At 44.8% G+C, this 288,358-nt stretch overlaps 2 protein-coding genes and 1 long non-coding RNA gene across 21 annotated transcripts; all 3 read right to left on the bottom strand.

Annotated features, from left to right (window-relative positions):
- Positions 1-18,262: 18,262 nt before the first annotated feature.
- LOC141567142 (uncharacterized) lies at positions 18,263-30,652 on the bottom strand. 3 transcript variants are annotated; one of them, XR_012489540.1, is made up of 5 exons: positions 30,429-30,652; positions 30,187-30,256; positions 28,083-28,248; positions 24,636-26,962; positions 18,263-22,070 (listed from the first exon to the last, which is right to left on the bottom strand). It is a non-coding gene; the product is annotated as an uncharacterized LOC141567142 (long non-coding RNA). The 3 variants fall into 3 exon arrangements; XR_012489541.1 differs by having other exon boundaries at positions 18,263-24,717; positions 24,811-26,962; XR_012489539.1 differs by having other exon boundaries at positions 18,263-26,962.
- Positions 30,653-109,666: 79,014 nt separating this feature from the next.
- CHL1 (cell adhesion molecule L1 like) lies at positions 109,667-260,788 on the bottom strand. 17 transcript variants are annotated; one of them, XM_019755802.2, is made up of 28 exons: positions 260,396-260,550; positions 222,392-222,466; positions 177,803-177,982; positions 172,912-173,017; positions 169,764-169,951; positions 160,401-160,523; positions 159,173-159,343; positions 158,239-158,286; positions 156,341-156,461; positions 151,571-151,755; positions 146,439-146,570; positions 143,378-143,518; positions 142,954-143,065; positions 141,774-141,940; positions 139,065-139,230; positions 134,544-134,668; positions 131,601-131,702; positions 131,237-131,434; positions 129,491-129,561; positions 124,588-124,810; positions 123,335-123,450; positions 122,987-123,191; positions 122,675-122,797; positions 121,898-122,077; positions 118,462-118,623; positions 117,731-117,862; positions 115,753-115,825; positions 109,667-113,216 (listed from the first exon to the last, which is right to left on the bottom strand). In XM_019755802.2, the coding sequence occupies exons 3-28, from the start codon at positions 177,891-177,893 to the stop codon at positions 113,000-113,002; spliced, it is 3,678 nt and encodes a 1,225-aa protein (XP_019611361.2). In that variant the 5' UTR covers positions 177,894-177,982; positions 222,392-222,466; positions 260,396-260,550; the 3' UTR covers positions 109,667-112,999. The 17 variants fall into 17 exon arrangements, with proteins under 17 accessions (XP_019611361.2, XP_019611365.2, XP_019611362.2 ...); XM_019755806.2 differs by having other exon boundaries at positions 177,803-177,897; positions 260,396-260,532; XM_019755803.2 differs by having other exon boundaries at positions 260,385-260,520.
- LOC141567082 (fatty acid-binding protein 5) lies at positions 195,189-195,774 on the bottom strand. The gene has a single exon (XM_074312144.1). The coding sequence runs from the start codon at positions 195,737-195,739 to the stop codon at positions 195,332-195,334; it is 408 nt and encodes a 135-aa protein (XP_074168245.1). The 5' UTR covers positions 195,740-195,774; the 3' UTR covers positions 195,189-195,331.
- Positions 260,789-288,358: the final 27,570 nt, after the last annotated feature.

The following is a 288,358-nucleotide window of genomic DNA, read 5'->3' as shown; positions in this document are numbered from 1 at the left end:
TGTTAATGGGAGTAGAGTACCAATTTCATTTTCGAAAGCATGCTTCAATTTTCAACATTCTGGATAATTTTTACTGATTATGAATTATTGCACCATATGAAAAATGCCTTTGATGCTTTATGATGGTGAAAAGAAGATCATGCTTCTATGTTTTAATGATTAGTTATGGGCTTGAAAAAAAATCTCTGCATGTTTTAGTATAATAATTTGGGCACAAATCTAGTTCGCTTCTATTAGTTAAGAGTGCACTGGTCCTCAATTCATTTTGATGACTAGAAAGTATATATGGAAACACATGCAAGAAGAGGAGCTTAGCCCGGTGCCTAGGGTTACAGGAAACTCACCTGGGTTGGGACATGTCTAGTGTGTGGCAGCTGTGTAACCGTTACTGAATGTCTTTTGTATTTATTCGTATCATGTTCCAGTGATTTCATACTGTTCTCTCTGACAACCTTACATCGTCATTTTAATAGCCTTTACTGATTTATATTACACTCAAGTAATTAAGGAAGTCTCACTTATGATGATTTGCTCAGGCAACAGTTGGCCTCTGCCTTATACCATCTTCCCTATAAATTTTTGCATGAGCTGTGCATGCAAACCAACTCTTGCGGCTAATAAGCAGCCTGACCATGTCTGTGGCATTCAGCATTAAGCGTCATTTTTCTCTGGGGCCTGCAGTCCAGCGGGGTTACCTCTGCCCCCATGGAGTCAATGGAGGGCTTCCCCACCCCCTTGAGAGCCAACATTTTAAATCTTCAGTCCAGCAGCAGTTGGACAAACCCATTCAATTCTCTATTTATTTTTTAAGAGTTTATTTTATTTTTAATAAAAACTTTATATATTTAAGATACACGTGTGATGATTTGATGTACAACTACTACGGTCCAGCTACGTAACACGTGTCCCCACGTAGTCACCTTTATGGTGTTTGTGATGACAGCACCGGAAGTCTGCTCACCTAGCAAATTCCCAGGATCCAGTGCAGCGTCCTGTGAACTACAGTCACCAGGCCGGACACTGGACCCCTAAACTTACTCAGGCCAGATAACTACGGCTTTGGGCTCTTTGACCAGCTTCACCCTCCTTATTGGCAACCGCCGTTCTGCTCTCCAGTTGCATTTTTAGATTGCACATACAAGTGAGATCATGCAGGGTTTTTGCCTGCGTCTGCCTATTTCACTTAGCGTAATGTCCTCCATGTTTATCCATGTTGTAGCCAATGGCACGATCTCTCACTGTTAAATGTTGAATAATAGTCCATTATTTATGTATAATATAAATTTATATATATACTCATATATCAGTATATATAATGGATAGATGATAGATAGATAGATATCACAATTTACTTATCCATTCATGTGTCAATGGACATTTAGGTGTTTCTATCCTGAATAATGCTGCAGTGAATGTGGGAACACAGACATCTCTTCAAGGTACTAACCTAACTTCTTTTAGGTAAGTACTCAGAAGAGGGAGTGCTGTGTCATACGGTAGTTCTATTTTTAAATTCTTGAAGAACTTCCATACTATTTTTCATAATGGCTGTACCAATTTGCATTCCCACCAACAATGTACAAGGGTTCTCTTTTCTCCACATCCTTGCATCTGAGACCCCATTTTAAGGAGACTTTACAAACTTTCAGGAGAAGACTTTCCAAGAGAATGGCAGAAATAAACTTGTTGAAACCCCATTGCACAAGCATGTGTCAAGCCTTTGCTTGTATCACATGTCACACCTAACATCCCACTGGCCAAAGCATGCGACTTGCCAAACCCAAAGTTAAGAGGCAAAAAGTAGACTCACTCCATGGAGGCAGGTAGAGGGGAAATAAATAATTTTGAATACTAATCAAATCTACCACACTGTAATCTAAAATTGTTTTTAAAAAAACCTACACAATAGGCACTACAATAAACCATCTTCAATGGCATAATTATAGTTTGGACAGCATTTCAAAACAATTCTGGCATAATACTGATTCTTGGGGCTTAGTGTTACTTATCTATGAACCACCTGAAAAAGTTTACATGGAAGGTATCACTGTGCTATCAGTAAGTTAGGACACTGAGTGTCCTATAAAATTGTTTCCTTCATGTAGTAGACAAATACAGACGAAGCCTACATCTTTTAGGCAAGTCAGTTTTCTTGGAGTTGTCATGAAAGCTAATTTTCATGCTAATCAATAGATTCCCCACAAAGGGAATGAACTGGCAGCCTAGCCAACCATGGAGTGCATGTCTGCGGACTCAATTACCCTGTTCTGAAAGCAGGCAGGTCTCAGAGTGAGTCCATTCAGCTGCACCACAGGCAACGAGCTCTGCATAAGAAATTAGAGGTTTTCTGCAGCCACAAGACTTGTGCTACCAGGCCGTGAATTAAACCAGGGAAGTGACTGTTTTCTAGATACTTCATTGGAAAATTGATCACTTTTGCAGGATCCAACAGAGGAAAAAAAAAATATATATATATATATAATGTTTCCCCGAAGTAAGGCCTAGCCGGACCATCAGCTCTAATGCGTCTTTTGGAGCAAAAATTAATATAAGACCCAATCTTATTTTAATATAATATAAGACCAGGTGTATAATATAATATAATATAATATAATATAGGATAGGATAGGATAATATAATTATGATATGATATGATATGATATGATATGATATGATATGATATAATATAATATAATAATACCGGTCTTATATTAATTTTTGCTCCAAAAGACACATTAGAGCTGATGGTCCAGCTAGTTCTTATTTCGGGGGAAACACGGTATATATATATAATGCACTCTTTTTATATGAACTCCTCTCGCAAAGAAAAAAGGATCAGATGGGAAGGGAGAAGAAACACATGGCAAACATTTGGCGGGAAAGCGTCACATTTTTGACTGAGGAAGAAGAATCAAAGTTGACGTTACTTGCAGCTGGTGGAGCTGAGAGACCAGCAGTGTTTCTTGGTCCCTCCCAAGCAATCCTGGGCCATCGCTCTCCATGGTGCCTCATAGCTCCTGGGACACATCTCTATTAGTGTTTTTCTCTGTCATTAGTTCATCGCCTCTGGAAATAAGACACATTTCATTAAGCTCAGTATCCCTGGAACGTAAAAAATAATAATAATAAATTGCAATTTTCTTGGAGGACCCGGTTTCATTAACTGAACTATAGTATTATCTCATTTTGAGATATTTTTGAAAATGCGATTGTATGTAATGAAATAATTATGAAAATATTTTCAAAATTGCTCATGTTTTATAGCTTACATTGATTTTCATACCATTATCACAGTAGGGGAGAATTCTCTGGCACTAGAAAAAGCCAGATAATACAATAAATAGCAATTTCTTTCTAGTTTATGTTAGTTTCATTATTCATAATGATTGCTTTGTTACTATTCTCAATTATAATGGATGTTAAAATGAATTTAATAGCTATCACAGCACCAAATATACTCCCCAGCTATTTAACAAGTATCCAAATTTATAGTTTTTATTATAGTTTGTTTTCCTGTTTCTATACAAATATGTAGCTATGTGACTTTATGCTTCTCATGGAGAGTTTAATACTTCCTCAGGCATGAGGAAAAGTCAGTGCTAAGTGAAATAGGCTATTTTTCATATGTCCAGAAAAAGGGTGGACAGGAACATAGCAGATACAACCGAGAAGTTTCAGTCATCACTAGTGTTTTCTCTCACAGAGACTCATGCAACATGTTGATCAAATGGCAAGTCATTTGCATCAGTAAGAACAGTAGCTTTGGCTACCAGAAATGATACTGAAGACGTAAACAAGAAAAGTGTACAGCTGAATAAATACTTGGTAGTAATATTCAAACTACATTTTTTAAAAAGCTGAAATGAAAAAAATGGTTGGCTAGAATTAGAAACAAGGGAATCAGAAAGCCCTGAGAGAAGATATAACTTGGCAGACATTGAATTTTGAGTGGTGTTCGTCAGGAGCATGTTATAATTTGGAAATTATTTATTTAATTAGATTGAACATTACTTCACCAATTATTTTAAGAACTATATTGTTGCTCAAAATGAAATAAATAAGAGTTTCTTGTAACAGCTACACCATCTTTTGCTGTATGCCCAGCATGCGTCACTGGAACCACTGATGTGTAAACAAAAGCATATCCTGGGTGTTGGGAATGGATCTGTGATAAACGTCCTAGAACTCCCACAGAGCTTCTGGGGTCCTGGCTGGGCATACACTACAACAATGTGCTGCTGACTCTTTACATCAGAATTGATCCCATAACCTTGAGCTTAGGTTTGCCCATTGTCAAAGATAACAACTAACTAATCTGCCAGCCTTAGAGATAATGGATGGCCCTCTAGCAACAGAAAGTTATTTTCATAGAAGTAACTTCCCAAGATGATTCTTTCAAATAATTTCATAGACCACTTTAGCCTCTTTCCTAAGGCTAATTTTCTGGTAGATATCCTGAAAGAATGTCTTCAAATCTCAAAGTTTCTGTTTAAGAAAATCAATAATAATAGCACTTGCCATTTTGTGTGCATTCCTCTATATCCTCATGAAACAAAACACTATTCAAGACCATGTGGGTAAATGTTAATGTTGGTATAAAGAAAACCAAGATGAAAGGGAGGGTAATGTGTGTCAAAAGCATGTTGACAAATAGTTCCTGTAAATGGATGGTCAGACCTTCCCACACACTGTTTGGATTGTTGTTGTTGTTGTTGTTGAATGCTTATTGTCTTCACCAGGAGAACCACCAGGCTTGAGATGAAAATGTAAAGATGGTTGAAAAAAAATTATGATCATAAAGAAATGCCCACAAGATAGGATGGTCAATGCCAAGCCTCAGATTAATTGGTCCTTCACGTCTTAAAATGTGGCCATAAAAATGAAGGTTCTCAGCTGGCCTATTAAAAGGAAGGGTTCACGGAGCATGAACCCTCATGACAACTCACTGATGGAAATTCACCCAATGACTCACCTTTCATATATTCCCACAAGTCTTGTTGGACATTCAGAGCTCAAACTCTCAAGACAATTGGATGGCTTTGCCTTCTCATTTCTCATAAAACATTTTTTCACAAAAGTTACTTTCAAAATTCTCCTACTCCCCAAAAATATTTCATTGATTCTCTTTTTAAATATGTATTTATGCTGTCTTCAACCATGTTATACTCTCTGGTAATTGAACATACAGAGCACTAAAGACTTTATGAAAATGTGTCTTTGAACTAGGGTAGGAGCTTTCATTTTCTAAGAGTTATCAGAGGAAAGTACAAAATATGATCAAAAAGTATGGTGAATGTTTAAATTTTAAAAATTTATTGCAATAAAAGACATACTGCCATTAATCCTCTCAAAATACACCCCCCTCACTTTGAACACACTTATCCCATCGTTCTTGCCACTTTCTGAAGCAGTTCTGGAAGTCCTCTTTCGTGAGTGTCTTTAGTTGAGCTGTCGTGGCTGCATTGATGTCCTGAATCATTTTGACTTTGGGGAAGAGCCAGAAGTCACATGGTGCCAGATCGGGTGAATAAGGTGGATGAGGACACACCATAATGTTTTTATTTGACAGAAATTTCTGTACCAGATGCGATGTGTGACATGGAACGTTATCAGGATGGAGGATGAAGTAAAGACACTCAGGAAAGAGGACTTCCAGAACTGCTTCAGAAAGTGGCCAGAACGATGGGATAAGTGTGTTCGAAATGAGGGGGAGTATTTTGAGGGGGATTAATGGCAGTGTGTCTTTTACTATAATAATTTTTTTTTATTTAAACATTCACTGTATTTTTCAATCACACTTCAGATATTTCCAAATGCACAGTAAAAAGCCTGGTGACTGAGAGGCGATGGACACTCTGAATTGTTGGTGCAGCACCGGCATTTCAGCTGAGCAGCAGACATGCCAGGCCCAAGGCCGTGTCTTATTCTGTGTGACACACCGATGCACTCCCACTCCCGCCTGCTGCTCACGTACAACATGTGCCTGAGTCCAGCATGGAATCCAGATGTGGGTCACAGAATTAAAACACGGCAGAAAAATTGTGTCATCAGCAAATAATTTTTGCATATCTTTTCCCTTTTTGCTTCCCTATCTGCTAGATACAATTAGGCAAGCAAATCATCACCCTAAAATACTAGCCGAAGATGTCTCGGGGTGGCCACAGTTCTCTGTAAATATTCCCTTTGTTCCCCAAAGTTTCATCTTGTTTACTTCTCACAACAGGAGCTGTGTTTCCCAAATATGTGCTGTCTGCATTTCTCAGGCCCTTCCAGGAGATGGGGGCATATAATGCAGTGGGGTGCTGTAACTGCATCATTCCAAATCACCCCTTCTTGTCGTATCAAAACTTACCCTGTTCCCTGAAAATAAGACCTAGCCAGAAAATCATCTCTTATGTGTCTTTTGGGGCAAAAAATAATATAAGACCCGGTATTATATTATATTATATTATATTATATTATATTATATTATATTATATTATATTATATTATATTATATTAATGACTGGGTCTTATATTATAGTAAAATAAGACTGGGTCTTATATTAATATTTGCTCCAAAAGACGCATTAGAGCTGATTGTCCGGCTAGGTCTTATTTTTGGGGAAACACAGTATCAGAGCCCTCGGGGCCACTGCTGGTCATTCCTCATGGACCCCGGTCCACACCTGGTACAGATCTGTCTGCTGGGCTCCTCTTGGTTCCATCACGGCCGGAAGCAGGCACTTAGAGTCTGCAGCACATGGACCTCAGGAAAGCTCAGGGTGTGAAGCATACCCCTTCTAAGCTGTGCTCACGGTACTTCAGCCTGCACCCTGACTAAGGCAGCCCCTTGTAGTGTGATGAGGTCTGTGCAGAGAGTTCCCCAGAGTGTGAAGGGAGAGGCAAGGCCAACCCTCTCTGCCGCCTGTGTCCCCTCAACCCAAGGGCACCTCCGCTGGCACCTTGGGCTCTGGACCTCCAAGCAAGATGTCTGGGAAGGGAAAGTGGGGTGCTTCTCTTGGCAGATTTTGTCTCTCCCCCTTTTAGTTCAGCTGTGAGGGCAGAGAAAAGTGGAAGCGGGAAATGGTACAATAGAAAGAGAGGATAAATTGGAAGCTGTGATATGATCTAATACAATTCAACATATTAATCTTACCTATTTTTGTTTGGGGAAAGTGTTACGCACTTTCACCTGCATTTAGCTTTTCTTTCATTCTTATTCTCCATGTCGTCTGGTCCTAATTTCTAAGAAACACTCATACAGCTTCCAGAATATGCAAATACATAGGGGCTCCTTAAAGGTTAGGACACAAAAAGCATTTGGGGGCAGGTTCTTCAAAATACTTCTTGTGCCTGCAACTCCTTCCTCCTTCCATCATTCAATACATCGAGGTTGTCTCCTGAGAATCTGCATTTTTAAAATTTCCTGATGATTCTGATACAACTTATGTTGGAATCACAAGTTGAGAACCACTATACCAAGCGTCCAGAAGAGTCAGACAAGGGAAAGGTTAAATACATGAAGACAGGTCTCCAGATATTTGTAACATCCCAGTGAAAGTCAGTCTTCACAATAGCTGTAGAGTATTCTCAGGTACGCAGAAACCCCTTGTAAAAGCAAACATTGTGGGTAAGGAACAGGCAGTCGTAACTACGTGAGGCAACCACTGAGCAGTCACGTGATAGTGTTGATTTGTGGAGCTGGAGAAAACCTAGGAGAATGTCTTCAACGAGTAATGCATCCAGAAACCAATGACACTTGGGAGGTTTCTCTTAAGGAAAAGATTTAAAAACATGAAGGAAAATTACTCAGACCACTCAGGGTCTTGGAAGTGACCTGTGCAAGTAAGAGTCCCTGCAGCTTAATCTTCAGCTGCTTACCTGTCAATCCCCTTGAGATTTCAGTCATGTTCTCTGAGGGGCAGTACAGAAGTCACAGCGCTGAGATGGGGCCACGCTCCCCAGCCCTGAGCTGCAGAGGGAGGACCGAGAACACCCGCTGCACCTCCCCACTCTCTGTACCATGTCCTCACGTGTTAACATAGTCAATATTGACTTTTTATCCGTGGTTTCTTTTTCAACTTCCACGCAGGGAGTGATGTGGGTTCCTGCAGGGCTTCCTTTGAAGGGGATAGGAAACTCTTCATAGTAGCCATCTCTGACTGCTGAATAGAGAAAGCAATTGGCTTTTACAAATCCATAGGTAAGAAACAGCTTTTGGCCTATTTTGAAGGGTTTGTTGTTGTTGCTATTTGCAGGGTCAAGCATCCATTTTATGCAACACCATCACGACTGGTTCTCTGCATTTTAATTCATAGCCCCTAAAATTTTATTTAAATTGTGTGAGTTTAAATGTGCTAATTTAAGAGTTTAGTGAAGATGGTTTAATGGTTTCTAGGATAGTTTAAGGTCCCTTATAATATATTGTTTCTAGGCATAGTAATATAGAAATGCTATAAAGCCTTCCATATTCATCTGAGTGTTTTGGAGGATCAAATATTCTAGATGATAAACACCAAGTCATGCTGAAAATTAGGTGCATTTTAGAATCAGCTTTTTAACATGCAATTATTTATTTTACTATTTACGGATAATACTGTTCAACATACTAACATCGAAGTGGTGTGTGTCAAGAATTGATCCAATGCATTACTCATGGAGGGATGGAGGGAAAATAAGCATTATCAGAAAAAAAATATGCATTGCCTTTTTTATAAATCAACTCATTTACTTTTATAACACCTTTTAGGAATGAAAACTCTCCCAGAATAAAAGCCAAATCCATCATAAGAAATGTAATTTATGGAAAACTGTATCTTTAAAAGCCTTCTCAGGACTTCAATGTGCAGGGATATAGATACGTTTGATTTTGGAAAGTCATTTTGAAATAATAACATAATCTTGATCAAATACAAATTACGGGTTTAAATGATCAAAATTAGAGAGACTAGGGGGCGGTCCCCAGAAAAGGTAATCCCCACCACTCACTTGTGTGGTTCAGCCTCAGTCACTCTACCCCCTCAGACCTGTCACCCTGAGTTCCAAGGGAACTATCAAATCTTCTACTTTAAAGGTTTCTAGAGACATGTCAGATGGAGGACTAGCTTTTTTAAGTTTAAGGACATTTCATTCAAATTAATGAGAAATGGGCAAATGATAGGAACAGATAGTTCACAGAAAGGGAAATACAAATAGTCAATAAATACATGAAATCAATTTGAACCTCATGATTAAAGTAATGCAAATTTTAAAATGTTATAACACTTTTTTCAATTTTTTTTAATGTGGTAAAATACACATAACATAAAATTTACCATCTTGGCCGCTTTAAGTGTACAGCTCAGTGGCATTAAGTACGTTTATATTGTTGGGCAACCGTCACAATCACCATCTCCAGAGCTCCTTTCATGTTGCAAAAGAAATTCTGTCCCCGTTAAACACTGACTCCCTGTTCACCCTCCCCCACCCCTGGCGACCGTCTCTCTACTTTCTCTCTCTGAGTTTGACTACTCCAGTATCTCATAAGTTGTTTTTCTTTATGTGAGTGACATTTCACTGAGCATAATATCCCCATAGTCCATCCATGTTGCAGCAAGTGTCAGAATGTCCCTCTATTTATGGCTGAATAATATTCCATTTTATGTACGTACCCCACCTTGCTATCTATTCACCTGTACCTAGACTTGGTTCGCTTTCACATTTTAGCTGAGATGAACGTGGTGTACAAATATCCCTTCAAGACTCTGCTTTCAGTGGTGGTTTTTTTTTTATATACCCAGAAGTGGGATTGCTGGGTCATGTGGTAGTTCTATTTTTAATGTTTTGAGGAAACTTCATACTGTTTCCCACAGTGGCTGTACCAATTTACATTCCTACCAACAGTGCAGAAGCATGTTTAATCATCTGTAATTAAAACATTCCAATTTTCCACTTCTCATATTCTCTGTGTGTGTGTGTGTGTTGTGCACGCACGTTACCTAAAAGTGTGAGAAGCAGCTACACATCCTTCAAATGGAGGAGACCGACCTCATTATCAATAGAATATTCTAATTTTGGATTTGAACAGGAAATAAGAAAGCTTCACATATAAAGTTCAGAATTAAAGGTTATGATTTGTTTACACACCTGGACTGTGCTCCACTTTAAGAGCAATAGGAAATTGCAGACACAGGTATAGGTCAGAAGGGAGACAGGGATGCTTCAAGGCCGTTGGTCTTCCTCAAATCCATTGTCTGCGCCATGGGAGTCCCTCTGGTCTGAATGGGCATAATCCCCAAGCTCCAGGACTTCATCGCTAGTTAGGAACCAAGCATTCAGGACAGACACTTCGGTCACCTCTTTGAAACAGAACTTTAAATAAGCTTCTCGCAGTAACTGATTTGATGTTGGAATCGCCCACTGCTCAGCGTGACGTGGCACACGCAGTCCCCTTCACACCATCAATGAGCTTTTATGCACTTGACCTTGGTGGGGAGCAATGTGGGAATTTACAATTCTCTTCTAAAACTTTACAAACTCTTACTAGAATGTTAGTGTCTAGAAGTCTCAATTATTTCAGGTCACAATAGACAATGTAAACCCCTCTAAGTTCAGAAGCTGTAGGACAACTGAACTGAACATTGAGTAGTGTGTTGTTTTACTGAGTTGAAAGTGTGTTAAATCATTGAGTCTTTGGCAGCCTGTAGTTAAGCTGGGGGTGTAGTGGAAAAGTTATTATTCGGACCAGCCACCTAAGGGACCACAAGCCAGACAATTCTTCCTGAGGAGCCTCAGAGTTTCTGTCATGACTTCACCTTCTCAGAAGGAATTCCTTATAAATTAGTAACTGGGCTTCAGCCCATGTGGCTTCACCAGCCTGGGCCACAGCTGATGGGACCAAAATGGGCACATGACCCCATGGCAGCTGTCCACAGACGGGTGGGCTATCAGCCAAGCAGGGACTGACTGGAAAACCCTCCCAAGAGGAATACCACATAGGCTGGCTGGTGACAATAGACTTGGTAAGATCTTCCCTCCAGAGCAGCTGGAGCTGAGGGGCAAGCAGAAAGATTCATGACACACGTGAATGTCATGAGTTACTGGAAGTCAACAGTGTAGCAGCTACTATGACATAGAAAGCAGGACAGAGACAATTCTCTGGCAGCACACAAAGATGCCCAGGGTAAAGCAGAGTGTCACAGGGCTTGCGTAGCTGTAATGGGGAGACTGGAGTGCCCAACTCGGGGGACAAATGTAAGGAGGTGACGAGTCCCCAGAGGTGCTGGCAGAGACCGCTCTGAACCACAAGAAAGCACTGTGTCCCATGAAAGCTGACTCCTTGGCCCTGGAGGCTCATTCCCAGCTCCTCCACCTCATCGTGTGTTCTTACAGGACCCCTCCGTGTGGCAGGAGGAGAGCAAGAATTCTTCTTCACCCCCTGCCATAAGAAGGGGCCTGAAGAATGCGTTAACATTACTGTTTTGACGAATTTCAGCCAGTTCGTAGTAATCGTAGAAATCCAGGCACTTAGACTAATAAGGACAACAGGCCAAAGTTATGATCAGAATTTAACGAGTACTGTTCTCTGACTCCCCTCCCAGTTTCCACCTGTCCCTCATTTTGAAGGTGGGGGTTGCACGTAGAGGAGCCTGTGATGAAGAGAAGAGAGGGTTTGATGGTGGGAAGGGTGGTAGGTAGGGAACGGGCCTCCAGCCCTTTTTCAACTATTCAATAATCATACATTATTTTTATGGATACAGTTGGAAATTGGCCTTTATTCATGCTAGTGTTTATATCCAGAAAGAAGAATGTGTATACTAATTTCTTCACTGCTACTCCATTCTAGGTGGAAATAGTTGGACCCCCAACCAGCCCAACTCACCAGCCATGGAGTCAGGTCTTCGAGATGTTTGGTTATAGATTTTCCTAACACAGAATTTCTAACTCCTTAAATCAAAGACTATAAAGTGGTGACCTACTGGGTGGAACCAGTCCAAGAAATGTGTTTGGTTTTGTCTGCACAATGCTAGGAGTCATATTAAAATAAAATGAATTGGTTTCCAATTAAGAAAATTTTACCAAAAAATGGAATTCCATATTACCCTGAAAATTAAGATCATCCAGCAGTACTGGGCCCACATCTTACTATTTATAAGTGGCTAAGAATGGAGTATAGCTGTGCCTCAGGATAGGGCATGGCGTCCCGCGCCTGACAATTCACATGGCCCCTAACACCAGGCTGGACCTCCAGAGATTATTTGGCATTACACGTGTGCAACTTTTAATCTTAGAACTAAGAGGAAAATAAAACTTTTGTAGCTTTGACTCTGTCAAATGTGGGAAAATCAGACTGAGAAGGCTCTGAATTTACAAAAACAGAAGATAGTGTATCCTGGTGAAATAGAAGCTATTTGTTTGAGATTTACATGCCAACCAGCTTGCTCTTTATGGCACCAGAACACATTCCAGGCCACGTACCTGCTTGATCTTTAGGCATTTGGATTTTCAACTCCGGCCCTAGAGAAGAATGCTTCCTTGTTGAACAGAAGCTGCCTTTCCCAAAAGTCCTTTACTAAGTGGCCGTTAGCTGGTCAAAGTGGTGCTGACGGTTTGGGAGGAAACAAAAGAGTTTACTCTGGCACTCATCCACAAAGAGCGAGTAATCCCTTTGGGAAGATCAAACAAAAACATAAAAACAAAATATGTTCTGAGGTTAGTATTGATGTGAATAGATCCCAATAGCTACCATTTATGAGCAAGCATTACACAGGAAGGTCATTTAGGTACATTGGACTCCATTCTGAATTCCATTCTTGCAAAGTTGGCATTGTTACCCTCATTGTAAAAATGAAGAACCTAGGGTCAGGAAGGTTAAATGAAGTGTGAAATTACAGAAATATTATTTAATATTGGGAGGTGGAATTTGAACAAGGCCCGTTTGGATTAAAATCCTGTCCTATATCCAACATGCCTTGTTTTCTATACTGAAAATGTGTTTTTCTGGCAAAAACTTATCCGCTGATATTTATATCTTTGGATACCAGAAGAATTTTTGGCCTCTCATCAAAACAGAATGTATTAGGAGACAAGATGAAATGCGAAATTGTTTTGAGACCTCCTAGTTCCCACTGCTAGGAAAATCATTTTGCACAATGCAAATATTTTAACTGGCTAACTCTCAAGTTTTTCCAGATTAAATGATTTGCTTTCCCTCCATAGCAGACTCATTATTTACCTTGGTATTGTTTGTGCATGGCAAGTCTCCTAATTTCCTTTGTGATGTATAGTATTTAAATAATTGGTCTTCTAAATGAAAGCACAATTATAACAAGAAAATTTTCCTTCCATAAAACACACACACACACGAAATGATTAAATCCTCTCTTAAGCTTCCATTACAGTAGTATTCAAGAAAATCTTCATGCCATTTTTAGGTTTGATATTATCTCACTGTTTGATTTCATAACCTCTCCTTTCCTTAAAAACGGTCTTAATTCAGTTACTTTGGAGATTCTATTTCAAATTTGCAGGACATCATTTGCAGCAACTAGACATACCCTGAACCAAACTAATAGATATTAATAGACATTCTTCACTATTAAGAGACGTAAGCCGAGTTTATTTTACCACAATCAAGGGTATTATTTAGTGAATGGTTATCAGAGGTGTATGTGACACATTCTATGTTGCAGATATTTTCCTCACTTGGCAGAAGAGGGACTTAATGATTTGAGTAATTTGGCCAAATGTTTTAACCAAGAAGCGATGTCCTCTGGATTCACACTCGTACATGACTTCCTAAGTCTAACCTACTTGAGGACGCTGCCTCCTCCCCCAACGACTAAGCAGTGAGAGTGGGACGCAAAGGAGTGAACCGTCCACCTCATCACTGGGTGCATAGCTGGAAGAGCACCCAGCTATGCACCCGCTTGACCCCACATCTGGGGATGATCAGGGGACGTGGGTAGGCTCAAGAATCCACAAAATGACTCCAGCTGAAAATATGAATCAGAGCTAATACCATCTTAATACACACTTTTATGAAATTCCTCTTGATGCCAGAATCCATCACGTCCTGGTTAACGGGACCCACACTCTTCCTGAATGAGGAGGTCAGGCCCTGATAGGGCAAATGTGGTTAGAAATCCAGCTTTTCCTCCATTGATTAAACCGAGAGCCAGAGCCAGTCTCATGGGGGCTGAGCCTGTGTAGCCGCCCAGGCCCAGACCTAGGAGGGTCCCACACTTCCTTCAATGCTGCATTGTCGTTGTCTTGAAATTATTAATAATTTTTAACCAAGGGTTCCAGGTTTTTATTTTGCACTGTGCCCCACAAATCATGTAGCCTCTCCTGCATGAGCCCTGGGGTGGCGTTGAATGTACCCAGAGGAGGTGCTGCCTTTTTCTTTTTTGTACAAAGGTGAAGGTGGACAAACAGGAATGTGGTTCTGGACGTAGAAGACAAAAAACAAGGAGCACCTGATAGGAGTAAAAAGCAAACAGTCAAAAGAGAGGATCCGCTTGTAAAAAGCAAGCACTGACAGATGTGTTTTCCACGCGCAGGCCACTTACAGAATGCCTGGGCCCTGCCGAGGTCACCGAAACGCATGTGACTTTGGGTCCTTAAGTGAGCCACGCTGTGAGCCACAGTCTTTCCCCACTCCCACTGCATCACTAAATGACTGCTCAAAATGTCCAGTTTCTTGACCTCAGAGGACCTAGGGCTAAGTGGGAAATGCAGCTTCTTACCAACTATAACTTGTCAATTGATTGTGGAGCAAAATGGACAGGGTCTTTAAACTGCAGTACTGTACCTGTACAAAGATAAAGTGAGACATATTAAGATTTTAAGAGTTTATTTGAGCAAAATGCTGTGTGAATTGGGCAGGATCTAATCTATCAGATAGAAAAGAGCTCTGAGGAGCTGCTCAAATAAAGTCTGGAAGCTCAGAACACAAACGCCGCAGAGCTGGGGTCCAAGAGGGACTTCCCACGCTTCCATAGGCAGCGGGGCAGCAAGCTCCAGGCGCCCCGCGGGCACCGACGCATAGCTGTTCATTGTTCCTAGGCCACCAGGGGCTTCTTAGGTTCTCTCTTCTAACAACAGAACTGGGAACAGATAAACTGAGACATATTCAATTTTTTCAGAGTTTGTGTGAGCAAATGTTGATTCAGAGTGGACAGCACACAGTCCAACAGACAGGATTAAGGAGAAGGCCCAGTGAGAGGCTGTAATGACAGCGCCCCAGAGAGCAGTTTCCAGCTCTCGGCCTCACGTGGAGGGGTGCTGGCTCGGGTAGTGGATGGCCCTCAGCTGTGACTAGTTGGCCGTCAGCTGTTACCAGTTAGCCATTGGCCACTAATATAACTGCCGTGGCTACGCTAGCAAGCACGGATTGCAGCTAGCAAGTGGGGTTAGCAAGTGTGGATGGCGGATTGCAGATCGTGTGAATCCTACTTCCTGCATCTCGCCCGGCCGGCCGCCAGTGAGACTGGGGTACAGGAAGACCCCTCGTTGGGATACTAGCAGATGTTTGCTTTTGTGTCTCGACCAGCCGCCAGCGAGAATACAGTAAGTGGTATAACTCCCCCATCTATGGCTCTGTGGGTGTTCCTTTTTGGCCTCACCATATTCTGCCTTCTGGTGTGGGGAGCGGGACCAGAGACCCTGGATAACGGAGACTTTCAGAGGCAGAGGGAGGGAGGACAGCGAGCGCACACGCACAGCAGCAGGCTGGTTGTGGCCAGGCCCCCTTCCTGCGGGCGGCAGGGGCCTATCCCGCAGGCGACCTGACCAGTGCTGACCAGGTCATTCCCAACTGGCAGGTCTAAGCTGCATCTCTGGGACAGCTGGATCTATAATTAAGTTAAAACTCTGGTTGGGGACACGGAGCTCAGCCTAAGTGACTCCATGCTGGGCCTGTTGACTTTTTTTTAGCATACTTGACAATCAAATTTTCCATTCAAAACAGGAAACATTTCAAGATACTTAGAATTTTGTATAGATATATTTTTTAACGTGAAGTTTAGGTTGCTGAGGTCTCCAAACTTTCCTCCAAAGAAATGTGGCACTTACAACAGTCCTGGCTTTTCATATCACCGAGGGAGATATGAAGCCTCGCAGAAAACTGTTTCCTGACAAAATTACAGTGAGCCTGTGTATTTCAGCAAAGTCAGCTAAACTTTCTGGAAGACAGCCCTCAATATATGATCGCGAAACCTGGATGGCGGGGAGATAACCAATCAGGCTGCTCGGTGACCCTTAGCTCACCCCTATCAATTGCATTAGCATTGAACTTGTCACTTTAAATTAGAAAGGTGACAAAAGTTTAAGAAGGTTACAACAGATTTAATCCTCCACACAAAAGAAAACTATCACTGAATTATATAAGACGTTATCTCCCTCGCCGTCCAGTTTTAGTGATCATATATCGAGGACTGTCTTGCAGAAAGTTTGCTTTCATGAGGATGAAAAGACGTAAGCTCCAAAAGCGGGTGGGAAGCGACCTGCGTTGCCATTACAGTGCATGCCCGTCGGAGTTAGTGCTTGTCTGTGAGGGTTTGCTGGTTCAAGGAAAAGCAAGTGCGTGATGTGTGTCAAAGCTGTCACTCATTGCTCCATTTGCAGGCTGAAGCGTCCCAAGTCACCTTCCCGGGACACTGCCCACGTGGTCAGTAGGCAGGAGAGAGAAGCAGGTCCCTGCTCGCATTGTGATGTCATCGCAGAGCATATCCATGTCTATATTTATAAGAAGGCAGAGGTTAAAGTTTTAGAATAAGACTTGAGTCACGTCCACGGATCAGACTCTGCGTCCCCTAGTGTCTGGGATAAGGCTTCTTCACCTGCCAATTGTTTGAAAAGTGCTCTCCCACGGACCAGCTGTGCTCGTACATCTGTCTCTCCAGATCTCTTTCCACTGAGTGGCATTTTGAGCAGTCTTGACCAATGGAAAAGTCACACACAGTCTCAGTTAAAATTTTTAAAAGCTGCTTTGTTGACATTTCCTCCCATTGAACCCATCGGTTATTTAGCCAAATGCGTACAAACCCCCTGGGTTGGTGGACGTGCAGTTACGTGGAGCTTAGGAAGCTGCTGGATAAGCACGTACCTGTCTGAACGCGGTGCTCAGCGGAGGTCAATAGTACACCGTGGGGTGAAGTGTTTCGATGCAGGGGAAGAAAGTGTGATGGGACACCCTTGTGGGGACATGGGCCGTCGGAGAGACTGAGTGGCAGGTGGAGGCACAGGTGCTCAAAGGCGTCTGTCCGTGCAAAGCCCTGTCTTTGGTGAGTCGGCACAGCCCAGCCATTCCCAGTCCTTGGGACAGCTCTGCGTTGTGGGGACGCTTCTGTAGGAGTCGCCTGCGCTTGGCTAAATGCGAGGCTTCTTCTCATCTCATGATGTGGGCTGGACGTTGAGCGGACTCACGCCATTGTTTCACTGAGAAAATGAGTCTGGGCTTAGTACCGTTTTGATTTAAGACACCATTTCCAGTGGGGTAACTTACCCTGAGATCTAAATCGACATCAGTTATGGCCATGCAAATTCCCAATCTATTTTTCAAATGTCAAAACTCTGAAAAACTAAGAGTGAAGAACCCAGCATTGAGATTTCCAATTCCATAAGACATTCAGATGTAAACATGAGTCTTCTTCACAAATATTCCCCTCCCTCCCTGTCCCTCCTTCTCCCCTCTTTCCTTTCCTTTCCCCTCCTCCCCTCTCTGACCCATTCATGCCGCTCTCTCCTTCCTCCCTCTCTCCTGTCCCTCCCTCTCTCCTCTGCCTCTTCTATGCCCTTCACCCTTCCTCCCCCAGGTAGGGAGCTAGTGAAAGAGCTGTGAACAGTCTTCACTTTTCCACAGGCTCTTCTGGTGACTGTCCTGCACACGAGTGTTTGAAAGCCACTGATGTAGAATGAAGTTGTCACACAGTCACTTATCCTCCTATTTTCCTAAGGGAAACAGGGCCAGGAGAAGCCTATGGCCCTGTGCCTAGCAGTTTGGGGACTTGCTTCTCTGTGATCGTGGACATTTACTGTTAACTTAAATCTCCTAGTTTAATTGCAGATTTTAGCCGGACAATTGGAAGTGTCATCTATTTGACGAGGAAAGTATTTAGGCCAGATTTGAATTCTGAGTCTTAATGAAAGATCCCACTCACTGAGATTTATTTTCAAAGTGATTCAATGAATTACAAATGACTGTTTAATGGAAAAATCACATATGATATTTTTTACCCTAATCACATAATAATTAGAAAATCAGTTACCCTCAGATGATATCTAAAATAAAAGTAAGAATAATAATTATTGCTCTTGTTATACTAGCAATATCTATTGACACTTTTAAATACATATTATGTGCCAGATACTTTTCATTACTAGAATCTCCACATTGAGACCATGATCGATATTATTTGTCTGTATTTTCAGATGAGAAATTGAGGTCTAGAGAATTTCAGGAAGTGGCCCAAGGCCCCAGATTTAGCAGGTAGCTTCACGGGAATTTGAGTCCTATCCTATCTCTTTAATAAGTTTTTCACTTTTATTGCGTGAAACTTTTCCTCAATGATTATAAATTATATACACTACAGTTTCCCACAAGGGCTGGTCTACATTACGTGCATCCATCTATGAAGAAAACTTCATATGTACAAAGAGATAAGGTTTTTATTTTATCGCACATGGTAACTTATTCATTTAGCAAATACTGGCAGAGGCCCTAATTTGTGCCAAAAATTGCCAAAAGGAAATACGTGTCAGCTTTGGGTTGGATGGTTTACAGCTAATTTGCAATGGGTCCGGGTGTGGGCAGCCTTGAGCATAATGGTGCCCATTCATAAAGAAACAAACTGGTGTTGATACTATGGCTCAAAATGAATAGTGTGGTCACGTGTGGTGGACAGTAAGTGCTCAACAAGCCTCCGTGGGTGGGGAGGGGAGGGAGCCCTGACGTGTAGCATTTGCTGGTCCCCACGGTGGAAACTTCCTATGTGACCTGTTTCCAGTCACAGAGCCACAGCCCTGACCAGGGAGTGTGTGGAGATAGGAGTGACGTGCATGCAGCCCCAGCAGCACAGCACGGGGTAGTTACTGGGATCATAGCACATGCTTATTAAATGCAGCCTGACCACCTCCCTGGCCTTCAGGTTTGTCATATCCGTGATGGGACTTGAGGGATTCTGAGTCTTGCTAATTCCAAGTGCTATGCTTTAATCATTGCAGAGCTGCTGTGATCGTTCCAACAGCACTCAGAAGCTAAATCAATCTGTTATTTAGAAAGAATCTGCTTCAGAAAAGTGTCCATTATTCCACCAGGAAAAATGTCGGCACTTTTCTCTGGGCTGTCATGATCTTCAACACATAGCTCTGGGCCCAGATTTGTTTCCTTTCTTTTCTCTTCCTACAAAAGATATAGCTGGGCTTCATGATAGCAGGAAAAGGGGAGGGGAGGGGAGGTAAAAATGTGGAGTAGCCATCATTATAATTCATGCTAACACATTAACTCAAGCAGAGAGTGATTAATTTGGTTTAAACAAACTAGTTCCACCCAATTACAAATGTGTTAAAAGCAGGCAGTGGAGAGTGATGATTGAGTCTAAATATATAACAGATGAAACTGTGCAAAACTGTAGCGATGACTCATAAATATAAAACTTCAGAACAATTGCAACTTCTTCATTATGCCACAATAAAAAAAGAAAAGTTATTGGTAATTCTTGTATTATTTAACAACAACAAAAAGGGGTCACAGTGAGTCTTCCATGCAGAAACCAGAGAGCAGGGTCTAATTTCTTCCACATCGAGGCGACTCCTGTTCACCCTCCAGCATTAATGTTCTCTCAGCTGAAACTACCTCCAAAATGATGGTCCAGATTCCCCTTCTTTATGACTCTATGGAGAGTCCAAGTCTAACTCAATTAGATAAAAATAGCCATTGCTCTGCTCTAATAGGACCCCTGTGATTACAAAACAAAATATACATCAGTCACATTAAAGGTTCTGGAGGGTGGGAGGGGGGGGTAGATCGATGTTTTGCCTGCCTCCCCTTTTCCCCTTTGAAAGTTTAGTGGCAGAACAATGAAAGAACGTGAGTGTCTGGCACCACTGGCTACCATCAGCAGTCCTCTCCATCTTTGGTCTTCAGGGGTGTTATTATTTTTTCATGGAAAATCATCGAGTCAGAAAGTAACACTCCCAGTAGAGAAAGGTCCAGGATGAGGGGAGTGATGGAAACTGGCAGTGGTCACCTTCAGACACACAAGCATGCTCACACTTTCTTTTCATTTGCTCTCTGTTGGAGAAAATTAATTTTTGTTCTGTTATAGGACAGTAACTTTTACTAGCAGAGTGGTTTTGGCTACACTAAATCTCACCCTCCTTTTCAAAGGAGGCAGGAAAAAAAGGGACTTTGTGCACATTGAGAAACAGTAAGTTTCAATCTCGTCTCTCTCACCCTCTGGTGCTGGTTTTGTGCTACTCGGTCAAGGCTGGTGCCCCCAGAATTAGCTTTTCCCTGTGGTCTTTGCGGGACTCTTTATTTGGTTATTCAGCTATCAATAAACTCTGATGACTACACACACACACTCACACAGACACACACACACACACACACACACACCCCAGACACTGGCTGTGATTTCTGGACTTGACCTTATTATCTCCGTGACCTTGAACCAGATATCCAAAACATTGCTGAGCTCCATTTCCTGATGTGCAAAATGAAACAACACGTTACCTAATTCATAGGATTTTTAGTAAGTTCCAGGAGGTAATGAAACTGCAATGCTTAGCAAAGTTGCTGACATCAGCACCTAGGAGACTCACTGTTATTAGTAAACCGCATTTACAAACATAGCTAGTGACTGAGGTAGGTGGAAGCCAGCAGTTAGGTGGAATGATTAGGCTTGTTTAATGATGGTTACACACACACACACACACACACACACACATTCCGCTTGTGATCTGAGACTGTTTCTTTATAATTTGGTTTTGTTCCACACAGTGCTCAGAACTGTTATTCACACAGGGGATCAAGAAATATTTGTTGAAAGAACAAATTCAGTTTTTTTTAAAAAAAAATAATAATAATAAAAACCTCACTAGTTCTTTTTCTTAAAAAAAAAAAAAAAAGTGGTAAAATTTCTCCCTGAATTTAATTATTAGAAGAACTTTTACTTCATCAAAACCTACAGGGCTTGGCAGAATGATTTAACTTGGTAAGTGGAGGATGAATTGGGAAATCTGTGTAATCAAGAGTCTGGTTCGTATCATGCTAAGACTAATATTTCACCTAGGATTTTTTATAAACCTGTCCAATTTTAATACAGTATAGATAATTACATATATATTTTAAGTCATGGTTGATGAACATCATCGCCCCCTTAAAACTATAAACTTCCATGTCACACACTATGCGATTTTAATTCTGAAAGAAAATGTTCGTATGATGACTTCTAGATTTGAAATAGCAGCACACTCTGAGATATTCATGCACAACTGTTGATGCAGTTGGTGATTTTTCTGGGTTTAAGGCCAATTAGTATCAAGAGATAATATGATACAGTCAATAGAGTTCATCTTAAAATCTTCTGAACCAACTGGTGTGCTGAGTCGTGCCAACAAACGTGAGCATCAATACATCTGGTCGCTCTGTAGATCTCTATAATCCATCTCATTTAGGAATCACGCTTTTCCCGCTAATAAATCCCGTAATATGAAACTCTGAAGGATAGCCCACAGTAGAGGATTATCTTTTTAAAAGTCTTGATCGTGTTTTTAAATATCACTTTCATCAATGTTTAGGTTTAGAGCCAATCTCATTACCAATTCCTGTGATTTAGTGCAGCAATTTAGTTACAAATATCTGTGGCAAGAAAGAAAAGATGCAGCGGAAGTGGAGAATGCTACACTGTAACTTTACAGTGTGTCCAGACAACATCAGGACATGCCATGGGGCCCAGTGTTTCCCGAACGTGAATGTGCACTGGGACACTTGGGGGTTTTATTAAGATGCAGATACCCATTTGATGGCAGGGCTGGGGCCTGAGGGTCTGTCCCATGAAGCTCCGAGGCTTTTCATGTCTGGATTACACCCAAAGTAGCAGAATCTAAGAGATTAGGATTAGAAAGTAGAGTTAGAACATAATAGCATGAGAAAAGATTTCCCATGACATCAAAGTCAGAATGCATGGTGTCCAGTCCACGTCAACTTGATTTGCTTATTTAATCATTTCTTCCCAACATATTGGTGAGTATAAATAGTGGGCCTGGAATGTTAACTCCTAACCTCCTCCTCTGGTTGTTGTGATCCTTTAGGGAAATGGGAAGATTTCCTGAAAGGCCAGAGGTTCCTCTGGAAAGCAGACCCACAAGCTGACTATGACCTCAGGAGGGAGGCGGGAAAAGCACATCCTACTCTGAAGGTAACTTTTTATAAAGATGTTATACATTGGTACAAATTATCACTTTCATATCATTGCCAATATCCTCCAAAATCTGTCACCATACCAAACCACATCCCATTATAAATAGAAACAAAACTAAGGCTTTTGCCTTATTACATACGTAGCTATATGTGGAGAAAAGTGTAAATTATAGGGAAAAAAGGTAAGTCTGTTATCTAAGCAAAGGATGTCTGTTTTCCTTAGGATTCTTTTGGTTGCAAACAATGAAAAGTCACCTGTGTTCAATGTAAGAATGGAAGATTTAGAATAAGGATGTTGGGGTCATCAGGAGTGGACTGGAATAAGGGACTGGACGGCTGCAGAGAATCATGGAAATACTCTGTGTTTTTTATTGTTTCTTTCTGCGCATGTGACTTCTTTTGTCTCACTGAATGCAGCTTTCCCTGCTACCTACTCGGGAGTGGGAAGTAGCCAGTGGCTTCAGCTGCTATCTGACTTCTTCCAGAAAACGTCCAGGGGGAGACTAGCCTCTTTATCTTAATTCACAGTTTGCAGGGAAGAGACTTTGATGGCTTAAGCAGAGACAATGTCATCCAATTCTAAATCAATGAACTGCAGTTAAGGGATTTGATGCCATCTACCCTCAGCTGTCCAGTGACAGCATGTGGTGGGGACGGGTTGGATACACTCTGCAAGGAAGAGACGGACAAATAGCAAGCACTGTCCAGCATAGGTGGGGACGCTTGAAGGCCGACTTGCTGGCGTTCTTTCAACCACGTCCCAGCCGGCAGCAGCCACGCCCTATAGGTGGCACTGACCTCAGCTCCCAGACACTTCTGAGGTGCTTAAGCCAGTTACGGCAATTCTACATACAGCCCTTACCAATGACTGGCTCAAGAACGGAGGTTCTGAGAAAATTTGGGTCAATAAGATGAGAGGAGGTTTCCTGGGGATGCCTGCAAGAGCTTCTGCCTCACTCTTGAGACCAATCAGGGAAGCCAGCCTACAGGCCAAAGGGAAACTGTAGGTACAATAAAAGGTCATTCCCTAAAAATGTCCGATATTGAGCGCAAACCATCTGATCTTCTTTTACTCATTTGTTAGTTCAAAAATAACTCACCATGTTTCACATCTCTTCATAGATTAATATGCCTCTTGAGGACTCGGCAGTAACTGAAAGCAGCTGGTACATGGCACCTACAGTAGCTTGTTGGAAACAATTCTGAGGGCCGGTTTCTTAACCCATTTTTCAAAGGGTATCAATTTGTCTCAGAGTGTTGTTGACTCAGATTACACACGGAAATCAGTAGATACGTCTGGCCAAAGCAGACAAACAGAGGACGAGCTCCTTCACAGTTTCCATCATGTAACAACCAAACGAAAAAGTGAAACATCCTAGCCCACATATGCGTCATCTTAGAAAGGAATCAGTGGTTTGATCAAATGTTCCACTCTCCCTCCCTTCACGCTGACTGATGGTTTGGGCCCTGAGAGAGCAAATTCTGACTGTATTGTTGATAAATGGAAGGTAGTTACTATGTCTTATAAGGTAGTTTATATGTTGATAAATGTGTAGTAGCTTGTCTGTCCTTGTAAGGACAGACAAATACAGTCAACACATATAGGCTATACTAAAACATTAGATACAATGGATGGGGGCGGAAAAGATTCTAGACAGTCCATATTATTTCAACAGTTCATGAAACCCTAGGTTTTGTTTGTTTGTTTGTTTGTTTGTTTTTTACTCTAAGTTAGCTATTGAGAATCTAGAGAGTTTTCAATAGCATATAATATTTTCAAAAATTCACCTTTAAAATAAATGTATACTATGTTTTAAGATTTTTTGCTTCTTATTGCAATACCGGAGCCCCAATAATCAGCTGAGCGACAACACTCACCTGAATCCCTTTTTATTATGACAGGTGATAATGAAAATAGCCAACATGTCATGTGTCTACTGTATACTGAATTGTGAGCTTTTAACTTTACCTGTATTATCTCATTCTAACTCATCAAAGCACCATGCAATAGGAGCTGTTTAATCCCATGTTCCAGACGAGGCCAGTGAAGGTGACCCGCCCAAATCACACAGCTGATAAAAAGCACAGCTCAGATCCCAATTCGTGTCTGTCTGTGTGACACTAACATCCAAGCCCTTAACCTCTAGTAGATACAGCTACCAATTATTTCATAGACTCTAAATACCCTTCAGAAATACTTGGGCTTCATTCCTAAAGAGGTCACAAAATTAATACGGCTGTTAGTCACCAAAGTTTACTGAAGGTCACAGGTAAAGGCTGTCACTCTCCTCTTTTGAAAAGCAAGTTGTTCCTTCAAAATCCAGGTGGACCTGGGAGGGAAAGAAGCAAAGAGGTTTCAGTCTACCTTAACTCATTGCCCGGCATCGACCCTGTAAATTTCACAACGCTCGTGCTCAGCCTACCTGAACATGAACTCTCAATTTTTAGTCCTTATTTTCTACAAGTTTATAAGTTACACCAACAAGTATTTTATTGGCCATGGTAGTCACATAAATTTCAGGCAAGCTCAATTCTTTTCAGTGCACTTCTTCCAGGAATGCTAGGTTTATATACTAGAATGATTTTGTTTACATATGTGGTGTGTGTGTGTGTGTGTGTGTGTGTGTGTGTGTGTGTGTGTGTGTTAGACAGGAAAGTGGCTGGGGTGATGGGCAATGTCATGTATAGTCACTTCAGAAAAATTCATCCTTCAACTAACTTCTAATGCTCAAACGACTCAAAAATGACAGAAATGCAGAGGAATTATTGATATGACAATCCTCCACTCTTGATCCTTTGACCTTATCTCTGTTATTAGATTTCTTCTAATAGGTTTTTTTTAATCTTTATTTTCAGAGTGATAAAGACATAGAGAAACATAAATGTATTTCCTTCCAGTCCCTCAGTTTGGAAATACTAGTCCGATCTTTAAACAGCATTAAAAATGTAAATTGGTCTCAGAGTCAGAATATCCACATGTGACTTTTCACTTCAAAGCATTACCTTTGTGACTTTAGGCAAGTTATTTAATAGTACAAACCCTAGTTTTCTGAGATCCTAATAATACTCCCTCATAAGATTGATAGGATTATTTGAGATAACAATGTAAAGGGCCTAGAATTTATGTGATGTGTATTTATTTATTTTTTAATATACTGTGCACTTGTTACTAAAAGATTCTGCTTGAATTGAAAGACCCAGTTTTCCAAGGTTCACAAGCGTTTCTTTTTTTCCTGGATAAGAAGAGGACTCTACCGCAGAACATCTCTCGTGAGTACCATTGTTTCAGGTTTAAAGTGTTTAGGCTACTAGATTGTAACGATGGCAGATCTCCACGCTGGTTTCCTCAAAGTTGACTCAGTGAGCATTTATTAAAACTGACTCCATGTATGGCGATCTACGCGTGGTCCTTAGCCACGGGCAACTGGAACCTGATGCCTGGAGATACTCGCTCATGTCCTGAGGCATTTTAGGGCATTGCAGTTTGGGAGACGGGGAGCTTCTAATGGACAGAGGTCATGGGCACAGCTACGATCTCCCCATGTGCAGTCGCGTTCCCGTAACAAATGATTGTCCTATCAGAAGTGTCAGTAGTGCAGGGCTTGAGAAATCCTACACTGCAGTAATCCCTGGTGGGGAGAGGGGACAGAAAGCAGAACTTGAGTTTGTTTCTGTTCGCAAGGAACCTGTAGTGTATTCTGGAAAGAAACATGCATGCTTGGTAGAGTTAGAGAGTACAAGACAAAAACGGGTAACGCTGGCTACTTTTGCTCTGGGATATTACCAGGCGGTGTATTGAATGCCCTTCATGTATTATTTTATTCAGTCAGTAGGGTAGAGTTCTATTATGATCCCTAGTTTATTGATGAAGAAACAGACATAGTAACGTTGCAGAGTTTGCCCAAAGTGAGGCAGCTGATAAGTTTTGGAGCTGGAATTAAAGCCTGTCTCTCTGATTTCAGAGCCAGAGTGAAATTCTTAAGCTATAAAGAATCACGTGTAACTTATGGTCAAGGTGACTTGCTGAGCTCAAGCTCTGATACATCTCTGTTGCTTTAAAAGCATATAGATGTTAAATAAGCAAAAAGAGAGAAAACCATAAACATGTGGAGTTAACCCTCACCATTCATGCATTTTGTTTGTGCGAGTTGGCCTGCTGCTGAAATGTATCTCACTCCAAAACCAATAGTCACAATGCTTTGTGCTCACGGCACAGAGCAGGGAAACAATGGAAGCCCCAAGCGATGCGCTCACTGAGGTCAGACGGGGTGACGCTCTCTTCTCCTTTCAGCTCTCCTACTGTAAACAAGTGTCCTTTTACGGCATATTTTTCAGTTTTGTGATATCTTCAGGTGATTTCATTGTTTAAAACAGCCCACGAGCACAGTACCAAAGTGCTCTGTAGGGTTCCTAAGGGCCAGAGGTCACGATGTGCCCAAAGGAGGAAAAACACTTGGTCAGATGAGCTTTGTCCAGACAGGAGTCCTAGTTCTCTTGGCCTTGAGTCCATCATAGACACAGCCAATGGAAGAAAGAACGGTAAGCTGGACTTCATCAAAATGAAAAGCTTCTGCTCTGCAAATGACAAGGTCAACAGAATTAGAAGAAAAACCATAGAGTGGGAAAACAATATTTGCAAAAGTCACATAAAGAACTATCATTCCAAATATACAAAGAAGTCTTAAAACTCAACCATCAGAACACAAACAACCTAGTTAAAAATTGGGCCAAAGAACTTTACAGACACCTCAACAAAAAGGGTATACAGGTGACAAATAAGCATACAAAAAGATGATCACATCATATGCCATCAGGAAAATTAAAATAAATTAAAACGAGGCCATTAAACACCTACTAAATCCAGAGCACTGACAACACCGAGTGCAGGTGGGGATGTGGAGCAGCAGGAACTCACACATAGTCATGGGAATGCAAATGGCGCAGCCACTCTGAAGACAGTTCGGTGGTTTCTTACCAAACTAAACGTAGTCTTACCACACGACTTAGGAACAGTGCTCCTTGTTATTTACCTAAATTAACTGAAAACTTACATCCACGCCAAACCTGCACATAGATGTTATAGCAGCTGTATTCCTAATTGCCAAAACTTGGAAGCCACCAAGATGTGCCTCAGTAGGTGATGGATACATAAATAAACTGTGATCCATCCAGACAATGGGATATTATTCAGCGCTGAAAAGAAATGCACTGTGAAGCCATGAAAAAACATGGCAGAACCTTAAATGCATAGAATAAGCAGAAGAGCCCAGCTGCAAAGGCTATACACTGTACGATCCCAACCTTACGGCATTCTGGACAAGGAGAAACTGTGGGGACAAGAAGAAGCACAGTGATTGCTGAAGGAGTTGGGGACGGGTGATCAGGCAGAGCACTGAGGATTTGGGGAGAGTGAAAACACTCTGCATCACCTTATAGTGATAGATACATGTCACTATACATTTGTCTAAACCCACAAAATGTACAACAGCAAGAGTGAACCCCAATTTAAACTATGGACTTTGGATGATGATGACTTGTCAATGTAGTTTCATCCTTGGTAACAAATGCAGCATTTTGATGAGTGATGTTGATAATGGAGGAGGCCGTGTGTGGGGAGGGGGAGGCGGTGTATGGGCAGTCTCTGTCTAAAAAATAAATTATTAAAAAATAGAAGTTAAGTTATTGATGGTCTCACCATTTGGTCATGATGGTGCCAGCAGGTGGAAACGGTTTGCTGATATCAAGGCCCTAGATTTGTAACACTATGCTTCTCTTTGCTGAAAGTCAAAAGGCCCATGTATTTGCACTTGTTCTATGAAGAACAGCCCTTGAGGAAACACGTTTTGCGTCCAACGGCAATACTAGAGAGGGAATGGCCAAGAAAAGACATTTACTGACTTAAATCAAGTATATTTTACCTCCAATCAAGTTTGACTAGTGATGTAGAAATGATGTGAGAACTGAATTGTACAGATCAAAAGGAAGTCAGACAGTACCTACTTTAAGTCCATTTAAGAATAGAACTCTTATTTTTATCATAGCAATTCCAATTCACGACTTTCCATAAAGAAAAGGCAGACAACAGTCGTGATGAACCTCAGCTATTTTTATACATTTTTTTTTTCCACCAAAAGATCCAAATTGCCCATCCCCTTGTCAGATCTTTCAAAGCCTTCCAACAGGTTCCTCACTGGCAGAAATATCTTTCTGCAAAGCTTAATTTATCTACTTGATTTGCATATAGCTCATAGATGTCTTAAGTCATACATATTATTATTGCAAAATTTCTTAATGATAGAACACTTCTCTAAGACAATTGAAAATTCACTGAGTTGTCCACATGACCCCAAAATGTCATCATACACAAGATATGACTTGTAAATGCATAAGCAGATAGACCCAATGGACCACTCATTTGTTCATCTACAGCTAATAAAGCTGCTGCTTGAGTTACATCCTGATAAACCCATCATAAGGTGAAAATATCACAAGTTGAAAGTGCATTTAATATACCTAAGCTACCGAGCATCATAGTTTAACGTACCCTTAAATGTGTTGAAAACACAATATCCAAAAACCACCGGCAACCCAGTTCACTGTAGAGCATGGGTTGTTTACCCTCGTGATCACGTGGCCAGCTGGCACCTGCCCTGCCCAGCACCACGAGAGAGTTCTAGCCTGGGAGATCAAAGTTCAAAATTTAAAGTACGGTTTCTGCTGACTGCATATTGCCATTATCCCATCATAAACTCAAAAAATCATAGGTAGAACCATTGTAACTCGGGGATCATCTACAGTTAATCAAAGTCCATAGTTTATAGAATTAAGAGCCTTGGGAAGGGATATTTTTATAACAACCATAAGCATCCAATAACAAAGCAAATAAACTCTAGAGCTAGAAGGTCAATAAAATTGCATGCTTGAAGTTCACTGTGACTTATATTTAAGCAGTCGGAAACTATCTATCACATGAGTTACCATATGTGCCCCTTATTACCAGAGAATGTGACACAAATGAAAACTGTTTTTCACATGCAGTAGAAGAGAAGTTTACTATATGAAGACAATAACAGACCACGAACATGGTTTATATATTGAAAGGGCAAATATTGGTGTGTTGTTTTTTTAATGTTACTTAAGAACTGTGGTAAATGCACATTTATTACAAAAATTTCAATAAAAGTATTGCTTTGCTATGCACAGGCTTTCAGCATAAAATCTGTTTTTGAAACCCAACATTAAATGAAGGTTGAAAACACTTATAAATGCAATCATTCATAAGAAAAGTATAGTGCGAATGTGAAGGGAAAGGATGAGAATACTTGTAAGTGCCTAAATATCCATCTAGGCGCCAAAATGGAAATGTTGAAAGTGAACAGACACCTTAAGATGCTTAATCATAGAGCTGGGAGGACTATGGGTGGAGCTGGACCCCTTGTTAACGCTCCAGTCTTGACTTCCTGTTGAAGTCTGTGGTAACTTCAGGGGGAGGGACGCAAATAAAGGGGGGGCCATGTCAGGGGCCCCTCCTTCTTCCCACACGGGTGGCCGGTGGGCAAGGCCTGTGGGCAAGACCAGGGAGTGTGCACTGCACTCCTTGGTTCTGTCTCTTTTTCTTTTTGTGAATAAACCATTTTCCTTTGGTGGGTTATCTGGAGGATCATTTGGCCAGTTGACATAAGTCACACACAGTAAAGTGTGGCTCAGACCATTTCACCCCTGTCCTTCTAGACATGCTCAGTGCTCTCACCCCACATGTATCTGAAGTAATGCGTTCAATCCCTCCATCATTGACTCACCGAATACGTACGGAGTGTGTGACACAATCCAGGGACAGAGTAAAGTGCAGATCTGTACACGTGTCAGGACCTGCAGGGGATGAAACAAGGCAGCACCTGAAGAGCCGTCGGGCAGATCTCAGAGGCGGGCAGAGCTGTGTGGGCCAGGAGGTGGGGAGATGCCCCAGGCTGAGACCTGCAGGCGAACACAGCAGGGGAGGGCCAGGCCCAGGGAGTGTGGGGAGCGGGAGGTGGCTTCTCACCTGGAGACGCAGTGAGCTGGCGAGGGGAGCTGCTAATGCGACATCTGCCTTCTCTCGACTGCAGGCTGAAATGCCACCCTTCCACGAGCGATGGCTTCCTGGGAGTCCCTCGTTCTCCAAGAAAAGTACCTTGGAAAATCGGATCCTCCATATGAAACCGAGGTCTCAGCACAGAGCAATATGCAGTCGTCAGATCTTCCAAAGGAGACCGTTTGGACCCGGCTTCTGTGACTCACAGAGCAACTTGTTCTCCCACACACGGAACAACAGAGAAAGTTTGGATATTTGGCTTTTCTGGAGTTATCTTATATTCACTCCAATTTTCCATGGGAACCAACAGTAACCCACACCAAATACACACACACACACACACAGAAAACACCTCCACAAATTGTCTGCTCTGCATCTCAGATTTCCTGCAGCCAAGACCAACATCTGGCTTGGGCAGAGCCGAACCACCTATCTCTTTACAAGGACAGGGAGTGGGGTCGGCTTCCCGCTGCACTGGGCCCCAGGCTCTCAGTTACCCACACTTGAGTTAATGGTCTACTGTCATCATCTTTATATTCCTCATGCGTTTTGAACAAGGAGCCCTGGGTCTTCATTTTGCACTGGGACTTCCAAATTATATGATCGATCATGGGAGAGACAATGGGGACAGGAATAAATCTAGACTGTATCAGGGACCAAGAAAAGGCTATAGGGGAAAGATAAGGAAACAGGGTTTTCGAATATCATCTCTCACATACTCTCTTGACTGTTTTCTCTATATCTGTGTGCTCCATAAACATTTTGAATGACTATAAACTCACTATTGTTTTCTAAACTTACTTAAATACTGATTTGACCATATCTGAAGTAATAATATTTGTGAAATCATGAGTTTCAGGACCCAACCATGTACATTTCTGAAATATTTCAAAAATAAATGAATATCCTTAAAAATGAGTGTGTCTGGCATACCGGCTAAGCTCACCCAAGTGCTCCCAGGAGAAGGCTCACCACACTCTGGGAAACGCTGAGACGTGTAATGAGAGACTGCGCATTTGACACCTCCTTGGTGAAGGTAGCTATCCATCTGTAAGGCGAACAGAGAAAGGGGCAAGTTATTGTTTCCTTGAAGTATGCTCTCTGTTGTTTGATCATCAAACCCCTGTAATTCTCTGTACTGTCCCCAGTTAACTGCACTCTAAGCCACGCCCACTCCTCCAGGCTCTCAGTAAGGTGACAGTGGCTATCTTAGTGACAGACCTCGATTCCTGCGCTGTCAGTCACACCAGTCTTAGCTGAGGAGTCCAGGACATGCAGACTCTGCTTACCGGGCGGCACACAGCCCAGTATGAGGTCTGTGATTGCAAATATTTTCACCACAATCATGAGTCACATATTTGGTCAGCAGTGAACTGCATATACAGCGGTGGTCCCATAGATTACAGTGGAGCTGAAACATTCCCACCACCTGGTGACATCAGAGCCATCCTAAGGTCATAGCACGATGCATCGGTCACGTGTTTGTGGGGACGCTGGTGTGCACAAACCCCCTGAGCTGCCAGTCGTCTGACAGAACAGCACAGACAGTTCCGTCCAGGACGAAATACGTGGTGATGACAACTACCTGTGTTACTGGCTTATGCACTTGCTACACCAGCTTTTATTGTTACTATACAGCGTGCACCTTCCACCTACTAAAAACGTTTGCTGTAAGACAGTAGCCGTGTTACACCAGCACCAGCCTCCTGCATCTGTTTACCACATCTCTCAATGGCCTCATTGTCTCTTGTGCTTGATTTCTTCTCAGCCCATTTTGTCCCTCATGGCCCCTAAGGCACAAAATCCTGCTGTGCTCCCAGTAAGAGGCCACATCGAGTGACTGACCAGGAAACAAATTTAAAAGGGATTCAGAACTTGAAGGTGGAAAGGCAGTGAAGTCGTCGCTCAGCAGTCAGGCCTGCCCTGTCCCACCATGGCTGTGGTCCTGAAGAACAAGAACAAAGTGACGGAAGCTGTGAAAGGATCTGCTTCACTGAGGTCAGAAGATGGACTGACCTCAGGAGGTGGACAACTCAGGAATGGCCTGGAGAAACTGTGATGACCTGGGAGGGAGACCAGATGCAGATTTTCCTCCTCAGCACCATGACGATCGTGGCCAAAGCCGAAAGTGTGTGATGTTGAAAGAAAAGGTCGGGCCTGACTCTGCTGTTGAATTTACTCCTAGCTCTGGGTTACTTAAGGGATTTAAGCATCGTTATTCATTATGACTCATAAGTGAGTGGTGAGTCTGCCAGAGTTGATGTGAAGGCAGCTGAAGAATTTTCAGAAACTTCAGATCAGCTGACTGGGGCGGAAAATTACTCGCCAGAGCAAATAGTCAATCTAGATGAAAACTCCCTCTTCTGTAAACGGACCCTGAAAGGACTTTTCATCCAGAAGGAGGGCAAGTCAGTGCCAGGTTTCGGGGCTTTTACGGACCGGGTGACAGTCTTGCTTCGGGGCAGTGTTGCAGGCTGCAAACTGAGACCCTTTGTGATCTGAGAACCCCAGGGCCTTCAAGCATGTTAGACAGTACCCAGTGCCAGTCAGGAGACACGGACGGCACAGCTCCGCTTCCAAGCAGCCCTCCAGAATTGCTGCTACACCAGCAAAATGGAGAAGTGCTGTGAGGACAATAATGTGCATTTCAAAAATTTGCTTCTTGTTGGTAATGTTCCCGGACACCTGCCTCTTATGGGTGACCTTGCTCCCAATGTCACAGTTGTGTTTCTCCTTCCAAACACCACCTCTGACCAACCAGGGGGTCAGGGAGTTATGGTTAGGGAGCTATATAGCAGCTTTTAAGGCCACTGTGCTTCCAGGCTGTTGCTGCACTTGAAAAGGACACTGAGAGGACATGAATTCACTTCTGGAAGGATCACAACATCTCTGCATCGAGAGCCTTGCTTGGGCTCTTGGGGCCATGTCACCAAGGACTGTAGGAGTGGCTTCTGGAAGAAGACACTCAAGAGGCTCATCCATGTTTTCAAAGGGTTTGCCAAGGAGGAGGGAGCTGCAAACGTCACCAGGGCTGTGGCAGAGATGACAAACGACATGACCTGGTGTGGATGAGGGTGGCATCAGGGAGCTCCTAGAGGGGTCCCTGAGGAGATGTCTAACCAGGGTTGGTGGGGCGGGAGCAGGGACGCACACCTGCAGGAGGCAAGAGAAGAGGAAACTGCAGGAGAAGAGAAAGAAGACAAACCCCTAAGAACACTCACAGTGAGGGTTTAGCAGACGCTTTGTAGACCTCAACAAGCTCCTTAAAAACTCCAAAAATGTGGCCCAACACTGACAGGTTTTCATTAATGGAGAGGACCACTCATGGTGTGTTATCTGTTTACAAACAAAACTATGATGAAAAAGAGACAAACCAAGCGAACCACGTGGTCATCTTTATATCACCATGGACTTATTTCTGAGAAGAGAGACACCCCCTCAAGAAGAGCTCCAGGCAGGTCCTTCAAGAGGTGGTCCAGGAGAAGGCACTGTCATCACAGGAGATGGCACCCCCGTGCGTGCTACTGCCCCTGAGGATCTTCCAGTGGGACAAGATGTGGATGTGGACACAGTGATACTGACCACGCTGACCGTGTGTGGGGCTAGGCCAGTGTGTGTCCGTTTCTAACAAAAGAGTTTAAAAAGTAATATATATATATATATATATATATATATATATATATATATATACAAAACAGTTTCTAGAATAATAATATAAGACAATATTTTTGCTGTACAATGTGTTTGTGTTTTAAGCTAAGTGTTATTAAAAGAGTCAAAAAGTTTGTAAAGTAAAAACTTATAGTAAGCCAGCTTTGTTTATTATTGAAGAAAGAAAAATACCTCTTTATAAATTTAGCGTAGCCTAAGTGACCAGTGTGTATAAAGTCCCCAGTAGAGGACAGTTATGTCCTTCACACTCACTCACACTCGCACTCACTCCCTGACTCACTCAGAGCAGCTTCCAGTCCTGCAGGCTCCATTCACCGTGAGCGTCCTGCACAGGTGGACCACTGTTTATCTTTCCCACCATATTTTTACTCTCCCTTTTCTGTATTTAGATGTTTAGATACACGGATATGTACCCGGTGGTACAGCTGCCCACACACTCAGGACCAGCACAGGCTGCAGGCTCGGAGCCTCCACAGCCCCCCCAGACTGCTCCTTCTCGCCACACTGGGGACTCCAATTAGTTCAAAATTCTCCTTTAGTCCTTCTGTGCTTTTCACAATTTAAAAATATTTCCCTACGACCTCACTACCTTTGTGTTTAATTACAACCCTTCTGATAGTTTAGATTCCCACATTCTTCCTTGTCTTAAAAAAGGAAAACATATGTATAAACATATATATCAATATTCATATATATCTAGAGATATTGGTAGATATATCAATATCTTGCATTTTCTCTATCTCAGCTTTGCTAGTAAGATTTTATTTAGGTATTTAAACACAAACCACAGACACATTTTGGATTTTAAAAAAATAATACCCAATTATTATTTTTATCATAATCATTACCATCATTAATATAAATCGTATTTAATCCATCATTGTAAATTTCTTGGGTAACCAATCACTAGTTCTAAACTCGTCAAAAAATAAATACAAAATAATTAAAATATCCATCACATTGTCATTTAAATAAAATGTTTGTGATAAAGTATTATAAATGCTCTTGGGTCTTCAAAAATACTTTAGAAAAATCCTCAGAATTTTAAATAAAGCAGCAGTGTATTTAAATTCAAAAGGAAAAAAATTTAAATCAGTTGCTATATTTAAAAATCTTTCTTTCTCAAAGCCATAGTTTCTTTTAGCAAAGAAGTTGTGAAGGGCTCTATAAGCAATTGCGATTTGTATTTGACAGTAAAATTACTATTTGTGCTTCTTCATTGAACAGCTATTTTCAGACCTAGACTAATGTTATGAGGTTGGTGCAAAAGTAATTGCAGTTTAAAAGGTTAAAAACAATTGCAAAAAACGCAATTACTTTTGCACCAACCTAATAATATATGAACTCATTTCAAAACAATTATTGAGTGTATCTGACTGTTACTTATACCCACTTTCAGATGATTAGTTGGATCAATGCCCCAGCACACCTTAACCCACTCTAACCTACTCCTACGCCAAGACACTCTGGAGCCTGACACATATAATTCCTAATTATAAAGCTCTAATTAATTCGAACACACTGTTGCAATCAAAATTGGAAAACACTTTGGAGTATTCTCAAATTTTAGAAAATGATATAACACTGTGTGCTGTAGTTCTCCCTCTATTGTATCTAAAAAAAAAAGAGGCTAAACATGAACCTTTTGGTTTCACAATTTCTATTTTGTTTCGTTCTGGTTCTCTCTTAGAATCAGGAAGTGACATTCACCTCCATGATCAACTGATGCTCTTTCTTCTTCTTGTATCTTCTCAACAAGTGAAAAAAGCCAACTGTTCCCAAGTCAGAGCCCTAACTAAACTGCAGAACTTCCTAAGGACCTAAAAGAAACAGTTCTTCCATTTGGCTCCCTCAAAGGTTTTATTTCGTTTTCACTTGTTTGTGGTTTTTGTTTTATTTTTTTATTTAGGTACTTATTTTCTCTGGAAACCTATTATTGAAGTTTCACATTATCATGAACATACTAAGCTCAGGTAGAAATGAAAAATCGGGCCGTGTAGATCCTGAGCTCTGGTCAAGACGGCGTAGTGGGCGGGCTCCGCACTCACCTCCTCTCACTGCCAATCAGGGCTGCTGCTGAACTACAGGGCGGCCGTCACTGAGAGTCAACTGAAGTCTAGCTGAACTGAAGGCCCACAACCAAGGACGTATGGAGGGGGCCCCCTTGAGATTGGTAGTAGGTGCTGGGACGCCAAACAGGCTGGTCCCAAACTCACGTGTGACCACTGAACGTTGGGAGAGATGTTTCTACTGCGAAGATTCCCCCCCGGGGCAGAGCGAGGGGAGGGGGTCCCAGCACCGCACCTCGCGCCCCAGCCCAGGGTACCAGTGCTGGGCAGGGAAGTCCCCAGGACTCCTGGTTGTGAAAACCAGCGGAGATTGTGGCTGAGTGCGACGGAGTGGCTGGAGTTGCAGATGCTCTCTCACGGGGACCACACACAGACTTACCTGCTGATGGCCTCACTTGCTCTGAGGTCCAGCGCAGGGGCAGTGGCTGGAGGGGCCCTGGGGACATGCAGGGAGGAACGGAGTTGTCTGGCCTCAGGGCGAAGGCTGGAGCGGCAGCTTTCTCCCAGACAGAGGAGCTGGCGGAGGCCATTGTTTCTGTGATGAGCCCTCCCCCTCCCTGCGTGCAGACACAGGTGGGCGCTATACCTGAGTCTCCATCAAGCTGGCTAACACCTTTCATTGGCCCTGATTCTGAGACTCTGCCCCACCAAACATCTGAGCACACTCAAGCCACTTCCGGTGGCTTTTTCGTAAAAACCGCCCGTCTTGGCTCATGCTGCAGACTTTCCTAGGACCTCTCAAAGGTTCATGGAATCCAGACAAGCAACATGTGGGTTGAGTGTGTCCTGTGCCTCTGACTGAGCAGCCCTAAGCCTGGCACTAGCAGCAGCCAGCCTTGGTTTGTGGGTTGGCCTCTTGGGGCACTTTCAAGCAAGGCACAGGTGGCAGCCATCTGTGGATTTCTTTATGGCTTCTGCTGGGTGGCCCCTGATGGGGCATGGGTGGTGGCTGAACTTGGCCTGTAGTGGGTCCCCTCCCAGGTGACCAGCTTCAAAATGAGCTGGAGAATCACCCAGCTGCCTCCAGGGACCACATACCTGAGGGGAAGATTGGGCAGGCAGCAGAGCCCTGCTGAGGTGTGTGCTCTGTGGGCTCAGCCTCTGCACCACAGCCAGTGAGCCCGAGGGCCAGTCCCTCCCATTGATGTGCCAACAGCAAGCAAGGCTCACCTACAAAAGGAGGGCACACACAACACACACAGGGGCACACCTGGAATGCACGGCTCGGGCAGCTGGACCTAGAGGGTATTGGGCTGAGTGTCGTAAGTCAGACAGCGAAAGACACGTGTTACGTGATTTCACTTATAAATGGAATCTAAAGAACAAACTAAACAGACAAATAGGGCAGAGGCAGACTCATAGATACAGAGAACACTTTGATGGTTGCTGATGGGGGGGTTGGGGGCGTAAAAAGGGGAAGGGATTAAGAAGTACAAATTGCTGGTTACAGGGCAGTCCTAATGATGTAAAGTAAAGCGTAGGGAATGTGATCAATAACATGTAATAACTATGGACAGTGCCAGGTGGGTGCTGTTGAAAACTATACTGTACACCTGCAACTAACATAAAATTGTTTGCTAGCTTTATTTTAATAAAAGTGTTTTTTAAAATGGGTCCGTGTAAAAGCCAAACTTTGTGATAAAGTCTAGTTGTGAGATTAGTCAGCACATCTGAAAGCAAATGAAATGTTGGAAGACAGTTTTCTTTCTTTTTTAATTTAAGATGACACACACACATATTTAAGAACAGATTTTGAAATATCGGTATTACAGATCATTTTAGAATACATTATCACTCTCTATAAAAGAACAGTTGTGAAAGCATCTATAAATAGGGGTATGCTAAATACTAATAAGACATTTCTAGCCCACACACAAAACCCTCACTCCAGATGTTTATTGTGAAAACTTAGTCTTTTGAAACACCTAACCGTAGTTTTTGCAGTCTGTGTTGCTTCAAGGACGTAGGTGTGGGTGTTACAAGCAGTCACCATGTTACACCATTCTACAATTGCACGTGAGTGTCTCCTACAAAAACCCCGGGTGGGAATCTCTGGACTGCGTGGATTTGGCCCTTGATTTTCACGGGAGTTGTCTGTGTCGCAGTATGTTTTCTTCACCAGGGTTCATGAGGCTCTCAAACCTTCTGACTCTAACTATGTCATCTTTACCTCCACGCAAATGAAAAATGTATTTTTTCAAGGCCTGAAATGAATTTCCCCACAACCAAACTGTCAGTGCCCTGGAGTGAGTTTTTGACAGCTAACCTTGTTTTACCCACTAATTCGTCATCAGAGCTTCCCGGACCTGATGGCAAATCGCACCATCCGGATGAAGTGTTCCATCTGTAGATCGTGAGAGCCATGTCACGTGGGTGACATGGCCACTGCACTGTGTCCAGGCCAGAGTGATTTAAAGGAACCTTATCGATTTAGCAAAGCCTGTCCCTCTAAAGGAGAGTATCTGTTTCCACCGTACCTGGAGAGAGAGTTATTGAGGGTCTTTCTGAGCTTAAAAGAAACCTGAGTGAGAAAACAGAAGCAAATCAAAAGGAACACTTCTGCTTCTCTACTTAAAAATGGGAACCCTGCTGTTCTTTTTCAATCCCTTTCCAAAACAGCTGTGAGACAAAATGACAACTCTCCTCCAGACCTAGGGCTGCAGGGGTGGACGAGCCATTTGTGTTTGCTCACTCTTTCTCCTTGCAAATCTTCTCATCATTGCATGTCCCAGCCCCTCGTGGCTCTGCTGGGCCAACCTCCAGGGCCAGGCTGCCCACACCCTAAGTGTCCAGAATAGAAGACCCTGGAACGTGGTTGTGCCATTCGCCAGCTCTGCCCTCTTGGGGAGCTCTATGTCAGCACTTGCACAATGGGAGCGGGGTTACTTACTAGCTGGGATCTTCACCAGATTTGAATGACATTAGGCACAAAGTCTGCAAACAGTGCAGAGGGAGCAAGTAATTAAGAATACTCTGAGCATTTTTACCCTCATTTCTCTTACCTGCTTTCTAATGATTACCTCCCTGCATTTTATGTAGCTCTCTGCCGTGGGGCCCGCCTCATCTTTAATATTGCTTCCTTAGGGGGTCCTTTCCTAATTACCTCTCTGTTTCATATCTTCCCAGCACCAGACACTATTTCTTAGTGGTATTTATTGCAACTGTATTTAGTTCATCGTTAAGTACATCTCACCCTGTGGTAAGTTAAAAAGGGTACAGATTCTTTGTTCCTCCTCCTCCCATTGAGAGTTGGGGGACAATTCCCCACTCAGTATTCTAGAACAGTCCCAGGGGTTGGACCGGCCATAGAATTTAATGGAAGTGACATTCTGTGAATTCAGAAGAAACACTGCAGAGACCTTGTTTTCCTGGAATGCCAGGCCCCTCGTCAAAAGTCCAGCCACCCTGAGACTCCCCTGCAGTGAGGAAGCCCGAGCAGCCCCTACGAGGCCACAGAGAGAGCCAGGGGCCTCAGCAGCAGCCCCAGCTCAGCTCCCGGGTGACAGCACCAAACTGCAGCCAGCCCCTTGAAACCGGACCTCCCAGACACAGTCCATTGCCCAAGCTGAGGCCACACGGAGCAGAGACAAATCGCCTCACTGCTTTTACTGAAAGTGCAAATTTGTGGGCAAAATAAATGATGGTTGGGTTTTAAACCAGTATGTTTTGGAATGGCTCATGACCCAGCAACAAACAACCCCCAAAACGCTCCTACACTTTGAGTCCCAGCAGGACGGGAACCATGTCTATTCAATCAGATTTTTTTGCAAGCTTCCCATGTGCACAGGGTTGTTAGTGGAACATTGGGATAAAAAGTCAGATCAGTCTGAAGGAGCTGGCCGGGGACAGAGGAGGGGCTCGGCCGGACGAGGGCACCCAAATGGAAGGTGTGTCCAGCAGGTGCCAGAGGCAGGTCAAGACCCAGTGTTCTGGGATGTTTCTGTGAAGTTTGCTTGATGAGAGGGGATAAAAGCTGGGAGGCCTTTAGGAGAAGCTGTGATATTTGAACTGGGCCTGGAAGGATTTCAACAGGAGTGGAAAGGGCATTCTAGATAGAAGGAACAGTATGAGCAGATCAGAGAGGTGGCAAGAACAGGACATTTGGAGAACTTTTTCACATAATCACAGGGCACATGCAAAAGAATAAGACCATTTCTGGGTATGACAGAATCAGCCCATGGATGGACTTTAGCCTTAGGCCAAGAAATAGGAAGTTTGCTGTATGATGAGCTTGTAAACACTGCTTTGAAAATTATGAGAGGATATCATGTTAAGGAACCATGTTAGTAAGAATGGAGCATCCCACCCTGGGCTGCCTGAGACTTCTTGACAGGGAGTAGTGGCCTCAATCTTCAACCTACATGCAGAATTTCAAATTAGGGGGTTTTGAATACATTCCACATCTATCTTTACTTTGCAGCTAAGGTAAATGCCTTCTTCTCAACCTCAGGCTTGAGGTTCAGCCCTTTGCAAATAACCCTTCCTTGCTTTGAGCCAATCAAACACTGCATCCTCTAAATATTACTGAAACCCCACCCTTCCCCACATCCCTACTGGAACTGTGTTTCTTCCTCTGTTTGACTCCCCCACCCCTACCCAAGGTCCCTCCGGTACGCAGACCTTCTGATGCAGCAAGCCAGCAAGCAGAACTTGACTGGACACCAGGTATGTCCTTGGTGGTCTTCCCCAGTCGCCTTGCTCACTCTTGGTTGGCATCGTCCAATACAACTAGAATGCAAGCCACATACGTAGATTTAAAATTCCTAGTAGGCCCATTGTAAGTAAAAAGAAACAGGTGAAATTAATATATATTTCAACAGTATATATAAATTATTATCATCTCAACATGTTGAAATGCACACAGAGTTATTAAAGAGACTGTGTGCAGTATGCTTTTCGAATGACGTCTTCCACACCTGGTATGTATTTTATCCTCACAGTACATCTCAATTGGGACCAGCCCCATTTCCAGTGTGCAGTGTCTGTGGGTAACTAGCTGGTGGCTATCCTACTGGGTGGTCCAGCTGTAGATCCGAGTGATGGAATAGCACCTTTGGAGTTGATCGGGATATGAGTAGAGTTGCATTACTTAACACAGTAGTCGCTAGCCCTCTGACAGCACTGAACACCTGACACGTGGCTATCGTGACTGAGAATGGAATTTTTAAATTTTATTTAATTTTAATGAATTTAAAGTAAATAACCACATATGGCTAGTGGCTGTAGTTTTGAAAGACACAGTTCTAGACAGAGAAGCTATTGAAGTGTTTTGAGAAAGGATGTGTCCTTGGAAGAACCGAAGTTTAGGACCGTTAGTAGAATGGGGACCATTTTAGCTGGAGGCATCCCCACTTTCGAGTGGCATTCTCCTATGCTCAAGGGTGATTGAGGTGATGTTTTCTGACCCCTATCTGATCTATCATGACATTGACAACAGCGATGATATTTACCTCAGTCACCTAGTCAAATCTCACACTGTATCAAGCAATAACTCAGAAATAGCATGTGTCGCCCTTGTGTAATTTTAACGTCTTCCCATTCCTACAGTGGATCCATGTCCCATGATGTCTGATGACCTTTAAATATTTCACCCACAGGTAACCCATCAAGGCTAAAATTGATGATGCTTTAAAAACACAGCAGCTTCATTACAGAGTGTTTCAAGCATGTTGTTCTCTGTGTCAGTACAATACACAAGTAGTACTCAAGTTAATGGTCAAACTTTTCCCCTCTCTTATAATGAACCGTAAAATTACAGTTGGCCATCAAGAGAACCACAGCAGATAAGTAAGGCAATTTTCCTCATCATTTTTTCTTTTGTTGTCAATCTCACTGCAAAGCCCATTGGCTTTTCAATGAACCATAATATGAATATTCATGATTGCTCAATGCTGGTGCATATACACTTAGGCCAAGCCAGGCTGGGTTTGAGCTCATTGTTTTAAATAGGTTATGCCAAGTAAAATGCATGTTGGGAAAGTTTTTATTATGATATACTTCTATACCTTGGACATATTTTAACAGGAGAGATCCTTTCTCTTTTCTAGTATTTTTAAAGAGACTCTAGAATTTGACGTTGCATATACATGTTAGAATATTCATTTTTCAGGTAATTAAAATATTATGAATTGTAATGCTGTAGATTATACATTAACTATGCCTTCTTGGGATGATTTACACATAGAGATTTTAAAAATGAATAAAGAGCTTACTTTTGCTCTGAAGCTGAAATATAGAGAAGAGGCAAACTTCTCTGGGCTTTGTTCCATAATGTCTCCGGTAAAGACACCTGCGTCCCTAAAGGGCCTGTAGGGACTCTTTGTACAGGCAATTGATTAGGGCCAGTTTGGTAATCGTTCTGAAATGGGGACCCTGCCTCATTGGTAAAACAGCGTAATGATTCTACATCATGGACCTGACAATAGAATCAAACGATATAATAGTTACACAGTGAGTGTATATAGTAAATCAGTATATGTCGATGATAGTGCCTGGGATGAATAACATACTAGTTACATTTTGGCTAACTATTTTACAAACAAATCCTGGAATTTCAGTGGCATTAAACAACAGAAGTTTGCTTCTTGCTGATCGTCCGATGGCCGATGGCTGCCCTGCAGGGAGTTTATCCAGGATGCAGTCTCCTGTCTTGTGACACCGTCGTCATCAATGAGTAGCCTCCCAGTGTGCCCTGGGTGTCGGATCCATTCTAGCCAGTTGAAAGGAAAAAGAATATGTAAAAACACTTGAAGGTTTTAAGTGTCATTTCAGCCCACATTCCACATTGCACATGACGTTTCCTAACTGCAAAGGGGGCTGGGAAATGCAGTTCAGCTAAGTGCCCAGGAAGAAGAGGGTACAGATTTGTGAAGGCGGAGCCATCTTAGCTGCAAATGTAGTTGACTTCCCAAGGCGGATGTGCCAGGTGACACATGAGCTATTGGATCCTTGTTTGAAGCAATGGACCGTCTTCAACAAGAGGAAGTTGAACAGAAGCTGGAATGGCTTTCTGTGATGGGAACAGGAGGCCCTTGAGAGGGAGGCTGCGTGCTGGAGGTTCCTGTTTCCTCCAGGAGGCTCTCTGGTCAGGGGGGAGGCACCAGGTAGAAGCAGAAGCCCCTGAGGTGTGTCTACTGCGGAGCACACTGCAGAAGCATGCCAATCCCAGTGGGGTTAGACTATTGTTGTTTTCAAATAAAAAATAGTCCTGTTTGGTTTCTGCAAGACAATGCTGCCTCTGGGAACCAAATTCTCTAGTTTTTGGCAATCTTTCTTTGTATTCTCTGCAGGGCCACTGACTGAGTCTAAAAAAGGAAAACAATGCGCGTGTGTTGTCGTTTGTGTTAGAATGTAACTCCTCAGAGGTGAGAAGGAAGGTCATCATTGTTCCTGCTGGGTCCTGCAGCTTGCTCAGCTCTCCCGGTCAAACAACACTTGTCCTTCAACCTGAAGCTTCCATTGCCTCCATGTCACTCCTCTCCTCACCATCCCTTTAAGATGTGCCTCCATCACCCTCTTGGACAGCTCACCGTCCACTCCTCCACAACCTGCAACCACCTGGCACCCCCTGTGTGGCCCGTATTCTTCACATGTTCACCAACGTCTTCCACACTTTCCTCTCCTTTATTCCTCAGCAGCATGAGACCCAGTCTGCCAACCCCAGCACACAGCCCCGCCGTCTTCTGTCTGGTTTTCTCAAATCAGAAATCCAAAAGCTCTGCCGTGGCAACTGCTCCTATCCCCCGTCTGTAACTAACCCAACACACTGTCCTGCTTGCTGTCTGTGTGGGCTTCCTCAGCTTGCCTGCGGACGCCTCTCCTCTCCAGCCCGACTTCTCGGTACCATTACCTTTGCATGAATTATGACAACTGAGTGGTCCCATCTGATATATTCTTTATGCTGCAGTCGGAGTGGTTTCTTTAAAACACACATCTCAGTAGGTTTCTCATGAACAGGACTGCAACAGAGTCCTGACTCTCCAAGTTGCCCTCACCTGGTCTCTCTCTTCCTTTTCACCTTTGCTGGGTCACTTTGCCACCTGACTTTGCACTCTCTTGGATCCAAATGCCCCAAACTTCTTTCAGTCACTTCACAATGATTTGAGTTCCTCCACAGAACTTGAGAGAGCAACTTCATACAAAATGAGGGAGACCTAAATACCATTGAACAGATACAACATTTTATGTTAGTAGGATTGATGAATAGTAATTTGAAAATTATTCTTTTCATTTTTCTTATTCTCGACTGGTCACACTAAATGTAACCAGTGAAATCTTACTGGTGTCTTTTACGAGAAGGATATTGTCTGGATGTTGTTTTGCTGGCTAAAGACAGAGGAAATACAAGCAGTATTTTTGTGATAGGCTTACTTGTTATTTGTTTCTATTTTTGCTGGAATCAAAATGGCTTCTCTCAAGATGTTATCGTTTCAATGCAGTAAATAAAGCCCTTACTTTATGACCATTCTTGCCTGATTTTTGAGAAAGTGTAATACATGTCAGTTAGGATGCAGGCATCTCCAAGTAACCAGCACAACAACAAAATGAAGAGTGGCTTTAATCATAGCGTTTTTATTGTTTACTTAAGAAATATGTAGGGAGACCATACAGGGGTCATTGAGAGGCTTGATTATATGCGGATTCTGTTAGGTGGGAGCGTATTTCAATTTTATTGGTCTATTTCTCATGGTTGCAAATATGAGGGCGCCATCAATGCCTCAGACAGAAGGGGAGGGAAAGGCGTGTGGCCATGGGATCTGCTCCTAAGTGAGTCTCTTCTCAGAAAACACCCTCCCAAGAAGCCCCAGGTAGACGTCCATTTATGTGCCGCTGACTGTAATTCTATTCATGGCCAATGTCAGCCACACGTACTGGGTAAACATGCATCTAGAAAGAGAAAGAGAATAGACACATGGGCTAAAGCCCGTTATGAAGTCCCGTGGGGCTGGTCACAGGGCCGCTCCAGACAAAATCAAACTCCTGTGAGGAAGGGAGCAGCTGGAGGGTGACACTTGGGAGACAAAGCACTCATCACAGGACATGCCCTTATTCTACCTGGTGACAATTATCAAGGATTTGCAAGTCCGCCGTTCCATACATGGGTAACATCCTCACATAAGAACAATTTTCTGTGTAATGGAAAGCACAAATCAGCCCTCCATAATATACATCATGATTTTTCCTTAATTTAAAAAATGCATGTTTTTAATTTCCAAAAAGACCAACAGGTACAGGAAAAGATGCTTAAAATCACTAATCATCAGGGACACGTAGCTCAAACCCATGAGCTGTCACCTCACACCTGTTAGAATGGCTACCATCAAGATCAGAGATCCGTGTTGGCGAGGGTGTGGAGAAAAGGAAACCCTCGTGTTTATTGGTAGGAATGTAAATTGATTCAGCCACTCTGGAAAACAGCATGGCGTTTTCTCAAGAAAATTAAAAATAGAAGTACCATGTGATCCAGCAATTCCACTCTTGGGTATCCAGTCATGTGTGTCTTAATGAAAGGGGCACATTCTGAGAAATACATCCTTCTGTGAGTATCGTGTGCAAACGTAATAGAATGACTTACACAAACCCGGATGGCACAGCCTATGACACAGCGGGGCTGGATGGTAGAGCCTGTTGCTCCTGGGCCAGAAGCCTGCGCAGCACGTCACTGTGCGAAACAACATGAGATTGAGTCCAGCACGAGAGAGATGTGCTGAACACGGGATGTACGAGGCTGCCGCTGGTGCCGCCGGGCAATGTTTTACGGCAAACTGTGTGCTACAAGGACAAAGAGTACACTCTAAAATGACAATAAAAACAGTGTAGTGAACCTATAACCAGCAGTAACACAGTCGTTTGCTACCATCATCAAGTATCCCGTCCTGGACGGAACTGTCTGTGCTGTACTGTCAGACGACTGGCACTTCCGAGGCTTGTTCACACCAGCGTCCCCACAAACACGTGACCAATTCATCGAGCCATGATGGTAGGATGGCTCCGACGTCACCGGTGACGGGAAGTCTTCAGCTCCACTGTAATTTGATGGGCCCACCAGTCATCACCACACAGCACATGACTGCATGGCCACAGGGAATGGAAACAGGACACCGAAAAGACACCTGCACCCCCAAGTTTATCACAGCATGCTCATAATAGCCAAGATATGGAAGCAATCTAAGTATCTGTCTCTGGAAGAACGGATAAAGAGGTGATATACGTACGTCACATAGATCCCCAATAAAATGTTCTCAGCCATGAGAAAGAAGGAGATCCTGCCATTTGTAACAACATGGATGGACCTTGAGGACATTGTGCTGAATGAGATAAGTCAGACAGAGAAAGACAAATACGTATGACTTCGCTTACACACATAGAATCTAAAAAACAAACAAAACAGAAACAGAGAAATAACTGGTGGTCCCAGAAAGGGGAGGGGCTGGGTGGGGAAAGAGGGGAAGGGGATTAAGAGGGGCAAACCTGCAGTGTACAAAAGTGTCGTGAGGGTGTAACGTACAGCACAGGGGATGCAGTCAGCAGTGTTGCAATGACTTGGATGGTGGCGATGTTCCCAACACCAGAGGGGAAGATGAGAGCTCCTGCTTTGGAACCAGGCAGGACCGGCGTTGAATTCCAGTTCTGCACCCAGTAGCTGTGTGTAATAAGGACCCAATAACAGCGTTGCTGTGTAGATTTCTGGGAAGATGAAAGTAAGCCTCATGAGGTATCTGGTGTACGTTAAGCCCACCCCAATGTCAACTGTTGCTAGGAATGACACCTAGTAACCACTGAGCACCCACCATGCGGGCTGCACCATGCTCACAAGATTTCTTATATTAGTTCAATTAATGAGTAGTAGCATAAAATGGGAATTCAACTGAGTTCTGCCAAGAAAACGGGCTTATTAAATATACAAATCAACTCTACAGGACTTGTCATTGCTTACTCTTTGCCCAGCAATTTTTGAGTCACTATGACACCGTAGTAAAGAAGACCAAATCCGCCCATCCTGGACTTGTCTGCTCGTAGGAGGCGGAAGGCACAGCGTGTTTCCTGCAGTGAGCAGTGCTGGGAAGGAAACGGGCAGGGTACTAGGTGAGCAGTTGGAAGATGTGATGGTTTGCAGAAAATCTTTGCCAATTCTGACATTCCTCCTCCAAAAGGTAGAATTGAATTCCCCTCTCCTTGAATGTGTGCCACCCTGAGTGACTTACTTCCAGCAAATAGAATCAGCAGACATGAACCAAGCAGAAGTGACACTTCTGAAGCTAGGTCCCAAATGGCCATCTGGTTTACACCTGGCTCCCCCCTGCTGTTGGAGGCTGGCTAACCTGCGGCAACTGTGACAAAGGGCCCATGTGGTGATGCCACAAGAGGCAGAGACAGATGCCGGAGCCCAGCTGCTGAGCCTTCTGGGCCCAGGTGTCAGATAGTGCGTGAATGAGCCTTTGGATGATTCCAGATTCAGCCTTCTGGCCCCTCAGCCGAAGTCGAGTGGAACAGAAGCATTCTGTTCCCACCGAGCCCTGCGCACACTACAGATGAGAGAACAAAGTCAGCATATTTTTTTAAACCAGGAAGTCTTTTGGTGATTAGGTATGCATCCATACTAAGTGGAACAGAAGGGATTTTACACAGGGTATGGGGGAGATTCATTTGAAGAACAGATACTGAAATGGAGACCTGAGTAATGTGATGTAATGAGTCATTCAAATATAAAGACAAAATTACCAGGACAAGGGAACAGCAAGTGCAAAGGTCCTGAGGCATTCTGAAGGAACAACAACACAGCCAATATGGCTAGAATGGAGTAACAGGCAGGGAAAAATAGAAGATAATGTGGAATAGGAAATGAGGCCAGATAACGGAGGGTCTTACAGTTGGAAAATAATTTAAATTTTGTCATTAATGGGTTGGGAAATGATTGTAAGATAACTAGAAATGTTTGATATAATTTAATTTGTGTTTGAAAAAAATCTCTGTCATTTGTGTGGGGAATATACTGGAGCAAAGGCAAGAATCAAAGAGAGATGTCATTTGCAGAATTATTTATGACAGCCAAGACCCAGAAGCAACCTGTATTCACCAATGGATGATGGATAAATAAAATGTAATACATATACATACATATAAAAAATGGAATGATGGAATATTATTCACTCATAAAAAGAAAATCTTGTCATTGTGATAACATGGGTGAACTTGAGGGCAATATGATAAGTGAAATAAGTCAGAGAAAGACAAATACCATATGATCAAACGTATATGTGGAAACTAAAAGAAAACAAAACCCAAACTCATAGATACAGAGAATAGACTGGTGGATGCCAGAAGCAAGGGGTTGGGGGTGGGTGAGATGAGTGAAAGGGGTCAAAGGTACAAACTTCCAGTTACAAAATAAATAGTCCTGGGGATGGAATGTACAGCATGGCGACTACAGTAAATAATACTGTATCGCATGTTTAAAAGTTACTAAGAGAGTAGATCTCAAAAGTTCTCCTCACAAGAAAAGAAATTTGTAGCTATGTGGGGTGATGGATGTTAACCAGAATTACTGTGGTGATCATTTCGTAATATATACTAATATCAAACCGTTACGTTGTGTACCTGAAACTAATTATATGATATGTCAATTACACATCAGATTTTTTTGTTTTTGTGTGTGTGTTTTTTGTGTTTCTTTTTTTGTTGGTTTTTTTTTTACAGAAAGATGTCATTTAGGAAGCTAGGAGGCAAGGACAGTAATTAGGAAGACTATTGTGGTGGCTAGGCCTCGGGTCTTATCTGTGCAGTGGGGTGAGATGTGCTCATGTCAGGGGTAGAGTTTAGGGTGAACCAACAGGCTTCCTGCTGGGAGGCAGGACACACTCAGAAAGTGAGGCCTCAGGAGGCCGCCTCCCCCACAGTGCAGCAGGCCGACCAGCAGCTGGACGCCATAAGGCAGCGCATGAGAAATGCTGAATCTCGGGGCCCACCCGGTCCCCGGAAATCAGAGTCTGCATGTTGACAAGCGCTCAGGGGGTTTCTTTGCAGATACGTTGGGAAAGCGTTGTGCTAGACACCCAGGTGTGTCAAGTAAGCTGATTCTGCGAGAGCCACATTAAGAGGATCTGCACATTGGTTAGAACAAGAGAAAGGAAACAGAATTTTATTCAAATTCTTGAGACAGATGATACAAACCCACAGATCTCTTGTTTGATGCTTAGTTATAGAAGTAGTACCGTGTTTCCCCGAAAATAAGACCTAGCTGGACCATAAACTCTAATGCACCTTTTGGAGCAAAAATTAATGTAAGACCTGGTCTTATTTTAATAAAATATAAGACCAGGGCATAATATAATATAATAATAAAATATAATATAATATAAATACCAGGTCTTATATAATATAATAAAATGTAATACAATATAATACAATATAATATAATATAATATAATATAATATAATATAATATAATATAATATAATGTAATAAGACTGGGTCTTATATTAGTTTTTGCTTCAAAAGAGGCATTACAGCTGATAGTCCGGCTAGGCCTTATTTTCGGGGAAGCACAGTATTGTGTATTACTAGAAGAGTCTACTATAATTCTTTCTGGAGATTACCTGTCATTCAGTGTTTAAAGAATTTAGGTTTTCCTTAAAAAGTGTATTCAGATTCTAGATAGTGAATTACGTTTTGTGTTTGGGGTTATTTCTAATAGAATAAGAGTATCATTACATAAGTCTCCATATAACTTTGTGAAATTTTCCAGTTAGGAGATGCATTCCATTTTCACTAGTAAGTCGCAGGCCCCCAGCAAAATGGCCCATCACCCTTCGTTGTTTCAACTCCCAAACTATACTTAACATCTTCCCTCCTGCTCCCACACAAGTTGAAAACTTTTTTGTTTGTTTGTTTTAAATTTATTTTTTAAATTTATTGGGGTGACAATTGTTAGTAAAATTACATAGATTTCAGGTGTACAATTCTGTATGACATCATCTATAAATCCCATTGTGTGTTCACCACCCAGAGTCAGTTCTCCTTCCATCACCATATACTTGATCTCCTTTACCCTCATCTACCACCTCCCCCTCCCACCCCCCTTACCCTCTGGTAACCACTAAACTATTGTCTGTGTCTATAAGTTTCTGTTTCTCATTTGTTTGTCTTGTTCCTTTGTTGTTTCTGGTTTATATACCACATATCAGTGAATATTGGCAGAAAAACAGACACATAGACCAATGGAGTAGAATTGAGAACCCAGAAATAAAACCCCATAAATATGGACAGATAATTTTTGACAAAGAAGCTAAAAACATACAATGGAGGAAAGACAACCTCTTCAATAAATGGTACTGGGAGAATTGGATAACCATGTGCAAAAGAATGAAACTGGACTGCTATTTGTCACCATGTACCAAAATTAATTCAGAATGGATCAAAGACTTAAGCAAAGGACCTGACACAATAAACTGCATAGAAGAAAACATAGGTACTAAACTTATGGACCTTGGGTTCAAAGAGCATTTTATGAATTTGACTCCAAAGGCAATGGAAGTAAAAGCTAAAATAAACGAATGGGACTATATGAAACTTAAAAGCTTCTGCACAGCAAAAGAAACCATCGACAAAATAAAGAGGCCACCAACTGAATGGGAGAAGATTTTTGCAAACAGTGCCTCCGATAAGGGGCTAATATCCAGACTATACAAGGAACTCATGCAACTCAACAACAAAAAAACAAACAACCCAATTGAAAAATGGGCAGAGGACCTGAAGAGACATTTCTCCAAAGAGGACATACAAATGGCAAATAGACATATGAAAAAATGGTCAACATCACTAATCATCAGAGAAATGCAAATCAAAACCACAATGAGATATCACCTCACCCCATTCAGAATGGCGATCATCAACAAGACAAATAGTAACAAGTGTTGGAGAGGCTGTGGAAAAAAAAGGAACCCTCATACACTGTTGGTGGGAATGCAAATTGAAAACTTTTAATTCCACAACTGTGGCCAACTCTGCAAGCTCCATGGCAATAAAAATAACAAATTAATAACAATATTAATAGTTTCCTTCAAGCCTTTCCTTTTCATCTAATACCATATGCATGATATGGAGGGTCGTAAACAAAGATTATTTTAAAGCTACATACTAAAAAAAAATAAAAGACAAAATCTCTAAACAACACAAAGGACACCACATGCCTCAGTGATGATTTCAGAGACCAAATCATCCTTCAGGTTCCTGTATTTGTAGATAAGAGCATTTTCAGAAGTTTTATGCAAAGTTAAAGATTACTAAAAATGTACATTTCAGATGAGTACATTCACTGTAAAGTTTAGACCACACAATTAGAATGATCTTCTTAAATCAGCCTTTTCTTTCCCCAGCAGGTTACAAGTTGAAAGTATTGAATAGAGTGCATTCCTAGATGAAATGTATGACCTCTAAAGGTTACAGAAAATAGATTCTATAAAACTGAACCCCAAATGTATAGGATTTCTTCCAGGATACAACTGCACCAAGCCGTACGTGATGGCAGAGATCCAATTACGGCAGGAAAGGACGCTCTCCGTGATCCCTGTCTTCCAGTGGCAGCAAACGGCAGGTGAGGTAAGCAGGAAGCCACTGCCTCCATGACTACAGGGACAAAAGTTGGTATCCATTTTTTTGTCCCTGGGAGATGAAAATGAAGACAAGCCTCCAGTGCCTTGTAAGTGCCTTCGATATAGGGTTTTGCATTCTATTTTCAAGAAATGGGCCAGAAGAAGAAAAATAACGTGTTCATGCCGTGAGACACTCTCTGAGGAACAGTATAGTGAGGTGGTCTGGTGGCTGAAACCCTAACTCTCCACAGCTCTGTGACATCACACACGTTTCTGTGCTGAGGTTCAGCGTCTTTTTCTGGAAATGAGGGCTAATGACTGTTCTTCTCTTAACATGAATTAGGATTCGTTGAAATAGTGCATGCAACCATCGGTCAAGCAGCCAGCACTCGGCCAATGTCAGCTATTAAATCAGCTCGGTCCTCGCCAGACAGAACTCTTGGCAGGCCCAATTCACTTTGCACAGTCTGGGGGCTGGCTCCTTCAAAGCCCAGGAAAGTACAAAGACGCCACGAACACAATTACTGCAGCCTTCCCCAGTTTCTACAGTAGAGAGCAGTGGGGGTGGTGACAGAAGAGATGGCCGTGCTGTTTTCAGAATCCAGTGTGGACAAAATGACACTGCAGTAAGCCCAAGGGTCTGAACTCTGCTGATAAATTCTGCTTTGTCTCTGATTTTTCTGCCTGACCTTTCTAATGAACCCGATTTGTCTAATCAGCAGAATATTTATAGTTCCAAGCAGTTCTTTTCTTGCTGAAAGTAGGCTCCAACCAGAGGTGAGAACAGTGAATCATTTACCTTATTAAGATCACAAAAGAAGGGACTATTTTCTGTTATAGCTGATTTCTTCAGCATCCTGGAGCTGTCCATGGTGACGTCCCTGCTCCCAAGCCACCTGTTCCCTGCTTCGGCTCATTGACACAGCTAGGGTCTACCTAAGGGCCAGCAGAGCCCAGCCACTGACGGCCTGCCAGCCACCAGCCCCAGGCCCAGGGTTTCTTCATCTGCCAGAGACGCACAAAGAGAGCATCAGAAAGACTGAACAGAACCGAGTTGCAGGGTCCCTTCTGCCACTTTCCAGCTGTGTGGTTACAGCAAGGTTGCTTAACCTCTCTGAGACTCAGTCTTAAACCTATAGCATGGGAGCAATTCCAACTCTTGCTGAGCTTTGGTGAGAATTAAATGAGATCGATGACCCTGTAAAAGCTTCTGGCATAAAGTGGGGGTAGTGAGTGTTTGTCCAACACAAAGCTGTGGTTCCAAAACCTTAGCGTTTAACCAGAAACAATAGCTTTCCATCAAACAACCCTTTCCTGTTTGTTGCTACACACCATCCAGTGCAGAGGGCTCTCTCCCAGGGTGACAGTGACACCTCTCAGGTCACCATAGGCTTTACAAAGTAGTTCTCAGGTAAGTCCCATGATGCACTGTACCACTTGGGCCTCAGGCTTTCGGACGCATGAGGGAAGACGAGCAGCACAGAGGGAAGGCCGAAGTACGTTGCACCCCAAAAGACAGTACAATTGGGAAATGCTTCCCCATGTAGAAGAGAAGTGAATGTAATGCTTCCCAGTAGAAATATAGTGTCTGTAAGTTTTTAATTTTCTAGGAGCAACTTTTTTAAAAAAAAGTGAGACCAGCTACAATTCATTTTAATATATTTTATTTAACTCAGTATAGCGAAATGTTATTTCAGTATATAAAACAATTAAGGAGACATTTCACATTCTCTCCTTGGTACTAAGTCTTCATAGCCTGGTATGTATTTTACACTCACAGCAGTTCCCGTTTCCTGTGCCCGGCAGTGCATGGCCGGGTGTCGACTCCAGTTCGCAGCTGTGTCCAGAATGATTATTGTGAATTCATCACCCGTTTACCGTCGAAGAGCACAGACAAGCTATTCAGTGGTGTTCGCTCAGCGCCCCCTGCTGGTCATGTGCCGAATTAGAGGTTCGGGAAGGAAAGGCCTGCGGACGTCGCCGCGGGCCCAGACCGCAGCCCCAGGTGAGACTGCTCCTGTCTGTTCTCCCGACGCCCCGCCCCTTAGAGATGCGCGGTCAGGTGGCCAGCGCGGGCCTGCCGCACGGCGTGCAGTCTCCGTGCACGTCAGTCCCCTCTCCCCTTCGGTGACGCGCGCTTTTACCTGGAGCCAGGGGTGCAATGCAGATTCGGAGGCAAAGAAGTGAACACATTACTTCTCACTCAGCAAATCCTCGTGGGCACCTCATGTCCATGTGACAATAAGAAAGGCAAACATGACACGGAACTTGCAGACCAAAGGATGACGGACCTCTTTCGTGCCTTTGTCACCAGGGGCAGTCAAGGCTGCTGGCTGCTGTTAATTTACTTGGAAAGCTCAAAATCCGCATTTGAAACGATCGCTTAGAAAAACCAACAGCTTCTCAGGAGCATTTCCCTTGGGGCTTTTGGGGGAGGGGAGGAGAACCGACGTTCCCGCAGCTGCGGGGACCATAGCGACCGAGCTGTTGCTGATCTTTGCCAAGTTTGGGGGGATGTTTAGTCGCCTTCCGTTTTTCTCAAGAAAGTTTAGTCCTTAGTGAGGTGGCTTCATACGGTGCGACAAACATTCAGGCAGGTTGCAGAACAAGCAAAGGGATGCAGAACCTTGATATACAGAAAGGCCACGAGTGAACTGTGCCCCGCAGGGGCCACCCCTGCCTACGGTCCCCCCAAGACCCGGCCATTAGCGGACGCACCCGCTGCCTTCCCCACTCACATTGACTGTCCACGCAGGCTCCCACTGCTGCATCACAAACAGCCGTGGGCTCAGCTGGCACAGTTTTCCTCGGAGCTGGAAGGAGGGGAGAGAACCAGGGGCTGCTCAACTGATGGCAAATGACCTTTGGTGGCTGGTGACCAGCACATCCCAGAGATGTTAAAAAAAACTAATACTAATAAAATAAAAATTATATATATATATATATATATATATATATGATCACTGAAATAGAAGGCACATTCAAACACAGTGTGAGTTGACAAAATGACTCAGGAAAAACCTGGCGTTCTTAAACACATGTGGGGAGCAGATTTTTAAATACCCACATCAATCTAATTACAAAAAAGCAGGGAAAATATTAATATCCTAGGCATATGCAGGAATTTCAATTATCTTTTGCAATATGTTATAATTTTGTATGTTACAAAACATAGTTATTTTTAATCGGTAGATAGTGATTCATCTTGAGAAACTTTCTTTTTTAATTTCTGTGGACTTTTTCAAAATTTTCCTTTATTAGAATACATTAAAATAAATACTTACATAACATGTGTGTATCAGAGAAACAGAGAGAGACAGAGAGACAGAAGGAGAGAGATACAGACATGTTTGTGAACAAATGTAGATATTCATTGCCCTGTAGCTTTAGAAGCTAAGACACTGTAAGTATAAGGGAAGAGGTAGGGAGGTCAGGCGTTTCCTTATTTATGAGGCGCTATGGTCTGTGATAAAATGGTATATACTGAGGGAGCAACGCAAGCATTGTTAGAATCACTCCATCAGGGGGTAAGTTATGATAGGTCTCCGCCATCTGGGTGAAATGGAACCTTGAAACAATTATCAGGTTATTCACTGTATTTCAAAATAGTTGCCGCAATTCCCCACTCCACTGTGTCTAAGTCAGGCGAACAATTCTAAATTAGAGAGAAACAAGAGGGACCTATGACCTAATGGAGATTACACTCTATCTGGTTCTTATTTTCCTGGACAAGTCTGTAGCTATCTCTTATTTCCCGCTGGATTTGTCTCCAGAACAATAAAACCCACATGCAAAACAACTGCAACGCATGACAGTCCTCCTTGCCCTGTCTGAGGGCTGCCTGCTTAGCTTCCTGCGCTGCCCTGCCCCCACCGCAGACGTGCGCACACTTAGTGGCTGCTTACCGCTTACATCTGAACTGTAAATCATGTTTGATACAAGTCTGGTCCTTCCAAATAATGGCTCCCAAGCTTGGTCTCTCATTACAACCACTTGGGAAAGTTTTTGAAAGTTTGCATTTCTGAACCACAGCCCTGACAGTTTTAATTCCTTAGCATGGGAAACACTTCCTTAGAGTTAAATTAGAGGAAAATCTGTCAGCCTTGCTCTTTGACTTCCTACATACCAGGCATGCAAAACATCGAGCAAATATGTGCAACCGCTTCTCCCGCTTGGTCATGACCGTCTTTCCAATAAGTCCAGTTGGTCTCACAGTCCTTCCTGTGGCAGCACTGGTGGTGTTAGAGAAAGCCACGGGCCCAACATGCCATCGTCCTGCTAAAGCCCGTGATCCCAAGCCAAGGTTTAACACCTGATCTGACCACAGCTCCAACCTCTCCCAGCAACTTAATCAACCATTCTGGAAATTTCTGGGGCAGCACCAGTAAGGCCATCTGTGCCGTGGGCCCTCTCCATCCCCCATAGAAAGAAGAGACAATCTGCACGATGAAAACCCTTCCTATTCTTCCTCCTCCCCCAAAAAATGTCCTGGCCCCCAAATAATCCTTTCTTTCCTTCTGTTAATGGCTCCCTTGCCCCACCCGCTTCTTCCTATAAAACCGCCATTTTATAAAACCCCTGGCAGCACCCATCTCCTTGTTACATAGGTTGCTGTCCAGTTATGAATTGCTCAATAAAGTCAATTAGATCCTCACATTTACTGGGTTGAATTTGTTTTTTAGCAGTTACCACTAGCAACTGAAGTTGGGGGATAAAATGAAACCTCTTTGCTTCAGAAAAGAGATGGAGTTAATTCAACTGCTATAAAGATCATCAAAACTTCATCAACAACATACATTTATACGGTAGGTCTTCCTCTTGTGGTTTGTAAATCCATTTTTTCTTAATGTCACATGCTATGATTTTGTGATTTATAAGAAAAATACATATTACATATAATAATATACATAACACGTATTGTAAATATACATTTCTGAATGACCAAAATGTATTTCTCAGATGTATTTGGTCTTCATCCAAGTTCCCGCCTCACAGCTCCCAAAACCCTTGGCATTTCCTGAGCAGTATGGTTCATGGGGGCATATTTTTTTGTGATAATATTTGGTCTCGTGTCCTCAATTCCTGAAAATGTTCCAGAGCCATAAAGATGAAATGAGTGTCTTGTTACTGATAACAAGCCTGTCCCACCACAACTGGGATTATGTGGATGAGGAGACTTCTGCAAAGCACCTAGGGATAGGGGCCGGTTGCCAGGGAAACCAGCCATGAATAGAGGGTTGGAGCTTTAAGTCTGGCCCCCCGACTTCCGGGGTGGGGGTGAGGCTGGAGGTTGGATCCATCACCAGTGAGTTAATCTATCATGCCTGTGTAACAGAGCCACCATAAAAAAAATTACCAAAACAAAATAAATTTTAAAAGGAGGGGAATCAGAACACTTCCAGGTACCATCACACTGGGCCCCAAACTCCAGGAGGACAAAAGCATCTTTGGGCCTCACCCTGTGTGTCTCTCATCTGGCTATTGATTTGTGTCCTTTAATAGCTTCAGTTATCTAGTGAGTAAATACCCACCTGAGGGGGGGGAGAGGGGATGGGAACCTCCAACCTGCAGCCCGTGGGTCAGAAAAGCACAGGTGACCACCTGGGATTGAGACTGGCCTCTGCACTGGAGGGCGCGCTTGTGAAACTGAGCCCTTAACCTGTGGAGCATGATTTCATCTCTGGGTAGAATTGTAGTCACGGACTTGGACCCCTGCTCGTGCCCCCAATGGCGTGTTTTTGCTGGAAACCGTCCACACATACACCTGCTGGAATTGGGTCCAGGGACCCTTTCATACACTGATTTAACAAGAATGACCTCTTTTTTCCCCTAGGGAGGCCCACTTTGTGTGTTTTCCAGAAGACTTGTCATAGAAGTCAAGTGGCTAGACACTGTCTCATGAAGGAACATGTCATCTTAAGTCATCAGAGATTCAAAGGAGGAGAGTTATTAAAATTGGCAAACCTCCCTGCCCACTTTCTCTTCATGCTGAGAGCACATTCGTCTGAAACCACTGCTGTGAAGACGATTCTGATTTACGTAGCTTGAGTGCAGATGGGCCTAGTCTTACAAACTTAGTTTAGGAATGCTACACTTCCAAGGGCAGCATAAGATTTTGATAAGAACCTGTCCACAAAGGCACTATGGATCGTGGGGTGAGGGCCACGTGATGGTGGGATGATGAGCCAGCCAGGGGGGCACAGGGCACAGGATCTATTTTTACTGCGTGATTTAATGTTACGAATTGGGGGAGGTCTGACATCCAAGTCCAGTCGAGTTTGGATTCAGACAGAGAACTCCAGTTTCTACAGTCACGACATGAGCGCCACAGGCCCACGTGACTGCAGAAGCCAGACAGACGTCTCCACAGTGACTTTCCTTTGGTGTTTCCCTTCCCAAACACTTGAGTTAAAATATTTTTGTGATACAGTATGCCTCCGGAGCCTGGATCTGGAAAAGCCGCTATGAGAAAGGCATCGGTGGGAACGTGGAAAACACAGTAGAGGTACTGCCTGGCTCTGGCGTGTACTTAGAGCCTCACGGAGCAAGATGCGCTTGCTCTCAGGGGAAACGAAAAAGTCTTTGCCCTCAACCCCCATGGTTCTCAGTATGGGGATGGTTATTGGACAGGGAATGGAAAAGTGAAAGCGGGTTTGAGGTGCTATCAAAATGTGTGAGCTTATTAAAATCGTGTGATAGCCCATTTTTCTTAGTCAGAGCTGGCCTTGGACAGAGTTTAATTTCCATAGTTCAGGGGATGACACAGGGCTAATAAGACATCCAAAGCCTGGGCAAACCGAATGGGTTTTGTCTTAGTTTGCATGACCCTAGATAGAGCCAAAGAGCCCCTGATGTAGTGGGGGGCCAGGTGTGTGAGCTCTGACAGACAACACCCAGGTGCTGGGGGTCTGCCCTGAGCTCATAGCCAGGTAGTTACCTTAGCCTCGATTTTCCTCAGCCCTTATAAATGTTGCCTAATAAGGGGTAGATGAGACGGTCACTGTTAGTAACTTGCATTCATGCCTCTTAGGTATAAATTCAGTTTTGAAAATAAAGGACTCACATTCACCAATTATTTCTTACATGGTATATGTGTGGTCATTTGCCACTTTCAGTAACGCCAAACCCAGCCTTGGGGCAGCAGATATAAAATGCTTAGCATCTATTTGAAAACAGAAAGCTTCAGCCAAGTTGCTTTTTTTTTTGTCACCCAGTTTTAACTGATAATTTTGATAAATAGAAGGTGAGTCTTTTTGTTGTTGGAAGGGTTTGAAAATTATGGAAACTCCCAACCCCATCACCCTCAACACACCACAGGAACTGATAATCAGGAGGCAGACGATATTCGGGGACAGGGTTACCCCCTTATAACTTAAATGTCAATGTTGTATAAGCCAGAAAGAAAGCAGCAATTCAGAACGTCTTCTTCAAAATGAGGTAAGCTTTTTGTCTGAAGTCTGGGCTCTGCTCTCTGAACACAAGGGTGAAACGAACCACGAAGAGTGAGGGAGGTTCGAGGGGCAGCAGCACTGGCTCCCTCCTGCTGGTGACTGTCACCTCAGCTCCGCTTCTGCACCCTGGATGCAGCCGTGTTCCTGCTCTACAAGATTCCACAGCTGCAGGACCAGCTAAGGATTGTCGCCCTTGGAGACGCCACGCCCTGCAAAATTGGCAGAATCTTGTGTCGAACAAATTTTTGGTATTTTAAATCACTGTTTGGGGATGGTCTCCTTTGCAATGACAATACATAAATGGAGAAGTTACTACTGTTCTTAGGCCTGGATGAGAAAGGGGAGGTTTGGTTAACTAAAACCAAGAAGCAGAAAGAGGGGTGTGCTACGAACTTTCACTCCTAAGAGAGGAAACGGGGAGTAAATACCCTAATCTCATCACCTTCCCTCCTGACTCTCTCATTGGCTGAATCCACTGCAAAGTCAGAGGTAACTGCCTATTAGTATAACCCTCCCAAGTTAGCCCCAAGAGGTACAGAGCAGCAGAAAAAGGTGTCAGAAATCTAGAGGGGAAAAAAAGATAGCTAAGTCTTTCAACTAATTTTCAGGGCTCCGAGAAACAATTTATGACCCACTGGCCTAGATAGGGCCCACCTATGGAACTGACACTCTTCTGGAATCCCACTGCTGTTCAAAATTCTGATTATCTCATCTTCGTAAAGACATATACATGGCTACATGGATATATAGACCTGCAGCTAAATCAACATAGAGACCTAAAATATGAATACCAATTAATGCACCATAATGCCAAGCTGTGAATGGTAATTATATTTAAATGTATCCTTTACCGATTTTGTTTTCCTACAGTGAGCAAGTGTTACTTGTGTCATTCTCAAAGTCATTAAGAAAAAACCCAAAAAGTGTCCATGGAGTCTTTTAAGTTTGCAACTCTCCTCTTGATTGAAAATGCAGATCACCCTGGGAGACAGTGGGTTAACGCTGAGGCCAGGGGTCCTTTACAGGTAGTATGAACACATTTTAAAGACTTTGTTAGAGGCAGGCTTTGAAGGTTGCAAAGCAAGGCTTTGTGGAAAATGAAAGGGGACGTGAAGGTGAAGAGATGCAGGGAAATCACCTGACAGGTGCTCTAAGCAGTGAGTTTCTGAGTCTAAAGATCTGTGGCCTCCACACTCTGGCCTCCAGCAGCGGGCCCGTGAGGAACGGTGTGCGAAAGTGGCCACAGGTGGCCGCAAGGGCCGCTCTGCGGTTCCTTCACCCACGTCCCAGTCAGTACTTCTGTCTGCTGCTCATCTGCTGGGGCCGCCAACGTCCTGGATATACTGAGAGGCCGAAACCCACAATCTAACGAAAAGTAATTGTGCCCAGGACTTGAGCTCAGACCCTGAAAAACAGGGACCCTAATTTAAAACACTGGCCTCCACAAAGAAGCACAGGTCTCGGCTTTTAGCACGTTCTCTGAGGGCACTCAGCCCTTCCAACAACAGGCCCCACAAAACAGGCACTGCTGTTTGGGAGGTTTGGAAGAATTCTATTAAACACTTCCTCTGAAGCAGTCATCCCAGCTTTTGAGAGTCAGCATGGCACTTAAATGAATTATTCATGCAAGACTCTGCAAGATGGGCAAGTTTCCTGCCAAGAGACACACAGTGAGGAGTGCTGTGAAGCTGGGATTGTGTGGGGAGGGGCGCCGACAGAGGAGATGTCAAAAGATGATCCCTTTGCTGAGGAGGAAACAAAAACACCTCTAGACCCTGAAACCTGCCGTTCAGCAGGGAGCTTTCTAAATGCTCTGGTCCCCTCCTGCCATCCCTTGTCATCCAAAAGCCCAAACTGCTAAAACACAGCCCTCTCTAATTAGGATAAAAAGGTGCAATGAAACAGACAGATCTGCTCAGAAAGGACACACTGGCATTTCCTGTGTGGCTCTGGCTACCTCAGTCTGGGCCGATGCAGGGGTGTGACTTTCAGAGCCCTTGCAATGGTGGGAAGACTGTCTAAACAAACAAGCGGGTGCATAGGACGACGTGATGTCCTTACAGGTGCAGACAGGACACTTCGCGTCGCGCTGACATACGGCGGCAGCTCAGTGACTATTGCTGGATGGGGATCCTAGCCTGTGAGTGCTCCCCACATTTGCAGGATTTCTTACTTTGATGTCCTGCTTTGCATCCGTGAGTGAGTAAACCTTATGTCACTGAAGGCACGTCCCATTGAGCAGCGGTGAGTGAGCTCAGTGCCGCAGATAAAGGAAGCCCTGCCCGCCCGGGAAGCAGCCACAAGAATAAACACAAACCACAGATATTACTTATCTGGTCAGGCTGCACAATTTGTGGGCGAACCAATCACTCAGCACTGGCTGACGGGTCCTGATAACGACATCATGAATAATGCAAGCCATCAGCAGCGCGAGCGAGGTCATCAATAATGCAGAGCTCCCCCAGTGCCTCTGAAAATGCTCCTTTTATTTTAATTTATATCTTAGCGAACATCAAACACACACCATTCACAATCAGGCTGGCGAGTTTAACGGCCCTTCATTCTACTTGGGTCCCAACCAGGAATATGGCGGCATCCCGACTTTCCCTTTCAGCAAAGCTTGGAGCCATCATCTGCAGGTGACCCCAGTCCTGACAATCGAAGGAAGGGCAGCTGGGAAGCCATGAAAAATACATATGATCCTGAGCTTCCTGCTTTTTCCAAAGTGCGTCTCAAGACTGTGTATATAATCTCCAGTAGACACACAAGCGTCCTGCTGCTGTGCACTCCACACGCTGGGAGTGCCTGCCTGGACTGAGAACGCTGACCCCCAAACCCTGCACCTGGCTGGATGCGAGGAGACCATGGGGCGTGAGACGTCCTGGGTGCCGGTTCTGCTTTCAAGATGGTAAAGCAGAATTATTTATTTGTGACTGGGATTTGCTGATGAGTCCCCTGTTGATATCACTGCATTCCCTTCTGGAAGTTGTTTTGGGATCTAAATAATTGGGACGAGCTTTTTTCAAGATGAGCATCCCTGGGATGGGTTCCCAGCAGTGGTGTTCTTTCCCTGAAGAACTGCATTTCCATTCTACAAACCCACCGTCATGGGCACGTTGGGAAAACACGCAAAGCTGACCTTCATGCTCCTAAAGTTTAGAATGCAATTTGATTCCTGAGCCCCAAGCTAGTGAAATGATTATGATAATTATTAACGAGGAAGCACAAACCCTTATTCCAGATTTGATTCTCTCTTCTGAGTACTGTCTCAAGCACCCATGGTCCACAATATTTGTTGAATTTTGCTACCTGTAAATATTAGGTAATAAAGACAATAACTTGGCCACTTCCTAACTTCAAATACCCAAACTCCTAAAATGCAACACGTAACATCTCTAGAATTCCTGAGAAATTGATTATATATGCAAGAAAAAGGTATTTCTCAAATTAACTCAGTGAGTAGATAGAAGACTATCCAGAACTGTTCTCCATATATTTGAAGGTGGGTTAGAAATATCAGACACTAAATAAAAGAGAAAAAAGAAAACAAGTAAGCAGTAGGTCCCGGTGATTTCCGGTTGTCATTGGCGGAATATTAGTGATATGACAAATAAGTGAAAACCACAATCAGGTGCAGATAATGAGAAATGATGCCGTAAACCAAGAAAGCACTTTGTCCTCTGGACATTTCATTTTTTGAATTGCTATGAAGTAGGAACATTCATTCATTAAACATTTGGTCCATGACACCCCCGGTGATTGATGTCAGAGACACACACCCAAGTACATCAGGAAAGAAGATGGTGCCATTGGTCCTTCTTACGTTTGGGGAAACTCTTGTATTTGATCAAGAAGTATGCATCTTAAATAACATTGTAATTAAATACAGCCAGCACAATGTTAGCATTTTAATTATATAAATTTTGGCATAGGTTATATCTATGCAAAGATAATAAATTCGATTAGAAATAAAAACAAGACTGCCCCAGCTTGTAATGTCCAACAGTATTTTTCATTACCCACAGGACCAGAATTTCTAGTGAATACAGCCTGTGTGTTTTTAATTCGTATTAGGCAAAATGATATATATCTAAAAAAACTTCATAAGAGATTCTAGAAAAATACCTGTGCATCATATACTCTGAGATGTCATGTTATCTTTTCACTTTGATAGTCTCCTAACAGGAATGAAAATTTTCTGTATTTTTACATAAACTGAACAGCTCCTGGTGGAAATAATAATGTGCACCCAACCCATCCACACACTATCTGTCATTATAACATGTAGCCAATATCCCAAATTGCTGATCATACCCACTGCAAACATATCTGAATTCTTTACAACAAAGCAGAGTCAATAAAAGCCTAGAAGGTTTTTTGCCACCTGCTTATTTTTGGAAGTTGAGGACATGAAATCATTTTGTTCATGCCTCATTCCCATGGTCGCTGTTATACTGAGGGCAGGGTTGGGCTATCCTGGTGCCTGGAATTCCATTGGTTCCATTCATAGTCCCTCGTTCAGGCAATCAGGGTCCCAGCTGGTAAACAGAACCACTAGGTGGTAAATGTCTGTGTAATGAAATCGTCCAAAATGGTTCATTTCAAAGATGGGAGTAGCCAGGTGACTAAACATTGGCACTGTATTAAGTATTTTTGCATATCTGACATACTTTCAAAACATATTCATTCAAAGTGTGTTTACTACCTAGTATGAGCCAGGCGTGGCTCTAAGATGAGAAACACCGAGCTGCATGAAAGAGCGGCGTCCTCCAGGATCTTAGATTCTAGCTGAAAAGTCAGGTAAGTGCAAAGTGAAAAAAGACAAGAGACAGGCATTTTTCGCTAGATGATAAAGTGTTCCAAAATGTCTTTCCAAGTAGGCGATTGATGCTTGCGTTCGGTTTTGAAGGAAAAGTTATAGTCTCATAAAAAGTGAGGGCTACAGTGATGAAGTCAAAGAAAACGCATTTCTAGCGGGAGACACAACTACTCGCCCCAGGAAAGTCCGGTCGTGACAAATGATGGAAGAAAACGGAGTCCACCTTCCACCAGACAGCAGTGCACTGCAAGTACAATGGACCTTCAGAAACTAGGAAGGTGGATTCTGAACCCCATCCTCTTTGCACAGCAAGTAATAAGCTGAGGACATTTTGCTAAACCCTTAAGATGTTGTAAGATTCAATTAGAGTTCCCTAGTATAGTTTCAAAGGTTTCATTAAATTGATGACGGGGAGATTAAATTCCGAAAGTCATAACAGATAATAAAAGAGCAATGTCATGTATTTATAACACAGCCAATACACCTTTGTACATTAGCAGATTAAATCCTCCTGATAACATTTTGACACAGATATTGTCACTGCTGATTTACAGAAGAGGAAACTGAGGCCCAGAAATGCAGGGGAGGGATGCCGAGCTTTCTCAGCACATATTTCTGGCCTTTGAGGGTGATGCGAGAGAGGGACAGCTCAGCCTCCCCTGGGTTTGTATCCGGCAGAGAGAATGGAATTCCTGACAGGCCGGCAGCCCCCGTTGGTGGGCGCAGGAGTCCGGCTCCCTGTTTTCACGCAGAGGCCATTCAGGAAGCTCTGCACGTGCGGACCTGCGTTAGGTTTACCACCAGCACTTTCATTCCGAGAAGGTGGTGTTTTGCCTCTCGGGCTTCAGTGCGCTCAGTATGCACTTGGATGACCTTGAGGACAGGAATTCACAGTGTGAGTTTGGAAACCTGCATTGGTCTTAGCACGTGTCGGTCCCTGTCCCCAACCCAACTTCCGGAAATGCCATTCCGAAGTGGTGCAGACGCCGCACAGTATCCACAGGTTAAGGACGTGGAAAGCGTCCCATGTTCCTTAGGCACAATGGAGTTACACATGCTTAATTCTTTTCCAGGCCCCGTTGACTTCGTCTGTGTATAGCATGTGCTCAGTACTCTGACCAAGGGGGGATACAAAATTAAAAATAAGACAATCTCAGGGAGAAGGTTGACGTATTGAGCCATAATTTCTAATTGAGTTTCTGACCAACACGAACCATTTGAGCTTTGCAGTCCTGGGTTGTGCTGCCACCAGTGGCTCTCGGAGGAACCCAGCAGAATTCAGACCTGCTTATTTCAGGGCTAACAGCATGGAAAGGAAGCATTTTTTTATGCTAAATTATACAGATGCATAGTAACCGCATTGGAGATGGTGCTTGTCCTTGCATCGAGGTAAAAATAAAAATGGTCATTAGATGGACTTTATTTCTTCTAAAATATGCATTGTGTCACACCTGTGTACACAGTACAGCTGAGTCCTGTGGGAGTGGAAAGCTAGTGCTAGCTAAGAAAAAGGACGTATGTGTACCTATGTAAACATTCATCTTTAAAAATAAAAATAACTGTAAAACATCCTACCGACAAAACTATAAGCATTTCATAAAAGTGAAGTAACTGTCGAAATGATGAAAACTGGTAGATTTAACAAAGTGAGAGATGAGCTGGGTGTTGCCAAAGCAGACTTTTAAAAGAACCGCCTTTAATCCAGGGCTTTTTAACTTGCACACTCCGTGGCAAGAAGAAATCTACTTCTGCTGGGGACTTCCTCAGGGGGCAGGGGAATCTCATGAACCCAGGGCGGGAATGGGGCTGGCCTCTCGGGTAGGACGAGGAAACACAACACCCACCCGGAGGGAACCCAGCCCCACCCAGGACTCACGTCGGTGCCTCCTGTGACCATGTGGCTGTCATCTCTGCTCCCTGCCTGATGTGGCCACCACAATGCAGCCGCCCAGGGTCAAACCCCGCTTCACCCTGACTCATCTCCTGGCAATGATGTCATCACTGTTGTTTCATCTTTCTCGTCTGTTAGTGGGGTTGGGAAGTGAGTAGGCACCATCACTCTGTATTCTCCGGAATTTTCCACACTGGGACTTTTCTGGAACACGGTTTTATGAAATGTTATGGAAACTGTGCTGTTAGGTGAGCAAATCAGAGCAGAGACCTCAACTTAGCTGAGACCTCAGTAAGTTGGTGTCTCCACTGCAGGGTCACTCAGTTTGGGGACAGGTGACGTATTTGTCTCTGGAGCAAAATTTCAACAAGTACCAAAAACTCTGTCATCAAGAGAAATATTTTAATGTGATATGTGTTTTTAAAAAGCCAAATCAGTAAACTATAGCATGCAGGTAGCTCCCTGTTTCTACAGGTGTGATTTTTCTGGAACCAGGGCCAGGATTAGGGTGGGGTGAGGGAAAGGGACCATGAGACGTAGGATTGGAGCCTGTCTTCATTGGAAATTTTGATATTATATTCATAATAGACTTTTTGCATTAAACTTAATGTTTAGTTAATAGTCCACTAAATATGATTTTACCTTGATGACTGAATTCCTTGACAGCCATTTAAGGTTAGGCCCCACAAAAGGGCTCACTCTCCTGGCCCTTTGTGGTGAGGATCAAATGACTTGGTATCTTAGAAAAGTAACCTGCACGTAGGAAGCGCCACGCATGTATTTAGTTATTGCAGTTGTAATAACACTAGTAATAATGGCAATAACATGTTGAATATGGATGCACACGTGAGTGTGTGGACGTGTGGAAGCTTGTGATGGAAGTGTGGGTCGTGGAAGGCCATGCAGGAACCCAGAAATCACTGTGTGAGGCAACTCAGGAGATTCCAGGCTCCAAGGCTGGGCTGTCCCTTTGGAGCTGCGACCACGTGAGCACAGCCAGCCAGCGGGAGCAGGAGCTTCTGCAGCAGTTCCGTCTGCTGCTTTCTCCAGGCCCCCTGCCCTCTGGTACGAGGAATGGATGTGACAGCCCACAGACATGACCAGCACAGTCTTTGGAAGCATTCAGTCGTGGAAGTGACCTGTGCAAGCAGCAGTATGTACACATAGGTGTGCAACAGAAAATGTGCTCCCACATGCACACACATGCATTGCATGTAATCTGCAGGTCTCTGCAGGCAGCTGTGGCTTGGACCGTGCTGAGGATCCCCGAGGCAGAGAAGCCGTCCACCCAGGCAGCCTGCCCGCCCCTGGCTCCACCTGTGTGCACGGTGGTGCTGCTGAGGGCAGCAGGCACTGGGTTCCAGCCAAGAGCTGTGTGTCAAGGCCCCCAACACACCTGCTCACCCAAGCAGAGGCACCCTGCACGGTACCTTAGATCTCCACGCAATCCAGACCTCCAAACAACTGTGTGCTTTTCCCCATACTCACACCATCCAGGGTCACCTCTGGCAGCAGTCACTGGCACAATTAAGTAGCTGGCTAAATAACCCTTAGCCAGTCCCCATTGTGGCCTAGGGGACAGCCAATAACCATATTCGCAGATAAAGAGTGACGTGTACAGTCCACAGGATGAAGTTCCAAATAAACAAGGCACGGAAGGACTTGGAACGTGTTTTCAGGGGCAGAAACGCTGAGTGTTCTCAGCTAAATGTGGTCTGTGGCATTGCTGTCCTTTCCATAACAACTATTGTTAAGGAATTATGTTACTTGTGTATTATTACAGAGGGGAAGTAGTGCATGCTGTAGCAATAACACTTTAAGTATCTCTTATAAATAAAACAGGAGTTCAAACTTTAATTAGGGTAGGTTAATTCAAAGCACGTTGCAAAAGCAGCAAATTTTTCCAATGATTTTTGTAGAAGAAACGAGGTGTAAAAATGTTGAAGACTCTGTCAGAGAGAAGACACGTGACTCCTTACCCTTCTCTGGCTCTTCTTCTACAAGACTCGCTCCATCCTTAAATCATCTTGACCCATCAGATTAGCCTTTCTCGTTTTTCTCGACACATGTCCACATCTTGTTTTGACTTCATTTTGCTGATTTCAGCCTCCAAATAGAGTGCTCCCCACTGCCTCTTTTTTGACTAATGCATCCACAATTTTATCTCCTTCCGGGTAGCTTCTCCTGTCAATCCATGAGTTTTCTTTTGCATTATCATATATACACCCCCCGCCAAAATAAATAAATAAATACTGCACCCATCAGGAAATTTTGGTTTTAAGGAACAAAAACTTGGTCCAAGAACCTCCAAGAAAAGCGGAGGTCTGGAAAGGATGTCCACACGTGGGGACTCCAGGGCGTCTCGGCAGCCATTCTCCTGACGGGCACACATGCAGGCAGTCGTGGCCCAGCAATGTCTGCTTCTGCCACAGTGGGAACGCATTTCTGTCCTGCTGGAGGCGTTGACCCGATTTCCATTTTCTCTTCTTCTTTCCTTCCTGTCACTCTGGTCTTTTTACAACTGTTCTCACTGCCTATAGCTCCCTAACATGGCACCCCTAAGACTTGTGTCAGCATGACTTTCCAGTGACAGCCGCAAGCTCAGGTAACTCGGCCCCGGGGTGCTCATTCAGATATCCTGTGTGAAAGGTGTAGGTGACAACTGTGCCATGGAAGTGGGCTATGCAGGCTGCTGCCCACTCAGGAAGGTCGGTGGCCAAGACAACACTCTCTCACTCACCCAGCACAAGTAAACTCCGGAATCCCTCTTTTCTTGGGACGCCCTTATTATGCAAAGCTATAGCTCCGTTGTTCACGCCCATAAACCATCCTTTTTTCTATCCTCTCACTTTGTCTCAGAGAAGGTTAGTTGTCATTAGGGCATGAGTTCCTGTTATTTCAGCAGGTTACAGCTGGTAATTGGGAGAGGTACATTTTCCTCTACTTTGGGAGTAAAGCAGGAAGGAAAAGTCTTTGGTTTTAAACAAAACTGATTTTTAAAAAGTGAGGGGCTGGGGAAGCTCAGTAGTAGAGGGAAAGAGAACAGATTCTCTGTGCGGAGGTGTATGTGGGGGGACACCCCGGGACGTGAGTGAGAGACTGCTCTCCCCTCCCAGAGTGGGCCTCCCACTCTACTGAGCCGACGTGCCAGCTTCCCCACGTCCCTTCTGTCTGTGGGGCATGAGGGCAGAGACAGCTGGTAGGGTGGAAGCTGCATTCGAGGAGAAAAGAAATGACCTCAAATACAATCAAACACATCATCTTCCTCATGTTTCATGGGTAAACTAAAAACCAGAAAATGGTAGGTAACCAACTCTAAGCCTAAAGCTAGACACTGAGGAAGCACCCATGAGACTCTTGTCCTGAAGTGACATCCTTCAGGATGTCCTGAAGTCACATCCCGCAGCTTTACACAGAGGCCACAGCGGTTCAGAAAGTCATTACATGTTGCACTTCCGCCAGCCCAGTCTTGTCTTCCATCAGAAGACACACGAGTCATTGAGGCACCTTGGTGGAGTCAGGGGGTGTGGAATAATCTTACTTTCATCCTTTCTCGTGTAAGAGATAGACTAACTTTGCCAAAGACTGAAATGGAAGGCTGTGGACCATTATGAGAAGGAGATACAGGGCAGGCGGTACTGGTCACATAAACTGATGTAGTCACGGGCACACCTGGAAAACTTTTAGGAGCAAGTTGGCCAATAGCTTCAGTAATACAAACAGACCTGGACAAGATCACTTTACTCCAGACTGAAAATTCAAGGGGAGTTTAAAAATATATATATTCTAGTTAAAGTTTTAAAACAAGGTTATGGTCCAAATCATTTCACTCATTCAGAACTAATTTTTGAGGCACAAAGATGATACGTGTTGAAGGCAATTAAGTCTTCTTGAGAATGACAGCTGAGCGTGTGCCTCGATGCTCATTCTTTAAAGAGCTTGTTTAAACCTCTCTTCTGGGTTGAGTTGATTAAAGCCATTCTTATTATGGCAATGAAAATATGCACCCAGCACAGATTTTACTATCTGAACCCTGTGGCCACGACTGAAGAGGCACCAACCTCTCTTGACAGGAAAAGTAATAGAAACGAGAATAGGTTTTGAATACAGATGCCCGAAACTTTAAATTACGAAACACTGAGAAACATCCAATCCGGAATTTCTAATACTTGATGACTTATCACCATGATTACTTTTTACTGGTTTCAAATATGTAAGCCTGAGTGTGCAAGTCAGATTTCAGTAAGTGAATTGGAAGATAGGTTTTGGTAAAATTCGTCCTCTGACAAGCAGCTCCTCAGGCATGGTAATGAATAAAAACATTTCAGGCTGTATGTTTCGTTCACATACAAATAATAATTCAGAACCTCAGTTTTCTAGGAAGAGGCCATGTCTGCTGTGCTTGCGAACGGCAGATGCTTATGGGTTGTTGACAACTTAATGGAGATGAAATAGATTTGTTTTTTGATGCCTGACTCAACTGATTTACCTAGTGTTAGGACCCCGGTCCAAAATGTTGCTCAGAAGGAAAATGATACGTTATGACTTTGGTAACCAAGTAGAAACAGGAGAAAATTGTTGCGAAGGGGCCAGTGTACACGGCTTTTATAGACTCAACACAGTGGGCGTCAGGGGTGGAAGCCTAGGCCCGTTCACTGCAAAGCCAGACTCTGTAAATGCTATTAGCGCAATGGAAAAGTGATCCCTCCCGTATGAAAAGCTAATCATGACGTCACACTTCACCTGAACAAAGGGGATATAGCTTGTGGCAAAACAAATGTTATCACTGCCACTGGCCGTTGGACACAAGGTCTGAAGCCAGACCTAAGGGTCACTGGCTGCGAGGTGCGAGGGATGTTTTCACAGGACGTGTGACTCTAAAGGCAGGGAACACCACGCCAATGAAATGCCAGTTTCCACATTTCAAAATTTCACAATACTGTGGAGGTCAAGAAGGCCTGCCTGCCCAGGAAGAGATCATATGTCTACATGAAAACTCAGCATCAGCTGGAAACAGTTCATGCCACCAAGGCTGGAACTTAGACTATCATGGGGGCAGGGGCCATGTAGGGGGAGGGCTTCTCTTATCTCTTTATGACCCAATTTGTCCATAGCTACAGATAATTTGTCCACAGCTACAGATAATTTCCGATTTCTTCTGGATCTTACAAGACTGGAACAGATGAGGCCACATTTTTGGACCAGCACAGGGAGGTGTCCAGCACAGCAGCCTGGGGGCAGAATAATGAACCCTGGGCTCGAAATCACGTTCGATAATACGCATTTTAAAGCAAATGTCAACAGTGTACAGTGTGAGATGCCAGCTAAGCAGAACCACCAACAATATGGCAGCGCCGTCGTCCAGGTTTCAGGAGACCACCTACATTACACAGCTGGGCAGGAACCATCACAGCCACTGAGCAGTTCCCGTTCATTTGACGTGTTCACTTAATGACTGCTGTTGGCAAGCTGTTGATCTGGCTTTGGGGGTCACATGCAAGTGGGTAAGGTGTTCTGCTCTCCATCTGAGTGTTGCTTGCTGTGCATTATGGGTATCTCGCTGTTGCTGTATATCTAGCCAGCCCAGAGCTTAGTGGGGCTTTTCAGAGCTGTGACCATTTGTTGGCTCACAAGTCCACACTCTGTGCCAGGCTTACTGGGGCTGGCTCCTCTCTGCAGAGATGGAGTTGGCTTGGGTTACTTATGCAGCTGCGTTTAGCCAAGAGCCTGGCTGGGGCTGGAACATCTAGGATGGTTCACTCACGTGTCAGGGGCTCAGCTGCAGTGGCCACTTCTCTCTCTTCCCCCACCCCTCCCCCACCCCACTCATCTATAATGACTCCCCAAACCTTTCACATAGTAACTGGATCCTACGAGGGTAAAAGTCATACTCTAGCCTAGGCCTGGAAGCATCACTGCACTACCACAGCCATACTCTTGTGGTCAACGCAAGTCCTGGGTCCAGCAAGGACACAGGGCAGGGAGAGAGACCTCACTACCCGGGGGAGGAGCAGCTCAGGGAGGAGAGGTGCTGGCGCCATCTATGCAGAACCGACCTCCAACCGCATCAAGGGGAGCTGAGGATGCCTGACTGATGCCACACGGAAAATGAAAGACCAAGCAAACGGAAACTGGCTAATTCACGTATTGAGCATCTATTTTACTCCAGATACAGTCTCTGTCAATATGTGTCTTACAAAATCCTAGGAAATAAAACAAATTCAGAGAAATGGATACAGGCTTTGCAGATGAAATTATGGAATAAACTATTAATAGGTTAAGTAGATAGGGGAGAAGAAGGGAAGTTTATTCCATGCGGACAGAACAGCAGGAAAATGGCAAATTATAGGACTTACTGAAGAAGCTTGGATGAGAGGGGCATGTGGGTGTGGCTCTGTGTGTGTGTTTAAGGACAGAGGCATAAACCTTAAAACATGTGGCATGGGTTTGGTCCTGGGAGAAGTGACTGGAAAAACAGTATGGGAGTGGGTGGAAAAATATACTAACAGTTGAGACTATTCCAGACAGCAGGGATTTGTGGTTTGGCCATAAGGGGTGATTCTCAGATTTTCTAATTTCCTGAGGATTGAGACCATGCTATCCTTTAGAACAGGGGCATCCGAACTGCGGCCCGCGGGCCAACTGCGGCCCGCAATCCATTTCTAATTGGCCCGCAGCAAATTCCAAAAATATATTTAGTTTACTTAAATAAACCAGGTGAGGCAATACGTACTTCACCTCGAGTGAGTGGCCCAGCTGTTTGTGTATTTTACCACATATGGCCCTTGGTAAAAAACGTTGAAAAAAGTTTGCACACCCCTCTTTATGCCATTGTACAACAGCACCTGGGTTTAATTTAATTTACTAATTAAAATATTTTAAAAAGAGGCAACCAACCAAATGGGAGAAGATTTTTGCAAACAGCACCTCCAATTAGGGGCTAATATCCAAAATATATAAGAAAGTCATATATCTCAACAACAAGAAAACGAACAACCCAATTGAAAAATGGGCAGAGGACTTGAAGAGACATTTCTCCAAAGAGGACATACAAATGGCAAATAGACATATGAAACAATGCTCAACATCACTAATCATCAGAGAAATGCAAATAAAAACCATAGTGAGATATTATCTCACCCCAGTTAGAATGGATATCATCAACAAGACAAATAGTAACAAGTGTTGGAGAGGCTGTGGAGAAAAACGAACCCTCATACACTGTTGGTGGGAATGCAGACTGGTGCAGCCGTTATGGAAGGCAGTGTGGAGGTTCCTCAAACAATTACGAATAGAATTACCATATGACCCAGCAATCCCTCTCCTGGGTATCTACCAAAAAACTTCTGAAAACATTTATCTGTAAAGGTATATCTGCTCCTGTGTTCACTGCAGCTTTATTTATAGCGACCAAGACATGGAAACAACCAAAGTGTCCTTTGATAGATGAATGGATAAAGAAGATGTGGTATATACACAATGGAATACTATTCTGCCATAAGGCAAGATGAAATACTGCCATTTGCGACAGCATGAATGGATCTTGAGATTATAATGCTAAGCAAAATAAGTCAGAAAGAAAAAGTCAAGAACCATATGACTTCACTCATATGTGGGATATAAAACTGAAAGCAACAAAGGAACAAGACAAACGAAGAAAGAAAGAAAAACTCATAGACACAGACAGTAGTTCAGTGGTTACCAGAGGGTAAGGGGGGTGATGGGGGTGGGAGATGAGGGTAAAGGGGATCAAATATATGGTGATGGAAAGAGAACTGACTCTGGGTGGTGAACACACAATGGGATTTATAGATGATGTAATACAGAATTGTACACCTGAAATCCATGTAACTTTACTAACAATTGTCACCCCAATAAACTTTAATTAAAAAATAATAAAAGCATAACCAAACTTAAGTCCCTGACCTTAAGGGTATTTGGTAATACGGTGGGGACCAGTGGTTCTGCAGCAGTGACCCCAGCCTGTCATTACCAAAGCCTGTGTCCTCCATAACTTCTGATCATACAGACGCAGCGCCTCCTGCTGGCACCCTGCAGGCTCTCGGTAACCATTCATTTGCTGATGGACTGAGCCCTGCCCCCCTTCTGAGTCTGCTTTCTCCCCCACTACTGCATGTCCTCTGCCCAATGAGGTTATTGAGGAGTCCATAACTGACCCTGGTGTTCCCAAGGAGGAACCTCAGGGCATCTGAAGGCCTCTGTCAATGTTTGCCAGGGCACAAGCCTCCATTGATATCACTTTCAGATCCACGCCCTTCAAATTCACAAGTTGGAAGCATTCCTGCAGCCCCCTGGGTGGCGCATGGATGGGTGCCGTTTTGGAAGTCATCTACTCTGTGGAGAGGTAATTGGCGGACCTCCATGGTAGCTCTTATCAGACATTAGAGTGTTGCCCGTTATCAAAGTGATTCTCAGGTCAGTGCTTTCCAACATCATCTCTTCCATTGCGCAGCAAGACATTTTCTGGGGTGCCCGGAAATAAGCACACGCACACTTGCTTTGAGAAAGTGAGATGAGACATTCCAGGTTGGCAGGGCAGGGTATGAACACACGTGGGAAGCTGGGGGTCTTATCCTAGAGCGCTGAGGCAACAGTGCCTCCTAGAAGATTGAGGTGAGCCCCAGAAATAAAAAAAACACATTGCATTTTCCTGTCTACAGGGCTAATCCCAGGAGCAATTTTGAAAACGGTCTTTTTGTCCACGGTTTCTGACCTTCTCTGAAGGGTTCAGATCATCCTCTCAAAGATTAAACGCATTATACCGGGCTCTTTTCTAGTAATTTGATTTTGTGGCATATGAACTGCCAGCTTATATAAATTCATTTTAAAGGAATCAGCTGTGCTTTTAAAATGGAAATAGACAGCAATACTTGGGAAAATTGGAGAGCATTATCCTGGCGTGAAACCAGTGTTGCTTTTCTTGCTGAGTATTTTTATAAAGCTCCGTGTAGGTTTGGAGAAGAGGAGAAAAGAATGGAATAGAAAATCTGAAAAGGGAAGTTTATTAGTGGTTGGGCTTCATCTCCTGGCATGAATATTCATGTGTTCGTTACAAAAGTTTATACTGCATTTCTAAGACCCTTAAATGTAACCACTTTATCAAATGGGATGGCATGAGCTACAACTTACAGAAAAATCTCACTTAATATCTTAAGCAGTAGGGAACTCATTATTTCACATCACAAGATGTCTTGAGTAGGCGGATCGAGGGTTGGTTAATTCTGGGGCTCAACAATGTACAATGTGAGATGTTCTCCACGTCAGCTCCTCTTGACTTTCACCTCACAGCCACAAGGTCGTTTGCCAGAGCCGTACACATCACTGTATCACACAATATCCTGGCTGTGGCATGTTTCTGCCTTCTATCCAGAAAGGTCTCTCCGGGAGAATTCCCAGATGACTATGTCGGTGCTATCTCTGCTGCCTGGTCACCCATTAAATAAATGACATCACTACGACTGGCTTATACTAACCAGCATTTACCCAGCCGGCACCGGGGAGAGGCTTATGAGCTTATATGTGTAATGGTCACAAGAAGCAGGAAGGGGTAATTGGCGAGACCACTGAGAGTGCCCACTGCGAAGACGGCCCCTCTGCCGCTAGGCCTGGGTAGCAGTGGCATTTCACTGCATAATGAAGCAGCCAGCACTCACTGGCTTAAAAGCAGCACCATCTATTTAGTGCCTCGTTCTCTGAGTCCACCATCTGTGAGCTCACATGGGCACTCTTCCCATATGTCCAAGTGCCGTAAGCTGCCAGGTAAGCGGGGAGCAGCTTGGTCTGGGGGAGCTTCTACAGCTCTGCTCTTCCCACCTTCTTTCTTCCTCCAGCCAGCTCTCCTAGACGTCTGCTGACTGCCCCCAGGGCCACAAAGAGGCATCCCCGAGTGCAGGTGCATTCCTGAGCCTGTTTGCATCAGGTCTCATTGTCCAGAGTCACCAGCCCAACTTCTATTCATAGAATCGGAAATGGTCTCCACTTCTCAAGGCAAAGATGTGCAGTGTGACATTGCCAAGGTGAGGAGGCAGGTGACGAGGGATACCTGGCCATCTTCACCACCTGCTATGCTGAGTTGCTATCCAAATTTCTTACAATACACGGACAAAGGCAAAAATCAGAATACTAACAATGGCACATTGCTTTTTATATACAATACATGATTCTAAACATCTCACACACTAATGAGTACATTCTCAAAAAACTTGCAATCTATAGTGGAAAGCATATTATGTCATGGAAAGAATATGAGCTTTCATGCCAGAAAGATTTTTTTTGATTCTGGAATTTTCCTTTTACTAGTAGTATGTATGTGACTTTGGAAAACATATCTAGCCTCTCTATGAATTGGTTTTCTAATCTGTAAGAAGGGGATGGAAGTGTCTGTTCAGGTCCTCTAAGAAACAGACTCCAAGATGGGGTTAAGTATGCAAGGGATTTGTTGGGGGCAAAACTTGTGAAGGGTAAAGAGAGATGGAGCGAAAATGGGAAGCGGGGATCCGGCACCTGTGAAAGGAGAAGGGGGGTGGGGGTTGATTCTGCAGAGCCTTACACCACAGCACAGTTCTCAGAAAAGTCTTTCGGCTTTTGGAGAGCTCCCAAGCCAAACATGCCCACTGGAGCATCCTCAGGGGGCAGCCATCACCCTGTTCTAGTGTCCTCAGTGGATTGAGTCCTGGGCTAGGGACAAGCAGCCCAGGGAAAGCATGGCCTGGTGTGAACACAGGGACAAATTAAAGAAGGTGGCCACTAGAAGCTGTCAATCAACAATGCCCCGCCTGCTGGTCCCCTTGAAGGACCTGAGAAGTGCACTGACAATGCCCATCTGCAGGTTTGTTGTATTAAATGAGATAAAACATAGTCTTCCATATTGCCTGCCACATAACAGAAACTACATAATGACATTTTCATTTCTGTGGCAGGAAGTATAAAGAGCCTCGAATTTCAGTCTTCTTACCCAAACATCAAGCCCAATGCCGAATGCAAAATAGGTGTTTAATAAAATGTTACCCAACATTCACCAGCTGTAATAAGCATCAATTATAGTCATTATCAAGCCCAATCTCACGTCTAAAAGCAGTCCCCACTCTAGTCTCTGTGACTTGCACCCTTCAAATCACGTTGGCACAGCTGAAGCAGCCATGTCAATCGAGCCTCTACCCTACTGGACATGGACTGTGGACCTGGTGTGGGCAGCTAACGCAACGAGCTCACAAAATCTCTTCCCTGGGAGTGGAAAGAGTCAACCCAGTTGCTTTCCAGGTGGGAGGCCAGCAAAAGGAAAATTTAGAATGTCACAGAAGCTATATTTTCAACATGTGACCTGGAAAATAGAGAAAGCCAGTGTGGTACCTGGAAGCAAAAATAAGGTAGATGAAAAAAAAAAAAAAAGATCAGATATGAAAGACAGAATGAGTGTTCTTTTACTACTCTAGCCTTTATTTCAGTTCATTTCTGCAGTTCTAAAGCATTCCTATCATTACATGTGTTTATATAACATAAAAACCAATACTATATTTCCCTCATTTTCTTTAAACAGGCTCAAGTGAGCTTTGTATAATACCTAAAAGTGTCCCAACCAATATACCAACATATGCATGCATGTGGTCTGGTTGTAACCAATAATTTCTTTAATATATTCTTTGGAAGTTATAACAAAATTAATTAAGATATAATAAGAATGGGGAAAAACCATCTCTACAGAAATCCTGCTCTTGAACACATGGAAATTTATTAAACATGAGTCCTTGGGGGTGTAAAGTGTAGACCAGGAATATTAAATATACAAACTGAAAATACACTGAAATATATATGTAGAATATAAGGAAAAAACAAATGGCCTGGAAAAGCTCACCACCCTGAGAGTATGAATATGAATGTAAGGATTTTAAACATCGGGGATTGTTAAATAGAAACCTTTTACAGGACTGGTTATTAGAGCTAAGAATTCTTCAATATTAAAAGACACGCACAGGGTGCTAGTCAAAATGATTTAATTGGCAGTGTTTAAACAGGTGGTCCTCCTGTGGTTATATTAAAGGACTCTAGTCTGCAGATTGAACCAGATTAACACTAAGTCCATAATTTCTCCAATTCAAAACAGCCTTTATAAACAACACAATATATGGATATGATAAGAACAGAAAAGATTCCAACCAACATATAAGAAAATGGTCAGCCTCATTAGAGTCAGAGAAATATATACAAAAGCATTGATGAGAACATCAGAACATAAAACAATCTCACAATATTAAGTGCTGGCAAGAATAAGAAGAAACAAGAGCTCTTATTCTCTGCTGGTGGACATATAAATTGATTCATATCAATTTTCTTAGAAGAAATACGGTTGTACACAGGAAAATGGGTAATGTGGACACACCCCAATCCAGTAATTTCAGTCCAAGGTTTGTACACTAGAATGACTCTTGCATGATGTAACCGGTACAAGGTGTTCATTAGAGCATATTTTATAAGAGCAAGAAAAAGGAAACAATGTAAGTGTCCACCAGTAAGGGAACGGATAACTACGACGCGATGTATCCATCAGACTGAGTCCTACAGATCAGTAGAAAAGAACGAAGCAGAGCTCTGTGATAACGACAAGAGAGCGACACATGGTGTAAGTGGTGGTAGGATTTATACAGCAGGAGACTCTCTGTTAGTCTGAGTCACCAAGAAAAGAGAAAACATTTAAGGAATTTATTAGGGGACACGTCCATGTGGCAAGAATGGAGAGGGTAGCGGTGGAACGGGGAAAGCCATCAGACTAGTGCTAGCCTGTCACCGAGTGACAGAGGAAGTTTGGGTGGCAGAGACCCGCACTGTCCAGTGTGACGATCAGCGAAGCCAACAGGTAGCCCCTGAGCCAGTCAGCTGACCTGTGCCTGAGGTCCAGTCTGCCTGTGTCCGCTCAGCACTTGGTCACTGGTGGGGGGCAGGTTGGGTCCCCCCGGCAGGAACCACAGTGGCCTTCCACATGCAGCCTCTGGGACTTTCCCCATGGGAGGAGTTCCGGGAGGCAGAACCGCTGTCCTAGTGACCACTGTCCCGTCAGCAAAACGATCAAACACGAACTCATCAAACATTTTTCATGGAGAAATGTATGTATGTGAACTACTTTGTAAGTGGCCAGGGAGGATGCACACCAAAGCCCTAAGAGTGTACTCCTACAAACGGAGGGAAAGTGGGATTGGTGATAAGACGCAAAGGCAAGCCAAGGGTATTTGAGGAAATGCCTCATTTTGCTTTGCACAGAAAAGGGTGGGGGTGCAGAGAGGGACACACTGCTTATCCAAGGCCCACTGCTTTCTTCCCCAGTGAAGACTTGCTCTTGGCAAGAGACTGTCAGGACAAGTGAAACCAAACACTTGCGGATGTTTCTTGTGGCTTCTGATGAGCCACTTCCTCTGGGGACTGTGGATTCCCAAATCCGAACCCCACTCCCAGCTTCAGCAGGCCCACCCAGTGCTCGGGATGCATTTCATTCCATTTCACTGTCAGGCTCGGGACAGTCCTGCACTCACGCAACATGACCACCCGTGGCTCTTCAGTGGAGAATATGTATTCTCTAAGTCTCTGTAAGGGGGAAGCTACTGAATGGAAGCGGTTTATTTGCCTCTGTGCTATTAACTGGTTAGACATAACTGAGTGAAACTCATCAACTTCAGGAGCCAGTCAACAGAGGATAAAAAGATTAAAAAAAAAAATCACTGTAAGGGTTTTTTATAGAATGTAAGGCTGCACAATATTACAAGGTGTCCGACGTACCACAGCTTTAACATCAATATCATTTAATCCTTGCGCTCATTAGCATCACCCCCCAGCCTCCTGGCAAGTGACTAGTATTGACAACATGCAACCTTAGGGTTTGTGCAGAGAAGAGTTTTCCTGCCTCCTGTTAGTTACCTTATCCCTCCCGACACCCAAATAGTATCTGGGGCTGTTCCGTTATATAATCAAATCAATTAATACAACAAAACTGTACTCATTAAAATTTTTTGGGGGGAAAACACTGCTAAAACATGTGTGAAATACATTTCACAATTATTGCATATTTAAAATGTTTTAATTAAAAGCAGACATTCCAGATGCCCTCCAAAACACTAAAATACCATAGTAGCAATAAAATAGTCCAAACAAATGTTTTGATTCTATTCTGCTTATCTCCATTTTTGAACGTTACAAACATCAATGTGTTACGTCTATCCCAAAACTTTGAGTCCACTGCACCTGTGCTGACTGGAAGATGCTGACACAAATTGTCCGTCCAGTGGTCACTATGACACGATTTCCAATTGGGTGATAAGACCCACAGGCTAGTGTGGGTTTCAGGTCCGGAACATTCCAAGGAGCTGACCTGCTACATTTGGAAATTATTAGGAGCCGCTGTGTGCATAACTTTCCTAAACTCAGGTAGCTTTGCGACGATTATTACATTTCAAATGTGATCACTGGCTGATCCGATTTCATAGTTGCATTATTATGCATTTTCTGCTTTATCATTTTTTGCTCATCTCATGACATTGGTGTGAATGTGGATATTTACATAGATTTGCACGTTGTTTCCCACAAGACTTAGTTTACATCCTAAAGGCAAGGCATTTACCTCTGTCTTCTTCACACCCTCCTAAATGAGGTTCAAACTAAACTAAGCCAAAAGAAAACACTTTATCTAGAGACGAGAACAATGATTCATTGTATGAGCAACATATATTGGGAAGACAGGTACCTACATCACACTTTCTCTTTTAATCAAAGTAAGGGGAAATCTCCCAGGGAACATTAAAGCATTCCCATAATTTACCTTCACATTTAGTTTCAGAGCAAGTCCTAGGAGTTAGCCCTGGGTTTGAGGAAATGCTGGAGGAACAAGTATAGCGCTGTGCTGGTTACCACGCATGGCTACCGAACGTGAAACTGAAATTAATTAAAGTTAAATAAAAAGAAAATTCCACTCCTCGTGGTACCAGCTGTATTTAGGGTTCAGTAGCCCCATGGAGCCAATGACTGCTTACTGGACAGTGTAACTGCAGAATATGTAAAACAGTCACACAAATCCATAAGATACAAACAACGCCATCACAGAGTTTCTAACAAACGACACTAATGTAAGGAAATCACACCTTGTATATTGGAATAATTTCCAAAGAAACGTAGCCGCATCTGTGACATCTTAACGGGTATTTAGTCCTCTTTTTTTTTTACAGGAAGCTTATGCTCTGTTCCCATTGCACAGTTAGCAGCACTCACTTCCACAAGTTGGTGGGACGTGGGGATCGTTAGCAAAGGGACACCCAGGGATATAACGACACAGAAAAAGACAAAAGTGGAGCAAGCGGTGCCCATGTCAGCAGAAACAAATGTGGCCTTACAGGTGAGTAGCCACAGGTAGGTCTCCTGCCCACAACTTCTTAGGTCTCAGTCTCGCTGGCCAGCCTCCTGCCCCTCACTGACCAGGCCGGAGGTCACCCTGCATGCTCGTCCCCCAGCTGAGTCAGGAGGTCACTAAGTGTTGGCTGCAATCACTCCCCAAACCATTCATGACAGTTAAACGTTAAGCTTTCAGTTTTATGTAAATATTTAGAACTGAAGTCATATGTGTGCTCTATGAAATAAGTCAGAAGGGGCATGTTGCTGAAAAATTATCATAGAATTAGCTGTTAGTAGTTTCAAATAATTGGAGAAAACAGCCGTAATAAAAACACAGCAGACCGCCAGGTGCAGGGAAACCCGAGCTGGGAGTCTTCGTTGATGCACCTGTGAATTCTTTTAATGAAGGAAAGGACAGTGGGAAGGTTCTGGCCGTAGACACACATTCAACAGACAAAAGCCTTAGCTCAGCAGCAAAAAGCTCTGCAGAAAAGAACACTTATATTCGTATGAAAATGTTTAGGGTGAATATGGTCCCAAACACTAAATAGTATTTTTATGAGTGATCAAATATCAGTGCCAATCATGTCAGATGGGGTTTCTACTATATCCTTTTCTTTACCAACTAAATTCTAAAGGACAGAAAACCTGCTCAATGAATATATTATACGAAGAAAGAAACCACTCTGTTGCCATTGGTCCATTTAAAATGTTCAATCCCCGATTTTCCAATTTTTCACCTCCTGTCCCTGAGCCTCAGTTTGCTCAGCTGTAGAGACGATATAATAATAGTACTAACCTCAGGAATGTGTTATGAGATAAAATGAGATAATTTGATAAAGCCCTTAACGCCATGCCGGGCACTTGACAGCATGTTTCCTGAGATCCAGTCACACAGTACTTCTCAGAGCTCATCAACAAGCCTCAGAGTTTACAGTCCCCGGGTCGCCACTGGGCACAGTAACACTCAGCCTGGAAACTGGATGGAGGATGAAGGCAGCTGGGCCCGCGCCCAGCTGTCTGGTTGCAAGGCCTGCCCAGACCTCTTTCTCTGCAGGCTGGCACTGCTCCCTGAGTGAGGGGCTCAGCTGCCATCAGAGCTGTGCTGGGTCATCGCAGCCACATCCGCAGGGGCCCGATCAGGGACGTCCACGAGGTGGCCACTGACAGACGGCCTGACCCACCGGTCAGCCTACTGCTGACCACCTGGCTAAGGGTGGGGGAGGGGAAAGGTGGGGCTTCATTGCCACCTGTAAGTGCATTTCCAGTGTCGCAGAAGCAAACTGCACATCTTTGTAACTTGCTTTCTCTTTCATTTGGAATCTTGATCTCACTCCTAAGCCTGGTCCACAATAGCTACTCAAGAAATGTTGATTGAATATTCACTTTAATTGACTGTTATGTGTCCCTTCCAGATCTAAAGGTCCAGAACACTATGGGGTGATGGATGAATTCTATTCACAAAGACGGTTTTTTAGCAGCCGGAGAGACTCAGAATGATTTGTCCCCAAATAATGGAATTGGCAGTTGTAAATAATGGAGAAAATACATGGCCGGTAGCAAGCATTTATTGAGTTGGGTGCTATGTGCCAGGAAACTTGCATGCATTACCTTACTTCATCTTCTCAATAACTTTGTGGTTTAAATCTTATTATTATTTCCATTTTATTTGGGAGTTCGGGGCACAATGAGAGGAAACTAGCCTAAGTCATAGAAGTTGATTTGCTGTCTCGTTATCTGATTTCAAAGAATGGGCTCTCTTAATGGCCAGCCTCACAGTGTGGTGCTCCTGGCAAGAAGGCAAGAAAAGAAAAGAATTTTCATTTTTCATGGTGAATGAAAATTATTGATAGTGAATACTCCTGTGAGGTCCAGCGAGGGACAGAGACTGGCCTCTGGCTTTGGAAATCTGAGCAGCATCAGGGACACTAGAAGTTATTTTAGGGCAGTGGTGGGCACTGCAGGGTGACTGTAGTGGGAAGCGGGTGGACAACATGGAAAACACACTCGGCTGTGTGGAGACGTGTTTCTGTGGAGCTGAGTGATGTGGGAAGCCAAAGGACCCCAGCATCGTTTTTGTGTGTAATGAGCTCAGCAAGGTTATGCCGACGTAATAACCCTGGTGCTCAACAGTTTGGCACCACAAACATTGCTCTCTCATGCTACAGATCTAATTAAGGTTTACAAGGGGATTTGCGAGTCATTGTCACTCAAGGACCCAGGCTGATGGAGCCGGGTGCCAACATGTGCCTCCACAACCACCTGGTATGAGGCTGAGACCGACCATGGGAAGTCCCTCACTGGCTTATAACGCCTCCACCGGCAGTGACCAAAGCGAGTCCTGCGTCCATGGCCAATTTCAAAAGGCGGGAAGAGTACACACTCCTGCCATGCATTTGTCAGGCGAAGGGAACACTTGAAAACACATGGGATGGAGGCTTAAGAAACATTTTTAAGAACTGCTATCATTAAATCTGTATATCAGAAACTCCACAGGTGACTACCACGGGCAGTGAAAAACGGAAACTACTGATCCAGGACAAAGGACCACTGTGGAGGTGAGAGAGGAGACTCTCCAAATTGAGACAATATCCTAATTTTCTGTGAGCAGAGATACCCAATCTATTGAGGCCGTTGTGATGGGATGGGCTGCAGAGTTTGGAGGGATTCGGACACTGGACAGGAATATTTCAATGAACTACAGTGTACCACTGTGCAGGCCTTTAAAATAAACGAATTTAACATATATTGACAAGGGACATTATCTGAAAGATACTGTTACTTGAAAAGTTATAAAGTAGAACTTATAAAGTAAAAGGCATAGCGAGTATAGAAGTTATTTGTGTAAACACCCATCAATACACACACACATTTTCCGTGAGCAGACTGCGATGGTACTGGATGGTCTGGGAAAGAGAAACCTGGTGTCAACACACTAAACTGATGGCAAACACTGTTACCCTGGGAAACAAGAGAGAAATGAGAAAAACTTTGGCTTAAGTGTTGTTGTTTTATCATTTTTGTAACCCAATATTCCTGTCTTATCTGTATAATTATTTAGTAAATTAATTAATTCTGTTTGTCCTGGTATTTCCTAAATGCAACCCCCCTTAAAATGTTGAGCACTTATTGAAATCCCCTGGGACAAGGTGGGAAACACATCTGACTTTTCTGTCGGCCCTTCCTAGGGCCTCTGCGGGACGATGAGGACGAACGTAATATTCCACATACATATCCTTTACAAAGTCACTCTTGTTCCCTGCCCTTCAATAAAGTTGGAAAACTGAAACATGCTTTTTTCCTCTTCATTTATATCATTATAAATAAGCTTTTTATCTTTGTTCTTTTTAAAAATGTATCCATGATATTCAATTTAATCCATATGTATTGCTAGATTAAGTCAAATTAGTTTTCTTTCCTTTCCCTAAGAAATCTTAGACGTGCTTATGTGACTCAGGTAAATGATTTCATTTGGATTTTATCAAAGTGTAAACAGGATCGCCAGGTGGACCCTCAAAACCCTGGTACATGAGGACTGTCCCTGGACCAGTGGAGCCAAGCGTCCAGCTACATGGCACTTGTGCCAAGTTCTGCCCTCAAGAGGGTTTCCATCTTGGCTTTGCCATGCTCGCTGCTCCAGTCCATGAAGCATCTGGGGTCCTTTAAAAATAAAATAGCCATTTAAGGGCCATTTTAAGTGAAACTTAAAAACCATTGGTAAAAATCTTTATCATAAAATAGATAGTTCAGAAATGCCAATTCAAATATTTGTCATCCAATGGTTGAGTCTATTACTGGAGAGATCTACACATTGCCAAAGCAGACGTTGTTATGTAGAAGAGATGATTATGCATAATGGAAATGTTTTTGGCTATTAGGAAGAGAAAATGATGACCAAAAACTGACCTAAACACACAGGCTATTCTCCCACATGACAAGAAGCCTACACCACAGTATTGGCTGGGTTGGTTCAGTAGCTCCAAAGTCACAGTGACTGGTGTGTCTGTGGTTATCTTTACTTTCCCTCTTGGTCTCAAGATGGTTGCATCAGCTCCAAGCATCACAGTCTCCATTGCATTCAAAGGCATGAGGCAGGAAATGGTGCAAAGCAGAGCATTTCTCTTTAACACTACCCCACCCCCCTTTAATAAGGTAAAGCATTTTCCCCAGAATCTGTATATCCCCACATATCATTGGACAGAACTAGGTAACATTTGCAGTATCCACTCCCCTCCCCACATCACTGTCCCCCTCCCCAACAGGGATAAAAGGGACAATGACCTTGGGAAAAATAATGACCAGTGACCTGCACCAGCATCTGCACCAGTGACCTTGGGACTAACAAGCACTCAGAGTGGGCCAGGCACTGTTCTAAGCCTTTTACAAAGACTAGCGAATTTACTCCTCAAAACAAGTGTAGGAGATAGCAACTGTTACCATGATCACTTCACAGATGGATATTGAGGGACAACATCAACAACCACACAGCAGGAAGTGCTCTCAGCCAGGATCTGAGCCCTGGTTGGGAGCCCCAGTCCTTAACCATTATACAAACCATCTCTGAGGATATAAGTGGGATGGGGTCGAGAAAACAAGCATGTGGAAGGTTGTCCTACATTCTCCAATAGTCTGCTGTGCAAAACTGAGAGGCAACTCTCCTAGACCCCACTCAAAATAGCATCACTCAATTATAAATGTACCAAGAAATGTAAATATGAAGGAAATAGAAAGATGAAGAATTAAGTAAATTACCTTCATTGATAAAAATTAATAAAACTGAAACTCAAAGTGGCAAAAGAGGCAAGAAAGGGGAAGGAGCTAACTTAAAAGAAAACCAGGGAGCCTACAGGAACGGAAGGACTGGCATAGTTTGGGACGCAATGACTCCAAGCTGGAGTAGCTTTATTTTCCTCCGCATAGAACCAGGGAAAAAAAGCATGCTTGAGAGAGAGGCTCATCAGAGTGAAGGATCAGGGAGCCCAGAGGAAATGACTCCTATTCTTCCTCCTTTAGTGTCTGCCAGAGGCACTGTGAGTCTATCCTCATGTGGGCTACAAGGAGAAATCAAACATAACATCACAGGCAAATCTGCCCACCGAGGACCAACTCCTGGAATTAGCACAGGGCCGATGAGACTGGGACGGAGGTCTCTGCAGACATCCCATCATTTCAAAGACAACCTCTGACCTTCTGGTCCATGTCACAAAGAAAAGAAGCCAATTTTTGTTTTAAAGCAACATTAAATCAGACCTTTCTTAGCCTGAGTTAAGTAAAGAAAGTTTAACACATTTACTGAATAATGTAGACTGAAAAGAATCTTTAAAATTGTATTATCACACAAAATAATTTTCACTTTTAAGAATCACTTTAAAATAATTATTTTAATTTAGATAAATTTTCTCCTATTGGATGATTTTCATTCCTTTTACTTATAGAAATAAACCAACCAATGAAACAAACAAACAAAACAAGAAATGTGTTCCTTTCTCATTAACTCACAGCTAAATATTGGAGTGCTTGAAAGCAGCAAAGTCTTCATGTACATTAAATAGTACAACCCCGGTTTTAGAGTCCAGGATGGTGGAGTAGATAAACACTGTGTCTGCCTCCTTCCATGAACACATTAAAGTTACAACTAAATTAAAGAACAATCAACCTGGAGAACCATCTGAAGTCTGGCTGAACAGAAGTTTTATAACAAAGGATATAAAGGAGAAGCCATTTAGAGACTGGTGGGAGGGGCAGAGACGTGGAATGAGCCCCACACCTGCGTGTCATTGATGAGAATCAGGAAGGGTATCTTGGCTGAGCAGGTTCCCCTGAAAGGAGCGAGAGACCCCAGCCCCCCCACACCAGCCTCCCCAGCCCAGAGTGCTGGTGCTGGGTAAAGGAGCCCCCACAACACCTGGCTGTGAAAAACAGTGGGAATTGCGACCCTTTAGGTGGGACAAAAGGCGGTGGGAAACCCAGATGTTCTCTTAAATGGCCCACGCACAGACACACTCGTTCACAGGCACACACCTGGGCTCCAGCGAAGGCACAGTGGCTTGGTGTCAGAGAAATACAGGGGACAGACTGAGGTGGGTGACTTGAGGAGGGGACTGGAGGCCAGCAGACGGAAGGGGGCTGCCATCTTTGATGTATTGCGCCCGCCCCCACATGGCCTAATCTGAATCTGACTGGTCTGCTGAGCTACTGGGCTCCACCCTGATGACTCACTGGGATCTCACCCCACCCTAGCAGCCAGCACCACCCGGATTTCACTCTTTCTTGGAAAACTATCAGAGTCTGACAGACCCGAGGTGGGTGGCAGCTGGCCTCAGTGAGCTCTGAGACTTTTGCTGAGTCGCTCCAGGCTCAGCACTGGCATCAAACCAGAGTCTACATTAACCTGGTGACCACAGCTCTTCCCACTTTAGTGACTCCCTGAGGCCCTGCCTCACCCAACTTGCATACCATATGAGGCTTTATTAGGCGCTGAGCCTTAAGGGAGCCGGCAGGTGGCAGCAGGCCTCAGGGTTTTCTGACTTTTTGCCAAACTACCCCAGGCTGATACTGGTGGCAGACATCCTCAGTTTGCAGCATGGCCTCTCCCACAGGTTTCCAGGTCCAGCACTGGCAGCGAACAACAGTAGATTGCTTTCTAGCTCCTACCCGGTAGTTCCCAGCTGGTCACAGGCAGTGGGTGACATGGATATGCACCATAGTCCCTCACTAGAGGCCCCAGAACCAACATATTTGAAGGTTGGATTCAAACCACAGCAGAACATCATCCAATGAGCCCCACAAGTAACACATGCAAAGGGCAGTCTCAACAGGCACCAGAGCCCACTGGGGTGAATCACACTCAGTGGGGTAAGTACAGCAGCCCGTAGCTCTGGATGTGGCCACACCCCACAGCCAATCAGCCCGAGGGTTGATCTCACCCACTGATGTTCCAATAGTAATCAAGGCTCAACTATAACTGGAGGGCACACACAACCCATGCAAGGGACACTCCTGGAGCACCTGGAGCAGGTGACCAGGGAGACTGCACCCCTGTACTCCACAGGACAGCTAAGGCCACCTGGCCAAGACTGGGACACATAGCAGCTCTATCTAATACATAGAAATAAACACAGAGAGGCAGCCAAAATGAGGAAACAAAGAAATATGTCCCAAATAAAAGAACAGAAGAAGACTCCAGAAAAAGAACTAAATGAAAAGGAGATAAGCAATCTACCAGATGCAGAGTTCCAAACACTAGTTAAAAGTATGCTCAATGATCTCAGGGAGAACTTCAACAGAGAGATTGCCAGCACAAAGCTAGACAGAGAAACCATAAAGAAGAACCTGTCAAAAGTGAGGAACACAATAACTGAAATGATGAACGCACTAGAAGGAATCACCAGCAGACTAGATGAAGCAGAGCATCGAATCAGCAATTTGGAAGACAGGGTAGCAGAAAACTCTCAATTAGAACAACAAAAAGAAAAATAAATAAATAAATGAGGATAGTTTAAGAGATCTTTGGAACAACATCAAGTGTAACAACATTTGCATCATAAACGTACTAGAAGGAGAGAAAGCAAGGGATTGAGAATCTATTTAAATAAATAATGAGAGAAAACTTTCCTAACCTGGTGAAGGAAATAAATATACAGGCCCAGGAAGCGCAGAGAATCCCTAACAAGATGAACCAAAAGAGGCCCACACCAAGACACATTATGATTAAGGTGGCAAAGGCTAAAGACAAAGACAGGATCCTAAAAGCAGAAGAAAAAAAAGGCAACTAGTAACTTACAAGGGAGCTCCCATAAGATTGTCAACTGATTTTTCAACAGAAACTTTGCAGGACAGAAGGGATTGGCAAAAAATATTCAAAGTGATGAAAACTAAGGACCTACAACCAAAATTACTCTATCCAGCAAAGCTATCATTTAGAATTGAAGGACAGATAAAGAGCTTCCCAGACAAGAAAAAGCTAAAGGAGTTAATTACCACCAGTATTACAAGGAATCTTAGAGGGACTGCTTTAAGATGGGGAAAAAATATCAAAATTATGGATAATAAAATGCCAATAGCTACATATCTATCAACAATTACTTTCAATGTAAATGAATTAAATGCTCCAATCAAAAGACATAGGAAGGCTGAATAAGAAAACAAAACCCTTACATATGCTGCCTACAATAGACACTTCAGATTGAAAGACACACACACACAAAGTAAAGTGATGGAAAAATATATTTCATAAAAAGAGGGGGGCAGGAAACCTGGAGTAGCAATACTTATACCAGATTTTAAAACAAAGGCTATAACAAAGGACAAAGAAGGACCCAGTAATCCCACTTCTGGGCATTTATCTGAGGGAACCCAAATGCTACTTCGAGGCGACCTGTGCATCCATATGTTCATTGCAGCGTTGTTTACACTGGCCAAGATGTGGAGGCAGCCTGGGTGTCTATCAATGGATGAATGGATAAAGAGGAAGTGGTACATATATACAATGGAATATTGCTCGGCCATGGAAGGGAATGGGTTCTTGCCATTTGTGGTGGCGTGAATGGACCTGCAGCGTATTGTGCTGAGTGAAGTGTCAGACAAAGAAAGACAGATGCAATGTGATTTCACTTATATATGGAATCTAAAAGACATGATAAACAAACAAAACATTTTGAGAACATTTTGATGGTTACCATATGGGAGGGGCGTTGGGAGTGAGTGAAAAAGGGGAAGGGATTAAAAGTACAGATCGCTTGTTACACAGAAGTCATGGCGATATAGGGTACAGCACAGGAATGTAGTCAATATCATAATAACTATGGTTTCAGATGGGCACTAGATTTGTTGGGGTGATAGATGGGACGAGGATTTGGGATTAGGGGTGAAAAAGACGAAAGGATAATGAAATAAAAACTGGTAGTTACAAAATAGTCACGGGGTGTAAAGCAAAGCATAGGGAATATAGTCAATAATATGGTAATAACTATGCATAGTGCCAGGCGAGCACTAGACTAGTCAGGGGGATCAGGGATCTCTTCTTAAATTAGATAAAGGTCTAACCACTATGCTGTACACCTGAAATTAACATAAAATAACATTGAATGTCAACTGTAATTGATAAATTTAAAAAGGGGGGAAGGGAAAAAAAGATCCAAATTTCTGGGTATAAAACAAATAAGTCATGGGGATGTAACATACAGCATAGGGAATATAGTCAATAATATTGTGACAGCAGGTACGGTGTCAGACGGTTGCTGGACTTATCATGGTGATCACTTCTTTGGGCATATAAATGTTGAGTAACTATTGTGTGTCCCTGAAACTAACATAATGTTGTATGTTAGCTATATTTTAATAATTTTTTTTTAAATACTAAACTTCCAACATTCACAGAGAAAAATCTTTTTGGGGGGAACTTTTTATAACACATTCATTGCAATCATTGGCATTCATTTCTATCAGCATTTTGATTATGGTTCAACGTTATGACCATTTTGTATTCACTGTAGACTAATTTTTATTTCCTCTGGGGGTCATTCTAGCTTTTCAGAAGTACGAAAAACTGATGCTGTTTTACTCAGGGGGATAACATACAACTGGGGTCTGCAGACATCATATAAATGTGATTTACCTACATTTAAATTAGTGTGATATAAACCATAAAAAAATCTTAATTTGTGCAACATCCTTCTCTCCCCCAAAATTAAGTTTACACATTAACTTGGTCTCATACCTAGCTGTATAAATTGTCATCTCTGTTTATGCTTTTGTCAAGTGGCTATACCCTCTCTGATTAATATAAAACTATGCTTATCAGGAAGAGTCTTGCATTATGTGAGTTTTGAGTTCTAGTGGAGATTGAGACACATACTCTGGCATAAAGTAGAGTGCCCTGAAAATCAAAGGGTATGTGAGATGGACTTTCAGAATGTGAGTAACTAAAGATCGGTGAACTAGCTCAAGAGGTTTTAAGAACTATTAACTATATAAAATCTTATGAGCCCCAAGAGACCCAGATAATGGTGAACATCGCCTCTCCAGCAACGAGCAATCCTGTAGTGTTTTCCCTCACTACCTGGAAAAAGTAAGATATCATAGAAACAACAAAAAGTATCTCATCACAGGAAGAAACTATGCTTTATTGCTAATTGAACCAATAACTAATGTTGGTGCCTGTGGTTCTAGGATTGTACACTCACTGATTAAAATACATTTGACAGCTGATAGAGGAAAACTGCCGACAATTACTGACGATAAATACTCAATAATACGGCAAAAATCAATCTGCATTTTCTATGGCTGAGAAATCTATCAAATACTTACTAGAGAGTATCCTGATTGTAAGAACAAAGGAAGTCACTGTAGTTTTGTCAAACTGTGCAGAATGTAAAAGTAGAGATTGTGATGCGGAAAAGATGTTATCATGAACATCACATAATGCTTTGTCTGAGTGGGGACTTAAAAGGTGGCTCCAATTTATACTCCATGTTTATTTTATGCAGAACAAAACTAAATCTGTTGCCCCTTTACATTTGCCTCTGTATTTATTCCAGTTTGGAAATTGCTTCACTTATAAATTCCCTTCACCCTTGTGATTTGGGGTTCCCTTAGCCAATTTCTTATTTCTCCATTTCCTTTTATCTTGACGCAGATATTTCCTATTTGCAAATGATGTACAACACATGATTGTCCATTCTCTTTTTGTTTTAAGTTGCTTTTGCATTTGGAAAGCTGCTATTTAGCATGGTCATGGAGAACCATGCCTAAACAGTGTCTCTTAAATCAGACAGAGAAACAGAAACTTTAAAATAAAAAGCCCAAATGGTTAGCACAGAGAGCACTCAACACTGATACCTCCAAATTTCCATCAGATATGAATACACTTTATTTTTCCTAGGAAGGTAGAGTGGAATTAGGTAAACTTCTCTGATACATGAGGTTGGGGGTGTGTGTTGGGCTCTTGGGTTTGGGTGGAATAACTGGGTGGGTTCCAATGTGAAATGGTTTCATTGTATGTTCTAGCTGGTAATTTTATTCAAAGAAATTCTGTAAATGTAATGATTAAAATATTATACACTACAGTTACTATAATTTAGACTTTTTAATTATTTTAAGAAAAATTGCACTCGCAGTTACTGGTCTTTTAGTCTCCATGATATAATTCTATTGTGAATTAAACATTTTGTCTCCTGAAAATTTGTATGTTGAAACCCAAACCCCCAATGTGCCTGTATTTGGAGGTGGGGCCTATGAGGAGGTGATCAGAGTTAAATGTGGTCATAGGGTGGGGCCCTGATCCTCCATGATTAGTGTTCATATAAAATGAGACAGCAGAGTTTGTTCTCTCTCTCCCCCCTCAGCGTGTGGACACAGGAGGGAGGCAGCCGTCTGCAAGCCAGGAAGAGAGCCCTCACCAGGAACTGAATCAGCTGGCACCTTGAACACCCAGCCTCCAGAACTGTGAGAAATAATGTCTGTTGTTTAAGCCACTCAATCTGTTGTATTTGGCTTTAGCACCAAAGCCAACAAAAACACACCCATTGGCAGGAGCCTTAAGTGTTATTTTATAGGAGAGAAGACCCAAGACACAAAGATCTCCGCTCTCTCTGTGGATTATGGAAAATGGTAAGTCCTAGCAGTTATGGGCAGGATCTGGGCTCCACTGGCCTCGAGTTACAAAACCATTTGAGAGACCTTGGGCTTAAGTATAATTTCCATATTTGAAAATAGTTCTTACAATAGTAACTGAAACTTTAGTGAGGCTTCAAAGGTTAAAAATGATAAAAGATGTGAAACTCTGAATAGTTCTTGGCATACAGAAATCATTAGGTGGAAACTATTATTAGTCTTGTGTCTATTAGTATTCAGAAGAGATGAGTCAACCAATCAATGTGGGTGAGACCCCACATTAATATCACTGAATTGCAGCATTAAATAAAACTGATAGCCTGACGATTTTTAAAAGTTAGTTGTAAATCTTTTCTAAAATAAAGATGCTTTTGACTCTAACATGGATTGGCACTTAACCTACATACAGACATTGAAGGTGACAATGTTGAATTTCACCTGAGCCCTGTGCTCCTGGAAAAACGCCGGGATTGAGAACCCCACCACTTGTCTGTGTTCTGGGAAACTGGCTCATGCACCATAGCACCTTCCCCACAATAGTTAGATGTCTGCCTACGACCAGGTTGAACACAGACCCTCCCAATTCCAACTCTGTTTCCTAAACAATTCGCCGAACCTCCTGTCCCCACTGAGCAGTGTAACAAAACACACGTGGATGACACTTGGGCCAACCTTCCCTCCTTCCCCAGGCCTCTGAATGCTGCCGACCCCGCAGCCCAGCCAGCCCGCAGCCCCTCCGCATGGCCCTTCCGAGGAACAGGCTGACTTCAGCCCCAAACCTCCCCCTGGGTTCTCCCGCCTCCCACCTTCCCAGCGGGTACTTCCTGGGCGTGTCTCCTGATCCTTGTCAATGAAAAGCCTCTGCCTAACCTCCAAGACAGACACCTGCCGTCCTGAGGTCAGAGGTCAGAGCCTCTCCCTGTCCCAACAGTCCCTTTCAGTCACCACTCCTGCCACAGTCCTTCAGAATAGTCTCTCCTTACCTGAGTCCAGGTTTACTTTTTATCTGACAAAGGAAACTTGCACGGAATGAAAATGTGCCAACAGCCTGGGAGGCTGGGAGTAGCTGGCTCCTAGGCTGTTTCCTCTTCTCTCTCAGTGACTGTTTTGGTCTCTTTTACTACGACTGCAAATTGCTGGTAAAATAAAGTAAAACACGACCAAACTGGGATTTTACCTCCCTTTTAGGAAGGTCTGCTCAGGAGTATTTACTAAGCCAATTCTAAGGATTCTAATGAAGTTTCTTGTTATCCAGCACCTTTTGTAGAGCTAAAGGCTGAGCTGTTTTACCAAATCAACGTCAAGGTGGTTTGATAAGGTCCATTAGAAAATGTAAACCACCTTCACTCTAGAGAGCAATGGGCAGGATCAAATAGCCCCATGACATCTGGATCAACAGGTTGCATATTACAGGGATTAGGGTTCTCTCTACAGCAATGCATTACCCTGGGAGTCAGCTGGGCTTGGGCCTGCAACATCCTGCAAAAACCTGCGATTTAGAGTCACGTAGGTTTGGGTCCCAATTTCCGTTCGCTGTTCTGGGTCAGCTGAGTGACTTGGGGCTCACTCGTGCCACCTAAAAATCAGGATCATAACACGGATGTCACAGGCTTGTCGGCAGCATGGAGGGTAGGCAAAGCTTAGCACAGGCCTCGGACAGATTAAATCATATGGTTATCATTAACAATAAAGTGATTCTTCAGTCTTTGTCCCTTTGCTCCATAGAAGGAGGTCTCTCCCTGTCTCTGGATGAAAAGTTAGGTGGTTCTAGGATTTTTCCGGTCAGTTTGCAGAATTTCAAAGTCCTTTGTGAGCTCAAGTTATAAAACACATGCTCGGTTTGGAAACTAGGATGTCTGGATCCAAATAATATTGATTTTAAAGGAAGCAACACACGGGTCTGGACGGAGCGTGGGAGTGTGTGTGAAATGTCTGCTTTGCCTCTTTCTCTGTCTGAGCCTGGCAGCTGCTGCTTGCTGATTGTCCCTCCCCTGCGGGAGACCACCCCCTCCTTTGGTGGGGCGCTCTCTCCTCCAGCTCCGTGCACTGTGGCAACTAGCCTTCCATTTCTGTGGCCACGTCTACGACTGCTTCTGTGGTCACTGCTTCTACAGCAGTTCCTCTAGAACACAGAAGTCCATGGCCAGCTCTCCTCTGCTGATGACACTTCTCCTCCCGGAGAGTCCTGGACAAGACCTGACCACGCACCTGAGCCTCCAGCCCACGCGGGCTCTCACAGTCCCCACGAGGACCACAGAGCACATGCCTGTCCCCTGCCCCATGGATGTGGGGAGGGCACGGATTCCAAGGCAGGTTCCTGTTCCAGCCTGTTTCAATCTGCAGGTAGAACCAGCTATGAGTCGACTGTGTTCTTGCGGCCTCAGGTCACCCATTTCAAGGCCTCTTTATGGTTCTCTTGAAGGGATGTCCTCTAGAAGCCAGGGGAGACGCACCTCCAGCCCATCCCTTCGGGGAGGAGGAGGCAAGGTGAGACTTGGGATCCGAGAGGGCCCACAGTCCTCTCCCAGGTTCTGGCCTCAGTGTTGCCGAGCTGACTGGGTCACAGCCTCCCAAAGTTTGCAAGTTCGATCAGGTAGGCCCTGGACAGCACTCTTAAGATGGGCATCTGATAACTGATAGATTCAAGTCTCTTTTAACACCCTCTCCCATTCTCACAGGCTGACTGAGGCCATTCAGCTCAGTAAAAATAAAGCCTGCGTTAGGGTAACATAGGTTATTTGCACAATCATCAGCTCGGCCTCAGAACAGGTTCTGTCAGGTGATCTTTGAAACTCCCAAAAGGCCCAGAAGAGAGAGTAAACAAATGAAAAGAAGCCAGAAGAATGAGTGTTAATGCTGAGCACAGATCTGAGACTAATGTCTGCAGCACGGGCGGTAAAGCAGGTGGTGCCAGCCTCAGGTTCCTTCTCTGCTCATAGCCTCTCTGGCGGAATAAACATCGCAGCTCCCAGCCGAACGTGCTTCATTAGCAGGCATTTGGGGAACATTTTCTATTCCTCATCTCAGCCACTCCTCGCGTCACTCAGAATGCCAGAGCATCTGGTGACTTGATTAACAGCCATGAGGGTACGACACTGACGCTGTCTGTCTGGACTGGTACCTGGACTCAGATTCTGCACCGGCCGATGCTGTTCTCAATCCTTCTCAGTCTCTGCAGAAAACTCGTCCAAGGCCTTGTGCCCCAATCATGAGGAGAGACCCATATTCTAAGAGTTTGTTCCATATTTTTTCCTTTGGTTTCACTGGAGACGTATGAGGCTATTTATCAACTTAGAGAACTAAATTTCTCTTCACTTTTTCCACACGGTCCACTAGGGACACAACCCAAATGCAAACCCATAATTTGGTAATGGGTTCAGAAGATGCATTCTGTGAGCATAAACACTAGAAAATAATTCCCTGCTTCTTCCAGGAGACCAGACAGCTTACCGTTAATCAGAGGGCTAGAGATTATTTAGCGGATGCTTTTATACACCCAAACGAAATAAATCTAAATGTGAAGGAAGAGAGGAAAAAAGGAAGGGAGGGAGGGAGGGAGGGAGGGAGGGAGGGAGGGAGGAAGGCATATAAGAGTAGCAGAGGAAATGATTGACATCAACATTTCCAAACTATGGTTTTCACAGTGTCCCACACAATATTAAGTGTTCTGTGAAAAAATTCTAAAAACAAACACGTTTGTGACGCACTGGCTTAAACAGGCTTCATCCTGTGTTTTCTCAGTCTTTAGCATCCATGTTGACTCTAAGAAAGGACCCAGTTCACCCTGGTTTCGCACTCTGATCTTACAAGCCTTTTGTTCCTGATACCTGCACCCCCCCCCAAAGAAGGAGCAAATATGACAGGTGGGGGCCAGCACCCCAGGAAAACTTCTTTGAGAAATGCCAATGTAGGGGGTTACAGGCAAAAAGCCACTGCTCTAACAAATCTAGGTTAAGCCTGGTTATTGGGGACAAAGAGAGTCAGAATTGCAGGGGTCTTTTTGTCAAAAGACAAGTTGGAACGGTTTTCTGGGGAGAAGGAAAGCGTCCAAGTCAGATGTTTCACCAGTAGGAAAGCTGCATAACGAGGCTGCACAGCCAGCCCCACCATCTGATGTGTGTACCCTGCGACGGATGGCAAGACGTTGGCTGCTTGTGAAAGTTTTAAGTGATAAATGCTTATTTTTGGCACCTAAGTCACGGTCTTTTTTAGATACTGATTTCCCAGCTGAAATAACTCATCATAATGATATGCGCAGGCCGAGCACTACAGACTGACTTCCTTCTGCCATCTGCAAATGGGGGGAGGCAGTCGAAGGGCACACGGTCACGACACGCAGCTACTTTGAGCAAAACCCAGAGAAGAGCAGATGTCAGCACGGGACATGTTACCGTGCCTTCTCATGTGTTTATTCCTTCACATCCCAAGTGTTAAAGGGGTGGTATTAATCTCGTTTTGCATTAGAGAAAAGGCGATAAGCTATCCTCGTAGAAGGAGGCTATCCACACGACTTTGGAAAAATAGCACAATTAAAATGCCTTTCCCAGAAGCTGACTTTCCTGGGTTCCAAGGCAAACCGTGCTCTCAGACCATCCTTCCACAAGGCTGCGCCCAACAAAACTGTCACCACAGGGAATCACACTGACAGCTCACAGGCTGAACAACCTTGTGCCATGACCCTGACACGCTCGTTTCGAAGTCACTTGGCCCTTCCCAAGCTTCTTGAACACCGCACAATTCCAACACATGCTGCAACCATCAACTTGCAAATCTGTTCTTAATTCTACATGAAAATAGTTGCTAAGATTTTTTGAGAGCGACAGTTCTTCACCCCTGAATGTAGAGGATTCCACCACAGGCATTACCTCTTGAAGCAGTTGTATATAAATGCGTAGTAATGTAATCTGACACAAATGTGACAAGACAATCTCACTGGTAATCTCAGATGGAGTGAACGGATGTGATAGTCTCTGAGCTTTCTGAATTTTTAAATGACATTACAAGTCTGTGTTTTTGCATATACATAGTACTTCTAATTTAGAAATGCCCTTGGCTTGAAGCATCACAATGGAATCTTATGACAAGCGAGTCATCAGGTGAGGTCAGTACTTGAAGCCGAGCTGTGAGCTTGACCCAGAGCACGGGCTACAAAGCAGTCAGGTCCCCTGGGACCAGGACTTTCACGGGCAGCACACCTTCCCCTGAGCCTCAGAGTGTCCTGCAAGGGTTATGCCTCCAGCATTTCGTTTTGGACCTGCTTGACAGGGAAGACTTTTGGGCTTAGGAAGATGGGTTAGCGATCGCTATGAGTTCTTAATGTCTCTGCTGACCAGTTATTAGGTGGGTGCAAAAGTAATTCCAGTTTTTGCATTTATTTTTAAACTTTTCAACTGCAATTACTTTTGCACCAACCTAATACTTCTTCAATGTGTGACGAACCTGAAGAAATATCCTTTCTTCTAATATCATTAGTAGCAGCAGCAACAGTCCTATGTTACTTTATGGAGTACTCAGCTATATGCCAGGTACCGCTTTACATGCATTTAATATGAGAGAGAGAGAGAATATTTGCTTCCTCAATTACAGTTGATGAAACTGAGTGATACAGGCTCTGAGGGACTGAATGCCCTCAAGGTCATTTTCTTACTTAGCCAGTAAGTTCTGATGCGAGAATAAACCCAGGAACCTCTCTTAAAACCTCAAGTTCATAACCTCAAACCCAGGAAGGGACAATGCAGTGTGCCTGTGCATTTCCGTGTCTGAGGCAGACATTGCCAATGGATCTGGCACCTTCTGTGTGCCCTCCTCTTCCAGGCAGCTCTCCAGACAGCTGCTTCTATGTGATTGGAGTGGGCATGTAAAATGAGTCATCATCCGTTCATCAGCTGTGCTGACGTCAAAATTCACATCTAAACCACTAAGATACACTTGAGGAAAATGTAGCTATCACATTTTTTCGATTACTAGCATCCCGTCACTATCAATGTCACATAGGGATGTTCACAGGTGTATTTTAGTTGTTGACAAGCAGGAAATGAAGTGAATGATGGTTAATTTGACTTTGCAATGGACACAACGTGACAGCGACACCACGAGCTGTGTTTGAGACGGAATATGCATTTTTAATGACAGGCGAGTGCAGTCATCGTGACTCATTCCAAAGTATAAGTAACATTTTAGATACCATGTGTCCAGCCATCTGCAGGGTCCCAGGGTAGCATGTATGCCTGTGAACTTAAATGTGCAATGGGACTTGTGCCAGCAATTAGTGCTTTATGTGTGTCCTCTGGTATCACCAAGGGTGGCTGAGAAAGGAATGGTTTTGTAAAGAAAAAGACATACTTTCCTGGCTGTCTCTCTGACCACAGGCCTAAAGAAAGCAGGAAGGCCCAGAAATTGCTAAGGGAGGCTAAGGTCTCCAGGGCAGTGGTAGGTTCCTGAGAATCCCCACTGGTTGTGAAGACGGGAGCCATTCACTCGGGGGTGCCCAGCACAATGACAAGCCCATCCACAGAATCCCCCCCACCTGTCAGTTACAAGGATGCCCAGACTTTTTCCTGAGAGAGGCGGCAGACAATTGTCATTGTTGACATGATGCATTCAACGGGCGTATTTGGGATGTGGCAAATGCTACAGGAGAAGTGTCACTCCTAGCAGCACGTGTGACACTTCTGCTGGAGCAGAACACAACCGTTCCCACCCAGAGCCTGTTTTCCTATAACTTGTGGTACAGACATTACTTTTAAGCTATTGCATAAAAATCTATAACGTAAACTCTAAGGGATTTGTATCTCTTCTAACCAGTTATTGGTGCTTCCATTTTCACAGACATAGTCACTGCCTTAGTGGCTTCACACATGATAATAATTACATCTTACAAGTACTTGCACGTGTTTGACAGGGCCCAGCACCCATTTGGTAAGAGCCTATCTGATCCTTCTTAGTTTTGTTATAATTTTCTTTCACACCTTCCTACAAACCTGAAGGTACATATTACTCCAGATGAGAACACTGAATTTCAAGGGGCTTGCTAGGTCAGATAGCTAGAAAGTGGGGGAGCAGGCTTTGAGATATGAAATACTGGATACAAGACACATCTACCAAAAAAACTGGAGGCTGACTTTTAGCTTTCCTTACCACAGGTATGCCCTTCAACTGCACGTGACCTTGGGCCAGTCCCTTTCTCTGGGCTCATTTTATAAAACAATGAAAGTAAAGTGGAAATCCTATTGTTCTCTGCCACGGGATTCGCACCCTCAACAATGACAAAGGTAAGAGAGCTAACATCAAAACACACTGTAGGGTGTTGTTTCCTTCTTTCCACATTTTAAAATGAAGAGCTACCTATAGACCTGCAGTTATAACTATAGATACAGGTGGGGAGCCATGCTGTAGCCATTTACTCTAACTCTGTGCTGTCACTAGACAGGGCTTCTGCAAAACTTACTTTATTTAGACATGTTTCCGCTTGCATTCAATGTGGGATTGGCTAGACCAGGATTCCTAAGGGTGGTGAATATACTAGGCTTCAGAGAATCTCCCCAACCCCTGGTTAAATTCAAAATTCTCAAAGTGGCACCTCTGAGAATCTGAGTAAAGCTATTACAAATTTCCCCCAGAAAATATACATGTACAAATAGATGCAAAGTTCATATCTAGTGTCAGAGTGTCGACTCCTGGAGTCTGACCTCCAGGGGTTTCTGTACTGACACTCCATCCCTATAAAATGCTATCTGCACAACAGGCTTTATTTAAAAATGACCAATTAAAATTTTTTGCTTTATATTATTTTTCCCTTACAGTTTAATATAAATTGCAGGAAATACAGTGTTCTTAATTATATTACTAGAGTATTTTGGGGGTTTCTTATACATTTTGATAAATATTGCCAGATTACTCTTTTTAAATTTTTCACCAATTTGTGTTATCAGCAGAAATTATGAGCAGCTTACCATCTCCCTGCCAACCCTAAACATTGTCATTATTCATCTATGCTTATTCTGCGGGGACGAATAATGTTTCATCTCTTTAAACTTAATTGTACTATTAAATTATTGCCCTGGGCTTACATGTGTCAGATTTGAAATTGCCACAGCTACAACCTAGGCTGGAACCATTTCAACATCCTGGCAAAACCTGAAAACGGGGAGGACTACCCCACCGATAAGCTGTAACTTCAGAAAAAAAGTCCAAATACAGGTGAGTTCTCTGGAGAAATGGGTTCTCTTGCAACCAACTGAGGTCTGTGCTGGTACCATCTGCAGGGGACCTACTTGTTTATCTTACCAGGCACACTGCATATCACCATTAACTCATAAAATTCCTGAAGATTTGTGAGAGGGAGGCATGGGGCCCCCTGGGTAGGAGGGTCACTTAGAAAGGATTTGCAGTTATGGTTGCAGGTGTGCATTTGTATAGTTGCTGGGAAGGAAAAAGAAATGACAGCATGGCTAGGAACGGATTAAGACTGTGGAAGGAGGTAAGAAAGTGCTGTGGTTTTTTACGTTTGTTTTGTTTGTTTTTGTTTTTGTTTTTGCTTTGGTAAAGATGGTGGAGTAGGTAAATGCTGGGCTCACCTGCTCCCACAACCACATCAATTACAACTAAATTGAAGAATAATTGTCACTGAGAATCACTTGAAGTCTAGCTGAACTGAAGCCCTACAACTACAGACATACAGAAGGAACCACACTGACAATGGTCTGAGGGGCAGAGACTCTGAATGGGCTGGTCCCACACTCATATGTGACCATTAAGAATCAGGAGACACATCTCGGCTGCAGAGAGCACCCCTCCTCGAGGAGGAGCAAGTGTTCCCAGCCCCTCACCAGCCCGAGCTCCCCAATGCTGGAGAGAGAAGTCCCCATGATTTCTGGTTGTGGAAACCAGTGGAGATTGTGGATGAGTGACACAGAGGGTGGCTAGAGTCCCAGGCACTCCTCTTAAAGGGACCACACATGGACTGACTCACCGAGGGACTCAGTCACCCTGAGATCCAGAGCTGGGGCAGCAGCTCCAAAGGTGCCAGTGACATACGAGGAGGAACAGAGGCATCTAGCTTCAGGTTGCAGGGGGAGGGGCAGCATTCTCACAGATGGAGTTGCTGATAGAACCAATTGTTTCTTTGTTGAGCCCCCCCCCCCCCGCATGCACACACACTCAGACACCATATCCGAGTCTCCATCAATTGGCTGACACCATCATTGGCCCCACCATGGTGATCCTGAGACCCCACCCCAACCAAATTTCAGGCACAACCAAGCCACTTCCAGTGGCTTTTCCCTATAAACAACCTGTCTTGGCTCATGCTCGAAACTTTCCTAAAGTCTCTCAAAGGTTCACAAAGCCCAAACAAACAGCATCTGGCCTGGGCATGCCCCATGCCTCTCAGTGAGCAGCCCTAAGCCCGCACTAGAGATAGTGGGCCTTAGTTCTCAGAGTGGCCTCGTGAGGCACTTCTAAGCCAAGTATGGGTAGTGGTCATCTCTGGATTGCGTTGTGGCTCATGCCAGGTGGCCCTGGGCAGAGTACAGACTGTGGCTGAACTTGGCCTGCAGCTGGTTCCCTCTCACGCCCCAGGCCTTCCCAGTAACCAGCTTTGTACTGGGCCAGAGCTTCACCAGACTACCTTCAAGCCAAGGATGACACACCCGAAGAGCAGACTGGGCCGAGCCCCACTAAAGCAAATCCTGCTCCGTAGAGTCAGGCCCTGCACAGCAGCTCCTCCACTGTAGTCACAGCCTGTCCTCACAAGCAATCAGCCTGAGGGTCAGTCCCTCCTACTGCTATGTAAATAGCAACCAAAGCTCAACTACAAGAAGAGGACACACACAAAGCACACACCTGCAGTGCCTGGCTCAAGTGACCAGGAGACTGCACCACCGAGCCCCACAGCACACCTACTGCATAAGGCCGCTCTACTAAGACCGGGAGACATAGAAGCCCTACCTAATATGTAGAAATAAACACAGAGAGGCAGCCAAAATTGGGAGACAAAGAAATATGTCCCAAATAAAAGAATAGAACAATAAGCCAGAAAAGGAACTAAACAAAATAGAGACAAGCAATTTACCAGACACAGATTTCAAAACACTAGTTATAAGAATGCTCAATATTCTCAGGGAGAAATTCAACAAAGAGATAGGAAACATAAAAATGAAGATAGAAAACAAAAAAGAACGAGTCAGAAAGTTACAATAATGGAAATGAGGAAGAAATGAGAGGGAATCAACAGTAGATTTGATGAAGCATAGAATCAAATCAGCGATTTAGAAGATAAGGTAGCAGAAAACACCCAATCAGAAAAAAGAATCCCAAAAAATGAGGGGAGTTTATGGGGCCTCTGGGACATCAAGCACACCAATATTTGCATTATAGGGGGACCAGAAGGAAAAGAGAGCGAGCAAGGAATTAAAAACTGATTTGAAGAAACAATGACAGAAAACTTCCCTAACCTGGCAAAGGAAATAAATATACAAGCCCAGGAAGTGCAGAGTCCCAAACAAGATGAACCGAAACAGGTCCACACCAAGATAGATTATAATTAAAATGTTAAAGATTAAAGATAAAAAGAGAATCCTAAAAGCAGCAAGAAAAAGGCAACTAATAACTTATAAGGGAGCTCCCATAAGACTATCAGTTTATTTCTCAACAGAAACTTTGCAGGCCACAAGGGATTGGCAAGAAATATTCAAAGTGATGAAAAGCAAGCACATGCAACCAAGATTACCCAGCAAAGCTATCATTTAAAATCAAAGGATAGAGAGCTTCTCAAACAAGAAAAAGCTACAGGAATTCATCACCACTAAACCAGTATTACAAGGAATTTTAGAAGGACCTCTTTAAGATGAAAAGAAAAAGATAAAAAATATGAATAATAAACAATTACTTTAAATATAAATGGTTTAAATGTTCCAATCAAAAGATAGGGGGCATGAATAGATAAAAAACGAACAAACAAACAAACAAAAAAACCTAACATATGCTGCCTGTAAGAGACTCACTTCAGATGGAAAGACACACACAGACTGAAAGTAAAAGGATGGAAAAATGATATTTCATGAAAATGGAAACAAACAAGTAAACTTAGGGTAGCAATACTTACACCAAATAAAACAGACTTTAAAACAAAGTCTGTAAGAAGAGACAATGAAGGGCCCAGTAATCCCACTTCTGGGTATATATGCGAAGAAACCCAAAATGCTACTTCGAGGGAACATGTGTGTCCACATGTCCATTGCAGCATTGTTTACAATGGCCAAGATGTGAAGGCAGCCTGGGTGTCCGTCAATGGATGAAGGATAAAGGAGGTGGTACGTAAATACAATGGAATCTTGCTCGGCCAGGGAAGGGAATGGGTTCTTGCCGTCTGCAGCAGCACGGATGGACCTGGAGGGGGTTGTGCTAAATGGAGTGTCAGACTGAGAATGACAGACGCAATGTGAGTTCATTTATAAGTGGAATCTAAATAACAAAATACACATCAGAACAGAAACAGACTCATAGATACAGAGAACAGTTTGATGACTGCAAGATGGCAGGGGGTTTGGGGGTGGGGGTGAAAAAGGGGAAGGGATTAAAAAGTACAAATTGATAGTTACAAAACAATCATGGGGACGTAAAATACAGCATAAGGAATATAGTCAATAATATGGTAATAACTAGGTATAGTGCCAGGTGGGTACTAGACTAGTCAGGGAGATCACTTCTTAAATTATATAAATGAATGTCTAACCACTATGCAGCCTGTACACCTGGAATTAATGTAAAATAATATTGAGTATCAAAATACATTAATCAAGTGTAAAGAAATCCCCTGATTTTACTCTAGAACATTAGAATAGCTGAGCTAATTTTAATTTATAATATTGTGTTATGCAAAAATAGGACAGCAAAAGTTCTCATTTGCTTTAATGTGCTACTTTTTTAAAAACAAAAGCTATCAAAGACCTTAAAAGGTTTGTGTCTGTGGACTAATATGTAAAAATTAAGGACTAATTTTATAGTTACATGATCGTATCTATTAAATAAAGATTTTTAATTAGAGAAGTAGTTAAAAAAAAAAGTGCTGTGTTGCTTATCGCGATGCAAAGGGACTTTGTGCCTGGGCGTAGAGAGGACCTCGAGCAATGGGACATGGCCCTGCCACTGAACCAGATGCTCTCTGAGAAAATTTCCAACCATCTCATCTCTTCTCAGAGTCCTCCAGATTAACTGTTTCATTTGTTTAGTTAAAAAAAAAAAAATCAAATAAAATAAGGAGTTAAGCAATTTTTCCAAATCAGCATTTCTCAGGGTAAAAAAATAAAGCTTATCTGTCAGATATTACGAAACATTGAAAAGTCATATTACTGTTGCAGATTTTAGTTCCTAAATCATGAAGGAAATATGCTATTGCTTTTCATTCTGACGGTCCACCTGCTACTTCTATAAAGAGAATATTTAGAGAGCTGATGGGGAATTTACGAGCAGCTTAAGCTGATTTTAGACCTGTGCACTGTTGTTGGCCAGTGATTCTAAGGTACCTCCCAGCCTATCCCAGGAAGCAGCACCAGGGAACTGCTTAAAAATGTAGATTTTTGGGCTGCACCCCTGATCTGCAGAACCCGAGACTGTGGGGATGGCAGCCAGCACACCTGTCCTAACAAGCCCTGCAGGTGATGCTCGGCTGAAGCGTGAGACAGTAAGATGGCAGGTGGCCACCTGCATGCAGGTATTTATCTTTTACGTATTGGAGTCAACGTTCAACTGGAGTTTGAAATTAATGCTTTAGTTGCATGTACGTCAACTCTGGTTTCACCCAGTGACATTTTGTGACAAAACAGTTTATTTCACATGACACCTTGTCGTTCACTGTGGATTCTCAGCATGGCCATAACCTTCTTAGTTAAGTTTTATAACGGGTTCAATCATGTCTTAACGTGTAATTAGCACTTTGTATATGGCTGAGGTATTTACCTGTCTGAACTCATATTTGCCTTTACAATAGGCCCGCGATATGGGGGCCACTATAATATTTAGGCACGCATGCGTTCATCAGAAAACAGTTTATCACTGTACCTCAGTTATTTGTGTTAAAGAAAAAACTAAGAAATACCAATTTGTTTAGGAATAGATAATACAAATAATTCAGAGATCACTTCCATCTGTTTCTACCACAAAGAAAACCGTTAAACTAAGAAACTATTTTTTATGTCTTAAGTATCACAACAGATCATTTTATCATACTTTGTCAAGATTTGAAAAATACTGGTCCCTTCAAAATTAGAAACGATCTCTATAAATCCGAAAACTTAAATTAATGAAGGTCAATAATGATTATAATGCGACTGTGATTTAGAAATAACAGAAGTGTAACATACCTAAGTAACATATACATAATGCACGTTTAAATCTTTAAAATTGTTTTAAAGGAAAAACATCTAGACTATAGGACTAGATTCTGTCTGTATCCACAGGTTATATTACTTTGAAACACTCCCATCTAGTGGTCCAGTGTTTCAATTACACCTTTTATTAAAACAGTAAAATAATAAGATTCTTCCAAAGTTTAACTTCATTGAAGAGGCTGTTTTGGTATTTTTAAATTCATTTTAAAACATAGTTAATTCTCATACATTACATAGGAATTTATTGTTTTATAATATAAACATTTCCTCCATAAATTACAAACATTAAATTACCATAATCATTCTAACATATATTGAATTAAATACATCATTAATTATGAAATGTATAATTAAATATGCAATACATATAATATATATACTGTGTTGCACTAATGCCTTTGTATGGAACTAAGTGAAGTTTGCCCCCACAAAATTTGTACTGATTCTTATAACTAGAATTGCAGAGTTTACAAAACTTTAAAAAAGCTTTCTTTCCAATATCGGAAGAGAAGGTTTGGTATCAGCTCAGAAAAAAAAATGTTTTTCTTCTGTGATCAGGTCTGCTGTGCACAGTTTGTGTTTTTGTTGTGGTGACCGTATATATTTTTTAATTGAGGTGTAACTGACAGATGACATTATATTAGCTTAAGGAGTACAGATAATGATTTGATATTATATATATATATATATATAGTGAAATGATCACCAGAATAAATCTAGTGTATTCCAAATATATAAATATTTAAGAAATGTAGAAGTCAGGTCAATGGGTTTTGGTAAGTAGATTAGCTTTTTTCTCTCACTAACATTTGTTACATTGTTTCCCAGTTGGTGCTTTGCTCACTCATTTACCCAAACGCATATTTATTTGGGATTTATTACACGCCGGGGCCAATTCTGGGGTCAGAGTCGTGAACAAGACAGAAAAGGTTGCTGTTCTCATGGAGCTTACAGTGCTGGGAGCAGAGAAGAAAAGAAATGACAGAAGAGTATAAATTAATACAGTGACAGTTGCTAGGAAGAAACAAAGGTTAATAACGGCCTGACTGCATTAGCGCTGATCCTCAGAAATGTCTTCTCTGCAGAAGTGACCTTTGACCAAACCATAAGCCAGTTTATACAAGATTTGGGAGAACGTTCCAGACAGAAGGAACGGTGACTGCAAATGGCACTGGGCGGGGCGGGGACTTCCTGGGCTCCCGAAACAGAAGGTGGGAGCGGCAGAAGCACGACTTTGTGGGGACGCGCAGGCCAGTGCTCACGTGGTCCTGGGCTCAGGTGTTTGGGCTACTGGCTGGATGCAGGGAGAGACCACTGCTACAACCCGACTTGTGCTTTATAAAGCTCACTGGCTTTGTTTTGAAGACCGAGAGGAGGGGAAATGAAGCGAGAAGACCCACCGTAGGACAGACGCCTACTCGCTGCTTTAGGATGCCAGTGGTGAAGAGGGAGTGGGCGGTTAGACAGGAAAGGATTTGAAACACTCTGGAGTTAGATCTGGTGGGAGGTAATGCAGAGTAACGCGGGGCAGAGGACCTGGGAAGGACCGTAAGGCTTTGGCTTAAGGAACGAGATGGTGATGGGTCCCTCGCTAACATGGAGGACACAGGAGAGAAGAGTTCGGGGCAGACGAAGACTTCTTTCTGCACCTGTGAGCACCTTCTCACATGCACTCGTTTGGCACCTCTCCCCCGGGACTCTCTTTCTTTAACAAACAATAATGTGTGTGATGCCAGTGGAGCCTCTGCCCCTGCAGGATGTCTGGACTCAGCAGACAGTCAGAGCGGTGACCAAATCACCACACAGGACAGACACGGCCCAGGGATTCGGAAGCAGGACACAGAAGCCATCTGCTACAGTCGTGTGACAGAGACAGAGAGAAGAAGGGAAGATGGGAAGCTTCATGGGGTCAGGCCATGCAGGACGTGGAAGAGGAAGTGACAATTTTGTCATCACCGTAAGAGCAATGGAAAGTCATTGCAGACAGCCAGAGCCAGGAGGATACATAACCAAACCAGCCTTTGAGACGTACCTCTCAGTATAGTGGGGGACGGACGGAAGGGGAGCCAGCAGACAGAGCAGACCAGGGGCAGGCAAGTGGCCCAGCCCGTGTACTGGTGCAGAGCTCTGGGTTGGTCCAGGAGACACGCAGGCCACCACACGGCCGGAGGTAGTGACGGACCGAGCATGGGGGATGGAGAGGCCACCTGTGCAGGACACACCCCGGGACACGGCTGCTGACCTGGCTGGAGGCTGCCCTGGGCAGCTGTGGGTGGGTGTGAGCAGGTCAGGAAGAGGAAGCACATGCTGGCGTTGAAAAACTGAGTCTGAGATCCTTCAGACGTCACAAGAGAGGTGCCAGGTGGGAAATCATACATCCAGGCCTCAGGTCTAAGGAGAGTCCTGGGCTAAAAATCCCTTCAGGTCAGCTGTGTGCACATGACCATACAGCCCTGGAAGGATCCGACACGTTAGGGAGATGCTGGAGTGGTAAAGAGACCAAGGGTGAGTGTGCAGAGAACCACGGGGGCCAGCAAGGCTGGGCACTGCCCCTCCTGGAGAACTGCAACACGGAAAATGACCATGTGTTTCAACTGCTGCTTTTGGGGTTGCACCCCTTCAACGGTTCACATACATACAGTATTGACTGTTTTCCCACATATCTAAAATCCACGAAGTTTCTAAACACCATCAGTAAGTCAGCTCTAAACCCCAACTCACCTTTCTTTAGCATTTCTAAGGGAATACGGACGCCAGTGTGACGACTGTCGGCCTGGGTCTGGGACTCAGGCTGCTCTGCTTTAATTTCTGTCTCTAGGCCACGTTGGTCACACTCACCAGTGACTCACGCACCGTGTGCCCTACGTCTACAAACAGAAGATTGTTTTAGAGGTTAAATGTATGCAAAGGGCTTAGTGCACATTAAACACTTTATAAAAAAAATCACAATTTTCAATCGATTGTCTGCTGAGCCAGACTGGGTGTCCCAATTACCCACTAGCCTCATTTGAAAATGTAGCATATTGGGCATTTTCTTGAAAAGTGAGATTTCTGCATTGTTCTAAAAGCAACCAGGTGAATATACATTCATCTTACTTTGACATTAATCATAAGTATAGAAATGATTGACATATTACATTTTTAATGTTAATGGTATTAAACGGTCTATTGTGAATATAGACATTCAAATCAAAATATGTTTTTATACCTCATTTATACTTTCTCAATTTATACTTCCTGATAGATATTCCAGGAGCAGAGGCAGTTGACGATAAGGTTGATATGTAATTTCTGATTCTTCTTATCTGGATAGAAAAGAATGCAAACATTTTTAGAGTACATGAAGTCAGACTTTTATTTGGAAAGTTGAATTTCATGTACAGTGAAAATATTTTTAAACCATACATATTCATAAGCATCATACAAACATCACCTACAACACAAACACATTTTAATAAAGTTCTACTGTGAATATTAATCTAAGTCAGAAAAGAATAACCAAGTAAACCAGCTTTACATACCTTTTATCTCTTTTGACGACGTAATTGAATAACTTCAGATACAAAACAAAGTAAGCTTTGGTTCCACACTCCTTGTTTCACTGCAGGAACTTCACCAGGCTACACACTACCACAGATTACAAACCCAGTCCCTTTAGAATCAATTCGGAATCGGTACAAGGACCATATCGTAATGGCACGTAAACACATTTAGGGTTTCAATCAGCAATTATGCTTTAAGTGCTTAGAAAAACACACCAACGTTTCTCATTATTGGTCTCTCTTTAGCTCATCTCTTCCATGAATATAAAATAGGAAAAAAATATCATTTGAGACTTCCAGCATAATTTCATTGTGCTTTACATTTTTATAAACATGGGCACATCTAAAATATCAGATGCCTTCATACCAATAGAATAAACCCACCAAATTCACATTTTCTTATAAATACACATGCAAAATCAGTGAAGAACACTTTTGTATAGCAAAGACCCTGCTTAATTTTCATCTGATTAAGTAATTTTTGATGGCATGTGAAAATTGCACTGCTCATTGAACAGTAGATTTATTTCATTTCCTGTAGATTTGTTTTCCTATAAAAATATATTTATGTGCTCACAGGAAAAAAATTATGTTGGTGTGTGTGGGGTGACTTTTTGATACATCATTAGATAATAGGTTTGTTTATGAAGTTAAAAGGCATCTTAGCTTTTATCATCTTCAAATTTTTCTTCATACAAAAGAACACCCTGTGACAAAGATAAGGTAACTGAGATAACATTAGCACTTTATAGTTGAGACAGTCTGAAGCAGAGGGGACAAGCAACTTGCCTAAGGTTTTATGTACAAAGTCAGTGTCGGAACCAGGGAAAGACTGGGCTTTCCCAACCCTCGGGCAGCTCTCTAGGGAGTCATTCCACCAACAGTCCTTGAGGTTATACACAATCTACTTCATTAAAATAATATCGACAGTGGACCAGCCAAAGTGGGGCATGGACCCATTCCTTCTGAGCAGACGGTTTCCGGTAGAAGCCACATGGTACTGAGAAAAGGTACTAGAGAGAGACGGCCAAAGGCAGTTGTCATGCGAGCTTATGTTTCATATCCGTTAGTTGTGGCCACTCAGAAAATATGAGCAGGACATCCTGTTACCCAGAGGATACATCCAAGATCGAGGAAAAGCAGACATTTCATTATTGTGTTAACTTCTAACTTAAAGACTATTACATTTATAATAAATCTGCTCCTAATGATTTTTTGAGACTCTTGCCAACTTACAGGATTCTCTTAAGACCTTTCTGGCTGATGGCAACGAGAATAATCGTGGAACTAAAGTCGAAAGGCCCAGCCTGGGCCTCACCACTAGCTGGGCACCAGGAATCCCTTCTAGACAAGTCAAAGCATGGCCTTCCTCCCTCCAGAAACGCTGTTACTTAGAAATCAGAGGAGGTGAAGCGACAGGGGCACTGGTGGGTGTGTGGTTCCCACACTCAGCGGGTGCAAACCAGGGTGCCCTCCCCTACTGGGAAAACGTACTTCGGGAGTGTGGTCAAACCCTGACTCAAGAGGCATTGTTGACAAAAGACATTCACCTGCTACCTATTTATGCATTCGGACATGGGTTACTGTGTTGACCATTGCAAATAGCCCTAATTTTGGTCCACAAGAAATAGAGTGGGCTACTGAAATCAAAGTTAAGGATTTCACAAGATACGCCCATAGCTACAGTTCAAAAAATAAAGTGAAGTCTGCAAGTCAACTTCACTTAAACATAATTAAGAATTCTGTGGTAAGGTTAAAAAAATGTTTCCATAAAACGAGAAGTTGTACACTGAATTTTACTGACATGCATGCACAATCCTTCCTACTATTTCTAAACCGTTTCCATGTACAATTTTAGAAGGGCTAGTAGACCACATGCCAGGAGATAAATTTCCTGAATTTGCACTGACATTACAGAAGGAGAACACAGAAGAACACCCCGCTCTGAAGATGTTTAAAATGGGATCTAGGCAAACATATGTACAGGAACTTCAACTGTAAACAGCTTTTCCTTGGGGGTGCGGTAGCAGTACACACAAACAAAACTTATTTTGAAAAACCGGAAAACATTTCCCCCAATATTTATATGATATTTTATTTTGAGGCTGTTGGAAAAGCAATATAAGAACAATATCCAAATGTGTTGTACAAAGTCTCCCCCTGGGGATCTCACGCTATTGGGGGCCGCTCTGAAATGCTAGAAAGTGGTATCTTATTATTTACTCTAGCTGCACAGACACTCCTGTTAATGTTGTCTCACATCCAAATAAAACACATCTATACTTTAAATTGTGTAAATATAATATGTACAATGCATTCATGAAATCTATGTGCATACCATTATATAAACACAGAAAAAAGGGAAAGCGGCCAATTGAGAAACGGCGATTCAAATACACAGAGTTATCACCTGCCGGCACCACGAAGAACTCATGCGTGTTCTTGCACAAGATAACCTTCCAACCACTGCTGTCTTTGCAGCTGAATTTAGTCCAAGAAAAATCCAAACAAACAAAGGCCTTTGCAGATGCCGTAACTGACAGAAATAAATGATTGGCGTTGAAACTGAAGAAGTTAGAACTCTGTTTGAACATGACTGTTCCGGGCAAATAGTTAGAGCTCAATAAATACCAGCTGACTGCTTACCTAAGAGCTACCAAAACTTTAAATAGTGCATTTAGACTGCATGTGTTCAAGGAGCGGTCTTCATGAGACATTTGTGTTCCTCTTACAGTTTAAATAACTGTTGGCTTACCATCTTTTAACCTGTCGGGAAGCTAAGTCACTCTGACCATTCTCAGGCTGACACAGGTGTGCACACAGGGGACAGGAGGGCGTCACGAGTGTGCAGGACCCTGGGGAGCCCTCGGAGGTGAACTTTGGATTCAGTTGAGGTGACTCTAAACACAGGATTTGTGTTGCGTTCTGCATTTCAGCACCTGACAAAAGCCACAGGCCTGTCGTGCCCGCTTTCCTTTCCAAGGCAGTGCCGTTTTCCTCCACGCGACTGCAGGCTGCTGGCATCTGGATGGACTCCTCTGCCCGTGTGTTTCTGTCCCTGCGTGAACGTCCTGCCCCCTCCAACAGGCCAACACGGGAGGCTGCCACGCGTGCCGCGTTCATGCTCGAAGAGGGAAGGCTGCTGAGGAGCTCGTGTTGCTCTCCACAGACGCCTTCTCCTTAGAGCCTGCGTACGCGCCGATGAATGAGCCGTCTTCACCAAACAGGCCCTGCTCGCCCTCTCCATACTCAACTAAGCTGTCAGCACTTTCTGTGGCCTGGATGTCCCTGGTAAGGGACCGAAGGCTTCCTTTGAGAGGTTTCTCATCACTGTCACTAGAAAAGAGAAAAGGAATCGTTCCACAAAATCTGACATGAGACATGTGCATGAAGCAAGAATCAACACGAGTGCAAACAGTCTTGTAATTTTCAGGATATTCAGGTTAATATTGAAGACACATAAACGAACCCAAAGTGACACTCCCACCAACACGTTTAAGGCGTCCTCGCCAATTGGTGTCATTCTGAGTAACTGAGGAACTATGCTCATTGTTCACAGGACTTCTGGTTCCCTTACCACTGGGAGCTTCCGTGGGACCTACAGACATTCAACGTGCTCATCCATGGAGGAGAAGCGCTGCTACCTTGGCTTTCATGAAACTTTGGAACTGAGGCACCAAGTCTTGACTTTCTGTCTTTACCTGTGATCCTGTATGTTCCCCCAAATCCCTCCAAAAACTTACTTTTGTTTAGGTTACTCAATCTAACTCTGTTTCCTATAACCAAAGGGTGTCCTCTGATACGTTTAAGAACTCAAGATTTGTTAAATTTAAAAAGATGTCTGGCATTTTTAGAACATAAACACCATGAGCATCCTATATTTATGGTTTGGGTTCTACTCTTCGGCAAAAGCAGCTCTGAGTTAGAAAAATGTCTACCTAATGTCATGGTTTTCTAAATTCCTGCTGAAACTGTTTTTTTAAGTACCAATGACTAGATATCACACTGTAAAGTCGTACACCAAATTAAACAATTTTATAAAGCTTAAAAAATGAACCTAAGAAAAGAATTATTAGACTGTGCCTAGCACTTTCTAACGTGTGGAGTCACCAGCTGCTCACCGAAGGTCCCGTCCCCAGTGTTCTGCAGGTATGGCGGGACGGCACCCCCCTGCCTTCACACCAGCATGTGATTCACTTTGGCCAAAGAAAAGGGGGGAGGGGTGCCATGTGTCACTTCCGAACCAGTGCTCAGTTCGCCATGTCCTATCCCCCGCCGTGGTGGTCTGAACACGTCCCTGCCAGCCAGTGTCCCTAAGTAACGAAGACGCCCAGCACACCGTGTCGGACACGTGACTAGACAAAGAAAATGATTTGGGAGCTGTTTTTGACAGAAGCGTAACTCAGGCTGTCCTGACTGACTCGGTCACTGGCTGCACAATTGAGCTTCTACAGTTATAAAAACAGCAACAAAAAACCCAAGATGGTGGTGACAAAACCATTAGGAGAAGCTAAAAGAATGAGAATCATGGCCATGGGGCCCAGCATCCAGGAAGGCTGCCTCATGAAACGACGTGGAGATCAGATCATTTCCTGGGGAGCGTGTCATTTAGGGAAAGTGGGTGGAGACATTAACTACTGTGAGGTGGCAGGTGGGGCTCGGGGGACGACTTCACCTCTTTTGAAAGAGGGGTCAGAGCATGACGGACGTGTTTTTGAACACGGCACTGTCTGAGTTTTCTTGCCTATAAAATTGAGTAATACTTGTCTTTCAAAAGTATTTTAAACAGTCGCTGTAGGTTCCCAACGGCCACAGCCTCCTGAACTGTGAGCCACAAATTGTAAATTCCCACGTCTTACTTGTTCCCCTGTAATGCTCCTTACTCTGGAAAGAAACTGATTTTTCAAGAAACGTAAAAATCTAAAGAGAACGCTTGCTCAGTGGAAGAAGGAGGGATATGTCCAGAGCAGTGAGAGCCTCTGCCGAAGCTCAGATGTTTGCAGTTAGTCCAGGACAGACACTCAGAATACACCAGGTCACTGGTTCCAGGGATGGGCCCAGGGACGGGCCAGGCGGTCGTTGATCTGACAAGGATTCTGGTGTGGCCGCTGCTAACGCCACGTAAGCTCGGGAATGGCAGCGGCTGTGTTGCCTGCAGTATACAGAGGACGAACGGAAATGATGGCATCCCAAGCCAGAAGCGTTAAAGAATGGACAGGGGGGAGGAAAGGGTGAGAGGAAGAGAGCAGGACAGTGAGAAGGTGACACACCCGAGAGCTACGTGCCTCACAGCTGATCGCATGCAATTTCTCCCACTTTTACCTCCTCCTAAGGCAGTCGTAGAGCCCAGGGGTTAATGACAACACACGCTTTTTCCACCTCTAAGACAATGTTATGTGTTTTGGGATGACCCTTTTCCAGACTTCCTCCTAGGCAGAAAGAGCGGCTCCTCTTCGCTGTGTTATTCTGTTTAACTAACTACAGTTACTGGCATACAGAAGTGTTATGCTCTGTAGGCCAGATTCACCTCGGGGACAGGGTGACTTGTTCACCTTGGTAGGTGCACACAGTACATGTTCAGGCACATGACTCCATCACAACCTGGATTCGTAATGAGCAAGCAGAAGAGTGACTGCAAGATGTCAGCTCCCCAGAGAGATGGTCAGTGCCATTCGCCGGGTGCACCGGGCTTCAAGGATGCCCCGAGGCCTCTGCCCGCCTCGCAGGCCACCCGCCCCACTCACAGAGGGCTGGGAGCCATCACGAAAGGCCTGAGGTTTACAGGATGTTCTTTATAGAAGAAACCTTCTTTGTGCTTTAGCTCACGGCCTGATGACCGTGCCGGACGCACGGCAATGGAGCGCACGCTCACCTGTAGTCACCAAACGTCTCATCCTTCCCCGACTGACCTTCCGGGTCTGGGTGCAGGTCTTCCTTTTCTTTCACTGAAGGAAACAGAGGAAAAAGGAACGCAGATAATTTTAAAAACGTGTGAGCTGTGCTACTGGGAGGTGGATGACCGCTGAGAACAGTGCTGCTCGCTTTTTGGCACTAGTGAGTCAAGTTGTTTTGTTTGTTTGTTTGTTTTTTTATGGTTGTATCTACAATCCATCAGTTTCCTCTTCAAGGGGTAAAAGGATTGTCTGGGTCCTGCCTTTGTCATCAGAGTTCCACACTTGGCAGTTTCCTGCGACTCAGCACTGCACGGATGACAAGACTTCCCTCAGAGTGATACACGGCTGTGGCCCCTTCAGGAGGCCCGAGGCGGGACTCACCTTTTACTGTCCTAACCTTTGTGAGGGTGCCACTCGCGCATATCAGCTCAATGTCATTAAACTAAAGAGAAGAAGAGCCAACCATTTGGCTGGGCCTCGCTCTCTTACTCCAAACTGCCTCCGTAATCAGGGTATGCAGCTCAGTGGTGACATTTCCACTAGATTGTTCCTGAACATTGGGACTCAGGACCAGCAGGCCCTGGCCTCACTCACTAGGAAATCTCCAACAGAACACCTTCCCACGGCACCTCCACTGTTTGCAGAGACGGGGGGAGTCTCTCAGCTGTCCTACAATGGGAAGTGGTGACCTTTACTTTTAAGGGGGACGCTCCAGCAGCATTTGGATAGGACCACGCTTCGCGATGGCCGTTTGTGGGGGATACTCCAACAGGAATGCTAGGTCTCCATAAAGCTCCCAATTAATCACCTGGAACATTCATTTGCCCTTGTGAATCTAAGTCATAACAATTCAGTCGTCACAGGGGAAAATGAGATAATTCCACAGGAAATCTTCCACGTAATTTTACAACAATTTAGAAATCACGCTTGTTTGTTCAATATACATAAGTATTTGCTAGATGAATCATAAGTCAATGAACCTTCACCCATCTGAACATCATCAAAGTCATAGCTAACAGTGGGATCTAAAGCTTTCCCCATATACAAGCATCATGCGTACTAAGAAAAACTAATAATAGCAACAACACTATACACATATCTGAAACAGACAATAAAGTTGGAAAGTGAATGAAATGAAAGGGAAGGCAACCATTATACCAACTAGGATGGCTTTTATTTATTTGTATTTTACGTACCGTTAGTTCGGGAGGCAGTGCAGCAGCATATGTTGTGGGTGTAAGAACTGCGTCCCCAGCAAGACATAACTCGCACGCAGGTGACGACTAGCGGCGCCCGTGCCATTCAGGGGCGCGTGCAAGAAATGCCCGGGCCATGGAGGTAGAGAGGCATGCTGCAAACGGTGCCTTCTCAAATATACGTGTGCCCCCTACTGAGTCTCCTCAACATCTCTGATGTTTTACAAACCAAAATAAAAGCCTGGAAGTACTTCAGTCTCACTAGAGACTATTTTAAGTACCACAAACTGGTCAGCAAACTGGACGTAATACTCTAGAGCACCTATCTGGTTAGTTAATATAGGAATAATTGTTCCTCTTAGTCCATTGTGTAGCTAATGTGCTAATATAAATTTGACTTAAATGTGTAACTAAAAAAACAAGAGCTGTCTCTGAAGTGTGCCTCCTAGAAAATACTATTGCCTAAATTGAAAGTCATGTTGAAAAACAACTTGTTTGCAGCTTTCTGTTTCATGCCCCCATGAGTGGAATCATGATTCTTGTCCTTTTCGGTTCGACTTATGTCACTTAGCATCACCCTCTCAGGGTCCGTCCATGTTGTCTCAGGTGGCAGCGTTCCATGTTTTCATGGCCGAGTAATATCCCGCTGTGTGTATGTACCCCATCCTCTTTATCCAATCATCCACTGAAGGACACTTAGGCTGCTTCCATGTGTAATGTTACCCCAATAAATGTAAAACAGAAAATGAAACCACTTTACCTGAGTACTTCCCACCTCTGTTCCTCTTCACAAAGCAAACCGTTAACAGCGTGAGTGTGAGGAGGGCAACGGCGCACATCAACCCAATGAACCAGCCCTGCGTGGCGATGTCGTCATATAAACCAGCATATTCTGCGGCACAAAGAGTCACAGGCTGAATGTCAGAAACAGTCACTGGGATGATGCCCCTTTGGGGACAATTAAACGTCACTTTTAACACAAAAAATAGCATCAGTTTTATTTCTCCTTTGAGCAATCCTCAAGGGAATGTGACATGAAGGACATTTGGGAGAACACATACAGATTGCTTATCTTTATTTAGGGAGGGCCCTCTCTAGATGCATTTGGTTCTAAGGACGGAAACCAAAGAGGAGAGGGCAGCAGGTCAAGTTAAATAAGCAGCAGCGGAAGCAGAGGCACCCTGGTTATATGCAGAGCAAGGCGTCTCTGTGGTTTGATTTTCGTTTTAGTTTCTGTTATTCACATGTGTTAATTAGCGGGAGATATCTTTAGGCAACTACTCTGGCCAAAATAATATGGGAAGGTGGACGTTTGGAGAACATTCTTTGCTTTGATAACTTTAAAAGGCTATGCTGAAATAAACTGAAAATATTGTTTTCATGGGCATGTACTCAAGTTTTTACCTTTAACACAGGAAGTACGTGCAAGCTAACCGCCTATAGAACACAGACGGCTTCTAAGGCTGCCCCACACGAGATCTCATTTCTCACCTCTCCCTCTTGTCTCAATTACATCTTCAAAAATGCTATTGTTATCAACCCAGCTCTTAGGCAACACGCGGACTATGGGTTCGGCTCCTGGCTCAAACGCCTCTACTGGGTGCATCTTTCGAGTAACATTTACTCCTTCTGGTATCTTCCCGATACTTTTACCTAAGAAATGTACACAGTTAAATCATATAAACTGTAATCACTGAAAAGCAGGACATGAAAAGTAAAAAATATATTGTTATTTCAGATGAATAAGAGCCGCTGGTGGCATTTTTATTTCCTCTTGAATTATCAAGAGAACAATAAAGTCAACATTTCAAGATTTTCTGTTTTAACATTCTGAAATGCAGTAAATAAAATGAATTTAATTCATGTCCTTTTAAGATGATATGCATGCTGATGAAATGGTACTACAAATCTGCCTGGTCACATGAATGGTTCAAAACCAAACACAGGCTTCAAAAAATTATATACAGTGCCATTTGTGAAATCTGAACTTTCCCAAAACCTATATCAGGAAATTGAACATGGCCATGTGGCTTCTAAATGAAAGCATGTGACACCTTAATTGTGTATTATTTCTTTTTGCATTGATCTTTTCTATAAATATTGATGGAAAAGCACCATGATATGGTCATATATTAAATACATTAGATTTGTAGAATGTAAGCTACATAAAATGCAGGTTTATAGGAACATGTAAATGAAATGCACTGAGATTTCTGAAAGTGCTATGAGAAATTGATACTTTTCTAAAAAATGAAAAACATGAATATGCCACTATATTAATTGTAGAATCTCAGTCTCAGATAAAAATGAGTCAAGTGTAATTAAAAGGTACATTTAATTTCTGATCTTGAAACAAAATATCTAAAATATTTTCTTAGATATTTTGCTAAGAATCAACTCAACAGAATAAATATAAACCAGACAGTGCTAAAAATTTATACTGAAGATAAAATATATTCCATGTTGAGAATGCTAAGGGTTCTGAAACTTTGTTTTAAACGGGTACATCATGTTACATGTTAAAAAGTAGTTAAAACTTTTTACCCTAGACTAGAAGTTGATTCTATAGTTACTGATAACAAAATGGCGCCATGGAAAAGTCAGCCAGCCATGTTAGTTGAGCAAAGCCATTAAGATCGCACACCGCTGAAACAGAGTGCAATTAATTTTGTCTTTGAAAAACAAAAACAGTAATATAACTAAGTAGCGTAAGCTTTTGAAAACAGAGCAAAGCAAGGGTTTTATTCAAACCAATAATGACACAAGAAAGAATATTTCGAATTAACTCCATCTGTTTGTTCCTCCTTAGATTATGGAATGTGAAGCCCCTGAAAATCGGAGTGACAACTGAACATAATCAGAAAAAAATACTTATATATGAAATCTCATTCTCTGAAGAAATACCAGATGACCTTAGAATGCGCTATCTAGGCAGAGCACAGAGAAGAAAGACACACAGGCATAGATTCCGAGTGGTACAAAAGTTATCAATTACAGAGCATTTAGTGATATCAACATGTGTCTCCTCAATGAAAAAATAAGTATTTTTCTTTTTTCAAGGATCACACTGAAATCCTTGGAATCACGGGGAAAGGGATTACAGCTTCTTTCCTGCAACTACAGCAAGTCATGCCTATGGAAGGGAAATCAGAGTCAACTGGGGAGGGGACAGCTGCTGGAACACTGAAAATGCAGATTCCTGGAAAAGAGCAGAAACACACAAGTAAGGGACATTTTCAAATGACTGATCCATACGACAGTGAAGACAATTCTGTGAGACACTCAAGCACAACAGCTACACCTTTAGTTTGAGGGAAAGCTGTAGCATTATGTGTGAAATCACACACGGAATTTTCCATCTTCTAAAAACAACCTGTCAGACATGAACGTAACTGAGTCTAAATTTTCCAGCTATCGCCATTCATATCGCCATCCATAGCTGCAGTGAGGACGTGTTGTGAGACAGTGTTCCTACATGATGCCAGCTGGCGAGGATGGGACCAGCATGGCTTGCGCCGTGGTCCTGCTTCTACTTAAAGATCAGCCTTCTCCATGCCTTAATCTCTGTTGTTAAAAACACAGGGGTTGAAATATTTAGATGACGGCTATTCTGACTCTGTTTCTGTGCACAGAACACATGGTGCCCGTTTGAACTCTTGAGAAGTGAAATCCTTTTAGTTACCAGAAAGCATTCAATTACCATCTTTAAATCTAACTTATAGGAGTAGGTAAATGAGATCATCATGTCACTTGGTGTCTAATTCGTCCTTGGGAATAAACTATGGGCTTCCTGGGAGAAACTATTTGAATATATATATTTTTCCCATAAAGGGGAGTTCTGAGTATTTAGGGAAACTGAGGAAAACACAAGCCCTTCGTTATTTAGAAATGGAAGAACAATAAGAGGGAGAAACAGACTTGACAGCGAAGGTCAGAGCACAATCATTCACATGCAAACACACTGATTTCACAGTGATCCACAACCTCGAATGTATTTCAATGTATACTTTTTATAAATAACAGACAATTTCATTTTCCTGGTTACTATTTTTCTCTTTTTCCACGGCTTCTACCTTTTTTCTAATTTAAAATTTGGAAAAGCATCCAGAACAGTGTCTGACACGTGGTATATGATAAACAAATGAGCCTATTTCCCTCCTGCCACCTCCCATTTCCCCATTCTCTTCCTCAAGTATCTTTCAAAGTCTGGCCAGCTTGAACCTTACCTAAGGCCCTCGTTTTAACTTACTGGTTTGTACCCTCCTTTCCTATTCTACCTTCTTACTTCTCTCCTCATGCCCTGGTGATGTTAGAGAAAGCTTAGCAACACACTGCTAGAATCATAGTTGCAGAAATAATTTCGGAAGGGAAATGGCTCTGAGTTGGAAAAAAAAATTTTTAAAGTGCAACTGAATGAAGAGAATTGTACAAATGAAACCACAGATTCATGGGCCGTTTTCAAGCCAGTTATTTTATACCAATCCGTAGACAGTACAATAAAATTGATAAATAAATCAGTGTGTATTTGAGTCAAGATGTGGCGGCGAAATGTATCAGATCAGCATTGCAGAATGTCTATATCTTGCAGGGCAAGAGACAAGTATTTTTTGTGTGGGGACATTCCCAAAAGGAAAATATCCTTCCACTAACCTTACAAATAACTTTATGACCGTGTGTCGCCCTATTTTTATCAAGTAAAATTATAGCTCCTGACCCGGCATATGCTAAAGCTATAGCTGGATTGCTGTGGTGTAGAAATCCGTAAATTGAGTCAATGTGAACTTTGTAAGTAAATTGTGCACTGACATCAGTGGAAAACAAAAGGCTGCCCAGACTGAGATACAGTCGTTTCTAATTTGCAAGGCGAGTACGTGCATTCCTTCCACAGCGTGGTTAAAATGGCAGGTGGGAACCATCCGGGACTTACCGCCGTCCCCTGTTGTGGTGCTCTCCTCAGTGATGGGCTTGCCGCAACCCTTCACTGTGCAGGCCCTCACGTAGAACTTGTACTTGGTCGTGGCGCTGAGGTTCGAGAGACGCCAGCTGGGCTTGGACGGGGTTGTAATGTTGATGTCATTTAGTTCTCCGATCTCATCAGTGTCATTTACTAAAGAAACAAAGAGCAATGCCTCACACTGCAGTCTCAACAATTCGAGTCACACTGTCCCTTGCTTGAGCTTCTGTGTGTGCTTGAGGTGTGCAAGGCACTAACTATCCTGATTCTTCACAGCCGCCAACTTATTTAATTCTATGAGGCTGACATAATATTATGACCATAGCACACACGGTAAAGCTGAGCTTTAGTAAAAATAGTCACCCTGCCTACATTGAGAGCTAGTAATTGGCTCAGGGTGTCTTATAAATAAATATTAAAGGCATGTTTTCTGGTACCTATTAGCATGTTCTTTTTCTTCTGAAACAGATCTTGGTAAACCTTCTGGAAAAGGTGCAGTCTCTGTGGCCACAACTCGGCCACTGTAGTGAGAAACAGCTATGGACAAATGTAAACGAATGGACATGGCCATGTTCCAATCAAATGGTCTTTATAAGAACAGTCGGTGGGCTGGGTGTGCCTCCATGCCAGTTTACAAGCCCTGTGCTATCAGGAAGTATGACGGCCCACCAGCCACCATCAGACTGGCAGCCAAATCCTCACCCAAGGTGGAAATGTTAACAGGTGCACCCAGTTCGAATGTCTACTTACTTATCTGGTACTGTAATATGTAGCCCGTTAAGTTTCCATTGAGCTTCTTAGGCAGGCCCCAGGATAAAGTAGCAGCGTCTTTATCGACTTTGACGACCTTGAGAAAAGTTGGCTGTTCGGGTACTAGAAAACACAAGACCAGGAACAAACACTCATAAATCGGTAAATTTTTAAAAAGGCCCATTAGTCATAACTTCTGATGGAAACTGAGAAGCTAATTCAGGAAATTCACAGTAACTGCAAATGAGGGAAGGCATGTTGAGCTCAGGGACTGAAAACCACCATGTGGGTGTCGTCCCAGGTGGCGCTCACCTCCTTCTGGTGTTTGGAACGTGTAGGGCTCACTCTCGGGCCCAGCTCCTTTGGAATTATAGGCTAAGATGGTTAAGCGAAATTCACTGAAGGCGTCTAGGGAAGGAACCATTCCATAGTTTCTCTGTCCTGAAAATCTCAGAATGTTTACTTCTCTGGGATGCGTTCTTCCATCGAGCAGACTTTTTGTTTTCCACCAATTTATCTGCAATGAAAACAGGAACCCTTTCACATATCACATATGTGGCTACAGTGGCAGAGTCTCTTTCATCTGCTACTGAAATCCATTCTTATTTGCAGGAAAGGTATTAATTCAACAACGAGAAGAAGAAAATCTATGACAAAAACCTGGTATCCTTTCAGATGTCCGTGGACTCTGTCCTTGGGAATTGTTGACCAGGTCACTTTAACCACCGTGCTGTTTATAACGTCCACCCCCTGGATCACCGGAGCTGTGTCAGGATCTGCAAAGCACGAGAGAATGATGAGCTTTTCATGAAATCCAAATGCGATTATTAGGGGCCTTTGCAAAGGCCGAGTGTTCACATGGTTCAACCTGCAGAAAGCACTTCTGTGAGGTCAGGTCCAAATGGAACCCAGACTGTCTCCTCCCACAGGAATTCCTCAGCCCAGGTGGGTTTCCAGGAGAGGACAGCCTGCACCACTCTGAGAAATGCCGCTCTCCACGCGGACACATGTTGGTAATGAAACATGAAATAGTCTGGGGGCTCGCTGCCTTTGGAAGCAGGTGAACTAGACCAACACTTCAAGTCAAAGTCCTTGGGAATGCTAGTCATCCATTATGACTACCAACAGCTACATTAACTGAGCATGTGTACGCGTCAGGCCCGGGCTAAGGGCCTGCGCTGGACTGGCCCACCCAGCCCTTAGACTAACCACCCCCCTTCCACAGGGGAGCTACAGCAGAGGAAAGAACCACAGCAGAGCAGCCGAGACTAGTATCTCAGGCCAGTGGCGTGTCCTGTGTAGTTTTATTCGGGTGGCAGAGTTTAGACAACAGGTGAACCAGGAGTTAGTCATTGCACATTCGACCTTCTCCTGTTCCTGGATCACGTGCCTTTAAACATTGGAAGAACGATGGAATAAGCCCCCCGCGTGTGACATGGGGCGCACTCTGCTTCCTCTCTCCAATCATCTATTTGCAGCAGCTATTATGGCGTAAGAATTTAAGAATATGGTTTCACCAGCACCTCAAAACTGCATGTGTGTGTGTATTAATAATTCTGTAACAAATCTGGGTCTGTCTCTCATCTGTTAGGAATGCTCCAGACCTACAGCCAGGGCCGGCAAGGCCGCAGAGGACTGTTGGGAGGTCTCTGACATGTGGGGGCAAATGCAACTGGAAATCTGCTGATTCCAGGGCTTTGGTTTTCAATATAGAAACGGCTTTACCGGGAAATTAAAGAAAAGTAAACCTTTCGACAGACTTCCTTACCACTCCATACTGATCGACCTCCTGCAGCCGACCCTACCACAGGAACCCCGAGTGACATTTCCTTGTGTGCCCACAGGCAGAGGGACAGTGCTCATAGAGAGAAGTGCGATCTGCCTGACAGACACTGCACTGAGTGGGCACTTACAGTCCTCCCCAGAGTAGAGAACCACGGACTGGGGCTCGGGGCCGGCACCCAGGCTGTTGGTGGCCTGGACTTGAACTTCATATGGAGCATAGACCGTGGGCGTCATCACCCGCAGGGTGTGGTTTGTGACGGTTTCCTCTTCCCACTCCACTGAGGCTCCCTGCGGCTTCCAGGTCACTCTGTACTCCAGCCCCGGACCATTCTGCTCCATGGACTTCAAAGGCTAAAACAGAAGGCAAGACTCAGCTGGGTGATCACAGATGCGGGGAGTCGGAGATGGTGGCCAGCACCCTACGCGGCTAAGGAGTGTTGCAAGGGAGGGGTCATTTCTTGGAGGATCTTAAATCCCCTCTTTGGTTTGGAAAGTTGTTAAAATTTTTGTCATTCTCTTTTCAAGTTTGAAAGTTCCTCTTTCAACCACCCCCACCCCCAAGTAGTAAGAACACCACCGTTTAGATGCCTGTATTACACCCTTGTGGTTAAAGCTAACTTTTCATATGAAAGAATTTACTAAGAAATTCCACACAGGGTTTTAGCTCTTGTTCACATTTTCCTCTAGGTGCCACATGTTCACTCCCAAAGACCTGGCGACCTAGAGGACATGGCTGTGAGTTCCGTGGTTGTGAATGGGGTCCCCATGATTTTCATCAGAACTCTCCTGCACCCAACTAGCTCCAGGAAGGAGATGGCATACATCATTTCATGTTTACACGTGAGTTCCCAGATGGAATTCCTGTCTGTGATAATTTCCCAGCTCCCTAACCATACTGTTTCTGTTCCTTTAAGAGAAAATACTCCCCCCCTCCCCCTCCACCACACACACACTTCATTTAAATGTATAGGGAAATTTAGTGGGGGATTTCTACTATAGGAAATTGGTTATTTCCACTCTCATTTTTAATTGAGCAATACTTTAATTTTTTAAAAAAAATGTGATGTCAGCCATTTTATTAATTTCACAAAAATAGGAATATGCATTTAAATGAAATCAGTTATATGAAATACATTAAACATGTGATTTTAGTCCTAGACTGTAAGGTCCACTTCTACAGGCAGTAATTTTTTCTGTATACGTGAGTGGTTCAGTGATGGCCTGTGTGTTCTTACAGAATTGCAATGTTTCTCGAGTCAATCTGATTTATTAAAATACTTATTAGAGGCATTGGTTGGAATTGCGTGGAAAGCACAGTGTGGTAATACAAGCAAAGTAATTTCCAGTCTAGGTTTATTCCAAGGTGAACACCTGTGTTAGCTAGGAGAAAGAAAAGCAATGAAAGCGAAACAAAAGCCTTCTGAGATTCCCATGGTTACTGGCTATACTCGAGCTCAAAGGAAGTTTTGCCCTCAGGTGTTTTTCTCTCATATGAATATAAATTCCCCAGTGGCTTCAGCACCCTGGCCAACCAGGCCACACGAGCTCTTAGATCCAGACCGTACACTGCAATTATGACTTTCTTAGCCCCAACAACAAAAACGGTGTACAAATGATATTATACAATTTACACCTGCTTTGCTCCAAGGAGAACAGGTCCATTTGATGAAGTTCTCCGGCAAACCTGAACATGAACTGTGCCACTGTAGGTAACACCTTTAAGAAAAGCTTATCTAAGTGTTGCCTGAACGTGGAGCCTGGACTCCTGGAATCAAGCAGCAATATTCGATTAGGTTTTCAGACAATGGACAACAGAACCTCAGCAAATACCCACACAGGCCCCCGACACAGGCAGGAGACCGGAGGAGACGAGCAGAGTAGGGAGGGAGGCCGCCAGGCGGGCCCCTCAGGAAAGCTGCCAGAGCACGAAAGCTCTAGAAAAGAGGTTCTTAATTTGGGGTCTAGGATTTCTAGATGGGTCCGTGGATGTCCTCCAAGGGACCTGAGAAGCCCATGAAGGTGTTAACAAAACTTCCCATGTTGACTTTGTTAGGAAAAGAGCCTATACTCCCACCGTATTTTCAGAGATCTAGGAACAGAGCAAGGTTATAAGGACTGATCTAGAAACTGGGCAGATTGCCACACTGCCTAATTTCATGTTAAAGCAGGACGATTTCCTTCTACTACTTGCAGTAGAAATAATAAAACCCAGGTCCTCTAGGAGTGAAATCACAGGACTGTGATCACATAAGCAGGTAAATGAAGAAGTTCCTGTTTGCCAAACATCAGTGGATTTGGGTTTTTCCGTTTTGTTTTTGTGGTTTTTTTCTTCTTCTTCTTCTTTTTTTCTTTTTTTTTTTTTGGTGTTGTTGAGATTAGAAATTTGCTATTTGAAACTCAAATTTAACATAAATAAACTTATGCTTAAGAACAAAGGGAAATGTCAAACAAAAATCATCCTGATATAATTATTTGACTGATCAGTTTGCCGTGGGCTCTCAATTTCTGTTTAAAAGGGACAAGATACAGCATTTTTAGCACTTAGACTGTGTGTGAGACAGGGCTCACTCCATTAAATGAAAAGTGGGTTTTAGAAGAGAATGCTAATTAAAATGACTAGTTCTATCAAGTTACATGTTTCACACCTGTTACTTTAACAAAATTGTGCCTTTACTATTTAACATGACTGATTTATAAAGATAATTCATATACAGCAGAACATGAACTAAATAAGATAAACCAAAACTCATTTTTGATTGTAACATAAGGTTCCATTCACTTAGTAAGTGCACAGAGATCAATAACACACCAGGCTCTGCCCCTTATTTTGCTCTGAAGGATTTTTCATTAAATGGAATATTAGTTTATTTCTAATGTATTTGCTTATTGGCTGTCCCTCCACCTAGAACACATATCCCAGGACAGCAAGACTTCATGTATTTATTTTTTTACTGCCTATATAAGCCAAGGACCTCACAATGCATTACTTTTAATTGAATCACTTTTGATGCCAACACAAAAATCATAAAGCGAAAATCAGGGCTCTTCGTTGTTAACACTTTTGTGAAAGAGCAACTTTTTTTTTTCTTTTATAGACAAATGTCTTCTCTGAGATTATGTTAGAGACCGCAGTTCGTTTCTAAGTCAGTCTCTGCAGGGGATCTGGTCATTCAGTGTCTGCTCGTCTACCTGGGAAAGGACCAGCATTTTCCTCCTGTCCTGAGGATACTCCATGCACAACAACAAACAATGAGCAAACATTCTTAAACTTCACTGGGTGTGCCTCTAATTATTAGACCTCTGGTGTTTTAAAATAATAAACACAACGGAACATAACATGAATGCAACCATCAGTGTGTTCCAAACCGCTGATTCCGTCCATCCTGCAGTCAATTACTTACTAAATTACACACCATTTGCTCTTCAAATTATAAGCCCTTGTTTGGTGCAATCCCATTAGCACAAGCAGAGGGCACTAGTAATCAGCCTTGCCTTTCTTTGGGGGCAAAAAAAGAGTGATTTCTGAGTAACAGGAGAAGGAAGAAGGTCCGAAGAGGCCCACCCTCTTTCCATCACTCAGCACGTGGCACCTGGTGACATCAGTCAGTCTGGTCCAGCGTCTGAAGAGCAAGGCTGACACCACGAGCTGGGGCAGCTCCCGCAGGAGCGCTGAGGGTTAATGGGTGCGTGTTGGCAGAACACAGCACTTCTCTGAGGAACTGACCTGCTAACTACAGTGTCACTGTCATCTATGCAGTTACAGCACCTCGCTTATGGCAGTGTCTGTGGAACTTAAAAGAGGATAAGACAGAGATACTCGAAAAGAATAAAACACTAACCTAATTTCAGTCTGTAAGTTAATTAGCAAGAAATGTGGCAGCAACTACATATGACCACAGATTCAAGGAAAGTATAATATTCTTGAACACATTTAGTTTCTGTGTAGTACCTTTCTTTTTTTTTTCAAATTTTAAACTTGTAAAAGTTAATTTGACTGAAATGGGACTAAAGGGTTAGTGTTGATATGAAAATATTAACTATTTTGCAAGTACAGGCCATGTGATCAGGTAACGAGGGGAAAAGTCAAAGCAAACTTCATACAGCTAAAATTTTCTCAAAAATCACAGGAATGAGGTGTGGGAATAAATTAGTATATTCCAGCATACATTCAAAAATGTTCTATTCTTATGTAAAATCCAGTTAGTCCAATGTTGGAAGGCTATTATGAATCAGAAATCTACTTTCCAATAGGTTAAAATACTTGTTCATGAAATATGCCCAAGAAGTGAAGAGGGAAAAAAGTTATCCACTGTTACAGGAGAAATTTAGAAATGACACACACAAAATTAAAGTTATCTGAGCAGATATACCACTTTATGCCAAATTTAAAGAGGAAAACCCATTTAATAACTTTTAAGAAACATGTAAAGGGGGAAAAGTAGCATTTGAAGTCTAAGGATGTCCATGTTTCAATCCTAGCTTTGTAGGTTTCCAGTGGGGATGGGCAGGATGGCCAACCCTGGGGCCTCCGCTGCGGGATCTCAAACAAGGCGTGCGTGATGCTCTCTGGACAAGGTCGTCCTCGGAATTAGAAGCGAGTATACGAAATGCCAGCGCTGGGAACTATTATTTGGGGGTCATTCTTTTCATATGTACAATATTTATTAGACTATATACTAAAATGAGGTGAAAGGTTAAGGTAGTCAGTATTTTTTGAATAGGAGAAACTTTATATAATGATAGTAAAAATATTAGGAGTCTGAAACTTCCGGAAATTGATTATAATTAAATAAACCTGGACAGTCTTCTTTAAATTCCTTAGCACTTTAAAAGTCAATTTCACAACATTCTAATCCCAATGATCTTTAAATTACACAAATAAAATATATTTATAAAATGTAATAAAATATGAAAGTCTTATTTCTTTGCTCTTAAAATATAAAGAACATTTTCTATCATTATACTTAGTATGCAGACAAGGAAAGGGAAAAAGAACACAAAGAAACACGTAGCACATTAAACAATACACACCTCCCATTTTATAATCATTTCCTTGGGCTGAGAGGCTTGGACTCTTATGCTTTGTGGATTCTTGTCTGGAGCTGAAAAATTACAAGCATTAAAATTATTTTTCCCCATTGTATGGTCCATAGATAACTCATCTGACCGTCTCCCCACCCCCACAAAAACATTTAAATACCTTTGATACATTTATTCATTTCTATCAAGTTCAGCCCCTAAAAAGATTTAAGGCAGTTTCCCCTCCTGATCCCCCAGCTTTATTGAGATATAACTGACACGTAACTGTGTGTAAGTTTAAGGTGTACAATGTAATGATTTGACATACATGTGTATATACAAATATGTACATACACTGCACATCTATATGTATGTATTGCAAAGTGAGATTTGTTAACACACCCATTATCTCTCATAAGGCAGCTTTACAATGTGTGTTGTATTTAAAGGAGCAGTTTCTTGGACTGATTATCCAATGGAGAGTGGATGGTTTACTTTACCCATCTTCATTTTAAACTTGCTCTTTATATTTTTAAACCTCCTCTCCTTTGTCCATTATAATTATTATCAGAAATGTATGTTGTGAATAACTGCCTCTAAGCTACTATAACTCCCCTCAGGTACTAATTAATGTCAACAGCCAAGTTTAGGGCCAAGAAATAGGCAGCAGCAGGTAATGTGTCCACGAATTCATAGAGATGGATCTACTTTATTAGAAAGGGCTCGGGGGCAGCTTAGTGCCAGGTTCAACTCAGAGCACATAAGTGTCTGATTCAGTTGTTACCTCTACTTGCTTTTCCTCAGTCCCCAAGGGGACGTATGTCCTAGCATGTTTATTCCCGGGGAAACAGTACCATGTTATTAGCAAGGGATGGCCATGCTCACTCGGTAACACCAATGGTTTTAGCACCATTATTCTCGGGATTTAAGCAAAGAAAAGTGTCTTTGGAATTTAGACTTTAATTTAGACTTTGAAAAGGCTTTAATTATCCGTGATGTTGTCCCTCTGTTTCTCAAAGGCCAGGCTTCAAATGGAACTCAAAGGAACAGACAAGAATAGGAGGTCCAAAGGCTGGTGGAGATCAGCCACGTGACAGACCGCAGCACATGGCACGCGGAAGCCAGAAAGCGAAGGGTCCCAGTCGCCCGGGAGCAGCTCTAAGTATAAAGGCACCTGTCCTGCCTCTGGTGCCGTGGGGGTGGCTGCACCCGGCCCCTGGCACTGCCCGTCAGGGCTGCAGGGGTGGCCCAGCCTGCATTGACTTCCTGGGTCCAAATCCCCCGTGTCACCACAGACATTTAGCGCTTTAGACAGACATTGAGCTATAAAAGTACACTAGATGCCTAAAATGAACAATGTCAGATACACCGAAAATTTAACAAGGTGCCTATAATGTGTCAGAAGTTTTATTTCAGAAAGTTGAATCCTTGGCATCCCTCTATATATTGGACTTCACGTAGAACTTACTTCGTGTTGATTTTAACATGATATTTAGTTATCAGAAGTTACCGAGTAACTGTCTGCCCGTGTGCCTCCCGGGTGCCCTGCTCTGTACCAAACATTTATTCAGTACTTGCGAGACCGGTGCAATGGGAATCTTTTATGTGTTGTCTGTCAGTTTACAGAATTTTTCAAGCTCTGGACTGTGAAAGATCTAAGAGCCAAGACCACTCCAGCAATCTTGTTTTTTCGTTTTAGATTTTCAAAGGTGGGTCAAACCAAATGTTTTTTTGGAAACCCGATGAGAAGCCACTTACCTGCTGGGGGTGTTTCGTGACGGTCAGACGGCCTGCTAGGCTGGCTCCTGCCAACCTCGTTCACGGCAATGACCCTGAACTGGTAGGTCACGTACGGAGCCAAAGGTAACACGACGGTCGTCTCCTCTCCCTGCACTCTCCTCAGCTCCTCCCACCTTCCGGGCTCCGCCTTGTTCCCTTCAAATTCCACGATGTACTCTGGCAGCAGACATGGACAGCAATGAGAACCAACTGGGGACGTTCACGTTACCCTAAGACTTACACCCAGAAGCGAAGGTCTAACGGGTGTTCTAAGAAGGACAGTTGGCAACAGTGGTTAACTGTGACCCGGGGTATAAGTGACACGCCGCCCAGGCTCCCCTACCGCGGATGTCACTGTTGTGGTCGTCTCCAGCTTCCCACGTCAGCCGGACGCTCCTGTTCTGTCTTTCGGACAAGCTCAGGTGCTCTGGTGGGTCCGGGACATCTGGTCACAGGAAAGGGAACATAAGCACAGTACCTGGAGTGGCCTTTGTCCCCAGCCCTCCCCAGGCGCGAGGCAGCCCCCCTCCCTCTGCCCCGTCTGCTGACTCAGGTGTCCACATGTCACGGCCCTTAGGTCCTGGTCCCAGCGCAGACTCTTCTACGTCTGTTCCCTACTGGGGCTCACGGCCACCACCCGCCCGGTGTCCAGGGCCGCTCTGGCCACATGTCAGCATTCCTGGGGGGCTGTGCTGGCCCCATCTCTGGACCTGGGCTCTGACCAGGAGTGGGCAGGCCTCTTGTACTGGAAGAGGAAGGGTTGGCCCTGGAAAATGTTACGCCCAACCTGGGAAACTGAGCTGGGGATGACTAATTTTAAGAGTGTTGATGCACATGGCCATTTATGGTATTTCACAGTAAAAGCAACAGTAAAAAGACATCTTATCCCTCATGGTTCTTCTTCCAAAACTTGGTTGTAATTCTCCCAGGCCCTCGCGGACATGTGTCTCTTCTCCAAGGAGACAATGACAGTCACATCATTGGCCTTCCCACAGCTCGTCCTCCTCTAAGGGCAGCAACCTCTGTCACCTCCCACCCCCCAGCATCTGTCGATGGCTGAACATTTATACTGACAGAAAACATATTTTCCATTCAGAAGAGAACACATTTATTTGAGAACGTGGTTAGTGCCTCACATCAGAAGTTTTATCAGTGGGTTTCTAATCCCTGCGCTCAGAGAACTGGCCATCCCAGCACTCACTAAAGCCCTCATTTCTGAAGTCCCTGAAGCCACGCATGCAACCTGCTGCAGGTGACATCAAAATCTGCTCCTACGAGACGCCTACAGGGCTAGAATGGCTGAATGCTGTTGACACTTAGAAGAAAGATTCTCTTAAAGGATGTTTACGACTTTGGAAAGTCTGGATTGAAATGGGCCAAATAATTGCTTTTCAAAACTGTTTTCCAGGAAAAAGAGACTTTTAGAAGCTTCCCATGGATCTGTTATGTGTTACTGTTAGTTACGGTGATATGAGCCAGAGACTGGCCTAAAAAATTAGAACATAAACTCCAAGAAGTGGTTAAGAAAATGCAGCCATCTCAGAATTTGTTTTTATTTTACTTTTATTCTATTAGTAATTGGTAATTCTTTCATATATAAATGGTACATGTCAGCATGGTCACTATTTATTTTAAATGATCAAAGTTTAATGGTTCTGGAAAATGGCAGCCTAATTACAAGACTGAAATATTCCACTTTACGAGGAGACTCAGGCAGCACGTGCCACCTGGGAGCCAACCCCCTCGCTGGCGGCCACTGCGCAGAATCCCTGGAAAAGCATCTCCCGACCTCGTTCATGGCAATGACCCTGAACTGGTAGGTCACATACGGAGCCAAAGGTAACACGACTGTCGTCTCCTCTCCCTGCACTCGTGTCCCGACACGTGTCTCCCACACTTGTGCACCTGGGAGAAAGTCCACTTCCCCGGGAACTATATCATGTGGTGAATTACAACTGGGGTAATTACGAGAGGACTGAACCTGTCTGCTTGTCCTGTGCAGTAGCCAGAATTCCTGTGGCCAAACCTCTCATCACAAGGGACAATTCTACGGAAGCAAACCCGCACCTTCCACCACCTGGGAACAACTTTTTCTCCTTCGTCCTCCTCCCCTTATTATTATTATAGCTGTTATTATTAGGATTATTTAGGTGGGACCTGGCCTGGGGGCCACTCATTTCGCCTGAAACACGGCGGCCTTGCTCCATGGGAAGCACTTCAGCCACCCTGCTCGCTCACACCTCGCCAGCCTCCTCCAAAGGGACTGAATGCCTTCCTCACAAGCTGCACCCCACCGTTTGCCACCTACCTGTGCACCCCAGCAACCAGAGCCTACTATTAATAACGATTAATCCAGACACCTGATAAAGGACTGTAGGCAAAACCAGACACTTTGGAGGAATACCAACAGACTAAGGGAAAGACTGAGCAGAATTCTAAGAGAAAACCATAAAAATGTCTGTATCATTAATACAATTCCAGATAGTTCAAAGAGTTTTCAGTAAAGAGTCTTTTAAGAGATTTGGCTGGATATGCGGGGGGCAGAGGGAGCAGTTACTGGAACCCCACGGAGAGACGTGTGGGGAGGGTCTCCGGGACAGGCGGTGCTGGGACAAAGCCAGCCCAGTGGGGGGAGGACACACCCACCCTGTGCTGCCAGGGCTCCCACGGGCTGCACACAGCTTGAGGGTGGGCGGCCGGTGGACGCCATGCGTACAGGTCAGCTTTCCAGAGCAGGGAGCTGGCAGTTACTCAGGAGGGAGACTGGACAGACACCCTGCGGACGGCCCAAGAGCCTTAAATGCGGTGATGCCAGGGGCAACTGAACTGCCTGCCTAGTGAGGGGGCACACTGCCTTCTAATTAGAGTTGTCACTTGAAAAATAAATGAAAGGCATCCCCTTGCAGATCCCTTGCAGGCCCTGCCACCCTGCCTCTCGTTTAGAGCATGGCCACTGTGCAACCCCAGGAACCCCCACCCTGACCCCTGCACACCAGCCGCCCCCACCCTGAGCCCCACTTCTCTGCACACCAGGAAAGGGCGGCTGGCATGCTCTGGGAACTCAGGCAAGCTTCAGGTGTCGCGGCCGAGATGCCACCTACTTCCCACTACCCAGAGAAGGGGATTAAGCATTCACTAATTTCTTGGGCGGAAGAGGAGAAAGTATGGAAAGTGGGTTACTATTTAATTGAAAAATTCAAACTAGCAAGTTATACGCAGGGACTGAGTTGTGTGAGAACAGTGGGTTTGATCAGCAATGGAAAGAAAACGAGCAGAGTGCCCTCACCCAGGATGGTCACTTGGGTGACAGCAGTGACGTTGTCGAGCTCAGTCTGAGCAGAGCAGGCGTAAATGCCCTGGTCCTCCAGAGTGACAGCGGATATGGTCAGACTAGCTCCGTCGATAGCTACCCTGCAGGGAGAAGCATGAGGATGAGGACAGTGAAACAGCACGAACAGGAGAAACATGATCTTTCAAAAACATAAGTCCCCATCGAAAGCCATTCAAGAAAGAAGAAAAAAACCATCTTCACACAATGCAGATTTCACTGGAGAACGTCACCGGTGAAAACTGGAGATAAAGCATTCCTCAAGTTTACCACGTCTACACAGCACGAAAAGGATCAGGTTTGTTTGGTGTTGGTTTTAGTGACCAAATCCAAGCGTGTGCAGTGCCAGCGCCAGGGTTAGACCTGTGTCACCTGGTGAGTCTGGAGACCATACCAGCCTGACAACAGCTCTGATACATTTGAATAATTCTTACTCAAGTAGGTGTTCCGGGAACCCCCACTAGGACCAGGAGGGCTGCTCCTTACACAGGCAGAGCTCTGGGCCCCCCAGTTCCAGCAGCCGGAGTGCCAGGAGCTGGAGTCCCCAACCTGCCAGTGTGGCTTCCTTCGGCCTCCAGCACGAGCAGAAGCATGTCAGTATCTGCTAAGGGTCCGATGGGATTTATCTGAACAGCAGGTGGCAGACCGGCGCTTCTTTCTGCAGCTCGTAGCTGTTTACCATTTGTTCTATTTTTGCCGACTTTTCATCAAGCTCACTATATGAACATTTTTAATATGAATCATACCCTTTGTCCGACTTAGGTAATGTTAACGTAACTGCACACGTGGTTTTCCTAATACTGTTCCACTAACTTTGAAATATACTCACCGCAGTTTCCTGTTTATTGGAATAAATATTGTCGTCCTGTGGGAAGGAAGGGAGAGGAACTCTTCCATAATTGAGGTTTTTAATGGAAAACTCCTGTGAAATGCTGAGAAGTTTGAACTGTACAAAACCACTTGAAACTGGAGTGAAATCTAACCTGCACCTGCCCTTTGAGTGTAGCTGAAGCGGCTTGTTCCCACAGCGATCCTGGGATCGCTACCTGGTCCTGCTCGTCACCAGTCTCACCACAGTCCTAACCAGGACAGGGCTTTGCGCCCGGTGCACGTCAGCTGTGTCCACAGGGCACAGCATCGGAGGGCTGCACGTGCTGACAACTGCAGAAGCGTTTACTGCTCAGGTGAAGGGAGACCGTTCAGTCAGCCCTTCACACGGGGCTGTCGGGCGCCCTGTGGGAGCTGATCTTACCCGCTGTCTTCCTGCCAGATTTGCCAGTGGGCACAGGGCCGCGTCAACCAGAACAAAAGAGCAACGTTTCAGTAACACACGTCCCAGAACTAGTGACCTTGAACCTCACACACCCACCCCAGGGCCTCCGATTCGTCCAGGCAAAGTGACCACTGGTCCTCAGGGTTGTGACCTCGGCAGCTTATTAAACATGTGACGTTCTGGCCTCTGTCCAGGTTCACAATTGATACTTCTAGACCTGGGGCCAGGCCCTGCATCTGGCTGTGACACCTAGGTCGTGTGGCCCCGGTGTGGTCTCATGAGATCCACTGTCTGTCTTTGTCTCCATCCTTCCAATCTTCTCCGGTTTGCATTCACCCAAGAAGCCTGCTGTGACCCCAACCTGCCAGCCACCCTCTCCTGCCCACCCCTGGCCGCGTGCGCCTCCCTCATCTCCACGGTGTCTCGCCCCATGGTGTCTGTGTCATAACCAAGTCCTGCCGGGACCTCTGCCAAAGCGACTCTCTCCTGGGGTCACAGAGTCAGCCCTGGGGTGGAGGCTCAGGCCCCCCCGTTACGACCTGTGGAACCTTTACTGAAACATTGGGCCTAACTCACCTTGTCTACAACATGGGACAGTAGTGTTTCTCTGTTCTCAGGAGGAGAAAATGGGGGAGCACATGAAGTGACTGGTGCACAGCCTGCCAGGCCCCCCCTCACAGGCTGCTGCTGGCAACACTGACCATGTGGTGCCCCTGCTGGGTCAGCAGCAGTCATGGAGCTTGCGGGGACGCTTTAATGCCCCAACCCCTGCCCCTCCGGCATCTGCTTGACTGCATCACATCAGCTCCTGACCTGTCAGGAGGGACCCTCCCTGCTCATAGCCTCTACCTTTTGTGATGGTTTCTCACTTTGCATCTACATCTGTGAGGTCCCCCATGCAGGCACTGCTATTTCGGAGGGGAAACAGCCCTCCCCCCAGGCCTTCCCCCCTCGGTCCACCACCTTCCTCCTCAAACCACACAGTCCCCTCACTCTCCACCAGTCTCTCCCGCAGGACGCTGTCCTGGGCTCTGCCAATCGTCACCAACAGTCCCCATCACACCTGCTGAGCACAGTACACACTCTAAACAGGGTTTCCGCTCACGGCCACCCTCCAGTTGCTCCCTCCTAACCATCGTGTTTGGCCTGGGGCCACCTGCAGGCTCAAAACCCACTGGGAATTCCTGGGAGCTCTCGGCCTTCCTAACGGACTAATGAGGGAAAGTGACAGACTGAGCACGCACTGGGCGTAACGGCCCCATGCTTGTCCCACACGGCAGGGGACAGGAGTTTTCACTTCTCGGTGTTCTCCACGTGCCTTTGGATCAGAAGTTTACCTCTTTCTAGGTAGAAGCTTCTGGTCCTCGGTGTGGCGACGAGGAGAAGTGTCTGAGCAGGGGTGAGAAACGGGCGCTCGGCGATGTCGGCAGAAATCCAGCCGACGCCTGTGACCTCACCTGCCTGCTCCTGGTGTGGCCTCCCCAGTCCAGGGACTTCTACTCTCTGGCCCTCCCCTCCGTGTCACCTGTTAGGTCACTAACAAGCAGAGGCTCCCCTGAGGGTCAGTCCAGCATCCGGCAGAAACTAAAGCTGGGCCCCAGAGCTGCTGTGCCTTCAGGGCTCAGGGAGCATCACCCACAAGGAGGGCGGTCATTCCCTTCTTGGCTGTAGCCCAGGGGTCAAATGCAAGACGCTGATCACTGGACAGTACTGACAAATGAGGAAAATTTGGGGGATCTGAGCTGCTAACAAATCCACTGAGATCTAACCTAAGGCATAAGATGTCTGCTGCAGCAGTGGCCTCTCAGGGAACAAGAATTAATCTCCTCTCGTTTCAGTGATGCCTGGTTGCCACACCTATGCTGCCTCTGTACAAACCTTTACATGTATCGGAGGGTGACGGGGGACGAGGTACCAGGCTGGGATGGAGGCCTTCGTGTAGAGGCGGAACGCAGGTGTACGCACACACATGCACACTCACATACACAAACACATGCACACACACTCATACTCACTCATGCCCACACTCACACTCACACTCATGTACACTCACACACACACACACACATGCACACACGCCACCAGGAGAGGCCAAGCAGATCACAGAAATGAGACTGGCCACTGGAGACGTGAGGGCAGGAATCACAGGGACCAAACTGCACTCAGTACTTCAGACTTTCTAGGCGCTTGATGTGTCAACTTCTAGAAACCCTACGAGGAAAGTACCTTCAACATTTGTTTTAACCAAACTATGTTGTACGTAGAATGTAAAACTAAGGTGCAGAGGAAGGCGTTCAGCTGCTTACCCAAGGTCAGAGTGACAGGACGGGGTTCAAACCCGGGCCACTGGGCTCCTGAGTCCATGCTCTTTATTAGGCCCTCGCTGCTGTCTGGTCTAAGGCGCACAGGTCCTGGGAGAAGACGTCCAGGCGTCCTTCTCCAGAGTGATGGTGCAGGGACAGTGGGCGGCAGGTGCCCAGTGCCAACCCGCTTAGCGAGATACAAAAGGAGAACAGCTGACCTCCGCCCACTCTCAGAGGCCTCGTGGGCGCTCGGGAAACACCACTTTCCTTTCCTGAAGTACTTCGCATCGTCTAAGGCTACTGGACATCCATTCACCCTTCCTCCTACTCTCCTTCTCCTAGACTTTCTCTATATCCTCACGACAGGGGCTGGAAGTCGCAAACATGGACTTGGCAACGCTTTCTGGCAGGAAGGGTTCCTTCTGGGTGTGATTCGGGTTCTGCTGACGGGACAGATTCCTGGGGCTGGCAGGTGAGGGGACATGGCAGGCTGAGCTCATTGGTAGCACCAGTGTGGGGGTGGGGGTGGGCAATGGCCGTGGAGATGGCAGCGTCACACCGGCAGTGTCTGCTAACTAAGAACCCGAAAGTTCAGTGGGCAGCCCCCTCTCGGCTGTCTCCTCCTCTTTCCAATGTCGTTTGTTTTGTTTTTGTTTTTGAGCACCAAGCAATAAACACGCCTGGAGTTCCTACAATCACTTCTGTTTCAGGCACGAGCAGGATGATACACATGACAGAGAAAGCCGGTCACCAAAACAAGGACACACACACGTGAGAGCAAAGTGAGACAGGTAACTATGACTTTTCAGTGTCATCGCGAAGACTGAGCTCCATCGAGGGAGGCCAGTATTTTAACTCAGTGTCAACATGGTTCACCTGTTTCCATCATAAGCGCTCACCCACCTGCCATCCTCTGTGCCGTTCACTTCAAAGGCTTCGCCATCTTTGCTCCAGGATAACCTCAAGCTGTGCCTCAGGTGGGCGTCACACTGGCTGTCACAGTGCAGTTCCAGGGTGTGCGACGTGGGGACGCGAGGACTCACAGGAGAAACGCGAACTTTTGTAGCATCTGTTTGCACCAAACAAAGACACCAGTTAGCACTGCGAGCACAGCTTACGTGGTCACGTGCCTGCCACGGGGTCACCCACAGGTGTCCACATACGCCAAAATCTCACGCGATGCTTGTGGCACTGCAATTTCCTGACGTCACACATCATTGCTGTCTTCTTCCCACACAAGCCTGGGCAACTCACAAAATTCGAGTGGAAATACTAATTAACAGCTTAGCGATTTCCATCACTATTTCCCAGGCTTGGGGGGAAAGGAGAACGTGAGCGAACAAATGCTTCCGGATGCTGAGCACAGTACAATTTCTCCTTCTAGTGCTTCTGGACATGTGACCAAAGTACCATAAAGAAAAAAGGAAAATCAGTGGATTTTCTTTTGTTGCGTCTGTTACTAGTGGGGTCGGCTAAGGGTGGAGCCCAGGAACAGGTGCCCTGTCCCCAAGAAGGCGGGGGACCTGGACGCAGGCCCGGGAAGGGGGGCCTCGGCCTGTTTCACTGCACCAGAGCACCCCAGGGCCTAGAGGGGCTGCATACAGGAGGCGCTCAGTGAACACTTGCGGAATTCCTGTGGAAGGAGGTGGCGTGATATTTTCAAAGTAAATTAGCAGTGTCCACACACGGAGCTCAAATGCTGGTAGCATGGCTGTCGTGACAAATGTCTGCTTTCTTACGATTGTTTCAAAATGCCTACTTTCAGAGGCCATGTAAGGAACATATACTTTACCCCGAGGTGGCACTTGGTCACACTGTGACCCTCTCAGGCACGATCTCACCAGCTGACCTCCCGTTCCACAATCATGTTCTGATGTTCACTATCTACCCTGATTAAAAACTGGAAGTGTTAATAAAACGGACTATCGGGAGCCCGGGCACAACTTAGATTATTAGTTTTAATAACCTTGAGTTAATTTTAAGTGAATTATTAAACATCTACTCCCAATTCTAAATTAAAGCTGGTCTTACATTACATTATGTTAGATAAGACCCAGTCTTATAGTAAAATAAAACCAGGTCTTATATTAATTTTTGCTCCAAAAGATGCATTAGAGCTGATTGTCCAGCTAGGTCTTATTTTCGGGGCAACACGGTAACAGACACCATTCAGTGGCATCGACTCTGTTTACCAGGACTCGGCAAGGATGTTCAGTCATTACAACATTTAATTATAACAATTCTATGAATATCAATATTTCCACTTTACAGACAAGAGCATTTAAGGCTAAAAAGAAAGTCGACAATGATGCCAGAGCTGCTGACTGCGGAGAGGCTGGGCTGGGGCTTGAACCCGCGTCAGGCAGGCCCGCAGCTCTTCTTCTTTCCACCACTCGCCTACGGCCCCTCATTCAACCACGACATCCCTGTTTTAATTTTTGACATTCATCATGTATATGCAAAAACTGTGTCCTTAATGTTTCACTGATGGGATTTCTATTTATTCCTTAACAAGCAAATGAACAGAAGAATGGCCTGAGCAGTCTGGCAGTGACCACCTCTGTGGTGACAAGCGGTTTTGGGGTCCCCTGAGGGTCCAGCACAGTGTGGGGCTCAGGGATGTGAAGCTTCGTCTGGATGGCTGGCTGGCTTCCCCCGCCTGACTTTGAACCTGGCTGAATTGCTTCACTTTGATGTAGGCTGGTTTTATGAAGTACAAAAAGAATCATCTCCTGGACTTTCAAGGACGTTTTAAAATTGTACACGACACCTGAAAATGCAGCCACATCAGAGAGAAGACACCACCGGGGAAGAAGCATGTGCTTTAAAACTACAGCCCGTGTGATTGGCGTGTTGGATAACAGGGTACAGAAAGAAACAAATATGAGGCAGAAGAGAAGAAAAAGGGATGAGGGAAGGAAGGAGGGGAGGGTGTGGGGGCGGGTGTGCAGGTATCAGCGAAGGCACCTAGCTGAGCGAACGTGTGCTCTGTCCCCTACGCAGTGGGCAGGGGGCCCCAGCCCCGCACGTCACAGGAGACGTGTCCTCCGCACAGGCTGCAGGCCCTTTCTAGTCTGTGCGCTGTCCTAAAAAGGACGCTCTCAGCAATTCTGAAATCAAAATGTCACTGAGATGCAAGCGGCTATTACGGGCTTCCCAGGACTTGGTTGTGCAGAGAAAACACAAAGCTGTTCGCAGTTCAAAGTCGGGACAGGAGACCTCCCCATCCTCACGCCTGGGCTCCGTGAAGCCGCACTTTGCTAAGTGTGTCTGTGAAACTTCCAGCTCTAAGAGTTGATTGTGGCCAATGTTAAGCTGCTTGGTTATTGAAATACAATAGAATTACAGAAACACCCTAGGGGGCCATGTGTGGATCCTGCCAGTCACACTGAGAACACCTACTTCCTCTTAAAATCCTATAGAAAGCCGCATACACACCGTCAGTGTGTCCTCTCATTTTCAGATGGTCTTTCAGACAAAACATAGCCTAGGAGGGGTGAACAGGCCTGAGGAATTTCAACAAGTGCTCTAACATAAATCAGACTTCATCTGGGAAAACGAAGACAAAGAGAGCCCATGGGAGAATGCATGCAGAGTAAAAACTAAAATTACTTCGAACATCCAGACTGGCCGTGACGACCGCCCTCCCCTTCGCATTGACCACCCAGCACGAGTACTGGCCAGCGTCATCCTCGGTGGCCCCGTCGAGCTGCAAGGTGCCGTCCTTGTGGACCTGGAATCGCGGGCCTTCAAGCGGATTCATTTCTTCCACCTTCTCCCTGTGGATACAGAAGGCGTAAACCCACAGGGCGCGTGGCAGGCTGGGGACCCGCCGATGTCACTCAAGCTTATCCCTCTCAGCAGACCTGACGCAATGTCCCCTTTGGGTGGGCGTGGGGACCACGTCTACCTGCTGGAGCTCGTGTCACCTTCCCACAGCCATCTGTCCCCAGGTATTGCTGCCACAAGGTGAATTCCCTGCACACGTCACAGTAATAGGCCGCTGGAGCTAAAGGTCTGCAGAACACACTCTGCTGCTTTCACTCAGGACAGAGGAGAGAGGGACACTTGCCTCAGAGGCGAAACTTAAGAGGGCGCCAAAAAATGTCCATAATCAAAATAAATCACATTTTAATGGAGTATTTTCAATAATCAAAACTACTGCGATGAATAGCCACAAGAACCACACACACAGTTTGGACCCGGGCAGGGTCCTCCCCAGCACTGTGGGCCCTGCCTCGCTCTCCTGGCTCCCATCCCAGCCCTGCCCCAGATGGCAGAGTCACTTCCAGACAGTCTGTCCACATGTATAGTAAGGTGACAAACATGGCAGACCACATAGAGGTGTGTTTGGACTTACTACGCCATCAGTACATTGAAATTAAATTCAAAACATGTGTTGGAGACATTTCAAGCCTGTGTATACAGAATGAGATGCAGGCTTAGAAAATTATTTAGATTCTGTCCCAAACAACACAATAAAGGGATACGTGACCTTAGATAAACCCCAAGTGAAAACCAACTCCACCGATAAAATCATTCTCGTGATCATTTCAATTCTTTGCTTTCCTTCGTGAGCACAGGTGGCTTTCCACTTTCCCCATGCAAGAAACCCCAAGAGATCCGGTCAATGCTTCCAGGAGAAGGAGGTGACCAAGTTTGCGACCTCATTTCTCAGAGGCGTGGGGTTCACATGTGACATGGGAACAGGGCAGTCCGTCAAATGATGGCGGAGGAAACGAGGGGGCATTTCTACAGCTGGCATCCTCCTGAGAAGCCCTGCCCGGCTTACCAGGACACGGCCGCCTTGGGGGACGCGAAGAATCTGCAGTGTAGGAAGGTGCTGGCCCCCACCACCACCGCATAGTTCTTTCCGTCCTCAGTTTGTATCAGTGGAGGGACATCTATTTGAAAAATCACACAGTTAAAGTTTCATGTGAGAAACAACATGTGCCCATTACAATGCCCCACGCCCCGCTGCACTGACGCGATGAGACAACAGTTGAATGCCACAGTGTACATTCTTGGATTCAAAAAGTATCCAAATGCAGAACATTTCTGAAAGTCTCACTTTAGTATGAAGTTAATGCCCACATGTAAGAGGAAAGGTGCTTTGATTTTGCCCGTTTCTTGTGTCAAACACTCAGTGCCATGTGTGACCTTGAGCGCGGCCCTTTAGGACCAACGAGGGGGCAGGCCGCTCGCGGCAGGCTCACCTACAACGTCCACATTGGCGTTGGCGAGGATGGTTCCGTGGGCGTTGGACGCCTCACACTGGTACACGGCAGAGTGGTTCGGCTGCAGGTTGGTAAAGCTGACCTCCCTGGGGGAGAGGACATCCCCAGCAAATGGGTTTTCTGCAAGAGATCACACAATGTCAGTTTGATAAAAAATACGACATAAAATATTTATACACCATTTTTTAAGTGTGTCACACAGTATTTATATTTTAAGACCAATTTAGGGTGAATAATAGTTCATTGAAGCCAATTCATTAGACTTTCTTAACATCAATCCCGGGTTTTTATTTCCAGACCCTTCTGCAGTTTCAATCTTCCTTTAAATTAATATTGATTGCCAAAATATCTATTGCCTCTCGCTCACTGCCTTTCTGACTCCACACCCTGAAGTAAGAATCCAGACCTTCTGTTTCGCATTCAAGTCCCACTGGGATCTGAAGGTCACGGCTCTTGTAATCTAGGTCCTGAGACAGCCCGGCATAAATCTCATGACCGACACAGCCTGACCCCCAGCCCTCGGCCCCTGGCTGCGGCCACACACACCTACTCCTGTGTTTCATCTCTCTGCCCTTCTGGAATGTTCTAATCTACACCGTTCAAGTGCAGTGCTTGCTATTCAACCACCCCAGGTATGTAGCTCATATATGTTGTTTTCCCTCCTTGAGAGGCTTAGAAAACAGGGGCCATGGTTTCTCCTTTCTGACAATCAATCCTGCCCCACTCCTGGTCCAGGTACAATTCTGGAAATGTTGGACGTGAGAAGACCTGACACTTCTGGTGCCTTCATTAAGGACCAAAAGCGTCCGTGGATGTAGCACACGTCATCTCATGAACTCTGCTCAGACCTCCTGGATCAGAACAAACGTGGCCATGGCGGAGGTGAGGGGACTGGTTCCAGAGAAAGGGAGTTACATGGCCCACAGGTTGGCCTCATTTCTAACGCCCAGTCCCCTCCCTTGCTGTGACACTACAAACAAGAGGTGGGAGGACAACACAGTAGCTGGGAATGTGCCTGAGGGGCACAGATGGGACTATGCAGTCGGTTCTCCATTCAGAGGCTGGAAGTCTCTTCTGCTGACGGATTAGCTCACGTCCCTGTTCGACGACCTGCCCAATGTTACTACAAAAAACCCCAGCCCTACTCGGGCTCTCGCCTTTGCAGGTGGCATGGCCCTGTCCCTCCCGACAGAAGCCCTGTCCTGGCACTGCCCGCCCCACCCACCCTGGGCTCCTTGCGTCTCGTCTACGCTCTATGTGTCCCCGGGTTCTTGCACTCACTGACCCCTGGACCCAGGTCTTTCACAGATATTTCAGGGCCACCTCCCTCACCCCTGGCAGGTCTCTACTCAGAACAAGTGACCTCAGGGGTCTTACTCTCGTCACCTCAAAATGAAATAGCAGCTCTGTTGCACCTGAACTTCTGTTACGTTCCCATCACCAGCCATTGTTGCCTGGACCACCCCACAGCACCTCTGTGTGCTTGCTGGTCTGCGGCCTGGACCCCCAGCAGAGTGACAGATCCAGGACAGCAGTGACCATCCACTGTCCTCCCTGCTATCTCCCTCCCGTCAGGCCAGTGCCCACAATGGGACGCCACCTAGGAACCTTACTGAGGCTCAGTCCGTCAGATATGAACACCGGTGCCTCCTTTCCAAGACTCACTCGCAGCTTCAAAGCAACATGTGACCACTGTTCTCGTGACCAGCAAGCGTCATTCAGACATCAGGTGTGTGATGTGACGTCTCAGTGTGCGTCCCTCTTAGGGTCCTTACCGTTCTTCACACACATCGGTTGTTTCCCTTCCCCCCTGACCTGCCTACAGCCCCGTTTCATTTCTCATTCTGTCCTCTGTGGAGCTGAGGGGAAAGTCTCAGATGTGAGGACACTGAGAACGAGCCTGAGGTCCCCTGAGCGCTTGCTACGTGAGCAGTGTCAGGAGATACACAAGGAGCGTCCCTGTGCGTGGTGTGTCCTCTCATCCACGTAACCACCCTGGAGACGGTGACATGTGGTCAGTGACATGCCCTGTCACTCGGGGCTGAATGGGCACAAACACGGGCAGCCCGGCCCCCGAGCTTATAAACCACCACAGTGTCCTACAGATGAGCCGCGATCCTAGAAGGTTAACCATACTTTCCTCAGCTAATTACCATTAGCTCCGTTTCAGTGAAAACCCAAAGCTGCAGAAGATTCAGTACACAGCTCCAGGTCACACAGCGAGGAAAGCGCATGGCCGGGATGCCGCCCTCGACATACGTGGGCCCAGCGTCAAAGAAACAAAACATACACGTCTCAATACTGTGGACACTCTAACTGAGTGAATCAGTTCACAAAATACGTGTGTGCTCCTACAGTAACATTCAGAATGACCAGGGCTCTAGCTCCAGGCAGGGGCTTTGGGACTGCTTGGGGCGCCGTGCCCGAGCACCGCGGGGTGGGGAGAACAGCCGCCAGTCCTGGGCCGCCGCCTTTCCATGCCCGGGCCATCTGGGGAGCCCCTTAGAGGGGGCGTTTTCCAGTCTTGGGTACTGGAACTCGGCTGACAACATGCAGGGAGCCAGGGGTGGGGGACACGGGTCTGAGGTTTGTATGTCTCTGTCTCTGTGCACTGCCCCAGTCGTGGAGACGAGGACAATGGAAGGACAGCCAGAGTAGGTCCCCGTACAGAGCAGCGCCCAGGGCAGGGTGTCAGGGACAGGCCAACACCCTGTGCTCTCAGCCATATGGTCGCTGTCCTGGGTACTCACTGGGTGAGGGACAGCGCCACCATCGTCTTTCCTCCCTCTCTTTCAGGTGCTTTACTTTACATATAAAATTAACGTAATGGCCCAACCAGCATAAATATGACGCACAGCTTTTCCATACACCTAAGCATACATCAAATGGCTTAGAAAGATGTAATTTCAGATCCGGAGTAGATCTGCCCACTGGCCCAGCCACTTCCCATCCCCATTCTCCACACATCCAGGTGTGTGAGGTCACCGGCCCAGCCAGGCACAGCCTCAGCCTCACTGGTCACCACTGGCGGCTCACTTACTCTCAATTGGCGAGCCGTTGACTCTCCACTTGATGGTGGGCGCAGGGTCTCCTTCAGCCTCACATAACAAGATGCCACTGCCCCCCGTGCTGTACACACCACTCTGGGGCTTCTTCGTCCATCGAGGGGGCTCTGCAAATACAGCCAAGAGCAAATGAGCGGCTTGATGGGCCAGAATGTCCCGAGATGATAGGCCTGCACTTCCAGGAAGCACCAGCAGGTGGCAGTCACGACAGGGCGCAGCGCTGGGCTTGTGTTCCAACAGGGACACAGCGTGGGTAACACATCTGCCATGCTAAAAACAGTTACCTGCAATCACTGCTTAGCTGCACAAGTTTCTAGCTCGATAACAGAAAATGGAGGAGGAACGAGCAGATGGAGCATTTATTGGTGCTGGCGACAGCTTATTTTCGAGCCTCAGCAAGGAGCCTGAAAATGCTGATATTTAAAAACATGTTTTTGAGGATTTTAGTAAAATTAAAGTGCTCAGCCTTATTTGAAATATTTCTTAGTTAATGGCTTGTAGCATTGTATATCCGTATTCATATCTATCTATTTATCTAGGACCTTGATTTCCTAAAGATTTATTTTGGAGGGGCGAGGGGAAGCCTAAAAGCAAGGTTCAGCTTTTTTGCCCTCAAAACAATGAAGGAAAAAATATATTTAAATTACTTCCATCTTTCTGTGCCTAATGCTCCAATATTCTAATGCTGAGAGGTGGGTTCAGTACAGAACGAGACGTTTTTCTTCAGCGCAAACATTGCTGTCATGTCTTGTCACCTTAAGTACGTTACTATGTCAGGAGCGAATAAAAGATTAAAGTGTGGATGGTTTGGGCAATTTGATTTCTAGAAAATTGCACAATACCTGCAGGTAGTAATTCCCATCAAGTGTTGCTGGTTATTTCCCCCAAGACATTTTTCAATTGCCATTTTTAGTCAAAAAGGTAAGTCTTCAAAGTACATGAATGTGCAAAATAAAAAATGTCATTTAAAACATTTTTTTTAACAAAGGAAGAAAAATGGGATTATGTAAAAAGAAAATGCCTATAAATTCACCAGGAAAACTAAAATATACAAATAACCCTGTCAAGTTCAAGTCCAACAAGAGAAGTATTTATTTTATAGGGCGTGGACTTCATTAAATCCCAAATTAAATATCCCTATTCATAATCTACAACCTATAGTTTAAAATGCAACAGTCCAAATTATAAACTGTATATCACTCTGAGGGGAAGGGATTCTTTTGTATGTGTGTGCATTTCTGAGGGTATTGATGCTTTCTTTTTCTGCCTATTTATGGAACCACAACAAATTAAACATTTGAGTTAGAAAAGAAGTTCCATGAACATGAAAATTGTCATATTTTCAGTAGAAAACGAAGACTTTTGCTTTTAGAGCATGTGAAAATGAGGGAATGTGAGGTACAGCGTGAGGACTACAGTGAACAATCCTGCATTATACAGAGGGTGCCCATTTTAAGAAAGAAAAAAGCTGTATTAAAATTGTAATATTCAATATATAACTATAACAAAAGATGAATACAAGTCATGTGGATACATATTTTTGGCACCCCCGGTATTTCTGAAAGCTGCTAGAGAGAAGATCTGAAAAGATCTCATCACAAGAAAAAAAAATGTGTAACTATGTGTGGTGATGGATGTTAAGTAGACATATTGTGATCATTTCACAAGATATACAAACATCAATCATTACGTTGTACACTTGAAACTAATATGTTACATGTCAATTATATCTCAATAAAATTAATAAAATAAAGGAGGTTATGTCATGATGACATTTCCCTAAATCCACACATAATAAAATCGAGATTTCTATTTCTCCTGTCAGTCAACAAATGTAATTCACTTCTTGGTGTCTGCTTTAAGCTCTGTGACTGTTAGAGCTGAACGGGGGCTTCTGGTGTCACCTCCCCCAACCCTGTCACCTGCAGAGAGGGCTGAGCTCATGAGAGGGAAAAGAACAGTTAAATGAAAAATTCTGAGAAAAAACACCATCGCCGAATCCCTTTCTTTCATCTATTATCCTAAGATATATGGTAACTGATGAAAATTACATATGTTGAAAGTTTACTCATCTTGTCATAATTGTAAATTTAAAAATAAGATGATAAATTTATCTTATGGTGCTGAAAACTGAGATGCAAGAGTCTGAACATTTAGAATATAATAAGCAAGATAATTAGATTTTATCACTAGAAGGAAAACAAAATAAAACAGGGCATTAGGTACCTATAAAACCTACAATACAGAGGTCATTTTCTTAGTAACAGATTCCTATTAAATATCTATATTGTAAATAAAAATAGGTAGGTCCATCAAACTTGGATTTAATCGTAACTTTTAAGAAACAGATTTGTTATTTGAAAATGAAGCTTTCTTAAGTACATCAATGACTGAATTGCATTTGAATTCATGACCTTTTAAAAGGCAAAACGAGTATAAATCCATACTTACTACCCTACTGAAAATTCAACAGTATTAAATGATTCAAAATAAAGATCGTTGGTGGGAATTTATTTTTAAATAATCAGTTCAAATGTGATTGTGGTTATATTTTGATTTCTGGATTTATAATGTTCTAGATGCCATTTTAATATATATTTAAAACATATTGTATATACTTATATTAATTTATAGATTAATAGACTTATATTATGCACAATATAATATAGAAATATATCATATATAACATATTCTCTGTATTAATTTACTTTTAGATTTAATTCTTTCTTAACTAAATGTACAATACTCATATTAGGGACAGCTGGAAAGGAAGTCTGTAACCTGGTGAAACATCCTGGCTGTTTCTGCTTATACGTATGATAGAATTTTTAAAACGCAGTGTGTTTCCATGTTTAGGATGTTGTAGCTTAAGTTACAGAGTTTGGCTGCATTAGGAATGAGGAAGAAGTAGGACAGAGAGAGAGAACCCCACACAACTCCTGCCTCCACCTGAGGACGAGGCTGCTTTCAGAGTGGGCTGGACCCCAGAGTTCACGGCAGCACTGCTCCTTCCCCATGTGGCTAATCCTGGTTATTGAATCTGAGTTTCTAAGGAAGAGACAAAAGAAGGGGGAAAGGGAGGTTCAGGAAAGCAGAAGGAAATTGAATAAAAGTGGACTCACGCACCCATATGATTAATGGGGGTTATATTTATGCCGCTTCACACTCAAAAAAAGGCTTCTAGAGCTCAGTTTGCTTCTCACTTGCATGTGTGAAGAGAGCGGATGCCGCAGCTGAGGGAAGGCACGTTTAGCAGTTTCTCATTAAGGGGAAGGATTAAGTGTTCCTAATGAAAACATCATTTGCATCTCAATAGTGCTAATAGCTGTTTTATGAATAGAGGGGACGATTTGTTCAGGAAACCTGTATTCCTGTGGAGTCCGATAGTCAACATTTCTAGTTGAATAATTTATTTTACATCCTTGACTTTCTTTTTGCAACCCTTGCAATTCTTTTGAAAGCTTCAGGCTTACAGTCAAGAAACCGTGGCCAGATTGTTAAAATATTCAGCTACCGTAGCAATGTTGCAGCCATCTGGAAGGATTTCTAAGAGTCAGCAAGTTGGAGTCAGAGCGGTGAACAATTGGACACGTCTGCTTGGTGGGTTGTGTTTGCGCTGGGTGGGGGAGGGGTCACAGAAAGGCATCCTGCTGTGCGGGGCAGCCAGATTACAGAGAAATAGCAATGACGCCCAAAAATACAGATAACGTAAGCCTCAAACTTCCTCCCTGGATTTCTTTAGACATAATTTCATGTCAGACAAACACACACCCCCTGTTGGCAGATGCTGCTGCTCATGCAAAATTCTGGGCTTTCTCAATCTGGTTTTGCTTCTGTTGAATGGAAGAAAACGATTTTCCCATCTCTGGTTTTCCATTCGTCCTCACCTAACTCATCACACACGTTATGGGAGGGGTCCAGGGACCTCGGTGTTATTCCAAACAGCAGCGTGACTGAAACAGGTGTCATTTGACGTTTGCTTGTAAGGGGAGTTTGTGTCTGAGCCTTCACTTCTTCCATTAATTAAAACTGTGGCCCTGACACAGATTTCCTTGTGCAAGTTGAAGCTTCAAGAGGCACGCTTCATTGGAATGTAAATAGAAACCCTAGAGTGCCAGTCCCTGAATGGAATCCTGATAGGGACAATTTCCTTCCCCTTTTAGGCATAAGGACCACCTGCAGTGATCACTCCTTTAACTTGACCAACAGGGTCCACCACCCCGGGTGCAGAAGCCCTGGGGGTGATCAGACCCTCAGGAGTAGCTTGTGTCCATCAATTAATTCCCGGGACAGGGAACCTCTGCAGGCAGGCGCGGCCCCAATACTGACCTGCGGTTGCCTCCCTTAAATGACGCATCTTTGCCTACTTATTTCTTTCTATAGCCCACAAACAATAGCCAAACCTCTACTGGTCAGAGATAACTTGAGTATAATGTAGTTTTCACACCTTTTGATACAGAATTAATGTCTATACCATAGAGTCTATTCTTTCCCCGTATGTCACATATTGAATATAATCTGAACACAAGCTATGCCCACATACATATACATATGTACATATATTTATTTATCCATCCAGGCAAAAGCTAAGGCAACAATATGTCTGACTCACTCATTTCACTGGTGAAGAAACTGAGGCACAGGAAGTGACATAAATTCACGGAGGACAAAGCCATTAATGACAGGCTGGGAAACAGCCCAAGCCTCCCTCCCGGCCACCATAATGCTTTCTTCCATTGTAAACGTCACTTCTTTTAAGACTTGACATTATGCAGTGTCATGTGTGTATGCCAATAAAATACCTCTCACAATACGATACAGGAGACTAGGTTTAATGACTGTTGAACAAATCGTGGAAGTGGCCTGTGCAAAGTCCCTAGCACGAGTTATCCACTGCCATCTGTCCCTTCTATGTGGTTTTGTGCGGTAAATGACAAACGGGTTAACTGAAGTGCAATCTAACCCGGTGGCCACTCTGTAGCTAAACGTGGAAACGGCGTGCCTGTCTTAACACGTATGCTTTAGCGGTGTCACTGCACTACATGTATGGACGCACATATTTGTTTAACTAGAAAACAAGTCAGTCAACATGGAATGGGGACTGTACCTTCTATTATAACATGGAAGTCGTGAGAGGTCCGTCCCAAGAAGTTGGTGGCTGTGCATCGGTAAATTCCTTTGTCCCGGTAGGTGACTTGCTCGATCTTCAAAGTCTTGCCATAATTTTCTTTTGTTTCTCTTCCCTTTGGTAGATCACCACCCACTTTTTCCCAATCAACCTGTGGAGTTGGTCTGGAAGACAATTAATAAATGATACACACTTTTTAAAAGCCCAAACTGGAAAGGAAAGAACCCCCGGGGCACACCCCTCATTGTGTCACTGGCCCCATTGGCCCCCGGAGTTCTGCCCAGTAGCACAGCCTTCCCGGGTCACAGAGCTGCCGACCACTAGCGTGACATGGGGGCTGGAGCAGGTCTGGCCTTGAAACCCCCTTTTAATAGTCTCCTTCTCAGCACCTGTTTCTTCTAGTAAGAGAATTAACCACCTGTAAGAGCGGAATGGGTGTGTTTAGTCGAAGGATGGATAACTGGATGCCTGGAGATAGTACAACGTGTTTCCAGTGTGACTCTCCCTGCGGGTGACTGGAAGTGGTCAGAAAGCACAGCCTTCTTGCCTGTATGACTTTGAAAACCATAATAAAGGAAGACCCAGCAGTAAGTGGAGGGAAGCCCTGAGCCCTTCTTAGTCCTGATGAAGCTGATACTGGAGAATAGCACCCCTGCCCCCCCACCATGAGAGACCAGGGACAGCACACAGACCTGGCTCCCCAGGGGCTCTCTCACAGCTGGATGGTGGGAAGGGGGTGAACCATCCCCCCCCCCACCTTGCTTAGAAAGATTAGACCACCCAATGGAAACAAAAAAGCCAAAACAAAAGAAAAACCAGTTGCTGTCTTGTCACTCACTGGGAGGGTGACTTCTCCACTCAGTAGGGGACACAGCAGAGGGCAATCCAGCCAGCTGGGTTTCAGAAAATCCCACCTCAAGGAACCCAGACCAGTGGAAGACCGGGCCCTTGCTGTGTCTTGTGATTTCAAAATTATGTGGGAAACGTTGATGGCTCATCCTAACTGATGGTTTATTTCTCCTCTTGGGTTGGGCTCTACGACTGAGTGGGAGAAACTCAGTTTGGCTATTTGTGTTATGCTGCTTTTTCTTCCTCACATTATTCTTCTTATTCATACTGTTAAGTTATTGAGTATGTTCTAACGATGAGCATTACGATCGTTCTTTTACCAGGAAGGATTCTGAAGTTCCAAGAAGTTAATTAACTTGCTTAAGGTCATTAGGGTAATGAATGACATATTAGAATTTAAAGTTGTCTGACTCTGAACTTGCTCCTTTTATCATTATGTGCCATTATATTCATGCTTCTTCCACACCCTTTTCCTTCCTAACTATATTCTCGGAGTATATGCATGCAGCCACATTAATTAGTTGCTGTTTAATAATTGCAGTTATCTCATTTGTCTGTTTTAATTATCCCAAATTGCTTGTATTGAGAGGCCATGGTTAAAATAATTCAATGATGTAAAAAAATATTGGAGGTGAAGCTCAAGGTCCTTTAACTTTCATTTATAAATTATCATTTCTTTCTCAGCTACAATTATTTTTTACCTCTTCCCTCCCCCAAAGCTCAGATACCTGCCTGCCTTCCGCCCCAGCCACCTGCTTACACTGCCTGAGGCTCAAGCCCATGGCGAGCTCTGCTCACATGCAGTGGGGGGCGCGGCTTAGCCTGGGCTCCCTGACACAGCACCCGACAGGGTGGACAGCCCCAGTCTCCCAGCTGCTCGCTCTGCACTCCTTCTGTCCAAACGGCACTCAGCCACGTCCCGGCTGCTCTGGACCCCAGTTCCTCCCATCCAGGATATTTTCATGCGTCCACGCTTTCCTCCTGCAAGTGTCTCACGTTCTGCACGATTTTTTTTTTTTTGCCAGTCCTTGAAAATCAGCCTAATCCTCTAATACCTACCCTTAGAAGAATAGAATAAACTGAGTATTTAAGTGTCAGGGGACCGTGAGGCATAATTTATCCAGAAACACATCCATACCATTGCAAGAACGTCCAGCTATATTTACGCCACACTTTTTTCTTTCTTTCTCTCTCTTTTTTTAATGTAAGGGACATTTACTAACAGCGTTTGAATAATGATGTTTTCAGGGAAAATACATTACTTAATCCATTTTTACATACATACCAACATACACTGTCTCAACACCTCAGACTTCCATGCAGGTCTCTGTCCAGCCAGCTTTCATTCCTACACTGCCTTTGCTGACAGTGCCCTCTCCTGCCCTAGAAGCAAACTGTGCTTCAACTCATGAATTTACAAAACAAAGAACAACAGGGGCCCAACAGTCAGCAGAGGAAGCTGCCCTGTCCCTTCGGTCCCAAGGAACCGTGCACAGGTGTGGGTGTGAGTGTGGGTGTGGGTGTGGGTGTGGGTGTAAGTGTAGGTGTGGGTTGAGTGTGGGTGGGTGTGGGTGTAGGTGTGGGTGTAGGTGTGAGTGTAGGTGTGGGTGTGGGTTTGAGTGTGTGGGTGTGGATGTGAGTGTAGGTGTGGTTATGGGTGTCAGTGTGGGTGTGACTATAGGTGTGAACGTTGGTGTGAGTTTGAGTGAGTGTGGATACGCAGGTGTGGCGTGAGCATGGGTGTGGGTGTGATTGTGTGAGTATGGGTGTGAGTGTGAATGTGAGTTGTAGTTGTGGTTGTGGGTGTGAGTGTGGAGTGTCTGTGTGAATTTGAGTGAGTGTGGATATGTGGATGTGGTTGTGAGCATGGGTGTGGGTTTCAATGTGAGTGTGAGTGTGACTGTGGGTGTGAGTGTATGTGTGGGTGTGAGTGTAGGTGTGGGTGTGAATGGCCCTGGGTGTGCACATCCACTCACTGCTTTGGGGATTGAGCCTTCTCTCCTGCTTGCAAGGCACCATACCATTTTCACTATGTGCAATGTCCACCCTCCTCATGGAATCTCTAGAAGGTAAACTCCTGGACACCGGTTTCCCTGGGAAAGTTCCCTATTTCAATAGACTGTGTCAGTGGTTTCATTGTTACAAACCCGACTGGAATATCCCTCAGATTCAGAGACAATCCCATTCTTTCTCCCTTCCCTTCCCTGAACAGAACAGTTCCTTTGGTTGAAATGTGCTGGAATCAGTTCGATTTACAGGCAGCTTAGGGTTTAGGAGACAGGAGGGGATTCCACCCACAGTGCTCTGAGCGTGCAGAAGTGAATTCAAGTGTCTGGCTGCCTTTCCCCAACCCGCCCGTGGGGCAGTCCTGCCATGACACAGGTGAGGACAGGACAAGCTACTGCGTGTGATGTGCAAGGCACTTCCTGACGCCTTGTGAAGGGGACAGTGTCTCAGTGGTAATTATTTTTGTTACTGCAGAAGGTTTGTGGTTTAAAAACTTCTGAGAAAAAAAATTAAAGTACTCTAAAGGTGTTCGTGTGTCACCTTCATCTGAAAGAGGACCAGATGAGACAAGTCCCCACGCAGACCCAGGTGACAGCTCTGCTGACAACACAGCAGGAGTTTCGTATCCGAGGACGACACATGTTTACGTCCACTTTTTTTATACTCTGTTTCATGTCATTGCATTTTCTAAAAAGCACATGAGAACATTTCTATTATTTTGAAGACAACCCGTGCAGCTGCCAGCCAGCTCTAGAGGTAAATTATGGCTCTTAAGGGAGATAAGAAAAAAGAATCGCTGATATGTTGGCCCTGCCCAAAGACTCAATGAGAGCAGTGGCGAATCCTGAAAGAATGCGAGTCCCACCACTATCAACACATAAGGGGAAGAACAATGGGGCAGGTGGCTGCCATCATGACTCAGGCTGAACCTGAGGCTTTCACTTGTCATGTAAAACAGACAAGCTTCCCGAAGCCACGTGGTGGTCACGGCACACTGAGCTAACGTACATCAGCACCCTTGAAAATTTAAGACAGATAAGCAACCTGCGTATTTTTGCTGGATGGAAAGCTTAGGGGTGGTAAAACCATTAAAATCTGCTCCTTTTCTTTATAATCCAATGTAAAACCACTCATTCAGAATATACGCTCAATTATGAACACGGTTTTTAAAATGTCACTTCCGGGTCCACGAACCAGACGCCCAGCTGGCGGAAGCCCTGAGCTTCCAGACTGAGTATGAGAACTCAGGTACAGGGACCGTGGGGTACATTCCCCACGGTGTTTCCAGTGGAGAGCCGGGCATGTGGTGAAACGCATGGAGGGATGAGGGTCGGGAAGGGCAGCCCTGCACGACCAACTATCAGATGGACTTTTGATAGTTATTCAGTAAATGCAAAAATCAGGACATGACCAAGTGAAGGTTCCCTAGGCTTTTCTTGGAAGATTTGGGAATTGGCACTTCTTTCCTAGATGTGAAAAAATCCGTTCATTACACTGTTATGTGGAGTTCTCTTAAATTACATGGTCTGGACGCCTTTGTCTGTGATGGGCAGCAGGGTGAAATGACAGATAAATGGGCTCCTCGGGGCCTGAGAAGGGACAGGTATTGGAGCAGACACACGGGGACCGGATGCCAGCAGTAACTGCGACCAGCCTCATGCTCTGAGGGTGGCACCCCTACAGACTGAGGTAAGGACGACGCTGTCATTGCCACATCCACTCACACTATCACAAATTGACAGAGAGATCTAATTACAAACCCATCTCAGCCACAGCCTGAAACCCGCAGAGTGAAGTGCTAATTACTTCCCCCAGAAATGTAGTAACAGATAGTTTCTGAGGACGTCCTGACAAATGTGTCGGCAGGCGCTCTAGTTCTTTCCAGTCACTCACAGGCCTTCCGCAAAGCACTCCAGCAGCAGGGTGTCCCCTTTGAGGATGGTGACCGAGGACTCGGGGCCTCTGTCCGCAGGTGGCAACAGCAGTCTGGCTTTTCTCTGCTTGATGGAGTTTGCTGAACAGAAAAGAAAAATCTCCTATTTTTTCCAATCTAAGAGACTTAAAGTCTGTGGCATTAAACCTTTCTTAAGACATCATTAAACGTAGGGACCTATGCATATATTTACATATATAGAGACACACAGACATATTTCACATATTTTAATGTATTTCCATTTAAATAGACTCCACTCCTACCAAGCAGCGTGGGCTGTCTCTCACACATGGTAAAAAGATGTAGCACCGAGTTTTATGAAGCTTTCGATTACCAAACCTCTAAATCCAGAAGGGCAAACGTGGTTCAAGAGAATGTGTTTCCTTGAAAACGCTTCAGGTAACTGACAGTCTCAGATTTTACATCTCCGCGTCAATGCTAGCGGGCCCTGCCTGAGGCTGTGTGTGCATCTGTCTTTCCTTTAAGGCTCAGGAGTACTGGATTGGCTTCCTGACACAACACAGCTTCCGGGGCCCTGCACGCACAGGCCCTGCTGCGGGAAGGGACTTGATCAGATTGTCCCCAGGACTCTGCTCCCAGTCTCAGGCCCCCAGGCTCACAGGGAACCCTGTGGAGAGAACCAGGAGGACCCACACAATCCGTCTCAGATGCAGCAGGGAATCAGGACACTCCTACTGTCCACGCCACTGCTGATGTCATTCCCAAATGTTCGCATACATTGTGTTTCCCACTCAGAGTCAAGGTGAGGCAACCTGATACGGAAGGAAAGAGCTGACGTCCTGTTATCGAGGGGAGGGATGGCAGCTGGCTTCCTTCCACGGGTGTGCTGACCGAAAGAGAACTGGTGACTACGTATCACTGTATCTATAATTAAACTAGAACTATATGATGCAGTTAACATGCCGTATGAATTATATCAATATATATGTAAATAATATTAATACAGAAATATAATTAACTAAATTTTAAATGATTATTTTTATGGAGTGCTGTAAAGACAATACTTACGGTTGTGTTACTGACATAAAAGAAAATAATGTTGGGGACGGGTGTATACTTCATCAGCCCATCTTCAAACTGGGGGTGCACTGAGAGGACCCCCACTCAGCCCTGCAGATGCTGCCAGCATATTAGACATGGAAGTGAGGCCGCTGGTCCCAATGACATAAAGAATATGTGCTGCATTCACGTAAATGATTCTTCTCCTTGTGGAGAACGAGCTTACTATACATATAAGTCAGGTTTATTCAGGCCTCGTCCACAGAACACTAGCTGTGGCAGACATTCGATGGAAAAGAGATCAACTGTTTCCTAGACAATGAGTTTGGCAAATGCTCTAAACTATTCTTTCTCAGCAAGTTACAATGGACACTTCTTTATTAAGTATCCTGAGAAGTCTTGCAAGAAAACGGACCTTTTAACTTTCTTAAACCCAATGTTTTCTCCACAGCTGTTGACACTCAACCATTTCTTTTTCCTTTCTGCACGTCACAGCCATCATCCAAAATGTCTATTGACAATGAGAGACATTTTGGGACACCTCAATAATTACTTCATTAACAATATATAGTTACATGTATGTGTGTATTTGCAGATGTTAATTATGTTATATATAAACATATAGTTACATTTATATAGTTATGCATTTATAAGTAGCACTCCTTTGCATATATTTAGGGGGAGTGGTAATAGAGTTCTCTGTGCTAAGCGTTTTTCAATGACAGGAATATTAGTATTTTAACAAACTTACAAAGGTTAGAAAAACTCAAGTTTTAAGATGGCAATGAGCTACCAAAGGCAAAAATAAATGCCAACACTCTACACGTGATCAACTTACCCTTGAAACCAATGTCTGTGGATGAACTCGAGTCATTAGCATGCTTTACTGAAATAAAAAAATGGAAGGAAAAAACTCACAAACAAATGGTAGACGCTGATATCATTAAAGAATGAAAAGCCACAGTCTCCTCAGAAAAATTACAAAAAGAGGTGCACCCATGCCTCAGCAGAACACCATCTCTGGGAATGTGGTCGAAAACGGCTTCGTCTTGAGCTAGCAGCCGAGTCCAGGTGGGGAGGGAGGAGTCACGGCCCCACTGACCAGAGCTGAGGCGCCAGCAATGCTGAGTGGGAAGGACCCTGACTCAGGCAAGGCAGCACACACACGATGGCAAAACCGCACACCCGCTTGGACAATGGGACCGCAATGCCAAGTTCAGCTCTGCCAGAGCCAATTATGTCTGCCCTGGCATCTCATTGTCCTTTCTCCCCTAGGACGTTTTCCCATTTGGGAACCCAGACTGGCAGGTGCAGAATCGAGGGGAGGGAGAAGCAATTCAAGCTCTGTCTTCTGAGGGTAGACAACACAGCTTGATGTGATACGAACTGTGCTGTTGCTTCTTTTTCTTTTGACTGTTACTTTCTCCCCACTTTAGGCCTGCTGGCTTGTCGACGACCACAGTAAGTGGAAGCCTGAGGCTTGCTGGGAAAACCCTGGCCTACTGGTGTGCATTCGCCCTCTGAAAATGACTAGACCTGCAGACCTCAAATGAAATACACTCATACTGTGAACTGAGGTCTGCTTTTCTGGCCGCGATGGACAGACGCCTGCGATCGGCAGCGGCAGACATCTCTCATCTGGGGGAGGGCTCTGGAGTTTAACTAAACAAGGGAAGAAAATGCCAACCCAGCTCTGCCAGCGTTGGCCCCAGGATGGTAGAGACATGGCTGCATTCGGCACTGAGACAGGACGGCGAGTTCTCTGGACTTACAGCTGTTGACGGTCAGTTTCATGGGCATCTTCTGCACAATGGTCCTGAGCTTCGGGAAGGCAGCGAAGCAGCAGTAGTCGCTGCGGCTGTCTCTCTCCTCCACGTTGGCGAAGTACAGGTCTCCCTCCTGGCTCATGTACACGCGCTCGTCCTGCTCGATGTGCTCCAACTCTGCAGAGAAACCCGCACTGTTAAAAGGGGCGGCCCGCCCTGCCTGTGTCTGATCTCCCATCACAGCTTCTCTTTTACATTATTTTATTTCACTTTTCATGTCTGTTCTTCCAAGGTCTCACAAGTCTGGTCTTCCTGTAGGAGCAGCAAGTGAGCAAAAGGTAAAAAACGAAAGACAACCACAAGGGAGCGCAGTTTTCACCATCGCCCGAGGACGTTCCTGGTGGGTGACGGGCCTGCGCCTTCTCCCTGCCCTGACATCGGGCCTCCGTGACACTCAGCGGTCTGCACTGGCGTCTCCAAAAACTGGCCCAATTCAGAAAATGGCCTAATTATGACTTTCGGTTTCTTAGACTACTTCTTATAAACAGAGCTCCCAAACGCTGTCTCTAAGATATTAGTGTCGCTTTCCTGGATGTGGCCTGGAAGGTTCTAGGATGACTGGAGTCTGGAATGGTTGGCTGCAGTCAAGAGTACCTGCCTTGGCTCTCTTCCGAGCACTGCACTAAGAGGATTGTTTTTCTCTGGGGGCCACAGGGAGAAAACATGTAGGGAGCACTGCTAAGGCACACGCCAGAAGTGGACTTTACGAGAAGCTGGGTTTCAACTCAAGATCTTGTCAGTAAACTTTTTTGGCAAATGAAACAACATGTTAATACTAACTTCTGTGTGGGTCACTGTATGGAGTGGGTGCCATGTCAACAGACAGAATCTAAAGCGAGTAACGTGCTTGACATTCACATGGGTACGATCCTGAAGCCAAGTGAGTGGTCTGCAACACTGAAAGCATTTTCCTCACAGACACACGTCGTCCTGTCAGCGGCCTCTGCTCTCTTCAGAGATGACAAAACGAAGAGATAGATTTAGCTCATAATTGGTTTTCCAGGGTTTTCATGTACACCCCTAAGTGTGTATGTAAAACTTGGAGCTGACTACAGGTGGACATAGTTTTAAAAATCTATTGGATTCCACATTGATAATCTTATGTTATTTTTTATCTTTGATTCCGGTACGTTATCTGACATGATGCTTGCAATCAAAACAGAACGTAACTTACCGATATTCATCCAGTAAATGTGCAAAGGTGGGAGGCCCATGGGGGGCTTGCACGGGAGGACAACGGGGTCTCCCTCCTCCACTTCCAAAGGGTCAATCTTTTCTTTTGGGAATTTTGGAACACCTGGTATAAGAAATCATTTTAACACATTATTTTAAAATTAACTTTCAATGTCACAAGTAATATCTTAACACATTCATCTTTTTTTTAAAAAAAATAAAGCACTTTTAATAAATTCAACACCACAAATCTTGGTTCTCATTACCTCCCCTGCAGAGGAAAATACTACTAAGAACTTGAGATTTAAAAATACTTCTGCGTGTTGTAACTAGACAGCAAACGTTTTTGCTGTGACGTCAATAGGACACTAAGATGCTCTCGCAGCTTTCTGCACACAGAGGCGTGAGGTCTGGGCCACAGGACTTGCTCACTCAAAGGTCTGACAGACGTGCCATCCTTTACTCTGAACACTGTGACTTTTTAAGGTGGGTACATATTCTCTCTCTCTCACTTTACTGTGAAGCTTTTGAATGTGATTGGCAAATATTCCACTGAGAGCAAAACCAAACTAAATAAAAAGTTCAAGTCCTACAGAGGAAAAAGGTACAGGTGCAATGCCAAACCAGACATGACCACGTGGTGTCACAAAGAGAGCCACCCAGACTGGGATGGCTCCCAGCAAATGAAATTTAAAGTGACCCGGAATTGATGTAGGAAAGAAGACTTTGCAATATTTCAATACATTGTTTTTTTTTCCCCCCCCAGGATGGAGTTGATTTCCTAAAAAGCAATGCAGTTAAAATGGGACTAGAAGTCACAACTGTGCAGAATTTGAAATCCAACACCAATGCTTGATATTTTTATGAAAGTATTTATAAAATAGCTTTAAGAATATTCAAAATGTGGTCTATCTGAACACTACATTGTTTTTCAGCTCTGTGAAGAGAATTCACCCTACAGAGTTACTTACTGAAGTGAAGGACCTACGGAATGTGTACAACATAGCTGACCTGATGGAATTCATTAGCGGGTTTCCATCTCTGCATTTCATTCTTATTGTAGTTTATAAAAGGTTACGGTTATTCTCAGAAGTCTGAAGATATACTCTTTTATCGCAAATTTTCTCGAGAAGCTCATGCATTTCCTAGGTACTGGTGCCCTCGCACCGGACCCACACACCAACTGAGGGAATTTGATGACATTCCTTTCTTTGATGCACCAGCTGCTTACAAAGAATTGCTTTTAGTCTAAAGTCAAGGATCTTTCAGGCTTATAGTGCCTTTGCCAGTTCAGAAGACAGTCTTCGGTCATGCGACAGTCTTCACTGGGGATTCTTGGCCAACTCATTCTAGTAGGGTCCCCCTGGCAAGTCTGCAAACATAGCTGAAACGGCAGCCACTCTGGAATCACGGTTTGGATCCAGGTAGCATGCAGTTTCCATCCAAAGGCAGGAAGGCATGTCTGGTGCATTCGCTATATTAAGATCGTGTATATACATATGAATGCCACTTACTTGGTGAAACCTTAGTTGTGACAGAGAGCGAATGTCACGCGAGTCATTTGCAGAAAGTATACCTCATGCAAGTGACATGTAGTAAGTAACTTACAAACTCTGTGAGCACAGCTCCCCATTCAATCCCGTATTTAGTGTAACTTGTTACAACTGAAGCCCGGGGCTCACTGGTATGACATCACCAGTGTGGCTGGGCAGTTATTGGACCTGTTTATACTCAGATACAAGGGGCAACAAAGGGGGGAAACACAGACTCGGAAATGCAAGGAGCATGTAATCCTGATTCTAACAAGCAAGCAGCACAGTGCCCACACGTACACAGTCCCAGGCTGAGAGCTGCTGAGCAGCAGCTAATTGACAAGATGTATAGAGCCCTAACCGGAGAGCTGCCCCATTGGAGAGTGTTTGGGAAAAATCTAATGATTCAAACAGACAGTCCTGTCAGTGATTAATTAAGTCGAGATTGTACAATTGCACTTCAGAAAATGTAAATATGTGATTCAATTGGCTTCCAAGGCATCGGAAATAAAAAATAAAATGTCTAAGTCTAACAAACCCTTCCTTACGTGCCATAATTCTTTGGGACAGCTTTTAGCCAAAGATGAACTTAATACCCAGAAACAGAGAATATTTATAAATGCAATAATTTCAGGACTGAGAATAGATGTATAAAGAATATTAATTTGTCAGGTTTTTTTAGGTCTAGTTCTTTGACTTTGAAACTATTTAGTAAGTCTGATGCCATGCTAGAAAGAAAACATATAACTTCCACAGATAAATGTGAAACTTAATTACTATAACTCAACAGCAGGCATGAAGCCCACCTTAATCCAAATGAAGACATGATTCCATTCAAAATAACTCCCAACGATGACTTCTGCTAATTGTCTCTCTCGTGACCAGCATCAGTATTGTACGTTTGGAAACACGTGGCACTTTATCAAGTGAAGTATAAACAACCATTTCTCTTTTCTGTGAGGCAACCACACTGCTCAGCTTGCCAAGGCAGCTTCTGTCAAATGAGTATAATTGACACCCAAACCAGCATAACTGATTCGTGTTTCAGTGAGACTGGACTTGGCCATGGAACGGCTCTGGGCAAAGGGATCAGAGCCCACTTGTACACAGCGCCTACCTAAGCAGGACTTCACAATGTTGGGAAATCCCAGAAACCAAGTCTAATAAGTCAGTTTCCTTTGTACGGAATGCCCACCTGTCACCTGCACCAGGAAAACAAGCATATGCAGCACCCAACTCCATCGTACCCTCCAATAGGCACCCAAGGTTATTACCAGTGTAGCAGACACACTTCTAGTAACAAGTCCAAGGGTACAGACAGGCTCCTGAAAGCCCAGTCGGAAGCCAGCGTGAAATAACCATCCTGGAGACAAGTTAGCTGCTTGTTGTGACGGTGACGATCTCGCTGGAGCTCCCAACACACAGCAAACCTGAAAATACAGAACTTCCAGGCTTCCCACTCGACGTGCTGACAGTGACTTCTGACCCTCATCATCATTTGTCTCAACCTCATATAAGGACAGAAGAACCCTGTGTACCTGACATGGAGGCGACTCGTGGAAACCTACACTACACCTGAAGGATGTGCTGAGGATGCCCCGGGCTCCACCCCAGGCCCTGCCCACACGACCTGGCTTCGCAGCTTCAGGCCGCATCGCCCCTTTCCTGCCCTCTTCACCTGCCCCTGGCTTCCCAGATCCTCTGAGGTCATCTCTCTGGGATCCTCACAAGTGTCACCAAGTTTCTTAAGAGCAGGATGTTACAAACCCTAAGAGGTACAGTCCCCCCACGCCTACGGGCTGCACACACAGTAAAGGGAAGTCACGACGTGGCTTCCATCGAAAACGTCGTATGCAGGACTTCCTCCCTACGCCTGCCATGTCTTAGATGGTTTTAGTCGCGAGTGGAAATTGCATTATTATTTTACTCATTCTTGCATTCCTCAGCCTGTGAAGCAATCAATCAACCAATCATGGCTGACATGCACTCATGGTGCATCTACCAGGCAGTGCAGGAGGAGGAAGAGCACAGCATTCCATCCTTCTCGTTTCTAAGCATCCCAACTAATAGACATGACGATCAACAGTCTCCCAAACAGTGAGTGAGGACACCAACTGGTGAGTGGGTAAACAAAATGTATCCCATCCAAATAACTGGACATTATTCAGCAGTAAACAGGAACCAACTACTGACACGTGCTGTAAGAGCTACTGATCTGTTACAACATGAATTAACTGCCAAAACATGCTAAGTGGATGCAGCGACATGGAAAAGGTCATACATTGTATGAGTCCTATTACATGGAATGTTCAGAAAGGAAATCCACAAAGGCCGAGGGCAGAGTGGTGACTGCCTGGGGCTGGGGTGGGAGGGGGCACAACCATGGGTGGGAGGGGCATGTGTCCACAGGTGGGTACAGGAATCTTCTGGGGGTGATGGGAATGTGCTAATGCTGGGCTTTGACGATGAAGAAACTGCAAAATTTTATGAAAATTTAATGAAAATTTAAGTGATTGTGTGCGTAAAACAGGGAAAATTGACGATATGTAAATGATACCTCAAAAATTGTTTAAAAGTCACAAGACAGAAACCCAGTGTAAGCTGAGATGACCTAGGAATGCTCTGTGGAGACAGCCAAGCTGTTCTCTGACATCCCAGGGCTGAACGGGCGAAACAGGGAATTTATAGCATGGTTTCAGCGCCACTGAAGGCTGACAGAAAGAAGGCAAAACCAGCTTATTACCTTCTGCCCAACCCATTCGCCACATCCGCCCTCAGGTTGTACATTTCTTGAGAACAGCCCTTGCTTTGTCCACTGAGAGTCTAAAATTACTAGAGAAGTGGCTGGCCCGCAAACAGGGCTAACAGACTTGTTGAATCATTCGCTGACTCGCTCTCCAAGCCACACCTTGGAAAACCCACTTATTTAGTTAAGCCATTTCCCTCATGTCTGAAAACAGTACATTGTGTTTGTTTGGTTGCTTTTTTCCCTTTACTTTCCCTTAGCAAACTCAATGGCAATGTTGTTGAAAGTAGAAAACTGAAAGGCTTCTGTTTGCAGGGGCACTGATGGGACGTTCAGCTGCTCTGCTTATGGTGGAACTCGGGTGGTAAAGCCGTTAAGGTGAGTGTACCGAAAACTTTAAAGATGAGAGACACAAATTTTAAAACTGGAATCACAAAGTCTCTAACAACATAAAAAATTAATCAAATCTCTACAGTTTAAGAGAAGAATCAATTGATAAATGTTGTAGAAAGCTTTAAATGGCCTCTGATTTATAAATTCCTAGGAATTGTGGTCCCATTCAACATATAAATGATACAGGAAGCTGCTCAGTGATGAAGTAATCTCAGGGGAGACTGGAAATGATGCATAAGAAACCTAATTGATTTTGCTCTCTTCTCAGCAGCAGAAAAATGGGGCAATTACCCACGACACAGCACAGACCTGACTCTCACCGCTGACAACAAGACCAGCCATTCCAGCCAGAATTATCCTGCCATTGCTCACGTCCTCACTCGGTCTGCTGATAGCGAGATTAATATTTTTAAAAATCCTTTCACTGCAGAATCGCACACTAAAACGTGTCATTTCCTTCTCTGCATAGGTCTAGCTGCTGCCTTTTCCCTGGTGTCTCCATAGCAACCACTAGAATTCAGGTTAGGGATCACCCCAATGCCTAGTCTTCTACAACAGATTTTTAATAATCAATCTCTCTCTCACACACACCTTATTTCAGTTAATGTATTTCAGGTAGGTAGATATAGGCAGATAGATCATAGGTGGGTGGGTGGGTGGATGGATGGATGGATGGATGGATGGATGGATGGATAGATAGATAGATCTAGTTTTATGATTCTCAACCACAATTTTCATGGTAATATTTTCTGAATTTATTAACATTTCCTGTTGAATGTCACTTTAACCCCACACGCCTGAGGCCATTTCCGAGTTTATATGTCACTGCTCTGTCCATTACAATGATATAATATCTTACTTAATAACCTGGTACAATCTAATTCACGCAAATCAGTATGCTACACACTTATAGTAATTTTACATATACAGAAAGATCATTTGTAAAGTAACAAAGAATAAAAAGAACACCCTTTTACTCACCAGCCGTTATACAAAAGGCGCATAATATCACCGTGACCTTTCTGTCTGGTGAGGCTCTATTCCCTCTCCATTCCATCAGAGGTAATTACGCTCCCGAATTTTCTTTGTATCAACCTCTTGTTTTTCATTATAATTTTACCACAGAATTATTCTGCCAAACGATATTTTCTTTTCACACATTATTAAAGTTATAAAATAAAATGATACAGTATGTAGTCTTACAAGATTTGCTTTTGCTAATGTTCCGAAGGCTGAGCATTTTCATTGCTGAGAGGTATTTTCAGTCGGAAGGTACCACAGTCTATCTATTCATCCTACTGATGGCAGGGCTCGCATTTTCTCCAGTATGTGCTTCACACAAGCAATGCTACAAACATTCCTGGTGCACACGGACCAGGGCACATGCACGTGAACAAGGAAATGGAATTGCTGGTCACAGGGGAGTGTCTTCAACTAAGGAGGTGACAGCATGTTTCCCACAGGCCAAGCGGTGGCCGAACGGCACGTGGACACGTGTCCTGGCACCTGCATATTCCCACCTGAAGTAGCTGCTCTCAGACTCTGTAATAGTTCCCATTCTGTGGGATCAAATGCTTGTATCATGTGGGTTACAACTGATCTATTCCTGAATTCGAATGATGTTGAGCACATTTTCATATTTTTTATTAGTTATTCCAGTCTGGGGTGCAAGTTTTGTCTTTTCACCCCTTCATTTCTTTTTTCTTAGAGATTTGTTAAATTATTTATAAATACATAACATTATATTTAGTTATATTCATTGGCAATGCACTTTTTTCTGGGCTGTGGCTTATCTTTTCACTTTCTTCCTGGAGTCTTTCGATGATAGGATCTAAGGATCAAATGTAGTCAAATGTGTCTTGAATGATCTCCGTGGAGCTCTAACATGTCTTGTCTAAGAGTTCTTCCCCACCTCGGGTCATGAATACATTGTCCAACCCTTTTTCTACTTTTAGAAAATATTTTTCCTTTAGTTGAGTCTCTAACCACCTGGAAGGAGTCTTGTACATGAGGTGAGCCAGGACTCCAAAGAAACGTTTCTGTATGTGGATAACCAGTTGTTCCACACCATGTAGTTAGGAAGGAAGGAAGGAAGGAAGGAAGGAAGGAAGGCAATCCATGCTAGCTCTTCCACACGGTTGGCAGATATGTGACGGTCTGTTTCTGGGTTCTCTGTACTGTCCCATCCGCGTGCACACAGCCAGACTGGCTGAATGACTAAAGTGGTCTGATAAGGCCAAGTATCCTGATCTGTTTGTATTCTTCAAGCGAGTGTACAAAATTGTGCCCATTGTTCCTCAAAAATACTTGTCAATCGCTTGTTCACAATCCACAAACAGACAAAAATAACCCACAGAGATTTTTATTCATTATCCTGATATCAATTCACAGAGAATTGATATTTTTAGCTTTACTGAGTCCTTCTATCCGTGAAAACGGCACTTTTTTTCCATTTGTGTAGGTATTTTTAAAATGCTTTTCAAACCACAAAGCTCTCACACCTTTTGTTGGACTTACTCTCTGCGTCTATATTGTTTTCTCCCTTCACGCCAATTTCTTGGAATTTATTCTGTCACCTTAGGTTATACCTCATGCATTTTCATCTAAACATGATGTTACCTACTCAGCTTACGTCATTAATCGTCATCCTTTCTTCTTTTATAATATAAGATGAAAATATCTCTACATAAAGCAGCTGCTTCACGCCTGTTTATGCAAAATTTCTTTTTTTTTTGCTAATCCGCCATCTTGAATTCCTTCCTAGAATTTCTACTATTGTCACTACAAAATATATTCTATTTCCCTTTGCCATTCTTGTTTGACATGAGTTACTTAGAAATACGTTTATTCATTTTCAAAGACAGAAGGCTTTTCTAGCTTTATTATTATTACTACTATTATATTATTATTATTGATTTCAAACTTAATTGTATATGGTCATATTTTCTGCATAGCTATTTCATCGTCAAATATTGGAAAAATGCATCCTGCAGTTTTAGGTACAATGTCTCCACACTGTCACTAGCTGGAGCTTGTAATGCGTCCTTTAAATCTTTATGTGCTTACTAATGTTTTCTCTGCTTGAGCTACCAAATAATGAAAGACATATGTTAAAATGCCATTTTTTGTCTATTTCTCCATGTAATTTTATTTTGTTTCACACATTTTAACATTATGTATGCGTATTGAATTAATCTCCAGGAAGCCTTTTAAAAAATAAAAGTCTATTGTGACTGACATTACTACAGCCACACCTACTTTCTTTTGAATGGCATTCAGCTGGGATATCACTTCCACTTTTGTAGTTTTAGTGATTCTATATCCTGATGATTTAGATGTGCTATGTTGTAAATAGTTTATAGCATTTTTATTAATGTGGGGTATTTAGTCTAATTGCTTTCATCTTCAATTAGTGATATGTATTTGGATTTATTTCTACTTTTTTCTTTCTGCTTTCTCATTTTTTCTTTTTTTCAGCTTTCATACTTTTTCTTCCTCTTTCTCACATCACAAAATTTGATAATCGCTCGTTTTTGCTATATTTGAGTGTAATTATTCAATAAATTTTAAGATGCATACTTTACTTATATTGTCTAAATTTGATCTATATTCTCTCCTCAACAATAATATTAATATAAGGACTTTAGAACAATTTAAATCCAGTCCCTTGTCCCAACTTTTGGGACAAGGCGCATGTAGTTTTCACTATTCGTTTTTCAGAAGCGTGTGTACATTCTTCCACCCATATCCTTCGAGGTCTATGACTTTCTTTGAGTCACTCAGTGTCTGAAACTCTGCAGGAAGAAATTGCCAAGTAAAAGCTAATGACAGGTTTATACATATAATTTATTCTGTAAAGTCTTTGGTTAGAATCATGAGATGCTGGATACCTTGAGATGATTATGAGATGAAGGAAAGTAAATGACCAAATGTGAAGGTGAGTCATCAGAGATCCCGTGCACAGAGGCCAAATACGGTGACGATGGAGTCACTTGCTCTTGCTGACGATTATCAATAAATGACACCCTTAACAGTTTACAGTTTCCATGCTTCTTGTTTGTGGAGAACATTACTGATACATACCAATCACTGCTTCTCCTCTGCCATGGACACTCATGCTGCAGTTAGGTGGGGCTCTGTGATTGGCTTTGTGCCACCTAACAAACTGGGAGGAGCAGTCACCCATGTAATTTCTCCTTGGAAGCAGATTTTCATGCTCTCTGCCCCAGACTCTGCCCAAGGTGGCACAGGTGGCACATGCTGCAGCCTTAGGGTGATGGAGTCTCCACCAGCTTGACTCCCGAGGAGGCATGCGGAGTGGCCAGACCATAGCAAATGGCATAGTTGAGGAATAGCCTTGTGTAAACACGGGCTTGTCACTCATTATTGCAGCATAACCTAGCCGAGCCTAACTAAACTTGTATTTAACGTAGTTCTCATCCTGTGAGGAGAAGCAGACGTTATTGTTCCTATGTTAGTGAAAGGTTTCTAAAACACAGAAGAATTATGCTGCTTCAAGGTCACCCACCTCGAAGTAACAAGACCTAGAAGAGAATTTCCCGCATAAGTAAAATATAAGGCACATGTAAGCTGATCAAATTAACAATGTGTAATTTCATCAGTACCCAGTATAGTGCCTACTTAACACGTGACAAAAACATCTGTAAAATGTAATCTCCGTTGTCATACTTACTTGGAACTATGAATTCAATTTCTTCTGACATTGCAACTCCTAGTTTATTCGAAGCAAAACAGCGGTATTTCCCTTGAAAGTGAGATATGTGGCCCTCGTTTGGGATCTTGAAGGTCCCGGAGTTGTTGGAGACAATGAGCCGAGGGTCAGAGAAGTCAAAGGGCTTGCCATCCTTAGTCCATGTAAATCTGTAAGATGAAGCTCAACTTCGTAATCCAGAAAAATCATCATAGCGTCTCTTAAAGCATTTGTAAACAAATGCACAGATGGCAAAACAAGGCGTTTTATGGTGAAAAATGTTTAATGCAATATAACAGGAGACCGTAACGGTCAGAAGAATCTGAGCAGTCTTGCAAGTTGATATAGATGGAGTGGTTACGCCCGCCCCCCAATTTGTTGAAGCTTGACACCCCCCCCCCCCCCCCCCCGTGATGGTGGGAAGAGGTGGGGCTTTTGGGAGCGGATGAGATCATGAGGGTGGAGCCCCACGACTGGGATTAGTGCCCACAGAGCAGGGTCTCCTGAGAGCCCCTCGTCCTGTCCGCCAGGACACAGGGAGAAGAAGGGTGCCTGCGAGGCAGGAAGTGGCCTCCCCAGACGCCCATCTGCTGGCACCCTGATCTTGGGCTTCCTGCCCTCCAGGCATGAGAAATGAATACGTGTTGTTAAAGCCACCTAGGGGGGCACTTCTGTCCCAGCAGCCTGAACTGACCACGACACAAGCCATGTGAAGCTGTTACAACAGACTGAGCACTGAAGCAGGCTGTGTTCTGTTCTTTGATTTTTCAATTTTTCCAATTAGAAACATAATGTACAATTTTTACTAATATTTTGGAGACTACAATAAATGTTGCATACCTGAGATCAAATTACTATATAATTTCGCCAATTGAGTTTTTCCAGTTATTACAATGCTAGCAAAGACATGATATTCTGTCATATGGTTACTATTTAAGTTACTTCACTATTTCCATGTTTCCCTTTCTATAAGCAATAGTATGATAATCCATTCCTATTTATTTTTTGGTACTTGTTTAAATTGTGCTTCAGGTTCAAATAGTTCTGTAGGCCAATTCCTTAGAAGTGAGATTAATAGAGTAATAAGAGGATTTTTATAGTTTTTCATAAATGTTGCAGAATTGCATCACACACAAAAATAGTTATGTCCCAGCCCTGCACGTGATGGCGTCAGTTCTCTGGACAAGGCTGTAGAAGCCTTTACCCAGTTAGGGGTCTTCCCCGATTTTATCTAGCATTGCAGATATGAACGACCCCTGTAAGTGTGGCTATGCCTGAACCCCACTCCTCACAGTAGCCCATCTGCTTATTCCTTCTACACACTTCCATGGGACACACTTTTGCTAGAAGCACCTGCCTTCTCCGTCCACAGCTTCTGCTTCTCTCTCTGTCTCTGCCTCTGTTTTATGCTTTGCTCGTTTTACCTCCAACAAAACAGGTCAAGTCTATTCCTTTAAATTCCAATATATGAACTAAGAGCATTGCATGTATACAAAATTAAACATTTCCACTTGGAAATATACTATATCTGTGCACTCACTCGAATCTCCTTTTATGATCCAATGTAGAATTTCACAGATCTCCCCAATTTAGATCCTACATAATTCGTGTTGTTACTGTAACTATTACTATTAGTGAGCGTGTTGCTAATGTTTTTTGATATTGTTTTTGTTAACCTTGCTGCCGCTGACTGTTGAGATTGCTGTTCCTTCTACTGTTGTGATGTTTTCTTCTTGTTTTCTAATTATTTTCTCATTGTTTTGCATAGGCATCTAATTAGGCTTTAAAACATATTTATTTATAATTGACCATGTACTGCAGCCCTTCTTATTTATAAAACCTTATTTTTGTCCAGTGAATTTTCTTGGGTTTTCAGATAGAATGTCAAATTATATAATAATCAAATTCTTACTAATTACATTTTCTTAATATTTGTAGTATTTATTTTCTTTTCTTACATAATATTGGACATGGCTCTAGAAAAATGAGCAAAAGTATTAATAGCAGATATTCTATTCTTATTTCTAAATTTAGTGAAAATGCCAGTATTTCATAATTAAACTCAACAGTGTCTACTGACATGATAAATATATTTGATCATTAATTATCTCAGATGATTGTCTGGTATTATCTTTTGAAATAATAAATCAGTTATATAATATTAATATATATCAGACTGTCGCTTGATTCAGATTTACATTGACTGACTAAACTCTTCTTTAGTTGATATAATTCTATTTATATTTATATACAATAACTGAATATATTCTGTTTGGTAAAATAGAGAAATAATGATAATTTTACATGTTAATGACTTACAATGGGTGATTTTTAAAATATCAAACTATCAGGTAATAATAATGCTAGTCACAATGCAATTTCAAATAGTCAGTTTTCATTAACATGTATCTTTGTAATGGACATACAGCAATCAAGCACATCAATGAACGTATGTAGGCTTTGCTGCCCATTTTACATCACCAAGAACTTTAAACTCTGGAATTTTCCCCAAGACTCCTCGGCCCTCACTGCGAGCACACACCACATAGCTCCTTTACCACATAGAAGGTGCTTTGAAATAACTTCAACGCTGATCATAAGGCCCTAGAGTAACAATTATTTAATTCATATAAAATGCAAATGCCATGCAGACAGCATCTGCCATTAGGACGACTCAGTATTTCTGTGATAACTTATAAAACATCAGTAACAACCTGTTCACTGAATAACATACGTGTCACATTTAAAGTCATGCACTAACTAATACGATAGAATACGTTTCTAAATGTATAACTTTGGCTTAATAAATGCTGCCTTTCACTAGGTAGCACAGAGGGTCTTCTGGTTTCTCACTCCCTGCTCACTTGTAAGGTAGGAGCTATGGAATTTCCCACAACGCCAAAGCCTGTGTGAAGTATTTAAGATGATTTACTTTATGGTAACAAGAATTTCAACTGGCAGAAGCACACATGTAACATAACAGGCTTTCCTTTTCAGACACAGCTCTCATGCATATGAAAACCCTCGCCTTGCGTCGATTTGTAGCCCAACAAGCTTCCTATGGCCAGAGGGAAAAAAGGAAACAGGATTTTTCACATATAAACATATTTAGTTTGAAGGAACAACTCACGTTGGTGCTGGATTCCCTTTAGCTTCACACTCGATTTGGAAATATTCGTCGAAGGGAAAGGCCACTTGCAGTTTTGACTGTTTTGTGATGGTTGGGACCTGCTGGACTAAATGTTAACACAGACATTTAAGGAGCACTTCGAGACAGGGTGAGGTCGCTTAGCTGTGATAGAGACACTTTAAACGCGTGACCGTATTCATCAGTAAAAGGACTGTTTAAGAGTGAAAATTACAGGACAAATCGGACTTCCTCTTTGCAAACTGTATTTAATTCTAAGGGATATACATCACTGCCATCATTTCATGCTGCCATATGTGTTCGTTTTACTTAAATCCAGAAGAAAATGGATTTAAAACAGAAGAAAATTGTCCATATTAGTACAAGTTTAAAGTATCTATTGTGAAATTATTGGCATTTAGTCTGTGTTCCTGTGTATATGTGTTTACTTAGGTCATTTTGACAGTTCTGGATTTTGTCTTTCTGGTTTGCTAAGACACTATAATTGACTATTTTTACGTTATTTCTTTCCATGATATGTGATACTTTAATAATTTTCCAATTATTGGACATTAGACTTTTTTTTCATTTTTCTTTTTCTAGGTAACATGCACGTCAGCCGACATCCCTGAGCATATCGACTTTCCCTCTACTGAGCGAGTGACTTATGATACATTTCCAGGCGTGGCCATGAGCGGAGATGCCTCTGGATAAATGCTGATCCCATTTTGTGGGTATTTACCACAGATGACATATGGGGACAGTGGCTTCCTGCATCTTTGCCACCAACTAACACCGACATTTTTCACTGATCATTACAAAGGAAAACACAACCTCCTCATTTCCTTTATTTTTCTTTCCATTTGTTGTTTTTGTTAATAAACGTTTTTCTCTGGACTAGTATTTTTGTCACGCCCATTTATAAATGTTCCTTTCATGCATATTTTCCCATTTAACTATTTGGGGCTCGAGGTTAGTCTTCTCCCCTCCGGCAGAATTGAATACAAACAATCGCTAATACATTAAGTGTTCTGATGCTGAACACACAAACTTGGCTTAAGTTTTGAAGTAGGACACAGATCATGATATATGTAAAGATATCCTGTCTTCGAACCCTCAGTAGTTTTCAAAGGGATACAGGACCATTTTAGCCCAGTTCTTACAACTTCCGGGTAAGGGGACAGGACTGAATTCACAAGGACGAGTTACCAGTTCAGCAGCAGGAACCCGACTAACAAACGTGTTTTGAACAAAGCCATGTGCAGAGAGGCAGGGGGGCCGGATTACGCGAGGAACGTCCCACCGTGGATTCCCGTACAAGGAGGACCCTGAGCCCCGCGACACAGGCCTGGCCCTGGCCCACTCTGTTTCCTCATCTGTAAAATTAGGGACTCAGGCTGGATCAACTGATCTTAGTGTCTTTGGTCTCGGGATCACCTGACATTCTTAAAAACTGTAGGAGATGCCAGAGTGCTTGTGTTCATAGCAGTTATATCAAACAATATTTACTACATTAGAAATGACAACAGCAAAGTCTTTAAAATATTTATGCATTAATCCATTTAAAATAGTCCTGTCACATGTTAAAATAAATAACAGATTTTATCAAAAACACGGAATAGAAGAATAATGGCACTGTTTCATAACAACACATTGTTGCAAATCTCTTAAATGTCTTAACAGGAGGCAGCTGGGTTCTCAAAGGTCTGCATCAAGTCGGGGCCACGGTGGTTTTGCGTAAAGATTTGCAGAAAAGCCAGCCTTACACAGATGTGACTTGAAAAGGGGAGACACCTCAGCAGCTGATGACTGTAGGTGGCCTCAGGGACAGCCCACCACAGCTCACAAGCAGGGCTTTCCTAATAGACCCTTACCGTAGCGTGGGTCCGGAACCGCATCAGTCAGCGTTTCCTGTGCCATTACGGTAAAACGTCTCACCACGGGTTCTTTCTAACCCACGCATGACTTTGCAGCATCACACAGTAATCATTTGGGAAAAATATTGGCTCACTGAGTTTGCATGGTTTTCCAAATACTGACACATTTCATTACACAAAATCCAAACTCACATGTGTTAATATCATCCCTGATCTAACCAGCAAAGTCTTACATGCTGGGAAGCTATCAATCTCAGAGTGGAGAATACAGATTTTCCACAATTCTCATTTTTGCTTAAACACTCAACATTTACCAGTGACGACATATATTGTCAGCTGTTTATCTTGATGTGACAGGCTCTCGCAATTCATTTTGACTAAAACATCTGCCATGTACCCAATAGAGTGATGACAATTTGTCTGTCAGTTGCACTTTTAAGCAAAAATGTTGTCCGAATGGGGCTGAAACAAGGGTGCGATCAAGGAGAGAGCCCAGCGCAGTACTTTGTCACACAGCAGAGTTATTTTATGCATATTCCTGCTCAGAACACTAAGAACACTGTACTCGGGTAGACATCTGATAAAAGCAATAATGCTTAGCTGCTTCAATAAGGAGAGCCTTCAGCAAAGCTGTTTCATGTGTGCTCCATCATACTCCACGGTCGTGAAGACACCTCGAGTGCTGGCCCAGGTTGGTGCCAATGGCTGGATCTGAGCTGGGCGATGCGGCCTCTGTGACACCAGTGCTGATGTCACCAAGTGGAACAGCATTACATTTCTACTATTACGAAACGTCTGATCTCATGGACGGCCGGGATGTCCCTGTGGGACCCTGAGAGGCCCCCATCACATTTTGGGCACTGATGGCCGACCTAGAGTAATATCTCAATGGCATTTCCAATTCTAAAATTCAATTTTCTTCACTTTTGCCTAATGAATGGGATAATTGCATTTTACCAGCTCAGGGACATCAGCCCAAGTCCAGTCTTCATCCATTGGGTGGTCATAAATATTTTAGTAACATGCCGGAAATATTTCTACCATACTGACATTTACCTTGTTTCTGATCACTACCGTTTCTAAGTAGGGCAGGTCTTCAGCTTATTGCAAATTTATATCATTTACATTTTGTTACCATTGTAAATTGCAAGGAGTGATGCACAATAGCAACAGTCCCTAAGATACAAGCAAGTAACTTGTGAACAACTTGTTCGTTAGAACATTATTCTTTCATAAATTTGCCAAGGTTATAGAGTCTGAACAATAATGAATTACTCAGGGAATGAGCCAACAACCTCTGGGTGTTTATAAGAACATTATTCTACATTATAAATCCTGTCCTCCATAATCAGGCCAATTACAGAGACACCAGACTCGTTGACATTCAAATTCAGTACCTGCCTTAGCAGCATTCGCTAGTGAGTGCTCTAGAGTACCGAAATGGGTGCTACTCAGTCGTTCTGAAAACACGTCGTTAATATTTTATAACAAGTGTTGCCAAGGAATGTACGGCATGAAAATGCATAGGCAGCTGAGCCACCAAAATAAAAACGTGTGCTACAGATGAATACAGAATTTCACACCCTTCACCACCGGTGAACTGAATGAGAAAAGATGGAGAGGAAATGGCTGTTCTCAGAGAATCCGCTCAGGACTCGTAATCAGGAAGCCTGCTGGAGCCTTGCTGCTACTGGGGAGAGTGGAAAACATCCACTCCTTTTCCACGAGGATCACACCAAGAAGCCGGCCTCAATCTGGGACTGCAACTCAAACCAAAAGAACCTGCTAAAGATGAACGACAAGGCTGTGTGTATCGTATGGGACTAACAGTCCGCAGCTGGACTTACAGAGATCTGTAAGTCTGCACCTCTGCAGAGTGGGCGGGTGGGGCTGCAGAAGGAGAGGGAATACGGACAGAGAGCTGGCCACCTGTCACCGTGAGTTGAGAAGGGACTGTTACCTGGGGGTCAACAGAGTGTGTGACGTGGACGCCACCTCACAAAATGGAAGGCAGCCCTCAGCAAATGGCTGTGAGACACATTATGTCTTATAGTCAGATCGCTCCTCTTCTCCTCACATCCAGACAGACTTTTCAGAAGAAATGGCGCAGTTCGATGCCACTGCCTCCCTAGTGTGTAATCAGTTTTCCAAGGCCAAGACTAACTGTCTAGAACTTACATGACCTGCAAGGTCCTTTCCGATGCCAAGAGTCTAACAAAGAACCAACGCCTGTGGTGTGTAACTCTACAGACCTATCTGGACAAGAGAGTAGGGCGATACTGAACTATATGCACCAAATAGCTAACTAACCTGTCAAGGGTCTGTTATAATCCAGGTGCTGACGACACAAGAGGAATTCCCCAAATCTCTACACGACATAGCTGAGATACTATTACATAAACTGTGTTTTCAGACACATTATTTTTCAACTTTTAATTAGTGTACCTTATTCAAATTGATTTATGATGTTTAAAAATCTACATATTTCCACAGAATCACTGACTAACCTCTTGATATGAATTTCTACCACAGAATGCTCTAGATTTTCAGTTGATATCTTCTTATTTTTAGTTGTACACTATAAAAATCATTTTTGTTTTTTTCCTCATTCATTATTTTCATTCTTAAATATATAATCATTTTGTCATACCTGGTTGACTAGCAGTAATTTCTAAATCATAACTGTCCCTAAAGAAACTAAGCTGAGTATATAGAAGTAACAGCTGGTACATTGCAGACGGTCGCGTATGGAAAATACCGCCTGATCCACGGTTACGCTGCTTATTATGGACGAGACTCGATGAGACGCCAAAGGCCAGAGCTGGGAAGAGCTCATGCAGCCCAACGTGAGCCACCCATTAAGTGGAAAAGGCAGAGACTAATTCTGATGACAGACTGCTGGAAAACATGTAGAAACACGGCAGAAAAGCACATGCTCAACCTTCAAGTATTCCACTTAAAAATCAAAATGCAAATGTGGAATCCCATCAAGTAGGTATTAAATGCTGTCACTTTACCTGAAAGTGGTATTTCGGTGGCCGTGGAGAACTTTACCAGGAAGAAAACTAGAGCTGCGATCGATCCTCTCCCACTTGACAGCACCCCCATTGCTCTGTCGGGAAGGAGGAAACCCAGAAGAAGGAAATCAGAATGTCTCCTCTTACTTTTGGTTCACAGCTGAAGAGAATGGGGTTAACCTGGAGATTCAAAAACAACAGAATAACATAGTCTCAAAGCTCATATGCTCTAAAATGTCTACCTAACAGAAATAAAATGTATTTTTTCCTGTTGGCAATAGTTTTCCTCATTATGAGACTGCTCTCTAATAACTCCCCATAAACATAATTAGTTTTCCTTTCTTTCAAAGGACAGCTGGTACGTGTTATACCGTAAACCATAAACCGTCCCAGTACGTCGTATTTTTCCATGAGAGTTGTTTTCCTTGCAGGCCCTCTAGCCCATGCTGACGAGTGTCAGTGGTCCGCCTACGACGTCACTTAGTCCAGTTCACTCACAGTGGCTCCTTTTCAATCAATTCTCTGTCTCAGGCGTCTGACCCCATTTGAGTCATGTATTAAGCATCGCATGTCTAATCTTTGACTTTTCTGGTAAAATAACTTCTCGTATCCAATGTCATCACACCAACAGAAGGTGAATGGTGAAATACAGGGAACAGAGAAATGGAGGACGCAGGGATGAGAAGCAGCCACTGTAACTAACACTTACAATGCTGGGTTTTGTTCCAGTAGGATTGAGCCATGTCTGTTGCTTTCTACTGAAACAGAATATTTATTCACTCCCAAGTTTACAGAAATAAAGACTAAAATGCCAATTTCTCTTTACTTTCTCTTACAATTTCAAGTTTTCTGAAACACTGTGATAACAGGCATATAAACATTATTTATAGTGTTCTTTTAAAAATAAATTTCTCCCAAATGCCATAATTAGTTTGTCAAGTACATAATTTCCTTTTTCATAGAAACCAATCACACTATTTATTCACTTAGAACTGGTGAAAAGTTAAGGGGCAGACAAGCTATTCTGTGTCTACTTAGTTCCGAGTATTTGGGCTTTTGGTTTCATCGCAGGCTGCAGCTGAAGAGATCAGCGAACCACACCTTTCACTTATGTAGACAGTAGGTCCAATTTGAAATAGTAATGAATGCTGCCATTTTGCTGTTTTATTGTGTAATTTTGAAAGTCTGAAAAGTTATATTGATCATGAAGGAAAATACTCCAACCCCAAAGAAAAGTGAAGCTTTGTTCTTGAATTAGAGTAATAGCATTGTTCTATTTTGTCTGATCTCAATTAACCCATCTGTAAAATGGGAATTGGAAAAAAATTATCCTCGTGGGGCTCAGAATACTTCTTACAATGACAAATAACTTACATGGATAAATTAGAAATATTTTCAATTGTGTGATTATGTTGATACTCATTTTCCTGGTATAATGAATTATTCTAATCAACAAAATAAAATGTGGTAAAAATTGTTTTCATTATGAAAAGTAGGACATTGCCTAAGCACAAAAGCTGAGTTTTACATATCTGTATGCAGTTGGGAGACACTGAACCATTTCGCCATTTCTAAGATGAAAAGTCAGAAGAAAACACGAATGCCTTCTCCTTTGAATTTTCCTCTTCCTCTCTCTTCTGAAACACTTTGAGAATAGTAACTGGAACTCATTGTTTATAGTTATATATCACCCGTTACCTGCAGTCTATTATTTACTATTCTGTTCCATTAATACTCAATGCTGATTTCTTTAAGGGCACCTGATGACGTATTTGGTTAATGAGCTGTCCTCTATTTGCGAAGGGAAAGGCTTTGAAAAGCATGATGCTACTAGGAGACAATATTTCCAGATTAATATATCATCCTACCCTGAAATAGAGGATAAAAATACTAGACAGCCAAATAAGTGAGGACAGACTCAATTCCAATTATGTCCTGACTTAGGCTACTGGGCTCAACAGTCTCTAATTGCACAGATACTGATTGTTCAATAGTGATGCTCTGACTTCTGGAATTTGAGTGGTTTTAACTACACGGTCTTGATCCAAGAAATTCTCTCCCATAAAAGGAGGCCACACTGAACCCTAACCCTGGCTTAAAATAAGGCTGTAAATTAAGAGGCATAACAAATGTTGATGACCCCATCTGTTTCCAGGACATAAATAATGGTGAAGTCTCCAGCTGACCTTTCTCCAGCGGGGCTGGCTTCAATTTACCTGAAATGTCTATGTGAAGAGGCTGCTCCATAAAAGCCTCTGGAAGTTAAAATGTGACCCCCTGCAAGCAAGACTCCATTAGATGATGATGACAGCCCCGAAATAGCTTTCAGATTTGAAAAGAGAAAGTCGGTTATAATTTCACTGTCAGATGTATAAAGGGCATACTGTTTAGTAATTACATTTTGCAACAGAAAAACAGCAATAAAATTATATCCCCATTTATCTTTCTTCAAAATAGATGTGTTTAATGCCACACACCAGACCTCAAAGACGAAGGCATTTATTGAAATGCAGGATGGAGCTGACACAAAGACAGGAACAAAATATACTAGACTATTTTTGAGAACCAGTTTCATAAAGCTGATATCTGATTGCTTGGTGCTAATGACATTTACTGCTCAAAAAAAGAATCAATGAATATTCATGAATCTGGACAAATTGGGTTAAATCTTCCTACTATTCCTGACACCTAACTCAAAAGGAAACAGATGTCTTAGTGTCATCGACACCGACCCTCAGGACTGCCTCAGCTCCTCTGCCTCGCCCAGGGCACTGAGGACTCAGAACACACTGGGCTCCAGGCAGGGGCAGAAGCATGTCACAGGTGACTACGACCAACACAACAACCAGAAAATAAAGCTCTTGGCTTCTCCAGAACAATAGCCTGTAACGCACACACTCATAATCAACACTACAAAGTGACCCCACGATGGTCTTCAAACAGCTCCACTGTGGTAAATCTAGAAACACATTACTCCCTTAACATAAGTTCAGCTTCTTCTCTGAGAAATGGAAACAAGAGTTTCTTAGCCGTTGTCCATCCTACCCGGCCTCCCAAGTAAATGCAGACACACTGTGGCCTGCTGACACTGAGAGGAGAGTGACGCGTAGGCAGTGCCGAGAGCACAGACAGTACGTCCAGGGGGCAGGGCCACCAGCCTTTACCGCTCACCTCTCCAGTGACTACGAGAGCTGCTGCCACGTGTGCCACACATCACAGAGTAACGTGAGATTCGCTACTGCTAGTGACAGCGATCGAGGTCATTAGAGCATGGCCTCCAGTAATAATACTCCAATCCACAGAGCAGGATAACTTGTACGGCTTCTGCGAGAGTTACAAGATCATAATGAGCTAAAAAAATAAACAAACAAAAGACTATTCACTGAAGTGGTTAGTGGTAAGAGGATGATGATTGATTTTAATTTAAATTCTCTAAAAAAGAAACAAAAAGGGGTGAGAGTGTGGGACACTGATTGTAAAAAGTCTTTGATTCTGTGCACGTTCTTGTCCCACATGCGTCACAACGTGACTTTACAGGTCCTCTTGCCAGGAGGCTGCTTCCCCACTTCTTAAATCTGCTGGACGTGGATCCACAGAAGGGGCTCTGAGCTCAGGCCTCGGAGACCTGCATGTCCTCACTCTCTGCTCGAACCCTGCTCAGTCAGAGGACATGAGCCTGCCGCACGCAGAGATGCTGGCCTGTCACCCTCTGGAATCCTGGCAACAGCCAGCCAGCCAGCCACCAGATGTGAAAGGACCGCCATCCGAGAAGGGCCAGCCCAGGTAACCTGCCAGCTGAACACAGACATTCTTCGATTTTGCGTTATATTTCCACTGGAGTCTGTTTTCAAGTCCAATAGTAACGCGTAATAGGCAGAAAGAATAAGGTGGGTTCAGATGACATCATCACCTTACACTATTACGTATACACATGTCCCACCCTCTGAACTGAAGAGAAACACGAAGTACTTTACAATCAGTTTAAAGGTCTCTGGCAAAGGCCTTTAGTACATGCTGAGTACTAACCACTCCCTAATAACGCCTTATACACCTGACAGTCACTGACCTGCTGCCCAACTTGTCCTACTGGCTCCTAAACATTTCTTTTTCCCTTTGAGCAAAGAATGTAATTGTTATGCTGAAATTTGAAAATAGATTTGCACTTCATTCCAAAAGGGACAGAATCTGCCCAGTGAGGTGAATGGATCAAAAGCGTAAAGGCAGCTAGTTTAGGATGGTAACTGACCTAAGGGCCATCGTCCACAGCCTGGGCATTATGTGCCAATGAGCACTCACTTGTGCGGGGCCCGTTTCTGAAGGAGGCGTGAGTGGGAACCACCCCAAGGGCTTTGTGGACACTGTTCTGCAGAAGACGTGACATTACGCAGCTTCGGCCACAGAGAATGCCAGAAATCGGCATGCACGCCGTGCGTGCTCCATGTTAAATAACGTGTGTCTGGTCGGGAAGCTTGAAATGGTTCGGCAACTTTTCCCACAGTCAGCAGGAAGGGGTACACGATGACACTGACGTCCCAAGTATAGTTTTCAAAATAACTGAATGGATTTGTGCAAGAATCTGGGGCTGGGCCATGCCTTGGGGTTGTTTAAATCTTTATTTCCATACTATACAGCTGAAGAATCATGGTGCTGCAACAAGCCAGCGTGCGTCTGAAGCCACCCGTGTCTGTGATGGGGTGGGTGTCACCTGCATGTCCCTCTGACTGCAGGTGTCCCTTGATGAAACTCCTTTGTAGTATATGTGACTGTCAGGCCAGGGTAAACTATCCCCAGTTCAGGACTCATGGGGAGGCAGTCCCCCTAAGCCTGAAGTGCGATGTGAGTTTCCCAACACCCTGAGACCAGGGAAGGATCAACACAAAGAAAATTAAAAGGCTTTTGTTCAGTCACCGGGCTTGACTAATACCATAAATCAATTTACAAGTGTCATAAACACGGTAATCCTGAAATAACTGTTAATGGCTTTTTGCCTGGAAACAAAGGAAATACTGTACATTACAGCCGTATCTATTCAAAGTCTGTCTCATGTCACTGAAGTGACAAGAGAATTGCTGAGTGTTAATTCATTCTCCTGCAGACATCAAAGGAATGTAGATTTTACTACAACAATATTGATTTTATTGGGAAAACGTCAGCTTTAATACTTACATTGGATAAACTCGAATCATTAATACCACTGATGTAATTTAATAGGAAAATACTATAGTTGAACTCTAACAGGAATATAACTGAGTACAATTAACATAATTTTTGGTTTTCCCCTTTATTTACCTATACTTCCAAGATTCTTACCACATCGATGTTAACATGACATCCAATTCAAATTCTTTCATAATAGAGGAAAAAGAAGAAAACCCCCCAAACCAAGGTCACTTACTGCAGGGATGAGAGGACAAGTTGTGTCTGGAACCATTTGTCACAAGACACCTTATGTACATACATACGGACCACCCATTTAATGCCCACCCAGGGGATTTTCTGCAAACTGAGGAACAACACAGATGTACTAAAGTACACAAAACGTGAGTGTGGAGCTCGGTGAATTTTTACGTTAAGTATGAATTCGTGTACCCACTTCTCAAACCTTCTAAGGAATTTTCGTCACCACGAGCCTCTGTTCCTAGAGGAGTTCTGAAGGTCGGTTCGTAAGACAGAGGACATGTTTGCACTCCTGTACCTACTGGACCCCAACCAGGTGGCACGTGTGCCCGGGATGATGTGTGTGTTGTGTGGCCCCAGGCTGGGTCCTGCATGTCGTGTGCAGGAAGCATGGACCCTGAAGGTCTGCCCTTTCTGAAACGCGCCTGCCCCGGCCACACGCAGTGACACTGGGTCAGTGTGCTTCCCAGAAGGAGGGCTGGGCAGCCGACCACCACCCACGCGCTGTGTGTGTCTTTCCAAATGTTCAATGCGCGGTAGCATACAAAGGCTAAGAATTTCGTTTTGCTGAATTCAGGTTTTCACAAACTTATTTGACTATGAGAATGTGTGTGTGAGTGTGTGTGTGATTTTTGTCAAAATCCACTTGGAAGAAACTGCTTTATGAACCATCACCAGTGAACACTGTTAACTATATCAATAATAGCAGCTATCAGCCTTCATTTAACCTTTATTGAGCGGATCTTACGTGTCATAATTGCTTTTACATATGGACCTCCCATTTAATTCTCTCATCTCCACGATATAGATATATGATAATAATGACGTCCATTTTATATATAACAAAACTGAAACACAGAATGCCCAACGCCTTACAACTAAAAGGTTGGGTTGAAGTTAAAACCCATGGAATATCTTTCTAGAAGTATTGCATTTAACTATTATACATACAAGCACTTGGAAATAATAATCAAGATTTAAAGATATTTATTTACTGTCAGTTATAATAAAGTTAGAAGAAAATACATCAAATTAAGAAGTGTATAGAGAAACTATAGAAAGTTTCCTACTGATTAATTCCATAAGTTCTTGACTAATATTTCCTAGAAGAATTGGCTGAAACACAGTAAACATTTTCTTCAGAGAAAAAAATGATCTGCAAGTAGATAACCTAGAACTTTAACCAGAAGTTTCCATCACTTCTAATTTGAGTCAAAGGTTTTATGGATTTTATTCCCATCCAAAATAATCAAACAATAAACTTTCTAAAATTTAAGAATGCAAAATATGGAAGAGAGAAATTACAAGCGCGTCCTGAACTACCACAACCAACAGGGATTTCAGGAAATGGGTCTTGAGTTACAGAAAGCACCTTCACAGCTCCCTTCCTCTGTCCACCACCAGCCCCACTTCAGCAAACATAAAACTACAGAAGCTCTCTAACAACTTCTGACAAATGAGCTATTGATACGCAGCTGGCGATTAGATCAAAGCTCACTTGCAGAAGCTCTTTTCTCTTTCACTGCTGCTCTCCTGTTGGTCAACACTACCCCCTCTATTTATTTCCTCTGAATTTATTCTTTATATATTTCAACTTTGTTCAGAACCAAGGAAGGAATTTCCACAAAGGAAATGGGGTACTTCCAGGTAAGTTAAAAGCTCTTTTATTTCCCACTAATAGGCCGATGACATAAATACCATGTGAAAATCCCACCCATTAAGTCTGGAAACCAATGGTAAAAATCAGCCATAAGCAAGACATTTTTTTTAAAGGATAATAAGCTATGTATAAAATGTTTTATTATAATTATTACATTTTTTAAAACAACAAAGAACGGATTTAAAAGTTTACCTAAGTTTTGGACGTTTTTCAGCGGTTTTTCTACTTTTCGGTATTAATGGAATGTTTTTAATGAGCGTACTCTACAAATAAAAATGAAACAAGGCTCACAAGTGGTTTTCGCACCTGCCTCATCCACGTTTGTGAAGCTGTACACTGCCCAAGGCAGGGGCCAGGTCCTGTGCCCGCCTCAAATGTAGGAAACACTGATCTATCTTCCTGAATAAATGAATGAGTGAATTTCATAACATGTCCACAAAAGAACACACTCTGCGTAAATATAAAAGGTCAAGGAAACCCCAAATACCCTTCTTTTCTCATTCATTGAAAGACAACTAAAAAATGAATTTTCTGAGTTACCTATTAAAGTAAATGTGGATTTGAACAGGTAAAACACTGGTGTAATCACAGGTAGGCGTGCCGCAGTAATGAAGGCCAACAGAAAGAGAAGCTTCAGTGAGTCTCACTAATTTGATCACCGTCTATTTGAGGCAAACTGTATTCAGAGCTCTTAGTGGGTCTGATGGGTGCCCCTAGTAGCAACGTGTTACATTTTCTAAGATTCACCTGAGATTACGTCAGCATAGAATGTGTCATAGTTCTGTAGCTGTGATTGAGTTTTAAGCTACCCCATAGTGTGGTCAGGTAATACTAGAAAGATTTTGATCAAAACTCTTCTAAATTTCTAATCAAATGTAGCAAAACTGGCCACTTCAAGAACTTCAGCTATCTTTATTTTTCAGAGGATCATCTGGCTCATTAATCACCGTAATCGATGGTAGAAGAATGTTCCACAGTAAGACACGTAGTGTTCAGCACACAGAAGGAGTCGCTGAAATGTCTGCCCAGACATAAGCGCGCTTGCACGAGCAACGCAAACATCAGGCCAGCCCCCCACCTGCAGACGAGCCCCCCAACCAGGCCTGCGGTCCCACGGGTCCTGCTGTGAGCCTCCTTCTGACCAGCCGGAAGGGCAGCTGAATCCTGCAGCCAAGGCACTGTCACACCTGCCTCAGGGAGGCTTTCTTGCCGCGTTCTAGCAACGAAGCTTCAACAGCTGGCACTCCACCGAGCTCATGGACTAGAGGGTCTACCCATGTGCAGTACTGGCGTGTGTGTGTGTGTGTGTGTGTGTGTGTGCGTGCACATGCGCAGGCGCTCATGTGTACAGGTGATGGTTAATAAGTATTAACCATCAGCCTAAGAGTATCACACAGCACCTGGCAGCCAAGACATTAGAGAAGAACTAAAACCCTCATCTTCCTCTAAGTCTTGGAAACTACCAGTATCTACAAAGAAAGCCCAACGCTGACAAAAGGAAAATGCTGGATGAAGTCAGGATGCAAACATTAGAAATTATCATGTGCTGTAAACCTTCTGTACGGAGGCACTGTCCACAGAGATGCTTGTGCAAGTCTAAAGAAGTGACACCTTCACGTAAAACCTAGGGCGTTAAGGAATAAACTCCAACAACTGGCACCTGAGTCTGGCTACTTCTCCCATGAGAAGGCACTGAAGGATGCACAGTGACTAGCAGGTCGTGATCAGTATCGCACGCCATCGACAGTCAGCACACGACACAGACACTGAGGGAGGCTTTAGCGCAGGACAGGGCTGCTCGGCGGAGGCGCCCGGTCCAGAGGTCAGGGAGCTCCCTCCTGGTTTGCTGTCTATCCTGTGTTACTACCATTTGTTAACACTTCATCCTTTCTGTTTTGTGCCACATTTGTTTTTCCATTCATGAGGCAAGAGCATCCAAGGCAACTTACTGTTTAAAAATGCTAAAGGCCATACAATGATACTATAACTTTAGACTTTTCTCTTCAAATCTGTGGTTTATAAAAATATGTCTCTTGTGAAGTCAAGTCTTCTAGGTGCAACGTAAGCAAATCAACAGTGATCAGTGAGAGCTGAGGCACCTTAGGGAGATACTATTTATGCACAGTCACAAACTAGAGGTTATCCGGGTGGGATTCATTCAAATCATAACACAGGTATAGGCTTCTGGGGCAAACAGTTCAACAGATGTACAAGCGCCAAATTTTAAGCCAGACACTATACAAATCCTAAAAAGCAATCCTATTCTACTCAGGTCATAAAATACAAAGTATGATTTCTTGGTACTTAAGAAAAATGTATAAACTACTTGTAACTCCCGTGGGCTCATCGCCACTCTGGGGACGGCATGAGTGCTGACAAAGCTGACTGACCGTCCTCTGTACTTTGAGAATTAGGGCTAATGACCTAAATTAATATTCAGAAATTGGTTACATTTTTATACACCAATAATGAACTACCAGAGAGAGAAATTAAGAAAACAATCCCATTTACAATTGCATCCAAAAAATAAAATAAAATACCTAGGAACACATTTAACCAAGGAAGTAAAATACCTGTACTGGGAAAATTATAAGACATTGAAGAATAAAATTGAAGAAGACACAAATAAATGGAAGCATAGATCATGCTCATGGACAGAAGAATTAACATCAAAATGCCCACACTACCCAAAGCAATCTATAGAGTCAATGCAATCCCTACCAAAATACCTGCGACATTTTTCACAGAACTAGAATAATCCTAAAATTTATGTGGAACCACAAAAGACCCCGGATAGCCTTAGCAATCTTGAGAAATAAGAACAAAGCGGAAGGTATCACGATACCTGACATCAAATTATACTACAAGGCTACAGTAATCAAAACAGCATGGTACTGGCATAAAAACAGACACATAGATCAATGGAACAGAATCCAGAGCCCAGAAATAAATCCATGCCTATATGTTCAATTAATCTATAACAAGGAGGCAAGAATATACAATGGGGTAAAGACAGTCTCTTCAGTAAATGGTGATGGGAAAACTGGACAGAAACATGCAAACAAATGAAACTAGATCACCTTCTTACACCACATACAGGAATAAACTCAAAATGGATTAAAGACTTAAATGTAAAACCCCAAATCATAAAACTCCTAGAAAAAAACACAGGCAGTAAACCCTCTGACATTATTTTTGGATACGTCTCCTCAGACAAGGGAAACAAAAGCAAAAATAAACAAACTAAAAAGTTTTTGCACAATGAAGGAAACCATCAACAAAAAAGAAAAGGCAGCCTATTAGAAGGGAGAAGATAGTCAACGATGATACATCTGGTAAGAGGCTAATATCCAAAATATTATAAAGAAGTCACACAACTTAACATCAAAACACCTAACAATCTGTTCAGAAAATGGGCAGAGGACCTTAGCAGATAAATCTCTACCAACTCTCATCAACGTAGAAGCAACAAGTGAAATCTGTGCAACCACCTTACTCCGTTTCCGGTGCACTTCCTGGTCACCCCATAACGGGCCGTCCCCCTCGCCCATGTCCCGCTTGCTTTTGTCCTTCGCTGAAGAAGGTGTAAGGGGGTGGCTTGGGCCATTTTGGAGAGTTGCTCAATTTTCCCAGCTATCTCCCATGGACACATGCTAATAAACTTCTGTTTGTTTTTCTCCTATTAGTTTGTCTTTCACTACAGGGGGGTCTCAGCCACAAACCCAGGAGGGGAGAAGGAAAATTATTTTCCCTCCCCCACACTTTCAAAGAACAAACATTTGAATTCCGAGTCCACGCCCTTCCTTATCACGACCTCACTCTCCTTGTTACTGTGCTTCTGCAGGTGGCGGTGGTATTATTTTTAAGCTTAACATATGTAAATCCCTCTTCTCCCCATTCGCACTTTTGCCCCTTAGTCAAAGGGCAAGTATGTTTAAGCAGCTGCTCCTTCTGCGGCTTTGGGGCACTGGACTCTCAAAGTAAATGCTGTGTGCTCTTGAACTTCTTCCACAGCCATCTTGGGGGGAAACCGTCTACGTAAGGAAAGCCATTCCGTGGGCACCCTCACCTGAACTCCACGTCACTCTCACAGGCCCTCCCCAGAAGCGTGAAGTCCCGCTCTTTCCCAAAGCCTGTTAGGTCTGGGGTGGGCCTCGGGAGGCAAAGTGTGCCTCACAAACAGAAACGACTCAGTAGCATCGGTTTACAGCTACAACACCCCAGAAAGACAGAGAAAGGAAGGGAGGGAGGAAGAAGGGAGGGAGAATCACAGTTACATCCATTTCTATATATTTCACATTGAGCGGCACGGGGCTTCCCTCCCAAGGCAGGATATTCCTTCCTGGTGATGAGCAGAAACCAGAACACAAAACCAACAAGAACACGAGGAAAAGTAGAGTCCACTTACCTGGTTTTTCTGGCAAGAGACCACAAAAATGAAAACGCGCAGGTAGAACAAATGTATCAAAATAAGGAAACAGCCCTAAACAGATGTGTGTCAACTGTTACAAGTTTACATTGTTTCCCAGGGATAAACAGGCTCAAAGAACTTCTGATTGTTAACTGCAAGTAACAGTTTCTTTTGTTAACAGAGTTTTCCTCCTGCCCTTGCATGGGGGGGGGGGGGGGGGGCTCATTCATCAAACATTTGAACTCAGGCATTAAACAGCAATCCTTCTTTTACAGCAAAAGAAGGGCCTACATTAATGTATTAAACTGCATACTGTCATTTATAAATTAATCAAAATGCCAATCACTATGTTATTACAAATGATGTAAACTGCCATCGTCACTTTGTCGCGTGTGGCTACAGCTGTGCCCCCTGAGGGGCATCTGTGAGTCGCTGCAGCCCCGCATGGCTCGTCTCACAGACCAGGTGAGGGGGTCACACAATCCTCCCCCAGCGCTGCCCGAATGTCCATGGTCCAGGTATGGGGCCAGGGGCTGGGAGTGGACAGTGACAAAGCCATGGCTCCCTCCTAAATTACTCCAGCAGGCATGCCGAATGACAACTGGTCACTCAATTAAACAAATAAAGAAGGGGATGGACAGAAACGCTAAACCAAGGCCTTTTGTTGGCTCACTCGTGACTCAGAGGAACCATGTCGTCTCGTCCAACCTAGCGTGTCAGCCTGGTGGTCACTCATGCTGCTCAGAGCTCGTACTTGCACATGAACCTCAGTGCTAGAACTTGTTTGGAGCCCCCGAATCAATCCCCACAGCCCCTTTGGGGTCATTCAGACACGCACCGGCCCCGACACATTCGTCCCCAGCTCAGGCTGATCAGGTGGTCGCTTCCACCGCCTCGCTCAGCCTCGTATGGGAAGTAAGTGTCCTGTTCTTGGTCTGTGTGGTTTTCCCCTTTGTAAGCTTTTTAATGGTGCTGGTCCTACGGAAATGGCTCGCTGTCTGAAACTCTCTGAGTGTAGGGCTGTCTGCTGCATGGGGTCCTAAGCGTAGGGCTCTCCTGGGCCGTGAGGGGATGTGGCCTCAGGTAAGTTTCACTCAGGAACAAGTTACGGCCGTGGCTGGGAGTTCCGTGCTCGTGAATCAACAATATACCTGCAATAAGGCGACCAAACAAAAACAAACCTAGAACAAGGCTGGGCATTGACTGGCTGATGCAGGTGCTGCGACCAGAGGCTGGAAGAAACCCAACCCTGTACTCAGGCTATGGGTTGGGGTCCCTAACTCAGCTCTGTGGGCAGCGTCTGTGTCCAGGGCAGAAACCACCACCGTGAGGAATGAGAATCAGCTATAATGTTTTCATTGATAGATTTTATAACATCTCCAATATTTGTGAGTCAGTTTCAAAATAAAAGCACATGACTTAATGCACAATAGAAGATTAAGTGACATATTATCCATAAATATATTCACAAAAGTAAGCATGAATCAAGTTTTCATGTCTCATTGGTAAAAAGAAATGAACTTTGCAGCAAGTACATTTTCAATCTCCAAAGTATTATGCAAATACCGTGTTTCCCTGAGAATAAGATCTAACCGGACCATCAGCTCTAATTCATCTATTGGAGCAAAAATTAATAGAAGACCAGGTCTTACATTATAGTAAAATTTAAGACTGGGTCTTATATTAATTTTTGCTCCAAAAGACGCATTAGAGCTGATTGTCTGACTAGGTCTTATTTTCAGGGAAACACGGTATTTGTCTCACAACTCCCTTTTAAATGAAAAACAGTATTCTGTAAAGAAGTTACTACCAATCAACTAAAGGAAAAATAAATGATGTCAAGATATTGCTATGTGTTTGCTTCAATGCTAGGCTTCTAGTTCACACCTTTCCCCTAGATCACACTTCAAATCGTCCATTTGACTTGTTTTCCACAGTAAGGAATGCTGATTAAAGGTTTCCAAAAGAATGGGACAGAGGAAATAAAGCACAGGGGCTAACAACACTAGGGGTGTGATTTAAAAGAAAAAAGAGAGAAACAAAGACAACTCTTCCTCAAATGAGACTAGATTGATTAAAAGTCCAAATGTTGTCTAAACACTTCCCACCTCAACAATCAAGCTTGTCCCAAACTGTTTAATAACAACCTGCCTCCTCCATAAAACGACGGTCCTGTGGATTAAAGAAGTATTTACTGTCTGTCCCTGTGGACGATCCTGACACACAGAGAATGTAAAGATAAAACACCCTGCACTTGACAAACAGCCTTGACCAGGAGAGGGGGTGGCAGGGAACCACTCACATCCTCCTCCACAGCCCCCTCGGGTGACAAACAGCATTTGTGCAACAGCAGCCCAGGCAGGGCGGGATCTGTGGGGAGGGAACTGGGCCAAGAGACACTCACAGGAACCGTAAATCTGCACCGTGGCTTCATTAGCAGCGAACTGTAACCAACTGCTAATTACCTGATGGCAACACTGGAAGCTGTAGGTCTGTGTATGGAAACTGTGTATGCAAATCTGTACGTGTTTGGCACCTAACGTTTGCAAGGATTTACTGTGACAGTTGGAGTCAGAGAAGATACTAGACTACCGACACCTTCCAAAGGAAAGTGAAGGTGAAATCTTAGTGAGCAACTCCCTGGAGGAAAGCACAATTGTACGAAGTGCTTTGACTCAGTCACCTCGGTCTTCCTTTGTTTTCTCCTGTATTCCGAGGAGGTAAGCAGTCAGAACCCAGGAAAATAAAGCTCGCTGTAGGACACGAGCAGAAAGTGGACCTACAAGCCACCAGGACAAAATGGTCCTTTTTCAGGATATCTGACTCTTGGATGCACACATCTTAATAAACTATCAGGAAACTAAGTCATTTCTTATCAAACCCAGTTAGTTCCATGGGGCGTACACACAAAGAGTTAAATATATCAAACCAAAGACTGGCGAGTCTAAACACTGCCGAGGAAATTTTAGGGTAGATTCTAAAATGACCGAGCGAAGCGTCCCTCATCTCCCCAAAGCACATTTCCCTCACAAGTCACCACGATGCCATCTGCCCTTCGCGCCCAGCACAGGTTTATAAAGAGAAGGTGGGGGACAATCCCAGGTGTAAGTCCACCCAGTGACAATTAAGGTTTGAAGGAAAAGGAAGGGTCTTCAAAACCTGATATATAGGTTACTGAGTGTGTGAGTGTGCCTGGCATAGAAGTGGTGACCAGGGACAGACTCATCACCCACCTGTTAGAACTCACATTGTGATGATGGGAGAGAGAAAAGACACAGGAAAAAATGAGCGGCTGTGGTAAATACCATGCAGGAGACACACTGGGTGCGGTAGTTGAGAACGGGGGCCTGGGGCATCTCAGATGCGCTTTACGGGCGCCGTCCTTGGCAAGGGTCTCTAACATGCAGCCGGGATGGTGAACGTGGGTAATAAACTTCATGAATTATGTTCGCTGTGGCTTTTGTCCTGTATTGTTCATTATTGTAATCATGTTCAATTATGAAAGTGGGAGGAGAGAAACTTAACGGGGAAACCTGAACACAAGTCATCACGAGACCCGAAACACTGGTCCCTCTCACGGCATCCATTTCCTTCCCCACCTCAAGCACCAAGGCAGGGTCCCCGGCAGCAGTGACCACCTGGGGTCCCGTTGCTGTGGTTACACCACTTCCGGAGGAACAACCTGCTGATGATAAAGCTGTCACTTAGCAGCACGGCTGTGCTGTGTGCACAGTACGCTCAGCTCTCATCTCTCGTTTAGTCCTCACAACCGCTCTGGAACGTCAACATCCCCTTTACAACTCAGTAAACCAAGGCAGAGTCTCAATACTGTGCGGTCACAGCTGTGGAGAGTCGCGCTGGTGCCCCAGGGCACTGCTGGACTCAGGAGACTGGCTTCTAACTGGTGCACAGCGTAACCGAGGAGGAACGAGCTGAAATGATTACCGTCTAGGGCTCCCTTTCCCCACCTGACCACGTCCCCTCCGACTGCACGGAAGTTTGTCCTCGATTACTTAATTGCAGTATAAAAATATACTTTGTCTTGTCTGGCGACACCCCTTTCAAATGCCCAGGATTTCTGTAGAGAAAATGGTGGGGGGGACTTCATCCGATTCCACTAACATGCTCGTCACCCAGCTGTCAGGGTATCTTCCCTGAGTGAGCGAGATCTTATTCTGCACCTCATGGAATCTGCTTTTCATCAAGAAGCTTGAAGGGCAGGGCCGACCCAGCAGCTGCAAAAGGGTGAGATGTGATAACAAAGCCTAGGTTCTAATTAACATTCAATCAGCCTTCAGAGCTGCCTTTGAAAGGCGAGCCTACGGCCTGTGGCTTATCTAGGGCGTCTATTCAGACAGGAAACATTCTGAGCATCAGAATCAGGTTATATTATTGTGATCGTCAGAGCAGGACAATAGATTCTGCATATTCTGTGCTTCACGTCATTATCTGCTACTCATGGAGTACCACAGGAATCCACATACTCAGAAGTTTAGTTTTCATTTTTGTTCCATTACCACGGCCACATATCATTATCCAAATACAAACCAGCTTCCTCATAGCTATGCCCACCTTAAAATGGGTGTCTCAATCCAATTCAAAGTTACAGAAGAACGAGAGCGGCCTGAGCCCTGGGTGTGCGGCGGTGACAGAGACGCTGTCTCAGGACAAACACTGCCTCCCCGCCCCCTGTCCAGTCTGTCTGACGGGTTGTGCTGCAGCAGGTGTTCTCTGGTCCTCCCTGTGACATACAAGGTCAGGGAGCTGGACAGCACACTGGGCGCTTCTCGGAGGGATTCCTCATGTCACTGCAGGACACCTGAAGGTGTGTGTGTCTCCCAGTTGCTTTTCAGTGGCCCCGTGTTCCCGGCAATGTCACAAGAGGGAATGCCTTGCTTCTCCACGCTCGATGCCTTTTCCATGACTTGGCAGCAGTTCCTAATGATTTCCACACAAACACTCCAGTGTCCCACATACAGACAAGTCACAATGTCACCAAAAGGTCCTCTCCTACTCCTAACATGAGCGTGTGTGCCACAGAAACAGGTCAACATGGATGACTGCTCCATTCACGCCTGGCTTTGCTGGGCTCCTGCTACACTGGTGTCCCCTTCAACGTCACATCAGAGTGTCCTTCCTGCTCCTAATCTAATGTGACCCCAGTGAGGCCCCCCTCATTTCCTGCTTTGTCAACAAAGCACTTATCATGAGATGTGTTTTTTCTTTTTGTTCAGCTTCTAGCCGTCATTGGTGAGCACCACAGGGCAGGATTTTTATGTCACTGACACACACTGAGCACAGCACTTGGCACATGATAGGTGCACAGTAAACAATTGCTGAATGATACGTGAGTGGATGAACCCATGAGTGGGAGTGCGTATCTGGGAAACGCATATGTAAAGACATTACCTCATACACTAAATATGCCTTTATTAGTCACCGATCAATACTGATTTTTAAGAACATGCATATTATGACGAAAGAAGAAAGAATGCCTTTACACCAGTAGCTCTCAAGTGGGTGGGAGGGGGAAGGGTTTTTCCTGCCACGGGATATTCTGCAGGGTCTGGAGATGTTTTCAGTTGTCACAAAGGGGAGGGCAATTCTGGCCACTGGGGAGGCAGGGGATGACACGGCTAAGCACTGAGCACTGCACAGGACATGTCCCTACAACAGGAACGGTCACCCCAAGCTTCTGTAAGGACAACGCTTTCCATTATCCTCCATATTCCTCATAAGAATGATAGTCTAGCTCCTCAGTTTGCTGTTGAAAATAAAATGATTTGTCACGGGTTATTTTATTTATGTTTAATGAGATTGGTTTTCCATTTTTTTTTTTTTTTTTTTTTTTTTTTTTTTAGCATAAACACATTTATTCACTAACCAAAGGGACGATCTTAATTAAACCAACACTTGGAAATAGTTGCATGCAAAATGTTTATGACAAAGACAACTGAATACAGAGATGGGAAAAAAAAAAAAAAGCACGGAGAGATTTGCTCATTGAACTGAGCCTGTTTACTCGACCAGCTAATTCCTGTCCAGAAGGATGATGGAATTTTTACTCTACTTTTTCATAAACCCGAGTACAGTTGACATTGTTCATGACGCATTCCACCATTAGTTTCCCATTTTCCACTCTTCTTGTTATTGTGCTTTCCTTGCCGTCCCATTCCTGATGTTGCACCAATGCGCCGTTGACAAAATTGCACACAGTCTGAGTTTTTCTGCCATCGGCTGTAGTTTCTTCAAACTTCTCTCCCAGGTTGCATGAAAACTGTGTTGTTTTCAACGTGCTCTCAGTTTTTATGGTGAGGTGTTTGCCGTCAGTAGTGATGACACAGTCGGGTTTGGCCATGGCCCCCATTTTTCGCAGAGCCATCCCTACTCCTAATTCCTTCATGTACTCATCAAAGCCTTTGCTCTCCACTAAGCGCCATCTTCCTACCAGCTGCTGAATGGAGGCCATGGTGGGCGCGGGCGGCGTGCGTGTCAAGAGGAGCAGAGTGCTGGTTTTCCATTTTCTTGACATATTTTGTTAGAATATGTCTCAGATACCATCCATGTCACTACCACAGTCTCTTGAAAAACCCCTGCAAAATCCTCCATTCTTTTGGGTACAAAACTGCCATCCTGATTGCTGGCATTATAAATGTTTTTAGTCTACCAATAATATTTTTAAACATGTGTTTTATTTTTAAATTTTATCTTGATCCTAACTTAGCAAAGATATTCCATAAGACCAATATCAGTATAGACCCTTTTTTCTTTCTTTCTTTTTGGTCCAGTGGAAACCTGATTTTCTTACCAGCATAGCCACAATTGGCAGCTAAGAAAACAAAACACGAAAACACAGGACAATATGGAAAAAGATCTATATTTGCATATAATGGTTTTATACTCAGTAAGAAAAAATAGAAATGCCTGCCAAGTAAAGGCATTAACACATTTTCAAGAGAATTCTCATGTGCGATATTCCCCGGCTCAGCATTTCACTTTCACAGCATCAATTACTCACGTCTGAGCAGCCTTTGAACCCCAGTGCCCACTCAGGGGATCTCACAATGCTGCCGCCCTCTCTCTGTCTCTAGTATTGTCTTCTCCTGTCTCCATTGTTTTAAACCCAGATCTTTGCTTCCTACCTTCAATCATCCCATCCCTGCCATCCTTTGAGGACGGCAGCCATCAATTTCCAAAACGAAACAACAAGGGCTCGTGTTTACCCTTTCCCAGGGAATGCACTGAATAATGAAGACCACTTAAGAAATGCCACGGAAAATTGATCACTCCAGAATTCAGAGCAACTGGTCCACATTGGAGAAGAACAACTGCCTTTGGGCCTCAGAACTGGTACAGAGAAAAAAGAAGACAACTGCATTGATCTTTGTTCTTTATTGCACTTGAGTATTCAGATTCACAGACTCTAAGAAATGTTTCTCTTAATCAGCAAGAGGGAAGGAGACCTGCTATAGAAACCAGGGTCCCCCAATTAAAATAAACGTTTAAAAAGCTAAAGGCAAGCAAAATGGTGTGTAAGATCAAAAAATAGTATGGTGATGCTAGAGACCAGATGCTTTCTTCATGGAGCAATCGCTTGATTCAAAAACTCCTCCTGTGTCACCAAGGCGGAGAGTCACAGCTGGCTGTTTACTGCTCTGTCCTTGCCCTTTAGAAGCAACTGATAAATTGCTCAGGATGGAAAGGCCAAGCACCCCGAGCCGACTCCTCTCACTGACTGTCATAGTTCTGAATGCCGTTAACGTGCGGCACGTCCCCTGAGAACCGTCAGGTCCAGGCCTGAGAAACGGGGAGGACATCAGAGGCCGCTCACGCTCACTGGGCACAATCTGAAAGCCAAGGGCAAGCTCCTAACTGGAGCCCAAGCCTCCTGAAGTTTTCTTCTGTCACAAGCCCCAAAAGAACGTCAATCCTGGCTTTGCTTCTATGCTTGATGGAGATTGGGCACTAACACATACTTGCTGTCTGAGATTTGCAGACAGCTACTCAGAAATCCATCACACACCCCCTCATGGACGGTGTGTGCCCCTCTGCAGACACAGTCTGTGCACTGGTCCAGACCCCCGACCGACCACTGTGCTCCTTGCACTGACACTACACGGCTTCCAAATACAATTTCTCTTCATCTGTTTTTATGGATATTATAAAAAATAGCAGCAAATCAAAGAGGAAAACAGGTTCATTTGATGCCAGTCACAAAACCTGCTGACAGGTGTCGCCATATGTTGCGACAAGATCTAGTGGCCATGGGTCATCGCTCTAAAAGGAACTAACGCGTGGCTTCCAGAGCTGTGACACACTGAGGGGCCCTCTGGGATCTCCAGCACAGATCCCGTGGCAGGTATGAAATTAACTCGTGGCATCACAGGAGTTTCCAAACATGACAGCTCCCAGATCAGTTGCCACTTAGCACCGTGGGGGCTGTGGAAGGAACCGGGACGAGTACATAATTGCAGTGGGGTGTCCTATGGGCCATAAGGAAAAGCAGCCCAGAGAGAATGTCTGGATTTATAGAAGGCAGTGGCCACATACACAGAAGTCAGGCAAAGTAATTCTGTTTCAGATAGTCCTGTAATTTTAATTCGCTTCCTGGACTAATTTCCACAAAAAAGATGAATAAAGCATTCAGTATTATAATTTTGAAGAGCTCTTTATTTCTCCCTAGAATTAGAACAAGCGTTTCAGTCATGAGTTAAGGAAGTACTAGAGCAATCGTGCTTCCTCCCAACACACACACACACACACACACACACACGGGCATGCACACATGTACACAGACGCCACACACACCACGTCTCTGCCTCCTGAAATAAACACAAATGCCCCCACTGTAAGATAATAATCACGTCACATGCACAAACATAAAATCTGTAAAGGGTAACTGAAAATCCTGGTTACAGGAAAGAAAGATGTTGAAAGAGCCAAGCAAAACATTTGCATCATAAAATAAACAAATGTGTCACAGGCTTGTTTTCCTGGCTTTTGAGTTAATTCTATTTCCTGTATGAATTCCAAATGTCATGTCAAAGACAACACGGGGAAATGAGCAAATTCAAAGATGGAGAATAAGCACAGTTAGAAATGAAGTCACACAAACAAGCTATTTATCGTCTCTGAAGTCCTAATATAAAAACACACAAGTTCCGAATGCCACATTTTTAACATAATTTTCACAGCATAAGGTAAGAGAAATAAATCAAAATTACAGTGATTATAGTTTGAAATGCAAGCAATTTGGGTCCTAAAAGGATAAATGTAATGTGTGACTGTGAACACAGTCGAGAATGAGACGTTCCCCGAGGGTCCATGCCACAGGCTTCTGCCAACAGACACATGAAGTGTCTTCACGTTGTGAGCACAATACAGACCAGCAAAGTCTCCTGTCGCAGTCTGGGCCTCGCCATCAATCCTGGTGGTTTATTTTGCTTCCTTAAAATGTAAATTTTCTCCAGAAATCCTTTATGATCGTAGCTGGTGAACATAATAATTTATTTCTAGGGCTGGGAATACCTTAACTATCAAATATCCTTCACTTTTCAAGCTGATACACATTTTTCAGATCAGTAAACCTTCAGTGCATATCAGAAATGATGCTTTGGAATGACTGTGCGTTACACACACGACACAACACATACTACATGCCAGGCACTGAGCTATGAATTTTACACGGAATTCATTTCATCTCAGTACTAACAATCCTGTGAGGTGAGAAACTTTACTATCTCCAACTCCTACAGGAGACGACATGGGTGCGAGAACGCAGTCCTTTCAGCAAGTCTACAGCGAATTCGTGGAATGCTCTGGAACTAAAGCAGGGCCACACTCTCACCCCCTGTGCGTGAGGCCGGGTAGGTCACTCACATCAACCCACCCGGGCACGAGCTTTCTCTTGCTCTTGCCTCTTATTTCGACCTCATGGTCAGAGAGTTATAACGACACTACTAACTTTATAAAACACCAACTTTCTTCCAAACAGGCTTCGAACTCTGCCCTCTCTGTCCCGAATCTTTGCAAACACTCTGTAGGAAGGAACACGAATCTTCCTGTCTTAAGGAAAGCAGCCTCACAACTCAAGGGGATTCATTCAACTTATTTTTCTGAGGAGCTATGGTATACACACACCATCTGTTACATACATTTAATAACAATCTATTTCATAATAGAGTGGTGAATTCAACGACATAATCTTTACCCTCACAACAGCGTCGGTTGGTGGGGAAATATAAAAGTAAACATGACAATGTATGTGCCATGACTTATTTTTAAATAGTTTTTAAAAGAATGGTAAAAACAGGTGCTTTAGATGCTGGCGTCCTGCAGGCAGGTCAACCCCAACTCCTCTGATTACTAGGTTTCAGAACATAAATTACTTTCTTAAACTTTCAATTCTCACTTTTCTCATCAATTGAAAGGGAATAATAGTGTTTTAAGGATTAAAGAAGGTGATAAAATATAAAATGCTTAAAAAATGGCTTGGCATCTATGCATATATTCAATTATTAGTATCTTTATATTATTGCTAATAATGTTTAGTTTGTATAAACACAAGCTTCCTTTTGTGTAAGTTTATCTTTACACAAGTGTTCTTCTCAGACTAAGAACTCCCTTTTGAATAGTAGTAATGGCCTCTTTTCATTGCAGCAAAGAACTACTTCTCATTATAGAATAGCAAGTTTATTAAATTCAACGTTCTTTCGAATATTTAAAAAATTAGACTCCTGGAAAAACGGCAGAGCACCTGGTCCCTGTGTGTCCACTGAACCCTGTCCCTGGCACCGTGCAAACCATCTGCTAGACTCTCCGCAGCAAAGCACTAAATGTCACTACAGTTGACAAAACTGTCATTCTACATAGCAACAAAAACAGTTTGTCATGCGGGAACTCAGCTCCCGCTCCCCACACAAGAGCACAGGACATGGTGAGGCCAAAAAGGAACACCCACGGAGCCACAGACAGGGGCGTCATACAACTATAGTCCCGCTGGCGGCTGGGGTGGAGACACAGGAGGCGGGAGCCACAGGATCCGCAATCCGCCATCCACTTGTCTGCCAACCGACGCACCAGCAACACCCCTGCCAGCGTAGCCACGGCAGTTATATTAGTGGCCAATGGCTCACTGGTAACAGCTGACGGCCAACTAGCCACAGCTGATGGCCATCTGCTACCTGAGCCCTCACCTTTCCACGTGAGGCTGAGAGCCTGGAAACTGTTCTCTGGGACTCTGTCCCCACACAATTCATAAGACGTGTTTGTTTTTTCCTATCGAGACAAGGCAAGCCTGGGCACGCCTGCCATCAATACACATCAGCAGAAATAAGGAAATAAAGGTATGGAAGTTAAAAGCACCGCACATAACTGGAAAGGAAGGGAGAGCCGCTTCTGCCCTACAAACGCTTAATTGCTTTTCTCGACCTAACAATGAAAACCTGACCAATGAACAGGAAATTTAAGTAACAAATTATATTAACAGAGCAAAATACCTTCCGAGGCTGCTTGTACATCACACAGGTCGCTAGCCAACGTCACCAGGGTCTGCGAGCCGGGCCGCCCTGCCGTTCCGCAGCTCTGTACAGATGGTCAGTCACTGACCCACCCCCACACCCCACGGCAGCTTCATCACTAGCAAACGGGTGGGGAGAAGAATCGCAACCCACAGGGTCTGGCTGGAACTAAACGCCTACTGTGTGCCTGCTGCCACGCTAGGCACTGGAGACAGAGTGGTGAGCAGGACAGACAATCTGTGCGAACAGGCCGACCTGTGTGAAACGCTTAGCTAGAGGGAGCTACGGCTGCTCGCCTCGTCAGCATGCTGAGGGCAGTGTGTGGTCCACCTGAATGATAAATGAAGATGCTGCACAGATCACGGCAGTTTACGCAGAAAGCAGGAGAAACCCAATAGAACATCAGTAATGTTTCCTGCACATTTGCAACTGGGTAAATCCTATAAATAAGAGAAACATGGAGAGAAAATTGCATTGATTGAGACAAGACACACTTCGTACTCGACAAGCTGTGGGAGGAAAACTTCCAGCTGCAGGTGCCTTACTTAGACGCTCCTGGAAATGGTTAAAATGACCCCATTGCAATTTTGAAAACCATGCGAGGGGAATTCAAAAATTCAAAACCAAACAACGTGCGTCTTAGATGAAAAAGGAAAGCAAAGTGGATGGTACTGGAGGCCCAGGATGCTGCTGCCACTGAACTACCTGAATCGGAAGCGTATTTATTCTGTTTATCTGTAGGCAGCGTTAGTGGCCTAAGAGCTCCGACTGCTCCACCCGAGCAGGGCGAGTAACTGAGGGAAATGCGCTCACCCCGAAATAGCCCCATGTCTGGGCACCCGCAGCGCGCGTGCATAACGCTTCCCCAGCTCCAGGAGCGTGCAAGCCAGCGCTGTCTGCACTGGCTGCTTCCGCTGGGCTGGCCACTGGCCACACGTGGCTACCGTGTTTCCCCGGAAGTAAGACCTAGCTGGACAATTAGCTCTAATGCGTCTTTTGGAGCAAAATTAATATAAGACCTGGTATATGTCATATTATATATATTAATTATAATATATTATGATATATTATATTAAGACCAGGTCTTATATGAATTTTTGCTCCAAGAGACGCATTAGAGCTGATTGTCCAGCATTAGAGCTGATTGTCCAGCTGGGTCTTATTTCCGGGGAAATGGTATTTAAATAACTTAGAGGGAACTAGAATCCACACTTCAGTCTGTCCACTCCACACTCCATGTGCTCGGGGCCAGGTGTAGCTGGAGGAGACAGAGCACACCCACCACTGGACAAGGCGCTGGTGTGGACATTCACCGCTTCATTTTCATTCAGACATTCATTCTTACCCATTCATTTTTGTTCCTTCACATCACACGTGTTTATTAAGCACCTACTCTGTGCCAAGCCTGGGACACAATGGTAAGCAAATACAGATGTTGTTACTGCTGCCAGGGAGCTTCCATTTGCATGGAGTAAACGGACATTAGCTACATAACCACACAAATGAAGATAAAAGTGAGACTATGGTAAGTACTATGAGGGAGAGGAAAGGGGTGCTGTTTTAGAGGGAGGAGGTCCATGTGCCAGAAAGAAGGGACCGTCAGTGAGACACGGAGGGTATGCAGGAGCTAACTGGGCAAAGATGGAAGAAGAGGAACAGAGCACATGCAAAGGTCCTGGGGTCAGCGAGGCCTGGAGAACATGCAGGGAAAGGCCAGCAGAAGGATGCTGGTGAAGAGAGCAATTGGTCAGAGTCCAGCCGCAGTGCTTGGGTATTACTGAGCCTTTGTAAACCACGCAAGGAGCCTATCTTTCCCCAAAGACGAATGGAACATCGTCTTAAGCAGAAGGTGGTATGATGTCAAGTTTGTATCTCAGAACCTCTTGGTACAGGATGGTAACTAACTTATAGGCAAGAGTCGGTAAGAATAGTTAGGAGACACACCCATGCATGGTGCCATCCGGCCACCCACCGGAGAGCAAGATGCATTCACATTAATAGGGCTAAATATTAAAGAGGTTACTCCATGGGAAACACGAACTTGACATGAAACTCATGGGTCTGACCACTTCTCAACAATGTGATTTTGTCCGGCTACCGGAAAATACTTATGGGAGCAGGACAAGACGGGGTGGATATACTGAGTTTAGCAAATGTTGCTGAGGCTTAATGGTGAAACGACAAAGGTCTAGAGGCCTCAGCTCCTGGGTAAGGTTAAAGGAGGTAACAGAGGCTAAGGGAAAATGATGAAGTTTGGGACTAACAGTTACCTCTAAGGGAGTAAAGAGGTTAAATACTGTGGGGCGGGGGGAGGCAGGGGAGGGGGCGGGGAGGGGAACTAAACTAAAGCACTGACTCCTGTTCCTGAATGAGGAACACTCCCTTGGCCAGCGTGGGGCACACCGACCACTTTTAGGGGGTGCAATAATGTGGTCACAGAAGGGCAAACTCTTTTTGGTCCTGAAAAATCCACGGAGCCAATTCTAGCGATTGCACCCATGATGCTGGCAAGACTGAGAGGTAAACAGAACTTCCAGAAGGTGCACCATGTACTGCGACCTCCCCACTGCCCCTGGGACGCTGCCCAGCTCCCTCCCTCCAGGGTCTTCGCTCCCCCTTCACTTGGGCGCCTCCCTCCCAAACAGTTACGGGCGACCCTTCATTCAAATCTCTGGCCCACTGTCACTGCTTCAGACAGGCCTCCCCTGACTCTCCTGAGTACGGTGGCCATGCCCCTCTGTGGTCATTTCATGATGGGAACTATCGGCATCCGACACGTCCTGGCTCTTTGTTATGTCTGTAGATTAGACTGTAACTCCCAGAAGGCAGAGCTTTGTCTTGGTCACCTCTGTGTCCCGGGCACCCAGTGCCTGACAATGACAGGGCTGATCAAGGGGCAGTGGATATATGGTGGCACGGTGACGGTGGCACGATGACAGCACAGAAGAAGGGGGAGTGTGAGGGGCGCAGTCTGTCGTCTCTGGACTATGCTTGGATCTTGGCCCCCAGAACGTGTTGGTGGCTCCTTGAACGATGTGAGCAAAGCCTCCTTGGGATCTTCTCACAACGGAACATCTCCACAGCCTTGTAGTGACGAGACCTGAAATTCCCTTCGCCTGGGCTTCCTGCAACAACGGGAGTGTCAGGGCCGACACACTGCCTGACGCGGTAAGTGACCTGGGGACGACCTGCGTCCTCCACCTGCCTGTTTCCACAGAACCAAACACGGCACCTTGGGAGGAAAGGAGTGTGTGTGCTTGAACGTTTCTGAGAGGGAAGAGGGGAAGGAGAGCAGGGGCGACACCCTGGGTGATAAGCAGACCTTCGGCTGAAGCCAGGACTTGGAAGAGCTTAAAGCCGCTTCAGAAACAGCAAAGCACAATATATGCACAGGAAGCAACGCAAACACAGTTGTGTGTTGGAAACATGTGGTCACTAGCCCAGGACGTGGAGGGTCCAGCAGAGCCCGCACACATGTCACAAGGCACAAGGTAAGGCGAGGAACAAGCCAGCAAGAACCACCACGACGTGCACAGGCCCCGAGACTTTCACAGGAATAACCGCCCCCCAAGTGTCTGGCTGCCGTGCTCATTCACAAGTCATGTTTGAAATGACGGCAGTGACATCATGGCGAAGCAGAACAGCAGTGGGGATCTGAAGGCATTAAATGGACATAAGAAGCCCGTAGTCACAGCCCTGGTCGAGTTATTTGTATGTATGTTGCTGAAGAGCCTAAACATTTCGATGACCAAATTCTGTTGACATCGGGCTACGTTGCAGAAAATACCTACCCTGTAACTTCACGGTCAGCGCATGTCCAAACAGCATTTGATCACCGTGTGAGTTTTCACACCTAGGTATGTGACCACCACATAGAAATGTCACAAAAGCACGGTCTCCTCTTAACCAGGAAGGTGATTCTTCATACGAGTGGTTCCCGTGCCGCACGCATGTTACACGGAAGAAGGATGTCGGAAGGCACGCGCTCTGCCCCGTGGTCGGCGCCGCTCCCTGGGCCCCTGCCCCCCCCTCAGGCTGGATGTTGGGGAACAGCTGCCACGTCCTCACGCCCACAGCTCAGCTTGAGCACGCAGCCCCCAGCTGTGCGTCCCTGGCTTCCTAACTACGCCAACGTCCGTTCAAAATTAAAACATTCTGACAGATGTCTCCACCCTCACAAACGAAGACTTCCAATTCACAAATCCCCTCCATTCCATCTCGTGAGAACGTCCTGTGCCGTGTACACGTCACGACATATGTGGGGGTCTACACTCAAGGAGACCCCACAGGTGGCCTCAGAAACCTGCAGGCGGCTGCGACTGCTTTCGGGGACCCTGACCTTGGCCGGAGCACAAGCCTGAGTGCTTCCTGCCTCTGCAGACATGGCCTGAGGCTTGCCACCTTCCCCTGTCCTATCACTTCCGGGTATCTTGTCATTCCATGAGCCCACGTCACTTCTTATCACTAACACTCAGTCTGATTGGAAAAGCTCTCCCTCCCATTTCTGCCCAGAACTAGGGCTGGAGGGAAAGTGAGGTCCCCTCTGTCTCATCCAGCCCAGATCGCCTGTGGGTCGGCTCCTGCACACAGCCCCGGAAGCCACCCCGTCACCACTTCCACGGCTGCTGCAGACCCCAGGGCCACTTGCTGCCGCTGTCACTCGCTGTTCCTAGCAACCCCTCAGCTGAGGGACCAGCAAGAGGGCTCAAGCCCAGGTCCTTAATATGGGGACAATTTGTTCTCTGGGACATTCGTGACCCCCAGCCCCCACCCAGGCCCAGAGGCGAAGGTGGGGCCCACCCTGCCACCTCTGTCATTTTGTCGTTTTCCTGCCCTGCTCACCCGGCACAGAGACAGGTCAGCAAGTCCATCACTGGTTCAGATAAACAGAAACTCAGAGCCGGTCTCCCATCCTCCAGGCACACAGTCTGTATGAAGGATTCAACTGGGCCCCTGCACTGGCTTTGCGAAGGAGCCAGGGCCACAGAGGGACCCTGTTATCACAACAGTGCCCGCTCAGAGGCTGAAGCACTTCTAAGAGCGCTCTCAGCTGCTGCCCCCGAAGCTTCCTGTGCACACGGGGCAGCTGGGGTGACGGTTGGGAAAGTGGGTTCTTCTTCTCTCGGGACGGCCCTGAGGAAGGATGCTGCCCTAAGCTCTTCCTCTGCTCAGGAGCGGGGACACTGGGCAGTCGGCCCTCAGCTGTGAGCTCAAGTTCCCAGTGGGAGAGCAGCAGCAACTGGAACAACACAAAGTCCCACTCCACGTCCTGTCCCACCAGCAAAACCGCCACTAAGGGACTTCTGGCCACGCGTGAACTGGCTCTTTGTACTGAAACCCTACGTTCTGGAACAAGAGAACTGTTTCCTAAAGTGTCTGCCTAACAATTGACACGGGATTTAAGTCCAAGTTCAAGTCCAAGCATTGTTTTTTCATTGTTTCTTTGGTGCTCAGTAAAGCCCTAAGGTTTGTAGCTGCCCCTGAGTACACGGTTATTAAATTGTGACCCACATTATTGGCATGTACAGTAATCCTGAGATAGAAGAGGAGGAACCTGTATTAACTGAAGGACAGAAACAAACCCACGTGAGTGCTGAGACAGCGGCCTAGTCACCATGGCTTAGCACGTTTCCCACGTCACTAGAGTAGGTTCTAGAACATTTCACTCTTTATGATTCCAAATTATTTGTACTCACTGTTTAAATGTAATCTAGAAGCCTGAGAAATCTTCTGCCTTTTTCACGCAAAGGGTTGCATCTACTGAGCATGTGTTGGGCCAAAATACATTTAAAGCAGAAACAAATAGAAAACGTGATAAAGACAACAAATGTGAACTGAATAAACGCCCAGCTGTGGTGGAAAACCAAAGCAAGGTTTTTCCACAGGACAGAAACGACATTTTAGAATAGACTGTCCGCAGCACAGCTGATCAAATTCACAGCTAGAAATGACTAAATGCAGGAAAAAGCATTTCTAGGACAATTCGTACATTTTGTCATTCAAGAAAATGTACTCAATATGCTTTTAATTGTTTCTTGGAAATAGTTCACATTGTAAATCTATTTTCTTAACAAAATACCCCTTAAATCTCAGGGAGGATATGTGTTGCCAAAAAGCTATATAATATTTACCATTTTCCCTGAGTTTCATACAACAATTTAAACCAATGTGGATACGGCGGTGCGGAGGTTCACACCAGGGTTTAATTAGGTGTCAAGGCTACACTGGCGAGATCGAGGCACGATGCATACAGCGATGGCAGACCCTGAAAAGAAGACGTACAGATTATGCTTCTAGTTTAAATGTTCTCTTGCACAATAACATTTTTTTTTAATTCTCCCAATATTAAGGTAACAGCAGCCACAAGAAAATTGTCAATACTAAAATTTCTTAGGACGTGAACAGAATACCAAAGAGAAGTAACCAGGATGTAACATGTGGACAGAAAACAGAGGAAAGGGTGCGTCCCCAACCGCCTGGGGCCCTGGCCACCTCCCTGTGGTTAATTTGGATCTGCTGTGGGACAGGAAGCGAATATCCACGAGCTGTGTAACCAGGAGGTGGGAAGACACCCCTTCTTAGCCCAGAGGTCTCGCTGCCAAGTACCTGCCTTAACAAAATGGCGTCACTGATTAGTTCAATTCCTCAACAGGCGTTTATTTACATCCTGCTGTGGGCAGTGATGGAGCCAAAGTCAGCAGGGACAGGGTCCTCCCCTCGTGAAACAGGAAATACACCCTGGGAAGTAGGGCCTTCCCGGGGGATGGATGCTGGTAAATGTGGGGAGGTGACACACGTCTGTCCCTAGCTAGCTTCTGGGGGACTCAGGGCGAGCATCTCACGTCGGGGAAGAAGGGGGTGATGGTTTCCTGCCATCTTAGTCAGAGGGGCTGCAAAACTGGCCGAGTCGGGAACCTCACCTCAGGTGTATCCCTCCTCACAACCGCCCCTGGCAGACAGGATGCAGGGACCCAGGCCAGCCCCTCAAATGCCCATGGGTCCTATTTCCCGTCAGCGTGTGCGGATGGCGTTGTCTGAGTGTTCCTTTGTTTGTTTTCCTTAACAGGCTTGCTGTTTTGACCAAGGGTCAGAGGTTTCTGCAACAGTGAATGCTGAGAACTGTCTTGCATCCCACAGACCCCAGACGGTTTGCCCAAACCGGCCACCCCTCCCCCACTCCACACCATCTGTGGGAACCATCCAGTTTAAAACACCTGAAAACTCCGTCTGGGGAAGGCCCTCCTCCCCTGTGAATACGGCACACCTCCCCACACAGGTTTTGATGGGTGTGAGGGTGACATGTCACTGTAGAGAATTCTAGGAGCACCTCAGGTGCAGGCCCACCCTCTGCCCTCCATGTATCATGCTTCACCTGGGCTCTGGAATTGGATCAGTCAGAGTTCGCACCGCAGCTCAGAAAGGCAGTGGCTTCTGGCTAAGAAGTTGGTGTGGACCCCACCTCCTCCTGCGGCTCCTGAGAAAGCACCATTCTCTGAATTCCGGTGGTTAGTAAGTGACATCAAAATGTCACAGCAAAGACTAATTACATGGTATGATTTAAATGTTCTAATAAATTTCACTGAGCACTTACTATGTGTCCCAAGCACTGAGCACGTGTCACCGGCTTTAATTCCATGCATTCTATCAGGTGAGTGTCCCCAGTGTCCAGTCTACACGTGACATCACCAAGACACACACACGGCAGGCAGGAGGCCACGTCGGCGCAGCTGGCAAGTCTCGGCCAGAACACGGTCCTCGGAGCCACTCTCTGGGCCACTCTGCCAACCCACCCCTGACTGAAACACGCAGAGAGGAGAGAACACGTGTCTGGGATGTGGGACGTGCCTGCCTCTGGCTGGCAGAACAGTGGCCATCAGATACGTAGGGTGCTCCCATGACGTGGCGTGGTGCCATCAGGAGAACTCCCACTGAGGCCACATGTCACTTTAGTTCTTTTCCGGCCTGAACTAACGGCCTTTCGAATGGCCGGCTTACTAATCAGGAAGCAGGGGCTGGGAAGGAACGTTTGCACAGAGTGTGACGTCCAGCTCATTCAACACCCAGGTCTTGGATGCAAACGGTCCACTGTGAAAAGAGAAAGAACTTCTTTGTGCTCCAGTGTGACGCCGTTTTCCCTGCAACTCCAAGACACTGTGTTAATCAGATGTCCTTTGTTAAAAGACCAACCATCATTCACTCTGAGTTAGATAATGGGCACTGGCTTCCAGCTTCCCAAACGCCCCCATTCTGAGTATCTCAAAGACAGGAAGTGACAACTGACTTCTGCAATCTTAATGCACGGCACATAGTAGGTGCACAATGTGTATCATGCCACACAAACGACACAGACAGGGCACTTGTTAGTGTGACAGTACGGGGTTACTAAAGACGCAAATCACTAGCAAGGATTCTCTGCTGTTCCTTTGGAGTCCTGCTCTCAAGACCAAGCTCCCTTCCTCCATTGTTTATTTATTCAAAAACCCAGGCAGTCTTAGTAGGGCTGAGTTCCCATTTCTCCTGGAATGCAGACCGAGCACTTCAAGTACATTCCCAGGGTGAGCCCTGGGGCCAGAAAAGGTTGCAGTAAAGGCAGGGTTTGTGAGGGCATTGTTTTCTGTGTGGGCTGGTTTTCGAAATGAGTAAAGAAATAATTCACTTGTCCTATTCATGTGGCAATGAGTTTGGTGTCACCTGAACGGAGTCCATAGAAAGACTCCTTCAACTCACATGACTACTAACTGGTTTTCTTTGCGGAAAGGTCTGAATGACAGAACATTGCCAAGCGCCCAGGGGCCACAGAAACTAGCACAAGCAAACCTGGGCTAAGACCATGACGGTGCAGCCCCCTGGACACCGTCCGTCTAGGTGAGCCAATTTCGGGACAGGAACACGCAAGACGAGGTCACTCTTTGCAAATCAACGTCAGTGGCGTGCGGTCCCTGCATTTGGCACCGCACATGGATGTACAGAAAGGAGCAGCTCACATAGCTGGAGCAGCTAAGGACAATGCCACATGTGACGCCCTGGGAGTCACTCCACCCACACCCTCTGAGCCAACCAGAGTTGGCGAGAGTTCCCATCTTCCAGAAATTGTAAAATCTAAAGGCAAGTTACAAGCAAATGCAACACAATTCCTGTCTGAGAAAACTGACTCAATGAATCGATGACGTGGATAAATCTTAGCAACATACAGAAGCAGATATACAGATACGAGAGTGATTCGGAGCAGTGACAAATGCAAATGGAAACAAGGGACCTCTTAGGACACCTGTGCAGCACCAACCGTTCCTGTCAGTTCCCAGGAACAAATGAGCATTTCCTTTCCCTAGCATTATTCTTTCTTACAAGAAAACAGAATACAAACAGGAAACATGCCCTCTTGCTACAAAATTCTGAGCCATCACGGTGTCAATGAGAACTGTCCAGGTAAGCGGTCAGCATGTCTACTGCTTCTTCCTTACTTGCTGCAGGAGCCGGGACCCCTCGGTGCCTCAGCACGACCTGGGGACCGGCCTGAATTCACTCCTGCAGGCGCGCGGTTCATCCAAGGGACCAGCAGTCTCAGGGCCCAGGGTGGACAGAAGCCCGGTGCGTGGCCCGTCCGTTTCCTGGGGGCTGAAGGGCCCGGCTTCTGGACTCTGCTTTGCTGAATCTCCTTCGGTGGAGATTTCTACACAAAAACCTACCCTCCAGATTTCCGTCTCTTCCAGTTGGTGCAGCTGGCCTTTGAAAGGCCCCTGCATGTCCTTTGGGGGTACCCGCTTCCAGTATCCACTGTCACCACCTTCCCAGGGTCCCCCCAGATGCAACAACACCCCTGACACATGGGCTCTTTCAGAGGCGCCAGACCAATGGTCCCCAAAACAGTCTTCTCCAAGGTGAGATGACAAACCCCTAAAATAAACAAATTCGGGTTTCCTCAGTCCGTTCTCATGGCACATCTGTGATTTCTTCCCATCCGTGTATTACAACTTTTAATTGACTTACTTTTCTATTGACATTGACATATCTTACGAAAGTACGTTCTCTCACTACTATAAACGGGAAATCAGCACCACTTTGCATAAAAATAAATACACCGAAACCTAAACAATTACTTTCTACACAGTGTGACCAGCTCCATCTGTGACTTTGAGGTCTGGTCTCTCTTTATGGAAAAGAGATGGTAGCAAGTGTCAAACATAAGCCCATGCCAGACCCAAACTGGCCTTTGACTTAATCTGAAGTCTCAAAAGACAATTAAAACCAAAAAATATTTGCTTTATGTACATCTATTAATTATATTTAATCTTAGATGACTTATGATCATTTATAGCCTCTCAGTGGCATCCATCCCATGACGTGGGAAATACTGAATTAATCAAAGCTAATGTCCCATATTAGAGGTAACATGAAGCCCAGCCCCTGAGAGCTGCCCAGGTGGACAAAACATTAAGGGCTAACGCATCCGAGACTGGCAGGACCATGGACAACCCATGGGACATCGGTCATCACCTGCATGTTAGGCCCCCGGCCCGGAATGTCCCCATAAGGACAACCACGGCAACAGGCAGGCCTGCTTCCTGCCCTGGACGCGGCCCCTCTGCCTGGATTCCCAGGCTGGCGACACCGGCTGTCCTGCTCAAGTCACTCGTTCATTCGGCCGCCCCAGCACACACCGAGCAACTGCTTGTCTCAAGCCCCGTTCTGGGCACCAGGAGCCAAGCACCAAAGAGGCAGGCGGGACTCGCGCCCTCACCCCACAGTTCGTGGGACTTCACGAGGGTGTGTAGCCAGGGCTCCCAGTTGCAGCGTGAGTCACACTGAGGGCAGGGTGACTCCTTCTGGAGGGGCCGTCCTGTTCGGTGGCATCACTGGACTCAACAGATGTCAGGAGCAAACTCCCACTCACCCCACGGGTGACACCCCAACCTATCCCCACATAGGACCAAATATCCCCGAGACGCACATCTCCGGGGCCTTCTCCCCGCATCACCCAGCTCTGGAAGGGCTGCCACCTGTGCCCCGTGTGGGGGACCCCACAGGGCTGTGCCCGGCTGCACGTCCCTTAGGAGGGGCTCTGCTTCACCGTGTAATGGGTGACAATCTCGTGCTCTGGTGACATGCAGCCAGTCCAGGAATGACATCATTTCGTTCAAGGTCATTTGTCATAACATTGGTGAGAAAGAACAAAATCAGATGCCAGCTGGGCCTCCGTCTGTGCAGTGTGTATGTTCTCCGTGTCTGCATGGGCTTTCCGGGAACTCAGTTTTCTCCCACGTCCCAGAGATGTGCACATGAGGGAACGGCGCATCTACACTGTCCCCTTGGTGGGTGAGGGTGGGTGTGCGTGGCCCTGCATGGAAGGGCGTCCTGTCCTGGTGGGTCCTGCCTGTGCCCTGAGCTGACGGGAGAGGCTCTGGCCACCATGACCAGGAACTGGAGTCAGTGATGGAAAAGAACGGTCTTCTTGTTACTATTCATCTTCCTGAAATGTCTGTATGGCTCACATTTATTCCAGGCTAGCCTCAGAAGGGTCTGGGGTCTTTATTTAGAAGCGTGATGACGCTTTTGTGAACAGAAAGATGCTGTAGGGACTTGCTCTTGCTCACATCACTCAGCATCGGGCACAGCTCGTGTTGGGACCCGTCCTCCGACTCAGCCACAGGTTGGACGAGGTTCCGTGAGGCCTCGCTCTGCTGGCCTGGTGACGTAGGAAAGGCCTGGGACAGAGGACGCCTGCCCCAGTTCTGCACTACATTTAGGTTCACTCTCGAGCGTGCGATGCTTCCCTGTGTGTTCTACTCTCTGACGTGCACACACACAGACGCACAGACGCATGGGACCCCCTCACTCTGCATCATGCGCTCAAAGGAAGTGCAGCACCCACAGCATCCCTGAGGGGGCCCTACGTACCTGGTGACTCAAGTGTCCTCTGGGAATGGGGACACGCGATCCGGGAATGTGGGGGAGCTCAGAGTGGCAGTAGCAGAGCAAGGAAGGAATCTCCTCAGCCCTGGGATACCTTCCTTTCAGGAACTGTCACAGGCCAACAGGACCACGGGCAAAGGGGGAAAGAGCAGCTGCAGCCAAAAACAAGTGACCAGGCTCTTCCCACAGCCAGCCAGGCTCACACCCAGACAGCGCCACAGGTGGTCACGAGCGGAGGTCAAAGGGGAGAAACACCTGCCAGGCTGTTGGGAAACAGTGGGGAAGGCAGTGCGAGACGGTAAGGCCGGCGGCACACAGAGGATGCAGGAGTCTCCACACATCCCAGACCCCAGGCGCCCAGGGGCCACCGAGCACTGTCCTCAGCCAGAGGACGGGTCCTGAGCCAGAGGCTCTTTCCCAGACGGTACAGCAGTGCACACACATACGCGTACACACATGCATGCACAACATCAGTAACCAAACACAGACATGACGTGTTGCCCATCTGTGCCTTTCTGTGGCCAAGAAGTTACTGAATCCTACGGGTCACTTGCATGAGCCCTAACTGCAAATACACGTGGTACAAACCATGACCCCTTATAATGTCTGCAAAGCTTTTTATAATTACATGCAATTCTAGGGAATCTCCCCCTCGCCTTGGAATCATAGCAACGGGAACGCTGGCCTTTTCCGTGGATAAAGAGGTTTTTTAACTGCACACAATTGACTGAGTCACAACAAATAACTGAAAGCATCCTTTTCCCAGAAAACTGCTTTCTGAGACTATAATTATAGCAGGAAGCCACTGAGAAGGTTAGGAATTGAAAGGGGCTATGAATAGCATTCTGAAGGAGAACTTAAATTCCAATACTTCACAGGGCAGAACCGGGCCCAGAGGGCAGGCCGACTGCACAGCACGTACTGCGCCAGGAGCACGGGAGGGTGGGGACAGTGGAAACAGTCTGCGGGTCTTGCCACCCGCCCAGCTCCCTGTGTTGTGTTCCAGCTACACGGTCATGTTGAGACCTTGAGTCCCCAGAAAATGCCGAGTCCTTCCTCTGCTCAGCTTTGGGCCTGAATTTTCCCTCCTCTGACGAGCCTCAGCCCGCTTCCCCTTTTCAGAAAGGCCTTGTACTACCTGGGCCCAGCAGGTTGTCTTCCTGGAAAGCAGACCCTGGTTTCTTAATGAGCTACCTGAGACCAGTGCATGGGAGAGGGGCGGGGAGGAAGCTGGACTGGAGGGTGGAGGAGGCCTTAACCTCCCCCACAGAGAGACAGAGGCGGGGAGGTCCTCAGTGAGGTCCTGAGCTGGGCTGAGGGCCTGGGGCCCGTTCTCTCTACACCGGGCACTAGAGGCAGGCTGCCCTGGAAAGGAGACATGACCTTGAGCAAGGGTGCTGTCTTCAGTCCAGGCAGCTCTTCCGGGGGCACTGCAGGAGGGCAGGTTGCCAGCCACACTCACTCCAGCAGCAGAGGAAACAGCGGTTTCTGAGGCTGGTCCGGGTAGGGCTGCAGTGCCCAGCACCATGGCTCTGTCTGATGGCCCCATCTTCTCTTTGGTAAACTGGGGACGTCACCACTGACCTCAGAATGCGTACGATACCAACCTGAGGGATGGCTGGAGTGGAGTTGTCACAAATGTTAATTTGCATCTTGATCTACTCTCTCCAGGAAACAATATGGGTGCGAATTTGATTAGGAAGCATTTTTCAAAAGCGATTCCTTCCTTTCTCCCTCCATCCACGTATTCACCCGTATTTACTGGGTGCCTATGGGTGGCAGGGATTTTCCAAGACCCGAGGAAGGGGATTGCAAGCCCTTGTCCAAGCAGAACTTACATTTTCATTGTAGGAAAAAAGAAAAGAACCATGTAAATAAAAATGGAATAGGACACTGTTGGGAGGAGCAAACGTTAACTGCAGGACTGAGATACGTCTGTGTTAAGATGCTGCCTCACTGGGTCCCATCAGTGGGTCCCAGAAACCCTAACTGAACTAAGCTAATTAAGGGACTTTATTGGCCTACAAACAAAAACCATAGAAAAGACGGGGAGAACCGCCCCAGGGACGTCTGGATTCTAGAACCCAAACGCAGCGGAGGCCGTTGCGCTTCCTCTTGGGTCTGTCTGGCTTGTTTGGCGGCACCTCTCCCTGGGACGGGCCCTGTTACTCCCTCCTGAGTCCACCAAATCCCCAACACAGGACTCTGAGTGGCCACAGGAGCATGGCCTGTCCCACCTCAGCGCTGTGGTGTGAGGGGGGCGCCTCAGGGGACGTGTGCACACCCTGTGTCCACAGCAGTCACAGCAACGCTCGTTATAATTACCGAGCTCTCACCGCATGGGACATCTAAGACAGTTGTATAAACGTACCTATTGAAACATTAACTCCGCAAGTACTGTTATATCCTCTTACTGACGAGAAGACGGAGGCTCCAAGCACTCAAGTATTACTAACTTGCAAAAGCACACGTGATCAGTAAGAACTGAAACTCAAATTCAAACCCACTTCAATCAGATCTCCAAAGCACATACTCGTAAGCACAGGTGATCTGGCCGTGCTGCTGACGGTTACAATATGGTTGTATTCTGGTAAGTAATTACCCCATTACCTTCATTAATCCATGCTAATCGGCATGATAATTGGGCATTCACAAATGAAAAGCATATCCATACAAAGGCCGACAAAATGGGAATATTATAAGGAAAAAAAAGCAGGGGAAACAAACAGGAAACATCATTTACTGCTGTAAGCACTGGGGCCAATCAGACGACAACTGACCAATTTAGCCAGATCTTCCATGCAGCGGGTGGGGACTATGTCACACTGGAGAGTCCGCGAGCTACTGGGAAATGTGTGATCATCGAGAAGGCAGGAAACACAGATCTAATTCTCGCTCAGTAAATATGCCTTTGACCTTGAGTGAGTCAACATCTCAGTTTTCTATCCCAGTATTTTATGAACAGTAGCAGCTGGGCTACCTGTCTAATATGTATTCCCATAGGGTGAAGATAGATATGAAAGCACTCAGAGTACTTGTCGAGCAAAATGTGAGGGTGAGGTTTTAAAACACCAAGTGTACACATACATATACGTGTGTATCTATATCTGTATGTGTGTGTGTGTGTGTGTGTGTATACACATATATATCTCCTATATATGTAGATATACATTATATACCTGTATTCCTTCTTGTACTGATGGCACTACAAAAAAAGATTAAATGTTTAACATAATATAGTCAAAAGTTGACTTTGTAAAGCTAAAATAACAGTAGTTTAAGTGAAGCATAAACAGACTAAAGATGATCCAAAACCAAATATTTACATATTTAAATAAGTAACGAGGTATAAAATAAATGATTTTCCCTACTGTACATTTAGAAGTGTGATACTATTTTATTTTGACCAAAAGAATTTTAGAAGTACTCTTGTGTATTTTATAAGGAAAAAAGAAACCCTTGTGGTGGTCTTTCCAGACGCTGTGGTGGTTGGAAACGGCAGCCCGAAGCCTCATTTTATCATTTGATTTTACAGTCCTTGGATTTCAATTTCCAACTCAGCTTGATATTTTTAGTTGGAAAACTAAATTCACTTTAAACAGGACTGTAAAAATGTGACAATTACAAAGGAAACGATTTGAGAAACTAACCATAATGGGAAATTAAATGTCCCACCTCAACACTTTAAAGGCTTTTTAGCAGAAGAAATACGTGCTATAAAATGTAATCTAAGATAACAGAAACTTCTAAAATGTGATTTTTAGAATGTAAATAAAGCTGCTAAAAGGTATAATTGTATCTCTTTTCAATGTCTACATCCCCAAAACAATACTTTCCTTCACCTGTCAGCATATAGGCTTCCCATGTCTGGACTGAAATGTCCAGGTTTAGATTTGGGTGGGAAATCATGGAGAGTTAGAGCAGGAAGGAATCTTGAAATCATTTAATCCAACACCCATTTTATAAAAGCATGAAGTTGAAACTCAAAGTAATAAAATGATATGCCTAAAATCAGTGCTGACCCAAAGTAGTGATGGTGATGGTGGTGATGGTGGTGATGATGGTGGTGGTGGTGGTGGTGATGGTGATGGTGGTGGTGGTGGTGGTGGTGGTGATGGCAGTGGTGGTGATGGTGATGGTGATGATGGTGATGGTGATGATGGTGATGGTGGTGGTGGTGGTGGTGGTGGTGATGGCAGTGGTGGTGGTGGTGATGGTGGTAATGGTAGTGATGGTGGTGGTGCCGATGATGTGATCACAATAGCTAACATTTATTGGCACAATTCTATGACAGTAGGACCAGAGAACTCGACTAATTTGCCCCAAATTCTCAACTCAGAAGTTGCCAAATTAGGCCTGGAACTCAGATTTCCCAGGTGCTAATCTCCATTCTCTTAATCGGTACTCTACGGCCTTCAGTGTTCTCTGCCCTGGAGCTAGACTAATTTCCCACCACCACCGCTCCCACGAAAGTGAAAGCATGTCAGTAAAGTTCTCTAACCAAGTGCATCTTCCTTACCTTCCAATCTCATGCAGTTTTCCTCCTGTCTGACAGGCACCAGTGCCTCAGTGAAGCCTTCTGTCACCTCCAAAGGTCAAATTCCCACTTAACTCTTTTCTAGCACTTATCAGAGCAGCAATTTCCCATCTGCTTGCATGGTATCTGATTAATATGTATCCACCCTAATAGATTAAAAGCTTCATGAGGGTAAAAAATGGGTCTGTTTCTGTCTCCTGCTATATCCTCAGCCAAATAGCTCGTAACAGTTAAACAAAGATAACTGTTGAATGAATATTTTTTTAAAAATAATGTTTAATTCCTACAAATGAATGAAGCATCCTTTATTAAGACAACTGGAAAGTTACAAGATTTATTCTCCTTTCACTGTCATTTTACACATGGCACAGGTTTAAAATGTAATATATATATAGTACGGGTGACAGGAGACTATAGTGTGTGGAGATACTGTACACAGTGAAGGGGCTGCTTATGCTCAGTGTGTACCGAAGCCCCAACACACACACAGGGTGACGACTGGTTAAGGAGAAGCTGGCAGTTAGCGCATAACGTGGACTGAAGTCTCTGAATCAACCGAAATCCAACAGGCAGTAGTTGCCCAGATTTACCTGCTGTTTGTTGTCATGAGACAATCAAGGAGGGGCTACAAATATAAGGAAGCCACTGCAGTCTGTTTGCAGACAGGTGACTTAAGCCAACGGTGCCACCTGCATACGGTTTGAAAAGCAGAACGCAAACACTATTTTAAAAAGCCAACGAGATTCGTTTTCATTTTCCTGACAGCGCATGGGAGAGTATATTGCGTGGGGTGTGGAGGTGGCTTTGATGTTTCCTTTCCCCTTCTCTTGCTTTGCTCCAGCAGAGAACGCCTTGGCATGTGGGACACACTCATCTTTGATCTTTGTGTACGGGCTTCCTTCCAGGACAGGGCGTTTATGTCAGGCTGTGTTAGCTCTGAGCGCAGTCTTTGAATCACTTCTTAATCCCCATCTCATCACAGGCTCTAAGATGTGCCCCCCCATCCCCTCCCCAGTTGAGCTGGTGATGGCAGTGATGCATTTCACTGTGTGCTTCCTCGCCAAGGCCTCCAATATCTGCACACACGTGCAGTTCAATAAAATCTGCTCTTTGGGGGAGATGCCTATGATTTGTGTCAACATTACACACGGTGTTTTTCTCCAATGTGGATGCCTTGGGGCAAAGATGGCATTTTGTTCAGGAAACACAATATTCCCTCTTCATTGTTGTTTCTCTAAGTCATTTGTTTGGTTGCGCTATGTATTTTCATGGACATTTTATTTGTGCCATATGTCATGTTGTTACTTGAAAAGTCCTTTTAAATAACAATATAAGATCCAAAGTGTATGTTTATTAAAAAGCTTTCAGTGTCTCTTTGTCTTTAAATTTTAATGGTCATTTTACCTCAGCCTTTTCTCTGTAATTGTTTTCCTATTGATAAAGGACTCTGCCTTCTAAAATTGCAGAGGAAGAAAAGTTAAATTAAAAAAGAAAATGGCTATAAAGACTGAACCCAACCTATTAAAATCCTAAAAGCCAAGAGACTGGCAGTAACAACAAAAATCTGCAAAACGAGCACAGACCTAGGCATACCAATCGGACTCTTCACACAGTGCTCATTCTGTAATCTTTTCGCGTTGAGATGCCCCTTCCATAGTGACTTAGAATGTACCTGCAGTGTTTCAAGAGCCTATTTGTACATCTCTGCTTCCCTGGGGAGCCCTCATGGGGCTTCCAGGCCTTAGAAGTCACATTTGTGTGTGTACGTGATTTGAGTAAAAGCAACTTCAATAAGACTCCGGTTGAAACAAATGTATTTTTGGCCTCGATACCAAAATTGTGTATGCAAATTGGAGGCAGACCAAAGAACAGCCAAGAGAATGAGAAAGAAACGCAAGGTGTGAGCGTGTCCCCAGAGAGGGAAGACAGCAATAAGGGACAGCAGAGCCCGTAAATGTTTAAAGGTGTAAACATCAGATATGGAGCGGAATGATTCATTCTGGGACAAGGGCATGGAGCTCATTCTGATATATTTATATCATGGGAAAGAGAAAGAAAGAAATACTGTTTAGTATCATCGTTTTGAAACATTAATTGTTTATGCAAAATATTCTAGCATCTGATAGGATGAAATCTTATTGCCTCTGAATGTCCCATTTCAACATTTGGTGAAAAAGTAACAATTATTCAAAAGAGGGGAGATTCTTTCTGAGAAGACTGATTTTACTTGGCTTCTACTTAGGATTTCTCATGGAGAGATTTTCATTTTGAGTAACACTCACTGGCCAGTCCCTCACACTTTTATTTCCTAATGGTCCTGAAGTGAATTAGCCATAGACCAGCGCCAATGAAAAGACGAGGACCCACTTGGCCAGGTGCGGCCATCAGACAGAGGGGAGTCAAGCAAACAGTAAAACTCATCAAAAACCAAGTTGAAGAGACTAGAGATTCCTAGCAAGACTGCCTGGACCTCAGGACCCAGGAAAGCAACGCGGGGTTCCTCACAGAAGGTGTGCGAGGGGTGACCCATCAGGAATCTCTCTCCCTCCGTCTTCCTTTCCTTTCTTCCTCCCCACCCCCATCTGATAAAGCATCCAGTGTGCGCTGGACTCTACGCTCTGTGGTAACAACACAAACGTGTATTTGACGTGAACCCTGCCCTCAAAGACACATTCAAGAGACAAATGTGTAAACAATTAATTGCAACTGAGTGTGAGGCGTGTAAACATAGTTAGAACAAGAAGAGGCGGTACCAGCCAAACAAGCAGTTTTTGTACAACGCATTAGTCAGGGCTCTCCAGAGAAAAGAACCAAGAGGGAATATAGATAGATGACACACAGATAGATGATGGATGGATCAATAGATGATAGGTAGGTAGGTAGGTAGGTAGATAGATAGATAGATAGATAGATAGATAGATAGATAGATAGATAAATTTATTACAGGAATTGGCTTGAACAAATATGGCAGCTGAGATGTGCTGTCTGTGAGCTGGAGACCTAGCAAAGCTGGTGGCCTAATTCATTCTGAGTCCAAAGGTCCAGAACCAAGAGCACTGATGGCCGAGGGTGGAAGATGGGTGTCCCAGTTCAAAACCAGAGCCAATTCCCCCGTTCTGCCTTTATGTCCTATTGGAGCCTTCAATGAATTGGATGATGCCCACCCCAATGGAGAGAGCAGTCTGCTGTACTCAGTCCACCAATTCCAATGCTTCAGTCTTCTGGAAACGCCTCCCAGACACACCCAGAAATCATGTTTTACCAGCTCCTGGGCACACCCGGCCCAGTCAAATTGGCAGCACAACGAACATCTCATGCAGTGTGTGAGAACACTGTACCGAGGGGTCCTTGGTGTCATCCTCCCAGAGCACAGGAGCCACGCCCTGGTGGAATGGGGCACGTGAGTGGTCTGACAGTGGACGTGGGTGTCCCTGGAAAGTAATCAATACTTGCACTGATTATTCAGACCAGCAAGGGAAGAGACCATAACCTTATCTCACATGACAGCACTTGACTAAGACTTATATGAAAACGGCGCTCTGTCTCAGCTCTTCTCAGGACCTGCAGCCCGGTCTTTGATATGAAAGGACCCACCCACCCCTGTACATCAGAAGGAGGAGTGTGGAGCGAAGCTCCGTCTTGCTGGCGTCTCAATGTGTCACCCAGGGTGACTTACTGTATGTAGTTGGCAGAGCAGGTATTTTACCATGACCTCTGGCATAAAAACATGGCTGTGTCATACTTAAGCCTTCTGTGAAGATGTATGGATGATATCATCTTTGGATAAATTATATGTCAGTTTGGCAACAACCGAAATGTACAGACAAACCTGCCTTACTCTGCTGTGCACAAACTGAAGCTCACAACATTCCTAACACTTAAAGTGGAGGTGTGCTGTGAACCATTCAGACAAATCTGGGTGTTGAAAAACACAACAGCAAAACCAGAATTCACGTATTATACACTCACACGCCACAGAAGGGTGTTTCGTTCAATGACAGACAGCACACACAACGGGGGCCCCTAAGATCATAGGGGGGCTGACAGAATGCTAACCCCTAGTGAGGCAGTTGTAGCAGAACATATGACAGTCGCCTGCAGCACAGGTCTGGAACCAGGTGCAAAGGGCCACACTGCTCAGAATGCACCCCTGTCCTGAAGCGATGCATGGCCAGTCTCATCACAGCCTGAGGCGTATTTCACTGTGGGGCACACTCCAAACAGAAGATTCTTAAATGAAAATTAATGCTCCTAAGTGTGTGTGTGTGTGTGTGTGTGTGTGTGTCCTAGGAGTATGATCACATAAACACTTCCTGGAAACTGCACATCTGAAGTTCTCACGCACCACTGTGAAAACTGATCGTGAGGAAACTTACTTTGTAGAATGAAATAATAGGTTGACCAATGACCAAGAGGAATATAAAGGAAACATGATTCCGTAAAATGAAGTAAAGAACGCATTGTTATGAGTAATATTATGGACCAAACACAGCGCTAATAAGAATTATGAAAATAAAAATAATCGAACTAACCTGCACCTACAGGCAATTACAACAAGTAGGAAACATGTTTAAAAGGGACTAACTAGCCTCCGTGGCCACATCACTGTGGCCCTTGAAAGTAGACTTTTTCTCACTCTTCAAACTCTTTGAAATTAGTTACAAATCACCTGGCAGCTCACAAAGAATTTGAAAGGAGTCCAAGGGAGGATTCAGATTGCACCTTGGTCCAAATTCCGGGGACAGTTATGAAGCTGAGAGCCCTTCAGACCATGAAAGGGTGAGCACTGTTTGACCGATGGAAATACAAGTTTTTCTCACTAAAACGTCAAGCCTCCTAAGAAGCTGACCTTCTCAGATCTCAATGGTAAAATTCACTTTTCTATTAAAAATGACATTCAGATAATTGTCATCAAGATGCAACTTTCAAATATGCCAAGAGGTCAGCTAACAAGAAAAGTAAATTTTAGTTCAGTGTTTTGTTCTTTCAAAAATAAGCCATCACTTTAATGGAACTGAATAAAAACCTCACCGCTTTCAATATCGGGTCCGTAGCTTGTGTTGCCCTCTCCCTGGTTATACGCTTCTACCAGGCATGGCCAGAACTAAACACATTCCAAATGCATAAAGCAAATGACGAAGGAAAATATTCTTACCGGTAAATGAAGCTCCCCCTAGTCCCCTGTGACGTGTTTGCCTCAAGACAGTGTCATTGTCTGCAGTCACAGCACCTACAGATAGATTTGAAAGTTGCAATTTTAGAGGTGATTTCCATCTAAAGAACCACGTTCACAAGACTGTTTACCTTTTCCCTGTTGGAAATAATTGATTTAACCTTTCTTTCTCCCACACCTTGAAAAACTCCCCAAACACCTAAAGAAAAGCCTTGCTCTGTTGCTATAAAAAGGCATCCTGCAGCTTTCCGTCTGTGAACAAATGAAGCAGAGATGGCAGACGTGCAGAAAATCATCACAGAATTACACTTCTCATTGAAAGAAGTATTGGCACGTCTTCTCTCATGAATGCAAGTGTTTTGCAGCAGACCACAACTCGTCAGAATTTCTACTTGGCGGTCCTCCCCGAACTGTTTTGCACAACAGCTACTTGCATTTGTATGATGCTGCGGCTGGCCTGTCACCACAGCACAGTATGGACCTAAATGACAAGGGCCCTGTGGAGAGGCACATCCGAGATCAGAACCGGACAAATGACAGTGAAACAGGCTTCAGCCCGAGATGCCTCCCGAAATCCAGGTGTGTTACCAACCAGCCACCCGTCTTCTTACAAATCAACTTGGGAAATGAAGGGAGTTTTCAACCAACATATACAATCCTTTCACTGTTCATTCCCAGATGATTTGAGGATTGGTTTCCCATCCCTGAAAGATTACTTAGAAGCTTGTTTTCAGATGCCGTCCCATGGATAGAGCTTTGAACTGCTAAGATTTTTCTATTGAGCAGAAGGACGGTCAAAGTAAGTCAAAGATTTTTTTGTATACCAGATGTCCTAATTTCATGAGCATCATTCAAAAGAGCTAAATTGCATCCAGTAATCCTAACTCATCCTGGTAGAAATTGTAATTAAAAAGATGTATAAAAACTACAGTATCTTTGGCCCTAAGGAAAAAAAGCATGGCTAAAACAGTCAAGAAACTCACTTCCTTTCTGTGCGTTATTTGACAATCTCCTTGGCCTTATTCCAAATGCTTTTGCCCAAAACTTAATAAACAGATTTCAGTGTCTCTGGAGAGATCCTCCCATTGATACACTGAAAAGATGCAATTCTAAGAGTCGCCCTTGCTGCTTTCCAGCTGACCATGACACTGCGCAGACGGCGCCCTGTACACGTTTGTAGTGGCTGCATTCCACCCCCACTAGGCCTACTTGCGACACCGTTATTACCTTCATTATTATAGCAAACAGAACTGTGCACAGATGAGTGACAGTGTACAGAACAGACAGCATTCCACTAGGCCCTAACCAGCGAGCCCACCGTCCGCACTGCTGGAGCATCACTGCGCTGAGTCTACAGGTTGACAAAGCTGTGACGCTGTTTGTCTAAGAAATGGGTCATCATTCCGTGCGTCCAGCGTCCTCCATGCATCACTCGGCGGGGAACATAAAAAATGAAATGTCTGCACAAGTTGACTGCAAATGAGGTGTGCTGATCCTGTCCGTCCCTCCCCCCGTTTACTGGGGGTGAATGTAAATGATACAATATAGGCTGTCCTTTACCTCAGTGGCAAAGAATGTCATAAATCAGGTTTATTCTGCAGCCAAGGAGCCACTTTTACGGTCCCAATATTAAATCTCTCTGCAATGTCTCTCCAAAGCCATCTGTGTCACAGCTACCACGGGTCGCTCTGCCCAGTGGGTCCCCCCTCATACCACTGTCAGTGCACCCATGGCAGCAGGGATCAGAGTCTGAGCTGGATTAGCATTTTCAAGACTGTTGTTTGGCACCAGCCAGAGATATAGCTACTGATCACACTTATTTGTATGCTCACAGCAGCGGCACAAGCCTGCAGCGCTCTCCTCTGCTTCGTTCTGCTTTGGTTGGGAAGGCGCTCATGTCACCCGGGACGGAAGGTCTTGCTACTGATCTAAAGTGTGTGTGTGTGTATGTGTGTGTGTGTGCATGAGTGTGTGCGTGTGTGCATGTGTGTGTACATGTATGCATTGTGTGCATGCGAGTGAGCACACATGTGTGCACGTGTGTGCATGTGTGCGTGGTCTTGGTGTATATGAACGGTTACTTTGATACTATCAGGTCTCCTTTCATTGCTTCACGGTGTAGGTGTGCAGCCTCAGTGAAATGGGTATGCACACAGCCCTTTAGACGTAACAAGTACTAAAATATACATGTATATAATTAATATTAAAATATCATGTGCACATTATGTGTGTAAGCATGTTGTTTTGGTCTCATTCTTTTTAATTTCTGTCTCTTTTGTTTTTGCATGGTAAATGTTAGCACACTGTGTATTAGGACAATTTGGGACATACATATCAGAAGAACAGACTCAAACGTTGTTACGATGAGGGTACGCACACACGCACACACACGCACACACATGCACACGCACACGCGCACACACACGCACACACGTGCACGCACACACCCGCACACACGCACGCACACACACACTACACTACTGTACAGTCAGAAAAGGTCTCTCACTCTACTTCGATTATACTTAGCTGAACACATAGTCCTTTGAATGTGTTTAATCCGCAGGCCTTTCTCTTTCTCCCACCACCATTGGTACAGATATTAATATCTGATGTTCTGTTCTTAGAGAAAAGTGGTTTGACTCCTTCTTCAAAGCTCCTGAGTTTCTTGCAGTTACGAGATATGAATCAATATATCTACAAATATAAACAGAGGAAACAGAGGGCTCCTGAAAGGAAAATCTGAAGAACTTAGAAGGCAATTAAAGCAAAATTGGACTCGGCGTCCTTGTTGTTTATTGAAAACAACAACAAAGCAAATACAGAGGGGGCACATCAAACTCAATTAAACTCGATTCTACTTGAGACAAAAACTGACAGTAAGAGAGGAGCACGGGCAGGAGGAGAACGTGCCCAACAGAAGACATAGGATGGACTGGGGGCTCCCCTCACTGGGGGGCCCACTCAGCAGACAGCGGACGGGGCAGGTGTAATGAGGTGGGGGGTCTGGCTCAGCTAAGTCAGGTCCACACGCCTTCCTGACTGGCCATCTTGCTGCTCTGAGGCGGTTTTGTATTTGAAAGTAGGATTTCTCGGACAATAGGGCCCCTAAAAGCAAACCTTTGACCTTATCAGGTGCTCAGCAAAAGAAAGGGCGGTCTTGTCCAGGCTGGAGGAAAAGCTGGCGCGGAGGAAAGGCTTAGAGATGATGCCTCACCTTTCTACATGGTGCTGTGTGCAGGTACTTTCAGTGTCAATTCTCCACACTCGCTGAATGTACATCACATCACACGTAAATTGCAGCTGCATTCTAGACAAAATTAACTGAAGACCGGATGGTTGTCCTCAACATCTTGCTTGGATTGACTCTGCATTTAGCATCGGGCGTCTAGCCCCCTCAGGGCCTATCCTGGCCATCCCAGTGCCCGGCTGGCTCCACAATGAGGCTTAATAAGCACATTTGGGACGAAATGATGATTGAATGTAAGAAAGCAACAGGAGCCAAACGAAGCTCCCTCACCTGACAGTCACAGGGGCCACCACGGCACCGATCTGAAGGGACACTGCAGCATGGAGAAGAAACAACAGAGAAGCTGCCATCACGTGGGACTTGCTCACTGTGGGAGCTCAGCTAATCGCAGAACCCAGTGACCTTCTCGGCACATAAGGGGTAACGGCATCTACCTGGCAGGACACATTTGAGGGACGGACCAACATGTACAAAACGCATAGCTCAGGGCTGGGACCTGGAAGGTGGTCAGTGACGGGGTAGTGCAGACCCCGTCATCACCCAGAGGCAGCCAATGAGGCTGGAGGGGCACTTGAGCGGTCCCCAAGCTCAGCCGGCAGGAGGACACCACGTCACCACATGGGGATCTGGGGACCTTGAGAGTAGGAGCCACCTGCCTTATTCTCACAAGACAGAAAGGGTTTCTTTATGAGGTTTTTGCAAGCTTGTGAATTCCTCAGGCCGAAAAACAAAACAAAACTCCAAAACCTGTCTTATTAATTTTTGCCTCCCTGGCACGCAAGCACAGTGGCTGTGAAATTCTCAAATATTGAATGTTTAATAAATGTACCTTGACTGCAAACACCATTATTTCTGTGTGTGTGTGTGTGTGTGTGTGTGTGTGTGTGTGGTTGGAATCAACAATGGCAATTTTTTTTTCCTTTTTCTTTTAAACATGTACTTAATCTTGACTAATCTTTAAACATTAGAGATTTTCTAATGATATAAAAAATACACTGAGAGGACTTCACTTGTAGTCAACATTTGGGTCCATATGCTTAAGAAGTTGGAATAGAAAACACCTCCTTTTCTGCTATCAACTAACATGGACCTGGCAGGACCGAGCTCGATTCAAACCATGGAGGTCCGTGCCCTCTAAACAGGTGCCAAGATGCTCAATTCAATTGTGCTGAATGAAGACACTACCTTTTAAAATGGAAATGATATACAATGCACATACTATTCTCCAGAATGTAAGCTGGGACTACAGTAAAATGAGCAGACAACTGCCATTCTTCAAGACACCTAACAAAAAATGACGCACAAGAAAATAGGAACCAGGAAAACGATGGTAAGCAGCAAATGTTGGCTTTTGGAAGTTATTTATAAGCAAGTGCTTGCTCAAACACCATGAATGTGCTGAGCGTGTTCCCACAAAAACTTCTGAAAGAAAATGCTGCCTGCGGCTGATCACTGATTTTAGCCTGGGTCTAGTAAGAAGCAGGCTTGACCTCCCCGTAAGCGTCACATGGAGCTTTTTTCTGACATTAGTTGAAGATGAACTGTGTGCTAGATGCCAGGCTGAGCAACTGCAGCACTGCCGAGTGCCCTGGCTGTGTGGTGCCACTGACCACAGGGGCCGAGATGGGATCAGACCTGTCTGGCAGCCTGGCCGACTCCCCAGAGCGTGAGGGCAGAGCCAGTATGGAGCCGCCGTGGAACCCGGGCCACGCCACACGCACACCAGCCAGCCTTCCCCACCGCGGCTCTCAGGTGGGGCCCGAGAGAAAGGGGCGCCATGGCAGTCCTCTCTCTGGCTCCTACTGTTTTAAGACATACACTCAGCTGTCTTCAGGAGGCAAAGAGCATCCGTGGTGAATTAGTAAAGTGTAACCCAGGGCAAGGGAGAGACTGAGTGAAGGGCTCCCAGCTGTGACAGCAGAGGACGAGCTGGTGCTTTTCTAAATTGTGCCACTTAGAAGCCACGGACTATCTCCTGGACCTGCAATTCCCGTTTGTCACCTTGGAATATGACAGGTAGGGCACTCAACGCCATCAGAGCAGTGTGTGAAATGAAATCTTGCTTGAAGTGGTTTTCAAAGCAACGAGCAAAAATAGCCATGTCTTAAGTGCAGGCAAATAGGTAATCTTTCAGGTCTCACAGGAGCCAGCTCTGACTTTATGTAACTTTCTATTTCAACTGGGGATTTTCTCCCCAAGATATGGGAACATCCATTAAAAAACACGCGACTCTGGAAACTACTGCTTGGGGCTCACTTTGCTTTTATATATGATCCAGAATGTGTGTGACAATGACCTCGTGTATCCGAGAAGCGAGGCTCCTTCGGCAGAAGCCTGATGCTATCAGTTGGTGGACCAGTTAACACAAGGTCAGGCTCACTCAGTGACGACAGTGGCACTTGCCATTATCAGCTCACTTTACCCTTACAAGCCCACGAGGTACACACTTTTTGTTTTGAAAGTCCTCATTGTAAAGATGAGAAAACAAGGCAGAGGAGGCTACGTGCCTAAGGTCATAAAGCCCTGTCTCCTGAAGGCAGCTTAGCGCTCTCTCGCCTTAAACGCGGCCTGGGGTCGTGTCCCATCACCTAGGCATCAGAACCCTTTCAGAGCCGACTCATTCTTTGGGCTATGGGTTTAGTTTAGTGACAACAATATTGTCAATCGCGATTAAAGAACGGAGTTGAGAACCACTGAAAGACACACAAGCTTCCTTGCAGTCTTCTGGGCACATGGAGGTATGGAGTCCTTAGCTTCGCTATTACCAGAAGTTTCTGTCCAAAGCACGGGACGAGGCGGGATTTATTGCTCCACTGCTGTGTCCAGCGCTGTGGCCAGAGCACATCCATGACTGGGGGCCTGTGGCCCTGAAACAGGAACCGGTCTGTACAAACCCGGCCCCAGGACAGTCCTCCCAGATCCTGCGTGACCACCTACCCGCAGCTTTGGCCCAGACTCCGTCCTTGCACCCCTGGCCTATGTGCCCAGGAGTTCTGCACCCCCATCCCCCAGAGCAATGTGTGCTGCACTCTCTAACTTAGCCCCTGAAATAAACCACGTTTCAGTGCTGCCCCCACACTTCCCAGACCTTCTCAGCAATGTCTGCTTTTTGTCGTGACGGCTACGTGAGGTCTCACAACACAGAACCAAGGAGACAGGAGAGCATGTGCTGCGGTTTCACTACTCCACCCGCGGGAAAGCTGTTTGCACCACAAATTCAGGCTGGGGAGTCTGCAGGCGAGGATGACACTTAAGGTGGATAAACGCGGGGGGAGGGGCTCTGCTTTATTCTAAGAATAATAAATGTTCACTGTAGAGATTTGGTAAAATACAATACATGTGTACACACAACACACACAACACACATACACACATTCACACACATACACACACAACACACACATACAACATACACACATGTACACATACACACGAGTACGTCACTGTGACCACTCAGCACCAAACCTGAAGCTGCGGCAGAGCTGCCAGGAGCCCTGCAGGGATAAGTGGGCTGTGGGATGGACAGACTCTAAACGTGAGGGTAACTGCTTAACTTCTCATCTGATACAATACAATGCTAATTATTACTAATTGCAATGCAGAACAAAATATGTAAATTCAATGACAATGCTAAAAATATCTGTAATGGGGACCAAATAGAAATAACTGTATGAAAAGCCCCAGGGAACTGTGTGTGAGCCGAGCGATGTATACAACATAACCCCGTCATGAGTGACGTAAGCATAACCGTGTCGCTCAGAAGGCCACATTAATAATCTGCCAGCAGCCCAGATATGCAGACTTGGCCATGAGTCTCCAGAGTGTCCCCTGAGCTCAGCAGGTGGCAGATGCCATGACATTCAAGTTAAAGAGAGGAATGTGGAGACTCCCCCTCCTCCCCGAACTGATCAGCTAATTAGTCAGAAGCCTAAGGGGACCCAGAGATTTCTGACATAAGGGGGAAAAAAGCACCATCAGTGATGTCTTGAAAAATATCCATTCAAATAAACTTCTTATTGGGCTAGGTAAGCTGAAAATATAGTTGAGGACATTTAGGGTGACAGAGAATAAGAAAGAAAGTCTAAAGATACACTCCCAGTTGAAAATTTCAATTAACATACACTTTTTTGGGATGTTAAAAACTAACATTTAGAAAAACATATCTATTTAATGGTATCCTATTTTTCAAGATTTGGAATTTAGATCACCCACTGGCCAGGGCTGTGTTTATTCTCCCTGAAAGTGTGCATCTGAAATGAGCTAGATGTTTCAGGCAGAAGAGGAGGAAAACAGTGGTGGTGGTGCTGTCAAAGAAGAGCAGAGATGAAGGAAATAAAGAGGAAAAAAATCTGCCTAAATTAGGGGACATCGCCAAGGGAACTTTTCATTTTTAATATAAAATTGGGAAAAGTTATTCAGACTGCCAGTTCGCACTGATGTTCTCTCCGAGGGAATCTGAGAGCGAGAGAAAATCTGGTATGCAGAATTTCAGTCAGACAAAAGCACTTAGTAAATACAAACCGTCATGCTCAAGGCCGTCTTCAGGGACTACGGGAGGACTACCAGTGAGCGTGAAATGGAAACTGCTGATGAGTGTCTGGTTAGGGGTCAGCCCAGGACGGTGAAGACACCCTTGAGATTCTGCAGAAGCGCACACACCTCCACGCGTGCAGCACACAGCACAACTACAGCAGCTTCCGTCACCACCAACGTGGGCCCTGCAAACTACTCACGACAAAGTCCACTGTAAAAAGAGAGCGTTCAGCCTCAAAACACAACTAAAGTCTGTTGTCAATCTTTAACCAAATTTTAGTGCAAACTACCTACCTACCTTACAACAAATGTAGTAACTGACATTATACAGCACTCAAGCAAAGACTTTTTCATTTAACCCTTGTAGCAAGTTTATGTATTAATTATATTGGGTTCATTTATAAATGAGGAAAAGTAAAATTAAGAGGGTTAAGTTCCTTCTTTAATGTCACACACAGCAAGTGACAAAAGTCAAGGCCAGTCCAGTCCTGTGATTCCAATTCTAGTCTTCTCTCAACAATGTCATAACCCAATTTCTACGGTAAAACAAAACAAAACACTAGTTTATACTTTGTGAAGGCGGACAGTTTGAAATGACACAAAACAAACTCAGTCCTTCATTGTCAAAGGAAAGCTATTCTTTTCCCCCCAAAATCATGAGCGGGTGCTTTGTCATGACCAGTGAAAAGCTGTGGCCAGAGCTCTGCTCTTTGGGATATCTTCAGTGTTAAGCCTTTCCTTTCATCGATTTCTGTTTAACGTGAGAGACACAAAAGCCAGAGAGAACCACCACTTGTTTAGTCTCTCCACATAATCCAGGCATCATACGGAAGCTTAAAAGACATTTTATTCCCTTCATTAGAAACTGAGTTTATTACAAGCGATCCCTTGACGCCTCAGAAACAAGCCCCTTTTGAAGCACTGACGACAGTGTTGTGAGGTTCTTCCAACAGGGGCCAGTGGGTCCCTCATACCACGGAAGTGCTGTGCTGACCGTGTAGCCCTCCTGTCTGTCTCCCACCATGGAGACTCAGGGTGGGGAGGTCACAGAGGGCGGATCAGTGCAGAGCAAAACTAAACAAAAGCAGCAAAGTCTAAGCTAGTTTCAACGCCTTCCCTGGAGAGACCACAGTGCAACGGAGAGAAGAAAATTTTCTCTCATCAAGTCTGGGGTGAGGAAAGGGGAGGGACACAGACAGGTAACTGATTTACCAGTTCAAGACAAAAAAAGCGTCGAGATTAAGGTATAAATTGCATGTGATCAACATTGTTTTCTGTTTTCTCAAGACTGCACAGATTTACAAAGCACAGGCTGAACCAAGCTGTAAAGGACTCCACTGAAATCTCAGGAGGCGTTTTATAACCCCACCAAGAGTGGACAAACTACAGCTGAGAGCTGAACTAATTATCTAGAAAATTCAAGGAAAAAGTCCTTTCCTGTACTCTCTACAGATCCACAGATATTGCAGGAAATACTAGGCTTGGAGATCGACACATTCTAGAGAACGGACTCCATTCTGACAGCCAACACTTTTGACTTTTGGTTTGAGCAATGCCATGTCCTCAGGCCCCTTCTTGCAGTATCTACTCACTCACATACCTGGAGGGATTAAGTGAATGGGCTTCTGTTTAGGGGAACGCTTGTGCCAACTTATCAATGGATGGATAGGGACACCGGCTGGTCAGAGACCGTTTTGTGAATGGTACTTTCTCCGGTCATGTTTTACACACCAGTGCTCAAAATTAATGAAGTTTCTGAAGGACGTAACAATTAGAAGAAAAGATCGGGACTGAGTTTTAATAAATTGTATCAGGCATAAACCATCTGGGCAGAAATTATAATTAATAAAAAGCGAAAGGGAACACCACCTTAAAACACAAAGCACAGTCTCAACAACACACAGGCTAATGTGAAAATCAATGCTCAGTGTGCTGGGTGCAAAGTCATACAATTAATCCTGTAACCTAACCTATCAGCGCCGAGCACCCAGGACTCCTGATAACCGCCAGGCTGCAGGACGCATTACAGAGAAGGGACTCTAATGAGCTCCCACGAGAAACTAAAGATTCAAATCACTTGTTTCTCCCTAAAAAAACCATTTTTACTCCACTTAATGGTCATTACTCTGCATATCGGTACGCATATGGTCAAATCCACCACTAAATCACTCCCCAGGATCCGAAGGCAGCCTTTCTCCAGTCTAAAATATGCCACTGAACGCATTTCAGAGTAAGAGAGGATTATACATCTCCGTGTAAAGACGCCCCTTTCCTTCTGGGACCTGCTGGCAATCTGTGGCTCTCCCGTGTCACGGGGCTGTCATCAGGGCTAATGAGCCGTTCCAAAACTGCATCGCCACACTCGGGCTGTGGGAAGGCAGGTAGTCTCCTGCGCTAGCAATTTATGTAAATTGTAACCTGCTTACTCTATTTATTTCTATAAATAGAAATAAAGTAACCACTTAGGTATAATCCTTTTTAAAGCATGGCCCATTACAACGCACATATATTTATACAACTGACTATATGTAACGATCTCCACCGTCAAGTGTAGTATCCCCACTGATCATTTCACATCCGAATAGGCAATTTCGCACAGGTTAAGAATAAAAACGGTTCAACTATTTTTTATGGTGATTTGGGTACGTCTCTAAGGGACTTTTTCCAACTCTTAGATTGAATGTACCTCCATCCAAAAGCTTGTCACTCAGAAGGAGGCTGAAGGCTTCGTCTGTCACTACCCTGGGCTCGCATCACACACTTACGTGAATTGAAATTCCCTTGAAGAAGAAAGCGTTTATTGTTCAAACAACACATTCCAGTAACACCATTAAATCTGGTCTCAACTTGTGAGCCCGGAACTCAACTGGAGTTCTTTAATCCCCAGTGCTCTTGTGATAGATCGAATCAATCTATCTAAAGCTGTACCCAGAATGAATGGAAGCAGGTACGGAAAGGCCGAGCAGTCAGTCCATCAACACACGGAGTGTGTGACACACATCAGGGCCTGACCACATGAGCACAGGAAGAGAAGGGCTGTCAGTCACCTGCTTGGGCCAGTGTGGACGGCGGGTATGGACGGCGGGTGTGGACAGTGTTTGTGGACGGCAGGTGTGGGTGGTGGGTGTGGACGGCGGGTGTGGACGGCGGGCGTGGACAGCGGGCGTGGGTGGCGGGTGTGGACGGTGGGTGTGGACGGAGGATGTGGACAGCAGTTGTGGGTGGCGGGTGTGGACGGCGGGTGTGGACAGCGGGTGTGGACGCCAGAACCAGCCTGGGCTCACCACCTCCCCTGACAGGCACTGGCTCTGTCCTTCCCTCTGGCTCTGCGGCTGGAGGCACACAACAGAGTGCAAATACTGTCACAAAGTCACCCATGCGAAGCCAAAAGCAAGGACAGCGGGTCCCTCATGGAGTAGAAAGGTGGGGAGTGGGGAGACCAAAGGAAGTTCCAGGAAAGAGGCCGCCCACGTACGGAGAGCACGGTTTGTTCAAAAGGCTGCAGCCGACCAGCGTGCCTGCTGCGCGGTCAGCACTGCGAGCAGGGTCCACGCAGACCCCGGCACCAGGCCTCGGGCTCCTGACCACACGTGGTTTCCACTCTGTGCCTTTCGGGTCCTCACACATCACCTGCCATCTTTCCAAACGATGTGCACCTTTTAGCCCTGGTTTCCACATAAAGGTAACTTCCAATGGCAGAGAAAAGCCGGGTTTGCATGCGTTTCTCCTTTAGTTCAGAAGCACAACGTGCTCCCCCCCGGCCCGGCCCAGGCTGCACGGGGCCATCTCCCCATATCATGCGAGCTGCACACACATGCGGTGCCACTCCAGGGCCAACTGCAGGTCCCCTGCTGGGTAATGTGACCTCCTGTCCATCTGTGGCTCTTGTCCTAGAGCTTCTGCACGAAACCTCTGGGCAGACATATGAAAACGACCCACAGACTGCTGCCTGCTTGGTGGGCAGAGGGGCGTCGGTGCTGGTGGTTTGGGGAAGCCTGAGGTGCACATGGGTGTGGGGGTGACGCCCCACCCCCTGCCTGGCCTGCTGGCCCCTCCTGCCGCTTTCCCATGTGGCGTAAACACTGATCTACCTGTGCAGACGCCTGCTGAAAGTATTTACCTGAAATAAGAAACACGAATTAACCTGACATGCATTTCAGCCTGCAGCAAAAACGCTCTGTCTTCAATGAGAAAATATTTTGACAGGACTGAGACACCCTTCCTCTTAGGTTCTCAGAACTCGTCCGCATGAAGCGTCCTCAGAAAGTCTCTACTGAACCATCTGCTGGGGATTGCAGAGAGCAAGAAGCATTTTGGAAAATGAGGGGAAGATAAAGATTGCAAGCAGCAGAGTAAACATTTTATCTGTGAACTCACAGACATATTTGCACTTTAAAAGAAGACAGACAAGCAGCAATCACTTCCCTCATTACCTATTCTTAACTTCCACTCTGGGTTTTAGACATTGAGGAGCCACCGATTTAGTTCCCACACAAGGGGTGCTCTGTGTGTGTGTGTGTGTGTGTGTGTGTGTGTGTGTGTGTGTGTGTGTGTGTGCCTGCGCGAAAGAAAACAAAATCTTTTCATCAACTTCTTGCGCTTTCATCTCCCACTAAATCCTGCAGTTTGATGTGACTAACACGGCTGTTGACACTCAGTGGACATAATGATGGTCACAACTGTGGCTCACACTTACTCAGCAAATGCTGCGCTGGCGCCAGTCGGTGTCCCAGGTCTGACAGACGGTCACCCACCGTGTCATCACAGCCACCCGTCAGCGACACCGCATCTTTACCCTGGTAGATAACAGCAGTTCCAGGACAAAAACTGCCCGCGTACTGAATAGCAGATACTCTTTGTAAAAAGAGATGCTACAGTGTCCACACAAAAGTTATTCCAATCCTACTGGTCAGCACTTAGAGGCTATTTACCCTCTAATATTAAGTTCATAACACAGATCTGTGTTCTCATAACACGTCACTCAAGTATCGCGGTTTTATATCGAACAGTCATAGTGAAGACCATAAAGCTTTCAGCAAAGGTCACCTGATTTTATGGACATTCCACCCAGAAACAGTTTGAAGGGTGGGTGGGTGGGGAGTGACGCCTCCAGAGACGTCCGCACACTGGCGGACGGCCCGTCAGTGCGCTGCCACGTGGTGACGGGACGTCACAGTTGTGACTCAGGAGCCTGAGGTCAGGAGCTTCTCCTGGATTATGGGAGTGGGTCCAATGCCATCACAGGCTCCTTACAGAGAAGGGGACGCGAGGAGAGAGAGCAGAGAAGGACATGGGCTGGCTCTGAACATGGAGGACGGGATGGGACAAGGAACAGAGGTGGGTTCCGGAAGCTAGGACAGGAAGGGGGCAGCCCCCCCGAAGCCCTGGGGGGACTCAGCCTGCTCGCCTCTCCTTTAGGCGCTCACCTCCGGAAGGGCCAGAGAACACATCCGTGTCCTTCCAAGCCTCTGAGTCGGTGGGAACTATTTACAGCAACCGCAGGAAATGAGTCCAGGGCGCACAACATAAACGTGTGTACATAAGAACTTACACTTTAAATTTTGGAGCCAAGTTTCGCTACTTCTCTCGCGTTCATACAGAATATATGTTGCCTTCATTCCAATTATTGTGCAAGGGGATAAAGTAATGTGATATTTATAAGACTAAATTAAAATGATGCCACTTCTTATAGAAACTTAGGTCCTTAAATAAGATTCATGTTGCATGTGTAATCATGTTATTAGTAAGCACATAAAATATTTTCATAAGTTAAGTCAATATTAAGTATTAAGGTACAATGGATTAATACCCTGTATAAGTTTAGCATCTATAGTCTCATTAACTCTGTATTAAACACATAATTTCAACCCTTTCTTCAATGGCGTGCTCGTCCACACGCCAAAGAGAGCACTTAGAGAACTGAGATGCTCACAGGACGGTTACCTCGTATACGAAAAACTACTAACACGCACGTCTTGGCACGGATGCCACTCACAGGAGTGTCACCACGTGGGTCCCCTCTGCCGTTGTGAGGAGGAGACTGAGGGACTTTTTGTCCAGTCTTTCACAACCAGCATGACATTAGAAATGGAAAGTCATGAGTTTTCTCTTAGACCTAAGCAAGTGAATCTCTAATAGGTAAACGCGGAGCCTCTTACATGTAAACACTCTGGGACCTGCGTCGTCATCAGGAACTGAAATAAAAGTTATGTATCGGTTCTCAACGTCACCACAACTGGGGACTCAGAAATATTACTTCTATGTTTGCAATTTTGTTTTTATTTTATAAGACATTTAAAGACAGGAAAGATAATATAAAAATATCTATATAATTGCCATCTAGAATTAACAGACATTAACATTTCATATTTGCCTCAGAACCCACTTTTAAAATAAATAAAACAAGAAATTAAATTGAAGCCCCTTATATTTCCCTTCTAAATTCCATGTTCCCGTTACTCCCAGAAAGACCAACACAATGTAGTGCCAGCAACGCATCTCTGTGTTTTTCCGCAAAGGTAAGAGGAAGCTGTACGGTGCCGCTGTTCCCACAACAGGCCTCACATGTGAGGCATCATTCGGAGATCTGCTTGTTTCACATACACTGTTGTTTCCAAAATCTACTTTAATTTACTTCATTCACTTGAACAGTTCAATACAAGTCAACATGCATATCTCAAACATTTTACGTATTTCACAGCACTCACCCCCTTTTGAAAGACATGGAGGCGGTTCCCAGTTTCTGTGCCCATTTTTGGCACTTACAGATGGCTGTTGAAACATACTTGTATATTTTAAACATCACCACACTCAAGACATAAACTCTTCCTGCACTTCAACCCCACCCCACGCCCCAGGCCCTGACACCATGGATGCATCCCCCCCCCTCCAGTTTTGCACGTTCCAGAACATCCCAGACATGAAGTCATAGGGCTTTAACCATCTGTGTAGCTTCTTTCTCTGAACATCAACTGTTACTGCACAGATGCCCCCACTCTGGGTGACTGCTGAGCGCCCCACGGGGGTGAACCACAGTCTGTGTCACCGCGATTCCACGTGAATGGCCTGATTCTCCCGAGGCTGAGTACTGTGCTTCTGGTTTGGCCGTTTGGGTTTCTGTTCTCTGAAACGTATTCTCTCCCTTTGCCCACTTTTCCGTCGTGTGGTCCTTGTCTCATCAATTTAGAAAATTACTCTGTGTGTGTGCTTTGTCATTCTGTGCATAGCTAACAGCTTTTATATTTTCACATAAATTTGAAAATAAACATTCAAAGTCTACACGTGGCTCTTCCTAGAAGAACAGTGTCAGCAGCATTTGATGCCAACGGCACACACGCCAAAACCTAAGGCGGCATTTTGGTCAAGTCCACGTACTTGATTTCCATTCAGCGAAGCTTAAAAGGACAGAACGGCCCTTTCCTTGGAAAGCGGGAGGTGGGTAATGTCTTCCCTCCTGACTTTGTGAACTTAAATCCATGAAAATAGAGCAAGAGAAGGCACAGTCCTCCCAACTCTCTCTGATCCGATTATGCTGCCTTTTCAGGCAACAGGCATCCTGCTGGTTTGCAGTAACTGGATGGAACGTGTCTTTCTCCTTCCTGCCAACACAGAGCGGCTGCAGGAACTGACGAGCAGCGTCCATCCTGCAGGGCCTCCCAGGCCCTGAACAGCACTCACCAAATGCCGCTCGCCCAGCCCGAGCCCTCCTGGGCCCAGCCCCCTCCCTCGGCAACCAAGCAGCAGGGAACTGCGTCTTACACCTTGTAACCTCCCGTCCCTTACTCTCTGGTTGTTTCCTGCGTGGGTTTCCTGCTCACAGGCCTGGTGTAACTCCTTACTACAACCCCTGGGCCACCTCTAGCATCTCATTAGAAGAACGATAAACAGCGTCACTTAGAAAATCCCCTTTCTGGCAGCCTGGTTCAAGCCCAAATTGTTCTCTCGCGCGTGGGATCCCAGCTGATCTCGCTCTACACCACCATCCACTCTTCATGCAGCAGCAAATGAGGTACTTTAACAAACACGATCAAGGTTCTCAATGGCTTGGATTCCTTTGAAACGCCTGTACTGCACTTAAAATCCCTGCTCCCAGCCACGACCCGGGCAGCCTACAGGTTCTGCACTCATGAGCCTGGGCCACCTCGCCCGGCTCACTGGGCTGCCCGCCCAGGCCTGGCTCCCTCCCCCACAGCCTTTCCGCTCAGCCCCTGCCCGGACCTGCTCTCCTGGCTCCTTTCCCTTCTGTCTTCTTCCCCATCTGGCCCAGCCTGAAAGTCACCTTCTCAGAGAGCCCTTCCTGAAGCCATTTCCTCCTCTCATTTTTCTGTCACAGTCCTGTGTCTTTCTTGGAACAATTTTATTCATTTAGCTTTTTATTGGCCGATGTTCTTAGTAAGGGGAAACTTTGGGAAGGCAGGGCATTTATCTCCATCCCAATGCTTACATGAAACCTGGGGTTTATAAACAGCCCAATAAGGAAATATTTGATGAACGGATGACCCCTTGGAGTCAGAGCTATACACACATGCATGCACACACACATACTCATGCACACACACATACGTGCAAAAAAGGGCGCACACACACACATGCAAACGCGTGCACACACTTCACTTGGAGACATGGTTCTTCTGTCCTGTACCTGGAGCAAAGCTACAGCCACCTGGGTACAGTTTTTCTGATATTGTTCTTCCCTGCCAGGATTCTGGTCAACCCAAATTATTCAGGAAGGTAACTCCTTCCCCAATGTACACAGGAATGAAGGGGTAAATATCAAGCGACTGAAACCCCCTTGTCTACAGACGTTTAAACTACCAATCAACACAGTGGCCTGTAGTGACCGAGCATAAAGGCTGCTGACACGGCACACGGCTGTCCCCAGGGGACGCAGTGCTTCCTCGGCCCTCGTGAAGACAGTGACAAAGAAAGAGCCTGATTTGGGCTCTTTCTGCACCGCTGAAATCTGTGTTAGCCTCTGTGTCCGTATCGAGGTGTTTCCATAAATCAACACGGCTAACAAAGAAAAGTTTGGGTGTGGCTCCCAGAAATCACTGCCCATCGGGACAAGAAACAGGAACACGCTCATTTTCTGGGTCTGAGTGGCCACCTTTACACCCTTTCCCAAATGTATGGTGCACCCTGTCGTGTGAAGGGAGCGTCCCGCAGCGTTTCTCGGTGGCTGATGGCATCTCCTGTCCGTGGAGGCAGCGCAGCTCCACGTGTGTGGCCAACAGCCATGGCCAGTCAGCGGTGCCAGGGGCCCCAGGAACTTCAGAAGCTTCTGGTAAAGCCCAAGTCCCGTGTGTGCTCTGCACATTTGCCTGGTCTGTGCTGACTACCCCAGGGCCCAGAGGACAGCCTTTCCTGCACAAAACCATCCTCAGTACATTATTCCAAAGGTAACTCTCAGGAGCGTTCTGAGCGAGTATTCACTCTAACTCTTCTCCTGACCACATTAAAAGGAATACAGACAGCACAGGAAACTTTTCAAATGGCATATAGCAAAGTCACACTTGAAATCACAGAATATCAAAACAAAAACAAAACAAAAACCAAAGCAACCTGTAGTGCTTAGAATTCTTGTGCCACACGCCTGCAAAGACACAACTCACCCTCACTGATCCACACCTTCAAATACCAGCCGTACTATTTCCCCCACAGGATTTCAATTAAAACTGTACCATTAGACATCCGTTTTTAAATATCATCTGATTAGTGTTGTCCCTCTAAAACCAGTAGCATTTTTGAAACATAATTATGTTTATATTTTCTGCCATATTGTGGCAGCCAGGCATCCAACCCCATATTCTCAGGTTTAAAATATCTCCAAGGGCATATACTGCCATTCAGAATATTCTTTATACCAATTTCCAAAGATTTAGGCTGGCAGTTGACAGATTTCATGAAACTGATTCACGAAGCCAGTAAATAAAAAATGAGTGGAAATGCTCCAAGTCAAACACCCCAGAGTCACAAAATGGCGAATTCGGAAGTAAGTCTCCCGTTGGATCATTCCGTAGCCTGCAAGTGGCAGCTTCGTCAAAAGTAGTAACTTTTGAGACGGGCACTTCCAGGCCCAGAACAGTTTCCTAATTAGCCACCCACTATGTGGCCCAGGTACAGATGCCACTCTTTGCCCTTTATAAACATCGAGGGGTAAGCAGATCCATGACAATTTTAGGAGGTCCCCACTTTGCTGATGAATGCTTTATGAGAAGGCAATGAATTCAACATAAGAGAGGTTATGTAAATTTGCGAAAAAACGGTCACGTGTGTGGACGTGCGCGTGGAGGCTGTGTTCAAATTCCCAAGTTCATGGTCTCTAGGCCTCGTCACTGTTACTCATTCCATGGACACAATGAATCTTTGCAAGGAGTAACCTCAGGAGACAGTAGGGCATTTCACCCCTGCACCTACTGCTGCATAAACTCTACTGACACAAGCACTTCTTCCTATGGACTCTGAATAAAGTATATTCCCTGTATCTCTAGGTATAAATGAAAACACGCACAGCATCATAGAATGGGATGAGTTGGTGGGGGCAACGGGAAGGAGGAACACCATTACTGTCAACACTGTGGCTACTCATTTCCACCATTTTTAAAAAGTGAAATCACTTAGATTATAAATGTAATTAAAATGCTATGTAAAGAACCGGGGTGTCCAAACTTTTTTCAACGTTTTTCACCAAGGGTCACATGCGGTAAAATATACAAACAGCCGGGCCACTCACTCGAGGTGAAGTACGTATTGCCTCACCTGGTTTATTTACATAAACTAAATATATTGTTGGAATTTGCTGCAGGCCAATTAATGGCCCGCGGGCCACAGTTTGGACGCCCCTGGTATAAAAGATTCACAATCTCTGAAGCATCGCTATGGCCCATAAGAAAGTGACACTGATATGCAGCAGATGGCTTCAACGTCGCTTAAAAAATGCGTAGTGTTCACTTGAAAAATGTAAAAAGGTTACACAAATATATTTGAAGTCCTTCCCATCAGTTTTCTTCTTCCATTTTACATGCACATTCTGTCTAGAGAACTGACCACAGAATCAATTTATCCACAGTATCTGAGCTCCCAGGGCACTCAGCGGGTCCTGGAAGGGACCACAGAACAGAGCTGGCAGTTCCCTGATACAAAGGATAAATTAACCCAACTGAAAAGTAAGGGACGTGCTATCTATTTCTGTGGGGAGCAGCAGGTTTCCTGCTTATCTCAGAATTGAAATACACTTCACAAGGTCACGGTGCCCAACATGGCTGATGGTGCTGGGAGCCCACAGCCCGACCTCCCTGCCAGTCAGGCAGGCATCCGGCCGGCTCCTGCCAGGGGCAAGGAGAAGGGGCCCAGGCCGCACCTCGGTGCTTCACCAGGCCCCTCCACATGGGGGGCTGTGGTTCCCGGGAGCAGGCCTTTCGGAACCGAGAAGGCATCACATCCGCAGGTTTTCTCAACGCACTAGATCACACTGTGATGAACACTTGTTAAAAAGTCCGTGCTCCTTAAATAGGGCTGCAGTGTCTGTGTATCTTCAGAGAAGTGAAAACCACAGTGAGACGTCTTCTCTGCTTTCAAACCCAGCCTCTTCACTGACAGCTCCCAGCAGCGTGCAGGCTGGAGCGTGGGCCCTCTTCTGACCACACTCCCGCAACAGCAGGACGGCACCTCCGAGCCTCCCGGTCACAGGGCGCAAATCTGAGCGTGCGCCCCAGCTCTCCAACTGGACTGGGGGTTGGGAACATGTCAGGAATGCCAGCCCCCAGGAAAGGCGTCTGTGCTCACATAACATCCTGTGGGCCTGGGTGTGGTGCTGACCACAAATGTCTCAGACCAACAACTGCGCCTAATTCATCACGGAGTTCACCCGCCAGCAGGGCGACCATCTTCACCCAGCCCGACCTTCCTACATCCCCACGGGACGATGAAATGCAGGAACATAGCAGGACAAAGAACGACGAAGAGTGGGACGAGTCTTTCTTGGGGTGTCTCCAGCCTCCCCAGGTGGGCTGCACGTCCCAGCGCAGTGTTCTCGGTGCTGAGGCGACTTTGGAAGAGCTTTGGGCATGAGGGACGTGCACATACACCCCAGCCCCTCCTGAATTCTCTTTTAATCCTTCTGGCCACAAAAGGCTGGACGTCCCAGGTCTGTCCTAATAGGTCACCCACAGCACGTTTGTTTTACGAATCTCACAGCTGTGGACATAAGGAGACAGCAAGACAACAGAACTGGCTGGAACTTAATCATCTTGGGTTGTCTCCATCGCAGTAACGTTTGTACGTACCTTTCATTGTTTCCCACCAACACTGGGGTTGCATGCATAGCAGTGGAATAAAACCTTCATTGCAATTCATTTTTTTAATGAGCCAATAAAAAATGTAAGTGAATTATGGTACATGGCACAAAACTACGGCAAAAGCATAGCTTTTGGGAGAGTACAATCTCAGAGAAGCGGAGACTAGCAAGTGGCCAGGTTACTTGAAGCTGAAAGGACAGCAGGAAGTCTGAGAAGATGGAGGCAGGGAGCTGCTGGGCAGAAGAGGGTCTCTAAGGAAACAGGCAAGGGAAGGGGAGTAACGAGGTCAGCTCCCCTGAATGTGGAACCTGTGTGACAGCTACTTGGCCGGCAGAGAAGTGGGGAGCCAGGGGAAATTCTCAGGAAGGGAGCGACATCCTGGTCAAAGTGACAAGCGAGAAAGGGGATTTTAACAGTGATATTTAGGTCTTAGAGGAGAAGGGCGACTATAAAAGGCAGAAATCCAGTGAGAGAAAGGTTTCCGTGGTCTAATGATTACAAGACGGAATAAGAAATTTTCCAGAATGGCTCATGAGAAACAAATTTCAGTGTGGGAAGGAAAAAGTTGGGGCAGGCTTTCTGGTCATTTATAAATAGAGAAAGGGTACAAAAAATGGCCATTTTCTAGAGAAGACTGGCAAAAAGGTGGTGTGCTACAGTAAACATGTGTTTTGCTAAACATGTGTTTTGCTAAAGCAACAGAAACTATGGAAACATCTAGGATTGCTTGTGTTTCAATAGACCCAATAGTTTTTTATTTAATGCAAATTCATCATAGAAATCTCAGTTTACTACCACCATCATTTCTTACATTTTTTCCCCTGAAATTCAAGACAGCAGAATTTGAAATTTATGAAGCTTTAGGTCATATCATCTAAAAATAAAACTTGTCCAGAAAACACACATTTTCTAAATAAGGAAGCCTTTTATCCGTGGCTAGATGATCTGTCATTTAAATAACTTCAGACAAAATCAGACAACCTGAGTTCCAGTTCCACTCTCTGCCATGTGGTTCCAGGAGGCCCCGTAAGTCTCTGAACAGGATTAATTTTGCTAAAACAGCCAGTGGTGACAGCATCACATTAAATGATACATACACACGCGTCCTCCATTCAAAGGCCCTTTACAGCACGGCCAGTACAGAATTGAGTTCGCCATAGTGTAGCTCTTTAGCGTTAGACGCATTTCGCTTGCTGCCAAGAGCTTCAGAAATACGAGAATTATGGCAAGGCTGCAAGAGAAAAGCAAGTACTCGTGTTCATCAAAGGGTGGGATAACGCGTCAGAGATGGAGGGATGTCAGTGTGCATGCACCCCCACCCTCGGCACTGAGAGCAAGGCGACGTGCCGCAGAGGGGAGAACAGGATGGAAGGGTCTGAGAAAGCAGAGCCGTCAGAACACAACAACCCATTATCAGGTGGACATTGCTGTTCACCCATTATCAGCAATCATTTGAGGGGGGGAGAGGGAGGGAGGGAAGGGGGAGAGAGCGAAGGTGCCTCTGCTGTGGGTTCCTGACCTGCTTCCTGTTCTGTGCAGGAAGATACCAGAATTCTGGGGGTTCTCACCACCCCTTAGCCCCCTTTCCATTACAGTCATGCTTCCGAAAGTTACAGGGAAACAAGGGCTGTACCATCATTTCCTTTTTGGTTTGTGGCTATAACAGACAGACCCACGGAGTGGGGAAGCCCTCTCCCGCCCCCAGGCCTGGTACCCTGAGCAGCCTCCGGCATTTTGGGTTCCCCAGGGCCCTTCTGAGTCTGCGGAGCTTCTCCTGGTTCTCAGAAGCCCAGGCCACATCCAAACAAAATGGAGAAGCGTTTGGATACATGGCAACGCAGCGGAGGCACAAAGCATCAGAGAAGCCGCCGGCTGACGGATCCCTGCCACCATGTTTTCCGCCAGCATGTTGCCCTCGTCTCCCTCCCAGCCTCTCTCCAGACAGAACCACAGGCACCTCGGGCTGGCCAGCGCTCACTGTGCTGCCACATCCCCTCCCAAAGCCAAGTGCTCTCCTGGAGAAGACAGCGGGAGCATGGAAGGGGGAGGAGGGCCCAGTGGAGGTCAGCCCTTCTTGTCACAGCACCGTACCTGTGAGTGAAGCCACCTGGGGCCACAGCACAGCCCAAATGCCCTCTGCATCCTGCCATGCGACCCAGGTATCACTGGCTGGGGCTAGAGAAATCACCCACCCTGCCGAAATTCCTGACCGACTGAATCATGAGCTTTCATAAAATGATTGCTGTTTAAGTTATGGGTTACTTTGTCATGTAACAAGAGGTCACCACAACAGTGCCCCTTCACATGTATATAAATTGCTACCTGGTCACATTTCAGAATCATTTTTCACCATTTCCCCCTTTACCTACACATAAGCCTCCAGGTAATTATCTTCCAAAGGGTAATCAGATTGTGCATTTCCCCAAGAATTTCATATGCAAAACACATACCTACTGAGGCCCCAAACAGTTATGTGTGGTGAATTCCCCACACACAATTCAACAAAACGAATGAAGAAAATAGCATGAGCTCTATTTCAGAAGCCAATGGAATGGTGAGAGTATCTACAAAGCACGGTCTCCCTAAGAGATAGTAATAAAAAAAATACACGGTAGATTTCCGGCCAAGATGGTGGGTTAGGTAAACGCTGTGCTCACCCCCTCCCATGACCAAATGAAAAATTACAACCAAATTAGAACCATCACTGAGAATCGCCTGAAATCTAGCTGAACCAGAATCTGACAACTAAGGACATATGGAGAAGCCACCTCAACACTGGTAGGAGGGGCAGAGACACGAAACAGGCTGGTCCCACACCTACGTGTGACCAGTAAAAATCAGGAGGGATATGTTGGCTACAGAGGTACTTCCTGGAGGAGCGAGAGGTCCCAGCCCTTCCCCAGCCCAGGGTTCCAGTATCAGGGAGAAAAGTCCCCATAACTCCTGGTTGTGGAAACCAGGGCAGATTGTGCCTGAGTGAGATGGAGGGCAGCTGGAGTCCCAGGTGCCCCTCCTAAAGGGACCACACACGGACTTACCTACTGATGGACTCACTGGCTCTGAGCTCAGGCGCTGGGACAGCAGCTCAAAAGGCGACAGGGACATGTGGGGAGGAACTGAGTTGTCTGGCCACTGGGCAAGGGCTGGACGGGCAGCTTTCTCCCGGACAGAGGAGCTGGCTGAGGCCATGGTTTCTTTGTTGAGCGCCCCCTGTCCCTACATGCACACACAGGTGGGTGCTATATCTGCGTCTCCAACAAACAGGCTGACACTGTTCATTGGCCTTGATTCCCTGAGGCCCCACCCAACCCAACTTTCGGGCACACCCAAGCTGCTTCCAGTGGCTTTTCCCTACAAACAACCTGTCTTACTTAGCTCCTGCTTTGAACTTTCCTGAAATCTCTCAAAGGTTCACAAACCCCAAACAAACAGCATCAGGCCCAGGCATGACAGATACCTCTGGCTGAGCAGCCCCAAGCCCAGCACCAGCATCAGCTGGCCTCAGCTAGCAGCTTGGCCTCTCGAGGCACCTCCAAGCCCAGCACAGGTGGTGGCCATCTGTGGATTGTTTTGTGGCTCATGCCAGGTGGCCCTGGGCGGGGCACAGGCTGTGGCTGAACTTGGCCTGTGGTGGGGCCCCTCCCAAGAGGCCCCAGAATCAATCCACCCAGCGGTCAGCTTCAGATCAAGCCACAGCACCACCCTGATGCCTCCAAGGACAACACACCCAAAGAGCAGGCTGGGCAGAGCTCTGCTAAAGTAAACCTGCTCTGCACGTTCAGCCCCTGCACACGGCTCCTCCGCTGTAGTCACAGCCAGTCCTCACAACCAGTGAGCCTGAGGGTCAGTCCCTCCCATTGATGTGCAAACAGCAACCAAGGCTCAGACTCAATAGGAGGACACACACAGGGACACACCTGGAGCACCCAGCTCTGGTGACCAGGAGACGGCACCACTGGGTTCCACAGGGCACCTACTACATAAAGCCACTTTACCAAGACTGGGAGACATAGCAGCCCTACATAACACATAGAAACAAACACAGGGGATCAGCCAAAATGGGGAGACAAAGAAATGTGTCCCAAATGAAAGAATAGAACAAAGCTCCAGAAAAAGAACTAAACAATGGAGAAAAGTGATCTGCCAGACGCAGAGTTCCAAACACTGGTTATAAGGATGCTCAATGATCTTAGGGAGAATTTCAACAAAGAGATAAAAATGGAGATAGAAAACATAAAAAAGAACCAGTCAGAAATGTGGAATATAATAACTGAAATGGAGAATACATTAGAGGGAATCAACAGTAGATAAGATGAAGCAGAGGATCGAATCAGCAATTTAGAAGATAAGGTAGCAGAAAACACTCAACCAGAACAACAAAAAGAAAAAAGAATCCCAAAAAATGAGAATTTAGGGACTTCTGGGAAAACATCAAGCATACCAACATTCAGATTATTGGGGTAGCAGAAGAGAGAAAGCAAGGAATTGAAAACCTATTTGAAGAAATAATGACTGAAAACTTCCCTAATCTGGTGAAGGAAATGGACATACAAGTCCAGGAAGCACAGAGAGTTCCAGATAAGATGAACCCAAAGAGGCCCTCACCAAGACACATCATAATTAAAATGCCAAAGATTAAAGTCAAAGAGAGAATCTTAAAAGCAGCAAAAGAAAGGCAATTAGTAACTTATAAGGGAGCCCACATAAGACTGTCAACTGACTTCTCAACAGAAACTTTGCAGGACAGAAGGGATTGGCATAAAATATTAGAAGTAATGAAAAGAAGGGATCTACAACCAAGATTACTCTACCCAGCAAAGCTATCATTTAGAATTGAAGGACAGATAAAGAGCTTCCCAGACGAGGAAAAGTGAAAGGAGTTCATCACCACCAAACCAGTGTTACAAGGAATCTTAGAGGGACTTCTTTAAGAAGAAAAAAATGTGAAAAAATGGCAATAACTACATATCTATCAAAAATTACTTTCAATGTAAATGGATTAAGTGCTCCAATCTAAAGATAGGGGGACTGAATGGATAAGAAAACAAGACCCTTACATATGCTGCCTAAAAGTGATTCATTTCAGATGAAAAGACACACACAAGACTGAAAGTAAAGGGGTGGAAAAAGTTGTTTCATGAAAATGGGGGTGGGGAGGTTGGGGGGAAGCTGGGTTAGCAATACTTACACCAGAGAAAATAGTCTTTAAAACAAAGGCTATAAAAAGAGACAAAGAAGGACTCAGTAATCCCATTTCTGGGTATTTATCTGAAGAAACCCAAAACACTACTTCAAGGGGATGTGTGTGCATCTGTATGTTCATTGCAGCATTATTTACAATGACCAAGATGTGGAGGCAGCCTGGGTGTCCATTGATGGAAGATGGATAAAGAGGAGGTGGCACATATATACAATGGAATATTGCTCGTCCAGGGAAGGGAGTGGGTCCTTACCATCTGCAGCAGCATGGATGGACCTGGAGGGTATTGTGCTGAGTGGAGTGTCAGACAGAGAAAGACAGATGCAGTGTGATTTTGCTTATATATGGAATCTAAAGAGCAAAATAAACAAACAAAACAGAAACAAACTCATGGATACAGAAAACATTTTGATGGCTGCCAGATGGGAGAAGGGTTGGGGGCAGGGTGAAAAAGACGAAAGGATAACGAAGTACAAACTGGTAGTTACAAAATAGTCATGGGATGTAAAGTAAAGCACAGGGAATATAGTCAATAAGATGATAATAGCTACGTACAGGGCCAGGTGAGCACTAAACTAATCAGGGGGATCACTTAAATTATGTAAATGTCCAACAGCTATGCTGTACACCTGAAGTTAATATAAAATAATACTGAAAGACAACTATATATAATTAAAATTGTTTTAAAAAGCGGGGAAAGGTGAAGGGGAATGAGAGGTCCAAACTTCCTGGTATGAAACAAATAAGTCATGGGATGTGATGTGCAGCGTGGGGCATACAGTCAATAATATTGTGACAGCATCATATGGTGTCAGATGGTTGCTGCACTTATCATGGTGATCACTTCTTTAGGTCTATAAATGTTGAATAACTATGGTGTGTCCCTGAAACTAATATAATATTGTATGTTAGCTATGTTTTAATAAAAGTCTTGAGAACACACACACACACACACACAGTGATACACTTACTGTGGTTGATGCAAAGCCTTACCTGCAAACAATACCGTGGATGGTGATCCGTGCGTTGCTTCTAGAGGGACAGCTTGTAAGCGGTTTGGGGGTTTTATTGTTGCTGTTTTGTATTTGTATTTAACATTCCTAAAAAGCTACATCACCAGGAAAGAGGGTTTCACATGATCTGTACGCCTATAGGCGATATACTGAAATTTGTTTAATTTGAAAGTATTTCCTAATGTAATGATTCAGGACCAGCCATACAATCATGATGAGTTTTGCCTCGTCTTACATTCTCGCCATTCTCCTCTCCTGATGGAGGGATTTAGATGGAACTTCATTTATCTGTGACTGAATCTGCACAGTGACCTCATCTGCTCTAGTTTATACTCTGTCATCCACTAAAATAAAAGACATTTATGCTTATTAGAATGAGTCCTGAATTAAGAGTAAACAGTCATTGAAGGAGGGTGGTCTTTCCATAATGAAACATTTGTATTTTGGTGACTTTTAGAGAGAGAATTAAGTTGCTAGGAGGCCTTTTTGGATCAACTTTTAGACAGTGGCCTAGGATTTAAATGCTGGCGGTAGCTTGCCAGTAAACGCCCAAGGACTACGGTTACCATGACAACGACTGACTCACTCTGTGTCTTGGCACAGTGGTTAACAGCACAGGGGACTTGGGCTTTGCTGCAGCCTTCGGGGCGACAGTGACACTGCCCGGTGCCACTGGATACTTTAGGACGTAGGTCCAAGTACACTGGGGTTCAGGGCCTTATGCCCATGGCAATTACAGGTTGATAAACTCTGCAGCACAATTCAGGCCCCTGTATCTTTAACATCTACGCCGGGGCAGCTGCAGGATGGCTGCGTCTCCACTCTGGTCTGAGATGAGCTGTGAAGAGCATGCAGACCCCACCCATGTGCACCCACATATAACCACCCCCAATGAGCTTGTTTCATCCATGGAACCAGCTCCAAATAACCACAAAGATGCCAGGGTGCAGCCTTGAAAGGCAAGAAATGCAACATAAATCCAGTTAACAAGGAACCCCGACCTGGGCATTGCACCCCTTCAGAGGCCACAGGACCAAAGGGCAGCCACGGGAGTCTCCCCTGAAGCCCAGTTTTCTGCAGAGAACCCCAGACAACCTTCCACTCTAGGCATCCGGCCTGGTCAACCCGAAAATGATGACGTGCACCGTTCTGTCCCTGGTCCTCATCTCTGAATGTGGAGGGCGGGGAAATGGGATGCACGCTTCATCACAGCGGTAAAGACTAGGCTGGAGCCGACTGTTTTACTGTTAAATACAGTAATGGGTTTTTAATGGCTGCTGTCCAAAATTACACTGGAGAAAAATGGTTTATTAGCAATAATAATAGCTGGCACTTTTATCTTCAAAGCACTTCCCAAGTATTAGCTCATTAATCCCCCAACTGCCACCTTGAGCCCATGGTCAAGGCTTCCAGCCTCAGTTTACAGCTGCTGTAACCCGAACAAAGAAAGCACTAACCCAGGCTCAAAGGAGCTTGGTCTGGAGGTCAATTTCCAATTCAAACCACTCATATCCATTTTTACCCATAACTGGGATGGCTTTCACTCTGGCAACAGCCCAGTCCTTTTTTGAGGGGACAGTGGTTAAGGGCAAACGAATGTATTTGAACTTGACTCACCAAAGCTCACATGAGTTGCACCTGAATTGCTCAATGCTGGTCCTTTATTTCAAGCAAATCAATTGTGTTCAAATCTGCCCAAATCAATTACATGCAGAATGTGTGTGTGTGTGGAAAACGTAATCTGTTGAGACCCTTTGAAATCTAGCTCCACTGAGAGCTGCCAGAGGTTACAAAGTGAAATGAGATCAAGGTCAAATGTAAACACCTTTCTTTTGCTTTCTATTTTTATCCACTCACTTAGATCTCCTTCAAGGAAAATAGTGTCTCCAACCAGCGAACAATAGCAAATGGCCTGCAGCAGTGTATTCCCCGTCCTGTGTAGTCTATGGACGTTAGCTCTGGTAGGTTGTTGTTTGCTCACCGCTGCAGCAATGCTTTCAATCTCTTGGCACTGTCTAACGCCTTCAGTGTTTTAATCTAATGTGAATTAGTCCAAGGAAACCGGGTCTGCAGTCTGGCCGAAGCGGGGAACCCATGTCTATTACCCAGAAAGGGCCTTTCGGAGTCACCGGGAACTTGAGAATGTCATTTGTATTTTACACATTAAACGAATTAACACTTGCTTCTAAATACCCCAAACCAAGTAATCAAACACCTTTCAAAAATTCCAAATATCCTGACCATTCGTAGAACACAGGTGAATTATTTCCTCTCCAAAACCTTATCTTAAGTGACAGCTGCCAGTAAGATACTGTCATTGCTAGGCTAGGAATCATTTTCAAGAACAGTCAGGCATCTGCCATCACCAACGATTTCCATCTTAACTGGAGTGGTAGAGACTCACCTGTGTGGAAATGTCCCCTGTGAACGCAGGTGGTTGCATGTAACACCCAGACATGAGGCCTACTGATAATCGAGCATCAGAAACCTGTCAGCCAAGAAGCGAGAGATGGAAACCAGGCCAAGCAAAGCTCTGGGGAAGGTCAAGGTTGGTCTTTATGCTGGTGCCAGGGCCTGTTCTAGGAAGGCTCAGACACCGGCAGCTTTTATGACACGACTCTGGAGAGAACACACGTGTCCACTCTCCCAGGACGTGCCCCACACGGACGCTCTTGACAACGAACCCTCTGCATGGGCTCTAAGTCCTCTTCTGAAATGCCACGTGCCTGGGCTGAGTACACACTGTCATTAACACCCCAGGAAGGGTCCTGCAGAGCTGCTCATCCACGTTTACCTGCGACATTGAGACACAGAAGTTCAGTGCGGGTGGACGGCAGGGACAGGCGCTGGTCCTCGCTGCAGACCCCAGTTAGTCATGCCAGTTGACGGGGCACAGAGGGACACGGCACACTTGAGAAGTGAGGCCCCAGAGATCAGAACAGGTGTGCAACGGCGGAATGCTGTGCCCTCTAATCCATGGGTTGAAACCCTATTCTGATGTGAAGGCATTAGGAGGTGGGGCCTTTGAGAGGTGACTAGGCCACAGATGGAGCCCCCATGAATGGGATTAGCGCCCAAAGAGCTCCCTTGTTGTGAAGATACAACGTGAAGTCAGCCGTCTGCCACCCAGAAGCACGCCCTCGTGGCAACGCACCACGCAGCACCCTGCTCTCAGATGCCGGCCTCCACGACTGCGAGGAATCCACGTCTGTTGTCCAGAAGGCACCCGGCTAAGGTCCCACGTCACGCAGCCTGAGCCAAGGCTGGGTCTGGAGGAGCCCGGGGACGAGGCCACCTACAGCAGCTCTTAGAGCTGGGGGCTGGCAGTCACACACTTCCGAGTTTGACTCTGGGCTCTGCCTCTTCGAAGCCACACTGTGTAAGCTTGGACAAGGACCCCCAGGTCTGTGTCACCCAGCTTTACATGGGCACTACGATGACAGTACTTTCCTCAAGTCACTGATGCAGAGATTACAAAATACGCGATAAACAGTCAATAAGGGGCGGCTGTTGAAGCACCTGCCTGGCACGGCTGTGTCCTGTCTCAGCATAGAGCGCCAGTGGTTCAGCGAAGCCTTTGACATGATTGGTCGCTGTCAGTGTCTCACAGGACCACGATCCATCAATCATCACAGAGTAAGGAAGTTATGGAGAACTGAATTTCTCGCTCTGGGCTGGGCTACATTCCACCTGGGACACGGAACTGGTGAAGCTCTCAGTATTTCCCCGAGACTCACTGCACGCCTCAGCTTATATATAAACTGAATTTGTTCAAAAAAATAAAGATTCACCATCAGTTACAGAATGTTTTTCTTTCAAACAAGAAACTAAAAGCAGTGGTGTGGGCTCAGAACGGGTACCCAGCAGGACATGTGAGCAGTGATCTGCTGTCACCACTGCCCAGCCAGCTCTCTAACTCGCTTGAGGTTTTTGTCTATAAAATGGGCTAAGACTTGTGCCTTTGTGTTCACCATGTTGTTGCAAACATCAGTCAAATGAGATGATATGAGAAAATTCTCCAAAGAGCTTAAACCACCCAAATAATGCAAGACATTATGATTTTTTTAAAACCTAGGAATCTTCAAAAGTAATTTTCTAAATGGATAGAAACATGGTGCCAAGTGTCCAGATCTCAGAAAAGGCCAATATCCATCTTCCCCTTCACCCTCTGCGCATGAGATGTGTTCTGCCCCTTGCACACACCCCATAATAAGCTGGTATCCCATCACTTTACATCTGTAGCAAAGGTCTTCAAGGCAACCACAAACTGAACTCACACTCAGCTCTAACAGCATCAAGTGGCCCCAAACGGCCACCTCCTACTTCCTACCTGACTGTCCCTTCACACTGGTGGGAGGCCACACCTCAGCTCGGACGCCCTTGGCCTGCTGGCCACCCTCCTCACCTGACACCACTATGCAGAGAGAGGGGTCCCCTCAGTGGTTAGACTGCACGGGTTCCAGGCACGTGAGGCTGCCAGACTGTTATGTGAGGGTGTCCCCAACGCCGGGTATGACACCCGCACTCCCCAGCACCACAGCCAATGCTTCTGTTAGGGAGGAGCGTCTGCGAAAAATACAAGCCTGTCACCACAGAAGCCGAAACGTGCCTCCCGCAAGACTCTCTCTGCTCTGTCTGCTCTCATCTCGGGACACAGAGAACACAGGGAGACAAATTTGTTTTCAAGTTTGGAGGCTGCAGCTGACAAGCACCTCTGGCAGGTGCTGGCCTACCTGGGCAGTGACACAAGGTGGGGAGGGAGTGCCAGAGGAGAAAGGGCGGGATGGCCCTGCATGCAGATGCAAAGCTTTCCCATGTGGGGCAAGTGGGCTCGCTCCACGCCCTTTGCCCATGTTCTATGACCTTGAGGTCTTCAAGGTGAGCTGGATATTTCTCATGAAGATTTATCACGAACACACCAGCCTCAGACCCATTCTCCACCTTCCTCCATCCTGCTCTGTGCAGAGGAAACTGACCTCTGCACAGCACCTGGCCCCAGGTGGCTCGGCCGCCCTGACGAAGGAGCAGTGGGTCTGGGGCGGGAGGAGATCTGATGGTGGCCATGTTTCCACCCAAACCGAGCGTCCAGTCTGGCAGCCGTGCCCCAGAGCTTCTGCTCTCTCCTCCTTCTAGTAACTTCTCTTTCCTCTTGTCCCACTGGACAACAGGCAGTATGACTGCAGGGGTGGTGCAGCAGCCCTTGTTGGCCTCCCTCAGCCCCGTGCAAAACGATGCGGCCCTTTCTGTAAACTCCCTTCCACTGCCCCTTGGAGGACGACGTGTGCACTAGACAAGGCCTAGTGAGCGCAGGGGAGGCCGGGCTTTCCCCAGAGGAGACACAGAACTTCGGATCCGTTAGGAGCACCAACCGGACATGCTCGCCAGGTCCAGCCCAGGCCGCTGTCCGCCACCTGAGCACTCACGTCCAATACTGCAAGAATATCACATTTTTCACGATAAATCAGAGATAGGAACTTGTATGTAAAATCTCGAGTTTTAAAATATGCCTGACTATATCTTAAACACTCCTTGGGGCAAATAAAACACATATGTAACTTGGGTTCCATCCAAGGGACATCAGTTTGGATCCTAAATAGACTATGGTGGGTGCCTCTTCTTTGGGGGAAAAAGTCTGCTTTTTATTACAATGCATAATCATAACAAGAAGTGTAGAAGTTCTCATCTATGCAGCTTTTTCTTACACAATTAGTCCAAATACCATAACTCTCACTCCCTCCTTTGACATCTCAAGGCCAAAGAGAAACATCCAGAGCTCGAAAGTCACAGGAATCGTAATATCAGGGCCTGTTCTAAACGTATGAATTTCACCAAATCATTGAAATTTCAGTATGGCTCGCTCCATTTGTTTGCAAAATCGGGATAAATACTTCTTTCCCACCACCTTCACTGAGATACCTGGCTGGAGAATGAAATAATACACCGTCAACAAAATGTGCATTTGAGCTCTTCAGAGAATAAAGTGCCATTTAAACCACAGGGATTAGTGAGAGAAACCTCAGAGGTTGGCCACAGCTGTTCAGGAACCGGGCTAACTGTGCGCCAATGCCCCAGGCCCGGGCGATCTTACAGAAGGCCTCCCAACTCAGCGCCCGTTCTCAACCCTGGACATGCAGCCTCTCACCTGAAGCTTTCCAAATCCACAGGCCCGCTCACACCCAGGGTGCTCACTGAATTGTTCCGGTTGGGACCTTTAAAAAGCTCTCCAGGGGGTTCTCATGTGGGCCAAGCCCGAGGACAACTATTAGGAGCTTTAAAATTGCAAGACAACCACTGCTCATGTTTGAGTGAAACTGATGTAGGTATCAACACTCTTCTACGTGCACCATCACTCAGGGCACACACTGATTCACACGCACAAGGAAACACACACACACACACACGTGTTTCTCTCTCTCTCTCTCTCTCTCTCTCTCTCTCTCTCTCTCTTTCCATTCATACATTGACCATGGAAGAAAAGGATAACAATTACTGTAATAAAAACCACAAAGTTTTGAGTACCTGATAAGTTCACTAAGCTGTCCGCACATATGGTCCCATTTCACGCTCATAAGCACACACATGAGCTGGGTACGAATGCTGCCCTCACTTGAACCCACAGCCTGACTATGACAGCGGTGCTGTTACCCACCACCCAGCGTGTTTCCCACTGTACCAGACACTGAGCGTTTATGAGATGCTCAAATGGGATGTGTGCCCTCAAGGATTCTACAGCGTAAGAAGGGATTGTGACACACACTAAAATTCACAGCCTGAATTACAAAGATGTTTACTGGAGCCCCTGGAGGCACGGAGAGGGGACTCAGAAGAAGACACCCATGGCTTTGCCGAACTCCTACTTGGAACCCACAGGGAAAAGGAAATGCATCCAAACATTGAAGGGAGACCATGACAAGGCCACCAGAAGAACCCTGGGCAAAGGAGAGAGTGTATTTACACATTTGCCAAATTCAATACGTTATTATTCTCACCATCATCTACCAGCGCCACCTGGATTGCATGTTTATGCCCCCCTGAATTTACCAAATTGTCAGCTCAACTGGTAAATCGGGATTTTTTAAGAATTCATGTCAGTTCAGACTCTGGTTCTTACTAAAAAATTATGACTAAACACAGACATACACACACACACACACACACACACACACACACACAATTAATAATTTGACGTCCAAAGAGAAAAACAAGTTATAATTTTTTGGTAGAAACAAATTAATGTGAAAATGAAATAAACACATTTTACAGAATTAAAAAAAAAAGAAAATAGAATATGCTTTGTCTTGTACTTTTGTTATCTATACACAATGGGAAGGTAAGCAGAATCATTTTTTACCCACAATACATAAAAATCTCAATTAGTTATGGTCTATTTGTGCACTGACTAAAAACATTCGTTAACAAAACAGAATTTTCTAGTTTACTGGATGAATATACCAGAAGAAATTGAAGAGTAATGTTCGGTTGCCAAGCAACCACAGCCCTTTCCCTCCCGTCTGTGATCAATCCGACTCATTCGCAGGCTTCTTATCCCAGTGCTAGGAATGCCAACCAATTTGTTTCTTGGGAAAATTATAGTGACTTTCAGTAACACAATAACACTTTTATTCTCAGAAGATAAACTCAGATGTTCTTTTGATCAAAAAGGGATGTGTTAATTCATTATTCTCTACATGGTGCTACTGAGAAAGCTATAATTAACTAACAACACTATTGCGACAGCATAAAACAAACTGTGAGCACGCCTATTAGTAATGTTTAAGGTGTTAACTAGCCTCCGAAATGAGAAAAATACAGAACCTTTCCTCCAATAAGGATGTAGAGAAAGGAGAAAGCACTGTATCTAATTAAATTGAGAACTGTTTCCATTCCTTCCCCACCCTTCCAAAAAAAGAGGGTGAGAGGGATGTGATGGCCAAAATGTGAGATTCCACTTTAACAGCAGAGAAAATGGCTCAATGCCAATCCTACTTGTAGGTAGCCACAAAATGCTGGTGAATAACGTGATCTTTTCTTTGAAAGAATGCTTAGCACAATATTTTTCCAGGAACGAACAGGAAGAATATTATTATGCTTTCATTCATTAGCTGTGTTAACTTAGCATATTGTGTGTAAATCACCATAATAATTGCATTTTCTTCAGACTGAATTAGTTGGAATGGAGCTGTAATCAAAATGTTCATAATTGAAACTATAGTATTCTCAGTCTGGGTCTGAGAAAATAACAAAGGGCACTGATTGAATCACATAATACAGTACACCACTCAAAACAACCTTAGTATAGAGACAGTTGGTCCTCAGGATTACACCTTTGCAAGTCAATTAGTTCCCCCCAATTCAGGACCTGACACCTCCAGATCTGTGATTTTTTTCCACAGCTATCTTTTGTCTTTGACCTAACTTACGAGCTTTCCATGTGCACGACTGCTTAGATTTTTAGGTAAAATATAAAATAGTGAAAAGCTAAATTTTTGTTTCTAGGCTCTATGGCATTGTTGGCTGCCATAAATCAAAGGCCAAAATAATTTCCAGAGAATAAAGCATTTAATACCAGTGTTCCTGGAAAACAATATGCAAATGATCATGTGGATTTCAGGTGAGCTGTCCCAGGAATTCCTCAAGGAACCTCTCAGAGATGGCATGCTCACTGTAAAGAAGGGGGTGTTGTCATGCATAAGTCAAACCTGAGGGCAAACTCCACTGAACTGGTGGGGGCTTCCTGACAATCATTCCCTCAGGCCTGATGTCACTGGCCTCCCTCCACTGCTTAATTTTGCTTTTATGAGATAAAAACTAATAGAATAAGAATCCAGCCTTGATCACCACTCTTATTTAATACTTCATGAAAAGGAACCAGCCTAATTATTTCAACAAAGCCATTTTGAGTCAAAAAACAAGCTATCTGCAAAGATTTCAGAAGTAAACTATAAAATCAAGTTTCTGTCCAGCAAATATTTTCTAGGTGAGGTCTGTTTTGTAAGTCACGAGGAACTTTGTGATGGTGACATCTGTCTGGTCTTACCTGCTTCAGATCCAGAGACATGCTTATATTTTAATAAGCAAGTGATTTCTAAAGAAGTTATTTAAAACCGTTCATTTGATGGGATTGATTAACTTAAAGGCAATACATATATTATGTACAATATCAACCCTGTCAGGCGTGCAATTAGGTCCCCGGGTCTATGGTTCGTTCATGACCAGGTAAAATGGAGCACCTGTGTAACCAGGTGGTAGCATTAAACATCTACAGCCAGCCTTTCCTTTAAATACAGATGCAATAGAGAACAATCTGGAAAACAGATATTCATCACCATAGTCCTGCACTTCTGCAGTGAGGTGGGTACAGACATGTCCCCAAAGTGATGTCTGGTGAGTTGCCACAGCCAGTACTCACACAGACCCAGAAGTAACCATTCATCCCAAATGATTCACTGATAATCAGGAGCTTGTGAGGAATGACATGACACACTGTGCTCCGCCATTACTGGAGGGAAATCCACGGCAGCACTTACGGCCATAAAGTGGGAAGCTGGGTTACACACTAGATCCTAGAACCTTGTGAAATTATGAAAGCCACAGGATGCTCCATCACAAAGAAGATGGGATTGCGACAAAGCCAACTGGCACATCAGCAGGGGAAAGAGGGAACTCACAGTCTTACACAAAGCCTAGAAGAAACACTGTCTTCCTGGTCTCTGAGAGTTTCCCCAAATGGCTTTCGAAGCTCCTCTCTCCACCCACATCTTGACAAGCCAACCCGACCAGCAGTTGGTCAGCTTTATTGTCCCATCTGCTGCCACCCAGAGCTTTGGAGGAGCTGGACTGGGCAGAATATTAATTGATATTCAAGATTAGAAAACACAAGATTTTACCTTCAGTAAAGATACAGAGACACGAGACCGTACTATCTCTAATTAAATTGAGGAATAACTAGTAACACCATCATCATAGTAACACCATCAACAACCATAACTAACTTCTGCGTATTTTTCATGCATCAGACACCAGGCTAAACTGTCTATTTGGATTATCTCATTCCAGTCAAGCAACAATCCCATAAGGAGGGTACTGACATTATCCCTGTTAATAAAAGGGGTAACTGACGCACCACATAGTTAAATCACTTTTGCAAAACCACACATCACAGATATAGATGGTGGAGCTGGAATTCCAAACCACGTGGCCACGTGGGGAAGACTCTGCTTAGCAGTAGCCAAGGTGGCTCACCAGTTGCCCACCTCTGCGCACGCGCAATCTCTCCACACCCCACCCCAGGCGTTCCTGGAGCGCACTACCGCGCACGCGCGTGCCGGCGGCCCTCTCGCCGGTTCTGCTGGCTGCTCGGCGGCTCCCGCGGGCTGGCAAGGCTGCGCGCAGAGCCCCGAGGGCAGGGGTCCCCCCTGGAGCCGCCCTGCGAGGCCATCTCACACCTGCTTGCGCCGCTGCCTCTCACCTCTTCCCCTGCCCGCCTTCTGGGCCCACAGCCCAACCCTCAAACCGCCCCTGTGCAGCCCCGGCCACGGCTCTGGGCGCGGGTACCTGGGCCCGCGCAGCGGCAGCTTCTCCACCCGGGTTTTGGTGGAATCCTCAGCCCGGCCCCTGAACGAGCAAGTGCGGCTGGCAGCCAGCAGGGGGAGTGGGGATGAAGGGGCTGGCGCTCCCAGCGTCTGGCTCCAATCCCTGCTCTCCAAATTAATCACTTTCTCCCCTCTTCCTCCCCACACACCCTCACTGAGAGAGAGAGAGAGAGAGAGAGAGAGAGAGAGAGAGAGGGAGGGAGGGAGGGAGGGAGGGGGAGGGAGGGAGAGAGAGAGAGAGAGGGAGGGAGGGAGAGAGAGACTGAGAGAGAGAGAGACCGAGAGAGAGGGACACAAAGAGGAAGAAGGGGCATCCGTGACTGGCATCTCTAGCTCCCCCAGTTCGGCTACCAGGGAGCCATGGCAACCAGGCCCGGCCCTCGCGAAGGTTGGGGGAGGCAGAGGTCAGTGGAGGTGTAGCTCCTAACCCTCCCGTTTCCCACCCCCACCCTTCTGTCGTCAGACCCACCCCCCTGCCCCGTCTCAAGCTGGCAGCGTATGCGGAACCCCATCGGGATCTGGAATCCTGTCCCGAGAGTGGGAGCAAGATTGGGGGTTGGGGGTACCAAGCCCTGCCACCCAAGAGATGGTCGGGGACAGAGAGGAGTGAAGTGAGGCCAGGACTGACCGCAAACCCAGCTGGACCTCAGACCCCCGCGCGCGAGAGGGCAGGACTGTCCAGTTGGGTGTGGACTGCTCTCCGGGGAGCAGGGAGGGATGGGGTGAGGGAAACTGGAGGCTAAACGGAGGGTTGTCCTACCGGAGACCGGGCGGAGAAGGTGGGGGCTGGAGGATTCAGGGACCATGCTGACTCCGCCGACTGACCCAGCTGTCTGAATCCAGCCTCAGACCCCCTGGAGCGAGGTCGGGAAAGGGGGTCTTTCCCGGTTTAGGGCCTCGGAGCCTCGGAGCACCCCACACTGGCCAGGCTGGAGCCCTGGTTTCCCACCATTTCCTGTCCACAGTGGGATGACCCCTCTTCCCAGTAGCAAACCCTGAACCTCCCCCCCCATCCCGCCCGGAGAGTTGGCTACTGGCGAGTTGGGAGACCCCCTCCCACCTCCGGGCGAGCCAGACACGGCCAATGGCCCCACCTCAGACACACCTGCGTGGCCTCCGGCACCGGTGCGTTGGGCGCCTTCCCTCCGGGAACTGGCCGGCAGCGAGAGGACGTGCAGGTCCCCAGCTCCGGGCGGTGCGCGCGGCCACGGAGCTCCCGGCCAGGCCGTGTTTCTGGCCGCGGGAGCGCGGGACCTGCTCGGGCTCGCACTGGCTCCACGCCCCCGGCGCAGGCTGCCGCGCCTCCTCCGCCGCCCTCCCCACGCCGCGTGTCCCTCCCTCTGCACACTCCCGCGGGACACGGAGAGTTGCGGGCTTAGGACTTGCACGGCGCCCAAACTTTGATCGTCATGGTCAACAGCTATGGTCAGAGGAGGTAGGATCTCTGCCGCTTTTATCCGCAAAAGAGATTGCAGACCCCTCCCGCTCGGATGGCTGCGCTCAGCGCAGATTCCAGACACGCTTGCGGGGCTGGCTTCCGCATCCGCAGCAGGTTGGAGGGGCGTGGTGCCGCGGCCCGCGGGAAAATGTGCGCTAGCTTTCCCTCCTCACTTACAGACGGGCCGGCCTTGCTGTGCAATTTACAAAAGATGCTCCCTCCGTAAACTGCCAAATTACTGCTGACATAAATGAAGGCGCCTTTCACCTTTACCGTCTTTTACAACACTGTCCTAACACTTATGTTCTAAATTTCACCGTATTATTCCCTAACGTTTCTCTTATCTATTCTGTATTAATTCGCCACTTAGGGCAGAAGAAAGCCCTGCATACTTATTTCCAATGCAAAAGGCCATTTCTGATGCCTTATCAATCCCACCAAAAACCATACATTTTATTTTAGGATGCCACAATTATTTTGGGAAAGTCACAGTCATCGACAGTATAAGTGATTTATATACTCTTTCATTTTTGCCCCACTACGGTCAGCTTTTCCAGCATTTTCACACAATACCACTTAAACAAACGCCCGTTGAATTCAAGTCCTCTGACGACTAGAATCATTGACTTCTCATTTTCGCTCCACTATGGCAGTGAGATTGGTTTTGTTCTCCTGCCTGCACGGAACAATGGGGACACAGAGCTGTGAGCTACCCTCAGATGTGGATGTCACTAGAGAGAGCAGCTAGAGGCAAGGGGCACGGAATGATGCTTCAGAAGCAACTGAATACGATATTTGAATAAACGGGCTTGTAAATTTTAATAATTGCTAACCTTGGAGCCCTGACTCTGTCAGTTCATGTGTGGGCACAGTTCTTACTGGCTGCCTTGCAAATTGCAAACGCAAGTGAGGGCAGGATTCGTCCTGAGTTTCACTTGTACTGCTGGGGTAATTTCTTCGCCCGAGGCATCATTATTCATGTGGCATGTTTTCTAAACTAGAAACAAAGATAGAATATTAAGGAAAATTCCAACGGGGAAAATACTGTGCCTGTAGAAAAACATTTCCAAGGTCAAGGAGACACAAAGCCGAGTTGGTCTCTGGCGTTTACCACCCTCTGGGTAAACACCCGCTGAGCAAAAGGCTCAGCACTCCCTCCTGGCCAGGCCCTCAGGCTACTCTTAAACACACAGCTCTTCTTTTCTCTGCTTAGTTTGCTCGGCATTCAAATCACTAAAATACACGTATATTTATTGAGCACCTAGCATGTATCACTGTCCCAGGTGCTGGGCCCAGTGGGAAATCCAACAGACAAGGCCAGTTGCTTCTTTTTAAATCAAATATGCAAAATATCTTGGAGAGTGCCCAGGCACATACCTGAAACAAGAGAATGAAGAGCCAGCTCTTAAATACCGGTTTTTCTTGAAGGGGAAACAACACATTTCTGAGCCTCTGTTGCTGCATATAAATGAAGAAATAATGGCCCACAGTAAGCCCATGGCTTACTAGGGACAGCCATTAAGCTACCATACTCATATACACAACACACTCACCCCAGGCAACTAACTTGTAGGAAGTGACAGACAGGGAAAAGTATGTAAGAAAAAAGGAAAGGAAGGGAGGACAAATGATTAAGGAAGAAAGAAAAACAGTATTTGAGAGAAAGATAGAAAGTATTTTAGCCAACAAAAGGATTTCTTTTTAAAGATATGCAAAATGGAGGCAGTTGACTTAAATTTCCACATCCAAGAAGCACCTCATGGCTGTTATCACATTTTTAGCACATTGTCCAAGGCAGGCAGGAATCCAGGCCTCCAGGGCCCTGGGACCCCGCAGGCCAGTGCCTCCTCCTGGAAGGTGGCCTCCGGCACAGCAGGTGTGTGCTGAAGGCCGCTTCTGGCACTGGTCTGGATCCCCGCCCGTCTGGGCTCCCAGCCTCCTGTCTGATTCTGTTCAGACCCACTTCACAGTTCACAAACAGCCGTGCTGGAGAACCACTCAGACTGCTACGAATCCCATGGAAACGTGCTAGCATAAGCTTTGAAAGGTGTGAATTCATCGCTCACCATTGAGGAAGGATGTAAAATAAAAATATGACTGTCACATCACATGTGAAAGGGACACACGGGTTCTTTCATGAACAGAAGCAGAGGGGGAGAGAGAGGGTTCCGTCATCTGGAAAGAGAAAAGGTCTTCAAAGCTGGGGCAGTTTGTAGCTCTTACCGCTGATGGAGTGCCCACCGCCACCTGGACCGCCCCTGGGTGTCGTGCCCAGAGCGAGGGCCACGGGAGGACCAGGACACTTGGGTGAAGCCCTGCAGGTAGCCACACGGTATCACTCCCAGAAAAACTGTTTAGCAGAAAAGCTGTCGCTTTGCAAATGCCATTTCTGTCTAGCACTTCCGACAGTCAGACCCACAGAGGTTTTCTGGCCAACTAACAGCTGGAATAAAGGAAAGCAAGATGCCCCATTGAGGGACAGACTCTCCAAGGTGACCTCGGAAGCACAAGGAGCCACCTCCCCTTAGGTGGTAATGAAGCTGGAGAAGCCCATTACTTGCGGCGTTAGACTGACAGTCCACACCCCTGTAACTAACTGGTCCTGTAACACAAGGACAAGAGGACATGCTGGAGAAATCCAAGGGCAACGATGCTGGGACAGACAAAAAGGGAAAACCTGGTGTTTTAGGCCACGGATCAGCCTTAGGAACTGATGGAACCAGATACTTTCACTGGATTTGAAAAGGGCTAGGTAATTGTATGACCGTTAATATACTTATGTAGCTAAGATAATGCTACGTACTGACAGATCTCTCGCTTAAAGCATGTGCCGATTGCCTGTGGACGTCAGAAGGGACCCCATCCTCCAGTCAGAAATGCTCGCCCACCTGTTCTGCTGGCTTCCTCTCTTCTTGGTGATTTACTCCGAAGTCCTGAGCAGCCAAGGGGCATCTCCAAGGCCTGTGAACTGGGTTACAGGACGAATTCATGTTTGTTGGGGGAAATCCTGGTAGTTTTTGGAGAATGGGGATTTCGTCTAAACCTCTCTATTTCCAAAATAATACAAAAGCTTTTCAATCGGGAAGGGACCTCAGATAACATATCCCCTGTAGTTTCTTTTTATACTTGAGGTTGCTAAGGTTCAGAAATTGTCTCAAGATTGCACAGTTGGTTAGTAGCCTAGGACATATTAAAAATCTCCTAGTTCTTAAAGTGTATCATGTTAGAATATGACAGGCCACGGCCATCTTGGAAGATCATTTTGTTTATTCCAGTTCTAGTACTGCAAGCAAGACAAAAGCTGAGTTGTGAGATGGTGAGTGACACCAGAGGAACAGGGCTGATCTTACAGAGATATAGACCTGTCAAAACGCTGTCTTCCTTCATCTTTTTCTTCTGTCTATTTTGCCCAGTTGATTTTAGAAACAGGTTTCCACACTCTCAGTAGGAAGGAAACAATGAGAGAAAAGGCAGAGGCTCCACCCCGTGTGTCTCCTGAACAGAAGGGCTTGGGGCAGGGGGCTGGCGGTTCCTCCCCTCCCCCAACGTGTTTTCTCTTCTTCTAGGGCACACAGCCCCCTACATAAAGACTCTACTCCCCAGTCTCCCTCGTGACCGAGTTTGGCCCCAAGACTAGGTTCTCACCAAAGGGACCTGATGAGAAATGCTGTTCGAAACTTCCAGGTCACCTACTTAAAAATAATGTGGTGTCACTCCCACTTCCCGTCTAGCTATCCTGCAGTAAGGAAAGCCTCATGTTGAGGTGACAAGTGGTCCCCATCAGCCTGAGACCCTGGGTGAGTAAGTCAGAGTCCAGAGTCCGCTCATGAATGGCAACTGAACTTGTGTCTGCTTTGAGCCATGTCTTTTGGAATCTCTTTATTACACCTGTTGAGCTCTCCCCTTCACTGGTACAACTGCAATCGCTGCCATCGGAACAATTTCGGGCGAGTCAGGGAAACACCCACAGGCTGCAGTGTCTACCTGTTGTTCCCTTTGCTTGCCCAGCATTTATCTACATGCGTGCAGCGCACGCATCCTCGGGAGTAATATCTGTGTGTGGGAGGATCAGGTTAAACTGTGTCCAACGCTGCCTATTGAACTCCAGTCCAGCTACATGACACAGGCACGACCCACGGGCCGCGTTTTCCATCCCGCTGTCTGTGGTGATCGGCGCAGTGAGAGGCAACTGACCCCAAAGACCCAGGGGAGAGCTCTTGGGTTCACACCTGAGCTAGCGGGAGACAGTGAGGACTGCTCAGCGGGCACGAGGTAAGCTGGGAGACGCTGGCTGCTTTCTAACCCTGCTCCTATGAGCGTGCCTGAGAATAAAGCCACAGCAGGGAAACAGACAGACAGACACGTGATACTCTTACTTCAAGTAAGCTGCAAGTCTATTGTGTATTAAAGCTGCAACTGGGATACAGCTTGACTGTGTAACAAGGTGAGTGAAAATATTTTCTAACCTAAAATAGTTAGAATGGGCTGGCTGTTTCCTGTGATCAAAACCATTTTTATTCACTATAGATTCCTTAGTAAGATTATTCATTCTGTGCGGACTGGTTGTTCAGTAAAGGGGTGGGCATGGCAAAAAGTCTTCCTTCCATGAGATAACCCGTCCAACTGACAGGGACTCCCTGAAAAACTGTATTCAAAGGATTCTTGCCCGGGTCCGAGTCCAGCGGGAAAGGACAGAGAGATCCAGTAATACCCTCACTGACGTCACACAGGACATGGTTCTCCTGTGCGAGGTGTTTCCCATCCTTGTTTTAAGGCATTTTTAGTTTCATGTGGCAAAAATCTAGATGTGTGCAGGGATTTTATTTTTTTAAATTATGATATAATGGTAAACTCTTTGGGGGCACATCTTTAGTCATGGACCAATTAGCCCTCTCCATGCTGTGTTTAGGGTTCATAATTTATGCTTTAAATTGATTTTTCTCATGCAAAATAAACAAATTAATTAGCAGACATGCATATAAATCACAAATTGCTAGTATGTGATATATGTGTTAGCACAAACCGTGACTCTGCAATGGCTATGTTTTCTTTCAGGAGTAAAGGAAACTTATCAGACTATTTTTTCATGTTGTTTCTCAGAATATGGTAAACAGACAAGCCCAACAAGGTATTTAAAACTCCACACCAAAGTACAGTAAGTCCACAGCAAGGGTCCGAATCTCCCACATGTACTGACAGGGAAGACGCACCCTATCTTATCAGCATTCAGTCCTCTACCTTCTGCCATATCTTCTGTGTTTCTGACTCAGGTAGTTTCATCAGCTTATGCTAAAACAGTTAAGGGCACATAACCAGACGTAACTCTTACATTGCCCACATACAGGCAGCCCCTGTATAACATGGCACTTTATAACACGGTTTCGCTCTAAGACAGTTCGAGAATTAGAGAAATCCCCGAACAACACGGAGAATAATAAGAGCTTTTCAGAGCAAAAGATATCTCATCCGAAATTAGGGAAATCCCCGAATAACATGGAACGTAATATGCACTTTTAAGAGTAAAAAAAAATATCTCGTTTGAAATTTTCGAGCGTGGATGTCATATCAGATTTGACTGCAGAATTTTAAAATTTATTAGAATTTTAAATTCATTTTGTTTGTGGAGTATTAAGTTCAGAGGATGAAGGTATCTTGTCAAAAAGAAAACGCCCTCGGTTAATGGTGCTTAGTAGTGATGACGAAGAAAACATTATTTAATATATATTATTAATATGTTATACTTTTGGTGAAAATTCCTTTAATAAGATATTGCTCTTAATTATAAAAATAAAATAGAATGTTTTTTTTTAATTTTTGGAAACTGACCCCCTTTTTTATACTAGTTCTTAGTTTCATATAACCCGGATTTGCATAACGGTGTTTTTAGGACCCTAACAACCGTATTATATGAGGGTTATCTGTATAGTGTTTCCTCCAAAAAGGCCCAATTTATTGGTTCACATTTTCTTTTCCTATTGCTTAGTCCATCCACCTTAATATAAATGTGAAACAAGTTTGCAAAATTTCCTAACTTGTATAAAGAAGCCATCTTAAGAGTTTCTTAAAATGAAGCACATTTGAGTGTCTCAGCTACGTGTAAAGGAGAAACTTTGATGACAAAAGTCTGAAATATCCCAGGATCCCTAAAATATTAAGATACAGTTATCCAATGATGACATACATAATTTAACAAGCATACTGAATATATTCAATGTAGACAATAATGAACAAACACAGAACACAAATCAAATTAAATACCTTGGTAATATTTTTGCTAATAAAAAAAAAGCAAAGCCAAATATAATTGCATTACCCAGTTTTAAGATAGATGCCATTTTAGAAACCATTCATTTATTGTACAACCATTTTAAGAAAAAAAACAAACATATTACTATATGAAAATTTCATGACAAAATTATCAGTTATATTCAGTAAATGTAAAAGTATCCATGGAGATGGACCTTGTCATTTCACTGCTCACACTACATACAATAGCCTGAAACACACGTAACTCTCTACGCCCATAGATATTCAATGGCAAAATCATTTATAAATATGTAGGAACATAATTACTATGTTGAATCATTTCTGACCTGCAAAAGTAGCAATTTCACACTGTTCAGCCTAATAAATCCTTATGACGGAACAGTCTAAAGTTATGTTTTTAAACATTTGTAATATAAGAAATTATTTCCATAAAGTTGTGGACGTCTAGTGATGGTTTCTTTCAGGACCAGCCGTCCTGCAGATCCGAACTAGCAAGTAGAGAGAAATACAGACTAGGACACCTGGAAGCACGGGAAGGCAGGCGCTGCACCGGGAGATAACTGAGGGAAGGGAGTGGCACTGGCTGAGTTTCCTGTTCCTTGGCGAGCAGGACCCAGTCTGTCCGTGCCAAGTGGATAAAATAAGGAAAGAAAATGTGCAGACTTACAGGCTTGAAGAAACAGAGAACAGAATCTTCGCAACCAGACCAGCTAGACAATGAGAGGGGAAATCCCACGAGACGCGAGCCAGGTGAAGGGAGCCCCAAGTTGCCACGCCTGGCTGTCCTCTGACATACACACTGACAGGACCATCCCCAATCTGCTCTGAGCTTCAGCCATCCACTGCCAAGCAGACTGCAGTTTCATCTCAGCTACATTCATGGCCAGCGAAGAAAAATCAAAATCAGTATTATCTGGAGAATATCGCAGAATCCAGAATCTCTACAATGCCCAGAAAACCCCACATGCCTCAACATACGATTCCACACATGCTCTGTACTCAAAGAGAAGACAATGGACGTTGAATTAAAGTGTGATTATAATTATGCTTAAGGAAATGAAAGAAGATATTCTCAAAATGAATATAAAATTAGGAAACCTAACCTGAGAAATAGAGTCTCTAAAAAAAGAAACAAAGGGAAATTCTAGATTTGAAAAACATAATGTCTGAAATAAAACATTGTGATGAGCTTACAGCAATATAGACATGGCAGGGAAAAAGATCAGTGGATATGAGGTTTTATCAACAAAATTTTTCCAACCTGAAAGAGAGTGAAAAGAATAGGGAGAGAAAAATGAATCCACCTCAAACCATTTAATCTGTGTGTAACTGGAGTCCCAAAAGAAGAGAGAGAGATGGATCTCGAGATTATTAGGCTAAGTGACACAAGTCAGACAGAAGTCCAGAACCACATGACTTCACTGACATGTGGGATATAAAACAAGGCTACACAGGAACAAGACAAACAAAGAAACACTCATAGACACAGACACAGTGTAGGGTTGCCAGAGGGTAAGGGTGGGGGTGGGAGATGAGGATAAAAGGGATCAAATATATGGTGATGGAAGGAGAACTGACTCTGGGTGGTGAGCACACAGTGTGATATACAGATGATGTAATACAGAATTGTACACTTGAAGCCTAGGTACTTTTACTAAGCATTGTCACCACAATAAATTTAATTAAAAAATATACTTGAAGAAATAATGGCAGAACATTTACCAAAAGTGGTGAAAGTCAGAAATGTATACATCCAAGGCCCTTCAGGACAAATGCAGAGAAAGCCCCACGTAGACACACAATAGTCAAGCTGCTAAACAACAAAGATTAAAAAAAAATCTTGAAAGAAGACAGAAAGCAGCACATTACATACAGGTGAATAGCACGTTTACAGTGCTGCGGGGAAAAGAGATCAACCTAGAATTCTAGATCCAGTGACCATGTTCTTCAAGTATGAAGGCAAATAAAGATAGTTCCAGATAAAAGAAAACTAAAGAGGGGTTATCGCTCAGAGCTGCCCCACAAGAAACACTAAATCTAAGGGAAATGATACCAGGTGAAACTCGGATCTTTAGAAAGAAATGAAAAGCACTGGACATGATAAATGTAAAATATTTAAAAATGGTAAATATAAAAGACTATTTTTCTTTCAGTTTACTTAAAGTATATATGACTGTTTAAACCAAAAAGTCCTAGCTCTGGCTTTCAATAAAACAGACAATTCCCCAAACTCAAGAGAAAATATACATTATCACATGTATGTAAAATACCATTTCAGATGTGAAGCTAGGTCTCAATAATCTGTATTTCCTGAATAAAAATGCAGCAGCTTTCATCCTGCTGATTTCACCCAGTGTATTTTATTATTAGCACGACCACAGAGTCTGCAGAGATTTTGCAGAAAGATCAGCCCAATTAGAGGAAAATGAGCATCCTCTTCCCAGATCTAAATTTTGCATCATTATCTCTCTAGGAAGAGATCATTAAATTATGATTTAGTCACAGGGCTCTTTCCTGAGTGGAATGCACAACACCTACCATCTGCATGTGAAAACAAAGTGGAATAAATACAGCCAGTCCACTTAATAATAAAATAAAAGAACGTAATATTTACCTACATTTGAATGAACGGCTTCAGAGGAGGTATAAAACAGCTCCCTGCCCAGTGTAATGTATTTTTCCTACTGTGCAAGCCCAAAGGAAAACTGCTTTTGGTGAAAGCACTTAGGACTGATTACTTGATAACTGTCTTCCACGCAAGGTAATTAACGATTCTTACAGAGCAACCATGGACCTTTGCATCACCCCAGTGGGAGACGCATTTGGGGGCAGCTGGGTTTTGATGATCAGAACCACACTGACCCCTGTTTAAAGGCCAGACACAAAGACCATCAAGTGAGAAAAGCAGGTTTCTCTTGTAGAAGTTCACGCACTGTCATATCATATCCATTCCTTCATGCAACAGCTGGATAACATGAGCAGAAGAAAGATGACATTTTAAATTTTTCATAATGACCTAAGAACCAGCAATTGTAAAAGCATAATGTGTAATGAATTTTTGTGAGTTTTCACGACATTGACAAGTGATAACGGTCCAGTTTAAAGGGAGAACAAGACGGAATACATAAATGTAAGTTTGTTGTATATTGTTAAAATTGTTATTTATGAAGTAAATATTTAGAGGATACTGTGCTTTTTAACACATATAACAATAGCACAGATACAATGTACATATAGAAAACACAATTCTCCATTAAGTGCTACTCAAATAAAATGGAAAAAAAAAAGTTTTTATAAACTGATATTATCTGGAAGCCTAGTTATATGTCTTTAATTCACACGACCTCTACAAAATTTAGATACAGCGAAAATCTAACTGCTCACCAAAATATCTAATGAAGCACAATAATAAGCTTCTGAAAAACTTAAAATGCCATTGAGATACATTTCATTTTGATAGGAAGTTAATATATTTGCTAGGGATAAATTACAAAGCCTTATGGACTAATTTTTCCTGGAATGATTTAAATATCAAATTCCAGTGCCAGATTTTGAAAGTGTCGCTGGCAATTAAATTCTGTGGAAGTTTGTGACTAAAGCCAGGCATATGTCCCACACGTGACGGATTACACCCGGGCACTTCCATGGCAACCTGCAAACCCTCCAGAAGAATCTATTCAGGCCATAACTCGACCCCGATGACAGAGCAAACCAACATAAAATGGGGACTTTCCCAAAGGGGTTATTTATGGAGGGTCGGAAGAGGTTCCCATAAAATGATGTGGAGGTCTCACTTTTCTGTCTTACACTTACTCTAATAAACTCCTGTCCTTTAAGGGATCGAGTTTTCTCACCATCGTGTGATCGCAGATGGAAGGGGAAACAGCCCTTGTTAGAATCATCTCAAAGAGGGAAAATCAAGTGTGTTCTCTAACAGAGACGGTGCTTTTGTTCACACCCTTCGCAAATGACTGAGCCTCCTTGGGAGCGGGGAGTTAAACGGAATTCTCAGTAGGTGTGGTCTTGGTCTTGTTCGTCTGTCGAAGATGGAGGGCTTTGTTTTGCTCTTGATTCCCAAGAGATTGGGCTTCACTAAAGGATACAGAGCGTGTTGCTCAACAGGGCATGTAGTGTGTGTTCAATCAGAGAAGTGCGCCGTTGCGTCAGAGAAATCACAGGCCGACAGCACGAGCATTCGGTCTTCCCTAAACAGAAGCAACGGGGAGAGAGGAAAGGAAAAGCAAACAAAACCCTCATTCGTACAAAAATGCTTCATCTAGAAACACACGCTTGTACCTCTACCTCACATTGCTTGAGAAATAAATAACCCTCTCAATAAAATATGTGGTATACCACAGTCAAAATGGAGATGCAACCAAATAAAGAAGATCCTGAGAGTTTAAAGGGAAAATAAACACACACAATTGACAGCCAGATGCATTTCTGTGGCCCTCAGCTTTGGCGAGTACTTCTTGGGCCCTGCAAGCAAACGACCAGGGGACTTGTATTAGTGACACTTGTCCATACACCTTGTCTCAGGGTAAGCAACAGTGGGAATGCCACCGGACTGATCTCCAAATGCAGCCACACACACATAATGTGCACGTGGCATGTAGGGTGTGTCCCTGGCACAACAACAATCCATTTCCTAGTGCTGAAGAAATGGAACTTTAGTAGGTTTCAAGATTCCTCTGCAAATAGAGCAGAAAGGTGAAAACAGCAAAGGCCGCCCGGTTTAGCTTAAACAAGCAGGTTCCTTTCTGTGTCTCCAGAAGGAGAGATTCACTGCCTCGATCAGACCCTAATCCTGTGCAGACTCAGCTCAGCAGTAACAGGGATCCTTTCATCTCCAGTGTGGCTCTGTTCTGTCCTGCTGGCAGGACGCTCAGCAAGTGAGGAGCAATGGGACACCCTGCCAGTTGCCGGAAAGCAATGCGCTCTGCCAGGCCAATGCCCAGGCCCCCAGGGCAAAGGGGGTTTCCTATCACAGGTGCACACCAGTCACACAGGTAAGGTACCCCAAAGGCTGACTCGTCTTCCCTCCGTGCATCAGAGCTGTTCCAGTCTGATTCTCACAGCCATTTCACCGAGACCCTCAGTGAGTGCAGACATGGCACCGTAGCTGGCCAATGAAGTAAGTGTATTTTATTCTGGGAGGTAAACTAGTTTCAATGGTCCCTTGGCCTTTAAACTTGAGTATCTGATCAAAACAACAAAAGCAACAAAGTCTCATTTAAATGAAGTGACTTCTTCTGGTGATGGAGAAAATGGTGGTGGTATTCACATATAAGCAGAATTTAGCAGAATCATCAAGTGCTTCATCCCTGGGAAGCCTGGGTCTCAGGATTGGAACCAGTGATTTTGGACTTAAATTTTACAGCAGTGAAGATGAGGTGGCTGATCTCTGTCATCTTTTTGTCTCATAAAAAAGCACCACACACATTTTAAAATCACAAATTATCCTTAATTTAATGGTACAGAATGCAACCGTGCAATAAAATGACAAAACAAATATCGCTCCATAAAATGAAGTGATCCAAAAAATTTCTCAATCACTTGCTTTAATCAAAAAAGTTACATTTCAATAAATGATCAAGTGTTTGCTAAATACTTACCATGTGCCAAAGATAAGGAACAAGACAGAGTTCACTCTTGCTCCACTTGGGACAATGCAACATATAAATAAGAAACAATTAGGTAATTGGCCTTAATTGAGGTCAGGCTAGAGGTGCACACGGGAGCGAGGAGGGATCATGCCAAGACTTTCAGTTACTTTAGATCATTGATCCCACCCTATTTCTCCCTGACTCAGAAGTCTAACATGTCTCCTTACTGACAAGAGGAGGAAGCCCACAGTCTCGGCTTCTTAGCACCAGCACACTCAGTCCTCCCAGCGCCACTCACAAACACAGACCTGTGTGCACTGGGCTGGTGAGTACACGGCTCCAGGGCCACAGCCAACCTATTGTCCTCAATCGCCATAGTGCTAGATGACTCATCTTGGCTCTTAGCATGTATAGCTGTGCCATAGGAATTTCCTTTCAGTTCTTAATTAATTGTAATAATGACAATAAACAAGCTAACACTGTTGACGGTCTCCTGTATGCGGTACAGTACTAAGGCCATTACCTACTTCACACTCACAAAACATGCATAAGTACGTACTAGGATGACTCACTTTCCACTCAAGAAAGTGAGTCATGAGGAGGTTAAGTCAATTGTATAAAGTTACAGGAAGTGACGGATCCAAGCCTTCAACAAAAGACAGTTTGATTCCATAATATATGCACGTGATCAATGTCTAGTGTTCCCCAAGAGAAAATACATCCTAAAAAGCCAGGAGTGGACTGGTATTTCATGTATCCCTCACAGTGAATACCACAGACTAGCTGGCCCATCGTAGGGCCTTCATGACGGACGAGTGGATGGATGGATGGATGGATGGACAAGTGGGTGGGTGGATGGATGGATGGATGGATGGATGGATGGATGGATGGATGGATGGACAAATGGATGGATGGACAGGTGGATGGATGAATAGGTGGGTGGATGGATAGATGGGTGGGTGGGTGGGTGGATGGACAAATGGATGGATGGACAGGTGGATGGATGAATAGGTGGGTGGATGGATAGATGGGTGGGTGGGTGGGTGGATGGACAAATGGAGAAGTACTGGGGACAGAAATTAATTCAGGGATGAGATCTGAGGTTCTTCTAAAGGAGATGGGAAAGGGGGGATACATGAAGGGAAGGACAGGACTTGAGAACTGAATGAATGTGAGAGGAGAAGCGAGAGAGTAGAGAATGGCTTAAAAGTTTTAAATTTGAGAAACTGAGGCAATAGTGGCAAGTTAGAAGACAAGTCAAATTTCACAAAACACCATCAGTTTGGTTTTGGACATGTGTCCATAAGGCTGAGATATGCTCATGGATATATCACACAATCAGAAAGTTGCCAAAGTGGGATTCTGAAGCATGGAACCTAAGGATTTTAATTTACGGGTTTTGGGGTTGTTGAGAGCTGCTGTTGTGAAAGGGTCCTCAGGAGTGTGAGTGTCGGGAGAAAAGATACAGGGGTAAGCCATGTCTGCCATCACGTTTGAGGAGTCAAAGATAGAAAGCCATGATATTTTATGAAGAAGAAAACATTGAAATGGTAAGAGCGAAACAGAAAATACAGAGCCATGATGTCACGGCAGCACATTACAGCATGTCAAGTAAAGGGCACTGGTAATATTAAATAAATACAAGGCTGGGGCCAAACACATTATCATTGACTTTGCTGAGATTTTGGTAGCATTATGATTCTAGAAATTGCATGAAGGATAGGATTATGGAAAACAATTAAAATATTAATAAACTATTATCAAGCTCTGACTGGGCACCAAGCAGTGATCCACGTAGATGAACTCACTAAATCCACACAAAAATAAGCAAACCTCTGAGTGTGATACCGCGGTTATGCCAACGCTAAGAATGGAGAAAGTGGGCCTGAGGTAGGCCCAGGGGGCTGAGTCACGGGCTGAGACCTGAACTTGGATCCGTCTGATTCCCACATGCTTTATGGCCCAATTTGGCAGATCTGAAAACTGTATTAGAAGGGACAGCAACACCCCGAGAAGGCACATATGCCATAAAGGAGACAGGGCAGGACAGGGGTGCAAAATGGGGATGCGAGCTGGAAACAGGTGAAGACGCGATTCCTCGGGATCTAAGGGGCAGTGAAATCAAGGTGGCTGGTCTTTACAGGCAAGAAAAAAAACAGAGTAAGAGAAATTCACCCCAACATCGTCTAGCTATGTCCCACTTTCTCCGGCTTGTCACGTCCTCTTTACTTTGTGACCAGCCCAAGTAGGTCCTGTGATGCCCAGGCCAGTTTCCACAAAGCAGCTTCCTTCTCGCTGAATTAGACCGGATGCTCCCTGTGGCCCACCAGGTAAACCAGGGACACCTCAGCCGTCCTTCGAGGGCACTCATTCTGGCCATCACCTAGGCTCACTGCCCAGGGACAGTTATCCGAGCACAAGACTGGAATTAGTGCAAAATGACAAAACACCTAATATGCTGGAGGAAGGGTTGTCAAACCACGGCAGGTGGGCCAATCCGGCCTGCCTCCTGCTGTTGTCAATAAAGATTTCCTGGGGGGCGGCTGGTGGTGCAGGCGGTGGGAGCTCCGTGCTCCTGACCCCAGTTCGATTCCCACATGGGCCAGTGGGCTCTCAACCACAAGGTTGCTGGTTCGACTCCTGCAAGGGATGGTGGGCTGTGCCCCCTGCAACTAGCAACGGCAACTGGACCTGGAGCTGAGCTGTGACCTCCACAACTAAGACTGAAAGGACAACAATTTGAAGCTGAATGGCACCCTCCACAACTAAGATTGAAAGGACAACTTGACTTGGAAAAAAGTCCTGGAAGTTCACACTGTTCCCCAATAAAGTCCTGTTCCCCTTCCCCAATAAAATCTTTAAATAATAAAAATAAAAAAAGATTTACTGGAACACAGCCATGCTCATTTGTTGACGTATTTTCTACGTGTGGTTTGTGCTACAATGACAGAGCTGAGCAGTTTTGACAGAGACTGCGTGGCACCCAAAACCTAAAATATTTACTAACTGGCCCATCATAGAAAAAAGCTTCTCAACCCCTGTCTTGGACCTCTGGGATTTCCAGCAAATATTTATACTGTTAAGTGTAAATCCCCAAACCCAGATCATGTATTGAACTACCTTGATAGAAACACGTCCTACAACAAACGAGCTATTCTTTCTGCCCTCTCCACTACGTGTAACTCTGCAAACTGAAAATGTGGGAGGCCAGGAGACAGAGGCCACAGGCGTGCATCAGGCCCCCTTTCACGTTTTGTTCCTGGGCACCCAGTTCAGCCAGCCTTCCCAGAATGCCTTGCATCTGGGTAGAACCATGTGACTGAGTTCTGGCCAAGAAGATGCAGGAGGAGGAAATATGTGCCATGTCCAAGGACAGCCACAGAAGAGTCTTCTACGTTCCCTCCCTTTTCACCACGTGCTGTGCACAGGAGAAAATGGCAGTGCTGCAAGAGAAAAGGGGCCCGGCTCTCTGCATGACTCTTAGAGGACAGACACCCACCTGGATACTTGCAGTGAGTTTGTGTGAACAAGGAACGGCGCTTCATTCTGTGGTCGCCTGGGGTGTGGAGGAGGGGCAGACATGACGTCATATTAGCAAGTGTGAAAGACTCTGTCTGGTAAGTTCTTCCCCAAATCAAAGGACAGCATTGCACGTCTCACCGCGACAGCACAGCCACCATTAGGAAACACCACTAATGATCGAATGCACACGGCCTGAGGTGGTCGGCAGGCCCCCACTCATGCTAACCACCCGCCTCCATCTAAACGGGCCTGATTCCACTTTCCCGACTCCGTGAATGGCGCTGTGTTAGTTGGCTATGGCTGCCACGGCGCATGCCACGGCCGGGAGGCTTAAACGACACTCACCCCCCAGTCCAAGATCAAGGTGCTGACAAGCTTGGATTGTCCTGAGGCCTCTGTCCTGGGCTTGCAGGTGGCTGACATCTCACTGTCCTCACGGTGTCTGTCCTGTGTGGGTCCGTGTGTCCAACTCTCCTCTTCCTGCGAGGACCCCAGTCAGACAGGACGAGGCCCAGCCTAAGGGCTCATTGTAACTCCCTGACTCCTTTGGAAGTCCTGTCCCCAAAGTGGGCATATTCCGAGGTCCTTCACTTCAACATGTGAACTTAGGGGACACAACGCCGCCCACACAAGGCTCAGGAATCATCCAGTTTTTGACCCTGATGCTTTCTTCTGCATCACCTCATATATTTGCTCAGGAAGATTAAGTTTACCCCAGAATTCGCTTTTCCTTCTGCCCCTGTCTTCGCATGTTACCTGCCACCTAGTCTGTCTTCTCAGACTCTCAGTCTGAACCTTAAGCAGGTGTTGTCCTGTGTCTAGTCCCCTCCATCTCCAGTCCATCCTCCCAAATGTTCCAAAACCAACAGGTTTTCAGCTGAGTCGTGAACATGGGCCTGTCATTTACGGGCTTGGAAGGCTGTGTTTAGAACTGTTTTCAGTCTTCTGCCCAATCCTCACTCTCATTCACATCTGACTTCCCCACGTCACACCTGCTTTTCCTACCACGTGGCCTGTCACTTCTCCACACCTTGGCCCTGGGACCCCTGTGCTGCCATCCCTGTCCTCCTGGAACCCAGGTACCTTTCACTTTGCACCAGGACGCTCTGCTCCTGTGTCCCAGACAGTCCCCTGGGACCGCCCCCAGGAACTTGGGTTTCCTCTGTAACAGCTGCACCCCATTTCGTCACTGTTACTGCAATGATCCATAATTAGGAACGGTGCCAAAGGCCTGACACATATTACCTTGTTTAACTGTCACATCCATCCTTATGTCTATCACACGTCCCCTTTTTACAGATAAGAAACACGAGTCGTAGAGAGTGAGGTACCTTCCTCAAGGCCATGCAGCACGCACTTGTCAGCTGCCACCAGGGCCACCGAGTCTGCCCCCGAGTGGGCACACAGCTCATTCCCATGTGCGGACAGAGGCACGTTTTAGGCGCCTTTGTGCCACACGCACGGCCTACTACCCAGGGTGTGCGGCACGTGCGCCAATCACATGGACAATGACGACAACGCCAAGTGTAACCAAGGGCAGCAGCCACGTTCCACACACCACAAAGCGCTGGCGCAGATGAAACACACGGAAAGGAAACGATCCATAACTGAAGTTTGTATTGCGATTTTGCTCATTTATCTCTTCATTTTGGGTGTCAGACATTTATGGCTTTCAAAGTATGTTCTGCATTTTTTTTTAACAGAGTGAACAGATTAAATAAACTACTTACAGCCGCCATTACATTACTTACTTAAGCAAGTTTACTTGACAGTGGATATCAACAGATTAGAAATTTAATGTTATCTAAGCTTAGTACCTGAAACACTACTTAATTAATTAATTTAACAATCATGGGCATTCACTTTTGTGCCATGACTTAAACTGTGTCTGTACCAAGTGAAGTGAATAAGTGAGGTATTCATCGGAATAATTCCAAGCAAATCAATTCTAGAACAAAACATTGAGACATTTTTCTCTGAATTACCCTGTTAATTGTCTATGCCCTGGACTCTACTTTACTTGTTTGAAACAGCATTATTTTTAAGTCAGTATTACTAGTAAGTCGGGACCATTACTCAGTAATCAGAAGAGAGCAGTGAGCATACGGGGTTGGCTCTGTAGCAAGACGAATACTACGATCAATACAGCGACAAAAACATCTCAGAATAGTTACCACATTGACTTAGTTGAAACAACACAACTACATCTGTAGATAAATGCCACTTGAACCTCACTTTTTCTGTGGGGTTCTCGGCCAGTCAGCAAGAACTAAAGACTCGGTTCATGGAACTTGTTTTCCTCTGCTGGGTCCCGGGCAGCACAGGGAAGGAGCATTATCTCTGGACCCACAGAGGGGATTGTGCACTTCCACGGACTGTCCTTGTTTGACAAACATGCGATGGGCTGAGATGTGAGGGCTGTGTGGTGAGCCCCTCGAAACGGAGAAATGCGTTCAGCGCACTCAGGTATCGTGCTGGTGAGAGACAGATGAGACCAGAACTGTGCTGAAGTGGATAAAGACTGATTAAGGCCGGGGTTTTGATGAGGTTAGTCGCTTGGCTCGTGACCTCTTGAGAACAATGAGATGGAGGCCTTTAATGGGTTTTCCTTAATCTAATGTAGAAATGACACTGAATGATGGTTTTTAATTAGCATACTCCTCTTCACCTGCGTTTGCTTGACACCCTGGCATGTGGCTTCATCTTCCAACTAATGCTGAGCTCAGCCTCGGAGGGCCAGCTCCCTCCCTCCCTCTGTCCGCAGCCAGCAAATGAGAATGACAAATGCAAATTGAGTCTGTGCAAACAAAGCCAGAGGTGTGGACTCCAGGTCCACGTGTGACTTAGAGCGGTGTCACGTGGTCGTCTGCATTCTGGGCAGTGGGCACAACACACATCTAATCCCTTTACAAAATTAAAAGGTTTACTCTGGAATCTGATACTCGTCGGATCCGTAACACTGCACATGAGTGAGCAAAGGAGGCCGGGGTGGGGTGTGCAGTGACAGCACCCCAGAGTCTGTGCACAGGAGCTCACCCTGCATTTAGTGACGTAAAGACAGGCGCCGGGATTATTTCCTCCTCATTGTTAACGAATCAGCCTGTTGTCACACTGCGCTCTGGGAAACAAGGAAACATGGAAGATAAAAAGAAAATAAAAGTTGGAAACCCCTTTCTCAGTCTACCTGGCATCCGCTTCTTGGCTTTGGGTTAACAGTCCCTGACTCTGCATGTTTACGTTTCTTGTACAATTTTTGCAGAGGAAATCTGAAGACCTCAGAAAGACGGAGATTGGCGTGGGAGCTGAGGGGGCGGGGTGTGCTGTCCTGATCCACTTTTTAGACAACCTCCCATCAGGAACGGAATTCCACATTCAGCATCCATGCCAGCTCCTTATCTTTAAAACCACCTAGAGCTGGTCATTTGGAAACACTGGAAGGATGAACGGAAACTCAATTCTGCTTCTCACACACCCCGCCGGACGTTGGAAACAGCATTTCCCCAGACCGGCCTTTTCTTTTGCCCTGGCTATAACCTCACCACATTTCCAGCCTTCCTTTCTCTGCTGGGTGGCAGAAACACGAGCCTGCAGACGTCCTGCCAGATGTAAAGCCAGTTTCAACGGGGCCGGCTGGCATGCAAAGACGAGATGGTACTAATAGTTAAATCCCATCTTCAAATGCCACCAACTGTCCAGAGAGAAAATGATACAGACACCGTAAAACAGAGACAGAGCCGGCCTGAGGAAAAACAGAAATGAGGAGGCGGAGGGGACAAGGGGAAGAAAGCAACGGAAAACGAAGCTTCTGTTTCGGGAAATGGACTCGCCAGGGATCCAGCAGTCCAATGCCGGTGGCCACTCACACAATGTGGGCATCCCCTGCCGATGTGTGACATGGAAGAAGCGATTCGAGGTGATATTTCACAACACCCTTGAAACTACTGCAGTCAGGTGCCTATCTGTGCACATAGGTGATTTGGGTAACTACCCTGTTTCCCCGAAAATAAGACCTACCCAGACGATCAGCTCTAATGCGTCTTTTGGAGCAAAAATTAATATGAGATCTGGTCTTATATTATATTACATTACATTATATAAGACCCAGTATAATATAATTGCATTATATTATATAAGACTGGGTATAACATAATACCAGATCTTATATTAATTTTTGCTCCAAAAGACGCATTAGAGCTGATTGTCCAGCTAGGTCTTATTTTTGGGGAAACACGGCAAGTAAGAACCACTTGGGAAAAACAGCTCTTTACTTATTCATGATATGTCAGTTGGTAACACTGACTTTCAAATCCTTTGTAATCTGGTGAAGGTGGAGCTGATGTGTTCTCAGGAGCCCTGGCTTCCTGCAGGGCTGGCTGCTGGGTTACTACTGGTGCGGAGTATAATGTGTTCTTGATTACAGACCGTGTCTGAGGATCACAGAGAGGCGTGTGTGCCAGGAGTTCTCGGCACCACAAGAACACGTGTGTGGGCAAAGGGCTATTACTGAGGAAGCTGCAGAACAGAAACACTACTATTTAAGGTCTCGCCTTCGTCTGCTAACATTGCCTCTGAGTTACAGATTTGTCAGGTGTGTGAATGCTGACTGAAACAGTGTGCGTTCGTCACATGGGAATGATGGCAAATCATCTCTTTTTCTTCCCGTGGACTTTAATGCAAAATAAATTCAAATGAAAATATAGCAAATTTCATGTAGAAATGATAAAGAACACTGTTCACTTAGGAAGCTTCTGGATGTAACTTAACTCGAGATTAATTTATTCTAAAATTTTCAAATAAGAATAATGGAAAATGAAGGTTTATTTTCAGTTAATGAGCCAAGCTGTGCGATACACAGGAGATTCAAATCACACCTTCGTGCCCAGACAGCACTTCCTCCCTCGAGCTTAGACCAGACACACGAAGGCTTGGGATCTTCACCTTTCCTCGTCCCACCTGGTTTTCAGCTCCTGTGAATGGGGTCATGTACAAGGTCAAGTTGCGGTGCCAGCAGCTGCCATCCAGGCCACTCACTCCACCCCCCAATCAGGTGGAACGACAGTGATGATGCCAAGCGTTTTTCCATCTCAGCAGCATTTCCTTTCTTAATTCATTATGGTTGTACAGACAGGCTCCAGGGCTTAATGGAGAGATTGCATGAGCAATTCAGGCAAAAGAAATCCTGTACATGCATGCGCACGTGTGTGTGTGTGTGTGTGTGTGTGTGTGTGAGAGAGAGAGAGAGAGAGAGAGAGAGAGAGAGAGAGAGACTTGAAGACCAAGCTTGTCTTCAAATTAATCAAATTCCCGGGGAGTGAGAGAACAGCTCATTTGATGGCTACATGGTTTAGTGGAAACATCATTTAATATTCTTTTGATGGCAATGAGAAGAAAGCTCACATCAGCTTTTTGTTTATTTGTTTGTTGTTTGAAGAAATATATTGCCTCTTGTACTGGGAGTGCCAGCAGCACATCCTGGCTCTCAGGCTCTCTGTACACAAGCAGTACGTAGCCCTTGCTACTCTCTCTTCCTTCTTCCCTCAGAAGGTTTTTGTTTTGTATTTGCTTGGCTTCAAGTTTTGGTTCCGACATTCCCTATGTGCTAACAGTGTGGCCCCTGCAGCGCCACACCCGGGCCCTCCGACCTCAGCAATCCTGGTACCCACAGCAATGACGGCGACAGCGGCCGGCATTCAGCTCTGACGTCCCCTGAGGACTCGGTGCGGGCAGGACGTGGGACGTTCTTTCATAGTCACTCACCAACCAAAGAATTATGAGCAGGTGCATTATTCTTACATTTCTCAGATGAGGGAAGAGAGAATCCCGTTTGCTGAATCCATTAGAAAACCTGGGAAAGCTCAGATGGATCCGTTGGCCTGAATGCCCACTTCCAACGCGACCTGACCTCAGTAGGTTTCATGTAACAGCAGGGCCAGCCCAGTGCCAGTTCCCCCCTTAGGACCAGGGGAAGTGTGCAGTGTTCTCCAAACGAGAGAGAAAATGAGCTCCAACTGCCAGGGTCTGTACAGGTTAATGCTCGAACCAGGTCACACCCCACACCTCCATTTCCACGGCTAACCCTGCATCCAGTCCACAACCACTGGTTGTCACAACTCAGACACTGAGGGAGGGACAGAAATCAGGACATAATTTATACCTAGGTTTGAGGAGTTACACAGGCACACAGGAGAGTAATAAATAAAAATGCAGAATTATGAGAAATGGGTAGAAAAAAAGGACAAATAAAGATTACCAGAGGATGAGACTGCATGCAATAGAAACAATACCAATAGCAGTAGTTACAATAGCTAACTTTTATTAGATTTTAAATTAAACATTTGTTACCTTTTATTGAGAACCTATTATGTAGAGCACAGGTGGCTAATGTGGTGAACTCAGGTTTCACACACGCTCCAGAAGAAGAGACCGAGGCTGAGAGAGGATGACGCGACCTTCCGGTAGCTACAAAATTACCGCCTCAGTGCAGACACCAGACTGCACAGCACTCTCTCATCCGTGGCTCTATTTCCTGACCAAAGTAGGGTTTGGATAGAATATATTTAAATTAGCTCAGGAAAAATACACCCTGAACTACTGGGGTTCTTTATATCTTGTATATTTAAATAATTTGTATAATGTCCTGTACATTTGTAATGTGTAATTCCAATTTCAGAAAATATACTGACACATTTGAAGTTACATCCATCAGAAATAGAAGTTTCTGTAGTATTTCACCTTAAATTCAAACTGTAAGTCCAGAACTGCGTTAGCTGTAAATCAGATGAATGAACACATTAATAAAATGTAGGCGCTATTACTACAGTCCAGTGTGAAATACAACTCCAGAAAGTACTGTCATATATCAAGATACAAATACATTTTGCTCAGTTGGTAGGCATGATATGGGCACCTTATTTCATAAGTACTGTTTAAAGACCCAAAGTCCTGCTTTCCCACTGTGGCACGCCTCCTCGAATGTCAGAGAAAATGTTAAGAACCACCCTTTGAATTTTCAAAGAGGTATCTCACCATTCATCACCTCAGTGTTCCCTGGCCGTCAGTTCGTGCTTTTGCTTTGCAAAGCTGCAGCTGGGACCAGTTCAAGGTCATTCACTCAGCAAGCAAGACCTTGCAGTGAACTTGGTTCTGTGGGAAGATGCAGTAACCCGCTAGGTTAACACAGCACCCAGAGCACACTCCCACACTTGAGTGTGACACTTAAATTCACACCTAAGTGTGCTCTCAGGTGCAGTGAAAACTGCCTCTGACTTTGCGGAGGAAGAAGTCAACAGGGCTTCATCATTCTCAGTGTTTTCAAGACCATGTAACTGCCTCCCCGTGTCAGGTGCACTGCTACCATGTGCGTTCTCTGAGATGGCATCCAGCACTGTGGTATTTGGCACAACAGCTGCAAAACGAAAACATGGCCGTGCGGACTCTAAGAAGAGCTTATGTGCTAGAAGCCCCAGAAGAGGAGATTTGGGGTCCCCGTGGATGTTACTGGCTTTGCACAGACCAGACGACCAGCTGAGTGGGGGACTTGTACCTCGCCTCCTGTGTCTGGGCATCCCTTAGCTCTGCCGACTCAGGTTTGCAAAGGAAAGGGGTCATGTTCTCAAAAAGATTCGGAGAAGTTTTGCTTCAAAAATCAATTTGTAAGCACAGAGAGGACATCAAGATATTGGTGAGTGCCAAGTGTGATTTATCCAAAACAAATCAGGCTAAATAAATCAATTTTTCTATCAAGGAACGGACCTAGCACATAGGGAAAATCCAGAGAGAAGAATTGCTTTGACTTTTGTTTTGAACCGACAATAACATAGTTTTTATTTACAAAATGATGAAGGAGATTACTCTTGGAACTGGACAAAAATCAGAGAAATAATATATATGCCTGCATGCTTGTGCAGAAGTATAAATGTGCTTGTTTATATGGAGACACACAGCTTCCTGCAGCTTTCTGGCATTTTCACTGACAGTTTTTCAATCCTCAGATAGATTGAGGATGAACAGAATTGCGATCAAAGAGAAATATAATGATACGATATGATGTGATATGTGATATGATACGATATGATGTGATATTATACAATATGATGTCATATGCTATGGCACGATATGATACAATATGCTGTGGTGTGATACAATATGATATGATACGATACGATGTGCTATTATATATGCTATGCTATGCTATGGTTTGGTGTGATATGATATATGATATGATACGATATGATGTGATGTGATATGATGTGATGTGATATCCAATCACATCGGATTCCCACTGTCCTTCCCCAGCCACACCTCCTGGCGTCCCCATGCCCTGTCCCTGCAATGGCACCCCGAGTCCTGAGTGTCTGAGCCTCCCAGCTCCCAGACCACCTGCCAACCAGGATCGGAAGCACCTTCCCTTTCAGGGAGGCACTGTACCACTTCTCTCTTCCCTTTGCTCTTGTTTTTATTCCGCGAAGGTTTATCAGCAGCAGCTGCCTGGTTTCAGTAATGACCCAAAGTCCTATAAAAATATACACTTAAGTGTCTTGACAGTAGAGCACACCAACCTGGTTATAGGACAAATAAGAGGGAGACTTTATGGGGAATGCCTAAAAATAAGATACAATTCTTCAACTGGATAATTGGATATTAACAGCATTTTTAAAGTTTTAAGATTTATGGCAGGACTTTGTTTCAGCTCTTTTAGGTAACATAATTCTAACCTAGTGTGTATAAAACTGTTTTGTCCAAATATGTACAATAGCATCAATTTATTTTGGGAAGAGAAAGAACTAATGCATTGTTGCTTTATGAACTACTACAAGCCTTTACTTTTTTCTTACAGTTCTGGTATATCATGCTTTACAGGCAACTAGTTGCAAAAATGCCACCGAATCAATTATAGACATGAATCATTTTCAGCTTTGCTGACATGAAGATGTGAAAGAATATGACATGCTGGTCACAGATAATAACCTTTTCATTCTGGGCTCACAGACTGTGCCAGGGACAAATAGACAAACAGAAGCATGAAGTCCCCAGGCTTCTGAGAGAGGAACACGCAGGATTACAACCCACTGGATGGTCAAGTGGTGCTGCTCACCAGCTGCATCCTGGCTCTAACGGCCATCACTCACACATCCCCATTCATCCCCACACAGGACAAAATGCAGTCTTTGTAGCCCCACTTCACAGCCACACATTTTCCACAATCGGCACTTGTAACTGTTGTCTATTCAGGCCTCCAAGAATGCAAAAGGCACTGGGTGGTGAGACATTGCAAGAGGGGAAATGCTTACGTTCTAAGTCAATCAGATTATCCATGCATGCATCTGTCCACCCATCTGTCCACCATCCACCTTCCATCCACGCTCCACCCACCCATCCTCCATCCACCCTCCATCCATCCATCCATCCATCCATCCATCATCCATCCATCCACACATCCACCCACCCACCCACCCACCCATCCACGCAGCCATCCATCCATCCAATATATAAGTGCTTGACGTTTTGCTAAATGTTGGGAATAAATGGTGATCAGGCAATTTCGTTCTCAGTCTGGCTGTACTGAAGTTACAGGATCTCAGAGAAGACATACCTGGATTGAGCCGATAGGTCAGCTTGTGAGCCAATAGCTCTGAGAGGGGTGTGGTCTTATTCTAATACCCTAATGAGGCTGCAAACTGAGTATCAGTCTCTCTACCTCTGTGACCACGACTCTGGTTCAAGCTCCTGACGTCTGTGTGTGTGACTTCACTCAGGAAGTGTCTGAGTGGTCGTGCTGCTCTACTCTTGTCCTCATCAGTCTAGTCTCAAAGTCAGCATTAAAATACGTCAGATCACGTTACTTTTCTGCGCTTCTAATGGCTTTCATCAAACTTGGCTTTTCATCTAAAAGTTAAAGTCACAAAATGGCTCATATACTCTCCCTCCTATCTTGTTATCATGTCTCAAACCTTGCATCCTCCCCGTGTCCACCTGGTGTCCGCCACGTCCCCCCACGTTCTCCCGTGTCCCCCTGCATCTCCCCACATCCCTCTGCGTTTCCCCACATCCCACCCCGACCCTCATCCTCTTCTCTCCCACCACCCCAGCCTCCTTGCTGCTCTGAATGGCCAGGCTTTTGCCTCTGGGTTTGAACTTGTGGTTCCATGCGCTGGCGACTCCTCACTCAGATGCCCACTTGGATGGTTCCCTCATCTCTCAGCTTCTCACTGAAGTGTCCCCTTCTCACAGAGACCTAACATGACTTCCTTATTTAAACCTTTTACATGTGCCCACTGCTCAGCTTCTCACTAACATCTCCATCTGTTTCATGTTTCCTCCAAAACACACATGATAACAATTGACACTAGGACTCGGTTTGTTGGTTGCGTTTATTTCTATCCATACCCTCTCACTATGATTTTGTTTTCTGAATTCCCAGTGTCTAGAAGAGTGCTGGAGGCACCCTCGGCTTCCACACACACTCATGAAAAGAGATTCTTGGGCCACCACCCACTGCTTCTTCCAAGGGGTCCATCCAGGAAGTCTCTCCTTCAGGTATCTTGTTGTTAAATCAACGCCTACGTGTTGTCTAATTAGGTCATGTCCTCCTCACAGGAGCCATGTTTCTTTATTAGACTCACTTATTCATTCCAGATGCATGAATGCATCCTGCCCCTATAAGGTATCAACATGGTGTGATGTCCCTGTGCTATGCTGGGAATACAACAGAGAGCACACCTGGCCGTCAGGTATCACGGTCCAGGTGAGGGCTGCTGTGTAGACCAGGTGCAGACCAGCGCACAGGCTTACCTTGCAGGCCAGCCTGCCACTCCAGACAACAATGCAGGGTGTGAGGGACTCGCTCGGGCATTTAGGGAAGACTCCAAAGAGGAGAGCATGTCGATCTAGGCTTGCAAATGGACGTCAACAGGTTGAGTCCAGAGGCAGCTGTATATAATGAGACATACAGAATGTTCTCTCCCGCCATCAAAATAATTAAATGGGTAAATACATATACACAAACACCGAGATTTTAAGATGGGATGTTTCCTATTAAAATTTGGATCTCCACTTACTCTTGAAAGAACTTTAACAAGGAAACAGAGATAAGACAGTACTGGAGCCACACCCTGCACAGCAGTGACGACCTAGGCTGATCATTCTGTTTCTATGACAACGAGGAGACGAGAAGGACCAAGAATGGAGAAAACTGAAGAGAAATGGGCTGGTGTGTAGGCCCTGTCGCAAGTGTTATTCCTGTGTTTAACACGCCCCCCCCCAGTGCAGCCCGCATGCACATTACTTCCTGTCGCAGGCGTCTGAGGGTGTGTGATGTGATGGAGACCTTGAGAGAGGAGGCAGAACAGACACTACAGTCAGAGCAGGGGAGGGCGGGAGAGGGGACTGCTCAGGACACACGAGCTTCTGGAGGGAAGGGTGGGAAGCGGCGCGGCCGTAGTGAGAGCCGTAGGTGGCAGAGGGCAGAGCCAGAATGTGTCCGAAGGGCTTTTTATGAGATGCTACAATGCTGAGACGGCTGGAGAAAAGCTGAGGCAACTGTCTTTTTCAAGCTGGGGAAGGAGCTCATCACGAATCCCAGTGGGACTGTGAACGGAGGAGGAGGAGGAAGTAAAGTGAACGCGAAGGTCGGAGGGATTTCCTGTAATTCCAGCTAATGCACCGGTTACAGCCGTGAGCTGCTTGGAGCTGCTGAGAAGTTGGAAGCTACGGGAACCTGCTCTCCAGAGGCGCACGCTAAGCGCATTACACTAGCGTGAAGCCACACTGTGCTCCCCACACTTCAATTAACACGCAGTGAAGAGAAGGATGCGACGGGGCGTTTGCGTGCTGTGCACACTCCTGACATGGCCCAGGGCAGGTCCGGGCCGGCTGCCTGCTCGCTCCCCACTGACCAGGTGAGGGTCTGCCACTCACCGTCACTTGTCCTGAAGGGAGATCCAATGGCTCAGTTACGGCCCATGTGACATAAACGGAAGTCTTCCCCGGGGACTTCTGAGAAAAGATTTGCTTTCCTCACAAAAAGGAGAGACCTGCTGGGCCTACCCTGTTCTTCCTCTCGCTGCTTCTTCCTAGCAAATGCCCACAGCCCACGCGCATTTTGCCCCTTTCTTGGCAGCCCTGAAAAGCTCAGCTGGGATTGTCTCTCTGCCCTCATGTGGGGAAGATACACGTCTCTGTACTTATGCCAATTCTCACTCCTGGGTGGGGCAGCTGACCTCTAAGAAGTTCCTCG

Source organism: Rhinolophus sinicus, linkage group LG10 (genome assembly GCF_036562045.2).
Source record: "Rhinolophus sinicus isolate RSC01 linkage group LG10, ASM3656204v1, whole genome shotgun sequence".
Classification (NCBI taxonomy): Eukaryota; Metazoa; Chordata; class Mammalia; order Chiroptera; family Rhinolophidae; genus Rhinolophus; species Rhinolophus sinicus.
This window is presented reverse-complemented; position numbering and strand designations above follow the sequence as displayed.

Bases quoted from the DNA above. Each gene is read 5' to 3' on its own strand.
- LOC141567082 (XM_074312144.1), bottom strand. From the start codon at position 195,739: ATGGCCTCCATTCAGCAGCTGGTAGGAAGATGGCGCTTAGTGGAGAGC.
- CHL1 (XM_074312207.1), bottom strand. From the start codon at position 177,893: ATGGGGGTGCTGTCAAGTGGGAGAGGATCGATCGCAGCTCTAGTTTTC. The intron at 139,231-141,773 runs GTAATTTTAGTT...TGGTGCAAACAG, and splicing joins GGCCAGTCTGGATGTTCGAA to ATGCTACAAAAGTTCGCGTT. The intron at 123,192-123,334 runs GTTTTTGTCATA...TTTTCATTGCAG, and splicing joins GACATCTGAAAGGATACCAG to ATAAATTGGTGGAAAACAAA.